Source organism: Budorcas taxicolor, chromosome 6 (genome assembly GCF_023091745.1).
Source record: "Budorcas taxicolor isolate Tak-1 chromosome 6, Takin1.1, whole genome shotgun sequence".
NCBI classification, from domain to species: Eukaryota; Metazoa; Chordata; class Mammalia; order Artiodactyla; family Bovidae; genus Budorcas; species Budorcas taxicolor.
Genome location: NC_068915.1, coordinates 115,251,741 through 115,529,275, shown reverse-complemented (window position 1 = coordinate 115,529,275; position 277,535 = coordinate 115,251,741). Strand labels below are relative to the sequence as shown.

The window sequence follows — 277,535 nt, the reverse complement described above, 5'->3', positions numbered from 1 at the left end:
GCTTCGCAGCCGTGATCTCCCTGCCAGGGCGGATCCGCCGGGCATAGGCTCCCTGGATGGTGGCCATGGTGAGACCGATGAAGAAAAACATCTTCCCCTGTTCTACCCTGCGAGGGGCGAGCTGTCAGCACCCCTGCCCTGCCGGTGCTGCCCTCACGTGGCCAGGCAGCCTGGGTGACCTCGGTCCCTGTCCTCGGGGCGCCGCGCAGTCCACCCCAGGACCCTGGACTGGGCCCGGGGGACGCGTGTGCCGAGGTGGGGATCCGCCGGGGTTCGGGGCGTCCCACCTGCTGAACTGGAAGCGCTGGTGCACCAGGAAGCTGAGCGTGAACTCCAGGCCCGAGAACAGGAACAGGTAGAGCAAGTAGACCAGGCCCAGGCCGCGCAGGCTGCCAAGCCCTGGGGGACAGCGAGGAGGGGCTGTGGCCCTGACCCGCATGCAGCCCCCAAGGTGGCCTGAGGGACCCCCAGCCCCACCCACCAGCGCCCGCTCCTTACTGACTCCAGTGGGCGGGTCTGGGCCCCGCGCCACGGCCGAGAAGCGGAGCAGGGCCAGAGGGCTGAGCAGGTCCACGGCCGCCCGGAACCCCAGGGTGACGGAGGGCGCCTGCGGGGGTCGGCATTGAGGGTCCGCTAGGGGGCCTGGGGGTGGGCTTGACGAACCGCTCGGCCCCTGCATCTTGCAGAGCCCCAGCGAGGCTGGGGGGTCTGGGAACCATGGGGTCCCAGGAGGCGCTGCGCTCTCAAGAGCATCTGGACACCAGAAGGGGGTAGCCCGGCCTCCCCAGCGCCTGGAGCTGGGACACATGATGGGCATCCCCCCCTGTCCCAGCCTGGGCGCTGTCTGGCTCCCACCTTACCCGCTTCTCTGGGGGCAGCGTCTCTGGCAAGAAGCACCAGATGAACAGCAAGTCAGAGATGGCGAAGAGCAGGGCCAGCCAGGGCACCGTCTCCGAGGGCAGGAAGGCTCCCAGGGTGGGGCCCAGAGTGAAACCCAGAGAAAAGGCCACCCCAATGACTGCCTGGGGAAAAGAGGGTGCTTGAGCGAGCAGGGAGACCCGAGCCCCAGAGACCCCCACCCCAAAGCCCCAGGGCCACTCACCATGCCCTTGCTGCGGGCAGACGGTGAGCCCAGGTCGGCAACGATGGCGGTGCAGAGGCTAACGTTCCCCTTGCTGATGCCGCCTATCACCCTGGAGGCCAGGAAGGCCGCAAAGCTCTTCGAGGCAGCCCACACGGCGTACGAGGTGGCCACACCTGCCTGCCCCAGGGCAGGGGCCAAGGGCAGGTGCCGTCACTTAAGGCCAGGAGGGGCCCACAGTGGGGCTGGCAGGCTGGAGCAGTACTCCTGGGACCCTGCCCTGTTCTGGAGCAGCCAAAGGCCACTTCTATGCCCAGTGACCCCTTGGCAGGAGCAGCTCTGCCACTCCCTGGCTTAGCTCCAGAAGCCCCGCTCCCCCCAAACACCTCCCCCAGGGAGCACTGAGGGCCACTGAGGGGCCACGGAGGGCTCACAGCTGCTTCCCAGAGGGCTGCCAGGTGGACATGCGTACCAGGGACAGCAGCATCCCCGGGCGCCTCCCCAGGCAGTCAGACACGGCCCCTGTGAGGGGTGCTGAGAGGAACTGCAGGAGCGAGAAAACGGAGCCGATCAGACCTGGAAGAGACAGAGCTCACGGTCACCACTCGGCCCGGGGAGCCCCAAGGGAAGTGGACGCTCCACAGGGAGAGGGGGCGGACCATGCCCCAGAGCGAGAAGGTGAGAACCAAGGCGTGGGGAGGCCTCGGCCCCGCTTGAGACCGTACCTCCGAACAGGACGCTGTTGTATCTCTTCTCCGCTGGCATCCCTATGGCTGCTGCAAACCAGTCCACCCCGCGCTGCCAGGAGCCGTAGAGGGGGTCCTGGGGGACGAGAAGGCGTGGCAGACTGGGGCATCTCTGAGGGGCTGGGAGCCAGAAGCAGCCATGGCGGGGCGCAGGGGCAGTGGGGGCTGGAGGGGAGGGGCTCACGTGGGCACGGCCGTGGCTCTCCAGCAGCCCAGGCAGTAGGGGCAGCAGCAGGGTGAAGGCCAGGAGGTCCAGCAGGAGGCCGAGGAAGACCACAGCGACCACGCGGGTTTCTGGTGCCGGCTGCTGGCGGATGGGCGGGCGCGGCGTGCAGCTCCCGCCGGCTCCACAGCCCATGACGGGAGCGGCTCCGAGCAGGCCCGGCCGAGCCTGTGACAGGTCTGCACAAGAGCACGGTGCGCGAAGGCACGTCCAGTTACCCGGCCCCGACGCCCGCCCACCTTCGCCCGCGAAGTGTCCCCAACCCACTCACTGCCAGAGCGCCCCTGAAGGATCTGCCTGCCCCGTTACCGGCTGTCGCTCTGTGCGCCCTGCCCCCTACCCTGGGCAGCAGGAAACGCAAGCTGTGGGGGAGTTGCGCAAAGAAACGGCCAGCCTGGGAGGCCGACCAAGCGGGGGCCGGGCGGGGCATCGTGGCCCCGGCACCTCCCGGCCCCCGCACCCACGGTCCCGGGCGGAGCGGTCGGGGAAACCCAGGCCCAGGCGGGAGCAAGGGGCAGCCTGGCGAGCCGGAGAACGACCCCCGCCCGCCCGGCCCCGCCCCTGCCGCGGCCGCGCGCAGTACAGACCAGGGGATGGATGGACCGACGGACGGACAGACGGACGGACGGACAGACGCACGCGCAGAGGACCGCCGGGAGGGGCGGGTGCGCAGGCCCCGCCCCGCCCACCCGGAAGCGGGCGCGGTTTCATAACCCGGAAGCGGGCGCGGTTTCATAACCCGGAAGCGGGCGCGGTTTCATAACCCGGAAGCGGGCGGACCGCCGCGACCCCTCTTCCGGGCAGTGGGCCGCGCCTCACCAGCTCCGTCCCGGGCCGGCTTCCTGGCGGGAACGGGTCCGGTCGGGGGCGCCTGACAGATGCAGCCCCATTTGCCCCCAGGTTCTGCGCCCGAGGGACGACCCGCCCGCTGAGGACCCTAGGGCTTTGGGTGACCCGTCCGGAGGGCGGGGTCCATCCTGGCCGGACCCTCCTCGCGCCGTCCGCCCCGGCCAGAGGCCTGCGTCCGAAATACAGCTGCGGAGTCGGCGCGGGGACGCGGGCTCGCCCGCACTCGGGCCGCAGCGGGGACGGTGGGGCGTGGAGGCGGGATTGTCCGGCGTCCCGCCTGCCCGGGGTCACCGGGGAGGGGCAGCTGCCCGCATGGCGCCTGGGGGCCTGGCTTGGGCTCCCCTAGCAGCCGGAGGGCCTGCCTGCACCTCCCGCTTCCCGTCCGACTCTTGAAATGCAGGCGTCTGTGGTCGAGCCGACCAGGACAGGCCACCCCCTCCTGACAGCTCGACACTAATGCACTCCTCTGTAGACGACACGAACTTCAAATAAGCCTCACGGCAGCCCCTTTTCCCGTCGTACAGCTGTTTCCCTTGAGTACCAGTCCGCTCTCCCCGAAGAGCAGGCACGGCTCGGGCGTGACGGCGGAGCTGAGATGGCTGGGGACTCTCAGAGCAGCCCTGTCTGGCGCCTGGCCAGACGGCGACAGCTGTCGTCACCACCACCTTCTTCCCAGACGCTCTATAGGCCCCCTCGGCCTGGAGGAGGCAGGGCTGAGACGGACATGCCGCCTAGTACTAGCCTTTTCCAGGACAAGGCCTGCAACGGGGTGCAGAAGCCTGGGCCGGGCCGAGGGGGCGATGCGGGGTGACACGGGGCCCGGAGCTGGGGCCGATCCCCCTCCCAACAGAACTCGGCGGCAATACCTCGGCGCCCAGCGCCGGGTGAAATAGCAGCGGCTGCCCTACAAGTTTACATGAGGTGGAACCTTGAGGCTGCACAGCAGGCCGGGCTACGCAGCAAGGAGAAGCCCACCCCATTTGTGGCTCCGACACCCACCAGGGCCTGAGATCTGTGGAGTCACCCGCCTGGCGGACACCTACGGGAACAATCCTAGGGGGACAGCGGAGAGGACCAACGCTTATCCGCGGAGGCCGTCCCCACTCCCCTCCGCCTGCTCCCAGGGGGCGCTCTGGCCCCAACACTGCCTACTGCTGCCCAAATCACTCTTGACTCCCACCAGCCTCCGCTCCGCTGGGGAGGTCTGAATTGGTCACCCTCTTTCTCATCTTGCACGTGCCCAGTCTGGCCGATCGATCCTCAGACCTCTCGTGGTCACTTCTGTGGCTCGCGACCCCAGGGACGGGCTCCCTGATGTGAATTCTAGGGCCATCTATAGCTCCAAGGCCTCCGCCACATGCCCCGGGGCCACATGGGGAGCCAGCGTTCTGTGCAAGGCTGCAGCCCCAGGGCCACAAGTGTGGGCAGGCAGCTCCTGTGTCCTTATAGAACCGCCTGGGTCCATGCAACCCAACCCCTTCCGCCTTTCCCAACAGTCAGCCACCCAAGGCTGGATTAGGGTGACACCAATCACAGCTGCTGGGTGCCAGGGAAACAGGTGACTTCTTTTCTGACTTCTAAACTGTGTGCAAACTTGTTTCATTGATAACTGAAAATTATGTAACATTATAAATACCACTGCAAATTACACATGGAGGCACGTGTGCCTGATTGACCAGAGACGCTGGCCAGGACCCCGCCGGCCCCAAGCCTTGTGATGGAACTCAGGACTGTCTGGAAACCATGCCCAGGTGTCATGCACAGTTTATCGGCACGCTGCTCCCGTGGAGGCCTGGACCCAGTTCCAAAAGTGCAATTCGTCAGGAGAGGCTTCTTAACAGGAACGAAGTACAGGAGAAAACTCTGGCATTAGAGCCAGCAGCCCCTTGGTGTTCAGTATACAGTATCTCCTTGTCTTTTTATAAAATATAATTTATTTTTTGAACTTCTTCCTCTTCAGAGCCTTCCATTCACCTTCCTGTGTGGCCAGGCTGTTAAAAAGTTGCTTCACTTTTCGTTTTCTTTCCGCATCCCTTAAAAAAAACAAAAGCATCTTTTGATTACTTTTTGGGAAACATCTTGCCCTTTTTCACATCTGAACCAGCAAGTGAGATCCACGTGGGGCCGGTGACTCAGTCCAGGACACATGGAGGACAAGTGAGCGAGACAAACCCCCAGGCTGCCCTCCGCCCCGGCCTGGCCGTGGGGCGCTTGCATCAGGGTTGCGGGAGCGCCCGCCCTGCTTACCGCTCCCTGATCTCCGAGAGCCGCGTGCGGGCCAGGAACTGGCTGTCCTTGCGGATCTCCCTGACGGCGCCTCTGAACTCCCGCTTGTGCTTGTGGATCAGCCTCCGCCGCTCCTGCTCCTCCTTGGTGCTGCCCTGCTTCCTGCCGAACTCCAGGCTGAGGGTGCAGAGGCCGATGCAGGAAGCTGCCCTGGCAGCGGCCCTGGACCCCCTGAACCCCCCCGGACTCCCCAGGCTGGGGTGCTGGGCCCTCGGGACTCACACTTTGACAAGCCGGGGGGTGAACAGTTTCAGCGGCACCGGCTTGCTCTTCTCACAGACCAGCGGCCGATAGTGCCTTGGCTGGCTTTCCATCTCCGTCAGAACGCTCCGGCTCAGCTCCTGCAACGCCGAGAAGCTCACACAGATGGCCCCCCACGGGCCGGCGCTCCACCCTCCCACTGCCCCTTCCCCGAGCCCCTCGGAGCCACGGCAGCCTCAGTGCGCGGCCTGGCGGGACCCCAGGCCCACTGAGACCCATCGAGTGACAGAACTGAGCCTTCCCCCCCCGAGGAGCCTGACAGAGCGGGGCGGCCCATGGGGGGCGCATGACGGGGACTGACCGCACCCACACGCGGGGCGCTCCTGGGCCAGGAGGGCGCCTCTCCCAGCTGCTTGTCGCACAGCAGCAGGCGCAGAACCCGCTGGCCGGGGGCTCTGGCTGTCGGGGGCATGTGGCAAGGGGCGGCCCCCTGGAGCCTCTGAGCGGAAACACCAGCCCGCCCACCCGCACCAAGACCCAGCCTCACCTGGAGCGCAGGAGGGCAGCAGCGGGTGGCCAGGTGCTCCATCAGGAGGGCTCGGAGGGGCCGCGTGATGTCGTGGAAGGAGGGCAGGAGGCCGTAGGTGAGCACACAGCTCCTCACCAGAGCCAGACACACGGCCAGGCAGGACAGCCTGCAGGACGAGAGTGGCCCCAGTCACCCAGAGCCCAGCAGCTCCCCGAAGGTGGAGGCCTCCCCTATGCAGGCTAAGGGCCTCCAGGTCAGACATGTGCCCTGAGCAGCGGCTGCGGGGGACGGCGGGAGCTGAAGACGACATCCTGTGTCCCCGAGCAGGAAGAAGGCTTCGGGACATGCAGTGACAACTGACGAGAGTGGCTCCACCTTGGTTTTTGTTTAAACAGAAGAAAATCAAGTTGAGCAACGCACATACATGGCAGAGACCCAGGAAAACTAACTCACTCACTATGATGGCCGAAGCCCTCATCGTAAATGAGCCTCACTTTGCTGAGCTCATTTGTCGGGTCTAATAGCTTTCTGCGGAACCCTGCGGATTTCCTACAGGTAAACCCAGTGAGCAGTGGTGACGCGGGGCACCTTCACGGTGCTGGGTGCTGTCCGGCTCCGGGCCTGGGCTCTTTTAAAGTCCAGGCTGGTGCCACAGCCCAAAGCCCCGAGCCCGCATGTACCTGGCGTGGTTGGCCTCCGTCTCAGTCTGGGCTTCCAGGCCACCTGCCCACTGGAGGGGGAGGCTTCTCCTCTGCCACGTGGCCACGTCTTCCTCATCAGAAACCAAGAGCAACTCCGAGTTCTTCCCAAGTGCTCTGAAAGGGTGCACCAGAGTGTAACCTGGGTTCCGGGCGGGACAGGGAGAGACGGGCTGAGGTCATGGGCTGCAGGCAGGCTCCGGAGGGCGAGGCCTTCGGGAGTTCCCTGGACAAGCATGCCCTGTGTTTACCACCAGAGACGACGGACAGCTCTGGCAGGGGCACCTGGGCCAAGTCCAAGTGCGGTAGTCCCTGCCCTCGTGGGCACACGGGACTGAGCATCGGAAAGCAGAGGAGGGTGAGGGGCCCCTCAGGAGAGCTGGCTGGGCGGGAGCAGGATGGAGTCTGACCACGTGGAGACAAGTGAAGGGAACGATGAACCGTAACCATCACTCCATCCCCAATACTGCTTCCACTCACGATCCACCCAGAACACCGCGCTCCCGCGTTTCTGGTGCCGAGGCTGCCACCTGGGGGTCCTTTACCGCACTCGGCTCACTTGTGCCACGTGGAGAGAGGCTACTGTGCACAGCACACCCGGTGTGACCCTCACTTCACACAGGGTGTGTGCACACGTCCACACGAGCGGAAAGGCTGCCCTGGACGACAGCGCTTTCGTCTTCTAACTTTCCCACGCTCTGAGCTTTCTACTTTTTTGACTATGAATTACTTCCCAAGCCTTTAAATTTCTGAAGCACCATATACTTGAAAAAGCTCCCTGGAACCAACTCACCTTGGCTCTGCTTGTTTGGAGTTGCCATGTGAAGAATCCCAGCGAGAAAATTGATGAGCTCAGGAATGAACCTCTGGGACAGAGCCACGTAGTCCAGGAACACACAGCACACGAAGAGCCCCTTGACCACGTCCTGCAGTGACTGCACAGGGCACTGGGGACGGGCGCAGGGCTGGTCAGGAACGTTCTGGAACACCTGCTGGCAGGCACCCAGCTTCCCCGGGGCTGTGGACTCCGCAGTGGAGCAGAGGCGGACAAGAGGCCCCGGAGACGGGGCTCTGTGACCACGAGGTCCACCGCTCGTGGGGAACCAGTTATAACCCCCACAGTAAGCGGGCACCGACCACACGCCCACTGAGGAGAAGGCACAGTTTGGACTCTTAAAGCCAACAGGGGCCTGACGGGATGCCATGCCACTGTCCTCTGGGGGCGCGCCCCATCACCCTGTCTGGAGGGGCCCTGGCAGTGGTACTGCCGGCCTGCTGTGCTCACAGGCCCTGGCAGGTGAGTTTTGTTCAGTCACAGCCCTTGCACAGTCCAAGGGGGGCGGGCTCCGACGGGGACGGCCTGACGCACCTTGGTGAGCAGCTGGCTCAAGCACAGCAGCGCAGGCGTGACGACCGGGTGCCAGAAGTCAGAGGTCGGGAACAACATCCCAGCGATCTTCAAGTAAATGAGCTGGAGAGGAAGGCCACCACCCAGATCAGAGGAGGGACGCACAGGACAGCCTGTTGTGCACCTCCATGCTGATCAGAAGCAGACCCCCACCCGCTGGGGACAGTGACCCATGCTGCCAGGACACTAACCCCAGACAGGCGGGAAGCAGAGGCTGACACCCCAGGCCCTAAACAGCATCCTGTCACCTCGCCACCAACCAGTCGGCAGAAAGGCCACGAGCTGGTCACACAGCCGCGACCCTCACCTCAAAGCTGCCTTTAAACCCCTCCCCGGAAGCCCGTCGGGAGTCTGGGTCTTTTGCGCGCGAGCGGCCTGCCCTGTCCGGCTCCTGCGGTGAAGGCTGTGCCGTCATCCCCGGCGCCCACGCCCGCGCCCGCTCCTGGCTCTGTGAGCGCAGGGCAAGCGTGGGCCCAGTTTGGTTCAGTGACATCAACTGAACCCTCACACCAGCCTATGGGCCACGGAGCACTGCCGCCACGGAGCACTGCCGCCACGGCTCCCGCCCGCAGCGGGGAGGCCCGGCCCCCTGCAGGAAGCCACGGACGCCGGCTCAGGCCCCTGCTTGAGGAGCCTGTTAACCACCAACACAAAGCCTGGACTCGCGGGTTCCTGCCAGTGGCCGTTAGCTCATTTTCAACACAGACAGCAAACACTGAGATAACTGAGCAGGATCCCTCCAGTGAGCAGACAGGATCACAGCCTTGGAGCGTGTGAAACATCAGAAACCTCAGAGCGGTCAAAGGTCACCGACAGGAGCAACCTGCCCACGGGTTCATCCTCACGTGTGAATGGCTCTGTTCACAGAGAAAGCAAAGCAGGAACTCTGTCGCCAAGCACATGGCAGCTCGCTGTTAACAGTCAGCACTCTTCCCAGGTCTGGTCCTGTGCGATCCCCGGATGGCCCTAGAGGCTCTGGGCAGACACCCCCTCGAAGCCCCCACCCCTCCATGCCAGGACGCCACACGGGACAGCCGATGTCCGCAAGCCCCCGCTCACCACGTCCAGGCCCGGGAAGGCTGCCCGGCCTGTGGTCTCAACGGTCCCTTCCATCTCGTGCATGGCATCTCGGAGGACAAATTTCACAGCATCACTTGCAGACTCAGGAAACATCTGGCAAAGGTTATACAATGGCCTGTTAATCAGAAACACAGGTCAGGGAGGATGTCTGCAGGGAACAAAAATGAGAAACCCCACGTTCACCATTCTGCTGTGGTGTCAGCTGCCTACTGAGCTGGAGCCGGAAGCCCTGACTCTTGCACCTGGCAGGCCGTCCTGGTGGTCCAGGAACTTTTCCAATTGTGTTTGCGATAATCTGGACTCATTTTCACCTTTCCCTAGAATCCTGGTTGTAACTTTCCAGCAGTAGTGGCAGAGTGAGCCGTCTGTACGAGTTACAGCCCGGGGAGCACGTCCCATGCGTCCTGAACCCATGGACGCCTCACCAGCTCTCCTGGGGGCAGAGGCTGGCATGGGGGAGGGTGTGCAGCCCAGGCCGGCCTGGGGTGTCTGCTCTCACCACCCCCCGCCTCCCGACTCAGCACCCTGCCCACTGCATCTTCTTCCAGCCAACAGGGCCCCGGAGCCAGTGGCTCTGCCTGCAGGGGCCCTTTTGCACAGGGTGTAGCCCCAGCCCGGAGCCTCCACGGAGGCAGGAGCAGACAGCGAACAGATGAGCCATCAAATACTCCGAACAAACCTGAAGGGGCGCAACTGTCACGGGTCCATTTGTTCGCCCTTTAAAAAGCCCCCCTCCCCAGGGCGGTGGGGGAGCACGCAGGCGGGACCAAGGGGCGGAGCTCGCCACGGGTGCGCGGCCAAGGCGGCATCCGCGACGCCGAAGCCACTGTAAGGCTTCACTAAATGGCACAGAACTTGTTCAACTCGGCCCCCGGTTCCAGATAACCCCATTTCCACTCACACGACCAGCCTGTCAATGACGTCGAGGTCTGGGGGGTTGCTTGCAGCCAGGTCTCCGATGTATTCCAGAAGGAAGCCGAACAGTTTCTGCAGGAACAGGGTAGGTCAGCGCTCAGGGCGAGCCTGGAGAGAGCCCCACCCAGGACACCCGCCCCCGCACCCCTAAACGGCTGGGGGTGCCGAGTGCCACAGGGATGGGTGTGTGATGCGAGGCAGGCTGCAAGACGGGGAGTGTAGGGCCCGGGTGTGGCTCCCTCGGCCGGGAGGCGACACCACACTCCTGGAAGGAGAATGGGAGCGGCCCCGCTGCAGTCAGCGCGAGGTGTTACTGGGAGAGGACAGGCGCACGCCCAGCACCCACTCCCCGGACCCTCACGCGGGGCGGACTCGCGGTGGGCAGTGCTGGGGCTCCCCTCACACCCCCGGGCCTGCCACGGACCCGGAGCCGACACCCATCCAGGCCTGCCCCCACGGAAAGCAGCCAGCTGCGAACACGGTGAGTGCTTGGTGGCCGCTGGTGCCACGGCTGCCAGGCCTCTGCCCGCTCCCAGCGCCACAGGGGAACAGCCTACGTACTTCCAGCTTCGCTTTGTTCCCCACTGCGAGGCTGGGGTGGTTGCATTTCTGAATTCTCTCCACAACCAAAAGCTGGTCTTCCGTCGATTTTCCGGACAGTAAAGACTTCAGTTCCTCGCAGGATTCGGGAACTATCAAAATAACAAACAAAAAGTACAAAACACGCCCCACACTTAACTTGCATAATGAGAACTACGCACATTTCTGGTAACACAAACGTGAATACTGAACACAAACTCAGTAGCAGGACTTCGTTCGCTTCCCCCACAGAGACAGTTCTGCCCGTGTCATAGAAACCCTCGTCTTGTGTGATCATCACGAGTTCCGACAGATCCCCCCGGCAGCCCTGGGGTCAGGCCCAGGGGACACTGCGGAGAAGGATGACTGAGTCTGTCTGTGAGCCAGGCCGGTGCAGATGGGCAGAGTGGGCGTGTGGGGGTTGGCCCCGCCCCCGCTGCTAACACGGCCCAGCCGGGCCAGCCTCGCCAGGTCCCCTTGCTACTCGGAAACCTCGACGCCAGGGGTTTGCCGACCTGCGAAGGTGTAGGGCAGCTGGGCCCTGGCCGCCACCCGGTCGTCCCTTGGCAGCCGCTCTCCGGGGCTTGGACGCCGACCCCCCTGGGGCCGCTCGTGTGTGTCCTCGCTCTCGGCGTCAGACTCCAGGTCCGAGTGGCCGTCTGGGCTGTCGCTGTCCTCCGGGCCCCCCTCGCTCCAGCCTTCGCCCTCCTCCTCTTCGTCCTCTCCACTCTCCCCGCCACTGGCGTCCCCACTTGGCTCCTCCTCGACGTTCATCTTTCCATCCTGCAAATGGAGCGCAGACACCAGACACGTTGGTCCTCTGGGACAGCGGCCATCACGGCTGTGGCCGCGTCCGAGGGCCAGGGGCCTGGGGGCACCGGGCCTCTCCCACCCTCTCGAGGCTGCTGCACGTCCTGGGGCTCAAGGCCTGGGACCCGCACTCTGCGGTCCCTGCCACCAGGACTCTGGGCAGAGAAGCTAGCTGTTTCTAGAAAGACAGTTCCCGTCTGTGGTAAAGCTATTATGTGAGAAACCAGAAAATCTGCCACTTTAAATGAAAACCAGGAAAGAAAGCAAACACCTCACTTTGTAAGAAAGCAAGCGCCGGTCATCTCTGTCCAGCACGAAGCCGTCGTGCAGGTCGTCAGCCGACAGGTGCTTTGGTCTCTTGCTGTGCGCATCCTCCTCTCTCCCGAGCATCCTCCGGAGCCTCTCAGCCTGAGCAGGAGGAGGGTCGCCGCTGAGCGCACGCCGGGCAGGAATACCAGCTGCCCGGCAGCCCCAGCCTCGCAGCTGCGTCAGGCCTGCCCTCTGCTTTCTGTCTTCAGCCAGACAGGGAGGCCCTCAGCATGCATCGTATGGAACACTTATTCAACAAAAATAAAAACTAGTATTTCAGCAGAAATATGTTCTGGTCACAAGGAAGGAAAAACCATGTTAGACTGAGGTTTCTCTGGCCAAGTGACACCGGCCAATCGGAGTGAACTTCACTCGCCGCCAGACCCCAGGAGAGGAACTCGACACCCTGTGCTGAGGCCTGAAACCGGTGGCCCGGCCCTGTCTCCATCTGAGCACAGGCAGCGGACGCCGCAGGCAGCCCCCAGCAGGGGCAGGAATGTCCAGAAGCGCGGGAGCACGCCTCTATTTCGTGTTTGTTCATAACATACGGAAAATTTAAAAAACTTTTAAGAGAAAAACGTGAGACAGGAGTGCACTCTATCGCCAGCAGCTGTTTTAAGGTAAATTAATTAGGGAAAAATGTCATTTTTGTTATATTGAGTATTATCTGCTTTTTTTTTTTTGCTTATAGTCAAAAATATAGTAGAACAGTATTTTAGGGCTTCCCTCACAGCTAAGTTGGTAAAGAATCTGCCTGTAGTGCAGGGGGTCAGAAGATCCCTGGAGGAGGGCATGGCAACCCACCCCAGTATTCTTGCCTGGAGAATCCCACGGACAGAGGAGCCTGGCAGGCTACAGTCCACGGGGTCAGCCCATGGGGTCACAAGAGTCGGACTTATCAACTAAACCATCACCCTCATCACCACAGTAAACAAACAGAAACTTTTCCACAGGCCATAAAGAGCCCACGGATAAAAGGCTTCCCAGGGCGGCACCCCAGCCCCGCCAGTACCTCCAGGCGGCTGAGGCGCTCCTGCTCCTCCCTGGCCAGCTCCTCCTCCGTTTTCATCCTGCTAGAGGGCTGCGCTTTCATTTCAAAGCCGAGCTCACGAACCATCACGTCGTATGCATCAGGCTAGGACAGACAGAAGAGCTTTCTTAATAGAAAAGACTTGCGTGACTAGCTCTCCACACGTGCTGGTCATGGCTGGTCGCTGTTGTGGAAGAGGCCAAACCGTCCTGAGTCTTCTGCTTGTGTGACAGACTGGTCCTGGTCAGGCTTGGCAGACACTTCCGGGCCATATACAAAAATTCTTCTCCAAACACATCTGCTTTAAGAAAACTAACCCTTGCCCATTTAGGCTTTAAGCCCCCAAACAGGGTCTTGGGGAAAGAACAGTGAGGTCGACGCACAGATGTGCAGACGGCCACAGGGGAGGCTGGTGAAATACTACTATTTCTTAGAAACCAGTGACTTGAAGACTGCAGCTTTTTCAACACCTTAGACTAAAATTCGGATACCACCTGAAGGTCTTCCCCCACCCCAAGTCTTCCTAATACCAAGAAACCACCATTTTCTTCAGCGTCATTTTTCTGGAGTAAATATTGAAATAGCTTTCACTCTACTTCCACCCCAATGGAACACACATCAGCTGCCTCAATGTCAAAGTTCAACAAGATGCTCAGGTCCTAGCAAGGAGAGCAGATGCCTGGCTCCCCCTTGTCTGTGGACGAAGTGCATGGCTCGAGGCCAGGCCGAGTGAGACGTGTCCACCCCACCTTGGGCTTCTCCTTTCCGCCTCCACTCTCAGACTTGGGCGTCTTGCGGGCCAGGAGAGCCTGGATTTCTTTCCAGTCTTGGTCTAGCTTCTCTGTGAGCTCAAGGGCATCTTCCCGTTGAGCCTGTCTCTCCCTCTGGGGAAAAAGCACAGGTGGAACACACCCCATTACTGTTGGTGTCCAGGCCCCACTGGACAACCGCTCAGCCAACACCCACCTTGCCGACTCAAAGAGACCATGAGAAAGGAGCCTCTCAGGAGCCCACCAGGCAGAACCAAGTCCCCGCTGGGAGGCTGCTCCTCCGGGTGTTCTGAGCAGTCGCCAAAGCAGTGATGCTATGCGACTCCTGATACGCACCAAACCCAACTCAATACACACATCCCCCCGCCCCAAATCAAACTCCCAACCACAAGAAACCATCAGGGTACCTGCCCGATGGCGCTAACACGCATCCTGCGCTCCTAGTCCAGTGAACGCTTTCATTACATTCACAGATAGTTTTAATACAACCTAAAACCGCCCAGCGAAGAAAGGCTGGGGGCGTCCCAGCGGCGAGTCCCAAGGCGGAGCTGCCCTGGCACGACGGCAGCTGCTCACCTTCTCCTGCTTGGACCTGGCGATGAGCTCCTCAATCAGCTCCCTGCGGGACTTGGGTGGCTCCTCGCCCTCGCCAGGCTGCTGGGCGGCCTTCCCAGGGAGTGGCCCGCCTCCGCCTCCAAAGTGCGTCGCAGTCAGCTCGGCTGCAGACGGAGCAGAGAAGCCCGTGAAGCCCAGGCCCACCCAGAAGTGGGTTTTGCAGCCGCTCTGCCAGTGTTTCTCTGAGCTCGGTCCTGAGAACCCATTCCACGTTCAAGAGGAAATTCTCACTGGGCAGTCACTGAGATCACAGGTACAGCGGAGCTTAAACCAGATGAGCCCCTCTGAGAAAGCCCAGAGGCACAAGAATGGGTCAGTGACTGACTGATTCCCTGCTTCCCAGAATGCTCTGCACATTGTAACGGGTCAGTGACGGACTGATTCCTCTGCTTCCCAGAATGCTCTGCACATTAGAATGGGTCAGTGACTGGCTGACTCCCTGCTCCCAAGAATGCTCTGCACATTAGAACAGGTCAGTGACTGGCTGACTCCCTGCTTCCCAGAATGCTCTGCACATTAGAACGGGTCAGTGACTGGCTGACTCCCTGCTTCCCAGAATGCTCTGCACATTAGAACGGGTCAGTGACTGGCTGACTCCCTGCTTCCCAGAATGCTCTGCACATTAGAAACCACTGTCATGTAGTGCTCGACTAACTCAAGATTGTTCACAATGTTTTCTGAAAATAAAAATTTACAAACATTCACTAACAAGGTGCTAGGACATAAAGATCCCAGAAAGGATTCTCAAAGGAAAAATAAAATCTGTTGGTGCACTTAGTACAGGATTTAATTAGAAAATTCGAGTTGACTTTTAAGATGAAATTCTCCTAAGCAAGGAGAACACGTATTATGTAGTTGAACAAAACAGAACGTTTCCTAATGGTTCATTTTTAAAGGTACAGTAAATATATTTTTAGAAGTTAACAGGATTTCCTTGTATAAGTTACTTAGATTTTGAGGAGCTCATTATAAAAACCAGAGGACAGGAAACCTTGAAGGAACAGCTGAGTCTCCAGGACCAACACCTGGAGCTGGACTCTCGCTTTCCCCATCCACCTGTCACCAAAGCTCCTTGCAGCAACACGGCGGGGGCTGCGGACTATGCGGCCAAAGGTCATGCCGGCAAACGTACGGGTACCTTCACTCACCGTGAGGTGAGTGTGCGTCAACAGTGCAGCGTGCACAAGAGCTCTGAACAACAGAAGGTGCAAAACGAAAGGCTCTGGGGATGAACTATGTGCCTCTCTCAACCACAGAGCCTCAGCAGTCGTGCCCACCTCCTGGTGTTGCGGATGACCCACGGGCCGCCCTCATTCCCAGGCCTCCTGCCCCCGCATCACCCACAAACCAAAAGGCAGTCATGGGTTTAATGTGTTGGCTTTCCACACACCAGAAAGCAGCAGCTTTTCTGAAGATGCCGAACAGAGGATATTTTAATCTACAAGGGTGCAAACTAACGACACGACCCTGACCTTATAAAAGGGCCCAGATGATCAGACCTGAGCTGATTCGTAACTCAGCTCAGCTGCATGTCAGTGTTAACTCAGCTCAACGTATATCTCCTTCATTACTCCTGTAAACAAGCAGCTCAACGTTCCTTTCCCACAAAACTGCCACAATTGGTTCTGGAGTAACCGAAGCCTAAGAACTAGATAAACACTGTCCCGGAACACACCTGGGCAGAACCGATGACTCAGTGGTAGCAAAGCAGAGTGGGTTTGCACAGAAATGCTGTCCAGGGATCAGCAAGGTGGGTTTTACCTACAACTGCTGCTTGGGTCAGACAATCTCCCCAATTCTCTGAGCTCATGGGTGAAATGAGCCTGGGGTAAAGTTCGAACAAGAGAAAGGAAACGGAAGTGCCATCTCAGCTTACAGAAGTCTGTGTATCTTACGGACACATACACCTCTTGAAAGGTCTGTAGCTGCGTTATCTCGGTGTCTGGGCAGGAATGGCAGGAAGAGCGTCCATGAGCAGAGCTCCCGGGGGCCCGGGCCTCACCTGACAGCGTTCCCCGGTCCTCAGCGTCGCTGTCACTATCGACAATGTCATTGTGCTTTTCGATATCCGCCAAAGACTGGCCGTAATGAGTTAATTCTTCATCTTCATTTAGGTTGTAGATGCTTTTTTTTTCATGTTGTCGCTAACAAGATAGAAAAAAAGTCCATCTCCTAAAATTTCCACATCCATTTAAAGTTTTAAAAAAATTACTTTTTCCATTTTTGTGCAATGTGTCAATGTAGCTTTAAGATGATTCTGGGTCATTTAAGCAATGATTCAGATAGAAACAGAACCTACAGAAGGTAAATAAATCAACCGGCCCGTCTAAGGCGCTGGGAAATCGCACTAGGACCTCGCTACCACACCTGGACCCCCTCCAGGATGCATCACTGCTGTGCGCTCTGGCTGAGGCAGCTCTCTGCCCAGCTGGTGTGTGCAGAAGGCTGCTTCCCCTTGGGGCCAGCCAGGCGAGCCGCCCCACTCATGGTTCCCCGCTGTCACCCACAGAAGTATAACTGAACGAGGGGGACTGGCCGCCTCCTCCTGACTTCCGGGCAAGGAGATGGGAGGGGACCCTCCCCCGTCTCCCCTACCTGCTGCTCCAGAGCAAACCTCTTCATCATCTTCTCCTCCGGGGTGATGCTGCTGTTGTACTCCCCAAAGCGTTTATCTCGGAACACGCTGGACTTATCCCTTTCCTTGTACTCCTTCAGCAGAGTCTGGGTGCGCTGCAAAGCAGATCACAGAACTGTCTCTCACTGGTCCTGGCAACTCTGAGCTCTGATGACTTGGCAATCTGGGTCCCCAGAAGGGAGACACTTCCACAAGGGGACACACTGATGGTTCTAATGAACTGGAAGACACCATTTTTTATGCCTCAGGCCACTGAAACTAACAGTCCAAGAAAGGCCAATCTATCGGCTACAAAAACTGATCTCAATTACTGAGGGGAAACTGCCAGACAATGGAGTCAAGAGGAGGTCAGGGACCCGGGGGATCCTCTGGGGAGTGCTGGTGCCTCGTGCCTAACACCAAAGGTTATAGCGAACCAGCAGCAACCAGAAAAGAGCAGAACAATCGAGCGCTCAGAGGCCACTCTGCCAAGTGAAGCAGCCGGACGAGCTGAGGTTGTAGCTGGCAGAAAGAGAAGCCAGGGAACCAGGAGCTGAGACGCTGTTTATGTCACCACCACCGATTACAGAGACTGCAGCAGCCTGTCCTTGGCTGGTTATGTTCATATACATGCCAGTATCTGTATATGTGGTCAACAGGGAGGCCTGGTGTGCTGTGATTCATGGGGTCGCAAAGAGTCGGACACGACTGAGCGACTGAACTGAACTGAACGCTAAAATCTGTGTGTGTGCTGTTGCTTCAGTGACATCTGACTCTCTGAGACCCCATGGAGTGCAGCCCGCCAGGCTCCTCTGTCCATGGGATTCTCAAGACAAGAGTACTGGAATGGGTTGCCACTTCCTCCTCCATGGGAAGGGAAGATCCTCGATCAAACCCGCGTCTGCTGCACTGCAAACAGATTCGTTACTGCTGAGCTCCCAAACCAAAGCTCGCAGTGCTTTCTGGGTCATTCGTGGACACGCATGTGTTGCCCAGGAGGTGGAGACAAGAGTGAGGGCTTGGAATCCCACCGCGGCACCGCCTCCCAGTGCAGACTCTGGGAGGTGCCCACGGCCTCATCTGAAAAGGAGAGAATGGCAGTCCCTACCTCAGTCTCCTAAGGAGAAAACAGGAGACTGAGGCTGAAGGGGGGAAGACACACCTGTCTGCTCTGGAGCTCCTGCTGCCCGCCCTGCCCCAGCCTGCCCGGCGCTGTGTGGTGGGGGCGTGGCAGAGTAGCCCGCCCTGAGGGGTGGTGGGGGCGCGGCGGAGTCAGCTCTGAGACTGTCTTGTCTTCCACTACTGCCAGTTCCTTCAAGTGAGGATGATGTTTGATTCCATTCAAAGATCAGCCGGATCGCACACTGGGACAGCACAGCTTATGAGCCCATGAAGACAGGCTCAGGGGTCACTCCACCTTTACCCCTTCACCTGCCAGAACAGAGACTAAGCAAGAGTGCTCAGTGGCGTGTAAAGCGTTCCCAGGTGTTTGAACCCAGGGCACACCCTAGCCCTTACCAGATGTATGACTGTAGGAAATTTCCCTACCTTAATTTTTTCACTAACCTACTAATGTCTCCTCCTCAGGATGACAATAAATAGTTGAAAGCACCCAATGAGCATGTCTCAGAAGCTACATAGAGATTGCCAGCAGAATGGAATCTGAAAGTACAGAATAGTCTGGGACCGTAAGCACAAGAAAAGGGATGGCTGTGAGGTCTTCCAAAAAAGGTTAGCATTTCAGTTACCTTGCAAAGGACAAAGTCATGTGCTGCAAAAGTGAAGTCGCTCAGTTGTGCTGACTCTTTGAGACCCCATGGACTGTAGCCCACCAGGCTCCTCGGTCCATGCGATTTTCCAGGCAAGAGTACAGGAGTGGGCTGCCATTTCCTTCTCCAGAGGATCTTCCCAACCCGGGGATCGCACCCGTGTCTCCCGCATTGCAGGCGGATTATTTTACCGTCGGAGCCCACCAGGGAAACCCTATGTTGCACTCCTTCACCAAACATCTACTGAGCAGCCTGTGTAACCCCTTATCCTTAAATCAGCAGAGCTCAGCCTCGAGGAAGGCGGGTAAGAGGGCCCCACGGCGACCAGGGCGGCACAGAAGTGATTAGCTATGCCAGAAGGGGCTGGACCTGTGCGCTGGGGCTCCAAGGAGCGACAGCGGTTCTGCAGGGCGATGTCGTCCCATCACACGCAGAAGCAGAGGCAAGAGGATGCACACAGTCCAGCCGACGCACGACACACACACACGGCGTCTAACTGCGCCAGGCTGTCCTGAGGACTCTCTCAGGGGACGCGTCCCACCCTTCCAGCCGCCCGCCCAGGAGCCAGGTACCATTGGCCCATCCTATGTACAGAAGGGTGCCAGCACCGTCGCCCGCGCGCTGCCGCAGTGGGTGGGGAGAGCAGGGCCGCGCGGCTGGTCCGGGCCGGCAGGCAGGGCAAGGGACCCCTCGGAGGACGCCCCCCCGCCCCCGGGGGGCCCGGCTCCCCGCTGACCTTCTGGAGGGCCCGCGCGCGCGACACCCCGGGCAGGCCCACGTCGTGGCGCGTCTTCCTGCCCAGAACCTGGAACTTCTGCCGGTTTACTTTCACCTCGAATGGGTTGGGGTTCGGCCTCGCCCGGCCCCCCCGCGCGCCCGCCGGGGCCGCAGAGGCCTTCCCGCGCGCGGCGGACCTGGCCTTCCCCATGGCGACACACCCCGCACCTCAGGGTGCGGACGAGCAGGAGAAGGCGGCAGCGGCTCAGGCTCCCTCAGCAGACACGTGCGGCGGGGCAGCCGGAGCCAGCCGCGCGCATCTCGCGGTAACTGAGCCAGCGAGAAGTAGGAACTTTGGGTAAAATACTGCCGCGCCCCCGCGCAGCCTTCTCGCCCACAGGCCGAGCGACTACAACTCCCAGCAGGCGGCGCCCGCGCCCCGCCGCCTCCGCCCCGCGCGGGGCCTTCTGGGAGCGGTCGTGGCCCGCGAGGCGCCGCCCCCGCCTCAGGGCGCTGTGGCTCCCTGGTCTGAAGAGCCGTTGGCGGGAAGCCGGCCGCTGTGCGAGTAGGCGGCGGCGGCGGCGGCGGTGCCCCGGCCAGTGAGCCGCTCTCAGGGCGATGGGGCCGGCAGCCTGGGCCACGGCGCGGCGGCGGTGACCGCGGGGAGCCGGCCCTCCAGCTCCGCGGCCGCAGCCCCCGGCCCCGGAGGCGAGGCGGCCGGGCGCCCTCAGCGTACGAAGCAGCGGCGTCGTCGAAAGCGGACCCAGAGGCGGCGGCGAGCGTGGTGGCCGTGGCCGTGGCCGTGGCCGGGTCCGTGGCAGAAGCAGCAGCAGCAGGTGCAGGGGCGGCGGCCCAGGGCGGGACCCGACGCGGAGTCGGGCGGGCGATGCTCGGGGGCCGCCCCGCGGCCGGTCCGCGCCTTGCCCCCGCCTCCTCCCGCCGAGAGAGCCAGGCGACGGCGGCGAAGACGACGACGACGGCGGCGGTCATCTATGGAGCTCGAGAACTTCTTGGCCAACACGATGCTGCTGAGAGCGCGCCAAGGTGGGTGCACAGCGGCGCCCCGACCCCGCTCGAGTCCTGAGCCCGTGCAGCCCCAGCCCTGCCGCGAACACCGACACTGCCGCGGCCCCCGGATCTTCCGCGGAATGGCGACCCCCGGGCCCGCGCAGCCTCACTCTCTGGAGTGCGCGGTCGGCGAGTGGTCAGCCCTGGCACCTAGCGCCTAAGCTGCTCCGTCGCCTTTCGGCGCCGCCTCAGGACCCGAGTGAAGGAAGCGCGCGCGCTGCTCCAGTTCTGCACTTGCTCCCCTGTCCTGCCCTCCTTCCGGAACCTCGGGACGCAGTGTGGCTTCAGCCTCGGGCGATCAGTGCGATCTGTCCCCAAGAGAGGAGGCCAGACCAGCCAGTAAAGCCGGCGGCAAAGAACCGTGTCTTTGTGGTTTTCAAAGGACCACCGGAGAGAATCCCGTGAACCACCCTGGGAGGCCGTTGCCTTAAGTGTGTCTTCTTGTCTGTCTAGTCGCTCAGTCCGACTCTTGCGACCCGGTGGACTGTAGCCCGGCAGGCTCCTCTGTCCATGAGATTTCCCAGGCAAGAATATTGGAGCAGGGGACTGTTCACATCTCTTCTTGGATTTGAGGTTTGATGGTGTCCAGACTTGTGTAGAGTGGGTTTTAGCCCGGCTTAGGGAGAGATTGAACACATTAGGAAGAATTCATGCTGGTCGCAATGTAGAAGCAGCAGTTGGGCCCACCTTTCCACTTGCTGACCCCGGGAGTATAGTTCTCTGTGGAGGTGACCCCTCTGCTGCTCCTGGAGAGATGGGAGGGCTGGCGGCAGAGCCCACCCATAGTTCCTCAGCCCCTTCGCTCTTAGGGCTTTGGTGTGGGGTCAGTCGCGTCATCTTTGTGCCGGCAACAGAGTTAAGTGCCCACCGGAGGATGTGTGTTTAATACAATCTGGAAGAAGTATTTTGTTCTCTGTCTCCCAGGGCTTCAAAGTTCCAGTCCTGGGTGCACATGTTGGCTAAGTGGAATTCTTGGTGACTTGTGATGCTGCTGAGAAGCATCAATCAGTTCATCTTGTGATTAGAGTAGTGCTTAACATTGTGTAAGGGAAGTTAAGCTGGAATATCAGACTTGGGGAGTTCTCTTTTTAAGCCACCTCCTTCCCATTTCAAGAGGAAAGATCTTGATTAAAATGTGCATGGTTTTTCACACCTTGGAGACTGCATCAGAAACACTATGCAGGAATTTCTCGAAGTCACAGTGAGTGATGCAGAGAATTAGCCACTGAAGTTAGGGGTTACACGGAGGGATTCTGATTTCAGACGTAGTGAACTTTTATTATGTAAAGTGTTTGCTGTATTAGGAGTTGAAAATCAAGACCTCAGTACTTCTGTGTGCTCACCGGAATCCCTCTGAGTAGAAGAACTGAGGACGGGTACGAAGAAGCCGGGTCCTACTTTGCTGTTCAGGCCCTGGAGGGTCCTTAGAGTAAGACAGGGCATTGATTGTCCTCTGGCGCCCCTCACTCTGAACTCAGCACTGATCGTAGAAGTGGATCATCCTCCGTGGAAATCAGATCTGACTGAGGCTGAACCTGTTTTCTTTCTGCTCTGCTTTTGTGTCTGGGTATAATGTCTGAATAGAGAATATTGTACCAAACAGACTGCCTTACAGTGCTGTAGAGCTTCGGTAAGGAGGAGCATGTAAGTATTCTATAAATGCTAACTAACATAAAACCACTGTTTTCTGCCATAAAGCCTAGGACCACGTTGATAATTGCTTAAGGAAGTTTTAAAGTTTATTCCCTCAACTATTGTGGTATTATAACTCTTACGAGGTGTACCCCCAAGTCAGCAGGGAGTGTTTACTCCTGTGTTAAAGGAGTCATTATATCAGTGTGGTTAATGCTTAGAGAAGTTGAATCGGAAATGTCAGAAAGATGTGAATATTAAGTGCTGCATTTGGTTATGATTTAGGGTTGTTTACCCAAGTTGTAAACTGTTTATTTGCTTTAGGAGCTTGTAGTGTATTTCTCAGAAAGTACCTTCTTGGACACTTGTCTGTTCATGGTTACTTACCCCTCAGTCAATTTCTCTGGCTCCATATTAGGAAATTAACTTTTGAAACGAGTGGACAGAGCCCACAGTCATATGTTGGCCCTGGGAACTGCAGTGTTGTCAGTCCAGTCATTTCTTAGATTTATTTCAAGTAAAATCAATCTCGTTTTTTTTGGCCTCAGGTTTGTTCAGATCTTTTCTCCTTTTTCAGGAATGTCGGCAGATGATGTCTCATTGAAAAAAATTGTGTGTATGTCACTATGCCAGGCACACCTTAAGGAAGTATGAAATCATATTATTCGTAAAGTAAAATACAAAACTCACCGCTTCTTTTGAAACTCAGCATTTTTTTCCCCGTGCAGTACATTTGTGAAGCAACTTATGACCTTTAATTGTTTTGAATGAGAAGCTGAAATTGTTTTACATCATGCTTTTAGGAGACTAACTCCATTTTGTCTCTTAAAGAAATTAACCTTATAAACACGCAGGGAGGAGGATATGATATGAACATTAAACGTAGGTTTTGGTCTTGTGTACAGGAGTTGGTGATGGACAGGGAGGCCTGGAGTGCTGCAGTCCATGGGGTCGCAAAAAGTCAGACACAGCTGAGCAACTGAACTCAACTGAACTGATAGCAATTCTATTGAGGTTTCAGGTTGTAGTTTTATCTAAAGGTTTGTATACCTTTTATCATTAATGCTATCTTGCTGAAGCTTCCTCATCAGGGTTTTTGGTTGTAGGGAGTTTCTGTAAGTAGCTTATATACCTTTCAATTGGTTTGGACATGCTCTTGTATGCTTACTGTTCAAGCTTTTTGTGCAGCAGGCCCTTCTTATTTTCGTTTGGTTCTTTCCTCCTTTCGGGGTCCACTTTACCTTCATCCTTCTTGTCCGTGTCGCTGATCTTCCAACTTAGAGGCACTCTCTGCCCTCTGGGAATCTGGAACTTGGAGTTCACAGCACAGGGTAGCCAGTGATTCTCGGCTAAATTGTCATCTGTTGTAAGGACAGGACAGAACTCTTTTATTGTTTATCCCTTTCTGTGCTGGCCATATAATTGGCACTTAGTCGACAGTTGGAGATTAAGGGGGTCAATTTGGTAATTTCAAAAAAGAGAAGGTGAAATTTGTGCTGAAAACGAAAGGACTGGCTTGATACGGAGGGCTTAAGGCATGTTCAGGTTTGACTGCAGAGCCTGATGGTTGATAACTGAGAAGAGCTAGCGTTTGTGAGGGTTTGCAGCATCCAGGCAGCGCGCTCAGTTCTCTCTGGGCGCTACCCCTGCTCGGCCCACACCTCATTCTCCTGTTCTGCAGAGCTGGGACTTGGAACAGTCCTACTTCACGGTGTTGGCGGGAGGGCTGCATGGATTAATGTGGTAGAGTGCTTGGTGCTTAAAAAGTGCTCAGTAAATAATCATGGTGGTTGTGGTTGTAGGTTTGTTATGTCCAGAACCTTGATGATGAGCTGACACATTGCAGCTGTGATCATTTAGTTGACCTTGAACCTGGCTGCTTGTCTCATTCTTCAGCGTTCTCTTCCTGAGTCCCCACGTACAGGAGGTCCTTGAATCTCATTTATTCTTGAGCTTCATTATTTGTCTATTTCATTTTTTGTTTGTGTCTTCTCCCAGTACCCCCTTAGATGGTTCTCTACACCTCTTAAGTTGACTGAGGGCAGTGGTTTCCTAGCTGGTCTCTACTTTCAGAGTTTTTTCTCTTTTATAATCCCCAGGGCTGCTAGAACACTCTTTCTAAAACACAGAGCTGTTTTCTTTAATAATGTCCTGTTTAAAATTTGGCCCTGGAGCTTCATCCCAAGTCAGGTCCAAATGCCTTAGTTCATCATGGCCCAGAGGGTCCTGCCTGACCACTGGCCTGCTCTCCTCTCCTTGTGCGTAGCAGCCTGGGCCACACCAGTTCATGCCCCTGGGCTTTTACTCCTGCCTGGCAAAGCCGTCTTCCTTCCTGTTCCAGGAAGCTATTCTGGGACACGGCCAAGGCTCTCCAGAAGGCATGGTCGCTCCACCCCTGCAGCCCTGCTGTGCCCAGGAGAAGCTCTCGCTGCGCTGGCGCCTGGGCAGCTGTGGGCGCCCTCTGGTGTGCCGCCGGCGCCCAGCACTGTGCTCTCCTCTGCAAATGCCAAACGCTGGCTGCGGACAGAAGAGCGCGCCTCAGACACCCCTCAGCACTGGCAAGAGCCAGAAAGTGCGATTTCACAGTAGGCTGTCTTTTTAGACTGGCAGTCTGGAAATAGGGACCGAAACCTGAGATTTTGTTCAACTTTGGGGCATCAGTTGACCCCATACTTGGAAATGCTAAGTCTAGTACTGGAAGGTTTATAGTACCTTTATTCATAATCGCCTCAAACTGGAAATAACCTTTCAACCCAAAGGGTATCAGTAAGAGAATGGATGAGCAAGCCGTGAAACTCAGCAATACTGCGCTGCCTTAGAAACGAGAACTGCTGACACGTGCAACAGCTGGGCATGTGTTGAGGGGAAGAGCAGAGAATCCTCCATGATTGCCTGAGCTTGAAGAGAAATCGATTAATCCATGGTCAGCACAGTGCAAGTGGCGATTGCCTGGAGGAAGGGGAGGGGCTGGCACAGTAGAGGCAGGTGGGAGCTTTGGGGGACGATGAGCACGCCCTGTTTATTGGTCCGGGTGGTAATTGCATGCACACATACATTCATAGAAATTCATCAAGCAAGATTCTTATGATTAGTGCATATTATTGTGCAAATTATATCTGGTAATTACCATTAGCAACCTAATAAATTCTAGTACCTTAGATTTTAAAAATATAATTCTCTAATACCCACTTTATGTCTTGGTGTCTACCAACTGTGAGACAACATCCGCTGGATCATGGAAAAGCAAGAGAGTTCCAGAAAAACATCTATTTCTGCTTTATTGATTATGCCAGAGCCTTTGACTGTGTGGATCACAATAAACTGTGGAAAATTCTGAAAGAGATGGGCATACCAGACCACCTGATCTGCCTCTTGAGAAACCTATATGCAGGTCAGGAAGCAACAGTTAGAACTGGACACGGAACAACAGACTGGTTCCAAATAGGAAAAGGAGTACGTCAAGGCTGTATATTGTCACCCTGCTTATTTAACTTCTATGCAGAGTACATCATGAGAAACGCTGGGCTGAAGGAAGCACAAGCTGGAATCAAGATTGCCGGGAGAAATATCAATAACCTCAGATATGCAGATGACACCACCCTTACAACAGAAAGTGAAGAAGAACTAAAGAGCCTCCTGATGAAAGTGAACGAAGAGAGTGAAAAAGTTAGCTTAAAGCTCAACATTCAGAAAACTAAGATCATGGCATCTGGTCCCATCACTTCATGGGAAATAGATGGGGAAACAGTGGAAACAGTGTCAGACTTTATTTTATTGGGCTCCAGAATCACTGCAGATGGTGATTGCAGCCATGAAATTAAAAGACGCTTACTCCTTGGAAGGAAAGTTATGACCAACCTAGATAGCATATTAAAAAGCAGAGACATTACTTTGCCAACAAAGGTCCGTCTAGTCAAGGCTATGGTTTTTCCTGTGGTCATGTACGGATGTGAGAGTTGGACTGTGAAGAAAGCTGAGCCCTGAAGAATTGATGCTTTTGAATTGTGGTGTTGGAGAAGACTCTTGAGAGTCCCCTGGACTGCAAGGAGGTCCAACCAGTCCATCCTAAAGGAGATCAGTCCTGGGTGTTCACTGGAAGGACTGATGTTGAAGCTGAAACTCCAATACTTTGGCCACCTGATGCGAAGAGCTGACTCATTTGAAAAGACCCTGATGTGGGGAAGATTGAAGGCAAGAGGAGAAGGGGACGACAGGGGATGAGATGGCTGGATGGCATCACCGACTCGATGGACATGGGTTTGGGTGGACTCCGGGAGATGGTGATGGACAGGGAGGCCTGGTGTGCTGCAGTCCATGGGGTCGCAGAAAGTCGGACACAACTGAGCAACTGAAGTGAACTGAACTAAAGTGTGAGAAATATAAAGATTGTCCCCTTTCTTTGGAGCTCACAGGCTGGTGAAGGGGCAGGTTGACAGTAATTGACACACAGGACAATGTGACAAAGAGGACGTGCCCAGAGCTGCTTAAACAGGTGAAGGGACCCACTCTGCCTGGGAACACAGAAAAGAGAGACTGTGGCGAGCTGAGCCTGGAAGGACAAACAGGAGTTTCCCAGACGAACAGAGAGGAAGGAGCCCTGCAGCCAGAGAAGTGCAGGACATGGGGTGCAAAGGGTGGAGGAAGCTAGCTGTGCTCGGGGAGCCGTGTGGCGTCCACACAGGTGGCATAGAGGACAGTCCCGGAGAACAGAGGCTGGAAACCACCAGCTGGGGAGGGGGCTTCACGGCCAGTTTTGTGTTCATTAAGATCACCTTGGCGTAACCTGAGAGAGACAGACTGAAGGCAAGGGAAGTCAGGGTGGGGCCTTTGCCCAGTTCATCTGAGAAATGCTGAGTCTGGACAAAAGGGACAACAGGACGAGGAGAGGAGGGGGCAGATGCTAGAGGATTTGGGGGTGGAAGTAACGGGACCTGGTGGAAGGCAGGCTGTGGGATGTGAGGGAGAGAGTAGGGCCTGGGAAGCCTCCTGGGTCTCTGATTATAACCAGGCCTCGCCCACAGGGTGCCGTTTTCCGTGGGGCTTCCTTGTGGTCCAGTGGCTAAGACTGCATGCTCTCGACGCGGGGGCCAGGTTGGATCTCTGGTCAGGGGACTGGATCCCGCATGCTGCAACTAAGACCTGGCATAGCCAAATAAATAAATAAAATTTTAATTCCTGTTCCTTAAAAAAATTCCTGTTTCTAACTGATATCATCTGCCAACCTTCAGCCCAAATTTCATTTCCAAAGCAGACACCATCAATTACAAATAATTTCTAACTTACAGGATATTGGATCTTAAGCTCATAAGTGACGGACACACAGAACAACAGAGATGGGAACAAATCAGCTGAATTACAGTATTTAAATCATGAAAGGTTTTAGTCTATTAACCATCAAAAACTACAAAGTGTCCGACATAATATTTCAGGTTGATTGAGTGAAGCCGTGATGAATGAGGAGAATATTCTTGGGGAACTTTGTACGCAAAGCAAACACCAGCCAGTCCTTTAATAGTTTCCGGGTCTCCATGTGCCTGCCAGACTGACCCAGGCCCATGACAGGACTTGATGAAAGCGTCTGTTCCCAGTGAGTCTCCTCTCCCCTGACACTTAATGGGAGCTTGGTGCCTTATAATATTTACTCTAAACTGCAAAGCAGAAAGACCAGCCTGGGAGAGGAATATCACAGAGTTAAGCTGAAACTCATGGTGATAGCCTCCATTTTAATTAATGTCCTATTATTCATATTGCTATTGATTTTTAGAAATAGTTTCATGTTAGGTATCATACTAAAAACAACGCAGGCCATATTCACATTAATGTGAAATTCCCATTAATTTCTGACAAGGGAAAATACATTTTCCCCGGCATGAACCTTCGATTATTGGCTGCGGTCATTAGGACCTAAGATGCTCAGGAGTCTTTGTAAAGTACTTCATCTAACGCCACGTCATTTTCATCCACTGGGATGTAGCGGCAGATCTGCTGTTTGAGAGGCAAGACCTGGATGTAGGGCTCCATGGTCTGGGACCACAGACAGTGCTTCCAGTAGGCGGTGTAGCTGCCCTGGCTGCAAACAGTTACCACGAAGACACCGCATGAGATGAGATCAGTTCCCCTGTCTGACAAGGCCTTCTCCCGAACCTCATCCTCACTGAGCTGATGAATGGTCCAGGATGTCTGGGGAAGTTTCCTCGGGTGACAATAACTTCACTGTATCTGCGTGATTCCTCTGAAACTGGTGTGTGCGCACTCAGTTGTGTCTGACTCTTTGCAACACCATGGACTGCACCCTGCCCCGTGGAATTCTCCAGGCAAGAACACTGAAGTGGGTTGCCATTTTCTTCTCCAGGGGATCTTCCCGAACCAGGGATCTAACCCGAGTCTCCACATTCAGAGGCACATTCTTTATCACTGAGCCACCTGGGAGGCCCTCTGGAGCTGGTACCGTGGGAGAAAGTGAGTTTTCCCTCGGGATTTCCCTGGTGTCCTGTGGCCAAGACTCCAAGCTCCCAATGCAGGGAGCCCTGGTTTCAGGGAACTGGATCCCATATGCCACAACCGAGAGTTCACCTGCTGCAACTGAAGACCCCACATGCCGTAACTAAGACCTCATGCAGCCAAATAAATAAATGCTTTCAAAAAGGCAGGTTTTGCCTTGTTGGAAAATGTCCTGGTTTTCTGTTCTGTCTCTGTCATCTTGCACACTCAGGCTGGGGAGCCATCAGGGTTCTCCAACGTGTGTCTCCAGCCTGCCGCTGTGGGCACAATGCTTGCTCCCTGCCCACACCCCAAACTCACCTACTGACGCTCTGGGGCCCACTGGGAAGGGATTTGGAGGCAGGGCATTTGCGGGGTGACTGTGTGTGGATGAAGTTGCAAGGGAGGCCTTTTGATGATTAACACCCTTATAAACAGCATGTACCGAGGAAAGGCCGTGTGAGGACGGAACAAGGGCAGGCATATATAAACCAGGCACCGGATCTGCTGGTGCCTTGATCTCGGAAATCCCGCTCAGAGCCCTGAGAAATGGGTGCTTGTTGTCTGAGTCACGCGGCCTGCGGCGATCTGTCACAGCAGCCTCAGTGGTACGCATCTGCAGATCGCCTGTCCACCTGCCCACTTGGCATTGCTCCTCCTAGACCTCAGTGCACACAAAAGAAAGTCAGAACTAGAACCTTAATTCTCCTGACCCAGTTTTTTCTTTCAGCATCTCAGTTGAAGCTCAGGCCCAAATCCTAGAATTGCCTTGATCCTTATACAGCATCCCCAGTCACGGGACAATTATTTTCATATCTCTCTTCAAAATATAATCGACTCTGACCTCTCGCCACCTGAACCTGGAAGACTGCAGTTGCTGCTGCTTTGGCTTACTTTCCCTTTCTGACCCTGCGGTCTGTTCTCAACACACCAGCCAGTGTGATTCTGTTGAAGTTCATGTTGGATGTGTCGGCCTTCTCCCCTACCTTCTTCATGGCTTTGCAGTCTGAGTAAAAGCAGAAACATTGGAATTACCAGGACAGCCAAAAGTAAATAATTTTTTTTTAAAGAAATGAAGAATGCCTTTGTGGGCTCATTTTTAGACTGTACAGGGCTGAGGAGAGACTGAGCTTCAGGATGTGATAGTAGAGACTCCTGAAACTGAAAAGGAGAAAAAAAAGACTGAAAAGAAATCAGAACACCCAGGAACTGAGAGACAGCTGCAGAAAGTGTGACGTGCACACAAGGGAAGACTAGAAGCGAAGAAACAGGGAAAGAAGTGGAAGAGGTTTGAAACGATGACTGAACATTTCCCCAAACTAACGGCAGCCATCAAGCCACAAATCCAGGAAGCTCAGAAAACAAGTAGGATAAATGTCCCCCAGAACTACACCTACGCAAATCACATTCAAAAATAAGGAAATCACACTAAACACACCAAAATAAGAATGGTAACTATGAAGAAACAAACAAAAAACCCCAAAAGTATGGAATTCAAAGGTAAAGAAGAAAACCAGAGAGAACACCACCTTCTAAAGGACGAAAGATAGGAATTGCATCTGACTTCCGAGAAACTACACAGACTTTCTTAAGAAAATATCCCTCAAAAATGAAGAAGATGGACTTTCTAGTTCAGTTCAGTGGCTCAGTCGTGTCTGACTTTGCTACCCCATGGACTGCAGTATGCCAGGCTTCCCTGTCTATCACCAACCCCTGGAGCTTGTTCAAACTCACGTCCTTCAAGTTGATGATGCCATCCAACCGTCTCATCCTCTGTCGTCCCCTTCTCCTCCTGACTTCAGTCTTTACTTTGCAGTTTTTTAAATAAGGTAATTTTACTGCCTGTGAAGTGGCATAGTGTTATTTGAGTGTGGACTTGGATTAGTCATAAATATATATTATTAACTCTAAAACAACCACTAAAAGCAATTTAAAGAGAAGTATAATTTATGTACTAAGAAAGATGAGAAAATTGTTTTATAATATGATCAATATAACTGTGAAAGGCAAAAAAGAATGGAAGACAACAATAAGAACAAAGAACAAGGGCAAGAAATTTTCAGAAAAGAGTAACTAACATTGTAGATGGTAATCCAACTATGTTAGTAATCACTTTTCATGTGAGGGGTCTAAGTATACTGATTTTAAGAGGTTGTCAGAGTGTATGAAAAAACAAGACCCAACTCTGTTGTCTACAGGAAACCCATCTTAAATATAGTGATGCATATAGGCTAAAAACAGATGGAGAAAGATGCACTGTGCTAACACTTGTCGAAAGACAGCGGTGCGCAGCGGCGTCCTACTAGCTGTCCGTTTCATATGTGACAGCGGCTTCCCACTGGCTGTTTCATATGCGACAGCAGCGCCCCACTGGCTGTCCATCTCATAAGCGCAGCTGCATCCCACTGGCTGGCTGTTTCATATGCGCAGCGGCGTCCCACTGGCTGTCCGTCTCATATGTGCAGCGGCGCCCCACTGGGTGTCTGTCTGTTAGGCACAGCGGTGCCCCACTGGCTGTCTGTCTTATATGCGCAGTGGCGTCCCACTGGCTGGCTGTTTCATATGTGCAGGGGCGTCCCAGTGGCTGTCCATCTCATGCGCAGTGGCGTCCTGCTGGCTGTCCGTCTCATAAGCGCAGTGGCGCCCGGCTGGCTGGCTGTCTCATACATGCAGCGGCGTCTCTCTGGCTGTCCGTCTCATATGCACAGGGGCGCCCCACTAGCTGTCTGTTTCATACGCGATAGTGCACAGAAGCCAATGCTGCTCTCAGCTTGTCTCCTCTCCCTGCACTGTGTCCACAAGGTCATTCTCTGAATCTTCACCTCTATTCTTGGCCTGCAAATGGATTCATCAGTGTCATTTTTCTAGATTCTGTATATATGTGTTAATGTGAAAAGCCTATTGTTGGAAAGGACCCTGGTGCTGGGAAAGAGGGGAAGAAGAGAAGTGGGTGACATCACTGACTCAGTGGGCGTGAGTTTGAGCAAGCTCCGGGAGATAGTGAAGGACAGGGAAGCCTGGTGTGCTGTAGTCCTTGTGGTTGCGAAGAGAGTCAGACATGACTTAGTAACTGAATGATGAGCGTGTTGCTCTTTCTGACTCACTCCACCCTGTACGACAGGCTTTAGGCTCGCCCACATTGCTGCAGGTGTCCCAGTTGCGCTCCTTTTCTCGGCTGAGTAATATTCCATCGTCTGTATCTGCCACACCCCCTTTACCCATTCCTCTCTCAGGGTACTGAACTCAGTGCTCTGTGGCATCCTGGAGGGGTGGAGTGCTGGGGGCAGAAGGGAGGTTCACGAGGGAGGGGATGTGTGTACGCAATGTGGCTGATTCATGATGTACAGAAACTGACACAACATTGTAAAGCAATTGTATTCCAATAAAAATTTTTAAAAAACCATTATCAGCCTACCTTCCTTGCCGTTGTTGTGGTTGTTCAGTCACTCAGTCGCGTCTGACTCTTTGTGACCCTGTGGAGTACAGCACGCCAGGCCCCTACCCATAGGTAACTATTACTCTGATTTATATAACTGTAAATTAGTTTCAGCTGTTTTTGAAATTTATATCAATGGAATTATACTGTCTGAATTATTTTGTGTCCAACTTCCTTTGGCTTCTCTGATAGCTCAGTTGGTAAAGAATCCTGCAATGCAGGAGACCCCGGTTTGATTCCTGGGTCAGGAAGATTCGCTGGAGGAGGGATAGGCTGCCCACTCCAGTGTTCTTGGGCTTCCCTTGTGGCTCAGCTGGTAAGAACCCGCCTGCAATGCGGGAGACCTGGGTTCGATCCCTGAGGTGGGAAGATCCCCTGGAGAAGGGAAAGGCACCCACTCCTGTGTTCCAGCCTGGAGAGTCCCGTGGACTGTGTCATAGTCCACGGGGTCACAGAGAGTCGGACGCGGCTGAGTGACTTGCACTCACTCTCCTTTACTCAGGATTGCTTTGAAGCCTGTCCATGCCGTAGGCGGTCAGAACACGTCCACTCTCCTTGCTCCGCAGTGTTCAGTCGTGCTCAAACAGCACAGTTTTTGCCCCTGCCCCAGGAAGACAGCGGGAGTGCCTGTGTCCATCCACACAGCTGAAACTTCAGAGGAAGGAAGGTCATCAGGAGTGAAGAGGAAGGGGACTTCCCTGGTGGGCCAGTGGTTAGGCATCTGCCTTCCATTGCAGGGCATGGCGGTTTGATCGCAGCTTGGGGAACTACCATCCCAGATGCTCTGGGGCAACTAAGCCCCTGCCCCTCAACTACTGGGCCTGCTGACTGCAGCCTGGGCGCCGCAACTGGAGAGAAGCCTGCAGGCTGCAGCTAGGACCTGCTGCTGCTGCTAAGTTGATTCAGTCGTGTCCGACTCTGTGCAGCCCACCAGGCTCCCCCGTCCCTGGGATTCTCCAGGCAAGAACACTGGAGTGGGGTGCCATTTCCTTCTCCAATGCATGAAAGTGAAAAGTGAAAGTGAAGTCTCTCAGTCGTATCCGACTCTGTGCGACCCCATGGACTGCAGCCTACCAGGCTCTTTTGTCCATGGGATTTTCCAGGCAAGAGTGCTGGAGTGGGGTGCCATTGCCTTCTCCAGCAGCTAGGACCTGGACAGCCTAATAATAAATAAATAAATAAATAAATAAATAAATAAATAAAAACATCTTTCTAAACTATTATCTAATTGCTCTTCCTACCTTGTCTTGCTAGGGAAAGTCCTCCTAGGCCTTTCGGAGGCTTGCATCCTCACCTCCGAGGTCTCTGCCCACGTGTGACCCAAAGGGGCCTCTCCTGGTCCCATCTCAGCCCAATGAGCACCCTCCACCTTTGCATGGCCTGGTTTTGTTTCACACCATTTATCAGTGTGTGTGTGTGCGCGTGTACGCTCTGTCACTTCAGTTGCGTCTGACTCTTTGCAGCCCCATGGACTGTAGCCCACCAGGCTCTTCTGTCCATGGGATTCTCCAGGCAAGAATACTGGACTGCCATGCCCCATTCAGGGTATCTTCCCAACCCAGGGAACACATGAGTGGAAGTAAGTAGCTGTTAGAAATGCGTAGTTCTGAATGTTACAGAAATACTTTTTTTGTTTGTTTTTTAGGAGGGATTAGCAAGAAAAGTGGTCGTAGTAGGAAGTGGAGGGAGATGCTGAGACTGCCCCCCGTCAGCCAGTGCAGTGAGCTTCGCCAGTCCATCGGTGAGTTATGGAGGTGCGCCCGTTTCTCCGGAGGCCGCGTCTGGCGTGTGCTGTTTCCCTTTGTTGGAAGTTATTTTCTCTTGAGTCCCTTGTTTGTTTCAAATCCTCTATAATAGATTCTCTTTATACCATCAGAATTCTTCACAGGAAAAAACCACATAGGTTTTCTAATGTGCGTTAGAAACATTATCAAGTATATGGCTATTGACTTTTTCATTAAAAAGATCTTGGAAATTCCCTGGTGACCCAGTGGGTAGGACTCCACACTTTCTTTCGCTGCTGTGGGCCCAGGTTCCACGCCTGGTCGGGGAACTAAGATCCCACAAGCTGTGCAGCACAATGAAATGAATAAATAAAAATAAATTAAGACCATTCTTTAAGATGTAATATAGGCCCATTGTTCTGGATAGAACCGAAGAGAAATGTAGCAATCATCCCCTCTAGAAGGGAATGCTGGTAACCCTTTCTCATTCTTCTTCCAGACGGTTCTCTATGCGTGTGGACAGGAATTCTCGATGGGAACTTCAGGAAAAGAGTGGTCAGATTAAACAATAAGATGCCTCAGTGTCATGGAGACTGTGAGAGTGAGAGTTAGCGACAGGTCCTGACCCGAGCGAAGAAGTCATGCGTAGAGCCTTGCGTGAGGGCGGCCATCACTGTTTGTTTAGAGATGTGATTTCCAGTTCACAGGATACGCATCAGAGTGTGGATATTCCCCAGTCCTCTTACCCTTGCCTGTGACTTTGCTGACACTGACTGTTACCAGTGTTTTCATCCGTTTGTCGTTCAGTCGCTTATTCGTATCCGACTCTTCGTGACCCCATGGACTGCGATACGCCACGCTCCCTGTCCGTCACTGTCTCCTGAAGTTTGCTCAGATTCATGTCACATTGTAATTTGAAAAATGGTCTCATTTTAATTGTGGATGGAGTTGAGCAGTTTCCTTGGGTTTTTTCAGTTTTATTTTCTTCCAGTTCATTTGTAAAAGTTCTTCATATGCAAAATGAGTTACCCTTTTATGTTCAGTGTGAACACATTTTCTATTTCTGCTCTTGCCTTTTGACTGGCAGTATTTTTTCAATATGGACGTTTTAAATTTTTATGTAGACAAATATATCAATATTTTTCTTCTTAGCCTCTGAACTTTATGTTGTATTTAGGGAAGACATCTTTACTCCAAGATAATTTTTTAAAAATCTGTTTTTTCTTTAGTACCATTGTAGTTCCTTGTAAAGAAAGTTTAAATATTTTAACTATCAAAGTTAACTTCAGATAGCATAAAGTCAGAGTATTTTTCCCCTAAAAAAACCTACCCAACCTTGTTAATTAACCTCATTACATTTTTTTCTCATTATGTTTTAAAAATAGCAATTTTTTAAAGATATAATTAGTATGCCCTATAATTCACCTGCCTAAAGTCTATAATTCAGTGGTTTTTAATATAGTCACAGAGTTGTGCAACCATTACCACAGTCAGCTTTTTCAGTTTTACCACATTTTCACCACCCGGAAAGAAACCCCGTGCCCGCTGGTAGTCGCTCCCGATCCCCCCCCACTTGCAGCCAGAGGGAGCCACCCATCCGCTCCTGTGTCTGTGGGTTTGCCGACCGCGGACATTTCATACAGATGGGAGCCAGGCACGAGGTCTCGTGTGGCTGGCTTCTTTTCACGTACCCTCATCTTCTCAGAGTTCCTGCACTGTGCACCATGGATCAGTACTTTCCTCCTTTTTGTTGTCAAATACTCTTCCACTGTACATATTATGCTTTATCCATTCAGCATTTCATAGATATTGAGTTGTTTTCCATTTTTTGTCTGTTATGAATAATATGGCTACAGTTCAGTTCAGTCGCTCAGTCGTGTCCAACTCTTTGCGACCCCATGGACTGCAGCACGCCAGGCTTCCCTGTCCATCACCTACTCCTGGAGTTTACTCACACTCATGTCCATTGAGTCGGTGACGCCATCCAACCATCTGTCTCATCCTCTGTCTTCCCTTTCTCCTCCCGCCTTCAATCTTTCCCAGCCTCAGGGTCTTTTCCAATGAGTCGGTTCATCACATCAGGTGGCCAAAGTTATTCATGTACAAGTCTTTTCTACTTGTGGTAAAATAAACATAACAGAAGTGGCCACTTTAACCGTTTTGAAGTGTACAGTTCAGTGGTGTTGGTTTGGAGGTTGTACGTGTCTGAGAAGGACCTCTGTCTGCCTGTGCCGCACACACGATGCAGACCTTGGTGCGGCTCAGGGCTGGCTGCTCTGAGCCCGCGATTTCCCCAGCGTCCCCGAGAGCGGCCCTCCCTGTCGTTGCCACCTCACTGCTGAGGTACTTGGAACTGGAACCAGTTGCCTTCTGAGACACTTTTATTGTGAGAAACTGGCCCTTCCCTCCCGTGCTTGTTGCCTCCCTCAGGTCATGACTGCTCTTCGGCTGGCTGGTACCCCGGTCCCAGCTTGCTGCCCCTCTCCCCGTCCATGGCCCGGGTCTTTCCAGATGGCCCTCGGACATGAGCATGTCCCACAGGTCTCTGCTGTCTTCAGAATGCCCTACTTGTAAGTATAACTGTGAAGGTCAAACGCGACGATCTGCGGAGAGGACTTACAGGTGCCCTGGCATACGGTGAGAGGAGGAGATTCTCTCCTGTAGTTTGTTTTTATCCGCTTCTTCCCGGACGGAGGGAGACTCCTTGTGTGGCATCTAGGCCTTTTGAAGCTGTGAGCTGTCTTTTTTTTTCCCTTGAAGCTTCATTTGCCTCCACATTGGCCTCCCTGCGTGTCCTCTTTCAGCCTCTCTGAACTGCTTGTGGGGTCAGTCGTTTGCTTTCTGTGTATCTTGGTCCATAGATTGTCCTAACAAATTAAAATCTGGTACAGGAGTATAACATTATAGGTCCGTGCGATCTAGAAGCTGTTAAGTGTGGCTGGATCCAGAAAGAAGAAAATGCTCTGAACTGGACTCACCCTCTGCCGAGGAGCACAGAGCTGTCGGTTTCCCGTCTGTCTGTCTGTGTTTTGCTCCTTCTGCTTTGCACCCGTGAGCTATCCTTTCTGGCTTCCATTTTGTCCTCTTCGATTTCTCTCTTACTCTGTTACCATAGCTCCTCAAGTAATTTTTACTGCTTACTGTGTCCCTCTGGATCGTTACATTTTGTGGTTAAATTTTTGTTCTTTCTCAGAGGTTTTGTTTCTCCTTAACTGCTGGGAATGCCTCTGAGATGTCTCTACCTCTGGGTCAGCCTTCTTTTGTCACGTTTAACATTTATTGGAGCCTTTAATCTTGGGCCTGGGAAAGTTTAGTGTATATTTAATTATAAAACTTCATGTATGCTTAATTATAAAATTTAATGTGTGTCTAATTTAAGAGAGGGGCTTCCTCTGTGGTCATGTGCTTTGGCTTTCCTGGGCACCCCTCTCTTACATGGGGTTCTGGAAGGTGGGTGGGTCAGCGAGGTCCCGTCCGGACGGAGCCTGTGTCCCAGGGGCCACAGACAGCGTTGCTCCACTTTACCAGCTCAGCATGTAGTTCCTCCAGCTGGGCTGTGCCTCCTCGGGGTCTCAGCATCTCTCTTGTCAGATACCCACATTCTGCAAAGAGGCTTCAGCCTGAAGAAGTCCCCTGGACTGCAGTTGTGTTCAGGCCTCGGCGGGGCTCCCGGGATCCAGACCCCCGGGCAGGCTCCCTTGTCTCTGAGGACTCACCTGGCGGTTCCTTTAACAGGCCTGCGCTCTTGGCTTTCTCTCTTCCTGCTGTTGTTTAGTTGCTCAGTTGTGCCCTACTCTTGTGTGTGTGTGTGTGTCTGACTCTTTACAACCCCATGGACTAGCCCACCAGGGTTCTCTGTCTGTGGCATTTCCCAGGTGAGAATACTGGAGTGGGTTGCCATTTCCTCCTCCAGGGCATCTTCCTGACCCAGGGATCAAACCCATGTCTCTTGCATTGCAGGCGGTTTCTTTACCACTGAGCCACCTGGGAAGCCCACGCAGTCCTCAGGTCTCTTAACTCCCGAGGACACCTGCATTCTTTTTTCTGTGTCAGGCTTCATCCTTTCTGTTGTGGTTTTGTCTTTGGTCCTTTGAGTAGGAGCCTAGGTGAGAAGGCCAGCAAACCCGTGCTCCATCTGCGACCCTGCTGAAACTGGGAAGATCTACGAACCTCCGAGTGTGGGGGCAAAGCCTTGCCAGCTCTCAGCTTTGGATTCCCCTGGCTGTCCAGGGGTTAAGACTCCGTGCTTCCACTGCAGGGGTCAGGGGTTACATGCCTGGTCCCCCAGTGGTGAGGACTCCACGCTTCCACTGCAGGGGGCCAGGGCTGGAAGCCTGGTCCCCCAGTCAAAGAAGTTCCACCTGCTGCGAGGTGCAGCCACAGACAAAAAACAAACCAAAAAAACCTCAGCTTTAAAAACATCACCCCTTTAACGACCTTATGCCCTGTGTGTTTTAAATGTAGTGAGTGAGTGTCCCTAAATAAAATGTAGCTGAATTGGATCAAGTGGGTGGCAGAGTTTTTGCCAAGCTGCTGCTGACATTCGCTGAAACAAGCAGTTGTGCCATGGGAAAGAGGGTTTCATATCCTTGGCTGCACGCCCACGTGCACTCAGTGACCTAAACAGGGTTTCGTTCCTACTTATACTTGGCGCTAAAAACCCTTTAGTTGAGGAGTTTGTTAGGGCCCGCTTGATTTCCATGAGCTTCACGTCCTTCTTCGCCTTTATAGCTGGTTTAGGGATGAGCTTCACGTACTTCGCCTTTATAGCTGGTTTAGGGATGTGAGAAAAGCGGAAGTGTTAGTTGCTCAGTTCTGTCTGACTCTGTCCATGGGATTCTCCAGGCAAGAAGACTGGAGTGGGTGGCCATACCCTTCTCCGCGGGATTTTCCTGACCCAGGGATCGAACCCAGATCTCCTGCTTTGCAGGCACATCCTTAACCATCTGAGCCATAGGGATATCTGAACCTAATTATGCTCAAGTTCAGAGCCACTGCTAAAAGAGCAACTGGTTTTCTTGCTGAAGTTTAATAAACCTATTTTGAACATACCGTTTTGCCTTATAGTCCTTGTGACACCAAATCTTAGTACCTTGTTCACAAGATAATATGAGTGTTTGGGGTAAGGTAAGGCATACAATGTATCATCCCACCAGAGAGAAAAAAGACAGTTAAAAAATCATTAAAAATATATCTGTTAACTTGTGAAAGAATAGAAATGTATCAAAACAAAAAAGTTTTCAAAAATCTAAGGTAGAACGTTCCTGTGATGTATTTCACATGTGTGTAATTTGTGCCGAACACACGGAGTGGGTGGCATTGTGGGAGGACCGACCCAGAGCCCTTTCCTGCCCCTCGGTTCCCCGGGGAACCACCCCACCCTTTCCTTGTGTAGGGAGCAGGGAATTCCCAGTCCATCTCCATACACCTTTCTTCATCCGTTCTTCCAGCTGCCTTTGGCACTTTAATTTTAAATATTCGTGATAACCCAGTGTGCATTAGTAAACAAAACTGTGGTCTCAACAATAATACTGCGAGTACTGTTTCTGACGTGTATTGTATCAGGTAAAAGTAGTGAGGTTCCGAAAAGCTGTGTGTGTTGTCTTCTCTTCACCCAGAGAAGGATTACAGCAGCCTCTGTGACAAGCAGCCGATCGGAAGACTTCTCTTCAGGCAGTTCTGCGACACGAAAGGGGATCTGAAGAGGCGGATTGAGTTCCTGGACGCAGTGGTGAGTGATTCATCACCGCGCTGAGTCGCCCGAGCCTGTGCTTTTGGAAACTGGAAACTAGCGTGAGAGCTCTCTAAGGCGGTCAGGCCCTGCAGCGCGGCGAGAGCGCAGAGATGAGCTGTCCTGGCGGCGTGCCACACTGGGTTAGAGCGGATAAAGTAGTAACTCATACAGATTCCTTCTCAAGCTTTGGAGAATCAAAGGTGTTTACGGCGTAGCTTTGAAACGCGCTGCTTTCCCTTGTAAGAAGGCTGACGTGGGGGTGAAGCCAGCGCTTGTAGAGCTGCCTCCTCCAGGAGCCCTGAGTGCTTGGAGACGCTCCCACCCAGAGCACGCACAGGGAAGACAGCTAGCGCAGGAAACAGGGTCACAGTGAATGGGGTCGGCCGTCCTTCTACGTCTGCCTGACATCTGTGCCTCCAGCTCGACGTCCACCCTGACTTCCTTCTAGGTTAAGAGATGCTGTGTTTCTGAAACCATAGCGATAGCACCGGCAAGGCTAGAAGCTTCAAAACTGTGAACTTCAGAAGCAGCTTAGTGGAGCGTCGGTAGAATTCATTAATAAAAGTTCTCTTACTTCCAGTTAGTTGTGCCCAGACTATGACACTTCCCTCTCTGCTTTAGCCTGTCCTAGTTACATCAGCAAATATGTACTGACTCCACACTGTATGCAAGGTACTAGCCTATATCATGGAGATTTTATTCATTTCTTTCCCCTTGACTTAGCTTTTTGGAAATACGTACCTATTCACTTTTCACTTTCATGCACCGGAGAAGGAAATGGCAACCCACTCCAGTGTTCTTCCTGGAGAATCCTAGGGACGGGGGAGCCTGGTGGGCTGCCATCTCTGGGGTTGCACAGAGTCGGACACGACTGAAGCTACTTAGCAGTAGCAGCATGTATTCTTTCTTAAAACTGTATGGGGCCCTTGCCTGTTTTATTGTTTGCTCCTGCTCTGGGAGCTCCCTGGCTCTCCTTACTGGTGCCTGGACTGGCTGAGAGATGGCTGGGATGGAGGCCATCAGAGCTTCCTTTTTAAGGCTTCTCAGATGGCGCTAGTGGTAAGGAACAACCTGCCTGCCAGTGCAGGAGACATAGGGGACATGGGTTCCCTGAGAAGATCCCCTGGAGCAAGGCACGGCAACTCGCTCCAGTGTTCTCACCTGGGCAGTCCCATGGGCAGGGAGCCCAGCAGTTTATGGTCCCAGAGGATTGCGCAGAGTTGGACGCAACTGGAGTGACTGAGCATGCGTGCTTCCCTTTAAAAAGTTCTCTCTTTTGCGTTGGACTGCATTTGGTGTTCAGCGCTGTGTTAGTTTGAGGTGTACACCCGAGTCTTCTGATGAATCATGACCCCTTTAGCTGCTAGGTGCCTGGCTTGCTGGCTGTGGCGGCAGGATTAGTTTTTCGATGGTAGCCTCGTGGTGCATAAGCCACACCAGTGTATGCCACCAGGCATCACTGTGGCTCCGACTCTCCTTGTAGTGGGTGATGCCGGGTTCCTTGGGCTCCTTGAGTGGACAGACAGCATCTTACCCATTCCCTTCTCCTGGCTGCTGATACGGCTGTTTGCTCTGTTTCTCTCTGTGCTTGCTGAATGAATTATATCAGTCAGGGGCCAAGGAAAGACATGGAAACGGGAACAGATAGGCTGAGAGATTTATTGCAAGGAATCAGCATACATGATGGTGTGATCTGGCTGGAGGTGGGAAATCCATAGGACAGACCATCAGGAAGGGCAGCACAGGACTCTCCAGCAGTGGGGTGAAACTGCTCTCCTCAGGCAGAACTTCTCGAGGAAGCCTCAGCTCTGCTTGAAAGGCCTTTGCACTGGTTGAACGAAGCCCACCCAGATTACCTGGGATTAAAGTCAACCGAGAGAGACTCTGGTCACATCTACAAATACCCAACAACACTGGGTTAGTGTTTGAGTGCCTGGGGATGGTCACCAGTCTGGCTGGCACGTTGGAGGCCATCACGGAGTCACAGCACTTTCTTTCCCGTCGATTGTCCCTTGTATCGTCTCTAGAGCGCCAGGAACTTGAGTTGGGCAGTTTGTGAGTAAACAGCGTGCTGGTCAGTGTGCTGGTGAGTGTGACGCCTTGAATGGAGAACGTGAAGTCGGCTCTGGGAGGGCAGCCAGCCAAGGTCGCGGCCCCTGTGCCAGGCCTGAGCAGAGTGCGAGGGAGGAGGCTGGACGCTGGCCCAAGCCCTTCATCCTGGAGTCCTCTCCGTGCGTTGAGTAGAGCGGCTTCCCTGGGTCTTCATTCCCTGCCTCTCAGCTCCATCTGGCTTCCAGCTTCACTGCTCTCCAGGGTCCCACTTGCAGAACTTGGGCTTCGTGAGGCCTCTGCATCCTCCTGTCTCCCTGGCTGGGGACGCTGCGGGACGACTGGTTGAGACTCTCTTATCTCGGCCTTGGCAATCTCCCCCTTGTCTCTCTCTCTCTTCTCTGTCTTCCCATTCCTTGTTCCTTGCTCATCCTCGATGGGTGTTTAGATACTGATCAGGTGCTGCCTCTGGCCTGGGTGCTGTCGCCTGCCCTTCGGTTGATCCCTGACACGTGTGTGAATGGCTCCTGCTCAGGTGCTGTGGACTGACTTCCTTGGGAGCACTGCACACAGGTGTCCGAGTGCATCTTGGGCTTTCCTAACACGCCATTGCCTAGGCCAGCCCACGTCGCTCATCTCACTCCGTTTTACTTGGCCACGTCTAAGGGCTGGCCACACAGTGTGGCACAGGGAGTGTCGCGGCACGTGTCGCTTCACTACTCTGTGTTAGTGGCCCAGTCGTGCCCACCTCCTTACGACCCCACGGACTGCAGCCCACCATGCTCTTCTGTCCATGAGGTTTTCCAGGCAAGGATACTGGAGTGGGGTGCCATTCCCTTCTCCAGGGGATCTTCCCGAGCCAGGGATCGAACCCGGGTCTCCTGCACCGCAGGCAGACTCTTTTACCGACTGAGCTACGAGGGAAGCCCACTACATTATCGATCCTTTAAAACAGACCAGTTTTTCCCCTCGTGGCCATCAGTTTTCCAAAGAAGAGCTGCAGATACTTGACCAGAAGAGCTGCTCATTGGTTCTCAAGGCACCAAGTCGATCCCACAAGTCAGAGGATTTTGAAACCTTACAAAGTCCACAAAGAAGCTTAACTAACATTTTTCTTTTCTGTCGTCTCTGCAATCAGGCAGAATATGAAGTGGCTGCTGATGAGGACCAAAGACACTGTGGGCTCCTGGTCTTGGACACATTCTTCGGGGGAAAGGTGCGTTTCCTTCTTTAGCATAAAGATTTGTAAATGACTTAAATAATTAGAGCACATAGCCATGTTTACTTCGTTGGAATAAGTAAGTAATGAAATGACTCCATTTTACTTTGAAGTCAAGGCCCATTGGGGTCTGAACCATCTCTGCCACTCACCCGTTGTGGGAACCTCTGTGCCCACTAGACAGCCCACTGAGAGCTGTACAAGAGAGGTTTCACTTACGTAGCTTTTAAATCTTTTTCGTTAATTTCTTTTTTCTTCCTCACCTTTTCTGAAGAAAAACTCAAATAGCAAGGGAAGTTGTCAAGGAGGAAGGTGCAGCGTGGAGAGTAATCCTGGCTGATACAGCAAGTGTGGAAGCGGGAGGGGGCAGCAGACGCCTGCTTCTGCTGCTGGTCAGTCGCGTCTGACTTTCTGCGACCCCATGAACAGCGACCTGCCAGGCTTCCCTGTCCTTCACTATCTCCTGGAGTTTGCCCACACTCATGTGCCATCCAGCCATCTCATCCTCTGTCACCCCCTTATCCTGCCTCAATCTTTCGCAGCATAAGGGTCTTCTCCAATGTCAGCTCTTCACATCAGGTGTCCAAAGTATTGGAGATTAAGCTTCAGCATCAGTCCTTCCAGTGAATATTTAGGGTCGATTTCCTTTAGGATTGACTGGTTTGACGTCCTTGCTGTCCGTTCAAGGGACTCTCAGGAGTCTTCTTCAGCACCACAGTTCAGTTCTCTCCTGCTCAGCCTTCCTGATGGTCCAGCTCTCTTATCTGTATGTGACTACTGGAAAAACCATGGCCTTTGACTATACAGACTCTTTGTCAACAAAGTGATAGCTTTGCTTTTTAGTATGCTGTCTAGGCTTATTATAGCTTTTCTTCCAAGGAGCAAGTGTCTTTTAATTTCATGGCTACAGTCACCATCCACAGTGATTTTGGAGCCAAGAAAATAAAGTCTGTCACCATTTCCACTTTTTCCCCTTCTCTTTGCCATAAAGTGAATGGACCAGTTGCCATGATCTTACTTTTTTGAACTTTGAGTTTTAAGCGAGCTTTTTCACTCTCCTCCTTCACTTTCATCAAGAGGCTCTTTAGTTCCTCTTCACTTTTTGCCATTAGGGTGGTGTCATTTGCGTATATGAGGTTATTGATATTTCTTTTGGCAATCTTAATTCCAGCTTGTGCTTCATCCAGCCCGGCATTTCTGCATTAAGTTACACAAGCACAGTGACAATATACAACCTTGATGAACTCTTTTCCCAATTTGGAACCAGTCTGTTGTTCCATGTCTGGTTCTAACTGTTGCTTCTTGGCCTGCATACAGATTTCTCAGGAGGCAGGTCAGGTGGTCTGGTATTCCCGTCTCTTTGAGAATTTTCCACAGTTTGTTGTGATCCACACGGTCAAAGGCTTTAGTGTAGTCAGTGAAGCAGAAGTAGATGTTTTCTGAAACTCTCTTGCTTTTTCTGTGATCCAGCGGATGTTGGCAATTTGATCTCTGATTCCTCTGCCTTTTCTAAATCCCGCTTGTACATCTGGAAGTTCTCTATTCACATACTGTTGAAGCCTCTTGTGGAGAATTTTGAACATTACTTTGCTAGCATGTGAGATGAGTGCAGCTGTGTGGTAGTTTGAACATTCTTTGGCATTGCCCTTTTTTTGGGAATGAAATGAAAACTGACCTTTTTCAGTCCTGTGGCCACTGCTGAGTTTTCCAATTTTGCTGGCATATTGAGTGCAGCACTTTCACAGCATCATCTTACAAGATTTGAAATAGCTCAGCTGGAGTTCTATCACTTCTAGTTTTGTTCGTGGTAATGCTTCCTAAGGCCCACTTGATCTCACACTCCAGGATGGTTACAAACAGCAGGAATTTGCTGCTCACAGGCCTTGAAGCTGCTAGCCAGCACGTACTTGCTGTGCCCTTATGTGGTGGAAGAGGTGTGAGGCGCCTCTGGAGGTGTCTCTGGGGCTCCAGCCCCACCCACGGGGCTCCATCCTCTTCATCTACGTGCCTCCCAAGGGCTCTGCCTCCCAGTATCACCACTTTGGGGGTTAGGAATTCAGCACGCGTATTCGGGGCACACATTCAGATCGTAGCACTCTTATACAGGACATCCTGAGTTTTCATACACATTAGGGAGAAAGAAAGCTGCGAGAGCTAGTAAATGAATTCAGCAAGGTTGCAGGATACTAGATCACTAAACAAAATTCAAGTGTGTTTCTATACACTCATTTAAAGTCCAAAAATGAAATTAAATCAACTCCATTTACAGTAGCATAAAAAAGAATAGAATAGTTTGCAGTAATTGTTTATAACAAAATAAGTGCAACATTTAATACACTGAAAGCTTCAAAACATCATTGAAAGAAGGTAAAGCAGAACTGTGATAAAATGGAAAGACATCCTGTGTTCATAGACTAGAAGACTTAATATTGATTTGTAGATTCAATATAATCTGTATCAAAATCTTAATTTCCTTTTTTTGAATAAATTAACAAGTAGATCTTAGAATCCATACACATACTGAAAGGGTCATGAACAGTTAGAACAATCTTCAAAAACAAAGTTGGAGGACTTAACACCTCTCAATTTCAAAACTTACTACAAAGCTACAGGACAATATGGTCCTGGCGTAAGGACAGATGTATAGATCAACAGAATAGAACTGAGAGTCTGCAGACTGTCAGTTGACTTAAAGCTGCCAGGACTATTCATTCGGGGAAAGGAGAGCCTTTTCCATAAATGGTGCCGGGACAGCTGGGTACCCATGTGCAGAAGAAGGAAGTTGGACCCTTATTTAATACTGTATACAAAAAGTAACTTGACTGTGAACACCATACTGCTCCTAGAGGAAACCTCCCAGGTGTGACTCTTAGCTGTAGAACTTCAGGTGCAAAGCTTCACGACCTCGATGTAGATAGTGGGCTCTCATATGTGATATTGAAAGGACAGCGACAAAAGAAAAAAACAGATAAACTGGACTTCATCAAAGCACAGTGCTTCAGAGAGCACCACGAAGGACAGAGGCCGCCTGGAGAGTGGGGGACATACGTGCTGGCCGTGTCGGACTAGGAGCGGGCATCCAAGACACGTAACCAGCTCGCACAGTTCAACAGTAAGAAGGCAACTCAGTTTTAAAAAAGAGTGAAGGTTTGTATTTTTAACAGAGGATAATAAGCATATATCTGCAAAAACTACCCCCTGTCCGTCCCCACCAGTGGGCTTTCCCATCAGAGTTCTCATTGTCCAAAACTTTAAAAAGTAAGGCACTGGGTCATTTGGTAAATTTTCTCTGGCAATTACCTTCCCTGAAAAGTAAGTATTGTTCCTTGATTTAAAGCCACAGAAGCAATCTGTGTTCTACTTTCCTCGTGCTTGGTATCAGGCCAGTGGTCCCATCCACGGCTTGCCGCACTTAGCTTGCCTCACGTCTCTGCTCGTGGGGGATCTGAGCATTGCTTTTCCTTCCTGTGGAAATAAATTTCTGTTAGTGTGTTTTCTAAGACACTGAAGGAAGGATCTCTATTTGGAGTAAGTCATTAAATAGTCTTCATAGAATTAACCTGCTGTTTAATTTAGCTTCAGGAAATTGAGACCTTTGGAGGAGAAATAATACTATGGAAAACCCTAAGAGCTATTTCTGTAAAATGTGTATTTTTGAGACAAGTGTTGGAATTTAATGGCTGTGTCTACTGGAAATTTTGTCTTGTTTTCTGTTTGGCCCTGTGCCTGGAACAATGCGTATTTGATGAGTCAGTGAGTGACCAAACTTGTTTACCCTCATCATAGCCTCTCCGTGTAGGAAGAAAGCGGTCTTGGGGGCACACTGCTCAGGTGAGGCTCCACTGCTGCTTCTGCGGCTATTCCAGAATGTTCCATGGTTTGTCGAGCCTCTCCCATCAGGTTGTTATGAGGCTAAATGACAGAATGCATCACTTGTTCTAGGCAATTTGCATGACAGCTATTACTCATTATTAGTTATAACAGTATTATTGGTTTTGGGGGGAAATGTGAGTTTACTTCTTGTATATGTCTACCATGAGTCCAGCATCTTTGATGAAATAGCTGCTTTGATTTGTAGAAAACAAAAAGTTGTATTGTGGTTATTCAGCTGCCCCACAGCCAGAAATCAGTAGGTTCAATGCACAGTTGAATGTGATCTGTGTGTTTTCCTTCAATAAATCAGGACAGCAGTTTTGCTGTGTTTACTTTTTCTAGAATTCTCTGCATGAGGATCAGGAGAGGGGGGAGCTGGTGTGTGGGGATGTTGGTGAGAATATAGACTCCTAGAGCCTTTTTGCAGAGCAGTTTTGCAATAAATACCAGTGTTTTAAATGTGTGTATCCTTTGAGCTAGTATTTTTCCCTCTAGGAATCTACCTTATGAAACACAGCTGTGGAAAACGTTCATGGTAGTGATGTTTGCGGTGCCAAGAACTGGCAACTGGAATTGCTGAGGGGGCAGAAGCCCGTTCTCTAGGAGCCATGCAGTCATTGAGGAGGCAGGGCAGCCCTGTGGGTGTCAGTATACACCTACCACACTACACATGTATTTATCCCATTTCTGTGAGGGGGAAAATGTGTCTCAGTATACACCTACCACACTACACATGTATTTGTCCCATTTCTATGAGGGGGAAAATGTGTCTCAGTATACACCTACCACACTACACATGTATTTATCCCATTTCTGTGAGGGGGAAAATGTGTCTCAGTATACACCTACCACACTACACATGTATTTATCCCATTTCTGTGAGGGGGAAAATGTGTCTCTTTCTGAGTGTGTGTGTTTACATTTTCAATTGTGATTAAAAAAAAAAACACCAAATTTCCCATCATAACCATCTCGAGGCGCACAGTTCAGTAGAGTTAAGTGCGTTCACACACGTGCAGACCGTCACCACCGCCGGTCTCCTGGACGGTTTTCGTCTTGCACAACTGTGGGTCTGTCCCCATTAAACACTAACTCCCACTGCCCCTGCCCGCAGCCCCTGGCCACCTACCATCTGCTTTCTGTCCATGAGTCTGACTAGTCCAGGGACCTCACTTTCATACCGTATATTTCTTTTTGTGACTGGCTTATGTCACTTAGCGTAGTGTCCTTAAGGTTCCTCCATGTGGTAACAGGTCTCAGAATTCCTTTTTCTTTTGAGGCTGAACAATATTCTGTGTCTGGATGGACCACACTGTGTTTGGGCATCCACCACTGCTGGGCACCTGAGTGGCTCCCGAGTCTCCAGTGTCGGGAACCAGGCTGTGCACGGGGCTGTACGGGCGTCTTTGGGGCCTGCAGAGGGACGGCTGGAAGAGGCAGCTGACACGGCACTCCGGAAAGCGAGGCTGGTGGGGGCGGAGGGGGCACCCGGACCTGTCACTTCATACCCTTCACGGTCTGGTTGTTGTCAATAGGCATGAGATTCTGCCTTCCGCTGGTCATTTATTAAATCAGTAACTGTCGCGTTTGCTTTGTGCCGACTGAAGGGTTCGCCAGCGCCTCTACCAGAAATACCTGAACACGTGGTGCTTAAGTGCAGGCAGAGGCTGTGGGAGGACCCAGCCAAAGACATCTTCGAGGAGTGCACCAGGTGAGCGGGCGCACACGGCCTGGGCTCTGCGCGGGGCGGGGCTCTGCGCGGGGCGGGGCTCTGCGCGGGGCGGGGCTCTGCGCGGGGCGGGGCTCTGCGCGGGGCGGGGCTCTGCGCGGACTCCGGCAGCCTCTCCCCGGGGGCGCGTCCTCTCTGGATTAGGGCAGATGAGGAGAGACGCCTACACACGCACAGGGACATCCTGAAGCGCCAGGTCGCGGGCGTGGCTTTGCTGCCTGCCCAGCCCCTCTGCCCAGCCTTCCACAGGGCTCGTTCCAGGGTGAAAGGAGCCCCATAGAGCATGCACTGAAAATATATTTTCTGCAGACCTTTGCAGTCAGGGCAGGAACGTCCCGAGTCCAAGCAGTCACCTGAGTTCAGCTTGCTCGTGTGCTCAGGAGGGAAGAGTGGTGGCTGAAGTGACCTGGCCCCAGGCGTGGAGTCGTTTGTAAGCAGACGTTCGTTCGGGTGTCGCTCATGCCCTCAACACGCGCCTGCTGAGCCCTGCCCTATCGGGACCCGAGTCTGCTCCCTGGGCGGCTGTAATGCGAGACCGACCCAGGAGCCGGGAGCTGAGGGCAGGCCGTCAGCAGGGCCGAGTGTCCGAGCGCCCCAGAGAGGCTCCTTTCCCCTCCCTGCTTCTGCTGTTGAAACTCTGTTCCGATGTTGAAAGTCATGGGAGTTGCATGTGACTGGAGAGACTGGTCCGAAATTCTGCCTTCTCTGTGCAGAAATTTCAAGATAGACAGAACAGCTGATAATCTTTTTTTTTTTTTACAGCTGATAATCTTTAAACAGGTGCTGGTATTCAGGCATCTGCTTGATTAGTTCATTTGACAGGTGGCTTTTCACTCCTACATGTTCATTAGCTGTCGTTTACCATCAGCTGCATGAGGCATCGGATAACTGGGGACGGCAGCACAGCCTCGTGTGGCCTCTAGGAGTTTGGGTTCTTATTATTCTGCCTCATCCCCGTCTTGTTACAGCCTTTATTTCCCCCAGACCTTCCTTTCTCAGTTTGGTTCCCAGAATCCTGGTCCTGCGTAGTGAGCTAAGTGAGTCCTCTCTGCTTCCCACACGAAGCTCTGGTGGCCATCCGCACGTGATAGTTAGTGGGAGTGTGAAGATGAACATAGCAGAAACCAGTGCTGAGCTGATGTGCAGTTTTCAGTGTCATGATATTTACAAATTGTGGGCAGTAGGCTCATGTGCCAGACTAGGGCGGTGGCGCAGAGTCTGTTGTTTTGAGGCAAGAGTATCGGGAAGTAAAGTTGACATCCTGGGAGGTTGACTTAGTCGTTGACCTTACTGATTTATACAGACCATGAAATACACAAACGAGTCGGAATCAGGCAGTGTTTGTGTTCTTTCATGGAGACACTGAAGGACCTTTATAAAGGGGACTAACTGAGCTGACAGTGTAGTCCTGACTGGGTCACAGGTGTTTGGAGCTGAGCTGCCCGCGTGCTCGCCGGGGACAGGAGCCCCGGGGCAGGGCCGCCCCTGCTCGCACGTGGGGGCGTGAGGGCCCGGCCTCCGGGGCGGGCTCGGTTCTAGGGCTGCCGTGGCCGCCTCTCAGCACCCAGTGTCGCTGACAGAGAGTTCGTGTTGGTGTGGGTTGTGACGGCACTGATGTTCCGCTGTCCTACAGAGCAGTCACCTGGGCTGTGGCCTCTGGTAAGCCCCTCCGTGAGAATGAGAGTTTAAGACGGTGATGGATGACTTAGTGCTTTTATAAACACATATCATTACTGAACTCCCTCTAAAGTGAAAGTCACTCAGTCATGTCTGACTCTTTGCGACCCCATGGACTATGGAATTCTCCAGGCCAGAATAGTGGAGCGGGTAGCCTTTCCCTTCTCCAGGGGATCTTCCCAACCCAGGGATCGAACCCAGGTCCCCTGCACTACAGGCGGATTCTTTACCAGCTGAGCCACCAGGGAAGCCCCGACTCCCTCGCAAGGGTCTCGGAAGTAGGGAGCCTCAGAACACTAGTTGAGAAGTGCTGTGCTATAATATCAGCCCATCCAGGAACATCTGAATAACTTCTTTGTACAAAACAAAGGGAAGCAAATCAAGTGACTTGCTCAGAAGTCTGAAACCAGCGCGGTGCTGGGATTATTCTCACATCCTCCTCACTCACGACCTACTAGTGGCTCCCAGATAGGCTGTGGTCACTCCCGGCCCAACTCCACCTCACCCAGGGAATGGCTTCCTCTCTCTCTGTCAGTGACTCCACTGTGGCTCAGGCGGGCTCCGTCTGCTCCCCACACAGGGCCAGTGTGCTGCAGCCGCAGGGCCTTGGCCACCCCTGTCCCCCAGCTGGACGCCGACTCACCTGTCTCCTTGACTGAGCGGTCAGAGTTGTCAGGACGGGCTGTGGACAGGCTGTGGACAGGCTGTGGACAGGCCCTCCGGTGTCAGCTCCGTAGACGCTGATCCACTGCAGCGCCGTTTTAAAGGGCAGGCTGCGTCCTGTCCCCCACCTACTCCCCAAGGACCAGGTGTACTCCTAGTATCACAGAGTCATAAATAACCCTAAGAGGCAGGGCTCATTGCAGAAGATTTCTTCAAGAAACGTAGCATCAAACGATGTACTGAGTGCTCCAATTGGTTAATTATGTTACTGTCTTTGGTTCGCCGGGTCTTGCTGCGAGGGGCTTTTCTCTGGCTGTGGGGAGGGGCTGCTGTTTGCTGTGGTGCACGGGCTTCCCGTGTTGGTGGCCTCTCTGCTGCGGAGCACGGGCTCTAGGCACCTGGGCTTCAGCAGTGCGGCCTGTGGGCTCCGCGCTGTGGCTTGCGGGCTTAGTTGCCCTGCGGCATGTGGGACCTTCCGGGACCAGAAGTCGGACCCATGCCCCCTCCCTTGGTGGGCAGATTCTTAACCACTGTACCGCCAGGGAAGTCCTTGAGAGCTTTATTTTTAATATTTAAAAAAGATGATATCACATATTAACAGTTTCTACCCTGACTGTTATCATTTACACATTTACACCAATGTTAATTGCAAACTGTTTATATTCCCTCCTGAAATATGCACATATGCCCGCGTGAACACACACACACACACACACACACACACACACACACCCCTTGAGTATATTTTAAACTATTGTTTTTCTACTGGGAGATTATTTTTATCAAGTAGTTACTTCACTGATATTCTTATACTTAAAAAGTACCTCTGATTTTAAGAAGGTAAATTGGTTTTATTTCTTTTGAATTCTTGCATTCATGTTTTCACGGGTAGCATTGGAAACTAGTGTGAGATTCTGTAGTTGCAAAATTCAGTATACTGAATTATGGGTAATGATTGATTTTCCCATATCCAGCGCTCACTCATGCATTAAATCACAGAGGTGTCTTCATTTTGTACTGCAGCCAGATGTACATAGTTGCATAAAATTTCTTTCTAGAATTGTCCATGACCATTTAAGTGAAGAAGCATTTGAAGAATACCAAGAAAGTGCATATTTTTCTCGATTTTTACAGTGGAAATGGCTGGAAAGGTATGTTCTCATCATTCAGTGAAAACAAATCGTGACTTCCATTACTGCATTCTGACTGATGTATACCTTTCTGTCAAAATACTATTGGAAATCTTACTATTAATATTGTGCAGTTTCTTCTGATCCCGTGGGCTCCTTTTCCTCTTGTTAAAATGACAGTTAGCCCTGCTGGTGCCACCGTGAGTCAGTAGACCATGTCCTGGGTTCACAGAGACAGAATCTGATGTGGTGCTCGGCTGTTTGCCATCTCAGCCTCTACCCAGATGCCTACTAGCTATGTGTCCTCAGTGACGTGGCCTGAGTGGGCTTTGGGTGACCTACCCCCTGGAGAAGGAAATAGCAGCCCACTCTAGTATTCTTGGAAATCCCGTGGACAAGAGGAGCCTGGTGGGCTACAGTCCATGCAGTCACAGAGAGGGAGACACGGCTTGGAGACTACACCACCACCACCCTGGACGCTAGAGTCACCGGAGGCGTGAGTGTGGGACACTAAGCACAGGGCTCGGTGCACAACAGAAGTGCCCAGGAAGCGTTCAGTTGCACAGCTCAGTTGTGTCTGACTCTTTGCGACCCCATGGATGGAGCACACTGGGCCTCCCTGTCCATCACCAACTCCTGGAGTCCACTCAGACTCACGTCCATCGAGTCAGTGATGCCATCCGGCCGTCTCATCCTCTGTGTTAGCTGCCACCAGTGTTGTTGTTACAATGATTGTTGATTTGTTAAATTTCAGTTCTAGCTCATACAGGTTTCTCTTGCGACGGTGTCAACACTGCCTTTGGGGTTCTCTCTTCAAAGAGCAGCTCCCTGTCAATGCCATTTCCCTCGCCAGCCTTCTGAGAGGCCCCAAGAGCTGTGCCAAAGAGAACACAGAGAGATCTCATAGTGTGGGCTGGCTACAGACTTGTGTTTAGTTCAGTCAGTAAGGACAGCAGTCTGTCTTCAGTGTTTTCACAGTTTTGAAAGTTAACGTGCTTGTCTCTTGAAAGCGGTCCCATTGAGGAGCCTCCCTCTGAGCACAGGCAGCTGGTCCTGGGCACCCTCCCCCGGGTCCCCTTCTCAGGCCAGGCCAGTGGCTAGGTAGATTTTTCTCTTTCCAAATAGCAATGTGATGTGAGACCTGAGGCTCTTTTTCCTTTGTGATTAATTAGGCAACCGGTGACAAAGAGCACATTTAGGCACTACAGAGTCCTGGGGAAAGGCGGGTTTGGAGAGGTAAGTCGTACCTGACAACTGTGAGCAGTACTTCTAGAAAAGCCGAAGAGGGTCACGGAAAGGTGTGATCTTCAGGTAACGTATCGACTCTATAAATCCATTTATTTCTTTGCTGTGTATTTTAGGTATACTTTTAGCAGCCACAAGAATTCAGATTGAACTTTGAGCAAAAGGTACATGCTCTTAAAAAATTCAGAGATGCGGTGGGGAGAATGATTCACTATCTTTGTGATTTTACATTTCAGTTCTTAGTTCTCAAAGAGGTTGTTTTCTCATGTTTTTGTTCAAGTTTTTAGTAAGGTTGTCCTGACTGAAAAGATTGTTCTGTTTCCATGTGGTGGAGTCTCTGTTATTCCAGTCTTATAACTGAGGACTAGCCTAGAAGTTCACGAAGCACAGAGTATATTGAAAGTGAAAGTGAAGTCGCTCAGTCATGTCCGACTCTTTGCGACCCCGTGGGCTGTAGCCTACCAGGCTCCTCTGTCCATGGGATTTTCCAGGCAATAGTCCTGGAGTGGATTGCCATTTCCTTCTCCAGGGGATCTTCCCAACCCAGGGATCGAACCCGGATCTCCTGCATTGTAGACAGATGCTTTACCGTCTGAGCCACCAGGGAAGTCCATAGAGTATATTGCTAAATCTTATTAAGTATTATTGGATATGCTTATTTAACTCAGCTCTGGACATGTATGTACCTTACACCTACTTCAAAAGGTGTTAGAAAATATGGAAATTGGGGAAAATCCTTAAGACACCACCCACAAGTTCATGAGAGATGGTCTTTAAATGGGATTGGAGACAGCTGTGGTCGGTGCTCAGAGTCCCGTCACACTGTGTGCAGCAGTTGAGGGAGATGCTAGCGGCCTCATTGAGTGAGTGGAGTGGTCACTTTGAGTTCAAGCCTTCCTAAGTCCCAGAGTCGGGTCAGAGCCGGGTCAGAGCCGGGTCAGAGCCGGGCATGCCAACTGCATGAGATTCACATGGCGTGCGCTCCCAAATTCTAGGCAAGAGCCACGGCCAGCGCCAGCCTGGGAGGAGTCACACTGCGGGGGCCTCCTGTCATCACTCACAGTGGCCGCAAGAGGGACTGGTAGGTGTGCCAGCCTTGGGAGAGCCCGCGGGGCGCCCGCTGTGGCCCTGGAGGCTGCCTGGTGCTCTGTGAGCCCTGCCCCAGCGTGCTGGGCCCTTGGTGGGAGATGCGTCTGCGAGGAGTCCGTCGCCTGACGTGCCTCTGGAGTGCTCAGTCCACGCTACCCGCCCCACACTGCTTCCAGGGATGGAGCTCGGACTTTGTGAGGAGCAGAGGAAGGAAGCTTCCAGCACTGGGCTCTTGTGAAGCCCGCGGTCTGGCCACACAGAGGTCTTAACAATGGATTCAGCAGAAACACGTCGGCAAGTTTCCACTGTTGTGAAAAGACTCGGTGTGCTTATGATCTCGTACAGCACTTTTTAAACGCATTGACTGGTGCTCCCAAGCAAACAGCTGGGAGGACAAACGGCTGTGGATTTTCACAGACGTGTTCTGGGCATGCTGCACTGCGCCAGGCCCGGGCGGGGGCCAGTGGGCGGCCCACTTCTCGCGGGAATGCCAGTTAGACCCCTGCGACTTCGGCAGACACCTGGGGCCCTTTCAGTCCAGATGCCGGCAGTGTGCTTACCTCTGCTCAACGCTGGCACCTCTTCGGGCGGTGTGAAAGGCCAACATTTTGGTCTCATTCGGTCAACAGCAGCGCTTTCACTCAAGCCCTGAGCCCTCCAGGCAGCCCTGGCGGGTCCCGAGGCCGGCGCAGTGGACAGGGGCTGGGCGAGCAGCGTTGCCTGCATGGTGGGCGGTGGAGAGAGCACGTCCTTGGGACCCACGCCCCCTGAGGTCAAGCTCCTGCGCCTCCGCTCCCAGCTGTGTGATCGGGGAGGGGGGACCTGCCGTGGTCTCCTCCTGGAGAGGCCTCATGAGCCCTGCTTCACCATCGCTGTGAGCAGCAGCTGAGCGGCTGCAGAGCCTGGCACCTCACCCCTTCTCCCTTCTCGTTCTCTGACTTGGCAACTCCACTTGAAGGAATCTGTCTTCAGTGTGTGATAAGTCTGCATGTGCGAAGACTATGTGCCAAGACTTCGTGGTTGCAAAATGATGAACTGCGTTCTGGAGTAGTCACGTATTTGTAGAGCATTTAACAATGAGAAGATGGTCACACAGTAAGATTATAAAATATTACCTGTTCTGTAACATAAGCCCAATTTCCCCTAAAAGCCAGAGGTTGTGGGGGAGCAAGCTATATATCCTTACATATATATGTACAAAGGGCACTTCAAAGCTTACACAGTACAGTATCAGTGATAGTTATCTTAGAATTTGGGTGTTTTATCATTGTCTTTATTAATACTTTCAATATTTTCCACAGTGAGGTTTATATTTTGCCACAAAATTATTTTGGTCAATGGATAAAATCGTATCATGTCTTATATTCACTTTTAGAGTAATCCTCTGGGGGACTTCCCTGGTGGTCCACGGCTAAGACTCCATGCTCCCAATAGAGCAGGCCCAGGTTCAATCCCTGGCCAGGGAGCAAGATTTCCCATGCCCCACCTCAAGATCCTGCACAATGCAACAAAGATCCCACGTGCTGTAGCTAAGAGCTGGCAGAGCCAAATAAATAAATATTCAAAGTTACTTTAATTAAAATTTTAAAAATAAAGTAACCCTCTGTGCACTCGTGTGGCGTGTGTGTGTGCAGGTGGGGGGTGTGGGGCAGGCGGCGGGCAGAGGAACCTCGACAGCCTGCGTCGATAGCCTGGAAGCTGGAAGGCTGGTGGTTGCTGTTGAGTTGCTTAGGTGGGGCCTACCCTGCCACTGCATGGACTGTAGCCCGCCAGGCTCCTCTGTCTGTGGGATTCTCCAGGCAAGAAGACTGGACGGGTTGCCGCTTCCTCCTCTAGGGATCTTCCCTACCCAGGGGCCGAGGTCACGTCCCTTACAGCCCCTGCATTGGCGAGCAGATTCTTTACCACCGAGCCGCCAGGGAAGCTGGGCGCTGGGAGCTTTATTGTACTCTTCCCTTCACTTACCTTTGTTTGGAAGTTTTCGTAATGTGAAGTAACATATAAGTATTACTTTAACAGCTAATTAAGTTAAAGGTATGAAAGTCTATGGACTCTATGACATACACGTATTCTTGAATTTTAAAATAATCAAGAATATTTACTGTCAGAAGCTTTTGTTCTTGTACAGAAAGTAGAAAGACATGGGGAGACATATTCAAGCAGATGCAGCAGGATCTCACAGAGCGAGTTCCGCTGTCACTGTGCGCGGTTCATAAGCTCCCTTCTTAAACAAGGACCCGAGGGTCAGAGAGAAGTGCCCATGGGGACCCAGCTACGGCCGTGGTCTTGGCCCCACAGAGTCCACGCTGCTCTTGACTAGAGGGAATTGTCATGGAGAACAGTTTGCTCTCTGTAGCCTCAGAACTACCAAGTGGGTATGAACTGTTGTGTTGTTTTTCTTTTAAAAAAAACTAGGTTTGTGCTTGTCAAGTGCGAGCTACAGGAAAAATGTATGCCTGTAAGAAGCTAGAGAAGAAAAGGATAAAGAGGAGGAAAGGGGAGGCCATGGCCCTGAACGAGAAGAGGATCCTAGAGAAAGTGCACAGTAGGTTTGTAGTGAGTATCTCCTCTGTCCTCCCGGGGATGGGGAGCTGGGCAAGTGGCGTTTGTCCAGCGCACCTGCCGCTGGACACAAGCCCACCCTAGCTGAGCGTGTGCGGGGTTCACTGCCCCGCCACTGAGAGGAGACGTACAGGAGCAGCACTCCACTGCCCTGCCCAGCCCTCCCTGGGCACAGACAGGCACCGCCCAGTCTGCCGCTGACCCTCTGCCCTCCTGGTGGCATCAGCGGCTGGGCTCACCCTGCAGTTGGCCGAAGCCCCAGCTGGGCGAGAGGCTTGAAGGTGCTTCTCTGCTGGTCCCTCACTCGGGCCTCATCTGTGTCTGCCTCCACCCTCTTTCTGACGGCGCAGGTTCACAACTCACCCTCAGCCAGCGAGCCGAGTTGTGTGAGGCCTGACTCCACCCTCACTGTGTGGGTCAGGGCTGAGCCCAGGGGTCTTGGGTCCATGCTGTGTGTTAAGTAGCGGGGTTTTCATCTCCACAGCTGCTTCCTCCACCTAATTACATGTTGAAGGAAGAGAGGGAAAGACAACTTACAAAAGGCTTCATGGTGTCATTTACTTCTCAGTTCTGAGGTCAGTGCTTCGTGCTGGGCACAAAGCTTCCACGACAGACAGGCCGTCAGAGCTGCCACCTAGTTTAATAGCAGGGGTTTACTGTGTGTGTGACATGTCAGCCTTCTGTTTGTGCTTTACAAGAGAAGCTTTGATAAAACGGGCTCATCTTAGAGTCGCTTTAAACATATTTGTGTAACTGCCTCGAAACACGAAAATCTACAATCTAGTGCTGTGGAAGGACATAGATAATAGTTACGGCTCACTCTACTGAAATACAGTATTTTGGGTTCTTTACCCTTGGCCTCTCGCCAGGATCCCGGGGATACTTTCCTTTGCCCTTGATTCTGTTCTTTACTTCCTGCTTACGGCTGACCTGAGGGGGTCCTGACTGGTACTTCTGTCGACTTCATCTCCTCCTCCCCACGGCCCCTCCCCAACCCCCCACGACAACATGACTGTGTGTGTAGGCAGTCCAAGACTCTAGATAACTGGTTGAGAATTGGGCCAGGTTATTAGCTATGGCACCAATTAGATACGAAACAGTTTGAAAAACTTCGATTGAAACCATTTACAATAGCATTACGAAACATCAGAATCAAGACAAAAGTCCAATGAAACGTGCAAGACTTCTACACTGGAAGCTGTACAACACTATTTACAAGAACTGCAGATGCCCTGACCAAACGGTGGGGGTGCCCTGTCCACGGGCTGGGAGCCTCAGGCTGTGGTGGCGGTAAGATGAGTGAAACACAGCGCCAGCCAGAACCCGAGAAGGGCGCGTATGGGGGTGCTCACGGGTGTAAACTGACTTGCAGACCAGCAGGGAAGTGGGTAAGAGCTCGGACAGGCACTTAAAACCCGTACATGGGCTCCGCGTGCAGAGGAGCTGAGCAGCTCCGCACCCCCTGCTCCTCCGACCACGCCTAGCGCAGATAGTCTGCCAGCGGGGAGTGCTGGCCTCAACAGCTAGAATGTGGCTCTGAGGAGCGCCGCCCCAAGTTCGCCATGAAGGTTGGCGCCTGCTCACTCAGACGTGGCTTCCCCAGTGACCCAGCAGCAAAGAGCCCACCAGCTGCAGGGGACGTGGGAGGCTCAGGTTTGATCCCTGGGTGGGGAAGATCCCCTGGAGAAGGAAATGGCAACCCACTCCAGCGTTCTTGCCTGGGACATTCCGTGGACAGAGGAGCCGGGCGGCCTGCAGTCCATGGGGTCACAAAGAGTTGGACGCTACTGAGCGCGCAGGCACTTAGGAAGTTGTCTGCTTTCAGCGCAGAGCAGCTGTTAGCTCTTCATTGGGTAAAGGCTTTCGATGGTGCCCGGTACGCTTCTCCCCCAAAGCAGGCAGCATTTCGGTGCTCTCATTGTGAATGTACACGGACTGTTTGACTGTTGCTGGCAAATAGAGTGCACCGCCAATGAATGAGCAGGTGTTTGCATTTTCTTTCCTACAACGCTGCTGTCCTCAGGTTAGTTTATGCTACACATACCAAACCAAGAAGTCCCTGTGCTTGGTGCTAACCATTATGAACGGAGGGGACCTGAAGTTTCACATTCACAACCTGGGCAACCCCGGCTTCGAGGAGCAGAGAGCGATCTTCTACGCGGCCGAGCTGTGCTGTGGCTTGGAGGATCTGCAGCGGGAGCGCATTGTGTACAGGTAGGGGCGCAGGGCTCCGGGGGCCTCGAGGCCTGCCCGCCCTGAGCGTCCGGCTGCCTCGCGGCTCTCACGGGCCACGTGGGGGCTGGGGCGGAAGGGCCGGCAGGGTGGGGGCCGTGCCCTCACCACGCTGGGAGTGTGGCCAACCAGGGGCAGACCTTGGGCTTCTTTTTAGCTCTCTCCTGTCTCCGGTAAGTACTTTTCGTTTGAGTTGTCGTGCTGTTCACAAGCACGAGAGGAACCCGTTTCCAAGGTCCTTAGATGTTTTGACAGTTATTCCGAGGACTGGGGACGATGTTCCAACAAAAAACAAATGTTCTGAAGTAACTGTACTTATTTTAATACTTTTTTCATCTTAGAATTCAGTAGAGAAAATTAAATGCCATGGATGGAATTAGTTTTGTGTGATGAATAAATCTGGGTTTTAGGGACAGCAGTCCCTCCGCCACCTTTAGAAGCTGGGGTCCTGGGTGCTGACACTCTTTGGGGCCGCCCCAGGCCACTCCCTGCGTTCAGCCTGGCGCATCCACCTGTGGGCCGTGAGCTCTTGTCCCCTAGTGGGTGCGTCTAGCTGCCCTTCTCAGTTCCTGAGGGCTCTGCCCGCTCCTCCCCCGCTGGCCCACATCCTCCCCAAATCCGGTCCCCAGATCAGTCCAGCATATTTGTCCAATCCCTCTGTGTTTCCCATGGCCAGTGGCCGAGGTCATGTCCGCCTCAGATGGGCTTGCTCTCCCAGAGCTTGTCCGGTGTTGTCTTGCCTGCCCTGCTCATGCGTCTGCCCTCTCAGAGGCCTTTCCTTCCAGCCCCTCCTGCCATCATGCAGAATTAGTGCAAAGATGGCCACTTTCTAGAAGCGTCCTCCCCTGGCTGGTCCTCAAAGTGCTCCATGTTGCCCATCCTGGGGCCGGTCCCCCTGGCTGGCTCACTTCCTAGAAGACCTTCCTCTTCCTCCATCCCAATTCTGATGTCATTTTTCTTCTTTGTCTTTTGTGGCCCGGAGCCAAGTTAAGTATCTCCTGAGGATCAGCTCGCAGCAGGCCAGGCTGATAGGTGATGGTCCCACCCACCATGAGTTGTGCAGAAGGTGGGGGCACGGGCTGCTACTCTGGGACTTTCAGGGGGGCTGGAGGAGCTCAGATTCCTACGTGGCTGCTGGAGGAAGTGAGCTTGTTACAGTTCAGTCCGGCTGAGCCTCCTTGGCCTGCTTCTGGTGTGAGATGCATTCCCTGCACTGGTCAGACAGTTCCGTTCCCCAGCCTTCCACCCTGGGCTCCCGCCTGCCCTCTAGCTGAGCAGGTCTCTCGTGCCCACTGCGTCCACGAGACCTGCCATCAGGAGGCGCCCCCGAGCGTCTGTTGAGCGAATGAGCCATGGCCTTCAGACTCTGACGGCCTGTTCTGCCTCCAAGGTGCCCACACACGCTTCCCTGGGAAGGTGCCCGTGTCCTTGCCTTTCCTCAGAGACCACCAGTGACAGCTTTCCTCAGACCAGGTCCTAGAGGGAGACTCTTCCTCTCTGCACAGAGGTGGTACAAATAAAAACGCTCTCCTATTTTAGCAGCTCCAAAATGAAAAACCAAGAGGCACACAGGATATTTGTTTATTTCCGTATTCTGTCTGTGCCAGGTCTCCGTAGTGGGAGGCAGGACCCTGGTGTGTAGCGTGTGGGATCTAGTTCCCTGACCAGGGATGGATCCCCAGGTCCTCTGCTGTGGAAGTTCAGAGCCTTAGCCACTGGACCACAGGCTCCTCCCCGGGGAAGTGGTTTTTGAGGGAAGGCTCGAGAAAGGACAACACTCTGTAGCCTGAGCTGTGGCGCTCTGCCCTGGCAGATGCCCGGTGTGTGGTGTGGGGCAGGGTGTGAGCAGGCCGCTTTGGAGTTGGCCTCAGCTTGTCGCCTGGCATCCAGGTGACCCAGTAACATGGCTGCACTCTAAGAGTGGCACCTACACCCCAAGAGTGTCTAAACACCCTCTGGAGATGCTGTGATGGTCCCAGGAGACGTGTGTAAAATGCTTAAGCACATGTCTTGGCATCCAGTGAGCACGCCAAAGCGGGTAGCTGATGTCATTACTGCTGTACTAAGTCACTCAGTCGTGTCCAACTCTTCGAGACCCATGGACTGTAGCCCACCAGGCTCCTCTGTCCATGGGATTTTCCTGGCAAGAATACTGGAGTGGGTTGCCATGTTCTTCTCCAGGGGATCTTCCTGACCCAGGGACTGAACCCGCGTCTCCTGCATTGGCAGGCGGGTTCTTTACCACCAGCGCCACTGGGAAGCCCATTGTTGCTGCCACCGACTGGTATTTTGTGCAGTACATACTGCGTGTCTCCTTTTGGAGCAGGTGACTGGTGGTTGATTCACAGCTGACTGCAAAGCCGATGGGAGTGGCTTAGGGCAGCTTCCCACACCAGGCAAGAAGGCAGCCGGGAGTCTCTGGGTCTCTGGCTGGGGCCTGGGTTGGCTGCCCTGGAGCAGTGCTGGCCTTGCGTGGAGCAGTGGGGCTTTAGGGCACCTGGTGAGACGTTTGAGGTGAGGCGGGCGGGCGGCTGTCCTATGCGTGCGGCTGTGCCTGTGAACGTCCCATGTCAAGGAGGGTTACCTTGTTGTCAACAGCATTTACCAGGACTCTTTAAATACAGAAAAAACAAGACTGCTTGTGGCTGGGCAGGGCACGCAGAGGGCACCCATTCCCGTCCCCTGCTCCCCAGGGAGACCAGCGACAGTATCGGGACGTCTTCCCAGGAAGGGTTTCCTCGCAGAGCCCCACGCCTGCGTCCTCACTCTGCTCTCTTCTGGGTGTGCAGCTTCCAGCCCAGGGCGTCTCAGTGTCTGCGGCCCCCCGCCCCCTGAGCTGGCACGGGGCTCTGTGGGACTCTACTGGGACCAGCGCCTCGGAACGGCTGCTCCGTCCTGCTGACTTCAGTCTCCTCTGCAGGTTCTTGGAGACGTGGCTGCAAACGGAGCGGCCGTGCTGAGGGAGATGGGCCACTGTGACAGGACCACACGTGAAGTCAGAGCTAACCAGAAATCCTCTGAAGACTAGCTTTTTTTCCTCGCCAAGGGAAAAAAACGAGTAGCTTGAGATGTCACATTCAGATATTTTAGTCTTTGGTGACACACTCATGTATTTGAAGTTTGGCATTGCCCTACTTGGCAATGAACTGTGATAAGCAGTGCCACGGGTCACATGCTCCCCCACGAGGTCTGGCCTCCCTGAATGCTGCCCAGCCTGGAAGCAGGTGCTGTGCACGGGTCCTCCAGGTGAGGATGGCGGGCAGTGCCAGGATCTGACCCTGAAACGGAATTCCTCTTGTCCGGGGGATTTCCAGCCGTTGACATTTTTGACAGTCTATTAATGGTGAGAGAAATGGAGCTGGGTTTGTCAAGGACTAACTCCTCACCGCTGGGCTGCACGTTTCACGGCTGGATCGCCTCCTGCGAAGCCCACGCAGCCACACGGAGCGGTGAGCTCTGCACCTGTGCTGTGCACGCCGTCTGTAGAGCCCCCCCTCCGCCCCCACTCCTCCTCGTGGCCACTGGAGGCTGTGGCAACATGCGGGCTCCCATGGACCCGCAGACGGAGGCGCTGTTACCTGCTGGACTTGCCATTTCTCAGAGCGGAGAGGTGTCTTCGGGTCTTTCCGCCAGAACCGATGGAGCCCAGTGCCGCGCCCTGAATAACTGACTTTGTGTTGTTGTTTCCTTCCCTTGCAGGGACTTAAAGCCCGAGAACATCCTCCTTGATGATTACGGTGAGCGAGCCTTTCCCGCCAACTGTAGACTTTGTTCAGAGGAACTCAAGTCAGGGTGGACCTACCACTTAGTGAGGCCGGGGGTAGCAGCAGGAGGCGCCCTCCTAGGAACAGAACGGGCTCTCCCCGTTGTCCCCTTTCGTCTAAGCAGGGAGTAGAGGTGCTTCTGATTTTCAGTTCAACTCTCAGTAAGAGCAGCGTCTTCTCTCCTGTTTCTTTCTCTCCTGTCTCACCTTGCTTTGTTCTCAGCAGCGTGAGTCCACGCCCTCCTTGCTTGGTGGTTCTCACAGGTGCGGCATGGGCTCTTGTTTGATTTGTATTTCCCTGACGACGCTTTTCATGGGCTTACTTGCCATCTGTTTATCTTGTTTGGTAATGTGTCTTTTCAAGTCTTCTGCCCATTTTTAATTGTTTTTTTTCCTTATTGTTGAGTTTTAAGCGTTCTTTGTATATTTTTATGCCAGTCCTTTATAAAATATAAATGTTTTCAAGTTAGTGAAGTCATCTTCTAATTTTTCCCTTTCGTGGTTTGTGCTTTCAGTTACAGTTGCAGTTGGTCTTGTGGCTGTGACCTCGCTAAAGCCACTGCATTCTGGAAGGTCGTGGCCTTTCCGCACACACCCTCACACCCTCAGCAGGTGACCACTCTCTGTCTGCCTCTCCAGTTCCTGACCCTTTGGTTTCTGTTTGTTGCCTCGGGACACCAGGTGGGACATTCAACCCAGTGTTTCCTAGAAGTTGTAACAGGAATCCTTTCCTTATTTCTGATCTCAGGGATAGCCTTTCAGTGTATCACCATGCAGTATGGAATCTGCTGTAGTACTTAAATATTTGTTTGTGTGTCTGTGCTGGGTCTTCATTGCAGCACATGGATCTTGTATTAATAGCTGCGTCCCGTGGGGTCTTTAGTCACATCATGTGGGATCCAGTTTCCCAAACCAGGGATGGAACCAATACGGGGGAGTGTGAAGTCTTAGCCACTGGACCACCGGGGAAATCCATGCTGTAGTACTTTTGTAGAAATTAAGATTTAAGAATTTTTTCTTTTTAAAAAATGGCACTTGAATGTTGTCAGTGCGTTTTCTCCCAAAATGACTATATGTTGTTTGTTTTTTACTATGGTTAATCCACCAGTTGGTTTTCCAGCATTAAACGAACCTGCCATTCTTGAAATGAGTCCAGCTTGGGCAGGTCGTCCCGCCTTTGCCTGGGTGGCTGGTTCTGGCTCCTGACAGTCCCAGGAGGAAGCGCACCTCCAGTGCGGTCTCTCCATCGGGCTCTGCACGAGCGCCGGAACCTGCCCAGGTGACCGTGTCCACACGGCAGCCACTAGGGGTTCAGACGTCTCCCCTCTTGGGTTCAGCTGCTCCCAGCTTTGGGAGATGTCCCGGTGGGAGTGGCTGGGGCGTCTCCGTGCGTTCCCGCTCCTGGTCGCGTGTCTGGCTTGACCAGGCTTTGCCAGTGCTCCTGCTGCCATGGCAGAGCACCTCAGCGTGGGGCTCCCGCTCAGATGTTTTGTCCATCCTGGCTGGTCCTGTGGCTCCCAGCTGTGGCCAGGAGAGGAGTAGCCCTGCTCGTCCCGCCCACGTGCAGGCAGCCAGCGTCATTTCTGTGGCAGTCGCCGCGGTGCCTGTTCTTTATACGCCGGGGACGGCGCATGAAGTGCTCGAGTGCTTCTTCATTTCCGTATAGACAGCTCGTTAGGTTTTCTGTTTTCATGTGTAAAGTCGAACTTGATGTTTGTATTGAATTTAGGTTAAAAAAAAAAGCTGTCGTCTATTCTTCGACATTTCAAGGTACATTTACCATTTGTCCATTCTGAATATAGAAGCAGTTTGTTTTGCAAACGTTAAGGGGAATTTGGTTTATGAAATGAAGCTGGTGGTTGAGGTGACGAAGAAAACTGCATTATGCTTGTGTCTTCTGTAGTTGTTGTGTCCCTGAGTCGTGTCCGACTCTTTGTGACCCCATGGACTGCAGCAGCCAGGCTTCCCTGTCCTTCACCAACTCCTGGAACTTGCTGAAATTCATGTCCATTGAGTCAGTGATCCCGTCCATCCATCTCATCTCTGTCGTCCCCTTCTCCTCCTGCCTTCAATCTTTCCCAGCAATCAGTCTTTTCCAATGAGTCAGCTCTTTGCATCAGGTGGCCAAAGTAGTGGAGCTTCAGCTTTAGCATCAGTTCTTCCAATGAATATTCAGGACTGATTTCCTTCGGGATGGACTGGTTGGATCTCCTTGCAGTCCAAGGGACTCTCAAGAGTCTTCTCCAGCACCACAATTCAAAAGCATCAGTTCTTCAACGCTTAGCCTTCTTTATGGTCCAGCTCTCACATCATACATGACTACTGGAAAAACCATAGCTTTAATTATCTGGACCTTTGTCAACACAGTGATGTCTCTGCTTTTTAATATGCTGTCTAGGTTTGCCATAGCTCTTCTCCCAAGGAGCAAGCGCCATGTGATTTTAGATGGAAATGTTTCCGAGTATGAATTGCTGTAACTTCCATCCCTGTGTTTTAGATTTTTTTCCATTATTTATCGTCAAAGTGTCCGCTGGCCCCTGTGATTTGTGTCGTGTGTTTGGCCGCATGCAGGACACATCCGGATTTCAGATCTTGGTTTGGCCTTGGAGATCCCAGAAGGGGCGAAGATCAGCGGAAGAGTTGGAACGCTGGGCTACATGGGTATGTGATCGGCCTCCTGGTTCTCCCTGCGCTCCCGGCCTCAGCACGCAGAGAGCGGACCGTGTGGAGGGCCCTGGGGTCGTCCTGGCCCGCTGTGGGGTAGCGCAGTGGTATCTGAGGTCTGTACCCACCCCCACCTGCCCTTACCGCCCGGAGCAGAGCCAGGACAGGACAGTGGCCTCCTCGCTGTCCTCACTGGCTCCACACACTCCTCCTGAAGGTGACCAAGTCATTCTGAAGGCTTCGTGAACCGGAGGCCTGGCCTTGGGTCAGCTCAGAGCAGGGGACCCCTGCCTGGCTCTGCCAGAGCTGGGGACCCCTGATATGAGGGAGCCGAGGGCCTCTGCTGAGTCTTGCACTGACCCTCACATCCACTGTGGCTGCTGGGGCCTTAGCCTGGGGGCCTGACCCTGCCTGATGGAGAGGCAGGGGGTCGTCCCACAGAGCACCATTTCCCACAGTAGTTAAATCTGCAGCAATTCACTTCATACTCTGTGAACAGTGGGAACTGTTTCTAATAACAGCTTTGCTGAACTATAATTCACATGCCATAAAATCCACGAATGTCCATTTTGGCCATTCCACAGCAGCATGTGGGATCTTAGTTCTCAATCAGGAGTCAAACCGATACTGCCTGTGGTGGGAGCACAGTTGTGCCCACTGGACGCAGTCCACCGGTCTGAAGTGTCCTCTCAGTGGCTCTCAGTACAGGCAGGGCAGTGCAGCTACCACCCCTGATTTGAGAACCTTCTCATCCCTGCAGAGAAGAAGCCCCGCACCCGCCAGCAGGTAGCCCAGCTCCTCCCCTTCTCTGCCAGCCTCGCAGCCACTGGTGGACTTTCCGTCCTCATGCAAGTGGAATCACATGCTGTCTGGCCTTTTGTGTCTGCCTTGTTAGCTTCACGTTTCCAGAGTTGATCCGTACAGTAACAAGCATTAACTTCAAATTGTGTTGTTGCCATTCAGCACAGGGAGATAACTTAAATTTCCTGTGTTTGTTGTGCAGCTCCAGAAGTCATCAACTCTGAGAGCTATACATTCAGTCCTGACTGGTGGGGGCTCGGCTGTCTGATATACGAGATGATTGAGGGACATTCTCCATTCAAAAAATACAAAGAGAAGGTTAAGCGCGAGGAGGTGGAGCGGAGAGTGAACAAAGAGACAGAACAGTACTCCGAGAAGTTCTCCGAGGACGCCAGGTCCATCTGCAGCATGGTGGGTCGGGCTCGGGCGGGATAGGGGAAAGGGAAACGCAGCCGTCCCTCAGTCCTCCTCTCGGGGTCCCTGATCCCGTAGAGCAGAGCAGAGGCCGTTGTTTGCTGTCCCCGAAGGTGCTGCTGAAGGGCAGGACAGCGCCGGGCCCTGGCCAACATCACGGGGCACTGACAGGCAGCAGACCCTTTGGGGCACTCTGCAGGGCCTGACTCGATGGCGGCCCCGTGTCTGCCGCTCTCGCCGCAAGAACGTCCCGGCAGTAAAAGGGTGATAGAGAAGCTCTTCTTGTCACTTACTTCTCTTAAGCCAACATGAAGGGTTTCCTGAGCGAACTTTAAACTTGGTTTGCATTCAGGAATGTTTATTGAGAATCCCCCCCGGGCTCCTCCCCAGCAGTGAGCTAAACGGGCAGCACTCTCACCCCTTTCATGAGCACGCCTGGTGCTCTCATCTGCTCGGGCGGGTGGACTGTGAGGCCTGGCTCTGCCTGGAGGAGCGGGAGGAGCTGGCTGTGGGTGGAGGGCAGGGGGCAGGGGGCGATGGGCGGGACAAAGGGCAGGGCCAGCCAGAGCTTTTCGGTGATCCAGGTAGGGGTCTGGGCCCTGGGTACTGGCAGGGCGAGTGAGGAGCACTGTAAGCGTGACTTCTATGTGCACTGGGAAGCTAAGGAACCTGCGGCCTGCCTAACGCAGTACTCACGTAGCTGCTGTTGCCTGGATCCGACCCTGCCGTCACTCAGAGGTCTGCCTGTGTAAACGTATAAGTAAGGAATCCTTTTGAAGGAAACACTTTCTATTAGTTTTAAGAGTATACAATTTTTAGAACTAGGTTTGCTAAATTTTTGCCTCATCTGAGGTCCTTAGTGATCTGTTTAATGGATAAAGTATAATTATCCATGTCACTTGGCATGGAAGTGGTGTCTTTGAAGTTCCCAGACAGCTTCTATTTCTTGAGGAAACATCCCCTAATTTGTACAGGGTCAAACTTTTGTTAAGGATTTATTTGGTCGACTTTTAATTTTTTCGATAGCTCAGAGGCAGGATTTTAGTTAGAACTCCTTTTGGAAGCGCCACGCGTTTTACGTCTGTGAAATCTGCAGTGCTGAGGCTCGGGTGATTCTCTGAAACCTGAGTGGCTGTTCCGCTGGAGGTGCTCTTTGCCTCCCTAAGTCTTTGGCCATGGTTGTGGAGATCCGGGGGTTTCCTTTGATCCTGGGCGCTTTGGCTGACCCATTTGTGCTCCTCCACAGTTACTCACCAAGGACCCTGCACAGCGCCTGGGCTGCAGGGGCGAAGGGGCGGCTGAAGTCAAGGGACACCCCGTGTTCAGGGACATCAACTTCAGGCGGCTGGAGGCCCACATGTTAGACCCGCCTTTCCACCCTGACGTAAGTGTGTTGTCAAGGGCAACGGAGTGGCCTGTCCTCCCCAGCCCTCCTGGCTCCTCTGCCACCCGAGTTGCAGCCACCCCCGCCGAGTCGCTGCCTCGCCAGGGACCTGGGCAGCCCTGACCCTCCCCAGCTACCCCACAAGGGCCCTCCCCTTGTCACAGCTGGCACCCTTGCTTCTTTAGTCCTGAACGTGCCTCCCCACGCTGGGTCTCACTGGGTCCTGGCTCGGCGCTGCGCCTGGAGCAGCCCTGGTGAGTGTGCTGTGGGGCCACGGAGGGTTACATCCCCAGAGCCTGGCGGGGCCCTCGAGCTCAGAGCTGGGAGGAACGCCCCCACGGTGGCCTTGGGCTACCGAAGGCGAACTAGGAAGTGTGGAGATGGTTCATTCTGTGGAATACGATGAACCTGTCGTCGTTGTTCAGGTGCTCAGTCGTGTCTGACTCTTTGTGACCCCAAGGACTGCAGCATGCCAGGATTGCCTGTCTATCACCGACTCCCGGACTTTAACCAAATTCATGTCCATTGAGTCGGTGATGCCATCCAACCATCTCATCCTCTGTCCCCTTCTCCTCCTACTTTCAGTCTTTCCTAGCATCAGGGTCTTTTCCAGTGAGTCGGCTCTTTGCATCACGTGGCTAAAGTATTGGAGCTTCAGCTTCAGCATCAGTCCTTCCAGTGAATATTCAGGGTTAATTTCCTTTAGGACTGACTGGTTGGATCTCCTTGCTGTGCAAGGGACTCTCAGGAGTCTTCTCTAGCACCACAGTTCAAAAGCATCAGTTCTTCGGTGCTCAGCCTTCTTTGTGGTCCAACTCTCACATCCATGTATGACTACTGGAAAAACCATAGCTTTGACTATCCAGACCTTTGTCAGCAAAGTGATGTCTCTCCTTTTTAACATGCTGTCTAGGTTTGTCATGGTTTTTCTTCCAGGGAGAAAACGTCTTTTAAGTTTATGGCTGCAGTCACTGTCTGCAGTGATTTTGGAGCCTGAGAAAATAAAATCTCTCACTGTTTCCATTGTTTCCTCAGCTATTTGCCATGAAATGATGGAACCAGATGCCATGATCTTAGGTTTTTGAATGTTGAGTTTCAGGCCAGCTGTTTCACTCTCCTCTTTCACCTTCATCCAGCGGCTCTTTAGTTCCTCTTCGCTTTCTGCTTAAGGGTGGTGTCATTTGCATATCTGAGATTATTGCTGTTTCTCCCGGCAATCTTGATTCCAGCTTGTGCTTCATCCAGCCTGGCATTTCGCATGATGTCCTCTGCACAGAAGTTAAATAAGCAGGGTGACAACATACAGTCTTGATGTTCTCCTTTCCCTATTTGGAACCAGTCTGTTGTTCCACGTCCAGTTCTAACTGTTGCTTCTTGACCTGCATACAGGTTTCTCGGTAAGCAGGTAAGGTGGTCTGGTATTCCCATCTCTTGAAGAACTTTCTACAGTTGTTGTGATCCACAGCAAATGAAGTAAATGAAGCAGAAGTAGGTGCTTCTCTGGAACTCTCTTGCTTTTTCTATGATCCAACAGATGTTGGCAATTCGATCTCTGGTTTCTCTGCCTTTTCTAAATGTAGCTTGTACAACTGGAATTTCTCTGTTAACATACTGTTGAAGACTGACTTGAAGGATTTTGAGCATTACCTTGCTAGCATGTGAAATGAGTGCAATTGTGTGTGTGGGGGGGTGGTGAACATTCTTTGGCGTTGCCTTTCTTTGGGATTAGAATGGAAACTGACCTTTTCCAGTCCTGTGGCCACTGCTGAGTTTTCCAAATTTGCTGGCATAATGAGTGCAGCACTTTCACAGCATCATCTTTTAGGCTTTAAATAGCTCAGCTGGAATTCCATCACCTCCACTAGCTTTGTGCATAGTGATGCTTCCTGAGGCCCACTTGACTTCACGCCCCAGGAGTCTGGCTCGAGGTGAGTGCTCACACCGTCGTGGTTATCTGGGTCACTTCACGCCCCAGGAGCCTGGCTCGAGGTGGGTGACCACACCGTCGTGGTTATCTGGGTCACTTCACACCCCAGGAGCCTGGCTCGAGGTGAGTGACCACACCGTCGTGGTTATCTGGGTCACTTCACGCCCCAGGAGCCTGGCTCGAGGTGAGTGCTCACGCCGTCGTGGTTATCTGGGTCACTTCACGCCCCAGGAGTCTGGCTCGAGGTGAGCGACCACACTGTCGTGGTTATCTGGGTCACTTCACGCCCCAGGAGCCTGGCTCGAGGTGAGCGACCGCGCCGTCGTGGTTATCTGGGTCACTTCACGCCCCAGGAGCCTGGCTCGAGGTGAGTGCTCACGCCGTCGTGGTTATCTGGGTCACTTCACGCCCCAGGAGCCTGGCTCGAGGTGGGTGACCGCACCGTCGTGGTTATCTGGGTCACTTCACGCCCCAGGAGCCTGGCTCGAGGTGGGTGCTCACGCCGTCGTGGTTATCTGGGTCACTTCACGCCCCAGGAGCCTGGCTCGAGGTGGGTGCTCACGCCGTCGTGGTTATCTGGGTCACTTCACGCCCCAGGAGCCTGGCTCGAGGTGGGTGCTCACGCCGTCGTGGTTATCTGGGTCACTTCACGCCTCAGGAGCCTGGCTCGAGGTGGGTGACCGCACCGTCGTGGTTATCTGGGTCACTTCACGCCCCAGGAGCCTGGCTCGAGGTGGGTGACCGCACCGTCGTGGTTATATGGGTCACTTCACGCCCCAGGAGCCTGGCTCGAGGTGAGTGCTCACGCCGTCGTGGTTATCTGGGTCACTTCACGCCCCAGGAGCCTGGCTCGAGGTGAGTGCTCACGCCGTCGTGGTTATCTGGGTCACTTCACGCCCCAGGAGCCTGGCTCGAGGTGAGTGACCACACCGTCGTGGTTATCTGGGTCACTTCACGCCCCAGGAGCCTGGCTCGAGGTGGGTGACCGCACCGTCGTGGTTATCTGGGTCACTTCACGCCCCAGGAGCCTGGCTCGAGGTGAGCGACCGCGCCGTCGTGGTTATCTGGGTCACTTCACGCCCCAGGAGCCTGGCTCGAGGTGAGCGACCGCGCCGTCGTGGTTACCTGGGTCACTTCACGCCCCAGGAGCCTGGCTCGAGGTGGGTGACCGCACCGTCGTGGTTATCTGGGTCACTTCACGCCCCAGGAGCCTGGCTCGATGTGGGTGCTCACGCCGTCGTGGTTATCTGGGTCACTTCACGCCCCAGGAGCCTGGCTCGAGGTGGGTGACCGCACCGTCATGGTTATCTGGGTCACGTCACGCCCCAGGAGCCTGGCTCGAGGTGAGCGACCGCGCCGTCGTGGTTATCTGGGTCACTTCACGCCCCAGGAGCCTGGCTCGAGGTGAGTGCTCACGCCGTCGTGGTTATCTGGGTCACTTCACGCCCCAGGAGCCTGGCTCGAGGTGGGTGACCGCACCGTCGTGGTTATCTGGGTCACTTCACGCCCCAGGAGCCTGGCTCGAGGTGGGTGCTCACGCCGTCGTGGTTATCTGGGTCACTTCACGCCCCAGGAGCCTGGCTCGAGATGGGTGCTCACGCCGTCGTGGTTATCTGGGTCACTTCACGCCCCAGGAGCCTGGCTCGAGGTGGGCGACCGCGCCGTCGTGGTTATCTGGGTCACTTCACGCCCCAGGAGCCTGGCTCGAGGTGAGTGCTCACGCCGTCGTGGTTATCTGGGTCACTTCACGCCCCAGGAGTCTGGCTCGAGGTGAGCGACCACACTGTCGTGGTTATCTGGGTCACTTCACGCCCCAGGAGCCTGGCTCGAGGTGAGCGACCGCACCGTCGTGGTTATCTGGGTCACTTCACGCCCCAGGAGCCTGGCTCGAGGTGAGTGCTCACGCCGTCGTGGTTATCTGGGTCACTTCACGCCCCAGGAGCCTGGCTCGAGGTGGGTGACCGCACCGTCGTGGTTATCTGGGTCACTTCACGCCCCAGGAGCCTGGCTCGAGGTGGGTGCTCACGCCGTCGTGGTTATCTGGGTCACTTCACGCCCCAGGAGCCTGGCTCGAGGTGGGTGCTCACGCCGTCGTGGTTATCTGGGTCACTTCACGCCCCAGGAGCCTGGCTCGAGGTGGGTGACCGCACCGTCGTGGTTATCTGGGTCACTTCACGCCCCAGGAGCCTGGCTCGAGGTGAGTGCTCACGCCGTCGTGGTTATCTGGGTCACTTCACGCCCCAGGAGCCTGGCTCGAGGTGAGTGCTCACACCGTCGTGGTTATCTGGGTCACTTCACGCCCCAGGAGCCTGGCTCGAGGTGAGTGACCACGCCGTCGTGGTTATCTGGGTCACTTCACGCCCCAGGAGCCTGGCTCGAGGTGAGTGCTCACGCCGTCGTGGTTATCTGGGTCACTTCACGCCCCAGGAGCCTGGCTCGAGGTGAGTGCTCACGCCGTCGTGGTTATCTGGGTCACTTCACGCCCCAGGAGCCTGGCTCGAGGTGGGCGACCGCGCCGTCGTGGTTATCTGGGTCACTGGGACCCGTCGTGGTTATCTGGGTCATTGGGACCCGTCGTGGTTATCTGGGTCATTGGGACCTTTTCTGTACAGTTCTGTGTCTTGTTGCTGCCTCTTCTTAATCTCGTCTGCTTTTGTTAGTACATACGGTTTGTGTCCTTTATTGTGCCCATCTTTGCATGAAACGTTCCGTGATGAACCTGAGACGTGACATTAAAATCGTTCTGGCTCTGCAAGTCAGGACTCACCGTGTTTATATGGAATGTGCCGCGGCCGCAGCCTGGTTCTCTGCGTGAGTCCTCGCAAAATGTGGCTCCTGAGCCTCAGTTCCAGGCCCCAGAGTCTCGGGAGAACTTGCTTGGACTCGCTGAGCCAGGCAGCCAGACGGGCTGCAGGATGAGGAAACTGGTGGGGCCTCTCGGGGCCTTTCCCACTGGGCGCTGGACACTGCCAGCCGTGGGCCGTGGAGGCTGGGAGGGCAGCCATCCTGAGGCGGAGGGAGGGCATGCCAGGTGGTGCGTGGAGCAAGGGGCAGAGGCTCCGGGCTTGTTCTGGGGCAGCTCCTGCACGTAACCAGGGGCTGGGGCCGTGAACAGTGGCGTCCGAGACAAGTGTCGGGTGGTTTGGTGTGGGGGCAGGACAGGGTTCTGACCTATGACCTCAGTGCTCCCCTTGGTCCCCTCTACAGCCCCCTGAGGGCCGCCCCGCCCGGGGCTCCCAGCTCCAGCTCCAGCTCCTCGCCTGGTGGGATGGCCAAGTCCTAACCAGGGTCCCGGGGGTCCCGCCCTCGAGTTCCACTCCAGAGGTGGCAGCCCGGCTCCCACACGCCCCTAGCTATGAGTGCGGGCGGGGCTGCAGGCCTGGCTCCTGCCCAGCTCCGGGCTGGTGCTCCAGCGAGAGCATCCTGTCTGCCCTCCTCCATCCCCGGCCTCTGCTGTGATCCAGTTTTCATGCAGAAAAGAAGGGGGGCCCATCCAGGGCCTCGTGGCCGAGCGCAGTGGGTGAGCAGCGGCCTGTGGCTCTGAGTTATGAGATTGCGGAGCGGAGGCACGCAGCTGTGTGAGCCTCGGGCGTCACGAGCGTGATGGGGGAAACCCTCAGCCACGCCTCTGTTCCTGCCGACAGCCACAGGCGGTTTACTGCAAGGACATCTTGGACATCGAGCAGTTCTCCGCGGTGCGGGGCATCCAACTGGACAGCACAGACAGCTGCTTCTACAGCGAGTTCGTCACGGGCTGTGTGTCCATCCCCTGGCAGAACGAGGTGCTGTCCCCGCGGTGCAGGCCGCAGCTACCTACTGCCCCCGAGAAGTGAACAGCTTCTGCTGTGAAATAGCTCTTTAGCTGCTTTGCGCACGCATCCATTTGTGTGTGTGTGTGCGCGTGTGCGCATATTTGGAGGTAAAATTATTTGAGGAGCTGCCCCTTGCCCCTCGGGAAGGGGACAGAGGTGCTCTGGGGTCCGCTGGGCACCTGCCAACCTGAGTCCTGCTCCCTGAGTTCCCACAGGTCATGCTTTGGGGGGGGTCACATTGGCAGCCACGTGGCCTACCCCAGGAGGAGGTCAGGAAGCAAGGGTAGTGGGAACCGGGGACGGGAGCAGAGTGGCTGCTGAGCGCTGGGCTGGGGGCTGGGGGGGACGCGGACCTCCGTCACTTCTCTGTCCTGCCCTTCTGTGGGTACAGATGATCGAGTCTGAATGCTTCAAGGACATCAACGAAAGTGAAAACGAGCCAGTTGTGGACGCGCCAGTTGTGGTTTTAGAGCCGGATGAGAAGATGAGTCAGCAAGTTCCCAGGCAGAAGAGAGGCTTCTTCCACAGGCTCTTCTCCAGCGGGGTAAGGGCGCGGTTGCCGTGCTGTTACTGCTCTAACGTGGCCTGTTACGGGGTGTCTCCTGCTGCGGCAGGGCCTTCCATGCTCAGCACTGTTTCTGCAGCGCCTGTTGTGTGATTGCAGCGCCTGTTGTGTGAGGGGATGCACACGGTGTGCAGGCTGCCCAGGCGGTGTGTTTGAGCAGCGAGAAGAGCCCGCCCAGAGATGTTTGCTCTTGGTATGAACTCTGTCCTGATGGCAAAAGAAGAAATGGCTCCAGCACTCGGAAAGAGACCCCGCTGTCCATGACGACGCGTTTCACACTAGGCTCGTGAAGCATTCCGAAGAACCAATGCAGAAGAACAAAAGCCCTTTCAGTTTCTGCCTGGTGGTGTTCCGATTCTCAGAGCTGTCGTGTCATTCACCCGCGATCATGGGGAAAGCTGATTCTCCTTTGAATGTGGAAGAGTGTTTGGAGAGGCTTTCTGTGGTAGCATTAAACTCAGGAGTGGCTTCCAAGTCTCCTTGGACCGTGGATCATCCTGCCGTATACCCTGTCCGCTCCAGAGGGATTTTGCCTCGGTCATCCACTAAACATCTCATCCATCGTGTCTCAGCACAAACCCAGAGAATGTGGCCAGGTCTCCTCTCAGAACGGGGGGCTGGGCAGCAATTAACCCGAGCTCCTCTGGGTGTCTCAGTGGGAGTCGTTGCTGAGTCCACGCTGTGGGGTCTCACATACCGTGAGGGGGACCCTCCACACAGTCATACAGGAAGAAGCCGTCCACCCCGCCTGCTCAGAGGAGCTCAGTGGGCGGTGGGTGTGGGATGGGGCGAGCCATGTGAGTCGGGGGAGCGGGACGCACCAGCGCCCATCTCTGCCGAATGGAGCGTCCTGCACCACATGAAGCAAGGGGGAGGGGACGGTTAAGGGTTTTCTTGCCTGGAAGCAGCACTTCCTCCCCACGGAGTTTTCTGTGCACTTAAGTCTTCCCTGGGGGCTCAGTGGTAAAGACTCCTGCAGTGCAGGAGACCAGGTTCCATCCCCGGGTCGGGAAGAACCCCCGGAGAAGGAAATGGCAACCCACTCCAGTATTTTTGCCTTGAGAATCCCATGGACAGAGGGGGCTGGTGGGCTGCAGCCCATGGGTCACAGAGTCGGACACGCCTGCACACGCACGCACACACGAGGCAGGCGAGCCCCTCACACGGGAAGGGGCCTGACCGGCCTTCTGCTTGTGTTGCAGGGCTGCTTCAACGCTGGCTCCAGCAAGAAGAAGATGGTGTCCTCCAGACGGTGAGCAAGCGCTGCGTGGCCAGACCACACAGGAGCACGTGCTGGGGCCCTGTCCCGCCTGCAACCTGCAATAAACATGTGGGACTCACCTCACGAGGACTCAGCAGTCTGTCCCGCTTTCTACGTTCATGCCTGAACGGGGGTTTCACTAAGGCTGGATTGAACAAAAGGCCACTTGAGGATGTGGGATGCCCAGAAGGCCCCGGCGTGTCCCCACAGAGGGGAGGAGAGACCTGGATGGGCCCTGCTGCTCCTCACCCACCCAAGGGCTGCCCCGCCCCCCGAGCTCCTCTGGGAGTGGGTGGGCGGGCGTCAGCATGGGTAGCGGGTCTTGGCCGTTTGCATCCGTGCTCCTTGCTCCTGCGCGTCCTGCTGAGGTCCTGCCGCCCACCACATGTGGGGCGCCTCAGGGCCCTCCTGTCGGCCCCTGAAAGGAGGGTGTTTTCAGGACCCTGAGGTCGGGGCGCGGCTGTCAGGCTGGAAACGTGTCTGTGAGTCTCCGGGGCTGGGTCCCTAGAGCCGCTTGTGCTGGACCTGGGCAGGGGGGTGGCCTGGTGTGTGCCGCCCTGGCAGGGCCTCCTGGGGCCAGAGCTCCAGGTGACGGGGAGAGCTGACTGGGGGAGGAGGTGGGTCCGGTGACCCTGCCAGTGGCCCTGGGTTCGCGGTCTGTCACCCTCACTGTCCTCTGGCTCCCTGGGAAGCTCTTGCTACCTGCCGTGTGGGATCCAAGGTCCAGACCTCGGAGAGTTGAACCAAACAGCAGGGACTTGGTCTGGAAAATCCTCATTAAAAAAGGGGGGACAGGAAATCCTAACAAAAATTTGAAAAGATGGAGGTACAGTAGAGTATGTGATTACGGATGCAACAAGCCTGCAAATTAACAACAAAATCGGCAAACAGAAGGCCCAGGCTGCCAACCTCCAGGGAGCCCTCCTGGGCTGAGGAGGTGATGCAGTGCAAAGCTGCAGAGCCTCGAGAGACGAGAACAAGACTCACGCACCGGGTGTATGCGATAAACCTGAAGTCCAGTGCTCCAGGAGGAGACGTGCAGCTTTTAATAGCAGCAAAACTAAGTGCCCCCAAATAGATGAATTTGGCCTCTCACTCCAAAGGATTGAAAAATACATTCAGGAAAAGCAGAAAAAAGAAAGAAAGTAATAGCTATAAAAGAGAAAAACTACAGCTTAAATGATAAAATATTTGTTCTAAAAAAATCAATAAAATAAATCAATATCTAACCTAATCAAGAAAAATAAAAGGGGAAAAAATACACAAAGTTACAAGAGGGGTAAATGAGAGAGGTAATAAAAGATACAGAATACTATGTACAATTTTATGAAAATAAACGTAAAACCTGGATGAAATGCATTTCTAGGAAAACATAATTTACCAAAATTAACCATAAGTAGAATAGAAAATCTAGACAGACTAATTTCAGGATAAGAAATGAAGTTGCCAAAGTGCCACCCTTCAGAAAATCACCAGATTCAGACGATCTGACAGGGAATGTTAGCAAACCTTTGAGGAGCAGATAAATTTCAGTGGCATTTAAATGTTCCAGAGTATACATAGAAAAAGAAGAAAACTTCCCACTCCTTTTTATAAAGCAAGTATAAATTGACACGCAAATCTTACCGAAGACCTTATATAAAAAGTCTATACCAATGTCTTTTATTAATACGTCATTAAAATATTACCAGAATCTTATCCTTAAGGGGCTTCCCTGGTGGTCAGATGGTAAAATATCCGCCTGAAGTGCGGGAGACCTTAGTTTGATCCTTGGGTTGGGAAGATCCCCTGGAGGAGGGCATGGCAACCCATTCCAGTATTCTTGTCTGGAGAATCCCCATGGACAGAGGAGCCTGGCAGGCTGCTTACAGTCCATGGTGTCACAAAGAGTTGGACACGACTGAGCATCTAAGCACATTATCCTTAAAATATTATCGAACAGAATATTAGCCTTAAAATATTATGAAACAGAATCCAGCAGCACATTATACAGTACCACATCAAAATGCTGGGTTTATTTTAATAAGATGGATGATTCAGTATCAGGACATCCAGTAACATAATGCTGCTAAGTCACTTCAGTCGTGTCTGACTCTCTGCGACCCCATAGACAGCAGCCCACCAGGCTCCGCTGCCCCTGGGATTCTCCAGGCAAGAACACAAGTGGGTTGCCATTTCCTTCTCCAATGCATTAAAGTGAAAAGTGAAAGTGAAGACACTCAGTCGTATCCGACTCTTAGCGACCCCATGGACTGCAGCCCACCAGGCTCCTCTGTCCATGGGATTCTCCAGGCAAGAGAACTGGAGTGGGTTGCCATTGCCTTCTCCGAGTAACATAATAAACCATGTTAATAGATCCAAAGGAAAAATAGGTAATTTTCATAAAGGGATTTGACCAAATTCAACCCACTTTTTTACAGTTGATAAAATGGAGTTGACCTTTTCACAACACTGGGTGGGGTTGAAAATCTGCATATAATTTTATAGTCAGTCCTCTGATCTATGGTATTTATTGAAAAAAGTCCACATATAAGTGGACATACGCATTTCAAACCCATGTTTTTCAAGTGAAAGTTGCTCAGTTCAGTTCAGTTCAGTCGCTCGCTCAGTCGTCTTCAACTCTTTGCGACCCCATGGACCATATAGTCCACGGAATTTCTCCAGGCCAGAATACTGGAGTGGGTAGCCATTCCCTTCTCCAGGGGATCTTCTGAACCCAGGGATCGAACCCAGGTCTCCCACATTGCAGGCGGATTCTTTACCAGCTGAGCCACCAGGGAAGCCTAAGAATACTGGAGTGGGTAGCGTAGCCCTTCTCCAGGAGACCTTCCTCACCCAGGAATCAGCCTGGGATCTCCTGCATTGCAGGTGGATTCTTTACCAGCCAGCTACCAGGGAAGCCCTATGGTTTTTCAAGGGTAAACTATAAATCAGTCAATTCTTCAGCATCATAAAGTACATTTATCACCCAGAGATAGCATCTTACTTGAGGGGGGTTTACTCCATAGGCACTCATAAGATGCAGGGTAACAGGAAGATGGCCACCCTCAGTAGCACCCTACTTCATATTTGTAGGAGGAACCTCCCTGCACAGCAAGGGTGGACTACCCTCCTGGTGAATACATGTCGAGGGTGAGCAACTGAGAGCCAGGGCAAGGCGGGACCTAGGGAGATGAGCCCGATACCAGGGCTGCTCCTGTGCGGGGGGTTGGGAGCCCTGAGACTCCTGAAAGGCTGAGCTAATCTCAGGGCTAGGAGAACAAAAATCTGATCCAGGGCATGCTGAGATTGGGGTCCCAGTCAGTTCACACTCCACCTCAGGGCCCAGCCCTCAAGGATAAGGGTGACCTGGAAGTAACCCAGCTTGCTAAAATGGGTGGTCCAGAGGACTCCAAAAGCGGAGCGTGGATCAAGATGGCCAAGGGCTTCTAATGCCCCAAGGGGACGAGCATGGCAAACAGAAATCTTGCCTGGAGGAAGAGGGCACCCTAAGCTGCAAATCACTACTGTCACGGTTTTCAGACACAACGTCCAGGGTGTAACCAAAGACGGCACGCACATGGGGTGAGGCGAAAGAATGAACGCGGCAGACGTTACGGACGAGAAACGTTCCCCTGGAGGCTCTGGATGATGGCAAGCTACGAGACACCGCCGCCGCTGCTGCTGCTAACTCACACCAGTCGTGTCCCCCTCTGTGCGACCCCACGGACGGCAGCCCACCAGGCTCCCCGTCCCTGGGATTCTCCAGGCAAGAACACTGGAGTGGGGTGCCATTTCCTTCTCCAATGCATGAAAGTGAAAAGTGAAAGTGAAGTCGCTCAGTCGTATCTGACTCTCAGCAACCCCATGGACTGCCACCCTCCAGGCTCCTCTGCCCATGGGATTTTCCAGGCAAGAGCACAGGAGTGGGGTGACATTGCCTTCTCCGATATGAGACACAGACTCTTAAGAAATTTTTTAAAAATTATTTATGGCTGCTCTGGGTCTTTGTTGCTTTGCCCAAGCTTTTCTCTGGTTGCAGCGAGAGGAGGGCTTCTCATTGCCAGGGAGCACAGTCTCTAGATCCTTCGGCTAGAACCCCCATCCCCTGCACTGGCAGGCGGGTTCTTATCCACCGCGCCACCAGGGAAGTCCAAGACGCTTAGACAACTGTGCTTACCGCGTTCAAGGGGAGAACTGGCAAAGCCTGACCGTTTTGGCGGGAGACTGGAACTGCACAGCATGACACAGCATACTTCCGAAAGATAGACTCGAGTGGGCTTCCCTGGCGGCTCAGTGGTTACAAATCCTCCTGCAACGTAGGAGATGCAGTTTCGATCCCTAGGTCGGGAAGGTCCCGTGGAGGAGGAAACGACAAGCCACTCCAGTGTTCTTGCCTGGGAGATTCCCATGGATGGAGGAGCCTGGCAGGCTGCAGTTCATGGGGTTGTCAAGAGTCAGACACAGGTGAGCAACTGAGCACAAGGAAGAAAAGGACCCTGCGATGGAGACCCGAGATGCAAGCAGGGATGAAGAGTAATGAGTGGTGCGTCTGGCAGCCAGCTTAAACGCGCTGATTGTTCGGAACAGCAGTGACCACGTCTGTGGCTTTTGCAGTGTGTGTGTTTACACAGAGTGAAAATACGTGGCAATAGGACTCTCCAGTGGGAGAGGATCCCCTGGGTTGGGGGCAGGTGGGCGGGGGACCACCAAGGTGCCATCAGGAGCTGCCAGTCCACTCAGCCTCACAGTCCTGACTCTGCTTCACGGTTTCCTTTTCTGGCCCAAGGCCCCACCCACAGTGAGCTGCTACCTGGTTATGGAATTCTGGTAGGTGCCAGCCCCCCAGCTGGAGTGTACCCCATTTGTGGGGAAGTGTTGGGCTTATTTACTTATCCCTTCTTCCCCCCTGGGCAGAATCGGTCACAAGTGTGTTGGTGCCCTTCTGTTTTCAGTTCTCCACCCAAACCACCTCGTTTACATGGTTTTTCCCCCTGAATAGTACACACTCGTTGCTAAAGATTTGAAAACTACAGAAATCCACCTGAATTAAGATATAAATCTGTGACTGCCACGCTTGGAGTCCCTGTCACAGACCTGGTGACCAGCTCGCTCCCTTTTTTTTCTTTTTTTGAATTATTTATTTGGCTGACTGGTCCTTCGTTGCGGCACGCAGAACCTTTAGTCGTGGCATCTAATTTCCTGGCCACGGACTGAGCCCAGGCTCCCTATACCGGGAGCACCGAGCGTCGGCACTGGGCCACCAGGGAAGTCGCCGGCCAGGTCTCTGTGTGTGTGTGTGTGTTGCCTTTCTTTGAAAAGGGTTGCGGGGGGGGGGGGGGGGTCACGCTCTGCACAGGAGTGCAGCCTGCTGGTGCACTGGGGTCAAGCTCTGCACAGGAGTGCAGCCTGCTGGTGCACTGGGGTCACGCTCTGCACAGGAGTGAAGCCTGCTGGTACACTGCACACCCTCCTGTGCCAGGAACGCGCTTCTAAAACAAGATCTGGGCAACTGCAGTTTTGTCATATGGATATGCTATGCTTCAGTTAGCCAATCTCTTTCTGTCCCGCGTTTGCTTCTTTTTCTTTTTGTCCTAAATGTTGCCATAATGAGTGACCATCCTGACACATGGTGATTCTCTTTTGAGGATAAAGTACTTGGAGTATATTTGCTGTTCAGAGGCACTGTCCATCTTAAGGCTTTGGAATTGCTTTTCAGTGGCTAAGTCGTGTCCAACTTTTTGCGACCCCATGCACTGCAGCACGCCAGGCTTCCCAGTCCTTCACTATCTCCCAGTTTGCTGCAATTCGTGTCCATTGAGTCAGTGATGCCATCCAACCACCTCATCCTCTGTCACCCCCTTCTCCTCCTGCCCTCAATCTTCCCCAGCATCAGGGTCTTTTCCAGTGAGTCAGCTCTTCACGTCAGGTGGCCAGAGTATTGGAGGTTCAGCTTCGGCATTAGTCCTTCCAATGAACACCCAGGACTGATTTCCTTGAGGATGGACTGGTTGGATCTCCTTGCAGTCCAAGGGACTCTCAAGAGTCTTCTCCAGCACCACAGTTCAAAGCATCAGTTCTTCAGCTCTCAGCCTTCTTTCTGGTCCAGCTCTCAGGCTTTGGCGACAACAGGCCAAATTGCCTCCCCAGCTGCGTCATCTTTGATTACTCTGGGACTATGCCAGACTTTCCCCCGATTAAAAAAAAAAAAATCTGCCATCTTGAGAGTTCCTTTTAACAGGCTTCCCAGTAAGATTTCTTATCAGGATTATAGTAAATTCTTGGCAGATGAGTGTTGTTGTCGTTATTGTTGTTTTTTGGATGTGGACCAGCTTTAATGTCTTTACTCAATTTGTTAATACAGTATTGGTTCTGTTGTTTATGTTCTGGTTTTTGGCCATGAGGCAGGTGGGATCTTAGTTCCCAGACCAGGGGTCAAACCCACACCCCCTGCATTGGAAGGTGAAGGCCACTGGATCAGCAGGGAAGCCTCTGCAGAGGCTGAGTTTGTCCCCTGGAAATTCACACATTGTGTCCTAACCCCAGCACCTCAGAATGTGACTGTAGCTGGAGAAAGTGTCTTTAATGGTGTAAGATAAAATGCGGGGAAGGCGATGGCACCCCACTCCAGTACTCTTGCCTGGAAAATCCCATGGACAGAGGAGTCTGCTTGGCTACGGTCCGTGAAGTCTCAAAAGAGTTGGACAGGACTCAGCGGCTAAACAACAGCACACATAGAAGGAAGAACACGAGAGAACGCAGGGAGAAGACGGCCGTCTACACAGCAAGGAGAGAGGACTCGAAGGAACTAGCCTGCTCACACCTTGGAGTTCAGCCTCCTCCAGGACAGTGAGAAGATACAGTCCCGCGGTTGGAGCCTCCCAGTCTGTGGGGCTTTGTTATAGCAGCCCCAGCAAACGAATACACTTGTCTGTTGCCAATTACACGGTGGCTCAACCACAAAGGATGTCATAGTTGTTGCGGTCAGGACTCTGGGCACAGCTTAACGAGGTCGTTCACTCTCTGGTCTCCTGAAAGCCTGCCTTCAAGTACCATCTGCCTCTCACCTGAGAGCTGGACGGGGCAGGGATCTGCCTCCAAACTCCTGTGATGTTGGCAGGATTTAGTCCTCCCTGGGCTGCTGGCCACCTGGGCCTCCCACCATGGCAGCTTGCTTCAGGAACATGTGCAAGCTGAGAGGGTACGGACCGCCAGCTGGAGGGCAGGCTCAGTCCTCAGTAACGTAAATCCAGGAGCACCACCTTTGCCCATTATACTGTTAGAGGTGTCAGTGAAAATTCAATTAACAAGTTAAAAAAGAATTTTATTCATGCTAGGAGATATATGTATACCTATGGCTGATTCATGTTGAGGTCTGATAGAAAACAACACAATTCTGTAAAGCAATAATCCTTCAATTAAAAAAATTTTTTAATTAAAAAAAATAAAGTGAAGATTATAACTCAGGAGACAAACTCTCAGAAGCTTTGAGTTCAGTTCAGTTCAGTTCAGTCACTCAGTCGTGTCCGACTCTGCAACACCATGAATCGCAGCATGCCAGGCCTCCCTGTCCATCACCAACTCCCGGAGTTCACTCAGACTCACGTCCATCAAGTCCGTGATGCCATCCAGCCATCTCATCCTGGGTCGTCCCCTTCTCCTCCTGCCCCTGATCCCTCCCAGCATCAGAGTCTTTTCCAATGAGTCAACTCTTCGCATGAGGTGGCCAAAGTACTGGAGTTTCAGCTTCAGCATCATTCCTTCCAAAGAAATCCCAAGATTGATCTCCTTCAGAAAGGACTGGTTGGATCTCCTTGCAGTCCAAGGGACTCTCAAGAGTCTTCTCCAACACCACAGCTCAAAAGCATCAATTCTTTGGCGCTCAGCCTTCTTCACAGTCCAACTCTCACATCCATACATGATCACAGGAAAAACCATAGCATTGACTAGACGGACCTTAGTCGGCAAAGTAATGTCTCTGCTTTTGAATATACTATCTACGTTGGTCATAACTTTTCTTCCAAGGAGGAAGCGTCTTTTAATTTCATGGCTGCAGTCACCATCTGCAGTGATTTTGGAGCCCCCCAAAATAAAGTCTGACACTGTTTCTACTGTTTCCCTATCTATTTCCCATGAAGTGATGGGACCGGATGCCATGATCTTCCTTTTCTGAATGTTGTTGAGCTTTAAGCCAACTTTTTCACTCTCCTCTTTCACTTTCATCAAGAGGCTTTTTAGTTCCTCTTTACTTTCTGCCATAAGGGTGGTGTCATCTGCATATCTGAGGTTATTGATATTTCTCCCGGCAATCTTGATTCCAGCTTGTGCTTCCTCCAGCCCAGCATTTCTCATGATGTACTCGGCATATAAGTTAAATAAACAAGGTGACAATATACAGCCTTGATGTACTCCTTTTCCTATTTGGAACCAGTCTGTTGTTCCATGTCCAGTTCTAACTGCTGCTTCCTGACCTGCATACAGATTTTCTCAAGAAATCTCATAGTCAGCAGGTCAGGTGGTCTGGTATTCCCATCTCAGAATTTCCCACAGTTTATTGTGATCCACACAGTCAAAGGCATTGGCATAGTCAATAAAGCAGAAATACATGTTTTTCTGGAACTCTCTTGCTTTTTCCATGATCCAGCGGATGTTGGCAATTTGATATCTGGTTCCTCTGCCTTTTCTAAAACCAGCTTGAACATCAGGAAGTTCACGGTTCACGTATCGCTGAAGCCTGGCTTGGAGGATTTTGAGCATTACTTTACTAGAATGTGAGATGAGTGCAATTGTGTGGTAGTTTGAGCATTCTTTGGCATTGCCTTTCTTTGGAATTGGAATGAAAACTGACCTTTTCCAGTCCTGTGGCCACTGCTGAGTTTTCCAAATTTGCTGGCATATTGAGTGCAGCACTTTCACAGCATCATCTTTCAAGATTTGAAACAGCTCAACTGGAATTCCATCACCTCCACTAGCTTTGTTCGTAGTGATGCTTTCCAAGGCCCACTTGACTTCACATTCCAGGATGTCTGGCTCTAGATGAGTGATCAACCATCATGATTATCTGGGTCGTGAAGATCTTTTTTGTACAGTTCTTCTGTGTATTCTTGCCACCTCTTCTTACTATCTTCTGCTTCTGTTAGGTCCAGACCATTTCTGTCCTTTATCGAGTCCATCTTTGCATGAAATGTTCCCTTGGTATCTCTAATTTTCTTGAAGAGATCTCTAGTCTTTCCCATTCTGTTGTTTTCCTCTATTTCTTTGCATTGATTGCTGAAGAAGGCTTTCTTATCTCTTCTTGCTATTCTCTGGAACTCTGCATTCAGATGCTTATATCTTTCCTTTTCTCCTTTGCTTTTTGCCTCTGTTCTTTTCACAGCTATTTGTAAGTCCTCCCCGGACAGCGATTTTGCTTTTTTGCATTTCTTTTCCATGGGGATGGTCTTGATCCCTGTCTCCTGTACAATATCACGAACCTCATTCCATAGTTCATCAGGCACTCTATCTATCAGATCTAGGCCCTTAAATCTATTTCTCACTTCCACTGTATAATCATAAGGGGTTTGATTGAGGTCATACCTGAATGGTCTAGCGGTTTTTCCTACTTTCTTCAATTTGAGTCTGAGTTTGGTAATAAGGAGTTCATGATCTGAGCCACAGTCAGCTCCCGGTCTTGTTTTTGTTGACTGTATAGAGCTTCTCCATCTTTGGCTGCAAAGAATATAATCAGTCTGATTTCGGTGTTGACCATCTGGTGATGTCCATGTGTAGAGTCTTCTCTTGTGTTGTTGGAAGAGGGTGTTTTCTATGACCAGTGCATTTTCTTGGCAAAACTCTTTTAGTCTTTGCCGCATTCCATGGCCAAATTTGCCTGTTATTCCAGGTGTTTCTTGACTTCCTACTTTTGCATTCCAGTCCCCTGTAATGAAAAGGACATCTTTTTTGGGTGTTAGTTCTAAAAGGTGTTGTAGGTCTTCACAGAACCACTCAACTTCAGCTTCTTCAGCGTTACTGTTTGGGGCATAGACTTGGATTACTGTGATATTGAATGGTTTGACAGAGATCATTCTGTCATTTTTGAGACTGCATCCAAGTACTGCATTTCAGACTCTTTTGTTGACCATGATGGCTACTCCATTTCTTCTGAGGGATTCCTGCTCGCAGTAGTAGATATAATGGTCCTCTGAGTTAAATTCACCCATTCCAGTCCATTTTAGTTCGCTGATTCCTAGAATGTTGACGTTCACTCTTGCCATCTCTTGTTTGACCGCTTCCAATTTGCCTTGCCTCATGGACCTGACATTCCAGGTTCCTATGCAATATTGCTGTTTACAGCATCGGACCTTGCTTCTATCCACAACTGGGTATTGTTTTTGCTTTGGCTCCATCCCTTCATTCTTTCTGGAGTTATTTCTCCACTGATCTCCAGTAGCATATTGGGCACCTACTGACCTGGGGAGTTCCTCTTTCAGTATCCTATCATTTTGCCTTTTCCTACTGTTCATGGGGTTCTCAAGGCAAGAATACTGAAGTGGTTTGCCATTCTCTTCTCCAGTGGACCACATTCTGTCAGGGTGGGTCATAGTGGAGAGGTCTGACAGAAGCTTTGAGAGAGCCTGTTAAAAGCCCAAGGCACAATCCTACACAGTTTTGAGACAAAGGATCATACATCAAAGTTCACTAAGGATATAGGTAACCTACAAACTGAGCAATAAGTCATTACGACCCCTACAGAGCTGGGAAAGAATGCTAATCTCGTGAGAGATTGCACTGCTAGGTCAGAAGGAAGGAGGTTGATCTTGCAGTCCAGGCGGCTCTCCTGTCTTTGAGGAGGTCTGGTTAATGGGTAAGACAGATAGCACAGAGAGCTTTCTGTTTAACTCTTTTTGTCTGACCTTAATATGTAAACTTTAATCAGGAGCAAGACACCAGTGACAGCCCACACTCGGTGCTGCCAACCACAGTACCTGACCGCCTGGAGCCCAGCCATTGTGCCTGCCCTGTGGACAAGGGCTGTTATTATGTACATACCATCAGGGGACCGGAACCCCAAGGCTGGTGGCATGTTTCTCTGAGGTCCTTGCCCTGAAGGGGGCCGTCGCTGTTCCCTTGGGGACAAGGTTTCCTGCAGCAGTGCTGGGTTTCCACTCACCTGGCTGCTTTGGAAAACAGGCTCTGAAATCAGGTGGAGATGTGGCTTGTGGCCCAGAACAGGGGACTTCTGGGGGTCACCCACGTGCCACACCTCTGCTTGCTCAGAGCCCCCCCCTCCAGGTGGTGAGGCTCTGGAGCCTCGGGCCCGCCCACGCAGCCGGCCTCAGCCAAGGAGCGGGACACTCTCTTCCTGGGTCAGGCGGTCATGCCGGTGGCGGTCCTCTGGGGCCAAAGCTGCTTCTCGCTATACCAGCCACGGCCTCTCGGGGCAGCAGGCGCAGACCAGGCAGGTTCTGACCAGCCGTGCCAGCCCCAGGCCCCTCGGTTCTTCCTCGGGCTGCGCAGTGACCCTCCAGGGATGTGCTAGTCTCCGGGGACCATACCTGGGCTCCACCTGAGCGTGCCCTGGCTCCGCCCGAGGCGCACCACATCCCCCTCCCTCCTCTGCAGGGCTGTCCCGTGAGCTCTCCCTCCGCCCGGGGCGCTGAGTGAGCAGGCTCCCTCGCGGGGGTCACCGGCTCCGAGCCCGCGGGCGTCTCCCGGGGTCTACTCTCCTAGCGGGTTCTTCCCACGCTAGCCGGAGGCTCACAACCGCCGCGCCCCGCCCCTCACCCCGCTCCGTCCCGCCCTTCACCCCGCCCCTCATCGCAGCGCCCCGCCCCGTCATCGCGCCCCGCCCCTCCGCGCCGCGCCCCTAGTTCTCTCCTGCGCGGAGCGCGCTGATGTCCGTGGCCTCGGCGGCTCCAGGAGGCGATACGGCGGGCGCGGAGAGCCGGGCGGGCGCCGCGTCTGGCCATAGGCGGAGGCTTCCGCCTCCGGCTGTCAATCCCGCCGGCCTGGCCCCGCCTCGCCCGACGGCGGAGCGTCGCGGGGCGTAAGGCCGAGGGGGCTGCCGGGACAGACCCAAGATGGCCGGGCGCCTGCGTTCCGTTCCTGCCTTCGGCCCCGAGCCTCATTCATTGCCGCGCTGCTGAGCGGAGCCGCGAGCCAGCCCGAGGGCTCCGGGCGCTGTCCCCGCGGAGCGGCAGGCCGCCATGGCGACCCTGGAGAAGCTGATGAAGGCCTTCGAGTCCCTCAAATCCTTCCAGCAGCAGCAGCAGCAGCAGCAGCCGCCGCCGCCGCCGCCTCCGCCGCCGCCTCAGCCTCCTCAGCCGCCGCCGCAGGCGCAGACGCCGCCTCAGCCGCCGCCGCCGCCGCCGCCGCCGGTTGGCCCTGCCGCGGCCGAGGAGCCGCTGCACCGACCGTGAGTGCTGACCCGTCGCAGCTCGGCCCCAGCCCTCCCCGGCCTTCGCCAGCCTCCCGCAGAGGCACGGAGGCGGCCCCGGCCCTCTGCCCTCCCGGCCGCCCCGTTTGGGGAGGAACCGGGGTTGCGTCGTGAGCAGGACTCGGCCGAGCCGAGGCCGCGTCCCCCCGGCCCCCCGCCCTCCTGCTCTGAGGGGAGCAGGGCTGCGCCTGGGCGCTCCGCGAGGAGCCGGGAATTTGGAGCCAGAGTGATGCGGGGACAGTGGTGACCTCATGCCCGGGGACGTCGGACTGGAGGGCGGGGGAGCGCGCGCCGTCCAATGGGGAGCCTCTGGCGGGACCCGCTTTAAACAGCCCGGGAGTCAGTCGGGCCTGTCTTCTCGCAGCCTCAGGGCTTTTCGTTTAGTTAGGGGGTCGCAGCAGAAGAATGAAGTGTCGGGAAGAGACCGGCTTGTCTCAGTTCTAGTCGGTCTGCGGGCCCCTTAAATGAGCGGTGGTCGCCTGTAAGTGTGAACTTAGCCTAGATGGTTGTTATTAACACACAAGAATCAATAAGACGGACTGCAGTACTGGGAAGACTGGACTGAAATTTATTGTTTGTCTGCAATTGGAAATAAATCACGGCTTGCTGAGGGAGAGGTTAATCGCCGGGGCGAGTGAGGTACATTGCACGTGCCTCGCAGTCACGCTGGCCGGAACCTGGATGGGTGTCTGCGGACACCCTGTCGCAGACATCCTGGTACTGTTCGGTGCTTGTGCTAGGGAAATTTTCGAAACAATAGAGAGACCATTTGATGTCACTTTCTTACAGAGCCCGAGTGCTTTTCCGTGAAGTCTTGGGTCTTCCGCAGAGGTGAGGGTGTGCCCTTCAGGCCTTTCTTTCTTTCTTGTACGGGCATTTTATTTCTCATCTTGATCTCTACAAGAGGGCCTTTAATGAGGACAGTTTTCGGGAAGCAGCCCCTTGAAGAAGTTCACCTTGTAGTTAAGGTGGATTCATTTTTAGTAATGTTTTCATCTTTGTTTCTGATAATGATTCCTTGCTGTGTCCTGAGGTTTAATCAGGAAATGAATATTTGGAGAGTCATGTTGGCTTATCTGTTAAAATGTAGCAGTAAAGCGCTTTTTCTGCTAAAAGGTGAAAAACCTGTTTGGATACTTTGAGAAAAAAGAAAATCTTAACAACTTGACTTTTCTCTGCAGCAAATAACTTATAACCGCGACCCATTCCAGACTTAGCATAGTTCTTCTCGGTGGAGGTAGGAGTCAGAAGTTCAGGCATCTTGGCATCTTGTGGACCTTGTATACAGACAGGAAGCACTAGGCAGGGCTCCGGGTGGGAAGGGAGCTCTCGCTGCCATCCCCGTCTGCTGTTCCCTTGGTCAGTCTAAACTTATGCGTTCTGCTTCTATATGCTGATTTCACAGAGCCTGAATATGGTGTCGTCTTCAAAATATGGATGTGAAGAGGTTTCTTTCTTAAGCCAGCTTGACAAAGTAGACGTTTCATTACTTTATTGTATGGAAACGTATGATTGACTTATTTTTAAAATTTAGTCTGTCATCTTTGTGTAAACAATACATTAACATGATACAAATTCCAAAATTGCAGACAGGTAATTAAAATGTCTCTCTCCCGTCCCTTTCTCCTGAGTACCTAACTCCGTTCCCAGAGGCAAGCTCTGTTGCACTTCTTCCTTGTGTATCCTACCTGGTGTAACTTGTGTGTGTGTGTCTATGTGTGTAGATATATATTTGGATAGACTTTAAAATTTTTAAAAACAAAAATACTTCAGAATAGCAACTTTGAAAGGTTCTTAGCATGCTCTGAAGTCAACTGCATTTGGCTTAATTATAGTTATAAAATGCATAAATATATTTTTATGTACTTTGCTGTTGAGAAAGCAAATATTCATTAATTTTGAGTAACAAACTCCTTGCTTACAAATTTGGATCTTAGCATGTCTGTTCATATGCTTCAGCTGAAAAATCCCTTCCCCAAAATAAGATTGGCCAAAAGCAATGAGAAAGCAACTGTTCTGTTTTTATGGTTCTTGCTGCCTGTGGAACTGTAGTGTCACCAGCTGAGCGTGGGCTCCGATTAAGAATCTGCGTGCCTGCTCTGGGCTCAGCGTATGGTATGCAGGGGTTCTGCGTGGTGCTGGCTGCAGTCTCGAGAAGGCTGGCATGCAGGGGAGTGCCAGAGCTCGGCAGGGTCCTCACTGCAGTTATGAGGCAGTTGGCGTTGGCCTTTGGCACTTTTCACTCTCCTTCATATTCCCTCCTGGTTTTTCCCTGACTTGAATTATTTGCTGAACCTCTGACGAGTGCGAACCAGCATCCTAAATAGGTGCAGTGCTACAGCCTTGAGCAGAGAAAGCTCTGCCCTCCTGAAGCTTGCGTTTTAGTCAGGGGCATAGACTGTCAACAGGGTACATGAGCACGATACGTAGTATGGTAGAGAGTGAAGTGGAGGAGGGATAACAGCACATCGGGGAAGGGGTCTCGGAAGGCAGGGACAGCTTTTAGGTAGGATGTCCAGGGAAGGGCCACTGAGTTGGTGGCTTTTGAGTAAAGACCAGGGCCAGGGAGCAGGTCCAGACTCCCGAAGAGGACTAGCGAGGTGGGAGGTGTGGCCTGCTGAGTTCGGGAGAAGAGACTGTCCGTGGGAGCTGAGGTCCGAGGGAGAGAGTGCCTCGCCAGACCAGTAATCCCTTCCAGATGGAATAAAGACAGGGGCATTTATTCTAAGTGAGATGGGAAGTCATTGGAGGGTTTGGTCAGAGGAGGGAGGGATTTGAGTTCTGTTTTAAGATGAGTACTGGCTGAGAACTGAGTTGACAGACAGCCTGGGCAGCAGCAGGAAGCCAGTTAGGAAGTTGGTGACGTGATCAGGTGTGAGATGATGGTGAATTCTGTTGGCAGTGGCAAGGTGGGAAATGGCTGAATTTTGAAGGTGAAACCAACCAGACTTGTTCTCTGCTGAGCATGATTTAGCCATAGTTGGTGTTATTGTTTAGGGTTATGTTCAGCTGCAAAGAGCAGAAAGCTCTGCGCAGTTACTTAAACAGGTCGGAATTTATTATGAGATGAAAAGAGGTCCGTGTGGGGGAGTTCCACATCGATCCGTGCCCAGCTTTGTTTTTTGTACTTGTAAGTCCCTGTCCTCATTCTTTCCCATTTTTTAAGTTGAATTCTTGTCTTGTTGAATTGTGACAGTTCTTCATAATGTTCTTGGTACTAGACCCGTATCAGATACACAGTTTGTGAAATGATACTCCCTCTCTCGGGCTGTCGCTTCACTTTCTTTCCCTGCACTGCATGGCCGGTGGGGTCTCAGTTCCCTGACCAGGGATGGAACCCAGGCCCTCGACGGGGGAAAGAGTGGAGTCCAACCACTGGCCCGCCAGGGAAGTTCCCCCGAGACAGTCTTTTTTTAAAGTATTTTTCAGATTTATTAATTTTTGGCTGTGGTGGTCTTGCTTGCCGCATCCGGGCTCTTCTCTAGCTGCAGTGGGCGGGGACTGCTCTTCCTTGCGGCGTGCAGTTACTCTGAGGCGTGTGGGATCTTCCCAAACCAGGGATTGAACTGGTGTCCTTTGCGTTACAAGGCAGATTTTTAACCACTGGACCTCCAGGGAAGGTGTCCCCCCCGCCTGCCCCCGCCCTCCCACCCCCGCCCCATGCAGTCTTGATTTCTGTTCATTTTTATCACAATTTCAAGTGAAATGTGAGTCCTCCAATTTTATTCCTTTTCAAGATAGTTTTGGCTACTCTGGGCCCCTTGCGTTTCCATTTAAACTATAAGAGCAGATTGTCCGTTTCAGTGAGGAAGCCAGCCGGGATTCTCTGATGGGGATTGCCTGGAATCTGTGGATCAACTCAGAGAGTATTGACGTGAAGTCTTCTGGTTCCTGAACACGGGCCCACGCTTTGTGCACGTGGTCACACAGTCAGTGCTTCAGGCTTTGTGAGCACACCTCTAGCTGCTGTTCGGCTCTGCCACTGTGGGTCAGAGCGGCCTGACGCTGCAGGCAGAAGAGCAAGTGCGCCTCTGTTCCAGGGAGACTTTGTTAATGACGTGGAACTTTGAATTTTGTGTAACTTTCCCATGTCATAAGACTGCTCTTTGATGTTTTTTTTTTTTTTTTGTCAACCATTAAAAAATGTAAGAACACTTCTTAGGCTGTCCAGGACAGGCAGGCTCTGGTTTGCCCCCCACACCGGATCAGATATGCTGAGACCACTTTGGGGAAGCATTGCTTCTTCAGTTGGTTTTTCTTAACTAGCTTAAAAAATTATAAAAATTACACACATACATTATAACAGCATCTTCAGCTAGCACAGAAGATGACAAGCAAGACTTCCTCCCTGGCTGTCCTAGCCTTATTCTTTAAAAATAACAATTAAGCTTCTTTTGTTTTCTCTGACGTTTTAGTGCATGTACAAGTCTTTTTTTTTTTTTTTTTGCTCACACTATAGTTTTTCATTTAGCAATATATCGAAGATGTTGTTTCATAGCAGTACATGTGATTCTTACTGGTTGGCTTTCCAATACTGTAGAATTTCTTTTAAAAGAGGCCTTATAGAGGTGTCGAGGCAGAGGTCTTTCCAGTGCTGTCCACATTCAGAGGCCCCACCGCATTACCGCTGGTCCCTGCAAGTGAGTCCGCCACTCAGTAAACCTCAGACAAGACTTGCCACGGATCCTTGCTGCTCACCGTGTGGTTTCAGGGCCAGCAATTTGGTATCACTTGGGAGGGTGTAAGAAGTACAGAATCTCTGCCCAGCCTTAGACCTACTGAGTCACGAGTCTGCATTTTAACAAGGTTTGTGAGCAATTTCTGTGCACATAAGGCTTGAGAAGCTCCGCTGTGGATGATCAGGCCCTGTCTTTCTGATGTTATGGTCTGTGTGGATCACAAGAAACTGGAGAATTCTGAAAGAGATGGGAATACCAGACCACCTGACCTGCCTCTTGAGAAGCCTGTATGCAGGTCAGGAAGCCGCAGTTAGAACTGGACATGGAACAACAGACTGGTTCCAAATAGGAAAAGGAGTACGTCAAGGCTGTATATTGTCACCCTGCTTATTTAACTTATATGCAGAGTACATCATGAGAAATGCTGGGCTGGATGAAGCACAAGCTGGAATCAAGAGTGCCCAGAGAAATATCAATAACCTCAGATATGCAGATGACACCACCCTTATGGCAGAAAGTGAAGAGGAACTAAAGAGCCTCTTGATGAAAGTGAAAGAGGAGAGTGAAAAAGTTGGCTTAAAGCTCAACATTCAGAAAAAGAAGATCATGGCATCCGGTTCCATCACTTCATGGGAAATAGATGGGGAAACAGTGGAAACAGTGGCTGACTTTATTTTTCTGGGCTCCAAAATCACTGCAGATGGTGACTGCAGCCATGAAATTAAAAGCCGCTTACTCCTTGGAAGGAAAGTTATGACCAACCTCGACAGTGTATTGAAAAGCAGAGACATTACTTTATCAACAAAGTCTGTCTAGTCAAGGCTGTGGTTTTTCCAGTAGTCACATATGGATGTGAGAGTTGGACTATAAAGAAAGAATTGAATGCTGAAGAATTGATGCTTTTGAACTGTGGTATTGGAGAAGAGTCTTGAGAGTCCCTTGGACTGCAAGGAGATCCAACCAGTCCATCCTAAAGGAGATCAGTCCTGGGTGTTCATTGGAAGGACTGATGCTGAAGCTGAAACTCCAATATTTTGGCCACCTGATGCGAAGAGTTGACTCATTGGAAAAGACTCTGATGCTGGGAGGGATTGGGGGCAGGAGGAGAAGGGGGCGACAGAGGATGAGGTGGTTGGATGGCATCACCGACACAATGGACATGGGTTTGGGTGGACTCTGGGTGTTGGTGATGGACAGAGAGGCCTGGCGTGCTGCGGTTCATGGGGCCGCAAAGAGTCGGACACGCTTGAGCGACTGAACTGGACTGAATGCAGGAATGCCATCTGCACTTGGGAGGGAAGACTTAAGGTGCTCACAGCGCAGAGGTCGCTGGGGCGGTGTCGTTTCTCTGTCCTAGGCCGTGGAGCATTTGTGTGGCTGTAAGTAGGTTGTAACGGTGCCAAAGGCGCGGTGGTGGCATGAAGACCCCCGGCTGCTGGGAGCGGGGCCTAGATGGGACTGGACGGATGACCCGGAAAGACTCCTTTCGGCCAGGTGCCTGTTGTGTTCGCCGGGCCTGTTCTGGGCCCCTGGGTTACAGTGGTGAATAAGGGCTGGTGATAAATCCTGTGGAGAAAAACGAAACAGAATTCGGGGGTGGGGGCAGTGCTGTGGGGTGTGGTTTAGGGTGTGAAGCCCAGTGAGAAGGCGCCTCTGAAGTGGAGGGAGGGAGCGGGCCGCGTGGGTGTCTGAAGGAGGAGCGTGAGGAGGCCGGGAGCGGAGGTGACGGGCAGCCTGGATGGCGTCATGCCCCAGTCTGAGGACTTTGAATATTCCCCTGCCCAGATGCACACTTGTGTCGTCAAACAAGTGATGTAATTTGTGATGTTCAGCCAGCGCCAGATGCTGGTGCGAAAGAAACTGGGTCACTTCATCATCACTGGTGGGACTTAGAAAGGGGAGAGCTACTCTGGAAAAGAGTTTACGGCAGTTTCTTACAGAACTAAACTTTCGATTACTATATGATCTGGCTGTAGCACTCCTGGGGGTTTATCCCAGAGAACTGAAAACGTATGCTTACGTAGATCTGTACACAAGTGTTTGTAGCAGCTTTATTCATAGTAGCTCCAAACTAGAATCCAGTTAGATGTCTTTCAGCAGGTGATTGGTCAGACTGCTGAGCAGTAGAAGAAGGAACCAGCTCCGGATAACACACGCAGCAGCTAAAGGGGCTCTTAAGGAGACTGTGTTAGTGAAAACAGCCAGTCCTCAAAGGTGACACAGTTTGAGAAGTGAAAGCAAAAGTCACTCAGTCGTGTCCGACTCTTTGTGACCCCATGGACTGTACAGCCCATGGAACTCTCCAGGCAAGACTACTGGAGCACGTGGCCTTTCCCTTCTCCAGGGGGGTCTTCCCAACCCAGGGATCGAACCCAGGTCTCCCCCATTGCAGGCGGATTCCTCACCTGCTCAGCCACCAGGGAAGCCCTGCATACTGTCTGGTTCTCCTTCTGTGACGTCTTTGCAGGAGCGGAGAACAGATGAGTGGCTGCAGGGGCAGGGGCAGGGCAGAGGGTGAGGGAGTGGGTGTGGTTCTGAAGGGCAGCTCAGGGATCCCCATGGTGATGGGAATGTCCCCTCTCGTGACTGGTGGCAGAGACACGAAAATGTACACGTCTGAGAAACTGTGTAGAGCCACATAGATTCACACAGACGAGTAAAACCGGAAATCTGAAGATCAGTGGCACTACTACGCAACGCCTGTTCTGCCTGTGACTGTTTTGTAAAATGTTCCCCTTGGGGGAAACTGGGGGAACTGTACCCTGAATTTCGTTTATTTCTTATGATAGCACATGAATCTGCAGTTACCTCGTCAAAAGCTTTAACGACAAAGGCTGCCCTGGTGGACAAGGGATTAGGCATGAGAGAGGCTGTGGAAGGGACGGGAGCTGATTGGGAGCAATCAGATCAGCTGAGCGGCTGCTGCAGGGCTCAGAGCCCGAGCTGGAGTGGCTGGCGCCTGGCGGGTGGCAGCGCTGGGGGTCCCCTCTGAAGGGAGGGCTGCTGAGAAATTAAGATGACGATTTACATATCATAGAAGCCACCATTTCAAAGTGCACAGTTTAGTGGTTTTTAGTACGATCATAAGGCTCTGCAGCCATCATTCCTGTCTCATTTCTGGGACGTTGCGTCACCCAAAAAGAAAGCCCATCTCCGCAGCAGTCAGTCCCCGTCCCCTCCGCCTCCCCCAGCCCCTGGCAACCCCTGACCTGCTTCTGTCTCTACGGCGCTGCCAGTGCTGGATGTTTCTTACGAACGGAATCATTCACATGGGGCCTTTGTGTCAGATGTTATTTACTTAGTGTAACAGACTGGACTTTGAATTGCACTTTCTTCTATAGTATTCAGTGAAATCACTAGTAAGAAAGGCATCAATAGCTTTTTTCTAAGGTATGGACTGTGTAGTGGGGAACTATCAGGCCTTGCTGTCCCTAACCAAGCAGGACTTTTTTTTTGGCCACTCCACACAACTTGAGGAATCTTAGCTCCCCGACTAGGGACTGAACCCGGGCCCTTGCCATTTATGAAAATGCTGAATCCTGACCACTGGGCTGTCAGAGAATCCCCTCAGCCAGGACTTTTATTGTAAAATTATGTCTGAAACATAATTCCAAAGTGATGTAGGCGTTTCTGTTCCTTCTCTGAGGAAAGAGGATCTCTCCAAAGGAGCTCCAGTCTGCTAGGAACACTCACATTAGTCTAGCCCTTGGCTAAACTTGAAGAGCCGCCGATGCGGGATCAGCAGACCTGGCTCTCTGCCCGGCCCTTACTCCTGTGCTCCTGCCGCGGGGCCGCCTCTGGGCCTCGGTTCTGCGTCCTGCGCAGGCCGTGCAGGCCCGGACTCGGGATGTGTGTATGACAGGACCCGTGGGCACGAACGGTGAGGCAAGTGCGAGGTGGGTTGTTGTCTTCAGTTCCTGGGGTGGCCCAGGGCTTCTCTTGTGCAGCCTCAACCTGGAATCAAATTGTCCACGCTTCATCTTAAAGTACATAATTCTGAAGATGCGAATTTAGATGAGACGGCTTGGTTCCTGTCTTCAGAATTATTTCTTCAATATTCAGTTTCATTGTACCGTGCTGTACTAGGGCCTCCCTGGTGGCTCAGGCGGTAAAGAATCTGCCTGTAGTGTGGGAGACCCAAGTTCGGTCCCTGAGTCAGGAAGATCCCCTGGTGAAGGGAATGGGAACCCACTCGAATATTGCTGCCTGGAGAATTGCCATGGACAGAGGAGCCTGGCGGGCTACAGTCCATGGGGTCACAGAGTCGGATGCGACTAAGTGACTTAACACTTTCACTTACTGTGATGTAGAGACCTGGATTTTCATAGGTCCCTCCTTAAAGATGACAGCCACAATGGTATGGTCACTCACCTCAAGCCAAACATCCTGGGGTGTGAAGTCAGTGGGCCTTAGGATGCATTACTATGAACAAAACTAGTAGAGGTGATGGAATTCCAGCTGAGCTATTTCAAATCCTAAAAGATGATGCTGTTAAAGTGCTGCACTCAATATGCCATCAAATTTGCAAAACTCAGCAGTGGCCACAGGATTGGAAAAGGTCAGTTTTCTTTCCAGTCCCAAAGAAAGGCAATGCCAAAGAATGTTCATCTTACTGCACAGTTGCACTCATTTTGCACGCTAGCAAGGTAATGCTCAAAATCCTTCAAGCTGGGCTTTAGCAGTACATAGACTGAGAACTTCCAGGTGTACAAGATGGATTTAGAAAAGGCAGAGGAACCGGAGATCAAATTGCCAACATTCATTGGATCATAGAGAAAGCAAGGGAATTCTAAGGAAAATATCTGCTTCATTGGCTATACAAAAGCCTTTGATTGTGCGGATCACAACAAACTGTGGAAAATCCTTAAAGAGATAGGAATACCAGACCACCTGACCTGCCTCCTGAGAAACCTGTGTGCAGGTCAAGAAGCAACAGTTAGAACTGGACATGGAACAGTGGACTGGTTCCACATTGGGAAGGGAGTACGTCAAAGCTGTATATTGTCACTCTGCTTGTTTAACTTATATGCAGAGTACATCACGCGAAATGCCAGGCTGGATGCATCACAAGCTGGAATCAAGATTGTCAGGAGAAACACCAACAGCCTCAGATACGCAGATGGATACCCACCCTAAGGGCTTCCTTGTGGCTCAGCTGGTGAAGAACCCGCCTGCAGTGCGGGAGACCTGGCTTCCATCCCTGGGTTGGGAAAATCCCCTGGAAAAGGGAAAGGTTACCCACTCCAGTATTCTGGCCTGGAGAATCCCATGGACTGTAGAGTCCATGGGATCGCAAAGAGTCCGACATGACTGAGTGACTTTCACGCAACACCGTAATGGCAGAAAATGAAGAGGAACTAAAGAGCCTTGTGATGAGGGTGAAAGAGGAGAGTGAAAAAGCTGGTTTAAAACTAAACATTCAGAAAACTAAGATCATGGTATCTGGTCCCATCACTTCTTGGCAAATAGATGGGGAAACAATGGAAACAGTGACAGACTTTATTTTCTTGGACTCTAAAATCACTGCATATGGTGACTGCAGCCACAAAATTAAAAGATTGCTTGCTCCTTAAAGAAAAGCTATGAAAAACCTAGACAGTGTGTTAAAAATCAGAGACATTATTTTGTCGACAAAGGTCCGTCTAGTCAAAGCTGTGGTTTCTCCAGTAGTTGTATGGATGTGAGAGCTCGACCATAAAGAAGGCTGAGAGTGGAAGAATGGATGCTTTTGAACTGTGGTGCTGGAGAAGACTCTTGTGAGTCCCTTGGACTGCAAGGAGATCAGTCCATCCTAAAGGAAATCAGTCTTGAATATTCATTGGAAGGACTGATCCTGAAGCTGAAGCTCCAATAGTTTGGCCACCTGATGTGAAGAGTTGACTCACTGGAAAAGATCCCGATGCTGGGAAGGATTGAGGATGAGATGGTTGGATGGCATCACCAACTCAATGGACACGAGTTTGAGCAAGCTCCGGGAGATCGTGAAGGACAGAGAAGTCTGGCGTGCTGCAGTCCATGGGACCATAAGGAGCCAGGGGTGACCTAGAGACTGGACGACAACCGCCACCTTACAGACCCGCGTTTGTGCACAGGTTGCATCGTCGCATAGTTAGAGGGCATGACAGTGGCTTGTCTTGATTTTGAAGGTGGAGTTTATGAAAAATGACTGAAAAGTCAGGACAGCTCTTACCCTGTCTTTCCAGTTCTCACCTTGTTCCTCCAGTTCCTGCCAAGATCAGGGCGGTTCCATGTCAGTCACTTCAATTTCCATACTTACACTTTCCGTAGAAGCAGTCAGTTTGACCTATCAGTTCAACAATTAAATCTGATTAAATCTCATGGGGGAATGAAATCGTTGTCATTTTCTTAAAGCACCAAGTTGTTTATTGGACAGAATGAGATGGGAAGGAGGTGTTTCAGGCGGGCACCAGCGAGGCATTTCCAGGGGCCAGAGTTCCCCGCAGGTTCCAGTACTGGCCTGGGAAAGTTGGCTGAGACCAGGCTGTCCTGGGCCTGGTTAAGCCGCCTGGCGTTTGCGCCACGGGGGGTGTTTGTTGCTTTTGCAGCTGTGTTGCTGCCCTGATGTCCCTCAGGGCATGCTGTTGGATGGGTTTTTTTTTTTTCAGTTTTCTGATATTTTTGGCTAACGTCTCTGTGTTGGGGTGTCTGAGGATGAAGTCTGGTCCTCAGACTTTAAAATACCCACTTTAAAATGTGGATATTCTTCAGTGTGATAGGAGATTTTGTTGGATAGTTATTTAGGTAGCAGTCAGATAGCTTGTTTTTATGCTCCTCACCCAAGATAGGTGCGTGCGTGCCTGCTCAGTTGTGTCCAACGCTTTGGGACCCCACGGACCATAGCCCGCCAGGCTCCTCTGTCCATGGAGTTATCTAGGCGAGAATACTGGAGTGGTCGCTGTTTCCTCCTCCAGGGGATCTTCTGTCCCCAGGGATCAAACCACACCTCTTGCTTCTCCTGCGTTAACAGGTGGATTCTTTACTACTAGCACCACCTAGTCATTTCAATTTTAATATAAGATCAGTAACCACTGAAGACCGTCCATCTGTCTACCTGAAGAATTTTATGATTTTAGAGCTACCTGTTGAGTGCAGAAAAGACTAAAATTCAATCAGAGCAGGTGTTTTCCCCCTCAAATCGGTGTGGATTGCTAGGAAGTGATTTTGGATGAGTTCGAAGAGATCTGAAACGTGCGCTTTCTTCGTAGCTGACCGTGATGGGACGTGTACTCACTGTTTCTGGCAGTAAGGTGGTGACAGTTAGGGTCACAGGCGGGCCGTCACTGACGTCTCGGTCACACCTGTGGGCTGCCGCTCAGACTCCACAAGCTGCTTGAGCTCAGTCCTGTGGGACTGCTCCTCACTGTCTCTCTTGTTTTAAGCTTTGCTGTTTCTACTTCTTTCCATCTCTTGGTTTTGGACACTCCAGTTTAACATAATTATCATTTATCTTCCGAATCCTGTTTGTAAGACCGACTTAGGACTTTTGATTTGTTTCACTGTGTATCTAACCTACTCTTTGGGCTTCCCCTGTGGCTGAGCTGGTGAAGAACCGCCTGCAGTGCGGGAGGCCTGGGTTCAGTCCCTGGGTGGGGAAGACCCCCTGGAGAAGGGAAAGGCTGCCCACTCCGGTATCCTGGCCTGGAGAGCCCCTTGGACTGAGTCCCTGGGGTCGCCGCTCCTTTGCTCTCTGTGAAACCACCTGTCCAGTGTAGGTGCTGTGCTGAGTACCCGTGGGAGTCATGATGTGGCCCTTGCTCTCAGTGAGTCTGTCATCCCTGGAGAGGTAACCGTGGGAACGGTTACTTCCAAAGAGAGTGATGCAGGTGCCGGCTCAGGGCAGGGCCTGGGGCAGGGCCTGGGGGAATAGGGCAGGCTTCCCCGCTGGCTCAGCGGTAAAGAATCCGCCTGCAATGCAAGAGAGGGAGATGCAGGTTTGATCCCCGGGTCAGGAAGATCCCCTGGAGACAGGAGCTGGCTGTCTGCTCCAGTATTCTTGTCTGGAAAACCTCATGGACAGAAGAACTTGGTGGCTACAGTCCATGGGGTTGCAAAAAGTCGGACAAGACACAGACACACAGACACATGCACAGACACACAGACACACACACACAGACATGCACAGACACACGGACACAGACATGCACAGACACACAGACACATACACACACACACAGACACACAAACACAGACACACAGACACACAGACACACACACGGACACACACAGACACACACAGACACACACACAGACACAGACACACAGAGACACACAGACACAGACACACACAGACACACAGATACACACAGACACACATACAGACACACACACAGACACAAACAGACATAGACACACACAGACACACACAGACACACAGACACATACACATACAGACACACACAGACACACAGACACAGACACACACACAGAGACACACACAGACACAGAGACACACAGACACACACACACACAGACACACACAGACACACACTCAGACACAGACACACACACACTCTCTCTCTCTCTCTCTCTTTCTGTCTCTCTCTCTCTCTCTTACTTTACCTCTGTCCCCACAGGGAGCTCAGAGGAGGAACTAGACCGGAGCGGACAGCGTAGGAATGCACTTTTATTCGGTGGGTGAGATCAGTGTTCGGCCTTCGCTGTTTCGCTCGTTTCATTAACTTTGCCCCGGTTTTAGCTGGGGGCCTCCGGCGCAGCACACGCGGGGCTTAAGGGAATCAGGCAGCGGGTTCAGAAAGCTGTGTCATTGTTTGCTACCTGTGTTCTTGCGGCCTAGTCCACACATGAGGAGAGAGACACAGGTCCTTTTACACCTTGAATCTGTGTGGGTCACTTTTCTGCTGTGACAGCCGTAAGTCGCGAGGTGGCTCAGTTCAGTGCTTGTCAGCTGTTTCTGGTTGCCGCCCCCAGGAGTTGTCTCAGAGCCCAGGGTAAGAGGCTGCCCACAGAGGGGCCACTGCCTGTAGAGCTGGGAGACCCGGGGAATGCAGCCCATTCAAGGCTTTCGGCAGATTTTCACTTTGGAAAGGAGCTGTGGAGAAGAGAGTTTGCCTCCTAACATATTGGGAGAGGTCAGTGTTCTTTAATTGCCTTGATGACTTAAGGTCTTCAACTAGGTGAGCTGCCGTAATTGAGACTTTAATGTGGCTCAAAGAAGAGAGCATTTAAGCTCTCATAGTGCTTTCTTTTTCAAATTGAGGTATGATATATACGTACGCACGCATGCACACACACACATAGTTGCTGTTGTTCACCCCCTCAGTCATGTCTGACTCATTGCAACCCCATGGACTACAGCACCCCAGGCTTCCCTGCCCTTCCCGATCTCCCAGAGTTTGTTTGCTCAAACTCATGTCCATTGAGTCAGTGATGCCATCCAACCCATCTCATCCTCTGTCACCCCCTTCTCCTGCCTTCAGTCTTTCTCAGCATAAGGGTCTTTTCTTAAGAGTCGGCTCTTCACATCACGTGGCCAAAGTATTAGAGCTTCAGCGTCATTTCAGTTCAGTTGCTCAGTCGTGTCCCACTCTTTGTGACCCCGTGGACTACAGCACGCCAGGCTTCCCTGTCCATCACCCACTCGCAGTTTACTCAAACCCATGTCCATTGAGTTGGTGATGCCATCCAAACATCTCATCCTCTGTTGTCCCCTTCTCCTCCTGCCTTCAATCTTTCCCAGTCTTTCCTGAGTCTCTCCCATCAGGAAGCTTCCATAAGCCTCTTATCCTTATCTGTCAGAGGGCAGACAGAATGAAAACCACAATCACAGAAAACTAACCAGTCTGATCACATGGCCCACAGCCTTGTCTAACTCAGTGAAACTGTGAGCCATGCCATGTGGGGCCAAATGAGACGGACAGGTCATGGTGGAGAGTTCTGACAAACTTTGCCCACTGGAGAAGGGAACGGAAACCCACTTCAGCATTCCTGCCTTGAGAACCCCCTGGACAGCATGAAAAGGCAGCTTGAGCATCAGTCCTTCCAGTGAATATTCAGAGTTGATTTCCTTTAGGATTGACTGGGTGGATCTCCTTGCAGTCCAAGGGACTCTCAAGAGTCTTCTCCAACACCACAGTTCAAAGGCATCAATTCTTTGGCACTCATCCTTCTTTATGGTCCAGCTTTCACATCCATACCTGCCCACTGGAAAAACCATAGCCTTGACTAGATGGACCTTTGTTGGTAAAGGAATGTCTCTGCTTTTTAATATGCTGTCTAGGTTGGTCATAGCTTTTCTTCCAAGGATCAAGCATCTTTTAATTTCGTGGCTGCAGTCACCATCTGCAGTGATTTTGGAGCCCAAGAAAATAAAGTCTGTCACTGTTTCCATCTTTTCCCCATCTATTTGCCATGAAGTGAAGTGATGCTATGATCTTAGTTTTCTGAATATTGAGTTTTAAACCAGCTTTTCACTCTCCCCTTTCACCTTTATCACGAGACTCTTTAGTTCCTCTTCACTTTCTGCCATTAGGGTAGTGTCATCTGCATATCTGAGGTTATTTATATTTTTCCTGGCAATCTTGATTCCAGTTTGTGCTTTACCCAGCCTGGTATTTCGCATGATGTACTCTGCATAGGAGTTAAATAAGCAAGGTGGCAGTATACAGTCTTGACGTACTCCTTTCCCAATTTTGATCCCAGTTCACTCATCACTACCTTTTTTGGTGTGCTCTCCTCCCCTTCCAGGCCTTGGTAAATTTCACATCAGTTTCCATTCCCTTAAAGGCAAAGACTGTGTGGCATAAGTTGAATCATCCGTCTGTGCCTTGAAGTGGATGCCTTGAGCCTCATCCTCGTGTGTGTCAGCTGCTTGCTTCTCTCGCCGCCAGGCCGTGCTCCATCACTCCGCTGCGCTGTTTGCCCACTGGGACATGTGGCTTGTTTCCGTCCCCGCACTGTTGAAGCGAGTGACTCCGGAGGGCGGGGCTGGGGGGGCCTCTGCCTCCTGTGGTCACTTGGGACCCAGGCTCCCTCCATCCTGTCACCCTGCAGCCTTCCTGTTGTCTTTGTCTGTATGTTCAAAAACTGGGTGTTAGAAGTGTCTGTTCCAGTTGGGGGAAGCTAAAAGGAGGGGGTGGTGCCCTGGGCAAGCCACGGGGCAGAAGCTCCAGCTGCTACTTGGTTCCCGTTTTGTCTGCGAGAACAGAGTCACTCGTCTCTGCCTGGCTGCAGGGAAGCTGGGCTGTGGGACTTCTCAGCAGGAAGCTTGTGTCTGAGAAGGGAAGCATGGTGTTTTGGTGGGCGACCAGCAGCCCGCAGCACAGCTCATCAGGGAGTCTCTTTCAGGAACGAGACCAGTGGGGGACGTGGTCACCTGTCCATGTGGTGAGAGGCCCGCTGGCTGGTCACGGGGGCCCCTCTCCGCACGCCCTGGGCTTGGCCTCGCATCCGGGCCTGCCTTTCCTTCTCCTGGGCCCTGCCTTTCCTTCTCCTGGGCCCTGCCTTTCCTCCTCCTGGGCCCTGCCTTTCCTCCTCCTGGGCCCTGACTTTCCTCCTCCTGGGCCTTGACTTTCCACTTTGGAGACTCTTCCTTGTCCATGTTCTTGCCTGGCCACGTCTGAAGTGCCTTTTGAGGATGTGCCTTTCGTGGTTTGCACAGTTGGAAGAGTCTGTTCCTTCACATGTAGTTTTTTGGAGCCTGAGGTTGCATTAGGGATTAAGCGGAGGTGCTGGTCAGTTTGTATTCTAATCTCTTCGGCACTCTTTGTAGAATTCCCTCAGAAACGTAGTAGTCCTCTGGTCTCAGTGTTTCCAGTTAGCGCCATGTCCTGTAGCTGTCGGACCCTCGGATCCTTTTTCGGATGTGGTCATCAAGCCTGATTTATTTTTCGCTTCCTCTTTGGATCGTGCCCGTCTTCTGTATTTCTCTGGTGCATACCTCAGAGACCTCTGAAGTCCTAAGTTTGGGTGAGAAGCGAGCACCTTTTATCTCATCTTCTTGACCAGTCTGTTTGTCTCCTTTTTAACACTTGGGCTGAAAAATCTTACTAGGAGGCTTTTGAGAAAGGCTCTGGGCAGGGTGCTTGTTAGTAGCCATTTGGGGGTGTGGGAGCCATTAGCCATTGTGTTCGTACATTCTCTGATGCTTACCGTGTGAGGCCGTGTGGCTTTGCACGGGGGCCACCGCGCACGGGAGGCCTTACACTGTCGCACTGAGTTGCCACTGCCTCTGTCCGCGCGATCCTGGGTGAGCCCTGTTGGCGGCGCCGCCACTTCTGCTACAGCAGAGAAGGCAGGCATGTTAGTGGCGCCCCTGGCTTTTCTGTAGAGCCCGGTCCTGTAGGGGGCCCAGGGTTCGGCCCACCCCGCCTCCCTGACCTCAGGGCACCCTGCCCCGGCTCGGGGTACCCGGCTTTCCTCCTTGGAGTCAGGAAGCTCTGTTGAATGAGTGAATTAATGAATGAGTGAAAGCCACGTAGAAGCTGAAGGGGTGAACAACACTAACTTCCTTTCCTCTTTTTTTCCCTTTTCAGAAAGAAAGAGCTCTCAGCCACCAAGAAAGACCGCGTGAGCCACTGTCTGACAATCTGCGAAAACATCGTCGCGCAATCTCTCAGGTAACTGCACTCCGGCCTGCCTAGAGAAAAACAGAGCTCGTCCCTGTCTGCATTCTGAACGGGCTAGGCTGTTCTTCGTTGCCCCAGTTGTTTGGAAGCCTTTACGGGACCCCTCCCCCTTCTGGCTGTGGATACGGAGGATTTCCAGACACTGTACTGAGTGAGACTTCCTTCTTGTAATCTTACACTGTGCCGTTGCAGCCATTAGGATAACCGAACAGCCACATTTGTGTTTTACTTATTGCAGTGGTAGGAACAGGAGCCTGCCCGATTACCGGGGTCTCGTGATGGATTTTCTTTGGCGCTCTCTCTGTCCGCCCTGTGGGGGTGCTCCCTGCTCATCACAGCTTTGGGGGACGGTGGGGTCATGGGCGCTGACCGGAGGCCCACCTCCCTGGCCCGGTCGTTCCTCTGGGGGGAGCAGGCAGCACCTTCTTGTGTAGCTTCTTTGCTGATTCTCCTCATTCTCTTTGCTGTTGACTGTCTGTCTTTCTGAGTACTGTTCCTCGTACCTGTGGGTGGTAGGTATTTTAAGCCTGTCTCTGAGTGAGTGAGTAGGACACGGATGTGCTTATGGCTTCTGAACTCCGTTACTCAGATGGGACATGGGAAATACTTCTCTTGGCATAAATCATGCATTTTATTCTCCTGTTGGGAAGGGCTCTTTGTTGTCTCTTAGAAAAACCTCTTAAGAATAATCACCTTGCTTTTTGTGCTGACAGAACTTTGGTGATTCATTTATTTTTGGTGGCACCTCGCAACTTGTGTTTATGTGTTCGCAGTGGTTTCATGTAGAGCATTTCATTTTAGTTGAACTCAGTGCCATTTTGAAAGACAGTGTATGATGACTGTTTTATCTAATTTGTAGAAATACTGTGGGAAGAAACGAAGTGACAAGTGAGACTATGTGCTGAAAATAAAAATATAAAAATTCTAAGTTAGCATGCTATTGTGGGCAACAGTACTAAGTAAAAGTAGGGGACAAGGTTTGGATTCTGTCTCCACCCCGTATAAACCAGGTGGCTTCAGACAAGGCTTGACCCCGTCTTTGATGTGTGAACGCGGTGTTCAGGGCTCTTGTGGGAGGAGCGACACCGTAAGACGCTGTTGAGAGCTGCATGAAAGTGCCCATGAGCTCCTGCGAGGCAGAAATCCGTCCCGTGGTGCATGCTGCCCTGCACGCCGCCGTTACTCTTGTGTGAACGCCTGGCAGAGCCCCGGGGCCTGCTGCTGCCCTAGCACAGCTGCGCTCACCTGACTTCCAGCATCTGGGTCTCAGGAAGCAGCACCTCACACTGAAAGCTTATGGACCCAGAAAATAGACCTTTTCCATCCTGAGTGCTTCATGCCTTATTCTTAGTTTGCTTCTTGATAATTCCCAATGGAATTGATGGAATGTTGGCTTAGATTCACACGTATGTGTGGGTGTGTGTGTGAGTGAGTGTGTTCAATTGCTCAGTCATGTTTGACTGTTCGCGACCCCGTGGACTGCAGCCCACCGGGCTCCTCTTATCCGTGTAATTTTTCAGGCAGGAATACTGGAGCAGACGCCACTTCCCTCCTCCAGTGGATCTTCCCCACCCAGGAATTGGACCTGCATCTCTGTGTCTTCTGCACTGGGCAGACAGAGTCTTTACCACTAGCAGTGGCCCCCTACTCCAGTACTCTTGCCTGGAGAATCCCAGGGACGGGGGAGCCTGGTGGGCTGCCGTCTGTGGGGTCGCACAGAGTCGGACACGACTGAAGCGACTCAGCAGCAGCAGCAGCAGCACCACCACCTGGGAAGTCCGCTGAGACATGTTAAGACTGGTGTGTGGTTGTTTGCCGTCGTGAATCGCGGCAGTAGCTGTTAATAGCCCCACGTCTGTGTGCCTGTTGTGTCTGTACCGAGTGATGCTGATGGTCTTCGTGCTGATTGTTCTACGTAGGATCATATTAACGGGATATTTTTTGGACCCAGAGAGGCTGTCTTTGGTCGCGTCAGATCAGAGAACGTGTTTAAGATGCTCTCCATACTTTTCAGAAAGTTTGGACTGTAGTGCTGAAGTGGCTCTTCTGCGTACATTCAGCGACTCAGGAAGTCTGGGTGGCTGGCGTTCCCTGTGGTCTCTCCCCTGCTGTGACTGCTCTCTGGCGCATTCCTTAGCTTCTGCCAAGCACTGATGTTGTCTCTCGGGGCTTATTCCAGGCAGCTGCTCGAGTCCTTGAGGTGTGCTGTGACTCAGCCTACTTCGGCTCTCAATTTGGTGGTCTCTCCTGCTGCTTCCTAGATGCGTACGAACATCAGAATCACCCAGAAAAGTTGTTAGAAATACAGGAATGAAGATAACCTCACTGCCTTCTTTCCCCAGCACTCTTTATGTTTTCTGTCCAGTGGAGGGTGAGGATTCATTTTTAACTAGTTTCCTTTTGGGAGGAACTCGACACCCTCATCTAAACAAATGTACTTGATAAGGTGATTGGGTAAAAATAAGTGTACAGGAATCTATAGATTTCCCATTCCCATATATTAGCGTAAATCTGTTAGAAAATATAATGCTTCAAGAACCAATTCCTAGTAGCACCAGCATATAATATTTCAAGGAATTGACGAGAGATATGCAGGAACTATGGAAGGACTGTATGGACTTCCCTGAATGGGACAGGTTAGCGTGGGGACAGTTCCTTATCATAAAGTTAAACTTTCTCTAAATTAATTCACAGATTTAAAATGAGCTTGATCAGAATTCTAGTAGAGATATTTTTGAACTTGTTCATCTACAAGAATAAATACATCGGTTTTAACAAGGAAAATCTGAAACCATCAGTAATCGGTGAGACCTGGTGTTCATGACATTAAAATAGCTGTTAGACATTAGAGAAGGAACAGAATAGGAAGTGGGAAAGTGTGTGTGTGTGTGCGCAGATATGAATTTACGATAAAGGTAGCATCTTGTATTAGTGTGGAAATGCTGGATTATTGAACCAGTTGACTATTTAGGGGAATGTTCTTCATATTGCAGGCAAACATAAATGCCAGATTAATTAATTACCTAAATGTACGAGAGTGAAATCATTACTACAAAAAGAACATTTAATCTTAGTCTGTGGAATGCTTACAATATAAAGGGGAAAAGTGTTTTATCTAGAATATAGTTCAGTATGTCAAAATCTACTTTAAACTGAAACTTAAAGGCAGCTTGGGGAAAGTATCGATGGCGTATGTATCAGAGGTTTAATAGCTTCTATAGAGAGAGACTGTGAATCATTAAGGAAAAGGCTGACTTTCTAATAGGGAAACTGGCAAAACTGTGAATGGGCAGAGTTTGGAAAAGAAGAAACGTAACTGAGCCAGTAACCGTAATAGCTGACACTTATTTCATGCTTCCTGTGGAAACATGCTCAGGTTCACTAGTAATCACTGGAATGAGGCTAAAACAAAAATCAGAACATTTCTTTTTTACCTGTTATATTTACAGACATTAAAAAATACTCAGGATTTTGTCGGAGATGATACAACTTTTTTAAAAAGGCAACTTGGGTGATTTCACTGGTGGTCCAGGGGCTAAGACTCTGTGCTGCCGATGCAGGGGGCCCAGGTTCGATTCCTGGTCAGGGAACTAGATCCCGTGTGCCACAACTAAGACCCAGCACAGCCAAATAAATAAATATTAAAAAAAAGGAGAGGCAGTTCGGCCTGTTGGATTTAGGCATTTCGCTTCGGGAGCTTCTCCTTAGGGGAGTGTCCAGTGACGCTGGTGCAGTGCTGGCCAGCCCGTGAAACAGTGAAAGACAACCTTCATGGCTTAGCTACGGGGGGATTGGAAAACTCGGTACGCTTACAGAACAGAAGATTAGTTAACTGTATTAAAGATGATTTGTAGATCTGTGACTAGGTGATATAATAGTGTGATAAAAATTAAATTAAAAAATTACGAAGGACTTTTGCTTCTGACTAAGATGGTTAGATGGCATCACCGACTCAATGGACATGAGTTTGAGCAAACTCTGGGAGAGAGTGGAGGACAGGGGAGCCTGGCGTGCCGCAGTCCACTGGGTTGCAAAGAGTCGGACACGACTGAGCGCCTGGACAACAACGACAGGTTCATCATATCCCACAGAATGAGCGCATCTCCACACTTGCTGGTTCGCCTTCGGTAGCCCAAGGCCACCATGGGGGCGCTCCTCCCAGCTCCGAGCTTGCAGGCCCCGCCAGACTCTGGGGTTGCAAAGACACGACTGAGCGACTTTCACTTTCACTTGATGGTAATATCAGCTTCCATCTGTTCAGGGCCAACATGGTGAGCCTGTTTCCATTGTCTTACTGGTAACCTATGTGAATCTTTATATTTAAAATGTATTTTGTAGGCAGCAAATACTGGGTCTTCTCATTTGATCTGAAACTCTCTCAGATTTCCTGTCGTTATTGATATAACTAGGTTATTTTTTACTTTCTTGGCTTCAGCGGGTCTCAGCTGCAGCGTGCAGGCTCTTCACTGTGGCAGTCGGGCCTAGCTGTCCTGCAACACGTGGGATCCTAGCTCCCTGACCAGGGACTGAACCCATGTCCCCTGCATTAGAAGGTGGATTCTTCATCGGCGGACCACCAGAAAAGCCCCTAAAGCTAGGGTTGAATCTGCCACTGTGCTGTGACTTCCCTGTTTGGCCCATATGCTCTTTATTTGCCCTTCTCCCTGTTTTTGCCTTTTGGATTAAATATTGCTTGGGTCAGCTTCAGTTATTTTTCTCACTGTTGGTCATGTTTCCCTGCTTCTTGGCATTCCTGACCATTTCTGATCAGAGCCCAGACCTTATAACTTCTGTCTTGCTGGGCGCTATACACTTTTGAAATCTGACGTTCTTGAAGCTTGCCCTGGAATGTAGCTATGTTGCTCTGAAGGACTAGGACCGTCCTGCGTTCTGCCTGCAGGCAGGATCAGAATAGCGTCTCACCTAGGGCTGAGCTTAGCCCTGTTGTGAAGGCAAACCTTTCTGAGCAGCCGACCCAAGGCGCCAGAAGGATGAGGTTTCCCCTCTGGCTGGAAGAGCAGGAGCTCTTCCCACACTTGGAGTTTCAGCACCTGCTTCCTCCAGCCCTTTCAGCTGACTCTACCACAGTCCCAGCCACTCTGCAGCAAGACTCAGCTGAGACCTGAGGGCTACGCAGGTCTCAGGGTCTCTCTGTGCAGCTTGCCCCTCTCTGGTCTTCCGCCATGGGCCCAGTCACCCTGCCTCCTGAGGCATCGGCTCTGTCTCCCAGTCTCAGCAATCGTGGGCTCTCCCGGGTTTCCCCTCTTCATGTCCTCACTGGGAAACCCCCTCCAGGCAGTCATCTGGGGAAATCCTGAGGCTCATCGCAGTAGCTTTCCATTTATCCAGAGATGCCTAATACCTGATGCCTTGAAAACCACAGTTCCATGCATTTTATCATCATCGGCTGCTTTAGGCAGGAGGGAAACCCCGTCCTTGTCACTTGTTCAGTCGCTAAGTCACGCCTGACTCTTTGTGACCCCGTGGACTGCAGCACGCCAGGCTCCCCTGTCCCCTGATGTAGTTATTGGAGAGTGTCTTAAAAGCATGGTTAGAAGTTGTATATAAGCCCACTTCTTTTCTTTTTTAAGAATTGGGATAGGACGGGCGCGCGACACCGTGAGCCTGGCTTGATTCGCTTGCGTAGCGCACTGCGGCAGTAGTGGTAGCCAGCACCTGTGTCGTGTCGTCGTCATCCCTTTTTGTGTGTTGAGAGCAGTAAAGAGCTGGTCTCTTAGCAACTTTGACGTTTAAAATGCAGTGTTGCTGACTGCAGGCACTAAGCTGTGCGTCAGAGCTCCAGGTTATCTCCTAGTTACAGCTAAGCCTGCTTTTTCAGCTGTGAATTTTGTGGAATCTCTATACTAGTATTTCTGTCTCCTTCTCTCTCTCTCTTTTAAAGACGCATTTAATCACTTAGTTTTGGCCGTGCTGGGTCTCCCTTCCTTCTCGGGCTTCCCTCGTTGCCGCGCTCGGGCTCAGTGTCATGGTGCACGGGCTTAGCTGTCCCCGCAGCATGTGGGAGCCTCCCAGTCTTCCCGGACCAGGGAGCGAACTCGTGTCCCCTGCATTGGCAGGTGACGCTTAACCACTGGGCCACCACGGACGCCCCCAAATAAAATATTTCTGATGAAAACTTTGTGTCTGAATTCAGATGTGTTGTAAAAAAGATTGTTCTTTAGCACACTAATTTCTTCATGTTGATTACATGTTGAAGTAGTATTTTTGATACATTGGGTTAAATGAAATATATTATTAAAATGAATTTTATCTGTGTGTCTAACATGCTTTTTCTGTTCCAGAACCCCACACAGGATACCAGAAACTTAACTGCGTTTCATCGTCCTGTCTCCTCTTGGCTGTGACAGTCTTTCTTCTTTTTTCACTTAGAAATTCTCCAGAATTTCAGAAACTTCTGGGCATCGCTATGGAACTTTTTCTGCTGTGCAGTGATGACGCGGAGTCAGATGTCAGGATGGTGGCTGACGAATGCCTCAACAAAGTCATAAAAGTAAGCACCCCCTGGACGGCGTCCTCTGAGACGCGGTCACTGTGGCTAAGAGGAGGAACCATAGCTTGGCGTTCTTTTGTTCTGAGCAGCGGAGTCCTGTAGGGCGGCTGCACTTTCTAATCTAATAGTGTGTGGTTTGGAGGCACTCCAGTGTCTGCCAGGGTGCTGCCTGTACCTGCCCACTCAGAGGGCACGGGTTTCCTCTCATGCCTGCGCAGGGCGTAGGGCAGGGATGGGCGCTGACAGTGACCACTGGGGACCCTTGGACCGAGTGTCACTCTGCTGAGAAACTGCGAGGCCCCGAGAAGGCAAGGGGCCGGGCATTGGGTCCGCCGTTGATGTCTTTGTCCCCCAAGTCCTGGGTCAGGCAGGACTGTTCACAGGGAAGGACGTGCCTTCTCTGGTCACTTGGCTGGCGTTCTGGCGGGAGTTGGTTTTAGATAGGAGATAGGAGTTCCCAGAAAAGGTTGGTGAAGCCAGAAAGCCAGAGCCACCTGGGTGGGAGGTGAGGTGGGGAGTGCGGGGGACGCCTGTCCTCTTTGCTCAGGCTTTCCTGGTGCAGAGTCTGTGCCCGGGATCCCCGCAGCTTTAATCCCCTTTGCCCTTTTCCTGCTCTCTGCTGGCGTTGAAGATGAAGCTCTTCTTTCCTAATTCTTGCTGCCTTGGGAAGTGGCCCTTGTTCTCCTCACTCTGCCCTTCTCCTCGTTCGTGCCCCCAGCCATCCTGGGGGTTCCGCTGACACTGTGCTCCTGCCGTCAGATAATGCGAGTCTCAGATGCGGAGCATGTTTGTACGGAAATGGCTGAATGCATGGTGTGAGCTCTGAGCTGGGAGATGTTGGCAGCTCATCACTGCAGCCTGGAGGCGGAGGTGATTTCTGTCTGGGGGGGCAGAGGAGGCTCCCCGGAGGTGGTGGCAGTTCGGTGAATGAGAAGATTTAGGACCTTCTCTTTTTGTGGCTCACTGTGTGGCATGTGTGATCTTGGCTTCCCCAACCAGGGATTGAACCCGTGCCCCGCTGCAGTAGAGGCAAGGAGTGCTCTAGGGACGCCCGTAGGGCCTTCTTACCCCTTGCAGACGCACAGAGGAGGGGGACTCTGCCAGGGCGTGGGAGACGTTGAGGATCAGTTCAAGGGGCTTACACTTTATTTGGCAGAGAATGAAGAAAGGGAAGAGCTCTCGAAGATTTGTAACCGGGTAGTTCAAGTAGCCAGGTGGTGCCTTGTAGCCTGCTTTGGACAGGAGAGAGACTGTCCAGAATCCGGGAGGGCGGCTCGGTGTCCAGGGAAGAGGGGGGCCCCTGAGCCAGTAGGAGGTGCTGGGGTGCGAGTGAGGAGCAGGGGCCAGGCTGTCACGGGGCTGGCCCTGGCGGCTGTGTGTCCCTGGTATGGGGGTGGGGACGGGAGCAGGGAGGGTCGGGGGGCACATTAGCATTGCCAGCGAGTGAGCGCCCGTAGACTGCTGTTTCACGGCTTTGGAGTGTACTTTTCTCTTGTAATAAAATACACTTGACGTTAGTTTATGGAGCATTTATAAAGTGAAACAAAACTCGGATATGCCTTCTACTTTTACTGGCCAAGCAGTGTTTTACTATATGCTTGTCCGTTTTGATGTGCTCGTTTAAGGGATTGTAGTCCAAACTGAAACAGTAGAATTAGAATTTTAAAATAGCGGAGGCATTGTTCAGAACCTCCCAGAATATGACCCTGTTCTGATGTTCAAGCTTGCTGAGCCACTGTGACTTTTGCAAAGACCAGTTGGTCTACAGATGTCACGTGCTTATATCACGGGAAGGGCAGAGGCCTTTTCTGTGGAGGTTTGGGTGTATCTTCCCTAGCTTCTTCAGGCTTCGTCACGTCTTTCCTCGCTTCTCGTGGCCAGGCCATTGGCAGTGCCGTTTTGGAGGAGCGGGCTCTCGCGGCTGAGCGCGGGGCATGGAGGCCTTTCTGCCTTGGGAGCCTTCTCCAGCACGGACTCTGGGTCCCTGCTGGTGGTTGCCATCAGCCGTTATTGCTGGGTTGAAGTTGCCCGTGTGGCCATTTTGTTGGTTTGACTTGTAATCGAGCAACAGGGGCAGGGCTCTGAGGAGCCTGTGGTTCCAGCAGATTTGTGTGTCGCTGGGGCCCTGAGGTGGGGAGGACCTGTGCATCGCGGGAGGACCAGACCTTTGGGAAGGATGCGGCTTCTGCGTGGAGAGGAGTGTTCCCATGCCAGAGTCAGGGCTCTGACCTTGGGTATCCACCTCCTGCCCTGCTGGCTTTGCAGACTCCAGGCCATTGCTCATGTTGGATCATCATTAAAAATGATGATTAAAGAATGTGCTTTAATGGTTAAAAGATGTACTTTAATTGAACATGAGAGCTTTAGAGTGAATTTGAACTGTCTGCCGTTTAATTTTGATATTATGTAGTATTCGATTGTAAGGAATATTCTTTTCCTTCCCTTGTAAATATTATAGTGAACGACCTGTGTCTAGTTGGTAGCTTCCTGCATACATATACTTCTTTCCTGATGGGCAGGTTTCCAGCTTAGGTGCTATTATATTCTCCTTTGCATCAAAATTGATTTCAGTCGCCTTCAGATTCCTGTAGAGCTGCCACGTTGCTGCCGCTCAGTCGCTTGGTCGAGTCCGACCCTTGCGGCCCCGTGGACCGCAGCACGCCAGGCCTCCCTGCCCTCCACCGTCCCTCTAGGAACTGCTAGTAGAACGTATCTTCCGTGACAGATCTCCTGTGTTTTCTTGTAGGCTTTGATGGATTCTAATCTTCCGAGGTTGCAGCTGGAACTCTATAAGGAAATTAAAAAGGTGGGTTTTTGTTTTTCGTTATTGAAAAAAGTCTGTTGATCCACTGTATTGAGCAGTGTATGAAATTTTCTTTGATTTGATAAGTAAAAATGTGAGAAGGAAACAAATGCCGTTTGGGAAAGTAGACTCTGTTGTTTCACTTTTCCTCAGAAAGTTGCTCCTCGTTACGTATTAGATGAGATGGGACTTAAAATGGCAGTTTTAAGGAAAAAGTCTTTATGATTTCACCCCATTAAGCCTTGAAATCTCAAAAGCAGGTGCACTGAGTGGCCTTTTCTCTGGCGACGCGAGCGAGCAGCGAGAGGCGCCCCCGCGGGGGCCCTGGGCGCCGCTGTCCCGGCCCCTCGGCGTGACTCTCGCTCTTCTCCTCAGAACGGCGCCCCGCGGAGCCTGCGCGCTGCCCTCTGGAGGTTTGCCGAGCTGGCTCACCTGGTCCGGCCTCAGAAATGCAGGTGAAGTGGGCGCCCTGGGCCATCGCTGTTACCGCGGTGTTGGTCGGGGCGGCTCGGCCCCGAGGCCGCGCTTCTGGAGGTCTTCCCCGCCCCGCTGCCTGACGCCGCCCGCCGCCTCCCGCCGCAGCCCCGCGTCCGCTCCTGTCCTCCCAGCCGCCGAGGCTCAGAAGCGCTCGCACACGGGTTCGGTTTCTGCCCCTCCCTCCCCGAGGGACGCAGGAGCCAGCGTCCCAGCGCAGCGGGCGTCCCTGTCGCCCTGCCGGGGTCTGCTGGGGCAGGAGACGCTTGGCGGCGGGCGCAGACGGCGCGCCGCCTCCCTGCTGCTCAGCGTGGCGATTACAGAAAACCGTGTCTTTGTCTATCACATGGGTTAGAAGTGCCCAGTGTGAAGAAAGTTTTGACTGATTGATACAACTGTATCTTTTTCTTTAATTCATTAGTTTACTTTAATTGGAGGACAATTCCCTTACAAGGTTGCGGTGGTTTTTGCCATATGTCGACGTGAATCACCCACGGGTGCACGTGTCCCCCATCCTGAACCCCCCTCCCCCCTCCCTCCCCACCCGTCCCGTGGGTTGTCCCAGAGCACCGGCTTTGAGCGCCCTGCTTCACGCATCGAACTTGCCCCCGTCATCTGTTTTCACATGTGGTAATGTACGTGTTTCAGCTATACATGATTCTCTCAAACCGTCCCACCCTCGCCTTCTCCCATACAGTCCAAAAGTCTGTTCTTTACATCTGTGTCTCTCTTTCTTAATGGAGTGAAAGCCAAAGGAAGGACCACAATTTTAACTCCTTTCTCGTCTCTGTGACCGGCAAGACGTGCTGACGTCCGTGGATGCCTTGGTTCCCTGCGGAACCGGTGGAGTGGCAGAAACCCTCTCCTTTGACACCAAACAGTGACCTGTTCCACGGGGTCAGAGTGTGATGCGAGTCTTACACGACTGTGGACGTACAGTCACCGGGGAATCTCTCTGTATCACCTTGCTCCTTTACTGACCTTAGTTTGAAAACTTATTAATACATGTCTGAAGCAATACATCCCAGGTTTTCCACATAGAAGCCAAAGTGACCTTAAAACTGTGATTGGGTCATGCCATTCCCTTACTTGAACTTGCCACTCGTTTCCCACGGCTGTTCAGAGAAGTCCAGGCTCCGTACGAGGCCCAGGGAGACCTGGCCCTGGAGCCCCGTCCCCTCAGACACTGCTGCCTCACTGGCCTCCGTGGCTTCTCTGAAAAGTCGAGCGTGTGCTCTTCTGCTGTCTGGCATGCTCTCCCCGTGGGCCATCCATCTCTTTCTCAGAGGGCGGCTCCCTCCCTGTGCGGTCCCAGGGGTGCCCCCTCCCAGGGGTGCGCCTGCTTGCTGCCTGTCTCTGCCTCTAGAGGGCGCCCCGCCTGCGCCCAGCGTGCCCGCGGCTTCAGCTGGGACTGCTGCTGTCCAGCCCCGCACTGCCGGCTGCGCTCTCAGGGGCGGGGCTTCTCACCAAGGCCTTACTCAGTGTGGGTGCTCAGAGAAAAACTGTGCAGTCCTCCCTGTTCAAGAAAGCTCCATCCTCATTTCTCAGTGCTTTCTTTCTGTTACTTTCTAATCTAAAATCTGACTGTTTTAATGGCTATAATAATCTGTTGCAGAGAATTTTTAAAACAAGCTATTGATTCGTCTGCACTGAGTCTTCCCGCTGAGGTTTGTTTATTCTCCAGGAAGGACTCTTGCATATAGACATCGGCTTTTGCCTAACAGGCCCTGAGCTGGTCGCTCGTGTTCCTCATTGAGGTGGACCTGGGAGAGTAACAGGTGCTCCTCTCCCGCCGCAGGCCGTACCTGGTGAACCTGTTGCCCTGCCTGACGCGCACAAGCAAGAGACCCGAGGAGTCCGTCCAGGAGACGCTGGCTGCAGCGATCCCTAAAATTATGGCTTCTTTTGGCAACTTTGCGAACGACAATGAGATTAAGGTATGAGTGTTGCCTCAAGTCGCAGGCGTGTGAATGAGTCTTAGTGGGAGTCGCGCTTTTGCACAGATAGGCATTTGAGAGTGCGTCACAATTTGGATTATAATTCTTTGACTTCTTAAAGGCATACAAAGGGCCTCTTTCCCCTTCTGCCTTCTTACTGTGGGGTGAAAAGTTGAGCAGGGAGACAGTTTATAGAAGCAAGTTCAAAAGGCATTTTGCCAGAGCAGACTGGTTTTGGTGTCCAGGCTTGATTGCCTAGCCTGACTGAGGCCAAGCGGCGGCCCCTGAACTGCAGGCAGAGCCGGCACCCCAACGGCGTCCTCTGGGTGTGCGTGCCCGCGGCCGGGGCGCCACTCAGCCTCCTGTTTGTTTGCGCCGCAGCGGCAGTCTTCAGCCCCTCTCTCGTGTCCTGTCCATTGTGTCCTGGCACACGCTCTGAGAGTTGCCAAGAGTCCTGATCTTCTCCTCTTAGTGGGTCAGTCCTGTGCCAGAGTTCTCTCGGTACTTCCCTCTACATTTCTAAATGACATGCTTACATTGCAGGTTTTGGGTTTTTTATGTATGTATTTTACAGTGGAGAAGATGCGTTTGGCTCTAACCCTTCTTCCATCTTTTCACCACAGTGAAGCACATGTTCGGTGTGCACGTTGCTGTCCTGAGTTGTGGTCACAGCTGGTCCTGCTCTGTGCTGTGCTTATGTTTCTTTGTGTAGCGCTGCGGTGTTTCTGGGGTCAGCAGTTGCCTCTTTTTCGTGTGCTTATTACTCCCTGGCGCGCTCCACCTTGTCATGCCTTCTGCTGGCGCTCAGCAGAAGCTTGCAAGCGTGTCTCTGCGCTTGCACGCGCGATGGCTGATTAACCAGCCCTGGCTCCTCCCCTGGCCGTTGTGGGTCCTCCGGCCGCCACTGCAGCCTGGTGGGCTCCTTGGGTCTGTCCTACAATGTCTTGGCCTCCGTCAGAGGCCTGCTTGCCCCGCCAGGTCCCCGTCTCTCTGGGCTTACTGCTAGAGAGGGGCTGTGCGGACAGTCTCACTGGTCAGAAGGCAGACTTCCCTCAGCTTCTCTCTTGTCTCTGTGCTGGCGTCTGTCTTCTGCTCTGGCAGCCTCTCCGGGACCCTGCCCCTGCGGGAGATGGGGAGCGGCGCCCACGTCCCAAGCCGTCTGGGCGGGAGGGGGCCACGGCAGTCCGCCTGGGAGCAGCCCAGTGTGTGGCTGTCTGTCCCCAGGCCCAGGCCACGCTCACGGGTCTCTGGGCCCCCGCACCCGAGCTCTCCATAGAGCTCCGTGGCCGGGCTTGCTTTGGGCGGTGGCTTCTCCCCAGTGCCTAAACAGGCTCGTTCGGGAGCGCCTTCCCGGGCCGCTGCTCACTCAGTTTCCTCTTGTTCGCCGCCCAGCTTCCGCATTTGCGAATGCCTCTCGTCTACCATTGCCCCCGTCCTGCTCTTTTCACCCTTGTGAGTTCATGCCTATGACACCTTGTGCCCAGGTTCCTGTGGGGTGTCTGCACGGTAGAGGTCCACGGGTCTGACCCAGCATGTTTGATCAGAAGCTGCTGACGGGGCCCTGCTGTGTTAGGTGTGGAGACTCTCGGGCTTTTCTTTGGCTGATGTGGAATGCAGACACAGCACGTGGGCGACACGTGCCTCCTCAGCTGGGGCCACAGAGCGAGCCCGTGCTTGGGCCACCGCCCGGGTCTGCACGCGCAACGTTAGCGGCACCGGTGGCCTCTGCCAGCCCTCCCTGTCTGCGTTCCCTCCTTCCTCCCCAGGACTGGTCACACTGGCCTGGCGTCTAATGCCAGAGGATCTGTCTTTAAATTGTAGCCGTGGAGGATCTTACGGTGTGTAAGTCACAGCGTGTAAGTCACAGCCGTGGAGGGCCTTGCGGTGTGTAAATGTGTAAGTCACAGCGTGTAAGCCGCGGCCGTGGAGGACCTTACGGTGTGTAAGCATGTAAGTCACAGCATGTAAGCCGCAGCTGTGGAGGACCTTATGGTGTGTAAGCATGTAAGTCACAGCGTGTAAGCTGCAGCCGTGGAGGGCCTTACGGTGTGTAAGCATGTAAGTCACAGCGTGTAAGCCGCGGCCGTGGAGGGCCTTATGGCGTGTAAGTCACAGCATGTAAGCCGCAGCCGTGGAAGGCCTTACGGCGTGTAAGTCACAGCGTGTAAGCCGCAGCCGTGGAGGGCCTTGCGGTGTGTAAGTCACAGCGTGTAAGCCGCAACCGTGGAGGGCCTTGTGGTGTGTAAGTATGTAAGTCACACCGTGTAAGCCGTAGCCATGGAGGGCCTTGCAGTGTGTAAGTATGTAAGTCACAGCGTATAAGCCGCAGCCGTGGAGGGCCTTGTGGTGTGTAAGTATGTAAGTCACAGTGTATAAGCCATAGCCGTGGAGGGCCTTGTGGTGTGTAAGTATGTAAGTCACAGCGTGTAAGCCGCAGCTGTGGAGGGCCTTGCGGTGTGTAAGTATGTAAGTCACAGCATGTAAGCCGCAGCCGTGGAGGGCCTTGTGGTGTGTAAGTCACAGCGCGTAAGCCGCAGCCGTGGAGGGCCTTGCGGTGTGTAAGTCACAGCGTGTAAGCCGCGGCCGTGGAGGGCCTTGCGGTGTGTAAGTGTGTAAGCCGCGGCCGTGGAGGGCCTGGGGTGTGTGCTCTCTGGGTCCGGCCCCCTCTGCGCAACACTCAACTTGTGAGAGCCCTCCCTGTCGCCATGCGTGTCACTGGATCTTGTGGTTTCTGGAGCTGCGGGCGTTCCCTTGGGTGAGTGTGCCGCAGCTGGCCCTTTTACCGCATCCGGGCCCTGGACCGGGGGTCGTCTGAGTGCTGGTGTCCCGAACGCTGCCGCGCCATCCTTGCGCAGGTCTCCTGGAGCACGGGTCGTAACACCTGGAACCGCAGCTGTCGGGTGTGAGTGTGGATGCTTCCGCTTCGGCAGACACTGCAGAGAGCTGTGCCAAGCACTGTGCCAGCTCACAGCTCGTCATCGGTGGCGCGGGCGATCGCGGCAGCTCCCTGTGCCGCCGGACTGGAGCGTCAGCGCTTTTCGGTGATGTCATCTGCTGAGTGCACTCTGGTGCTGCGTTTGGTTGAACTTCCGTTTCCATTCCCTGAAGTGCTCTTGGCTCCCAAGTGGAATGGCTTTCGTGTCTCTTTCCTTTTGAAGCGCTCTTAAGTACACGTCCTGCCTGTGTCTGGAAGACTGGAGCTCTCTTACCTACTGTCTAGGGCGCTTTCTCCTCCGCGTGAGAAGACCTTTAAGGATGGTGCGGGGACCTCCCTCCAGCTGCCTTTAGAAGGCTTTCTCAGGACTGTGGGATTTGGACCCAAGAACGCTGCCTGGAGCGCGCAGATTCCACTTTATTATTGTTCCAGACTTGAGGTTCAGTGTGGGCTGACACGTCCTAGTGACGTTTAGTCTTCATTCTGCGTAGAAGTGTGGGCTGGTCAGGATGAGTCTCAGCTTACTGTTTCCATGATGATGTGTGTGTGTGATCTCACTGAAAGGAGTTCTTTAAGATGCTCTCTGTTTGGAGCTCAGAGTGTGTCAGAAATAGGTTGAGCGGCTTCTCTCCAGGTGTCGTCTCTGAGGAGAAACTGTTGGCCGTGGTCTCCGGGGGGTGTCGTGTGGCTGGGGGTCTGGTCCCCCCTCTCTGGTTCCAGAGCTCTAATCTGGGAATTCACAGTGTCAGTGAGCCGTGAGAACCAGTTAGTGCTGCCACCCCGTTAGGGAGAAGCTCACTTATGAGTCGGATGCCGCTCTGCTGACTTGTGCTCGTTTGCCGACAGGCACACCTTCCCCGGTGGCGTCTGCGTGTCTCTGACTGCTCAGCGATGCTCCTCACGCACCCAGCAGTAACAGGGCCAGGTCACTGCCCAGAGTGATGGGGATAGACCTTCTTAAGCAGCACAGTCACCAAGCTCATGCAGCTGCGTAGTCGCTCCCTTCATTCTTTGGATATTTTTGTGAAGACCTAAATGGGCATCGTTAGAAGTATAGCACTGTGTCCTTTGGAGGCACAGTAACAAAGTCTTCTCTGATTTCTTAGGAAGATAACTGTGAGCGTGTGGTCTCAGTTCAGCCGTATTGCACGTTTCCAGGCCTGAGAGTGTCTCTTAGTGGCTTGCGCAGCAAGTTGACAAGCTGTCATTTAGGCATTCTCCTCCTCGACTTCGTTATTTGTTGATTTTTTTTTTAATTACGTTTATTTTACGCACCACTATTCACTCACCCTGGGCTTCCCACACAGCTTAGTGGTAAAGAATCTGCCTCTGCAGCACAGGAGACGTGAGTTCGATCCCTGGGTCGGGAAGATCCCCTGGAGAGGGCAGTGGCACCTCACTCCAGTGTTCTTGTCTGGAGAATCCCACAGACAGAGGAGCCTGGCGGGCTGCAGTCCAGGGGGTCGCAGAGAGTGGGACACGGCTGAGCAGCTGAACAGCAGTGGGACCTCCCTGGCCCTGGCCGCAGACCTTGCGGGGACGTGTTCTGCAGACCTGAAGGCTCTCACTCTCATGTAGGGACGTAGACGCTAAGCAGGGCCCTCCTTGCGGTTCATAAAGAACTGAAGAGTCTGCACACACACGTAGCAGACTGCTCTGAGGCATCCCACACTCGAGGGGCTTCCATTCAGCTCTGGGAAAGTCTCCAGTGGCTAATGCTTTATACTTGCGAGAATTTGGAGCAGGTCATGCTTCTCTGAAATACGTGCTGAGTTTCCCAGGAGCCTTCTCTTCCGCCCACTTGGGTTTGGCTTCCACAGGTGCTGTTGAAGGCTTTCATCGCGAACCTGAAGTCCAGCTCCCCGACCGTGCGGCGGACCGCGGCGGGCTCAGTGGTCAGCATCTGCCAGCACTCCAGGAGGGCGCAGTACTTTTACAGCTGGCTGCTCAGCGTGCTCCTAGGTGAGGCCCGACCGGCCAGCGCCTCGCCCCGGGGTGTGGGGGCCCCTGGCATCTTCCCGAGATAGGCCTTGGAAATTCTTTACTGTCAGGCAGCCCCTCTTCAGCTTCCTGACGGGGTCCTTCAGCCTGGCCAACAGGGAAGTGTGCAGGCGCGCCGCCGGGGCGGCGTGAGGCCTGGGGAAGCCTCTCCCTGCCCTCCTCCCCGAGGCAGCAGTGAGGATGCGCCCGGCGGGGCGGGTCGGGAGCCTTCCTGGGACTGGCCCTCCAGGCTGCACACCGCACGGCCTCTGTACAGGCCCTGGGTGCAGGGAGCCCGAGCCGCAGGGCCATCTGGATGGCTGTAGGCCTGCTGCCTGGGCCTCCCACCCTGGGGTGGCGGCAGGCACCCGTCCCGGCAGGTGGCGCAGGCAGCACCTGGGCAGCGGATGCGAGAGAGCTGCCTGGCTTCCCTCGCTGCGCGGGGCCCCGCTGAGCCGGGGGCCAAGTGCGCCCCAGCGGCGCCCCTGGGTCTCTGCTCGTGGCCCCATGCTTTTCTGTAGTGATGCTTGTGCCGTCTGCGTCCCCCCAGCCTCAGGGTGCCGCTCGGGTCTCTTCCTGTTAGCAGAGGGTGCTGCGGGCTCCCAGCAGCGGGTCCGCTGTGACGCAGTCTCGCTGCGGCCTTTGTAGGTTTGCTGGTCCCCGTGGAGGAGGAGCACCCCACCCTGCTGATCCTCGGCGTCCTGCTCGCGCTGAGGTCCTTGGTGCCGCTGCTGCAGCAGCAGGTCAAGGACACGAGCCTGAAAGGCAGCTTCGGGGTGACGCGGAAAGAGACGGAGGTCTCCCCCTCGACGGAGCAGCTCGTCCAGGTAGGCAGCCCCCGAGCTCCGCTCCGGTGCCTGTGCAGACAGGACCAGCGTTCAGAAACTCGGCTCCTTTGGAAGAGAAGCAGCAGCCTGGAGAGCAGAGGGTTACGAGTGTGGACTCTGGAGCTGGACCTGCTGGCTCAGACCCTAGGTCATGACTCCAGGTCCTCGACCGTTGTGTGGTTGGCAGTGGAGTAAAATGAAGGTGTTTCTTACGAGGTTTTCAAGATGATTACATAAGCCCCTTCGGAACAAATCCCAGCCCTTGTGTTATTTCATCTGTGGGTGTTTCACATGGATCCCTGTAGATGAGCACTCTTTGTTTCTAATTTTAAGGACAATGCCATTGTCACACCTGAAGGAAAGAGCGTTTTCTTAGCATCAGATGCCCGCACATCCCTGTCACTTTGTTCTTCTGCTCTCTGGAACCAGCATCCGAATGAGGCGGGCTGTTAAGGGCGTCCATCTCTTTGATTTCTCAGTCCCCTTCCGTGCCTCGTTTCTATTAGAGTTCATTTTTTGAAGAATCAGATCATCAGTCCTGTGGAACTCCTGGCAATCTTATTTTTATTACTTGACTCTCCACTGTATAAATTAACAGTCCTCTTTGCTGTCTGTATTTCCTGTAAACCAGTAACTGGAGTAAGAGGCTTATCAGAGTCAGTGCACGTTTTATAACATGCGTATCTGAGTTCAGTACTACCTAGACAGGATTTTAGAGTGAATATTATTGGGGCTGTGTACTCAGAATTTTTTCTGATTTTTTTTTTTTTTAAGAGGCTTCTTAGTCAAACGTTTGGAGACCATCGGCCTCGTGGGGGAAGCAAGCAGGCATTCACTAAATAGCACGGCGGGAGGTGTGGTGTTCTATAGAGTGCATGGTGCAGGGGGGTGTGGACAGGCCATTAATAGCTGATGCTCTGCGGTGAGTAGGCTTTGACCAGGGACAGAAAGTTGGGAGAAGAGCGCTTTTCGGACTGTAGCCTTCGCCCGGGCCGCAGAGTGAGAGATTGAGAGTGTGTGGGCAGGGGTGAGCTGGGTGAGCAAAGGCATCCAGGCTCTCTCATAGGTCAGCTGGGATGCTGGGGGAAGAAGCGGTGAGAGGTGTGCAGAAAACTGCTGAACTAGAACAGCAGTCCTGGGAGGCCGAGGGAAGCGCTGTGGGGGGTGGTGTTTCATTAATTGCCGACTTCCTTAATAGCTACGTTTCTTCAAGGTGATTAAACGCTATGGCGCCTTGTCACATTAGCAAGCTAGGTGAGATTCTCTCTCAAACATACCTAATCTGTATTCTTTTGACTAATGGCCATTTTGAATTAAATTATTTTGGTTAAGAACTTCAACTTAACTAATGTAGTTTGGCTAGGTATATTTAAATAGAATTTAATCCTGGGCCTGACTAAACTGTTAAGCAAGTCTGGGCAAAACACAGATATTTCTAGATATGCAAGAATTCATTTTGCTTTTAATGTACACTTTTTTTCTTTTTGTGTATGCTTTAAAAAAAATTATTTGAAGATGCATTCTAGCAAAATGAGAAACAAATGCAAAAACCCTGAAGCCCTGAGACCTGGGAAACACAGCTAACCACGAATGTGGTGGGAGCCGTTCTGAGGTGGCCATGTGCAGTGGGCCGTTCAGATTCTTTATAGAGACAGGAGGTCTAAAGAGCTCCCTGCGGCCATTGTCATGACTGAACAAGGGGAGGTGTGTGTGTGTGTGAGGGTGTGTGTGTGTGTGTGTGTGTGTGTGTGTGTGTGTGTGGAAAACCAGGAAGGTACAGCAGAGAAAACTGTTACCCAGTGTTGGAGCAAATTGTTGACTGATTTTAAGCAAGTGTGAGACTATAATAAAAGAGAACTCACTTAACTGTTATCCTTGGGGCATTCTCTTTCAAGTGATACAGGACTCAGTTCAGTTCAGTTGCTCAGTCGTGTCCGACTCTTTGCGACCCCATGAATCGCAGCACGCCAGGCCTCCCACAGGACTAGTGATAGTGAAACAGTTCTTTCTTCTTGGGTCCGGTCACATTAATAGGCTTTGCAGTGAATGATGTTTAGTTGCTCAGTCGTGTCCGACTCTTTTCGACCCCATGGACTGCAGCACGCCAGGCTTCCCTGTCCTTCACTGTCTCCTGGAGTTTGCTCACTTGTGTCCATCGAGTCGGTGATGCCGTCCAACCATCTTGTCCTCTGTCGTCCCCTTCTCCTGCCTTCCGTCTTTCTCAGATCAGGGTCTTTTCTAATGAGTCAGCTCTTTGCATCAGGTGGGCAAAGTATTGGAGCTTCAGCATTAGTCCTACCAATGAATATTCAGGACTGATTTCCTTGAGGATGGACTGGTTTGATCTCTCCCGTGTCCAGGCGACTCTCAAGAGTCTTCTCCAGCACCACAGTTCAGAAGCATCAGTTCTTCATGAATGAGGTTAATGTGCACATTTTGAGGTACATACTGGTTTTTTAATTCAGTATTTAGACTCAACATCTAGGCAAAGCACAAGTGATTTAAGAAGTTATATCTTAGTGTGTAATGCAGCCCTTAATAACACGAGAGCGCTGACTATGCCTCAGAATTTGGGAGGAGGCAGGTGAGGTCAGGGAGCGCAGGGTATGTGTTTCCTCTGTCCTCGGACTAAGAAGCCAGGAGAGTCTTTGCTCAGAGCAGACAGGCCAGAAATCCCAGCTTAAGCTTGTGAGCTGATTACACAGGGCACGGGGTCATGAGCCAACTCCCCAGCTCGTAGCAGGAGAGCAACCACAGACAGTATGTGCACAGCTGTGTTCCAGGAAAGCTGTGTGCAGAGAAGCTGCTGGGCCAGGTTTGCCCTGGACTGTGGGTCACAGACGTGTGACCTCAACTTGGGAGGTGCCCATCAGAAGAAGCAGAGACATCGCATGATTCAAAGTAGCCACCTTTGAGACTTACCTTATACACTGCTATACTGTTGTTATAAAAAATATGTATTACTTCTGTGATATCACAGATTGGGCTGCCCAACTTAGCAAATAAAAATAGAGAGCACTGGCTACTTGAATTTCAGGTAAGTCACCAGTAACCTTGTTGTGTAAGTAGGCTGGAAGTCGCACGGCTCACAGTTACACTTCGGAATTATTTATCTGAAATTTGCATTTAACTGGGCACGCTGTGTATTATCTGGCGCCTCTAATGAAGAAGAAAGGGATAAGTCCACTCTGCTCGCGTAGAGTGGTGCGGTGCCTCTAAAAGCTCTGGAAGCCCTTTCTCGGTTTCTGTGGCCACTGCTGCTTGCTTGGCTTGTGTGTCTGAGGAGCTGTGCGCGCGGTGTGTGTGGGACTTGACTCTCCTTTCCTGGTCCCCAGTGTAGGGAGAGGGAGCTCTCTGTTACCAGGCTTCTCCTCTTGTGGGAGTGCTCTGCTTATTTTTAAGGAATTAATACAACCGTGAAACAGTCCCGGGACTTTAGAAAACCATGGAAGCGAATCAGCTGGTAGAAGAGAGAGAGATGTGTTTGGGGGGAGAAGGCACACATTCTCACAGCAGAAGACAAAAGCCGAGAGCCTGGAGCCTGGCACACACCGTCAGGGCCATGGCTGGCGGTGACGCGGTGCTCCTGTTTCTAGGTGTACGAGCTGACCTTGCACTACACCCAACACCAGGACCACAACGTCGTGACCGGGGCCCTGGAGCTGCTGCAGCAGCTCCTCCGAACCCCGCCGCCCGAGCTCCTGCGCGCGCTGACCACGGCGGGCGGCGTCCGGCAGCTCGCGGCCGCCAAGGACGAGCCCGGGGGCCGCAGTCGGAGCGGGAGCATCGTCGAGCTGATAGGTAGGGCGTTCGGACGGCCACCCCAGAGTCCACTCTGCCGTGACTCAGCCCTCTCCTGAAACTCGCGCGTTGCTGGTGAGCCACGGGCGGCTCAGTCGCTCGTGACACAGGTGTCGTCCTTCCTCCTGCACCCAGGAACGGGGGTGGTGCGGGCGGGTGAGGTGAGGCCAGCACGGACGCCTGGCCTCCTGACCCGGCCTCGGCTGCCTCCACGTGGCAGTTCATCTGTCGGGGAGCAACAGCACTGGCTCTGTTTGCCCGCGACAGCTCCTGGGGTCTTCCTGGGGCCCTCGAGGCCTTTGCTGCCCTCTGGGCCCTGCTCTGCAGTCCCACCTGGTTCTAGGCAGCCCCCGGCCCCTCCTCCCCCGCTTTGCTCTTTCTCCCTGTGCTGTTGGGCACCACACGGCCCTGACCCCGCCACACGCTGCTGCTGTAGACCCCCCTGCTTGACTCGGACTGGCCACCAGGGAGCTGGAAGTCAGGGGTCCCTGACTTTTCCCTGAGTGGCAGCCTCTGGACCGGGTCTGGTGCAGCGGAGGCTTCTGGGCCTCTGCGGACCGGCCGCACCAGGCCCTGCGCATGGGGTCTGCTTGACGCAGTGTGGGCAAGGTGGCCTTCACCGTCAGTACTGACCAGGGAGGCTGCAGCTCCTGCCTGCGGCCTCGTGTGGGCACAGTGTCTGCCTGAGCCCCATGGAGGATCTCTTGCTGTGCCAGTCCACTGGGCTTTGTCCTGAGCTGTCCTTCCTCTGTGGGTGCATGCCTGACAAATGGTTGCTGTCCAGTGATCTAATTTCTAATGACTGTGTCTAATGAAAATGTTGATTTGATTATTGGTTGACCAAATCATCTGGGTTTTCTAATGTTTTTAGTTTGGCTTTTAAATGCACTTTGAGCTCTTTCGACATTTTAGGTCATATCTTTAGAACTGTATTTTTGAGTGCTAATGTAATTTTCAAGTTATTGACATTAAAGTTATGCAGTTTTTATGTTACAGGATGGTGGTTAAGCACCACCTGTGGAAATAACGTTCATGTGTTTTCTAAAGTTGAATCAAGCTTGAAGATTTTCTAATTTTTTCTGGATTTCAGCCGCTTGGGACTGTACTTTAACCTGTCATTTTCTGTGACTTACAGCTGGAGGGGGTTCTTCATGCAGCCCTGTCCTTTCAAGAAAACAAAAAGGTGATTATTTCAGAAATGATTGTTGTTTTGAATCTTGCTGCTTTTTCAGTATTTCTCTGATGCAGTTGGCTATGCCTGTGCCTCTTCTCAGCAAGGTGATGGTGTGTATAAATGCAGCTGAAATCTGATAACCAGGCCCGAATAGTTCTGTTGGGTGGCTTCAGAAAGTTACTTGTGGATCAGAATTGGTTTATCTTAAATTTCTCTCTTTTTGGGGGGTGGGGTGCACACCATGTGACTTCTGGGACCAGGGGTTGATCCCAGGCCCGGCAGTGAGAGTACTGAGTGCTCAGCACCGGACCTCCAGGGAATTCCCTGTCATAAATTTCTCACGCTTTAGGTGAGGGATCAGCAAACGTTTTCTGTGAAGGGCCAGGTGGTGCCCTTAGAGCCCTTTTTTTGCAGGGCTTCAGCTCTGTCCTGTGGCAGGAAGGTAGGCACGAATGATGCAAGGCTAACAGGCGCAGCTGCCTTCCAGCACAGCTTTATTTAGTTGCCGACTCCTGCTCCTGTGGGTTTTCTGTTTGTAAAGGCAGCTCATCATCCCAAAGGAACTTGTTTGGTATTAGTCAGGGATAATGTTTGGTTAGTTATTTGGTTAATTTGGGCCTGGTTGTCATTTTCCAGCCATATTTACCTTTGTACATACCCACGTTTTCTGATATAATCATTTTTAATCAAAGTTCTTCTGATACGGTCTGAAAGTTTTGGTACACATCAGTACTTACAGCACCAATTATTTTCTTCCTCTGCTCTAGATTTCCATAGGAAACTATTGCTGTTTTCTATTTTGAAATCCTAAAAGACTTCTTTTTTTTAAATTGACATATAAAAGCTAATTTTTTACATATAACATAACATGCTAGTCTGTTTCGTGTCTTGAGTGTTTAATTGAGACAGCCTAATGCCTAATATTATTTGTAGTGTTGAATGGGATCTTAATAGGAATAATATTTTAGTCCTGGCTGGATTAGGTAAACGTTTCCTAGAATACTTGGAGTTAACAATATTTGGGTCATCATATGGAGAAGGAAATGGCACTCCACTCCAGTATTCTTGCCTGGAGAAACCCCGTGGACAGAGGAGCCTGGTGTGCTACAGTGCATGGGGTCACATGGAGTCAGACACGTTTGAAGCGGCTTTGCACGCATGCGTGCACAGATCATCATGGTGTGGGATCCTTTCAAGTTTGAGATTTTGGGGAAAACCCTGAGATTTCTTGAAAGCTGAAAGACTTCTGTCGAAAGCTCGTGTTTTTCCCCTTGGCCTGGGAGAAGACTTAGGTGTGTTTCCCTCCTTGGCCTGGGAGGAGGCTTCAGGCATGTTTCCCCCCTTGGCCTGGGAGAAGACTTCAGGCGTGTTTCTCCCCTTGGCCTGGGAGGAGGCTTCAGGCGTGTTTCTTCCCTTGGCCTGGGAGGAGACTTCAGGCATGTTTCCCCCCTTGGCCTGGGAGGAGACTTCAGGCGTGTTTCCCCCCTTGGCCTGGGAGGAGACTTCAGGCATGTTTCTTCCCTTGGCCTGGGAGGAGACTTCAGGCATGTTTCTTCCCTTGGCCTGGGAGAAGACTTCAGGCGTGTTTCCCTCCTTGGCCTGGGAGGAGGCTTCAGGCATGTTTCTTCCCTTGGCCTGGGAGGAGACTTCAGGCATGTTTCTTCCCTTGGCCCGGGAGGAGACTTCAGGCGTGTTTCCCCCCTTGGCCCGGGAGAAGGCTTCAGGTGTGTTTCCCCCCTTGGCCCGGGAGGAGGCTTCAGGCGTGTTTCCCCCCTTGGCCCGGGAGGAGGCTTCAGGCGTGTTTCTTCCCTTGGCCCGGGAGGAGGCTTCAGGCGTGTTTCTTCCCTTGGCCCGGGAGGAGGCTTCAGGTGTGTTTCTTCCCTTGGCCCGGGAGGAGGCTTCAGGCGTGTTTCCCCCCTTGGCCCGGGAGGAGGCTTCAGGCGTGTTTCCCCCCTTGGCCTGGGAGGAGGCCTCAGGCGTGTGGATTTCCCTGGCACTGCCTTGTCTCGCCTTGCCTCTTGGTCTCTTTCTGACGATGAGGCCATGGCAGGTTGAGGTTGAGATGTCTTTTGAGGGCTGGAATGTGGAATTTGTGCTCAGGCTCTTTGTCATTTTTGAGTGTGTTGCTGTTGTCCTTTAGAGCTGCAGGTGGCATACTTTTCTGCCGTAGCTGCAAGATCCTTCTTTTCAGGTGAAATCTGCCAGTATGTGAGAGAGAGAGACAGAGCTGTTGGGTGTCAGATCGGGGTGAGGGTGGGGGGAGCTCCTTGGAACAGGCTTGCAGAGTGCTGTTTCCAAGGACGGAGGCTGCTTTCGTTAACTCTGAATCCATAGGTTGGAGTGTTACTTGCTTTCTCAAGGTAAATCACTTGTTCTGTGATAAAGGGCTGTGTTATTTAGTAGATAAGCCAAGTTGCTGTGTTAGTTTCATCTAGATCTTGAGTTTCCTTTGCTTTTTCCTGGATGGGAGGAGGGCTTTAAAGTCATATCAGTGTAGATTTATGGAAGTATCACACCTGTGACTTAATCTTTGAAGAGGAGTGAAGTTAGAAATTGGAACTTGCCAGTAATTATTATGATAGTGTCATTTAATGACATTTATATGTAAAGTAACCATAAGGATTTAATGATCCCACTTAAATCACGTTAAGACTGTTGTTTTCTTTTTTCCATATTATAATTTGGAAACCGTTAACTGTAAAATGTATTTTTAGAATTTTGCTAAAGATGAAATACTAGTCCATCCTCCCAGATCATGCAGTACTTGAGTACTGGTTATCAGCAGTAGAAATCCACCAGGTTAAAAGATAATAAAAGTGACTTTTTCTTGGAGATATGACATGAATATCCTGGCGGCTAATAGAATGGGTTCTAGCTATAACTTGACATTTTTAAGATTAAATAGTAAATAAATGATTTAACATTGACAATAGTCTGAAGCCAACTAATATTAATTGTTAAAATGTCTGTGGTGCAGGTTGAGCATCGTTGCTCTCAGCTGTCTCGCACGCAGGTCCATTGATGGTGACAGCGCTCTGAGCAGGGCAGCCCTGCGTTCTGTGTCGGCGCTCTAGAGGTCTGAGGCACGCGGGTGTGGTGGCAGCTGAGAGCAGGGTCGGGTGTGCCGTGCGCTTCCTCTTGGAGTGCACGTCTGTCTGCTCTTCCAAGCTGTTCCTTCAGCACACTCTGGACTCTGCTGTGTCCTTCCCTAGGGAAAGTGCTCTTTGGAGAAGCGGCACCCTTGGAAGATGACTCGGAGTCCAGGTCGGAGGGCAGCAGCCCCGCCTTCTCAGGTAGTGAGCCCCTTGCTCCTCTCCGCTGACCCCCTCCACCTCAGTGGGTCGTGCTCCTCGGAGGCAGCTGTGAAGCCAGCTTGAGTCTTCTTTCATAGTGTTCACTTTGAAGCACTGCCTGTGTGTGTTCTTGGATCAAATATTTGCTATTTTCCTATATAGGATATTTTCCTATATCAAATACATGCTATTTTCAAGCTGTTTTAAAATTAGGTTCATACTCCCTGGGTGTCAGTCTTTTTGAGATGGGAATGGTGGGTAAAGTATCTCATGAATTGCATGGGTTGTGAGGAGGAAAATGGGATTAAAAATTGTCTGAGGATCTGAACCAGGAAGAAATGGAAAATAACAGACCAGTTATCAGTATTGACATTGAATCAGTAATAGCTTTCAACCAGCAAAGTCCATGATCAGATGGCTTCATAGCTGAATTCTCCCAAACATTTAGAGAAGTGTTGACACCCATCCTTCTGAAAGTGTTCCCAAAAATTGCGGAGGAAGGAACACTTCCAAACTCATTCTGTGAAGCCACCATCCCCCTGAAACTGAAACCAGACAAAGCTACAGTCACAGCAAAATTACCGGCCAGTGTTGCAGATGAGCACAGATGCAGTCAAGCAGGGTTCTCCTGGGGGCGCAGGGGTTTCACTGTCCACAAAGCAGTCAGCGTGACAGACCGCAGGGACAGACGGAGAAGGTGAAGAGCATTCGAGAGTGGTTGGGTCTGTATAACCCTAGCCAAATGACTGTTTTTAGATAACTGAAAATAAGGCTGAAATGCAGGGAAAGAAAGTCTGAATACTTCTCAGTGGTGATTATTTATTTACTGGTTTATTCTATAAGATAGAACCCCATGGACAGAGGAGCCTGTCCATGGGGATTCTCTAGACAAGAATACTGGAGTGGGTTGCCATGCCCTCCTCCAGGGAAATCTTCCCAACCCAGAGATTAAACCCAGGTCTTCCACATTGCAGGCGGATTCTTGACCAGCTGAGCCACCAGGGAAGCCCAAGAGTACTGGAGTGGGTAGATTTTTTAAATCACAAAAATAAACTTAAAACATTAAAAAAAAACTACAGTTATCCATGTGCCCGAGTGCTCACTGACCCGTGGCCTCCAGGAGTGACGTGGGTGCTTGCGTAGGGTGGGGTTTCTGACTGGGGAGATGTGAAACTTGATGCTGCGGGGGAGTGGGCCTGGCTGAGGAGTCTTGAACGGGATCTGGGGAGATGGAAAGCCCACCTTCCGGAGCGCCGCTTGCTCCGAGCTCCAGGCTCTTGTGAGCGCCCCGCCTGTACTCCAGCCTGGCTGCCAGGGAATCACCAGAGTCTCCATGCCGCTCCGTACTCAGGACGGAGCAGCAGCTTGAGAGCTGGAGGTGGTTTGACAAATGTCACTTGTCAAACTTGAGAGCTGGCGGTGAAATGCCACTCGGGAATATTCATAGCATTTAAAAATATCTACTTGTGGTCCTTATTTTACCAACATAGTGATAGAGGAAAAGGTCAGTAATCCAGTCAAAATGTTTGAAGGGCGCACTGTTTGTCTTACTTTTGAAATTGGCTAGTTCATGTTTTCACTGTATTGAGGAAGTTTCACAGTTAAAACAGGTGCTGACAGTGAGTTTGGGGCATTCTGGACATATTCGGTCCCCCGTTGCCTGCTCTCGCTCACCCTTTGAGGAGGGAATGTTCCTCTGTCTGCAGCCTCAGCCAAGGGTGAGGCCGGAGGTGAGCTGGCTGCCTCTTCCGGGGTCTCCACCCCTGGCTCCGCCAGCTCAGCGGCCGACTCTGCGGGTCATGACATCATCACCGAGCAGCCCCGGTCACAGCACACGCTTCAGACGGACTCGGTGGATCTGGCTGCCTGTGACTTGACGAGCGCCGCCACCGACGGGGATGAGGAGGACATCCTGAGCCACAGCTCCAGCCAGATGAGCGCCGTCCCTTCCGACCCCGCCATGGACCTGAACGATGGGACCCAGGCCTCCTCGCCCATCAGCGACAGCTCCCAGACCACCACCGAGGGGCCCGATTCAGCCGTGACCCCTTCCGACAGTTCTGAAATTGTAAGTGGTCAGAGGGGGCGACCCGATTTCTGCAGAGGGGCCTTCCCTGGGCCCAGAGCAGGATCCTCCTGCCTGGTTGTTCCACCCATCTGGCCCGTGAATAGCGTGTAGAGGGCTCCAGCTCAGCTCCTGTCGCAGCTCAGCCCCATCGGAGACCTTCCCCGGAGGAGGCGGCAGGTGTCCTTTGTGCTGGACATGGAGCCAGAAGTTAGGCTAGCTGATGAGTGCGAGGGAGTGCATTTGGATGTTTAGTGCCTTTTGGGGCACAAGGTAAGTCATTATTGTGAAGATCCTTAATGAGCCTGTTATTAACAGATCTGCAGTCTTAATGCAGTGTGATTAATGACGGTAATACTGTGCATTGCTTTAACACTGTCTGACTTTTCAAGAACCTTGACCACATAGTCCATCTTACAGAACGTGTCTCTAAGCACCTCTCGTCTCTGAGTTAGTGGACACGAAGCCCTCCAGAGTGGTCTGAAGTTTGGTACAGGCATAAACTGAGCTTTACAGCCCAATTTTATTTAAACAATTTCTACTGGCAATTGTTTCACTACTACTGAATGTGTTCTATTTATTAAGATTTTTTTCTTAAACTGGAGTGAATGCAGAAGCTTTGAGAAACACATCACGAAGCACTGGCAGCTGTCCACTTGTCACGTGGACGTGGTTTCTGACGGCCCAGTTGGTTTCCACTGGCTCGGGTGGAGGAATGGGCTCACCACTGGGGTTTTTAGCTAGAAGACCCAGAAGACCTAGCAGAAGATAGGGTAACTGGATTGTGGGAAATGACTCTGATAACTGGGATGTGGGAAATGATTTGAAGTCAGGAAAGGGTGACGAGTACTGACCAGTAGGCAGGGAGAAGGGGAGGCTGGGAGAGTGCTGCGCCCAGCAGCTCGTTAAGTGAGCGGAGGGAGTTTCTGTCGGCGGTTTACTGCGCCAGCTTGCGTCTTGCCTGTTTTTTTGTTTTAACCTTTATCTATCTACTGGCCGTGCCGGGCCTTTGTTGCTGCAGGCTTTTCTCTCGCCGTGGGGAGCAGGGACTGCTCTCTTGCTTTGGAGCTCGGGCTCTGGGGCTCCAGGGCACAGGCTTGGTAGCTGCGGCTCTCGGGATTCGCCTTCCTCAGCACGTGGGATCTTCCCCGATCAGGGATGGAACCCATGACTCTGGCAGTGGCAGGTGCAGTCTTTACCCCTGAGCTACCAGGGAAGCCTGTCTTGCCTTTGTGTAGGTGATGCTTTCTGGACGGGTTCTCTAGACATTGGACAGAACGACCACGGGAAGTCGTGCGAGCATCCTGTCTGGAGCTGCTGCCGCAGCCGTGTGCAGTGGGGCCGGGCTCTGGCCTGCAGGGAGCTAAACGTCTCCCCTGGGCGTTCCTCACCCCTGCAGAGTTCTCTCTGCTTTATGAGGTGCTCCCACGTCTTTTATTCAGTCCGAGTTGCTTGCTGAACACACGCGCTGAGCACCTGTTAGGCTCCAGGGATTGCTCTACACACGGGGGATGAAGCAGAGGGTACACGCACAGGACCGCTGTCACGGAGCTGGCGTTTCAGAGCGCGAGCCCTCAGACTCTACGCTGAGGGCCGGAGAGTAAACCTCCTTGGCTCTGTGAGCCATCGGGCTGGTGTTGCACACTCATCTCCGCTGTTGAAGGGCCAGAGCAGCCACAGACAGTATGTGAAGGAATGAGCGTGGCTGTGTCCCAATAAAACTTTATTTACAAAAACTGGTGATGGGCCACGTTTCCCTTCCTCCGTACTAGAGTGTGTGCACGTCTGGGTAGGGCAGATCATAAGCCAGTCATCGGCAGGTAAATAAACACACAGTCAGGTTGCAGTAAGTGCCACAGAGAAAAGAGCCAGCTGTAGGGGCCAGGATTTCCTCACGAGACCGTCCAGTGTGGTAATTTGGGGCGTGGCCTTCGGGGAGCCCAGCCTGGTGAGAGCTCTGGCTCAGCTGCTCAGGACCTGGGCAGCCTCCACAGCTGCGGCCCTTGCTGCCCCTGTCTCCTTACCCACAGAATGAAGCTGGTGATGGTGCTTAATGCTGTGAGGCTTGTGGGATAAGGGACGTAATATGTGGGGGTGCTTTCACGCCGGCCGGGGCTGTACTGGGATTTTCAGAAAATGTTGTCTTTTATTACGATAGAACTTCTGATTTTAGCCTGTGTGGGGTGTTTGTTTTTTTAAGTTATCTGGAGAGTGGAGGAAATTTATTTCTTTCTTGATTGTTTTTGCTCATGTATTAATAGCTCAGTTTTGTTTTTTTAATTTTAATTGAAGGGAAAATACTTTTAATGATGCAGAATTTATTTCAGTAATAATCTGCTAACAGTTTTTCAGGTAAATTACAGGGGATTTCAAGTGGATGTGAGAAATTTGGCAGTATGAAATCACCACCCGTGTGTGTGGCTAGATATATGAAATACTGTGCCCCACACTTAGTTGGGTCAGTCCTAGCAGTTCAGGGGGTAACCTATTGTTAGACTTTTTTTTAAAAGACTTTTCCTCATTTTTCACTTGCTTGTGAACACAGAGGTTTTTGCTTGGACTTTTTGTCTTTTTGTAATCAAAAAAGAGAAATGTCCAGATTGGGATTTCTTTGGCATTTTTGGAATCACAAAAGCTTTCCATAGCATGGTAACGTGCCATCAGTAAGCTCTCGGTACTGTTCACGCCTGCACCCGTGTGCCTTTGAGGAAATGACCTTCCTGTGGGTGTGTACAATGTGGTCCACGTTGCTTACGGGGCTTTGCCTTTGCCTTTCCACCTTGGAGGGTGTGCCCCTTGGGGGTGGCACTTCAGAACACTCACAGCCCCTCTTGCGCGTCCAGGTGTTAGATGGCGCTGACAGCCAGTACCCAGGGATGCCGGCGGGGCAGATGCAGGACGAGGACGAGGACGCTACCGCCATTCTTCCTGACGAAGACGCAGAGGCTTTCAGAAGCTCTTCCATCGGTACGTTGACTTCGGGCGGTGGACGTAAGTCCCCGACACGCAACTGAGCTCCATTCCGAGATTTTGTTCCTAAGTCCAGCAAAGTGGGCCCAGGTATCCAACTAACATGATCGGCCATGTAAGGACTGTACTGTAATAGGTTTATAATACTTCTCGTACTTTTTCCTGGACTTGAAATAGAGACCCAATGGACATGAGTTTGAGCCAGCTCTGGGAGATGGTGAAGGACAGGGAAGCCTGGCGTGCTGCAGTCCATGGGGTTGCAGAGAATCGGACATGACTGAGCGCCTGAACAACAGCAGCCACTGTGTAGAGGGTGCACACGTGTGGCGACGCACCCCGCACACGTGGACTGGCCTTCATGGTTGGAACGTGAACACGTGTCCACACCTTGGGAAGTTTGTGGCTGGAAAGCTCGCACGGAGGGGCCTTACTGTCCTACCAAGCCGCCTTGTTTTCAACCCTGACCTCTCACGTCTTAGCTTCCAAGAGGTCTTCTGGTGTCTGTTTCCTGACTTGTAAATAGCAAATGAGAAAATCAGCTGAGAAATTATCATCCATTCTTGATGATGAGTCCTGAACTTTTGTATTGACTTTGTGTCGATATGTGTATTTGTGTTTTAATTGGAAACTTGTCGATTGACTGAGTCTCTCTCTTTGATTTTGAAGCCCTTCAACAAGCACATTTGTTGAAAAGCATGGGCCACAGCAGGCAGGCCTCTGACAGCAGTGTGGATAAGTTTGTCTCAAGAGAGGAAGCTGCCGAACCAGGAGATCCAGAGAGCAAGGTGAGACGCCGGGGCCTGAGGCCGCGCCGCGCCCCGCGGGCTGAGTGTTTGAGCGTGCTGTGTCTGCGCGCTCCTGGCTTTCCGTGGCTGCACCTTTGCTCAGCTCTTTCCCCTTCGCATGTCGACGTCGAGTCCGCTCTGCTGTCTGCCTCTCGAGGTGTGGGCGCGTCCTTGAGGACTGCCCGCAGTTCTGCCCTCTTGGGAGTCCTTCCCGGACACACCTGTCGGTACCAAGTGGGCTGCACGTGACTTCCTGGACCATCCATCTGATGGTCGTGTGTGGCCTGGCAGCGTTTCTTGGTCTCATTCCACTGAATCATCTGTTCACTTACCGTGGTGGATGCTCGTGCAGTTCACCATCGCAGCCCCTCTGAAGGCTCAGTCGAGTGGCATCTCATGCCCATGCTGTGCAGCCATCCTGACCGTATGTTCACAGGACCGTTTGGTCTTCCCAGACTGAAACTCTGTCTCCACGCGACACTGACTCCCATCCGTCCCTCCTTCTGGCCCCTCTCACCCATCATTCTGCTTTCTGTCTCTTTGGATCTGACTACTCTGGGGGCCTCTCGTAAGTGGAATCACACAGTATTTGTCCTCCTGTGTCCTCAGAGGCATCCGTGTTATAGCAGGTGTCAGAATCCCCTCCGCTGTGAGACGGAGTGGTATTTTGGTACACGTGTTTACTACGTTTCACTTTTCTCTTCCTCTGTTGATGGACAGTAGGGTGACTGCCGCCTTCTGTCTGTTGTAAATACTGCTGCTATCAGCGAGTGTACAAATACCTCTTCAGGACCCTGATTTCATCTCTTGGGGGTCCTGCCCCAGCAGTGGGGTTGCTGGGCTGCGTGGCACTTCTGCCTCTCATGTTTTGAGGAGGCCTACACTGCCTGCCGCAGCAGCGGCACCGCCTCGTCTCTGTTTACTTTCTGCGCTGTGTGGCATGTGGGGGTCTCAGTTCCTTGACTAGGGATTGAACCTGCGGCCTCTGCGTTGGAAGTGCGGAGTCTTAACCCCGGGAAGTCCCTGCCGCTCCAGCTCACACTCCCTCCCGCGGTGCACCAGCACTGTTTCTCTGCATCTTCGCCAACACTTCTTTCCTTTTTTTCTTTTTTTGAGAGTGGCCATCACACTGGGTGTGCGGTGGTGTATCAGTGTGGTTTCTGACCTGCATCTCCCCTAATGATTAGCGACGTGGAGTATCTTTGCATGAGTTAATTAGCCATTCACGTATCTTCTTTGGGGAACTGTCTGTTGAGGTCCTTTGCCCATTTTTAACTCGGGCTGTTTGATTTTTTCAGTTGTTGCCCAGCTGTCCATTGAGCTATGTCAGTATCATCTCTGTGTCGTTTGCCTTTCCCCTGTAAGTGTCCTGTACTCCCAGTTAATTTTAAATTCCTCAAGGACAAGAAGTAGTGCTTCACACTTAGTCCCTCCGTGGATGCCCAGTCACTGTCTGGATCCCGGCCGCTCCTTGTGGAATGGCCCTCCCCTCACAGCTTTGGGCGTCCCTGGGCGCTTCCCTCTGCCTGTGCGGCGTGCTCCCTGCCTGCTGGGCTCATTTGGCTCCAGCCCTAGGGGCCCCCTGTCAGGATTCCCCCCAGGGGTCTGATCCTGCCCTACCGTGGCCTGTGAGGTCGAGCACGTCTCTGAATGCCAAGCTGCTGGCACAGTTGCTGCTCTGGAATTCTTTGTTGGGTGAACTAAGGAATCAGCGTGTAGGTTCCATGATTATAAGACAGTAAGTGTTGGTTTCTCTTTACAGCCCTGGCGGGTCAAAGGCGACATTGGCCAGTCCACTGACGAGGATTCCGCCCCTCTTGTCCATTGCGTCCGCCTTTTGTCCGCTTCGTTTCTGCTCACAGGGGAAAAGAATGGTGAGCATCAAAGAGCAGGTGCAGAGCTGAAGGGAGTGACTCTAGGTTTCACCTAAAGTTTAGGTCGCCTTGGTCACCAGCTTTGAGCTGTTGCAGCAGCCAGAGCAGAAGCTGGAGACGGGCTTTGGTTCTCACTGACTGACAGGGAGGAGCAAGGAGGCTGGGCGAGGCTGGTTCCGTGGGTCTGGCTCTGTCTGTTTGGAAGCTGAAGGTTTGCCGCTGTGACGCTGATGGTGGCCGCGCGGACTTGTTTGCAGCCTTGGTTCCGGACAGGGACGTGCGGGTCAGCGTGAAGGCGCTGGCCCTCAGCTGCGTTGGAGCCGCCGTGGCCCTTCATCCTGAGTCTTTCTTCAGCAAACTCTACAGAGCGCCTCTTGACACCGTGGAATTCCCTGGTACGTTCACACTTTGTGTCTCGTTCCTCATGTTTGTCCCTGGTTTGAAAACTGTTTCCAGCTCTGACTGCTTTAGTTTTAGAGCACCAAGCTTCCTGAGTGAGTCTGCAGCATCTGAGCTGTGCGGTAGCGCTCCGTAAGGCGCACCGGTTGTCGCGCTTTTGGCTTGTTGGATGCCCTACAGATGCGGCGTTTAGTTGAAACACAGAGGAGAGCTGTAGAGGTCTGGGAATGTAAGAGCTGATTAACATACCTACTGGGTTTTAGCAAAAGCACAAATTGTGTGTAATCAAAATTGCTTCGGGTCACACCAGCCAGACCAGACATTGACACTCAGAGCTGGCGGGGGCTGAGATGAGCTGGGCGGCACCGGCCAATCTTCCTTGGTGCACGTCCTGGGGCGTCTCCTTGGGTGGGGTGACTGATGGAAGACTGCTCTGCTAAAGTTACCCTCCCACCTGCTCTCTCTCTCTCCTCCCTTTCCTTGGGTGAGGGGACAAACTCGTGCTTTTGAAGTTACATTAGATAATAAATGCGGACAACTTTGAGGCTCTCTAGTCATTTTCTTGAAGCAAAATCTTAACCTGGAATTATAACCCAGAAACTCTGTTGTGTTGAAGCGGTGTCAGGGATGTGATCAATATAGGGTCTTTAAATCCGGAATGTTTTTTACCACTGATGGTTGTTACAGTAGAGTCTTTTCTAGATTAGCATCGCTCCCTTGCCCTTCTTTTTCTTTCCTGAGAATTCAGCCTTTGCCCTGAGTTAGAAAGTTGACGGTAGGGACCTGTACAGTGGCCAGGCCATCTCTCTCCGCAGAGGAGCAGTACGTGTCAGACGTCGTGAACTACATCGACCACGGGGACCCGCAGGTCCGGGGAGCCACAGCCATCCTGTGTGGGACCCTCGTCTGCTCCGTCCTTGGCCGGTGCCGCTTCCATGTGGCGGGCTGGATGGGCGCCGTCAGAGCCCGGACAGGTAACCACCAGCTTTCAGCTTGTGGCATCGTCCCCCTGGATGGCCTTCTCGTGTTCAGGTTCACACGAAGGCGTCTGTGCTTGCTCTTCCGGGCAGGAAATACATTTTCTCTGGCGGACTGCATTCCCCTGCTGCAGAAAACTTTGAAGGACGAATCCTCGGTTACTTGCAAGTTGGCTTGTGCTGCTGTGAGGGTGAGCATGAGGGTTGTGACATCATTTCTTTGATTAGTGGAAATTTTACCAATGTTAACAATGATAAGTTAAGCTTAATATTAAGTATTTCCTTTTGCAACAGTAATTAACATCTATGTATCTATCTCTCAGCCTTAGAAGGAAAACAGTGCCAGCAGAGTCAAGGTTTAATAGACTTTGGTTTAAATCTCAGAATATTTGTTTGAAATACACTTTTCCTAAAGGGTATCTCTGTCTTGCTCATATTAAGCGTGAAACTTGTTTATTTAAAACGCAGCAGCTCTTTCAGGCCCCTTGAATGCACAAAGTGAGGCACTGGGGTTATTTAATCGCTGTGGTGTTGGTGGTGGGACGGCCCCAGGCCTTTATGAGGTAGCATGTTGAAATGTTCTATCAGCTGGTTCATAACTTACAACTGGCCCAACAACAGTCCATGTTAAGCAGTAAAAATCAAACCCCAAACCCTACCATTGTCAGATTCATGTCCCCCTTTCAAGTGTCACAGCTCGGCCAGACTTGCTCCCTGGTCCCAGATGTTCGCCAGATGTTGGTCAGTTTGTGTGTCTGCTGGGGCAGAAGGGAGTCAGTCAGCAGCACTCAGCAGTCTGTGTGCGGAGCCACCGTGTGCGCGCTGGGGCGGCCCGGTGCCGGGTCCCGTCCGGCAGGGTGCAGGCTCCGGGTCGTGGTGCTGGGCCTGGGGCAGTCGGGGGTCAAGCAGGGGTGGCGCGTGCCTGGTGTCGGGGGAGAGAGCCGGGCCCTGTCGGGCAGGGCGTGGGCCCTGGGTCGTGGTGCTGGGCCTGGGGCGGACGGGGGTCCAGCAGGGGCGGCACGTGCGCGGTGGCGGGGGAGAGGGCCGGGCCCCGTGCGGCGGCACGCTGGTGCTCCCCCTCGAGGGGACTGCGGTGCGTGTGTGTGGCCGGTGTTCCTGAGCGAGGCCGCTGTCTAGGGGCTGCAGCGGGCACGGGGCGGGGTGCGCCTGGGGTCTGCAGAGGCCCACCCGCCGCCTGCCTTCCAGCTCTGTGTCATGAGCCTCTGCAGCAGCAGCTACAGTGCGTGGGGGCTGCAGCTCATCACCGACCTGCTGGCCCTGCGGAGCAGCTCCTACTGGCTGGTGCGGACGGAGCTTCTGGAGACGGTGGCAGAGATCGACTTCAGGTGGGTGAGGCGGGGCCTGCTGGGTCAGGCTTGAACGGCGCTGGGCGGCCCAGTGCCCAGCTGCAGGTAGTGACCCGTGTCCCTCTCTGTCTGCCCCTCTCCTCTGAGTTTTTACGTCCAGGCAGAGGAGTGGAGTTTTCTGGTAGTCTTAGTCATTCAAGTGTTCTGCACAGCGTGAGTGAAAGAGCTCAGGCTTCTAGAACAATGATGCTTGTGTCACTTGGGCCTGTTGAAACGAGTGCACGCCACGCTGTACTGAGCCTCGGTCAGACGGCGGATTGGTATTGTCACAATTAAAGAATGACTTCTGATGCCTTGCAGTTTATCATTTTCTGAGAAAGCATGATTCCCCATGTTTTCTTTCTATGCTTTCTTTTAGATGGGAAATTTTCTTTTTTGTCTGAGTTCGTGGGGTTTTTTTTAAGCCCCCGTTTGTAGAAGGCTGGTTGTGTGCCAGGCTGGGCTGGGTGCCCTCTGTGGGTCATTGTCTTCAGCCTTAGAGCACGTCTGTGAAGTCAGGGCTGCTTCCCACTGCATCTCACAGATGGGACCCCGAGTGGTGGCGGGGGGGACCTGCTGGTCTCTGAGGGCGCCAGAGCCTCAGCCCCCTCCCCACGGTCTGCCCTCCCGCCACCTGAGGCGTTTGAGCTAGTTCTGTAGGGCACCTGGAGTCTTTCAAAACACCAGGTGTGTATAGTCGCTTAGAAGAAAAATACAGAGCACTTTCTGAGTCTGGAGTCGGGAGGAGTGTGTGTTCTCCTTGTTGGAAGCAGACATCTTCCTGCCGTGTAGCATGGGGCTGCCTCAGAGCCTCCCCGGGCTCCCACCTGCGGCCCTGGCCTGGCCGTCCTCCTCTGTGTGCCATGCAGGCCATCCGCGCGGCTTTGTTCAGTAGCTGAATTATTCACCGTGATATATGTTCTTTTGTGTTAGGTTGGTGAGCTTTCTGGAGGCCAAAGCAGAAAGCCTGCACAGAGGGGCCCATCACTATACAGGGGTAAGCCCTTCATTTCTGGGAGGCCGTGATTTAACTTCTAGGAGTACACTTTCCCATTAGTGTGGGATTTCTAGGAATCCGTTTTATTATGAAGCTTGTGATCATATGTGTGACTTTAGGGTTAGTGATGTTGAGTTCTTCTTTACCGGCTTTCCAAGATACCTGATCTAAAATTCATTTAAATACAGAGATCATACGTGTTTTTATCATGTTTCTTTCCAAAGCGTTTAAAACTGCAAGAGCGGGTACTCAGTAACGTTGTCATCCATCTGCTTGGAGATGAAGACCCCAGGGTGCGGCACGTTGCTGCAGCTTCGTTGATGAGGTACTTGCCCAGTATTTCCTCTCTTATTTCATTTTCTTGGTTAAAGTACTAAACAACATGACAGTGGGGAGAGAGGCGAAAATTTGGAGGCCATAGGGCATAACCCTAAATCCTTTGAGCTCACTTTTGGTGACTCTTAAGCTATCAAAAAGCATATTTTTCACTGTCTCAAGAGCCTGAAATGAAAATTAAGACAGCAATAAAGTACTAGCCTCATATTGTAAAAGTAATGGACTTTGAGGGCCAGATTTTTGAAATACGGAGAATAGCTCTAAGAAGAAAATTAAGGTCACTAGTCACTAGTTCTCCCACTGGAGATAACCACTGTTAACATTTGTTTGCTTTATGTCCTTTGTACACGTTTCTTTTTCAAAATTAGGACACAGTGTACATGCAATTTTGTTATTCTGTTAATTTCCACATAATAATCATGAGCGTTTTCCTGTGAGAAATACTCTTCTAACAGAGCCTCTGTGACCCCCGCCCTTGTCTGGGGCGCCTCCCTCCGTTCCGTGGTGTTCATGCTTCTGTCCTGAAGCGAATGGCGTTTCATACAGTGTGAGATGCAGAAAGGCTGGAAAGGCTCTTCACAAGAAGTTTGGAGTTAGTGGCCGCTTCTTCACTGTGTGGTTGTGATAGAATTTTTTGTAAGGATTATTTGGTTGGATCCTAAGTTTTTATTGATTTAAATAATGAATAATGGTTCAGTGACTTGTATTATACATAAATGTTTACCTAGTGACTAGTATAATGCATAAATGTTTACATATAACTTTTATTTCTAAGAATTAATTCATGGAAGTTGAGTTACTAAGCCAAGCAACTTTTTTTTTTTTTAGCTTTATTGAAGTAAAATTTTTTTATGACTTAAAATTTACCCATTTTAAGTGCACAGTTAATGATTTTTGGTAAACTTAGAGTTGTGCAGCCTTCACCACGACCCAGCTGTACAGTATTCCCATCATTTCACAAGGCTCTGTTGTGCCCATTCGCAGTCACCAAGCAGTATGGTTATCTTCACTCTGTGACTGTTACGAATCATGCTGCTTCAACTCTTGCCTCCAAGACTTTGAGTGGGCGTCCGTTTCCATTTCTCGGGGGTAGATACCGGCAAGTGGGTTTTTATGGTTTTGGTACCTAACTGGAGAATCGCATGGATGGAAGAGCCTGGCGGGCTGTGGTCCACAGGGCCACAAAGAGTTGGCCACGACTGAAGCGACTGAGCAGGCGGTGAAGTTACTGTCCAGAAGTGGGTCAGCCTGTCCTCCCACCACAAGAGTAGGATTGTGCCCAAGTCTTTTCACCAAAGCAAGCATTTCAAAAAACGTTAACTATGTGTCAGTTGCTTTAGGCCATCATTGGTATTTCTTTTTAACATAACTTTTATCTTGTTTTAGAAATAACAACATGTTTACTAAACAAAACTCAGGAAAAATATAAAAACCTTTGTATTCAAACTGCTCAAAGAAAACCAGTTGTGTTCTGGCGGATAGCCCTTTGGTTTTCAGTGTGCAGGTCACTCCGTGGTGCCTGACTCTTTGCGAGCCCACGGACTGCACAGCCCATGGAGTTCTCCAGGCCAGAACACCAGAGTGGGTAGCCTTGCCCTTCTCCAGGGGTTTTCTGTGTGGTCATGTGCCTATCTTTGGTTGCGTGTGAGCTGTGCCTTTTCAGGGACTTAACTGGCTTTATATGACTTGCTGGACCAAAGATCTTGAGTCTTTACCATTTTCTGTGAATGACAGTAATTTATTAAACCTTAGGGAAAAATGGTATTTATGACCAGGTCTTCCTGGAAGAAAGAGACTTTAACTAAAGCTAGTGGGGTTCGCACACCACTGTTTTAAAACAGTTGATTGTGTCTGGAAATTACAGGCCCGCCCGGAGGTGTGTGAGGGCTCGTGCAGAGCCCCTGTGCTCCCTGCCTCCACTGCAGAGTTGGCCTGAGATGCAGGAGGGCCTCAGCTGGGACGCCGCCCCTGGGGGTGTGGGGGCGGTCCTGCGGAGAATGTCGCAGGAGTGAGGAGGGGCCCGCCCCGGCGACTCCTGCGCAGGGCAGTCTCCTGCACCTGCCGATGCTGATCGAGGCGATTAGAGGAGCGCTCGGAGGGCTTCTGAACTCCGAGGATTTAATCGTGTGCAGAGAGCTGTGTGTAACTGTGTGACGGCGAGAAGAAAGTCCAAGCAGGGGCGTGGGGCGTGCCTGACCAGTCCGCCGCTCAGGGGACGTGTCCGTGGGTAGGCGCTGTCGGGCTTGACGGTGACACAGGGCGCGGGGCAGTCAGAAGGGTTTTCACGTACTTTCTAAGGGAAATAAACCTGACTTTCATGTTAGGCTCGTCCCAAAGCTGTTTTACAAGTGCGACCGAGGACAGGCTGACCCGGTGGTGGCCGTGGCGCGAGACCAGAGCAGCGTGTACCTGGCGCTCCTCATGCACGAGCCGCAGCCTCCGTCCCACCTCTCCGTCAGCGCTGCAACCAGGTACGCCGAGCGAGGCGCGTGGGCGCTCGTCAGAAGCTTGCATTTCTAGAGAAAAAGCTTCACCGAGGGTGTCTGAGCAGGTGGGCTGCCTTCGATAGGATGCTTCTCTCTCCCGGTTTCCCACCAGCCTCTTTATTCAGGCTCTGCTGCAGCCACGCAGCAGTGACATCACACGTCTTATGACTTGTTTGTTATGAGCCACAGACTGACGGCTGTATTTTCCTGTAGGACTCTAATGCTGTATCTTGTCCTTAAAATGTTCACTTTCTTTGTGTTATCTAAGAGTATGGTTATGTCATAGCATTAATTTTTAGCAGGCTGTTATTTTTAGCAGGCATGTTATTTTTAGCAGGCATTAATTTTAGCAGGCTGTTTAAGAGTGTCATTAGGGTTATCCTAATGTCAAGAGTGTTATTTAGGGTTATCCACTAGTTAAGTGATTAGTAATTATTCACATTTTTTTGTGAAGGTCTTTAAATACAATTTCAAATGACTAAACACAGCCCATTCTCTGATTCTCAGATGAATGGGATAGACTAAAAGTAATCAGCAGAAATGCTTTAATGAAGTTCTAATTTTCTTTAAAATTTCAGTTTGCCAGGAAGGCTGCATAACCGATAATGAGAGTATTATACTTTTAAAGAATGCTCTGTGTTTTCAATGTTATTTTAAAAATTAGCTTTTATGTGATAATTGTTTCTTCTGAGTGGCATTTTTAAAAAATACTTGGGCTAAATGACTTTTGAAGCCAAAATGTCCATGTGACAGTTTGTTCTGAGTTTGAAACTCAGCTTGTCAAATTTTGAAGCTATTTTTCCTTAATCAATATCTCTTCTAATGCAAAGATTGTTTAAAAACATGGAAATAATTTTTTTCTTAGATAATTTCCTTTTTTTAACCTCAAAACTGACATTTTCTCTCTTTGAAAAGATTCAGAATAAATGTTCCTTTAAGATAAGCAGAAGCAGTATAAGAATATTTCATTATCAGGAATTAGACAAGCTTATGATAAGTAACTTAGTCAACAGGTTGCATCTTCTAAATGTCATTAGATGCCAACAGAGCTAGGTATATTTTATTAAAATTGATTAGTAACTACAGCTGTGAAAATTTTGCAGTCCAAACTCAGACTGTCCTCTAGACGTTCAGCTCTGTTTGGCTTGGTTCTTGCGTGATAAGCACACATCCCGGCTGTGCGCTGTACTCGCAGGGTTTGTGTGAGGAGATCAAGTGTGTTCTCCTTAGTGTGTATCGTTGGGTGTGTCTGTGGACAAGACCTGAGGGGAACGGAGGTGAATCGACACTCACCCTGCCTGGGCTTCCTCTGTGTAGTTGGGGAATTAGACTTTGTATGTAACTACTAGGAGGGATTGGAATCCATGCGTGCCGTGAATGGGATATGGGAGAAGTGACAGGCTTGTAGTAGGAAAGGACTCTGTTCTGTTTGGAATCAGGAGTAGGTTGCCATTGGATGTAATTGAAAGCTTGAGAGACGGGGCAGCTTTGGGTCAGCACGCAGGTTGCACCCAAGGCTGTATTGGGGAGTGTGTTGATCCTCTGGGGTGGCTGGACATTGGAGAAGGGAGGGGTTATTTCATCCATCTTTGTAGAATAATGACCACGTTTGTTTCTAGTTTTCCTGTAATTTGAAAAGTCAAGACCGCTTTAACTCTTGCGGCCTTTAATCTTAAAATTTTAAATGCCATTTGAATTCCGAGAATGTCATAAACTTTAACGGGAGATTTTAAGTCTCTCTGTATCTTTCTCGTTAGAATTTATAGAGGCTATAACCTGCTACCAAGCATCACGGATGTCACTCTGGAAAATAACCTCTCGAGAGTCATTGCAGCGGTTTCTCATGAACTGATCATGTCGACCACGAGGGCACTCACAGTAAGTCTCTTGGTTGGGCTGACGAGTTAATCTTCGGTACTTTTGTGTGGTCTGTTCTTCATGATAAGATACGTGTATTAGGGCTCTTACATGTGGGCTTCTGTTAACAACAACCCTGGTTTATTCCAACGAAAATGGAAACAACTATTTTCAGGTTATTAAAGTAATACATGTTTATTGTAAAAAAAAAAAAAATTCAGCCCATCTAGGAAGAAATAATAATGAAAAGCTACCATAATCCAAATTGGTAGTGTATCGGCAGTTTAAAATATCTCTAAAATAATTGACTCAAGGACTTTATAACATATATGAAGAGGGAAAAAAACTTGGAAATACTGACGAAGATTTTTGTGTCGTGTGGTTATCTGTATCATTATTTATGATGCTGAAAGTACAAAGAACTCTGATGTCCAAGACACCTGTACTGAATAAATTCTGAGGATGACTAAGTTCTGTATAGATGGTGATGTGTTTATGCACCTATTAGCAGGATGCCCTGGAGCATTTGTGACAATCTGCAGAGTGAGCCTCTAGATGATAATACTGAGTGAAAAAAGGCACAGTACAAACCCGTGCTTGTGTATCGTGGTTATTAAAAGTGATGTTCACGTAAACACATTTCTTACTTAGGAAAATAATTGGCAGAAAATTACTAAAAATAATTTTGGAACTATGAATGGTTATTCTTTTTAAGATACACATATTTTCTAAAATGAACACGTGTAATTTCCATAATCAGAAAAAAGAATGTTAACATGAAAAGTGGTGCCAGTTCACTGATTTAGCAGCTTAAACCTTGTCATTTATTTTCTGTGACAGAAGGAATGCTTTCCTGTTGTTAAAACTCAGACAATTGTGACTAGACTCTTGATACTGTATAAGTGCCTTTCAAACCTAAATACTGTTTGGGCTCTCTGTAGTTTGGGCTTTCTTTGATTTGTTCAGAATGTTATAAATTTTGTCTTTATTGTGGCCTACATATGTCAGACACTGTTCTAGGCTTGGGATGTAAAATCAAGAAGAACCCTTGCCCTGTGGTCCTTTCAGTCTGGTCGGGAAGATGCACGTTAATTAGCTTGAGCTCAGGAATGGCCGGTGCGGGGCTCGGGGGGAAGCGGAGAAGAGGGGAAGGGGATTCCAGGTGAGGGGCGGAGGAGGGCACAGGAAGACTCGAGTCCACAAGAGGAGGTGCCTCCCTGCTGGCCTCTCCTCCCTGGATGTCATCAGCCCTCCTTAAACCTGTATCTCGGTTTTCCAGCTGTATCTGAATTCTCAGGTGTGAACTTGTTCCGTGGGAGGGCAGATGTCCTGTGCTTGGGTACAGAGCTCAATTTTGTTTTCTTTGTTCGTACGTTTTATGAAGCATAAAAGGAGGGTCAGTGTAATAAACCCTTTTGGTGTTGAGTGTGATCTTACCGTTCCTTTCTTGTTTAGTTTGGATGCTGCGAAGCTCTGTGTCTGCTGTCAACTGCCTTCCCAGTTTGCATCTGGAGTTTAGGTTGGCACTGTGGGTATGTATTTCCTTGGCAAGTGACTGTCTACAGTCCTGTGATACAAACACGGTTATACGGACCCTTTTGTTTTCTCTCATGAAGCCTCTCATTAGTGTTACCTTTTGGGGAAATACCCACCGGAATCCGGAATACCTGCCTCTCCCGGTCAGTGGTGTTGGAGGCTAGGGACAGGAGACGTGGGAGCAGGGAGCCTCGTGTGGCTCTTCTGGATGTGAAATGCACACTCACCAGCATGTGGAGGACCTGAGGGGGTGACTTGCCGTCTCATTGAAGGGAATTTGCATATGTGGGCAAAAGAGTGTTCTCATTGACTTGATTCTCTCCAGAATTATTCACTGTATTAAAAATTCAGAAACTTTCTTTGTTTGAAATCAGACGTGATCTATCATGTAAACTCGTGATCAGTTACAAGAGTCACTTAGGAACTACTATACTTACATTGGACTCCCCTGGTAGCTCAAAGGTTAAAGTGTCTGTCTAGAATGCAGGAGACCAGGGTTCGATCCTTACATTAGCAGTTCTCATTTAAAAATGAAAAGGATTTTCCTCCAGTAGATGGCCCTAATGAAGTGAAGTGAAAGTCACTCATTTGTGTCTGACTCTTTGTGACCCCATGGACTGTACTTCTCTAGGCCAGAATAATGAAGTGGGTAGCCTTTCCCTTCTCCAGGGGATCTTCCCAACCCAGAGATCAAACCCAGGTCTCCCACATTGCAGGCAGATTCTTTACTATCTGAGCCACCAGGGAATCCCAAGAATACTGGAGTGGGTATCCTATCCCTTCTTCAGTGGATCTTCCCAACCCAGGAATCTTCTGCATTGCAGGCAGATTCTTTATACTTTCAATCAGATACGCTCCCTGATTTCATTTCTCAGGTGATTTTTATGGACCTGTGGTTACAAGAAAGATGCTAGTTAGCAATAGTAAAATCGCTTTATGAGCCGCCATGAAATGAATAGCCATAACCTTCTGTTTGAGAAGAGAAGGCAAGACTTAGCTCAGCGTTGCTCTGTAATTTGATCCTGCTTCCAGAGTGCCCCCGCTGAGCGCCTCAGATGAGTCCAGGAAGAGCTGCACCGTGGGGATGGTCACGATGATCCTGACGCTGCTCTCGTCAGCCTGGTTCCCGCTGGATCTCTCTGCCCACCAGGATGCTCTGATTTTAGCGGGGAACTTGCTGGCAGGTACTGGCCCTGAGTTGAAACAGTTAGCTCTGGGTAAACTCATCTCTGGTTTCATTTGAGCGGGCACTGCATGCAGATGTTGTCTTTTGCACCAGGGTGGTAAGAAAGCAGTGAGAGGGCTGAGGGCTGCATGCTCACGTGGGCTGTAGGGCTATAAGGACACGTGTCGGGACGGCGGGGCCACGATGCTCCCCGCTGGGGATTAGGGCGGGAACAAGGCTTGCCGGCTGGCAGAAACGGGCAGAGCACCCAGTGTGCCACACGGGACACGGAGCACACATGTGTGACGCTGGAGAGCTGACAGTTCTGGGCGTCACGTGAGAGTGAAGACGAGGATGGAGAATGTGGCCCGTGAGCAGTCCGTCTCCGTTAGTGAGGACTTAGTCTGTTTGCTCTGAGAGGTCACTGGAGAGCTTCATGAAAGGGACTGACAATCGGTTACTGTTTTAGGAAGACCACTTGGCTTATGCGAACACAGATTGGAAAAGTTAGGGAAACTCGCAGTTAAGGCAAGATGGAGAGGGTCTGAACAGGGTGATGGTCGTGGCTTGTGTTGAGGAAACCAATTAAAAGAGAGTGAGGGAGACAGAATCCGCAGGCCTCGATTGCCAGTTGAACTTGAGTTGTCTAGATCAGAAAGGGGACTGTCGTCCTGGGGTGTATGAGGGTGGGTTCATGGCAAGTGGGCACACGGACACGTCAGGTTCCCGTGGGACCCGAGGCATCAGCTGGCCCCAGAGGGTGTCCAGCAGACGCCCCATGTGGACAGGTTTGAGTGGCTTGGTCTTGCCTCCCGCCCTGGCGCTGGGGGGTGACGTGTGTGCCCGTATCGCAGCCAGTGCCCCCAGGTCTCTGAGGAGCTCGTGGGCCTCTGAAGACGAGGCCAGCACAGCAGCCAGCAAACAGGAGGAGGCGTGGCCGGCCCTGGGTGACCGGACCCTGGTGCCCATGGTGGAGCAGCTCTTCTCCCACCTGCTGAAGGTCATCAACATCTGTGCACACGTCCTGGACGACGTGGCTCCGGGACCCGCAGTGAAGGTAACCCCTCACTCGGGCAGCTCTTCCCTCAGCTCAGACGGTGCGGGGGCTCCCAGACACCTGGGTTTTCTGGGTGCAGCCGCCTCTTTCCGGGCTCTCTAGCCCCTCCCTGCTGCCTTGCAGTCCATTCTGCTGGCAGCCCGTAAGCCCCCGTGTCCGCTGTGCAGACGATGCTCCAAGGTGTGAGGTGACGTCTTAGATCGTGAAGTGGGCCAGCAGCGAGCCAGGGTGCCCATGCTTCTGCCTTCCGCAGTGCGGGCTGGGGCTCTGCATTCTCTCGTGGGTGTGCAGAGTGTGGACTTCGTGGAGAGTCTGGGTTTGTTGCTGCCTAGCTCAGCTGCTTGTTGGCTGTGACATTGATTAAGTCCCTTCATCATCGCTGAGCCTGTCTCATTTGAAAATTGAGATGAGAGCGTTGCTCCCTACCCTGCTTCATGCCCTGGCCCCCGGAGGGCATCCCCATGCTCACTCTTGGAGGTGGCGGGCCTGGACGCCCGAAGCCTCCTGTAGCCCCTGTGGCCTGCTGAGGCCTCTCCAGCCTCTGGCGTTCACAGGGCTCCCGTCCGGAAGTGCTGGGCCACCTCCCACCACGGGCGATTGTCGTGTGGATTAAAGTGGACAGTGTGTGTACAGACTCTGAGCCACGCAGATGCAGAGTCAAACGAAATGAATTCCACGGGATGACTCTTTTCCGCAGATGGTGAAGCACACACATAGCCTAGTTCTCGGTTTCACGTTGGTTACACTTCCTTCACGGTGTCTTGTGTTCTGTTTTAGGCAGCCCTGCCTTCTCTCACAAACCCGCCTTCTCTGAGCCCAATCCGAAGGAAGGGGAAAGAGAAGGAGCCGGGAGAGCAGGCGTCTGTGCCCGTGAGTCCCAAGAAAGGCGGCGAGTCCAGTCCAGGTGTGAGGCCGCGGTGGGGAGGGGCGGGGGCCGGGCTGGGGGCGGGGAGGGGTGGGAGTGGGGCGGGGCGGGGCGGGGCGGGGCGGGGCCGGGCAGGGCGGGGGTCGGGCAGGGGGGCCGTCAGTGTCCCAGCGATTAGGACTCCACACTTCCGTCCAGGCTGATGGATAACGTGGAGTTTGGGGAATAAAATGCACAGAACAAAACCACAGAAGTCGTTTCCCCAGGTGTGCTTTCGGGTGTTAATTGCTAAGAGGACACAGAGCAGGCTTTGGTCTTGAGCGTGTGTGAGTGTGGTGTTCTAATTACTCAGGGTCCCAGCCGTCTGCAGGTGCCCGCCCTGTACTCCCTGTGCCCTGCGCCGCCTCCCTTCTGCTCTTCTCGTTGATGTTCAGGAAGGGAAGGGGTGTAGAGGGCTGGGAACAGAGGTAGTTCCCAACAGAGGTGCTCAGAGGTGAGAATAATGAAGTAGGAAGTGGAGACCCTCCATTTGGAAAGGCCGTGTAGGGAGGAGAGTGGGGACGAAACCATCCGCGTGAGCTGAACCTGAAGAATTCACGGATGCTAGTGGGGTCTCGGGCCAGAGAGGCCAGAGTGCCCGTGGGCTCTGCCTGTGACGGGTGCCGTCTGTGCCCCTCCCGGTGGTCCTTGAAGGCAGGCGACTGGGCTCCACCACACGTGGTCACATGCCACCTCCCAGTGCTGGGGCCGCACGTGACTCTTGCATCCATTTGCTTGTAAAGTGTTCGTGTTGAGCATTTTATCATTGTTGGAAATTTATTCCTTCTTTCAGCTACACTGCATGCCTTGTGGAATGTTAGTTCCCTGACTAGGGATTGAACCTGGGTCCTTGGCAGTGAAAGCACCGGGTCCTGAGCACTGGACCGACAGGGAGTTAGTTCCCTGTATAAAGCATTTGAAAAGATGCTGTTTTCTAAGGATTGATGGCAGTACCGCTGGGGATTTAGCATCCGAAAAGCTCAGAACTATGCAGATATAGTCATCAGTATGTGACTGGTCATCTTCCTGATGACTGATAAACTAAGGACCCCCAACCACCAATCTGTAAGGCCTTGCAGCATTTTGTGTTTAGTACCAGCTCAGTGATAGCGTGTGACCTGCGCGGTCATCCGTGCATGCTCACTGTGCCCCTGTTGACTTGCTTACAGGGCTTGTGACTTCAGTCAGCTGGGGGCCATCCCCCTGCTGCTCCTGGGAGCCTTGTGCTCTGGGAGGTTTTCAGACTGACTGAAGGTCCTTGAATCGGTTGTTGCTCTGAATTGCATCCAGGCCAAAGCAGACACCTCCAGCATCACGCTTGTCTTCTCTTTTTATTTTATTGTGTTACCTTTCGGGAGGCACTCAGAGTCTACTGATGTTTAATAGTCAGTTTCTTATTACTTGTAATTAATCAAAAAGTCAAAAAAAAGGTGGCGTTTTATCCTACTAGAATACTTTAAAAATAATTATTACAGTGGTCTCTTTTAAACTTGGCAAGTATTTCCTTTTGATCTGAAAGTGTATCTTGTCTGTGTGAAGCCTCTCGACCACCTGAAACCTCAGGGCCTGTTGCCACAAACAAGTCCTCGTCACTGGGGAGCTTCTGTCATCTGCCTTCTTACCTCAAACTGCACGACGTCCTGAAAGCCACTCACGCCAACTACAAGGTACTGCTTTTGTAAAAATACCCTTGCTCTCACACATTTCAGGGGACTCTCAGTGTTTTTCCTACGATTGTAGCTTATAGACATATGTATAAGTGAGGACGCCTTAGGGATATGAGTTACGATTAGCTTTTTCAGGTTTGCTTATGATAGCTTCCATCATACGAAAGGTTAGGATTTTTATTGGAAAAATGATGTCTTTATGATCTGCTGGTGCTGGGTCCGGGCGCCCCAAGACCACCCATGTTCAGAGATCCTCTGGACAGACTCCTAGGACTCAGCACGTGGTTGCGCTTGCAGTGCGGACTCCTCATAGCCGGGTAGGGGGGACACACGGCCAGCCCGTGAGGGAGAGGACACAGGCGGAATCTGGAGCAACCTCTGCCCCCGTGAGGCCACTAGGAGCACACCCCCACCCCTCACAAGAGCAAATGTGCGGCCACGCTAGGAGAGGAAAGCAGGGCTCCCGCCGGAACGCGTGCGTCCAAACAGTCCGGCACAGTGAGCCCCCAGCGCTCAGGAGAGCTGGTGTCAGTCCAGCGGACTGCTTCCCGGCCGAGTTCCCAGATCCCCGCGCCAGCCCTGCAGGCGGGTTTCTGGAAGGACAGCCGTCTGCCTTGGTGACTCTTCTGCATGGGTATATTTCTTATTCTGAGAATGGGGCTTTTTCCTTTTTCAGCAGTGGTTGGATTTTATTTCACTGAGCAAATCCTTTCTACTTATTGTAGTATTTTTGCAAGGGTTTTGCCAGTCTTCATTTTCACAGTCAGTCTCTCCCTCTCACCCTTGTTCTTACATGTTATATCTTTTGACCTGATCCTCCTCTCCGTCTGTTAAATGGGGGAAATTGCTGCAAAACTGACTTAAGCTGGGCCCTGTAGGACCCTAACTTAGCACCTCTTGGACTAGTTTAATACTTTGCTGCACCCGGACTACAAGGCTGTGTCCGGGTTTGATCACGGCTCCCCCAGGGCCCTGATGTGTGTGGGAGAGCTGTGCTTGCGCTCAGTCGCTCAGTCGTGTCTGATCGCGACCCCGTGGACTGCAGCGCGCCGGGCTCCTCTGTCCATGGGGTTCTCCAGGCAAGGATACTGGAGTGGGTTGCCACAGCCTCCTCTAGCGGGTCTTCCTGACCCAGGGATCGAACCCGGGTCTCCCCCATTGCAGGTAGATTATTTACCATCTGAGCCACCAGCGAAACCCTGGTGTGGAAAAGGACGTGTGTTCCAATGTTTTTTTTGATGCTTATCAGATACTGGTTATGATGGGCATTAAGCATTTTTTATCATTATGATAGAAGGTTAGGAATTATTTCTTTCAATAATGTCAAATATAAGTTGGAAGACGCCTTTGAAAATCAGTTTTTCTTTAGCTATCTGGAAGAGTAATTTCCTTTCCAAGGCATTTCCCCAGTGCTACAAACAAATAGAAGCCACCCCCCACCCTCATCCCCACCCCCCACCAAGATGAGCCTTGGGCTGCCTAGTGGAACACAGCTCCCCGCCGCAGACCGTGGTTGTGTCTCGGGTGCCCAGGAGGCCGCCGCCCCAGTGATGCTGTGTTCTCGTCTCCCTCCTCATCCCCCAGGTCACCTTGGATCTTCAGAGCAGCAGCGAGAAGTTTGGGGGTTTCCTGCGCTCTGCCTTGGACGTTCTGTCTCAGATTCTGGAGCTGGCAACGCTGCAGGACATTGGGAAGGTTTGTGTTTCCTGTCTTCTCGCTAAACTGTGGCTGGCACACCTGAAATGCACCTCTGGGCCAGGTGCCTTGGGGTGGGAGCCCACCATCCCAGCATGTTTGGGAAGCAGGGAGAAGGTACTTCAGTTTGGACACCTGAGTCTGATTGTCATCTTAGCCTCGCATTGAGGGGAGTTCGATTCATATTCTCTTTTCACTTTTTGCTGTATATTAGTTCAGACACAGCTGCATTAGAAGACTACAGGGTTTAAAACTGTTGAGTCTTTTGCTTTCTCTGACCTGCTGCATGTTGAAAAGTCAAAGCAGCCACAGTGAGGGCATGTGGCTTGTTCGGTCGCGCTTTAGGAAGGAGCAGAGCTGTGCTTGAGGCTTGTGGACTTTGGTTCCGAGCCTAGTAACTGACCTCTGTCTGCCACCCTCCTGTCGTGGGGACCTGGTCAGGCAGATGGGAGAGTTAAGGGGTCGTGCAGCGGCTGCCCATGCTGTGTCCCCGTCCAGATGGGACAGTTAGCGCCTTGCCCACTTGCTCTGCTGTGTTGGGACCACCTGTCCGGCTGGGGCATCTTGGTGTCTGATGAACTCCACAGTGAGTTTCTGAAAGCCCGCGCTGAGCAGCTTGGGCTACCGTGCAGTCCACTGTTCCCGTTCTCCCCGTCTTCCTCTCGGCGTGCATAGAGCTGACCTGGTCTCGGTCACTGTGCACACTGTCTTCTGCTTCTCCTCACTTGTTGCTTGTACTTTTCCCACGTGTCAGCTCAGAGAGGGCGGAGCAGTGCTGGGTCCAGGGCTGAGTCTTCCACCCGAGGCAAGGGCTCTCTGGCTCGGCCCGGGGCTGCGAGCCCGCAGGGAGAGGGGTCACCGTCCGGCCTGTGTGAGCTCTGAGCGTGCTCCCTCTGCCGGCCTCCTCCCTGCCCAGCACTGCGGGGCCTCCCCAGGTCCTCTCTGGGAGGCTGCTCTTCTTTGGAACCCTCACTGAGTCCGCTTCCTGCGCTCCCAGCTCCTTCTCGACTCGGGGCTCCCGGGCTCTGCTCTGTCCCTCGTCCTCATGCCCCTCCTGGGAGCTCTCCGAGGGACGCAGTGAGCAGGCCAGCCGTTCGGCTAACCAGCTTGTCTCCCATCTCTCAGGGACCCCTGTCCTCTGGTGCCTGGTGATCACAGTCTTGGAGTCGTGGTCTCATGTATTGTCTGGCTTTTTTGGTGGTTTGACTGTGGGATAAATGAGGTCCCTCTTAGCCCTTACTGGCTGGGAACGGGGTGTCCCTTTGTTATCCCGTATGTTTATGTTCCTGCCCAGGACTTGTTGCCTGGTTACTCTGGACTCTCAGAAGGCCAACAGGACCATGCTTTCTTCACCTGTTTTCAGTTTCTTAGCCACCCGAGGCGGACAGGTCACGGTGGAGAGCTCTGACAAAACGTGGGCCACTGGAGAAGGGAATGGCAAACCACTTCAGTATTCTTGCCTTGAGAGCCCGTGAGCAGCATGAAAGGCAAAATGATAGGATACTGGAGGAGGATGAGCTCCCCAGGTCGGTAGGGAGTTCAGTGTGCTGCTGGAGATCAGTGGAGAAATGACTCCAGAAAGAATGAAGAAATGGAGCCAAAGCGAAAACAACGCCCAGGAGTGGACGTGACTGGTGACGGAAGTAAAGTCCGATGCGGTGAAGACCAATGTTGCACAGGAACCTGGAATGTCAGGTCCATGAATCAAGGCAAATTGCAAGTAGTCAAACAGGAGATGGCAAGAGTGAACGTCAACATTTTAGAAATCTGAACTAAAATGGACTTGAATGGCGAATTTAATTCAAATGACCGTTATATCTACTACTGTGGGCAAGAATCGCTTAGAAGAAGTGGAGTAGCTCTCACAGTCAACTAAAGAGTCAGAAATGCAGTACTTGGGTGCAGTCTCAAAAGTGACAGAAGGATCTCTGTTCGTTTCCAAGGCAAACCATTCAATATCACAGTAATCCAAGTCTATGCCCAAACCAGTAATGCTGAAGAAGCAGAACGGTTCTATGAAGACCTACAAGACCTCCGAGAACTAACACCCAAAAAAGATGTCCTTTTCATCATAGGGGACTGGAATGCAAAAGTAGGAAGTCAGCGGATACCTGGAGTAACAGGCAAGTTTGGCCCTGGAGTACAAAACGAAGTAAGGCAAAGGCTAACAGTTTTGCCAAGAGAATGCACTGGTCGCAGCAAACACCCTCTTCCAAAAATATGAGAGAAGACTCTACAAGTGGACATCACCAGATGGTCAACACCAAAATCAGATTGTCTATGTTCTTTGCAGCCAAAGATGGAGAAGCCCTATACAGTTAGCAAAAACAAGACCAGGAACTGAATGTGGCTCAGATCATGAACTCCTTATTGCCAAATTCAGACTTAAATTGAAGAAAGTAGGGAAAACCATTAGCCCATTCAGATAAGACCTAAATCAAATCTCTTATGCTTATACAGTGAAAGCGACAAATAGATTCAAGGGAGTAGATCTGATAGACAGAGTGCCTGAAGAACAATAGACCGAAGTTCGTGACATTGTACAGGAGACAGTAACCAAGACCATCCCCAAGAAAAAGAAATACAAAAAGGCAAAATGGCTGTCTGAGGAGGCCTTACAAATAGCTGAGAAAAAGCGAAGTGAAAGGCAAAGGAGAAAAGGAAAGATATACCTATCTGAATGCAGAGTTCCAGAGAATAGCAAGAAGAGGTAAGAAAGCCTTCCTCAGTGATCAGTTCAAAGAAATAGGGGAAAACAACAGAATGGGAAAGACAAGTGATCTCTTCAAGGAAGTTAGAGATGCCAAGGGAACATTTCATGCAAAGATCAGCACAATAAAGGACAGAAGTGGTATGGACCTAACAGAAGCAGAAGATATTAAGAACTGATGGCAAAAATACACAGAAGAACTATACAAAAAAGATCTTCATGACCCGGATAACCACGATGGTGTGATCACTCACCTAGAGCCAGACATCCTGGAATGTGAAGTCAAGTGGGCCTTAGAAGCATCACTATGAACAAAGCTAGTAGAGGTGATGAAATTCCAGTTGAGCTATTTCAGATCCTAAAAGATGATGCTATGAAAGTGCTGCACTCAATATGCCAGCAAATTTGGAAAACTCAGCAGTGGCCACAGGACTGGAAAAGGTCAGTTTTCATTCCAATCTGAAAGAAGGGCTATGCCAAAGAATGTTCAGACTACCTCACAATTGCACTCGTTTCACACACTAGCAAAGTAATGCTCAAAATTCTCCAAGCCAGTCTTCAACAGTACGTGACCCATGAACTTCAGATGTTCAAACTGGATTTAGAAAAAGCAGAGGAACCAGAGATCAAATTGCCAACGTCCGTTGGATCATCAAAAAAGCAAGAGAGTTCCAGAAAAACATCTACTTCTGCTTTATTGGTTACGCCAAAGCCTTTGACTGTGTAGATCACAAGAAAATTCTTCTGTGGAAAATTCTTCAGGAGATGGGAATACCAGACCACCTTTCCTGCCTCCTGAGAGACCTGTATGCACGTCAAGAAGCAACAGTTAGAACCAGAGAGGGAAAACTGATTCCAACTTGGGAAAGGAGTACCTCAAGGCCGTATATTGTCACCCTGCTTATTTAACTTATATGCAGAGTACATCATGAGAAACGCTGGGCTGGAAGAAGCACAAGCTGGAATCAAGATTGCCGGGAGAAATATCAATAACCTCAGATATGCAGATGACACCACCCTTATGGCAGAAAGTGAAGAGGAACTAAAAAGCCTTTTGATGAAAGTGAAAGAGGAGAGTGAAAAAGTTGGCTTAAAGCTCAACATTCAGAAAACAAAGATTATGGCATCCGGTCCCATCACTTCATGGGAAATAGATGGGGAAACAGTGGAAACAGTGTCAGACTTTATTTTTTGGGGCACCAAAATCACTGCAGGTGGTGATTGCAGCCATGAAATTAAAAGACGTTTATTCCTTGGAGGAAAAGTTATGACCAACCTAGATAGCATAATCAAAAGCAGAGACATTACTTTGCCAACAAAGATCCGTCTAGTCAAGGCTGTGGTTTTTCCAGTGGTCATGTATAGATGTGAGAGTTGGACTGTGAAGAAAGCTGAGCGCCACAGAATTGATGTTTTTGAACTGTGGTGTTGGAGAAGACTCTTGAGAGTCCTTTGGACAGCAAGGAGATCCAACCAGTCCATCCTTAAGGAAATCAGTCCTGAATATTCATTGGGAGGACTGATGCTGAAGCTGAAACTCTAAAACTTTGGCCACCTGATGCAAAGAACTGACTCATTGGAAAAGACCCTGATGCTGGGAAAGATTGAAGGCAGGAGGAGAAGGGGACGACCCAGGATGAGATGGCTGGATGGCATCACTGACTCGATGGACGTGAGTTTGAGCAAGCTCTGGGAGAAGGACAGGGAAGCCTGGCTTGTTGCAGTCCATGGAGTTGCAAAGAGTCCGACGTGACTGAGAGACTGAGCTGAACTGAACTTAGTTTCTGGATTTCCCTGGTGGCTCAGATGGTAAAGTGTCTGCCTGCAGTGCAGGAGACCTGGGAGTGCACAGAAGCATTCCATATGTATTTGTTAAGAGACATGATTCTTCATTAGACAGCTTGTGATATGGAAGACTCTGGTTGAATTCTTCCAGTTAACACTTCTTGCTGCTGCTGCTCCTAAGTTGCTTCAGTCATGTCCAACTCTCTGCAACCCCATAGATGGCAGCCCACCAGGCTCCCCCATCCCTGGGATTCTCCAGGCAAGAACACTGGAGTGGGTTGTCATTTCCTTCTCCAATGCATGAAAGTGAAAAGTGAAAGTGAAGCTGCTCAGTCGTGTCCGGCTCTTAACAACCACATGGACTGCAGCCTACCAGGCTCCTCCGTCCATGGAATTTTCCAGGCAAGAGTACTGGAGTGGGGTGCCATTAGTTACCTGCTATGAGCGGTGGCATGGAAGAAACTCAACCCTGCAGGGTATATATACAGCCTTGGACATCTGGTCCAGGGGGAGTTAATTGGAATATTCAACACACGTGGGCCTGAGTATGTGACGTGAACAGAAATCTGTCACTGTTTAGTACAGGAAGTTGCATCAAATGAATGAAGCGAGTGGCCTTCTCTCTGTAATTGATGTCCCGCGAGCAGTGGCTGAAGGCCGCGTGGCCGTGAGGAGGGGCCTGCCGGTGGCAGTCGTGGACCGGCTCTCGTCTCCAGGGAGCCTTGTCTGCTGCAGACCTCGTGTACGAGGCTGGAAAAGCCCCTGTGAGGGCAGTTGTTTGCAGGGAGTCGTGGTACTCATCTTTGCAGCCTGTCGAGACACATCTAGGACTTTCTGGGGCAACTCGCACCTGACTTAACATGTGTTGCGTTCAGCTGACCGTCTGCAGGCGCCCCCGCGATGCAGGGCGTTCAGCTCCCCTGTGGACTCTGACCTCCTGCTCTGAGAACAGGGCTGGACGCAGAGGGCACGGCAGATCCTCGATGTCCTGTGTCTGGATGAGTGAGCCAATAGAGGCGTGAACATAGAAGCGCGTGAAAGGAAGGGCGAGAGCCTGGAGGTCAGCGCTTCACACCGTCTCCGGCTGTGATCAGTGAGAGCCTGCTCTGAGTGTCCTCCGGCGTTGACGGATGTTCTCAGTTTAAATGGAAGCGGTCCTGTCTGCTGTCCGTGTGGGACTGTAGCAGTGAGTGGTCTGTGACTCGCTTCCTTTAACGCCTCACACTTCTCCTTTCCAGTGTGTTGAAGAGATCCTGGGATACCTGAAGTCTTGCTTCAGTCGAGAGCCGATGATGGCGACCGTGTGTGTTCAGCAGGTAAGCGAGGAGCTCCCAGGAAGCCCTTCTCCCCACACGATGCTGGCGCGCTGCCTGGAGCTCAGGAGATGTTGCGTCCGGCAGCCCCACCGGCCCGCCTCTGCTCGCTCATTCTCCGGCCAGGAGGCTGCTTGTCCCCTGTGCCCCTGGAGGAGGGGCTCGCCCTCGGGGACAGGCTCCTGTCCCCTTCCTGCTGTCCGAGCGCCCCTCCAGCGTCCGCATGGCCGGAAGTCTTGCTCGCGCATCCAGTTCGTTTCAGGCGGACTCTGTGTGTGTGGGGGAGATTCCGCATTAATTCGACTGTCGATGATTTCAATTCTTCTGCTCTAGTTGCTGAAGACTCTGTTCGGGACAAACCTGGCCTCCCAGTTGGATGGCCTGTCTTCCCACGCCAGCAAGTCGCAGGGCCGTGCGCAGCGCCTCGGCTCCTCCAGCGCGCGGCCCGGCTTGTACCACTACTGCTTCATGGCGCCGTACACCCTCTTCACCCAGGCCTTAGCAGACGCCAGCCTGCGGAACGCGGCCCAGGCAGAGCAGGACCAGGACCCCGCAGGGTAACCTTCTGAGCGCCGCCCGTGTTCTCCAGAGCTCTCCGCGCTGCTGAAGGCAGGCCCCCCTTCAGAGAAGTGTGTAGTCCAGAGAGAGAGGAGGGCCTGGGGTGTTCCAGTCTCGGTGGGTGGGGCTGGGCTGCGGGACAGGAGAGCTGAGCTGCGACCACTCATGCTGATGTATCAGCAGAGCAGGAAAGGGGCGCGTGTGTCCACAGATGCTGAAGGCGCGTCGCTGCAGGGCCAGGTCCTGTGTGTGGGTGGCGCTCGGGGCTCGCAGCTCGGGTGGTGCAGCTGTGCTGGTGTGCAGAGGACTGTGGGTGGTGTGTTCCCAGCTTCAGGGATAAAGGCCTCTTTCCACTTAATTCATGTCTGTGCTATTGTGCAGAGGACTGTGGGTGGTGTGTTCCCAGCTTCATGGATAAAGGCCTCTTTCCACTTAATTCATGGCGGTGCTGGGCTTCCCCGATGGCTCAGATGGTACAGCGTCTGCCTGCAATGTGGTTTGACCCCTGGCAACCCACTCCAGTACTCTTGCCTGGAAAATTCCATAGATGGAGAGCTAGTGGGCTACAGTGCATGGGGTCACAGAGAGTCGGACACGACTGAGCGACTTCACTTTCTTTCTTGCTTGCTTGCTTTTTTTAGGATGTCTGGAATTGCAGTCATTGTTTCTTAAATTACTGTTAATTGTTAATGCATGTTTGAGTTACTGCTCTGTAGTAGCCGTAGAATTCCTAGATTTTCGTTACATAGATTTAGAGTATTCTAGGAAAATGTCCATGTTTGGGGGTTTAATTGGTAATATACAGGTTTTTCCTAAATCTCAGGACTGCTATTGCTGCTAAGTTGTTTCAGTTGTGTCTGACTTTGTGCGACCCCATAGACGGCAGCCCACCAGGCTCCCCGTCCCTGGGATTCTCCAGGCAAGAACACTGGATTGGGTTGCCATTTCCTTCTCCAGTGCATGAAAGTGAAAGGTGAAAGTGAAGTCGCTCAGTCGTGTCCTACTCTTCACGACCCCATGGACTGCAGCCTCCCAGGTTCTTCCATCCATGGGATTTTCCAGGCAAGAGTACCGGAGTGGGTTGCCATTACCTCCTCCGACTAGGACTCTTTAAATTTTTGTCTAATATGGGATATAAGTAAAACAAGCAAATGTCTGATTACTGTCAGTTAATATTACGTTTCTTGAAAAGAAGAGGGTATTTGCTGTAAAAGTTTAAAGAAATCAAGCTGTGCCTTCTGAGTCTCCGAGCCTTTCCCAAGCCTGGCCGCCTCCAGCGCCTGCCCCCGGGGCTGCGTGAGTGTCTGGCGGCAGTAACGCTCTGGCCCAGCTCGCCTGCTGCGGGTGACGAGCCGTGTGGCCCGCGCTCTGGCCCAGCTCGCCTGCTGCGGGTGACGAGCCGTGTGGCCCGGCCGCCGTGAGCTCAGTCCTGTCTCATGGCACGCTCAGTCGCTCGGCCTCTTTGTGACTTTGTGTCTTTGTGATTTTGTGACTTTGTGTCCGACTCCTTGCGACTCCATGGACTGTAGCCCACCAGGCCCCTCTGTCCATGAGCTTTTCCAGACAAAAATACTGGAGCGGGTTGCCATTTCCTTGCCTGACTAATCTTCATTAAAAGAAGAGCTTGATGCCGCTACGCTGAGCGGCTGTTGAAGTTCTTTCTGACCCTGAAATGTTTTGATTCTGTGAATTGGAGTTAGCCTGACCTGGGTCTACCTTGGGACACAGGAGAGTATGTAAGGGTGTTCTTTGCTCGCCCTTTTTCCTGCCTGGCAGGTGGTTTGACGTCCTCCAGAAAGTGTCGACCCAGCTGAAGACAAACCTCACCAGTGTCACAAAGAACCGAGCAGACAAGGTAACTGGGAACCCCTCCCGGGTTCCGGCTGGAGGCGGCTGCAGCTGCAGACTCACTCGCCGGTTGTTTCTCTTCTTCGCAGAATGCTATTCACAATCACATTCGCTTGTTCGAGCCTCTCGTCATAAAAGCACTGAAGCAGTACACGACCACGACCTCGGTGCAGCTGCAGAAGCAGGTGCTGGCCTTGCTGGCGCAGCTAGTCCAGCTGCGGGTCAACTACTGCCTGCTGGACTCAGACCAGGTGCGGCACCCGTGTCCTGGCCTGCCGCACGCATCCCTGATGTAGTGAGGCTAGCTGGGAAAGACGCTGAGACCTGCCTCAGGAAGTGTGCATCTCCTTCCCGCACCAGCTGCTGCCCCTCCTCTGCCTCACCCGCTGGTGGGCACGGCGGCCTGGCCCGTGGAGCCTTGGCGAGCGCAGCGCCCTCAGCCGGGCTCTCCTGCCTTCACGCTCCCGCAGCGGCTCCTCCCACCCACCCACCTGCCCCCACCCCAGGAGTAGCTTGAATTTATGGTTTGGGGGGACATCTGTGCAGAACCTAGAGTGTGGTTTAAACAGCTTATGAGGGACGGTTGCCATTGCCTAGCTGTCACCTTCTGCGGAGGCGTGTGGTCTGCCAGGCAGCGCCTGGCCCCCGGGGCGCCCCGGTTGTCTGAGCCGGCCCGAGGGTCCGCACTCCCCTTCGCCCCATGGGCCCTCACCCCCATGCCCTGCTCTGGCACCTGCGACCGTGGAGAGGCGGGTCCCTTCGTGACGGGAAGTCTCTGAAAGCAGGAGTCAGGCCAGCCGAGCTCACCACGGGGAGGGTTGCCTGTGGGGCGGCGGGCCGTGGCCGTCCCTGCAGGGTGGGGGCCGTGGCCATCCCTGTGGGGCTGTGGCTGTCCCCGTGGGGCCGTGGTCATCCCCGCGGGGCTGTGGGGCTGTGCCCGTCCCTGCGGGGCTGTGGGGCTGTGCCCGTCCCTGCGGGGCCGTGGCCGTCCCTGTGGGGCTGTGCCCATCCCCGCGGGGCTGTGGGCTGTGGCCGTCCCTGTGGGGCCGTGGCCGTCCCTGCGGGGCGGGGGCTGTGGCCGTCCCTGCGGGGCTGTGGCCGTCCCTGTGGGCTGTGGCCGTCCTCGTGGGGCTGTGGGCTGTGGCCGTCCCTGTGGGGCTCTGGCCGTGGGCTGCTTTCCGGGGTGAGATGGGAAGTGCTCTGGGTGGAAACGCTGCAGCTCCTTGTCTGCTTCCAGACGCCACCATCTCATGGGTGCCGTGGCACTCCCCTGGGGGAGCTCGATGGAGAGGTGACCCCGCTTTCCTGCAGTGCTCAGGGGCCACCTGAGGGGAGGGGCCCGGGGGCTCTGTGCTGGCCAGCATCTTCACCATCCTGCTCTCTGCGCTGGTTGTCAGGAGGACATTCTCCACAGAGCCGTTTCCCTCCTCTGGGGAGACGCTCCCAGGGGATAGTGCTTCTGTCGTCTGGGGAGGGGACGCCCTCGTCCGAGGTGGGGTGGCCGTGGCCAAGGGGAGGCAGGCGTGGGACCCGCCGTGGGGCTTCCCGGGAGGAAGCGGGGCCCGGCGCAGGCTGGCTTCACTCGTCGGAGCCCAGCAGGCACCTTCGCGACTCCTCACAGCGACCAGTCCTCTCTAACAGGCCCTCTCTCTCCCCAGTTCTTAGGCTTGGTTGCGGTGACGGTCTTTATGAACGGGGTAGAAAAACAGAACAGGCCCAGGAATTGCCTCAGTTCAGGGCGTGGTTTACGGAGCCCCTGTGTGTGTCCGGGTCACACCGGGGGGCCAGGAGGAAACCGGAGATGAGCTCGAGTGTCAGGGTGGGAAATGAACATGCGCTTGAAGCTCGACACAGTCCGTGAGCAGTTGCGGGTGTGGCCTCCACTCGCGGCCACCGCGCCCCCAGCAGCCCTGGGTGCCCGGCCCCTCTGAACGCTGGTGCTGCGGGGAGAAGGTGGGCTCAGCTGGACGCCTTGTCCCTAAGCCAGTTCAGGACACCCATGCTGCCCGGCGTGCTGCAGCCGGACCAGCAGGACCTGTGCTGCGCCTTTGGGGCCCCTGCTGGCTCCTGGAGCTTCTCTTTTGTTTCTCCCAGGAGGTTTCACCTCGCTGTTGAGTAAATGAGTTTAAGGGGTTTCTGCAAGTGTCTTGAAATTATCTAATCTGGCCGTAGAGTGCGTTTGAGTTCTTGTATAGAAGCAAGGTTGTCTACTGTCAGGAAACTTGTTAAAGGTCTATACAGATGAGTGCCAAGGAAAGTAACCTGTTTGCACATTTTAATTACTGATGTGAAAATTGTATTTCCTGCCTGTAGGTGTTCATTGGATTTGTGCTGAAGCAGTTTGAATACATTGAAGTCGGCCAGTTCAGGTAATTGCATTTTGCTACTTTAGATTTCTTGTCCTTGTTAGATAATTACATGTAATTTTATTTTATTTTGATTGATTTTATTTTTTCGGCCACACCAAGCGGCATGCAGATCTTAGTTCCCTGACCAGGGATTGAACCTGTGTCTCCTGCAGTAAAAGTGTGGCATCTTAATCACTTCCTACCAGGGACGTCCATACATGTAATTCTAGATTTTTAAGATGGGTGCTTACTTTAAAAGATAGTTAGGCATTTTTGCCAGGCCTTGTTTTTAATGAAAGTCTGATTAACATGCTGTGGATTTTTGTTTCTCTTGAAAATTAATGACTTAAGTATCTCAAGCCTTGTTGAGAGGTAGTTCTTTATCTGACGATTACACATGTCGTCAGTTTTCATTTCAGATTTCAAAGCATTTAATTATAAATGCTAAATGAAATCTTATTTGAGATAACAGTAATTTTTTTCTAATCTTACAGAAAGCAGCGTTAGACATGGTTATCTCTAGTAACTTTACCTTGCTAGCCTGTAAGGTTTTAATACTTCATCCTGTAAGTATAATTGAAAATGAAGCTCCTTTAGTGTCTGAGCCACGTAGTCGTTAGGGAAGCGCGGTGCTGAGGAGTGTCCTGAGCGGCCCGTCTGCCCGCCTCTCCCCCTGCCCCCGGGTCTAGAGACCCAGGCTTTTGTTCGCGCGTGTGTCACCCTGACCATGTGATTGAAGGCAAGTTACCTTTTCTCCTCTGGGTGCCAGGTTCTTCAGTGGCAGGGCGTGGGGCAGATGGAGGCGCTCTGGGCTGCGGTTGTGAGGGTGCCTCCCTCAGGGCCCTCACTGAGCCCTGCCAACCGCCCGGGCGCCCCAGCAGGTGTGGGAGCCCCGCCCCAGACAGGGACTCGAGATGAGGGTGATGGGACCGAACCGGGTGCCGAGGCTCCAAGCGCTGCCCCCCACCCCACGCTCTGCTGTTTTCTCACACGCATGCTCTCCACTTTGAATCAGGATTGGTTTGGGGCTGTTAATACGATGATGTTTTTTCATTTTAAAAGGAAGTCTTTGGGTGTTTCTGTTTCTAGGGAGTCAGAGGCGATCATCCCAAACATCTTTTTCTTCCTGGTATTACTGTCTTACGAGCGTTACCACTCAAAACAGATCATCGGGATCCCTAAAATCATCCAGCTCTGTGACGGCATCATGGCCAGCGGGAGGAAGGCGGTGACACACGGTAACAGGGGCAGGCCTCTCCCCGGCTCTTTGGTCTGCGCTTACACTGCCTCCCGCCGGTCGCGCGTGTGCGCACTCTGGCAGAGGTGTCTGAAGAAGGGAGTGCGGTCCACCTGGGTACAAGCAGCGCACGTGGAGTCTGCCATAGATACTCTGTCTATCCACGTGAAACGGAGAATTTTAAAATCCGGCTTCTGTAAGGCCACTGGGTTTATCGCCCAGTGTCCTGGAAGGTACAGTGTGGCCTTGATTCAGGACCTTCTGTTTTGCCTGGCTGTTTCATAGGAGCTAAAGTGAGGTCCACAGAGAGCGACCTGCAGCCCAGGCACCTGCTGCCACCTGGTGCGGTGAGGCTGTGCCGTGGGGAGGAGCGTCACCCCTCTGGCCTCCTCCCGGCTCACACTGCTTACCCTCTGCAGCGCTGTTGGCAGAAGCCTGGAGGCCTTTGCGCCATGGTTTTTACCGGGGTCCCCGTGTGCTGTCCCGTGGCGGGTGGACCTCCTGGGCTGGGGGCGGGGGAGGGCAGGGCTCGGCTCCTCGCCGCCTCCACGCTAGCAAGGCGGCCAGCCTACTGCAGGCCCCTTCCCAGCCTCAGCAGTGGGGCCCTGACTGCACGTGCACACCCGGGCCCTGGAGCTGAGAGTGCAGGCCTCACTGGAGGGGCGGCTGAGGCTTCCCAGACCAGAGGGAAGCGCGTTCTTTCTTTGGAGGGAAAGTCGATGCACAGCCAGACCTTACTGTCTCCACTACGGAGCCTGGTCATCTGTGGGAGACTCAGCCAGTATGTGTGTGTGTGTGTGTGTGAGACAGTGTGTGTGTGAGACTGTGAGAGAGTGTGTGTGTGAGAGGCTGAGGGTGAGAGTGTGCCTTTGAGTAACTGTACGGAGCCTGGTCATCTGTGGGAGACTCAGCCAGTGTGTGTGTGTGTGTGTGTGTGTGTGTGTGTGTGTGTGTGTGTGTGTGTGTGTGTGTGTGTGTGTGTGTGTGTGTGTGTGTGTGTGTGTGTGTGTGTGTGTGTGTGTGTGTGTCTGTGAGAGAGTGTGTGTGTGAGAGGCTGAGGGTGCGAGTGTGCCTTGGAGTAACTGTGGTGTGTGTGTGTGTGTGTGAGAGACTGTGAGAGTGTGTGTGTGAGAGGCTGAGGGTGAGAGTGTGCCTTGGAGTAACTGTGGTGTGTGTGTGTGTGTGTGAGAGAGAGAGACAGTGTGTGTGTGAGACTGTGAGAGTGTGTGTGTGAGAGGCTGAGGGTGAGAGTGTGCCTTTGAGTAACTGTGGTGTGTGTGTGTGTGTGTGAGGCAGTGTGTGCGAGACTGTGAGAGAGTGTGTGTGTGAGAGGCTGAGGGTGAGTGTGCCTTTGAGTAACTGTGGTGTGTGTGTGTGTGTGTGTATGTGTGTGTGAGACTGTGAGAGAGTGTGTGTGTGAGAGGCTGAGGGTGCGAGTGTGCCTTTGAGTAACTGGTGTGTGTGTGTGTCTGTGTGTGTGTGTGTGTCTGTGAGAGTGTGTGTGTGAGAGGCTGAGGGTGCGAGTGTGCCTTTGAGTAACTGTGGTGTGTGTGTGTGTGTGTCTGTGTGTGTGTCTGTGTGTGTGTCTGTGTGTGTGTGAGACTGTGAGAGAGTGTGTGTGTGAGAGGCTGAGGGTGCGAGTGTGCCTTTGAGTAACTGTGGTCCCCTGGCCAGGCTGATGCCCCTCAATGAAAGGCCTTCCTACTTTACTCCTGAGGGTGTGTCAGGCCAAACACTTCACTTTGCTGTTTTGAGTAAAGACATGCTTTGAGGGGGAAACCCTTAGTCTAACGAGAGAGTGAGTTTAGTTGCTTGAAATAGTATAGAAATCTAATACTTTGACTAAGTGTTTTCTGTTGGAAAAGCATCTGTCCTCTTTTCAGGTGACTCTTTGAGCACGTTGTGTATGAGGTTAGAATGCTGCTGTTTTTGTTTTAGTTTAAAACTTTTGAATTTGCATCACTTTGTGTCAGAAGTAATGTTATGTCACAGAAGCCCTGGTTTTCAAAAAGATTTCACAACCTTGTCAAGCGTCAGGGAAGACCCGTGACCTTCCAGGATGGCATACAGATAATCTCAGTGCACTCCTGGGTAACCTGAAACTATCCCTGATAAGCGAGTCGAGTGTAGATCAGTTTTGTTCCTTGGAAGTCATCTGGAGGGGTCAGTGTCATCTCCCGAGTGCCTTCTTAGCGTCCTTCTGTGCCCACAGCCATACCTGCCCTGCAGCCCATAGTCCATGACCTCTTCGTTTTAAGAGGAACCAATAAGGCTGATGCAGGAAGAGAGCTTGAGACCCAGAAGGAGGTGGTGGTGTCCATGCTGCTGAGACTCATCCAGTACCATCAGGTAAGGGGTGGGGGTGACCCTTCCCTGTCCCTGCAGGAATGGCAGGAAGCGCCCTGTGGCCTGTCCGCTCATCAGTGGGTGTGGCTCTGTGCCAGCCCTGGGCTCTTGGGCAGTGGGGAGGCACTGCAGGCGGAAGGCTTAACAGGGTCTCTCTTTAAGGCCCCACAGCCTGGCCGACGGTCATAAGTTCGGTCAAGGCGGTGGAGGACCCTTTTCCAATTCGAGGACCAAAAATCAGTCAGCAGCATTGATCACGGTGGTGGAGTTCTGAGTAACGGTTTTTAAAGATCTCAGCCTGAAGTGATTTAAAGACTGTGTTGGTGGAGGACCGGAGTCTGCACTGGTTTCTGGCTTTCTTTCCTTCAGGTGCATTTGGAATTTCAGATGGTGTGAGGCCGTCTGAAACCTGGCTTTTTAGAGAGCCCTCTTCTGTGGGTGGCGGGGGCCTCGCCCTCACAGTTTCAGTAATTCGTTACAGTTCGTCTCTGGGCATCAGATTCTCTCATAGAAACACTTCCTGTGTGCATTCTCGTTTTGCTTAACCTAGGTAATATTTAACTAAATACTTAGTGTTGAATTAAATCCCATACAGCAGTGGGCTGGTGTCCCGTGCGTCCCCAGCCTGGCTTACGGGACAGAGCGAGGCTGGCCTTGGTTTGGGAAGACGGGGCGCAGTGCAGAGTTGCCTGCCTCTGCGTAAGTGCCGCTGGGTTGTGGGAAGGGAGAGGCCACTGTGGGAGGCGGTGGCCTGGCAGGCTTTCCAGGGAGTGGGCTCCGCCTGGAACATGGCATTTCATAGACTGGGCTGTAGACTGTCTCTGGATTAAGCATTTTCGGCTTTGCAGGCTGCCTGGTGCCTGCGTCTCTCCCTGTCTGCTGTCGTGACAGGCGCGGTCCTGGCAGCAGGTTCACGGTGGCCTCGTGCCCACAAGACCGTGTTTACCAAACAGGCGGTCAGGGGTCTTTGTTTAGGAGGTATCACGACCAAACTGGGGCTCAGCCACGGCGAACTCTGCTGAAGTAAACCGTCTTCAGCGGGAGGGGACCTTTGCAGAGCACACAGAACAGAGGGGAAGGCTCATGGGAGCCGGGGGCCCTGCGCAGCGGTCCGGTCCTGCACCTGTGCTCTGCCCGAGGCTGAGAGGAGCCCGGCTTTCCTCTGGTTGGAGCCTGGGAAGGCCCGAGGCGCGGCCGCGAGAGGAGCCCGGCTTTCCTCTGGTTGGAGCCTGGGAAGGCCCGAGGCGCGGCCGCGCTGGGTCCGCCCGGTGTGTGCGGCACCTGGGGCGCGCAGGCCGGGCTCGAGCGTCTGGGCCGTCCCCGCAGGTGCTGGAGATGTTCACGCTGGTCCTGCGGCAGTGCCACAAGGAGAGCGAGGACAGGTGGAAGCGGCTGTCCCGGCAGGTGGCTGACGTCATCCTCCCGATGCTGGCCAAGCAGCAGGTGCGTCTTCTCCCCACCCCCGCCCGCACTTCCCGTGGGGCCAGCCATGGAGCTGCGTGCTGGGCTCACTCCCAGCGGGCGCGTTTTATCAGCGTTACCCGTGCGCCCGGGCCAGTGCGGGGCCCGGGTCAGAGACGGCCCGGCTCCCATGGCACCTCGGGGCTGCCTCCTTTCCTGCTCACGCTGCCTCCTTCCTGTTTGCTCTGTTGGGGAGGGTTTTCTCTTACCGCTTACAGAGCAGCCTGGCAGTAAGGCGTCACTTAGGATTTCTGTGGTTGAACGATGCCGTCGGTGGGCTCCACCCGCGCGGGGTCCAGGGCTGGACGCCCTGCCCAGGCGCAGCACTGCCTTTGGAGCTGGCGGCAGGGACACGGCAAAGACGGTCCCTCCAGAGACCGTGCCTGCAGCCAGGAGACCGTGCCTGCGGCCGGCAGAGCTCTGGGTGAGGCGCTGTGGGTGCCGCCAGCAGGTGCCCGTCAGCTCGTCCGGGTCGGCCAGCTCGGGAGCGAGTGCTCTGGGCGGTGCGGTGCCCATGGCTCTTGGCGCTGGCGGGAGCAGGTAGGCCCTGTCTCCACAGCCTCAGCTGCCGGCTCTGCTCTCCTCACAGACTGTCGTCCTGGGGCCGGGCCGGGGCCGGGCCGGGGCGGGGCGGGGGCGGGGCCGGGGCGGGGCCGGGGCGAGCGGGCAGGGTTGTGGCATCTGAGCAACAGATACACAGGATTGTTTTGTCAGCCAGCACATGACATGCGGCTGCAGGATCTCAGGTCCCGACCAGGGATCAAACCCAGGCTTCAGGCAGCGGAAGGATGGCGTCCCAACCCCTGGACCACCAGGGAAGGCCTGATAAGACGCAGTTTTAGTGAGTGGGTGGCTCTGCTCTTTTAAGCTGGCCGAGGCATCCACGGCCGCAGGTCCGCATCTCCAGGGTAGGGCTCCGTGCGCTCTGCGCTCCTCTCACCCCAGACACTGAGGAGGCGGCAGGCCGCGGTGCGGGGTGAACACCCAGCATACCTTCCCCACCAGTGGCGCCGTGTGCAGGGCAATCTGTGGGCCAGGGGCACGGCACGGGGTGCATTCGCACGTCCCCGCATGACCACGCCTGCCCTCCTGGCCCCAGAGGATGCTATACTTGGGCGGGGGGGGCAGCCAGCAGAGGGCCTGGTGACTGTCTGTAGTGTCCGACGAGGGTCATGGAGGGGGGATGCTCCTGGGGATTCGAAGGACGTGAGGGTGACCTGAGCAGACACCTGGGGAAGCTCTCTCTGGGGGGGTGGCGGGGGGGGGGGGGGGGGGGGGGCGTGTGGGAGCCCTCAGGGGGCTCAGAAGAAGGAGGGCAGGGTGAATCTGAGAGCTGAACAGGTGGTCAGGGTGGGGGTAGCGGAGAGAGCCGTTCACAGCTCAGGGCCTGCGTGGACCTGGGCATGGGGACAGAGGGACAGGAAGGGGCGCCCACTGGACACAGCTCAGAAGCAGAACCCGTGAGCTGTGCTGATGGCTTCGGTGGGCATGAGAGGAGGGGCAGGTCAGTGGCAGTGAGGCGATGGCTTAGGGACCGCCTGGACGGAGCGGGATTCAGGGGGAGCTTGGAGCCTCATCCGGGCATGTTGGGTTGGGAGAGCAGGAGGTCCCTGAGGAGGCTGAAGCAAACCCCTGGGGTGCCAGCCTGGAGGTCAGGCTTGAGGGGGCGGGGGCACTAGGAGGCGGCCGAGCCCTGGGAGGCATGAGGGGCCCTGCTGACTGGATGGGGGCGGGGATGGGGGCCGGAGGAGCAGGCGGCACAGTGTTTGAAACCTAGGAGAGAAGGCACTTCCGCAGCCGTTGCCGTGTGCACCGTCACTGGTGACTGGCTCAGCGGCGGGGCAGCTGGAGAGTGCGCTGTGTGCAGACTTGATCCAGACCATTCTGCCTGCTTTAAAAGTAAGCTTAAGGTTTGAAATCCGTTCATCATATTTTTAATGGAACAAAAAGAGACAAAATACGATTTTTCGAAACAACTTAAAAACTTCTCTACAGGTATAGGAATGTGGAGGAAGTTAAAGAGAACTGTACTAATTTGCTAACGCTGTTTACTCGGTGGTGGGGTGGGGGTGGAGTGCAGGTGAAGAGAGTGAAAGGAGGTAGAAGACAGAGAGCGTGACGCCCGTGCGGGTGAGCTGCGCGCGCAGGAAGAGACGCGGGTGAGCTGCGCGCGCAGGAAGAGACGCGGGTGAGCTGCGCGCGCAGGAAGAGACGCGGGTGAGCTGCGCGCGCAGGAAGAGACGCGGGTGAGCTGCGCGCGCAGGAAGAGACGCGGGTGAGCTGCGCGCGCAGGAAGAGACGCGGGAGGGGCCGGTCCCTGGTGCCGTGGGGCTGTGTCAGGCCGCGTGGGCTCAGCTGATTAAATCTCATACTTGTACCTATTTGAATTTTTGCAGAAAGCATATTTGGTTTATTTAGTGAAAATCTAAATGAAAGGAAAAGATTTCCACTGTGGGGAAAAAATCTAGCTGTTACGGTATTGTTCTAAGAAACTGTTTCCTTGGTTCACAGCTGACGTTGGGTCGTATGGAAGTTTTGGGGGGTGGGAACGATGGGATGGTCCAGGTCATCGGGCCGTGAGACGCCTCGCATGGAGGGCAGTGCTGGCCTTTTCTCTGCTGGCTTTCGGGGACACATCTGCGACATTCACTTGCAACAGGTGCACATTGATTCTCACGAGGCCCTGGGAGTGCTGAACACGTTGTTTGAGATTTTGGCCCCCTCCTCCCTGCGCCCCGTGGACATGCTTTTACGGAGTATGTTCGTCACCCCAGACACCCTGGTGAGTACCTGGCTCCTGGTGGCATTCTGGGTCCCCCACCTGGTGCGCCTGGGGATCATCTGCAGGGCTGGGGGTGGAGACTGCCTGTTTCACGGGTTCCCAGGCAGCACTGAGGCCGCTGGTCTGGGCCGCACTTTGAGAACCAGTGAGACAGGGGCTCTGGGGGCCATTGTCAAGCCGGGGGTCTTCGTAACTGGCATTGGCGGGGGCAGTCTGGCTGTCCTCCTCAGCAGCGCCTCCCCCGCTCTGTCCCCAGGCGGTGGTGAGCACGGTCCAACTGTGGGTATCAGGCATTCTGGCCATCCTGCGGGTGCTGATTTCCCAGTCGACCGAGGACATCGTCCTGTCCCGCATCCAGGAGCTCTCCTTCTCTCCGAACTTGGTCTCCTGTTCGACAATCAGTAGGTTGAGAGATGGGGACAGTGCTTCAGCCCCGGAGGAGCTCAGCGAAGGGGGACAGACAAAGAACCTCCCAGAAGAAACATTTGCCAGGTACGCGCCTCGTCTAGTCCGCGACCTTAGGTGGTCATGTGGTGTCGGAGCCGTAAGACCGACAAGGTGGGTTAAGGAGCCGGTGTGTTCTCTTTGCCCAGCCAGCCTCGTCTCTGGCCCTTGGTCCTGCCCCTCTGCAGGCTCAGTCAGGTCCTGAATCAGACCCTCTGAAGACTGCCCAGAGTAGTCGGTGGGTGCGCTGCCTGCAGAGAATTGGAAAACCTAGGAAGACCCACTAAAAAGACCCACTTCTGTTCCTCCCCGCTGTGTACTGCCCTCCTGACACCGTGGGCGATAGAATCCCGCTCCCTGCCGGGTGCACGCTCTGCCGCGCCCCCCTCCGTATCCCTGTGTGCACTTGGCCATTCAGTCGTGTCCGAGTCTTTGCGACCCTGTGGCCTGTAGCGCACCAGGCTCCTCTGTCCGTGGGATTCTCCAGATGAGAATACTGGAGCGTGTTGGCATTCCCTTCTCCAGGGGATCTTCCTGATCCAGGGATCGAACCTGCATCTCCCGCATTGCAGCCAGATTCTTTACCACTGAGCCACCTGGGAAGCCCCTTCAGTGTATTTGTGGCATCAAATCATGTCTGCCCGTGTCGATTTTGGGAAGCCCCTTGGAGGCTGCGCTCACTGCTCGGGCACTGTACAGAGTTGCTGTTAGACAAGTGTGCCTCCTCCCCTGCTGGACTCGGGTGCGCGCCGAGTTAGAGCCCACGGAGCGTGTCCTGGGAGCTCATTTCCTGCCAGCGTGCTGCCCGTGTGCCACCCTTGGTTGGCCGTAGGTAGAGGTCGTCGTGGAGATGAGGCGGGGGTATGTGCGCAGCATTCTTTTGTCCCTGGTCAGCACACAGCTGGTGGCTCTCGCCGTCGCGGTTAGGCGAGTGGCTGAGGTGCAGGCTGCAGGAGCGCCCTGTGGTGGGCATCAGCCTGTTTGATGGCTGAAAGCCTTGAAGGAACACCACAGGCCACTTTAGCCTGCTGACACTCCCTCAAAGGTGATGTGGTTATCACATGTTGTTAGAGAGGAAAGAGGTCAAGTGCACGGAGAGGTCAAGTGCCTTCATCCAGAGGGGTGGTGTTAAACACCCTCTCGTCTTACTGGGCTTCCCTGGTGGCTCAGACGGTGAAGAATTCACCTGCAGTGCAAGAGACCCGGGTTTGATTCCTCGGTCGGGAAGATCCTCTGGAGAAGGAAATGGCAACCCACTCTAATACTCTGGCCTGGAAATCCTAAGAACAGGAGCCTGGCGGGCTGTAGTCTGTGAGGTTGCACAGAGTCGGCATGGCTGAGCGACGGACGCTTCGCTGTTTTCCTTCACTTGTGTTGGACTCTGCCTGCGTCCACCGTGTGCGTTGTGTTCACGGGCGCACTTCCCAGGAGCGCCCTGTAACAGCCACCTGCTTTGCCCCCCGCGTCTCCCTTTCTCTGAAGGTTCCTGCTCCAGCTGGCTGGCATCCTTTTAGAGGACGTCGTCACCAAGCAGCTGAGGGTGGAGGTGAGCGAGCAGCAGCACGCCTTCTACTGCCAGGAGCTGGGCACGCTGCTCATGTGTCTGATCCACATCTTCAAGTCGGGTAGGTGCGCCGCGCTGGTCTGGCTAGAGCGTCTGTGTCCCCCGCCCTGCCCGCGCGCAGGTGAGCGCGGAGCCAGCTCTGCTGTGCGGACGTGAATCTGAGGCCTCTCTTCCGCTAAAGATTCGGAGAGGCCTTTATATATGATCGTGAATTTTGAAAGTCATCGCACGAGAGAGAGAGTGAGAGAGACGTCACAGAGCCCCTGCCCTGTAGCAGGCAGAGGAAGCAGCCTGAGTTTTTCAAGAGGAATGAGCGTTTGCAAAAGCAGTAGTCTTGCTAGTTATCGGGTACAGGCATGTCTTTCTTTTTTCGGCAAGAAAAGCGAAAGGCAGTTCTAATCTCGGGAAACACAAACAGCAGGAAAGCTTGGCCCAGACCTGCAGCACATCTGGGAGTGTGGGAGTGGGTGCTCTTTGGGTGGCGGCCTCTGGTGCACTTCATTCTGTGGCCACGTGGCGTATTTCTGTGTCTCAGCTCTTTCTGTGCTGGCTCTGTTCTCTGGTGGGCTCCTTCCCCATGGCAGGAGGGAGGGCCTCTGACTTGTGGTCTCAGGGCTGCATGAGTCCTCTGAGCAACGGATGCACCCCTGGGTGACCCGGCCACCCTGGGCCCGCTGAGAACTTGGACAGCCTTCCTTTGCGGGAGGGGGTTACTTTCCAGTAGCGAGGGGAGAAAAGCTATGACAAACCTAGATAGTGTGTTAAAACACAGAGATGTTACTTTGCCAACAAAGGTCTGTATAGTCAAAGCTATGACTTTCCCAGTAGTCATGTGTGGATGTGAGAGTTGGACCATAAAGAAAGCTGAATGCCGAAGAATGATGCTTTTGAACTGTGGTGTTGGAGAAGACTCTTGAGAGTCCCTTGGATTGGAAGGAGATGAAACCAGTCCATCCTAAAGGAGATCAGTCCTGAATATTCATTGGAAGGACTGATGCTGAAGCTAAAACTCCAATACTTTGGCCACCTGATGAGAAGAGCCAACTCACTGGAAAATCTTTCCCTGATGCTGGGAAAGATTAAGGGCAGGAGGAGAAGGGGGTGACAGAGGATGAGATGGTTGGAGGGCATCACTGACTCAGTGGACATGAGTTTGAGCAAAGTGCGGGGGAGGGTGAAGGACAGGGTGGCCTGGCGTGCTGCAGTTTATGGGGTTGCGAACAGTTGGACACCATTCAGCAACTGAACAACAAACAACGGCCGTAAGCGGAGTAGACAGAGCACCTTGAGGGTCTGCTGCAGGTGACGAGAGCGCATCGGGGTGAGCTTGGAGGAAGCGACCAGAACTGAAGGCAGAGTAATGAGAAGTTGCCTTCAGAGAGGTGGGAATCAGAAATACTTCTCTGGTACAAGGTTTTTAATTTGCATCAAAGCGATATATACACATGAGTTCAAATCCCACTCGTGTGTATATCACCTTAATGCAAACTAAAGCACACAGGCAGGTATGTACCGTTAAAGCAGAAGGTCGTTGCCATCGTCAGCCTTTTCTCGCTTAGTAAAGAGGTGCCGAGTCACCCGCTGCCGGGCCGGGCCTGGGCGTGAGGTGGTCAGTAGAGCTGACGCGATTCCTGCCTCTGCAGCTGTCGGTCTCATGACTCAGGCAGTTCACAGAGATGCCGCCGAGGGTCCTGACTTCTCCTGATCAGGAAACAAGACAGTGGCAGGCAGCACAGGGCAGGCTCTCCTCGCCAGCCGCAGAGCTGAGGCCTGGAAGAGAAGGAGCTGGCTCTTTGGAGAGTTCCTGAGAGCAGCGAGGGCCAGAGGGCCTGGGAGGCGGCGGGACCGAGAGTGATGGGGCGGGATGCCTCCTCAGCCGCACCATGTGACTGCGAGCGCCCTTGGCCCTGGGGTGTGGCCAGAGTTTGTGATAATGGGTTATAGCTTCAAGCCACCTTATTTACTTAACACGGAAACAGTTTTCTTTCGGAGGATCTTGCAATCTATGCCCCACCAACCCGCCACAGCGAGTGTGAAGTTGAGAGGGTTATTAAGCCGCTGAAGAGTCCGCTGCTTCTAGCATGCCGGTCACTTCCGTATTTGGCCGTCTTTTGGTGTGTGTCTGACCCCCGTGCATGGCAGGGGGCTGCTTTCCACCTTCTTTGGTAAGAGCAGTGTACTCTGCGGCCTTCACCACACCCAGGGGTTTCTGTGCCCGGCAAGGTGTTCGCTCCCCTGCTGTTCTAACCTTCTTCCTTTTCTCAGAGGCCAGCAAGGTACTCTCAGACCTGCTGCAGCGCCGTCCAGCCAGCTTCCTGCAGCGAGCAGGGGTTCTGTGTCTGCGCCAACCCAGCTGCTTCTGGCTGCACGTGGCCCGTGGGCTCTGGAAGCCGCTGCTGTGGCTGAAGTGCTTCTATTTGACCTAATTTTGGATAAATTTGAACACCGCATGTGGAGTGGAGTGTGAGCAGCTGTGCCCTGCTCAGGAGCCCCGGCCAGGCATCGGGGCACCTGGGTGTCGCAGCTCATGTCTTTGGAGATTGTTCACTTGGTCCTTACTGTTCCTCATTCGGTCACTCAGTCGTGTCCAACTCTGTGACCACATGGACTGCAGCACGCCAGGCCTCCCTGTCCATCACCATCTGTCGGAGCTTGTTGAAACAAGTCCATCGAGTCGATGATGCCATCCCGCCATCTCATCCTCTGTCGTCCCCTTCTCCTCCTGCCTTCAGTCTTGCCCAGCATCAGGGTCGTTTGCAATGATTCAGCTCTTCACATGGCCAAAGTATTGGCGCTGCAGCTTCAGCATCAGTCCTTCTAATTGACTGGTTGGATCTCCTTGCAGTCCAACGGACTCTCAAGAGTCTTCTCCAACACCACAGTTCAAAAGCATCAATTCTTTGGGGCTCAGCCTTCTTTATGGTCCAGCTCTCACATCCATACATGACTGCTGGAGAAACAATAGCTTGGACTAGGTGGATCTTAGTCAGCAAAGTAATGTCTCTGCTTTTTAATATGCTGTCTAGGTTTATCATAGCTTTTCTTCCAAGGAGCAAGTGTTTTTTAATTTCATGGCTGCAGTCACCATCTGCACTGATTTTGGAGCCCAAGAAAATAAAGTCTCTCTCTGTTTCCATTTTTTCCCCATCTTTGCCATGAAGTGATGGGACCAGATGCCATGATCTTAGATTTTTGAATGTTGAATTTTAAGCCAGCTTTTTCACTCTCCTCTTTCAGCTTCATCAAGAAGCTCTTTAGTTCCTCTTCACTTTCTGCCATAAGGGTGGTGTCATCTGCATATCTGAGGTTATTGACCTTTCTCCAGGCGACCTTGATTCTGGCTTGTGCTTTATCCAGCCCTGCATTTCGCGTGATGTACTCTGCATCACCATTTAGGACTTGAAGTAGCTCCACTGGAATGCCATCACCTCCACTAGCTTTGTTCATAGCGATGCTTCTTAAGGCCACTTGCCTCTGCACTCTTAAGATGTCTGGCTCTAGGTGAGTGATCACACTGTCACGGTTATTTGGGTCATCAGGATCTTATTTGTACAGTTTTCCTGTGTATTCTTGCCACCTCTTCTTAGTATCTTTTGTTTTCATTAGGTTCATACTGCTTCCGTTCTTTATCGAGCCCACCTTTGCATGCAATGTTCCCTTGGTGTCTCTAGTTTTCTTGAAGAGACCTCTGGTCTTTCCCATTCTGTCACTTTTCTCTATTTCTTTGCACTGATCGCTGAGGAAGGCTTTTTTTCTCCCCTTGCTATTCTTCGGAACTCGCCATTCGAATGGGTACATCCTTCCTTTTCTCCTTTGCCTTTCGCGTCTCTTCTTTTCTCAGCTATTTATAAGGCTCCTCAGACAGCCATTTTGCCTTTTTTTCCTTGGGGATGGTTTTGATCACCGTGTACTGTCAGTATTTGTAAATAAACGGTGATGGGTGTGTATTAACGTCTCGTTTTTAGCTCCTCGTGTATTTCGACGCCATTTCTTTTAAGACACTAGGGGGCAGAATTACTGTGTTGATTGGTTTTGAGATAAAATTAAATCATCTTGTACTTTTATATAAATAAGGTACCTTTAGCATCTAAAGTTGGTAATTTTTGTTTTTGCATTGCTTAAACAATGACAATAATCTCACCCTCAGTGAAAATTGAAACCTTTGAATTTGCCCATTTCAGGTGTTATTTCTTAAAATAGGAACCAGTCTGAGTAATGGCCTTGTGTTTTCACTTTGTTATCCCTCGTGTTAGAGGAGGGGAGTGAACCCCACAGTCATTGGCCTGTGTCGGATTCCATCTGGTGCAAACACACAAGAAGGCACCTGGTCTCCACTTTCCAAACGCTGGGAAACCGGCTGCCCAGGTGGAAGCAGGGGGCGCCGGCATCGAGCGACAGTGCCCATCGCTCTGCCACGGGCAGGGCTGGGTCTGGCTTGTGGCCACCGTGAGGCTCCCTGCTACTCACTGTGTCGTCCAGTCGTCCCGTCGCCTGCCCTTTCCCACCTCCCTGCAGACCCCTGCCCAGCCGTGGGCTGCATTCCTGCCCCCCTCGCTGCCTCCCTGCAGGCCCAGCTTGCTTTCCGGTGTCTTCAGATGGGCTTGTGTTCCCTTCTATGTGTGGGCCAAAGTAGCATTTCTCTTTTGTGGAGAAAGTCGAGTCCCTCGGGTGGGTGCGTCTTGGGTGGGGCGGGGCGGGGCATGTGGAGCTGGCTTTGTGTCCATCCCGAGGTGGGCTAGAGGAAAACGTGAATCCCCTCTGCCCTGGGGGAGATCTGGGCCCTAAGGAGGACGCTGTGGGGAAGCTGCAGCAGAGCCTGCCTGGGGCTGCTGCTGATGTGCGGGGCCGAGCGCAGATGCCTGCCTGCCTGGCCAGCCCGCCCGGGTGGTCGTGCCATGGTGGGCGTGGGGGCAACCCGGCCCACAGCTTGCTGGAGCCTGCAGGACGGCCGCACCCTGCCCGCCCTCAGGGCTGTGGCTTGGGCTGTCCTGGCTGCAGTGGCCTGACTGCAGGCCACGTAGGGGCTGCTGCCCTTTTTGTGGTGCTGCGTCCACTGTCAGCATCAGCGAGGCTCCCTGCTCGGAGCCCCTGGAGAGCCTGGTCTCTCTGGGGAGGAGGGTACGGTGGGGCGCCCGCTTCCGTGGCCACTCAGTTAAGGAAGCGAATTGTCAGGCTGGAGTTTCCTAAGTGCCAGGTGTCCTGAACGTGTGAATGTAGGAAGGAGCCCTGCATGTACCCCTTTGGTGTAAAAGCTTCACAAGCCTGTGAAGCGTTGGGCCGCGAGGAGCAGCACAGACGTGTCCCCGTAATCCGCTCTATTCCGGGTTGTTTCCAGGGACGTTCCGGAGGATCACTGCCGCTGCCTCGAGGCTCCTGAGGGACGGTGCGGACGGCGGCTTCTACAGCCTGGAGAGCCTGAACGCGCGGGTGCGCTCCATGGTCCCCACGCACCCGGCCCTGGTGCTGCTCTGGTGTCAGATCCTGCTGCTCGTCGGCCACACCGACTACCGCTGGTGGGCGGAGGTGCAGCAGACCCCCAGGTACGTGCGCTCCCCCGGCAGGCCCGCCCGGCTCCTGCGCGCGGCTCGCAGCGGCCGGAGCTCGGCCTGGTCTTCCCGAGGCGCTGAAAGTCTCTGCTGCCCATCCCTCTTTCTTTCCTGGACACCGTTGCAGGGAAATGTGGTTTGACTGCAGGCATTCAAAAGAGCTGCTGCTTTTCACACGTGACTTCCTTGCAAGCTCTTTGACACCGGTCCATCTTATGGGCCATTCTTGTCCTGTGTCCCTCCTGCTGGGTTCTTGTTCTTAAATTGGTTCCAGAGCCAGACATGTTGCAACATCTTAACTTTGTCATAAGTTAAATGTGGTTCTGGTTATTCTTAGATAATGCAGTCATTATTTAGCCGCGTTTCAAAACTACCTTATTTTTTGTCGTTCAGAAAGACTTAGAAAGCATGTGATTGTGGGTGGCCTTCTTTTTGTAAAAAGTTTTCAGGTCTGACTCTGATTTTGGGCCCCCTTGCCCAGCCATGTGTGCGTATGTGGAGATGAAAGCTTTGATCACTGCCCCTCCCCACCCCCGCCCAAAACTGAGTCCCCAGGGCAGTGTTTCTGGAAGACTCAAGAGCCCCCCAGGAGAGAAAGCTCTGGAAACAGGAGGCTGCAGGGCCGAGGTCAGCCCCTCTCTACTCGGCGCGAGGCTGTGCCGGTAGGCCGCACGCTCAGGTGCCTACCCGCCCTATGCTGTGTGCCCGTGGGGTGTGCGGAGGAGGAGTCAGTGTTTCCAGCCCTCCGTGTGCTCACGGCGAGCCGGGGGAGCAGACAGTGAGTGTCTGATGTGCTTCGAGGACAGTTTAAGCCCGCCATAGTGGCTTCAGTGCCGTGAGTCAGTAACAGAAAGTCAGAGTCTCTTCCTTGAGAGCTTCTTCACTGTGCCTGTGAATCGCCTGGGGGGGTTGTTCAAATCAGGTTTGATTCACCCAGAGAGTGGGGCCCGGGACTCTGCATTTCTGCCCGGCTCCTGGGGCTGCCGGTGTCTGGTCTGAGGGGCCTGCCCTGCACACCGAGGCCCTGTGGTGGGTGCTATCTCCCTTCTGTCTGCCCGCCTCACACCCGTGGGTCCTCACAGCTAGCTCAGGCCCCTCCCCACCTAGGCCTGCCTGGTATGATGGGGAGGACGTGGTGAGACTCCCCAGGCTCGTCCTGGGGCGACGGCAGGAACACCAGAGGCTGGCACCCCAACTCCTGAGCACCCGGCCGTCAGGTCCAACAGTGGGCGTGCTCCTTGGAGCAAGCCCTCGTTGCTCCGTGCTTTTGCTTATGAGCAGTTTCTGGGGGAGACACCTGCCGAAGCGTCTAGGGGTGCTGTCTCTTGACCTGCAGATGGCTCTTGAATGGTGCAGGCCCCCCAAACTACATGTGTATGTGTAGAGTGTGTGCCTGTGTAGTGAGTGTGCGTGTGCCTGAGCACAAGAGTGGCAGCCTACTGGAGCTGAATCTAGCAGCCCCCAAACTACATGTGTGTGTGCAGAGTGTGTGCGCGTGCAGTGAGTGTGTGCGTGTGCCTGAGCACAAGAGTGGCGGCTTACTGGAGCTGAATCTAGGTGAAGAGTCTGTGGCTGTTAACTGAGTTATTCTTTCAGGTTTTCTGTTGGTTTGAAAGTTTTCAAAATAGAAGTGAAGGAAAAAAGATGGGCAAGGGCCTTTAGAGAGCAGCTCCAGACAGTGGTCAGGAGGAGGTCTGCGCTGGAGGGAAGCAGAGTCATGGGAAATGGGGACACGAGAGAGTTTCCAGGTGAGAGGTCAAAGGGCGTGGGCCACCCCTTATGAAACAGAGCGTTATCTAGAGTTAGTGAGAACGGATGGCTTTGAGGCACAGGCCTCAGGTTTGTGATACTGATTTAGTTTTTGCCAGATTTTTACAGTCGAACTTAAATTTTCCTGATTTCTCTCCATATATTAGCAGATACAGAAAGGCCGTCCATCCTGGGTTCTTAGCTCAGTCTTCGCTTCCTCAGGAAAGCTTCGTGATTTCTCTTTGATTGGTGAAGTCTCACACTATCTGCTCTCACTCCAGCCTTTGCCTCTTTTTTCTGGCATGTGTTGAAACTGTAATTAGATGTTTATTTGAGTGACAGTTTGGTTTCCATCTCTCTCTCCCTTCAGAATGTTATCCCCACAAGGGCCCTCACTGTATTCCCAGGACTAACATGAGTTAGTGATTTAATTACCCTGATAATAGAAGCAATGATGATACCTTGGTAAAGGCCCTTTACGTATAGATCACCAAGCGATACTGAAAGGTGATACGTAAAAGGTCACTTTTATGTATATAGCACCAAGTGCCAGGTATTGTTCTAAGGGCTTCCTGTTATAATAAGTTATTAAAACCTCTAGTAACGCATGTTTATTACAGATGAGAAAACTACTTTGCCCAGAGAAGTAAAGTAACTTGCCTGCAGTCACAGGTTAACATACGTGCGTGCATACGTGATCCCCCAGCTTGTTTATTTTCACCTGTCATAGCCTAAACTGGCACATCAGTGTGTGTTCATTGCTAGGCCCTCTGTCTGCTGTTTCCTTGGCCTCCGTGTCTGGGTTTAGGTCAGTGCCGTATTGTTCTGATTGCTGTAGGTTTGTAGTGTAGTTTGAAATCAGGGCGCATGATACCTCCAGTTCTGTTCTTCTTTCTCAAGCTTGTGAGAAAGAAGAGTCTTTTACAGGTTCTGTGTGAATTTTAGAATTTTTTGTTCAAGTGCTGTGAAAAAGCCGCTGGAATTTGGATAGGGATTGCAGTGAATTTATAGATTGCTTTGTGTGTTATGGGCATTTTAACAATATTGTTGTTGTTTACTCATTCAGTTGTGTCCGACTCTTTGTGACCCCCGTGGACTGTAGTCCGCCAGGCTCCTCTGTCCATGGGGTTTCCCAGGCAGGAATTCTGGAGTAGGTTGCCATTTCTTTTTCCAGGGGATATTTCCGACTTAGGGATTGAACCTGCGTCTCCTGCCTTGCAGGTGGGTTCTTTCCCTCTGAGCCACCTGGAAGGCCCTTTAACAGTATTAATTCTTCTAATCTGCGAGCAAAGTATCTTTCCACTCGTTCGTGTTTCTTTCATCAGCGTCTCAAAGTTTCACCTCCTTGGTTGCATTTATTCCTAGTTTATTATTTTCGATGAAATTGTTAATGGGGTTTCACTCATTTCTCTGATAGCTTGTTATTGGTGTATGAAAATGCCACGGATTTCTGTATACAGTAAGTCCCCTACATACAGCCCTTCGCGTTGTGAGCTTTCAAAGATGCAGACGTGTGTTCGCGTGTTGAGTCGCACAAGGCCCATGTGTCTGGTGTGCAGTGTTGCGTGCGTGCGTCGTCTAAGACGGCTGTGCTTTGGGTACTGTGCGGGACTGTGTAGGGTCCTGGTACAGGGTCTTTATTTTAAGACCAGGGTATCGTCCATGATGAGAGGAGAAGAGCTACTGCCCAGACATCACTGGATCGTTTTTTTTAAGAGAGTAGATATAATTGAATCCAGCGAGGAACTGGAACCTGTGCCATCCACATCAGGATGAGTGAGACTCCATCTCACCCTCTGTCTCCTCTTGCTGACGATCCTTCCACTCTGCCATCTCCCACCCACTCTCCCTGCCCAGTCACTAATTTTTCTTGCCTGTTCACTCAGGGCCAACCCCTGTGTGTCAGCTGTTGTACTGTACTTTTCAGGGTACTATACTGTAAGATTTATTTTTTTTGTATGTTTTTTAATGTGCCATTTGTGTGAAAGCTATTTATAAGCCTGTTACAATACAGTGGGCTTACAGAGCTGATTGTGTTAGTTGAATAATTGGGCCGACTTTGTTGGGCTTAGGACAGAGCTCACTCGTACACAGGGGACTCCATGTGTAGATTTAGTATGCTGAGGTTTTACTGAACTTGTTTACTGCTTCTAACAGGTTTTTAGTGGACCCCTTAGGGTTTTCTATGTGTAGTACCATGTTACTTGGAAGTAGTTGAAAGTTATGCTCCTTTTTGACTTGAATGCCTTTTATTTCTTTTTCTTGCTTAATTGTTACGGCGAGGATGTCTAATACTGTGTTGAATAAAAGTGGTGAGAGCGGGCACCCTTGTCTTATTCCTGATCTTAGAGGACGAGCTTTCAGCTCTTCACCATTGCATGCGATGTCAGCTGTAGGTTTGCCAAAAATGGCCTCTGTTGTGTTGATGTGTGGTCTCTCTGTACCCGTTTTACTGAGAGGTTGTTTTTTTTTAATCATAAAAAAATGTTGAACTTTGTTAAGTGCTTCTTCTGCTTCTGTTGAGATGATCGTATATTTTTTATTCATTTTGTTAACATGATGTATTGGTTGATTTACAGATGTTGAACCGTCCTTGGCATCTCTAGAATAAATGCCGCTTATTGTGTGATATGGGATCTTTTTAATGTCCTGCTGCGTTCGGTTTGCTGGTACCTTGTTGAGGATGTTTGCGTCTGTCTTCATCAAGGATGTTGTGCTGTCGTTTGCCTTTCTTGTGGTGTCCTTGTCTGGTGGTTAGGACGCATGTCCACTTCCAAAAGGTGAAAGTGAATTACTAGAGTTTGGGATACAGAGTAGTACAAGCCATTTTTTTTGCATGTATACTCTGCGGATATAGCAGTGCTTCATCAGATTGTCACCGAGGCTCTGTTCACAGCCCAGTACACGCCGGCTCTCAGTTGAGCCCGGGCTCCCAGGCCATGCGTCCTGGAAGTACCCTTGGCTGCCACAGTGGGCTCGGCTCTGCTCTGCTCTGCTCCTTATCTGGGGGGCTGCATCCTCATGGGCGTATCCTTTGTTTTCCACTGTCAGGTGGGCTGGTCCTGCATATGCAGTCATCTTCTATTTGGGAAGATCGTTCACTATCACTAGCTGGCAGCATCTGTCTTGGGCGCTTGCCCTCCTACAACCTGGGACCAAGTTTGGGTTGACATTGGACTTTCTCTGTGTCCACCGCTAATATTTGAATTGTACATTCTCCGCTCCATCTTCAGAGGCTCTTTCCCTTAAGGCTGTACCATGGCGGAACAGAGTTAGAGCTTGAATGCAGGTCATGTTGGGGCTGGCAGGAGGGCTGATTGACAAAGGAAGGGTTTCTGTCGACATATAATTTGCAGTGCAGTGAATGGTCATCTGTGCCCAGTGAGGTCAGGTCGCCCACCACAAGCAAGATTTGGGACAGTGCCGTCGCAGCAGGCGCTCCCATGTCCGGAGCCGTCACCCCTCCCCCGCGCGGCCTCGGTGACCGCGCTCCGTCTTCCGTCTCTGCGTGCAGCCTGTTGCAGAATGCCTTGTGAACCCTCTGAGTCTGGCTTCTGCCACTTAGCTCAGCGCAGTCCAGGTTCAGTCACTATGTTGCACACAGCGGAGCTGGCTGCTTGTGATTGCTGCACCGTTTTGCGTTGTGTGCACGTCCGCTTATCCATTGACTCGTTGAAGAACAGAAATGGTAATTAAAGTTTTTATTTTTTTACCTGTAGAATTTTTTTATGCCAGTTCTCGTCCAAACGCTGAGATGTTCGTAGGAAAAGTTGACACATTTCAGAATATTCTAGTCCTGATGTCGTCTCCATCTCTGCTAAGCCTTGGCCGATGAGGCGAGGGGCTTGTCTGACTGTCCCTCGAGTCAGTTTGCTAGCATAGGAACTGCTGCATTTTAAGAGTGGTGGCCAGAATTGAGACTCTCAGAGTCCGTCATCATTGATGCCTTATCGGAGTCATATGATAAGCCTGTGCCTTAGTTCGTATGCCTTATCGTAGGCAAATGACAAGCCTGTGATGACGCATCCCCCAAATAAGGAGCGGAGCCGGGCAGACCCCACCTGTTCGTAATGGGAATAACAACACGGTGAGAAGTAAATGTGAACTGAAATAACCTTCGCTGGTGAAGAATTAATTTTTCAGAAAAGCTTTTAGTTGGGGTTTCCATGATAACATGGACCCTGCAGGCATGTTTAGGCTGGTAACTGAAGAGTGAAACGTGGGCGTGGGGAGACTTTCTTCTGGATCCTGACAGCTTTCAGGGCCTTCCAGAAGCTGTAGCTGTGAGATCAGATGCCGCCAATGAAATGAGAGCACGGAAGTGTATCTGCAGGGTGGAGTCGGCCTTCAGTCAAGTTTAGTTTCCTGCCTGTTAAGTCTTTTCTTTAGCTTTCCACGTGTGGTTTATCCCGTAGCTCAGGAGTAGATCACTAAGAGTGGCCTTACACACATCATTCTGCTGTGGCCGTATTTAAAGTAAACTGACTGTTAGAACTGGGACGGGGCAATAATCATCTTTAGTGTTGTGAAAGTAAGCCCACTGCCACCTCAGAAGCGCCGTCAGAGCTTCTGTTGCTCCTTCTAGAAGACGCAGCCTGTCCAGCACGAAGTCGCTGAGTCCGGAGATGTCTGGAGAGGACGAGGATCCCGACGTGGCTTCCAAGCTGGGGATGTGCAATAGAGAGATCGTGCGGAGAGGCGCCCTCATTCTCTTCTGCGACTACGTCGTAAGTGTGCAAATGCTGGCTGTGGGGGTCAGGGGTTCATGCAGGTAATGCTGCTACTGACTGACTGCTGCCGTCCCACCGTTCCGCCAGTGAGAAACTAAATTTGAATCCTGCTCCTGACTATAGTGAGAAATCAGACTCAGAGTCTGGTCCCAGGAGTTTAGGTTCGTCTGCAAAAGGCTGGGTCAGCTATCACTTGCTCAGGCCTCTTGCAGCGCTGGGCGCCTTTGTTGTCTTCAGTGACAAGTAATAATGGAAAGAAGCTACAAATCTGGCTGAGTGAGGTTCTGATTAAAATCTGTTTTAATCTGTGGAGAAGGTTTTCGGAAGTTAATTGCCGCGTTTTAAATAGATTCCTGTTTGAATGACATTCTTTTAAAATATGACTCTTTTAGTATTTTTTTACCATAAAATTATAGTCATCTCTTATTTAACACAGAAAATTTGCAAAAGCCAAATAAGTAAACAGAAGAAAATTAAACCTTAATGGTTGTTACTCAGAGAGGACCCAACATTCCACCTCGTTGAGGTTTGCTCCTTTCTTTGGGTGGACGGAGAATGCCGCCCGCCTCCGGGGCAGACGTGACGTGCTCCCCTCCGCCCTCTGCAGAGCTCTTTTCTGCCATGATAGCAGTTTGTTAATACTTACACTTTGCTTTACATTCTTGTTGTTGAAGTAGTTTTTCTATCTTGTTCCACTTTTTAAAGTAATTTGGTATAATTATATAATGCTGTTTTCACAGAACAGTAAGAAAAATATTTATTTTATGTTACTACTATCAAATTATCCCACATAGAAAGTATTAATCATTAACCCAATGGCAGAAAATGTATCTTGTTTTGCAATTTCTGCCTAGGATCAGGAATTTTAATGAAAAGGCAGCATACATATTTTAAAATGTGTACTTTTTATCTCCTCCTAAACCTTACATGAAATATCTCCCCTTAAGGTCCATCGGATCTGTAGGAAGCATCATATTTTAGATTTGGAAGCTATCAGGACTGTGACAGTCAACAGGGAGCTCTTTCTCTCCACTGACTCGTCACAGAGTTGGGGCAAGAGTAGCTGGAGCGCTCCCATCAGGAGGCCGGACTGAGGCCCAGGGCAGGGGGCGCAGGGTGCACTCCGGCAGAGTGCCGCCTGCCCTGGAGTCTCACGCGGCCACCACTGCCCTGGGTGCCCTGCGCCCCTCAGCCACACTCCTCAGTCCTGGGGCCGTGCTGCTGGCTCCGCGTCCCTCGGGCCTGAAGGGGGGTCACGGCCACGGTGTTTGGTTGTTGGGGGCGGGGTGGGAGTCAGGCTCTGTGACGTGTTCGCCCTCGTCAGTGTCGCTGTCCAGACACTGGGCATTTTCAGTGAGGGCTGCGGTCTGGAACCGGCGCACTCCTCCCTGCCTGTCCTGGCCTCTTCTTGGCGTCGCCATGTGTGTCCACTGGACGGGGGCCTCTCATTGCTGGCTTTGTGCTCAGTGCCAGAACCTGCATGATTCGGAGCACCTGACGTGGCTCATCGTGAACCACATTCAAGACCTGATCAGCCTGTCCCACGAGCCCCCCGTGCAGGACTTCATCAGCGCCGTCCATCGGAACTCCGCCGCCAGTGGCCTTTTCATCCAGGCGATTCAGTCTCGCTGTGAGAACCTCTCCACTGTAAGTCTCCCAGGTGCCAGCCGCTGCGCGTCTTCTCTGCCTGAAGAATGGAGCGTTGGCGCTTTTGGCTTCTGTTGCTGTGGAGCGCGGGCCCGGGGCGTGTGGGATGCAGAGGCCCCAGGGTGTTGGTGCACGGGCTTGGTCGCTCCACTGTGTGTGGGGTCCTCCCGGATCAGGGATCGAGCCCGTGTCCTCTGCGCTGACGGATGGACTCCTTACCCTTGAGCTACTGGGGAAGCCCCTGTTGGTTTTTTTAACCTATTCTTTCCACTGGGCAAACCCACTGCCCTCGTCTCTGTCCTCCTCTCGCTCTGCAGCCCACCATGCTGAAGAGAACTCTCCAGTGCCTGGAAGGGATCCACCTGAGCCAGTCGGGCGCCGTACTGACGCTGTACGTGGACAAGCTTTTGTGCACGCCGCTCCGTGCACTGGCTCGCGTGGTCGAAACCCTTGCTTGTCGCCGGGTGGAAATGCTTTTGGCCGCAAACTTACAGGTACTAGGAAATAACACTGCGGGTTGATTTTTACCGGAAGCTTGGCAGGGCAGGCGAAACTCTGGGCCGGTTCCTTTTCCACAGGCGGCGTCTTCACGGCCGCGAGGGAAGGTGCAGCACAGCTGCGTCGGTCCTTCTCGTGTGTCTGGCATCTGTGCTTCCTGCGCTTCCAGTCCGCCTCTGCTCCCAGGAGCCGGATGCAGCTGTTGTGTTTTGTAGATGAGCACGGTGGTTCTGACCTCCTGTGCGTCGCACACGCTGACGTGGTCTTGTCTCCTCTAGAGCAGCACGGCCCAGCTGCCGGCGGAGGAGCTGATCCGCATCCAGGAGCACCTGCAGAGCAGCGGGTCAGCACAGAGGTAACGCGGGGCCGGGCTCCTCGTTGCGGGCGTGGAGACGAGGGTTCGCAAGGGCGCAGCCTCACAGGGCAAGAGAGGGACGTGCGTTCTAGGTGGCAGATGGGCCTCGACAGAGCCTTCAAGATTACTGGTGTCTGTGTGCAGAGTGCAGACCCGCTCTGCCGCGTTAGTCCCGTGGCTGAGAAGGGTGCGTATCGACATAGCTCTCACTTACCGTCTGCTCTGAGTGGAAGTACCGGTGATCAGCTCTGTCTTAGTGAGGATCAAAACCTGTGATCCCATCGCTGAGTTAGACAGCAGAGCTGAGACACGTTACCCAGAAGTGTATCTACAGCTCATCAGCGTTCTCTCTTCATAGCAATCTATCACCTCCTTTTGTCTGCAGAGCCTTAGAGGCCTTTATCTGAAATCCTGATATCTATGACGTGAGTGTATTTCCATCACTGCAGAATAAAAGGGAGCTTCACCTTCTTTTCTGCACAGTAGGGAAGATGTGTGCAAGAGAGCTGGGTCAGTGTGCTGCGACTGCTGTCTCAGGAGTAGCAGTTGATGGTTCAGCTCGGAGGGACAGGACTTGCTGGGCAGTGTATGGCCTTAGGTGACTTGTCAGTACGTGGAGCTACTTACATTGTAGTCTGCATCAGAACTTTGTTGTTCTCAAAACAAGTGATGGGAGGTCAAACTTTCTCTTTTCATCCCTAGATGAGGAAGAATAAAAATACCTTGTGCCAGATGAGGTGATTCGTTCATGAAATGAATGTAGATGGGTGTAAACTGTGTGTTACGTGGAGACTGAGTAGATTTTGTGCACTGGCGTCGTACCTGGTCCACTGTGGGTTCATGAGCAGCGCTGTGTGGCTGTCACGCTGTGTGTCCCTGCGGCACTGCTCGGTGTGAATGCGGTTTCTGGAGAACGCTGACAGGCCACGTCTCTGTGGAGGTGGCCCGTCACCTGGGCCTGACTTTGCACCGTGACTTGTGTGAGTGTTGGTGAGAAACAGCTCTGCGCAGTTTCAGGCTAGGCTCGTCTCGCTGGAGGAGCCCGTTCAGCTTCTAACCCGCCTGTGATTGGCTTCCAGACACCAGAGGCTCTACTCCCTGCTGGACAGGCTTCGTCTCGCCACCGCACCAGGGTCGCACGGCCCCACGCCCCCCGTCACGTCCCACCCCCTGGACGGGGATGGGCCCCTGGCACTGGAGGCAGTGAATCCTGACAAAGTAAGTGTCTGCATGTTGACACCCCGGCCCTCGGGTTGCTGAGGACTGCTGTCCGCCTGGGCTGTGGGGTGGCTTGGGTGGCAGGCTGTCCCGGTGCCCAGCGCGGCCCCCGAGGGCCCTCAGCCTGCCCCAGTTCTTGCTGGCGGTGGGCACAGTAGCATCGGTGACAGGGCTGTGCAGTCCGGCCGTGGCTTTTAGCAGGGGCTGAAGGTTGGGTGGCCTATGGAATCGGAACACGGTGTTTGTGGCCCACCACCCGAGTTGTCTCCTCTGCTTAGGCCTGCTGACCCGTGTGTATCCACACCCCACCCGCGGGCCCGGGCACCTTGTCCTGGGTTGGGAACCACTCACCTCAGAGCTGGGGCCCGTTCAGAGCTCTGGCAGAGTCTGGCTGCTCTCCTTTCTGTGAGAGAGTTCAGTTTTAAATATGTCGTTGGACCCCAGAATCCAGCAGCCCAAGCAGGGACTAGTGAGACCCAGGCCACAGTTCTCAGGCGTGACTTATCCTCATGTCCACGGCGCTGGCCCTGGGGAGAGGGAGCAGAGTAGACGCCCGGAGGCGACGGGTGCAGTGCCCAGCAGGGTGGACAGAGGTGGGCCTGCTGCCTCGGGGCACGGCTGAGGCTCAGGGACAGCGGTGCCTTCAGCAGATGAGAGGAGGTGGTGCGGACAGGTGACAAGTCCACATCACCGCCCTCGTGGCTGCTCCCATAGGAGGGCCCGCGGAGTGGTGACAGCCGGCATCCAGTCTCACTGAGGGTCGGTCATGGCCCAGGGACGGCCTGGTGCCCTCGGGCTGGGCCATGGGTGTGAGGGTCAGGCAGCACGGAGACAGGCTGGTGGCCAATTTGCAGTCCCGAGAGCCCACGCGGCCGCAGCCTGCCGTCTCCTCCCCTTCTGCCCAGGACTGGTACGTGCAGCTGGTGAAGGCCCAGTGCTGGACTCGGTCAGACTCTGCCCTGCTGGAAGGCGCAGAGCTGGTGAGCCGGATCCCCGCGGGCGACCTGGGCGCCTTCGTGATGCACTCGGTACGGGGGCCGGGGACGCGGGCCTGGGTCGCTTTCGTCGCTGTGCGGGCCTGCTCTGCTCCGCTGCCGTGTGGCCGCTTGCGGTGCACACCCCTCACCTTCGTGCCTTAGAGGCAGGGAGCCTGATGGAGCATGTGATCTCAGCCCCCGAGAGTCCTGAAGGGGGGCGTTGTGTTTAACTCACCCTTTCATGCAAGTAAAGGAAATCAGTTACAGGTGTTAGTCACCCAGGCGTGTCCAACTTTTGGCGACCCCATGGACTGTAGCCCACTGGCTCCTCTGCCCCTGGAGTTCTCCAGGCAGGAATACTGCAGTGGGTCGCCATCCCCTTCTCCAGGGATCTTGCCACCCCGGGGATCACGCTTGCACCTCTTGTGTCTCCTGTGCTGGCCGGTGGGCTCCTTGCCCCCAGCACCCCCCCAGCACCCCTGGGGGCCTGAGGGGAGCGGGCTCCCTCGAGTTGTAGTGAGGGCTGCCTGCTTGTCTCGTGCCCCCGACAGGCGGTAGGTGCTGCGGCGCATGCCGGAGCAGACTCTGTGGTGGTGTTCTGGAAACTAGGAAGCCCCTCCCTGCACCCAGTGCATTCAGCGCGGCCCCCGCAGGCTGCTGTGTGGAGCTGGCCACAGTCGTGGCAGGTCCCCTCGCAGCCCTCCTGGGACCAGCAGCTGACAAGCCTTCAGGGGTCGTGGTGCTGCCTTGAGTAGACCAAGGGGGAGGGAAGTAGGGGCCCAGGGGACAGCCCAGGCGTGACACAGAGAGCCTCGGGGTGCAACCACGGAGCCGCCTGTTCCAAGCGCTGACCCTCCAATCAGCGTGAAAACAAAAGCTCCCTGGAAAAAAAACAGTAGGATCAGTTGGCTAAAATCATTTTAAAAGCCATTCAGTGAAAGCTGATTTGCTGGTAAATGATAAGCTTACTTAATAACTGATTCATGAATTTTCCAAATTTGCTAATTAGACTTTTAACAGCTTTAAAGAAAGGCTCAGCTGTAATGGCTGTACCAGAGGGCTCAGTTTTGGTCACTGGTGATGACACACTTTTCTGAATGGTAACTAAAGATCAGCAGGAAAGATCCTTAAATGGCTTTCGAAAGCTGGCAGAGCGCAATACAAATTGAAGCATTATCGAATGAGTGCCGTTTTTCCAATCAGACTTGCCACATTTCCATGCCTGCTTGTGATTTCTTTCAGCTGTTTTTGAAACATCACTTGTCTTTTTCAGACACTGGGGACTTTGGTGTTCCACTGATTTCCTGGGCAGCACATCAGCTTGATTTTTGTGTCTGTATCAGTTAGAATTCCGTCATATTTAAGTTTGACTTCAGATAAATAAGAAGGCAGAAACATTTCTTTAAAATTAAAGTCACAGGACTTGCCTGGCTGTCCAGTGGTTAGGACTCTGCGCTTCCACTCGGGGGCATGGGTTCCATCCTTGGCTGGGGAGCTGAGATCACACGTGCCTCATGGCTCGGCCAAAATAAGTAAATAAAAATTGAAGGACCTAGCAGAGTCCAGAAACATACCTCACTGGTTGGATGTTGGACAGGGGTGGTTGGTTATCTGTGAAAGAAGCGGGAGAGGATACTTGTTCACAAGTCGCTGACACCGTGCTTATCTGCCATCTCCGAATGTCTGTGTTCTGCGCTCTGCTGTGTGTCTCTTGCCTGACTGAACACATGTCACAGTCGTTGTTCAATCTCTAATGCCCTAATTCAGGAGTTCAACCTGAGCCTGTTGGCGCCGTGCCTGGGCCTGGGCATGCGTGAGATCTCAGGGGGCCAGCGGAGCCCCCTTTTTGAAGCAGCTCGCATGGCGACTCTGGACCGCGTGACCGTTGTGGTCCAGCAGCTTCCCGCCGTCCACCAAGCTTTCCAGCCGTTCCTGCCCCCACAACCCGCCACCTACTGGAGCAAGCTGGATGACCTCTTTGGTAACTAAACTGAAAGCTCTTCTTATTTTTATAAAATGCTGCAGAGCCAATGCTAGGCTTTGCACCGAGTGAAAGTACAGTGAACGCTCTGGAATAACACTCTGAGGCATTTACAGAGGCAACCGGGAGCCCGCCCTGGGCCCTGGCTCTGCGTGTCCTTGGTGTGTGTCCCGCTTTGCCATTCTTTGACGTGGCCCAGGCTCTGGGCCCCGAGGAGCGCAGTCTCAGCCTCGGGAAACAGGGCCTGGGCTCGTGGGACGGCGGGGTGTGTGTGGCGCATTCCAGGAGCCGTGTCTGCAGCCGCTGTCAGCTTCGAGGGGAAGGTCAGGGCTCTGCTGAGGGCTTGTCCACCCACGGGCCCTTCTGTTCCAGGGGATGCTGCGCTGTATCGGACTCTGACCACCCTGGCCCGGGCCCTGGCCCAGTACCTGCTGGTGTTCTCCAAGCTGCCCAGCCATTTGCAACTTCCTCCTGAGAAGGAAAGGGACACCGTGAAGTTCGTGGTCATGACCCTCGAGGTAAGCTGCTGTGCAGGAACTTGGGCTCAGAGCGGCGGGAAGTCTGAGGGCGCCGCCCGCAGAGGGAGGAGGCTCCTCTGTCTGAAACCCAGAGGGGCCGGCCGAAGCCCGCCCGAGGCCCACCTTCCCGCAGTGACGTATCCCGCAGCACGCCCACCCCCACTCTGCTGGGCGCGGCCCCTCCTCTGGTTGCTCCGCTGCGCAGTCTACCTCGTGGTTGGCAGCCCCTCCCCTCGTCTCTGCCTCTGGGCTGGGGGGCGGGCGCTCTGAGGAGTCAGACCTGGGACCTGGCCTCCTGCCTGGAGTCTCCCAGGTACAGGGCAGGGAGGCCTTGTTCACTTATTTTTGAGTCTGTTTCCTTGATGCCGAGAAATTTTTTGATTTAGTACAAACCATCCATTTAAAATTTTTTCCATGAAGAAAAAGTCATGTGTGTTCTAATTTTAGATACTTAAAAAGTAGTGATCTGAGAAGTTTGTTATATTTTAAATTGAACAATAAGCCTGCAATTTTCAGCTGTGGGGAATTGAACGCTCTCGGTGTTAACACTTATAAATAACCCCCAACCTGAAGCGTGTGCTCAGGGTGGGGCACAGCCCTTTCATACGCCCTCTGGAGAAGCGCCCGGCCTGCACCCTGCGCGGCAGATACCTGAAGAGTGCCCACACGCCCGCCACCTGGCCATGGGGAGACAGCGGCATGCAGCGGGCACTCACGCCTGCTCCTGAGGCAACGAGCCCGAGTGCTGTGGCGCCGCCCTTCAGACGCTGGGGCCGCAGGAAGGCTGACAGACAGGCACCTGGTGACCTTGCAGAGGCCTCTGCCGTTGCCGTGGGCAGGGCAGCCGTCCTTGCAGCGCCCTGTTCAGGGCTCCCTGCAGCCCTGTGAGAGCTGCTGGTCCCGTTTCACAGACGAGGGAAGCCGGGCTGAGAGGCTCGACCCGCTGGGAAGCAGCCAGCACAGTCTCACTGCCAGGTTCAGCCTCCATGATTGTGGCCGAGGCCAGGCCCCAGGCTCTGGGAGCCCCCCGGGCTGTGGGCTGTGGGACACCCGGGCTGTGGGAGCCCCCCAGACTGTGGAAGCCCCCGGGCTGTGGGCTCTGGGACCCCCGGGCTTTGGGAGCACCCTCTGGGCTGTGGGAGCCCCCGGGCTTTGGGCTGTGGGACTCCCGGGCTTTGGGAGCCACCCTGGGCTGTGGGAGCCCCCCTGGGCTGTTGGTTCCCCAGGCTGTGGACTGTGGGACCCCCGGGCTTTGGGAGCCCCCCAGACTGTGGGACCCCCAGGCTGTGGGCTGTGGGACCCCCAAGCTTTTGGATCCCCCCTGGGTTGTGGGAACCTCCGGGCTGTGGACTGTGGGAGCCCCCGGGCTGTGGCAGTCCTAGGGGAGCGCCTGGCCCGCAGCCTGAGTGGTCAGAGCCGGCGGCGCGGAGGCTGAAGGCAGGGCAGCCAGATGAGGCGGGCGTCCCCCAGTGAGCAGGCGGGTCTGGGTTGGGCTAGAGGAGCTCGGGGTGGTGGCCGGAGGCCATGGCTCCGGAGGACACTCTGGACGTGCCCGACGGCAGGCCCTGGGGCGGGATGGGGCCCAGGGCCTTCCTTCACACGACTCGCCCCACAGGCGCTGTCGTGGCACCTGACCCACGCGCGGGTCCCGCTGAGCCTGGACCTGCAGGCGGGCCTGGACTGCTGCTGCCTGGCCCTGCAGCTGCCCGGCCTCTGGAGCCTGCTGGCCGCGCCCAACATGGTGACCCACGCCTGCTCCCTCATCCACTGTGTGCGGTTCATCCTGGAGGCCAGTGAGTCTGAGGCGGGGGCGTGCTGTCATTTGGCCCTTGAAGTGGCGGTCAGCGCCGCAGGGCTAGTCGCAAGTGGTTGCTTGCCACCTGCTCTCCAGGCGCTGAGTTGGGACTCGGGAGTGAGGAGGTGGAGGATTTACGGGCCTTGCCTTCATCTCTAGTCTCCTGGAGTTGGCACTAGAATTTAACTTTAAGTTGCTTCTGTGTAGATTTGGAATTTCAGCTTTCATTAAAAAATGCATCTAATTTATGGCCCTTTGATTTCTGGTGCTGGTTGACTGTTTCATTCTTTTAGTCGTAAATCATCATAATACTAATAAGATTATGTTCAAAAAAATTCCTTGTTTTCTGTTATAGTCGAAATGCTTGTTTCTATACTGCATTAATTTTGAAATAAAAGTGTCTTATTCTTTTCAAGGGACAGTGTCCTTAACAAGGGTCATTAGCCAAAATGTTTTTGAAATTGGGTGTTACAGTTTACATGTGAGAGGGTGTCTTGATGTTTTGTATTTTTAAATTAAATATAGAGTGGTGTTTTGAAGATTCATTGTTTAAATTGTTTTCATCTGTGCATTTGTAGTAACATGAAAACGAGGATCCAGGGAGTGATGTATCAAAGCCAAGCTTCTCGGGGCTCCAGGCACGCTGTTAGCAGTAGTGGATCATGAGCTGTCTGATAAAAGCCCTCAGGGTCAGAGGTGGCAGAGAGCAGAAGGACTGGGAAATCGAAGTGTAGAAGTTCAGACCCTGGTGCATTTTAGATTGACCCAGAGATTGATACCCGAGTCTAGTGGGTCTGAAATCGTCCCAAGTTGAATCTAGGAAATTTCAACCTCTTTCGACCTAATCTGTCACTTGGGAAATGTTCATAAGGCTGCACAAATGTAAAAATCTGAACAGAAAGGAGCAGTCGACATGCTCTGGAACGCTTCTGTTTGTTCTGTTGTGATCTTAGTTGTGGTGCAGCCCGGGGACCAGCTTCTTAGTCCAGAAAGAAGGACGAGCGCCCCCAGGTCTGCCAGAGAGGACAGCGTGGGCTCAGACACACAGAGTGAGTCTCAGGCTCGCCCCTCTTCCGCCGCACCTGCGGGGGCTTGAGACTCGGTCACGGAAGAGGCCACCCGCGCGGTCGGTGCGGACGCTTGACCCGGCCTCGGCTGTATCCTGCTTGTCCTGGAGCACCACCCCGCTGTGGGCATGCTCCGCCGCCTGGCTCTCTGTGACCCCACTCCCTGCAGGGGTGTCCCGCTCAGCTGATGGGGCTACAGGAGGGTGAAGTAAACGAGTCCATGTGAGGCGCCCACGACAGGTCACGTCTCTGGCGCGTGGTGGGCCTGTGCCTCCCATCCTGCGAGGCCGGGCAGGTCGGGGGCGGGGCGGCGGTTCGGGGTGTGTTTCAACAGAAGGGGCCTCTCTTACGGTGGTGTCTGTTCAGCCCCTCAGTACATCGCTGCAGCCTGTGGCATGGTGGCCGAGATGGTGGAGTGCCTGCCGTCGGTGTTGGCCTTGGGCCACAAGAGGAACAGCCACACGCCCGCGTTCCTCACACCGGTGCTCAGGAACATCATCATCAGCTTGGCCCGCCTGCCCCTCGTCAACAGCTACACTCGTGTCCCGCCCCTGGTGAGTCTGCCCTCCCCTGGCGCAGGACGGAAACGAGGCAGACTCTAGGCAGGCCCCCAACTCGGGGGTTCCTGAGCAGGAAGCCAGGTCATGAGCACTCCGATGCCCGCTGACGGGGCCCTGTGTGCAGTTAAGATGCCCGTCCGGGTTCCTCGGGCGTGATGTGGCTCGGCCGTTAGTAGAAGTGCTCTGAAACGGGGTGAGGAGTTACATAGCAGGTGCCAGGCATGATTCTAAGGTCATCAGACCCGTTTGTTTAGTGGGAGAGCAGAAATTACACCCCTGTCAGCAGTCACCCCAGGGCAGCCCGGGGGTTTGGCACAGGCGCAGCTCAGCTGCTCTTCCAAAGCTGGCTTCGGAACTGGAACCACGATCCAGTGGGCATCGTTACAGGACCTGGCTCCAGATAACTGGCAGGGCCCGGATAAGCAGGGTGTGGGGCTGCAGCCGGCCAGGGGAGGCAGGCCGGGGCCTGAGGCGGGTGCTTGTTGCTACCTGGGGAGGGCGCGCGCCAGCTGCAGGGGGCGCAACCTCTGTGCGCTCGAGATTCTGCAGTGGCTGCTCGGAGGAGGCGAGGGGCCCTTGGCTTGAAGAGGATTTTGCTGTGGGAGGGGAAGAAGTCCCACTGGGGGCTCCTTCTGAGGGAAAGCCCAGCAGCTGCTGTCCTGAGGTCACCGTGGAACTGGGAGGAGAGCCGGGGAGCTGGCGCCGCCCTCGGGCCGTCCCCGCAGGTGTTGAACCTTTGGGAGGGAGTGGCGAGCAGATACAGGAAGGCACAGTCTGGCCCGCACAGACCACACCCCGTAGGCGAGGCTCCTTGCGCAAGCGCTGCACCCAACGCGGCTCCCCGAGAGTGCCAGAGGCGCTGGAGCTGCTGCGCCAGGGGCTGGACTCGGGGACCCAGCGCGAGCCCTGGCTGGTGGCTCGCACCCTCGAGGGGCTGGCTGGGAGCTGGGCTCCTGCCGCTGGAGCAGCGCCGGACGACGACGCTGGACTCCGAGAGCTCCCTCGTTCAACCGTGTCTGCAGCCAGGAAGCCGTCGGGAGAGAAGGTGCATTTCCAGGTGCCCTCCCCGTCCAGCCACCCTGCCTTCACTGTTTCTCTCCCACCCTCTTAGGTATGGAAACTCGGATGGTCACCCAAACCGGGCGGGGATTTCGGCACAGTGTTCCCTGAGATCCCCGTGGAGTTCCTCCAGGAGAAGGAGGTCTTTAAAGAGTTCATCTACCGCATCAACATGCTGGGTAGGCTGGGGCCCTGTGGGCGCATCGCCCTAACACGGCTGCCGGGAGCCGGGGCGGTGGTGGGATCTGCCTTCTTTTATTGCAGGGAGGAGTTGAGGCAGGACACAATCGTGTGCATATGTTCTGTAGTACACACAAAGCTGTCACGGTGACGAGTGTGTGTGCATGTGTGTGTGAGAGAGCGTTTCTTTCCCCGTGTTCAGATCAGGTCAGGCGGCGCGCCCGTGATGGGCGGTGCCCCCGTGATGGGCGGTGCCCCCGTGATGGGCGGTGCCCCCGTGATGGGCGGTGCTGAGCCGGGTTCAGCCTGTGTCTCCACCCCTCGGCTGGAGGCTGCAGGGTTCCCTGCGGGAGCCGCCTGTAATCGCTGCTGCCCTGACCCCCGTGTGCCAGGCAGAGCGGTGTGCTCCATGAGGCAGGGCAGGCCACTTTGACCCCTAGGACTGCGCTTCTGCCGTCCGTGGCATGGGGATGGCGGCTGTTTCCCACAATTGCTGCAACCTTAGAAACGGAAGGGGCCCTGACGGACGCCGCCTTGCTGCCTGCAGCGTAGCGGAAGCTCACCCTCTTCGTCCACGTGTCGTGGCTGGGGGTAGGCCTGGTGCGTGAGCGCTGTCAGTGGCAGAGCCTGCGAGGCTGCGCCCAGCGTGGCGACTCCACCGTGGCCCCAGCCCCACGTCGGGCCCCTCCGCCCAGCGCCCGTCCTCTCTCAGCCTCCACGGGGTTCGTGCTGCGGTGACCCTGGGGCGTGGGCCGGCAGACACCTCGCTGCCACCTCCCTTCCCTGAGTCGAGTGGTGAGCGAAGCCTGAGCAGCAGTCTGAGGCCGCTGCTTTCGGAACTTCTCCACCCTCTCCCCGGCAGCCCCCCACCTCCCGCAGCCCGGCCGACCCCCGCGCCCCTGTGTCTCGGGTACCTTCCCGTCTGCGTAGTCAGTCCCTGCGTGCCTGGAGGCGGCCTGCAGGTTTCTCCGGATGCCTGCTTCGCTGTTGCCCATTGTCCTTGTTGCTCCCCTTTCCTCCCATGGCAGTCAGCGCGTGTCTGTCTGGACCTCCCGTCTCAGCTCGTGTGTGTGTCTGATCCGTACCTGAATCAGCTGCTCTGTCTGTCCACGTGCAGGTCACCAGAGAGTTCCTGACATTTGAGGCTTTGGTTTTCTGTCCTCGGCACCCCATTCTCGCCCCTTGTAGCGCTGATTCAAGTGGCACGGCCTCCTTCCTCCTAGGGTCACGGCCCTTGGGATAACTGCTCACCCAGGACCACCTTGAGAGTGCCTTGGGACGGTGGTGCCTGAGAATGGCCCCCGAGACGCCCTCCTCACGGACTGGACTACCCCCATAGATCACACTCTGTCTCGACCTCCCATCCTTCTTGAGGGGCCAGGGCAGCCATTGCTCTGAGCTTCAATGGCGCTGCCCTGACGTAGAGTTGACACGGCAGCCCGTGCATCCATTCGGGTGTGGTTCCACAGTGGAGGCTGGACACACCCACACGGGCTGGGGGTGTGACTCTAAGTAAGGCCGTCCCAGCCCCTGCTGAGCAGGGCAGAGGGCGCTCTGACCCCATCTGAGCGTCACCCGCTCGGACGTCCACACAGCAGGGTCCAGAGGGCGCTTTGCACCAGGCCACCTGGGCTGAACTCAGCCATGTCGGTCTGCTCACTGCTGGGCTCGGCCGGCAGTGAGGCTGCACCGCAGCGCCGTCCTGACGCTCTGGGCAGTAGCTGTGTGGGCACCTGGCCAGCGAGGGCCACAGTGCCCACTGCCCCGTCTCACAGAGAAGGCGGAGCAGTGGGGACCCTCTGTCTAAAGCGACACTCGCGTTCCAGGGTGGACCAGCCGCACCCAGTTTGAGGAGACATGGGCCACTCTCCTCGGCGTCCTGGTGACTCAGCCACTCGTGATGGAGCAGGAGGAGAGCCCCCCGGAAGTAAGGCCGTGCGCGGGGTCCAGGGCAGCACGCCCTTCCACCTGTCTCACCCGGTGGTAAACCGGTGGCCAGTCACATCCTGGCCGGTGTTCCAAGGTCTGGGTGCTCTAGGATCGTGGCCCAAAGGCGTTTACCACAGCGTGCTGCCTCCAGGCCGTAGGATTGTGTCCTTCCTTAAATATATCTTACATTCTGCTTCTTAGCAGTCAGGTATGGTGTGTAGCAACATTTCATCAAAAAAGAAAGACGTGTCTTAGAGGCCACGCATGATAACTAGTGTTTACTTTTCTTGACTTGTTTTGCAAAAATTTTATGGGGCCTGGAGTGTTAATGCATATTATGGTACTTTAAAAAGACATGTTCTGATACAGGAAAGCCTGAAATATTAAAAGTTGTCAGATACACGTTCTTCAGGTAGAAGGTGTGGTATGAAGCGGCAGAAATGGCAGTTCAGAGAGTATATATGTCAGACGTCACCAGGAGTGATGTTTGCCGGAGAGGAGCTAGCAGCTTGTCCTATGCAGGGCCCCTAAAATTGGTGAGGAAATTGAGGACAGTTTCTTAAAAAGTAATTCTTATTTGGAGGTTTGTGCTTGGAGGAAAGCTGGCTTGGAAAAGCAACCACTTGCCCATCAGATTTATCTCAAATCACAGATGTGTGTGGATTCTGGTGAATTTAGGCAGACGCCCTAGGACCCCCGCCGGGAAGGCACGTCTGTCTGTCCGCTCAGGGCCCGTGCCTGTGAGGCCGCCTGGCTAGGCAGCCCCAGGGGAGGTAGTGTGCTGCGGTACGCGCCTTGGTGACCTGGGGCTCTCCTTCCAGGAGGACGTGGAGAGGACTCAGATCCACGTCCTGGCCGTGCAAGCCATCACCTCCTTGGTGCTGAGCGCGATGACCGTGCCCGTGGCCGGCAACCCGGCCGTGAGCTGCCTGGAGCAGCAGCCCCGGAACAAGTCCCTGAAGGCCCTCGACACCAGGTGGGCCCGGGAAGCACGTGCCCAGGGCACGGCCGCGTGGGAGCAGGGAGGCGCTGGGGCGCCCTATCCTTTGCTGCCGGGGTGGTTTGGTGTCTGAGGCTGACGACCTGGCCTCCGGTGTCGGGGGCCGGCTCCAGCGGAGCTAAGGGGGCGCCTGTGCAGGGCCCGAGGGCCTTGGCTGCGCCGTTTCCTGGCAGCGAAGCTGGGAGCCAGGGGGTTCACTTTGAAGATTCTGGAGGAGCTGGGTGGCGGTAACCTTTGTTCTGAACTTAGGTTTGGAAGGAAGCTGAGTGTCATCAGAGGGATTGTCGAGCAGGAGATCCAGGCAATGGTTTCCAGGAGAGAAAACGCCGCCACTCACCACCTGTACCAGGCGTGGGACCCCGTCCCATCTCTAGCCCCAGCCACCACAGGTTCCAGGGGCTTGTGGGAAGGGTGGGTTGTGTGGGGGTGTCAGCCGCTCCTTGTGCCCGTGAGCATGGCTGGACTGTCCCAGCGCCAGGGTGGGGGCTCGGTGGGCACCTTGTCAGCGACCACTAACACTCCAGCTTTTGCAGCTCAGCCCACAGCCAGTTCCCGTTCAGTCTGGTTTGTTATGGAGAAAAAGTGATAGTTCTCATCACCGTGCTGGCCCTGCAGCTTCATATGCTGTGCGGGGACGGACTCCCCACTGAGGGGGCACTCAGGGCTGTGCGGGGACGGACTCCCCACTGAGGGGACACTCAGGGCTGTGTGGGGACGGACTCCCCACTGAGGGGACACTCAGGGCTGTGCGGGGACAGACTCCCCACTGAGGGGACACTCGGCTGTGCAGGGACGGACTCCCCACTGAGGGGACACTCAGGGCTGTGCGGGGACGGACTCCCCACTGAGGGGACACTCGGCTGTGCGGGGACGGACTCCCCACTGAGGGGGCACTCAGGGCTGTGCAAGGACGGACTCCCCACTCTGCGGGGACACTCATGCATCCTTGCCCCACAGGTGCTCTCATCAGCCATGACAAGCTGCTGCTGCAGCTCAACCCTGAGCGTGAGCTGGGGGACATGAGCTACAAGCTTGGCCAGGTCAGTGCCTGGCAGGCGGCCAGCGGGGCCGGTTCCTCCCCACCCTCCCTCCAGAGCTAGCTGACTGTCCTCTGCGTGGGTAGGGGGCTTTGTTACATCATTCAGAAACACGGGCCCACACATGTTGTCTGGTGAGAGGACCGGTTTTGAACAGAGATCCCACCTTCTGGTTCCATTTTGTGTCAAGACCTCACCGTGACGTCCCTCAGCAGCCAAGTTTCCTTTTTCTTTCTCAACGTTCCCTTTCTTAGTGGCGCTTCCCCCTCCTCAGCTGCTCCCAGGGGCCTCATTTGGGGTCTTAAGCCGCGAGCCCCTGAGGGTCTGACCAGCCCTGCCCGGGGACGGGGGTTGGTGCTCGCCTCAGAGACCCCCAGCGGGCCCGGCGCCCCTTGCCTCCGGCACCTGAGCACCACCCCATCCCGTGTCGCCTGAAGGTGTCCATCCACTCGGTGTGGCTGGGGAACAGCATCACGCCCTTGCGAGAGGAGGAGTGGGACGAGGAGGAAGAGGAGGCCGAGGCCCCGGCACCGTCGTCCCCGCCCATGTCTCCGCTCAACTCCAGGTTCCCTCTGCCTTCTGTCCAAGCGAGCGGGAGCTCCGCCCAGTCCCTTGTTTGGGGGCCTCTTGAAACGAACCTCTCATCTCTTTCGGGGGGAATTGCAGGAAACACCGGGCTGGAGTCGACATCCACTCCTGTTCGCAGTTTTTGCTCGAGTTGTACAGTCGCTGGATCCTGCCATCGAGTTCCGCCAGGAGGACCCCTGTCACCCTGATCAGCGAGGTGGTGCGCTCGGTGAGTGCCCTGCCCGTCCCTGCGGTGCCCGGGCCCCGCGCGGAGATGCGGGATGTTGCAGTGCTTCTCAGGCCAGGGGAGGGGCTGCCTGCACAGCGCAGAGCCGGGCAGGCACGCCCCAGCCCAGCGGCCACGTCGTGGAGTCGGCACGGGACCGCCTGTCCTCGCAGCGCTGTCTCCTCGGGCCTGTGACAGACGTACCCCCCCAGCAGCCAAGCACCCATCCGGGCGGTTGTTGTCCAGGGGTTGGCCTCAGAGTCCTTCACGTCCGGGAGCTCGGAGGGGCCACCAGGAAGTGTAGCTTCCTGTGTGCAGCACCTGTTAGTCCTCGCAGTGTTGAAGTCACACCTGAGAGGTTTGAAAAGTCACTTACTCAGTGCTGGCTTGTCATGCGGGTTACGTCCAGAAGGAGGGCCGCCCGGGACTGGACTGTTCTTTTTATCTAAAGGTGTCTCCTTTCAGGAATGACTTTTTTTTTCAAGCTTATTTTTCTCAGTATCCCTTTAAAGGTTTCATGTTTGGTCAAGTTGATATTTTTAAGAACCTCGTTTTTAACTTGTAATGTTAAGTTGCAAATTGACTTTTATCAAAGAAGTCAGCAAACTACAAGTACTGCTAAAGATCTTAAAAAAAACAAGTTACTAGAAATTCATGGTGGTCCAGTGGTTAGGACTCAGCACTGCTGTGGGCCCAGATTTGTTTCCACAAACCACACGGCACGACAAAAAAAAAGATTGTCTATTTAAGAATAGTAACGACAGTGTAAAGGTTTAAGTTGCTTCGCATCTAGCACCTGGCTCATCAGCACTCCCTGGGTTCTCATTCCCCCTGAGTGTTCAGTCTGGTAACATCAGGCGACTTCTGGAAAACAGCACTGAGTGCGAGGAGAGAGGGCCAGGTCGAGTCAGCGTTGCTACAGGTGTGTTTGACCTCGTGACCCCGAGAGGCCTGCGTGCCTCCATGGGTGGCCTGAGTCCTGCCAGCTGAGTTGTTCAGCTGGGCGGGGTGGGGGCCCTGAAGACCAGCCAGCCCCCACCTCCAACACACTCCCGGTGCTCGGGGCCTTCCGCTTGATCAGAGCCCGTCTTCAGATGTCACGAGAGAAAGTGGAGGCTCTGGGGAGGCAGAAGAAATCAGTGCCAAAGCGCTGACTTCTGAGCCAGGCGCCTGTCTCTCCTTCGCGGCTTTGATACCTGGGCTGGCGGTGGCCGCAGCGTGTGAGCACGGCTCCAGGGAGACCGCAGGCACCCTTCCCCCTGGGCCCAGGCTCTGGTGCAGGTTCGGCTCCAGGGGGTGGAGCCCGGAGTGACCTGCCCCCCATCCTCGTGTCGTCTCCAGCTCCTCGTGGTCTCGGACTTGTTCACGGAGCGCAACCAGTTTGAGATGATGTACCTGACGCTGACGGAGCTGCGGAAGGCACACCCCTCGGAAGACGAGATCCTCCTCCAGTACCTGGTGCCTGCCACCTGCAAGGCGGCTGCCGTCCTCGGGATGGTGAGCGGAGGCCGTGCAGAGCTTTGGCCGCGGGAGGAGGGCGCCCCACTTCGCTGTGGAGCGTGGGGTGCCAGCCGGGCCTGTGGTGGGGCTCCCGTGGCCCTGGGTCCTGCGGCGCCACGGTGCCTTCTCCAGGGGCTCGGCTGTGCGCGAGGGGGCATGAGGCCAGGTCGGCCCCCTTGAGAGCGCCTCCGCTCCCGCAGCACCGTCCAAGGGGCAGGAAGATGAGTCTGCTGGCTTCTGCTGTTCGAGGCCCAAGTGTGGCCCTCTGGGTGTGTTGCGGGAGGTGGGGTCCTTTTGTCTCTGTGGGAAGTTTAGCTGCTGGGCTCATTCTCATGTTAATTGTGCTCAGGCCTGAATCCCCAAGGCTAAAGCTGTGTTGTCTGTAAATGGAATGAGTAATGCTTTCAAGAAGAGGCTTAGACAGATCGGCCTGGGGTGAACCCCTGCTGGTGGGGAGGCCAGCACGGGTTCCCCCAAGGATGGGGACGCCACCGCTCAGGGACCCTCTCTTAGGTGGCTGTACCCATGCAGCCCAGCTGCGGAGTTCTCAAGCTCTGCTTTTCTCCAGACTTCCCCAGGTTGTGAAAGCTGCCCCCCGTGGGCTCTGCTGGTCGTTGGCGGTCTTGGGTGTGGGCGGGAGGAGGGGAGTCCTCTGCAGTGTCGGCTTTGAGGGGACCACAGGGCAGATTTCCTGGGGGCTGAGGGGTAGTCAGACAGCCTCTGAGGCTTTTGCAGAGTGAGACAAGGCCCTCGGCCAGCACTGGTTGCTTGTCCCTGGGCGGGGTGGTCTGTCCCCAGGGAAGTCCGTCACAGACTCTGAGCTGGGGCTCTTCCCAGGGCCGGCCTCGTGGGTCCCTGTGTCACTCACACACTGAACTCCAGCCCCAGGAGAAGAGTGTGAGCATGGGCGCGGCCCGGAGGTGCAGGGAGCCCCCACCCGTGGGGGTGCTGGGGCCCCTGCGACACCCCAGCCCAACACACAGGCCCCCGCAGCGCGAGGCCACCCTCCTGGGGCTCCCCTGAGGTGTGGGCCTGGCCCAGCCCACCGTGTGCTTGTGCCCAGGACAAGGCCGTGGCGGAACCGGTCAGCCGGCTGCTGGAGAGCGCGCTCCGGAGCAGCCACCTGCCCAGCACGCTGGGCGCCCTGCACGGCGTCCTGTATGTGCTGGAGTGCGACCTCCTGGACGACACCGCCAAGCAGCTCATCCCCGTCGTCAGCGACTACCTCCTCTCCAGCCTCCAGGGCAGAGCCCAGTGAGTGGGCGCGGCCGGCCTCCCACCGCGGTCTCCCGGGTTCGTCCGCTGGGGCGGGGGTGGGGCGCCTGTGAGAAGTGCGCACGCCGGTTCAGCGTGCACAGTAGACCCTGGCCGATGCGCCAGCGGGGGCCCACGGGGGCGCCCTCCTCACAGGGATGCTGGCTGGGGTCCCTGAGGTGGGAGGGCAGCGCGGTGCTGGCCGGCAGCACGGCGGCCGTGTGCACTCATCTGGGCCGACGCCTCGGTTTCAGCTGCGTGAACGTGCATAGCCAGCAGCACGTGCTGGTGATGTGTGCCACGGCCTTCTACCTGATCGAGAACTACCCGCTGGACGTGGGGCCGGAGTTCTCGGCCTCCATCATACAGGTGAGCCGGCCTGGCCTGGGCTGCGCTCGGCGACCGCTCCCACCTGGGAGGAGGCAGGGCGGCCAGAGGCTCACAGCAGCCTTTTGACCCAGAAGCCCTCCCTCGCGCAGATGTGTGGGGTGATGCTGTCTGGAAGCGAGGAGGCCACCCCATCCGTCGTCTACCACTGTGTCCTGCGGGGCTTGGAGCGCCTCCTGCTCTCCGAGCAGCTCTCCCGGCTGGACGCAGAGTCCCTGGTCAAGCTGAGCGTGGACCGGGTGAACGTACACAGCCCACACCGCGCCATGGCTGCCCTGGGCCTCATGCTCACCTGCATGTACACAGGTGAGCCCGGCAAGCGTGTGCCGCTGAGCGCCAGACGCAGGGGTTCTGGAGGGGCCTTCAGGCTGCGTGGGGTCAGAGCCCCGTCTGGAAGCAGCGCTCAGGCTGACCCCTGTGCCCTGTGTCTCGGCTGGGCCCTGCGGGCCCCTGCCCTCCTGTGTCAGACCATCAGTAGGAGTTCCGTAAACTCCTGTGTGAGCTCCAGGCCCTCTTAACAGAACCGTCCAGTTTTACAAACCAGCGGCACGAAACGGCTCTGTTCCAGGAAAGGAGAAAGTCAGTCCAGGCCGAGCCTCCGAGCCCAGCCCCGCTGCCCCTGACAGCGAGTCCGTGATCGTGGCCATGGAACGCGTGTCCGTCCTCTTTGACAGGTGAGCGCAAGCCCGCCTGCCCGCAGCCGGGGGCGGCCTGCTCCCTGCCCCGGCCCCGGGCTCCGCGCCACCCCGGGCGCTGAGCCGCGGGCCGTCCTGGCACCCAGCGCCCAGGTTCGGACTCGGGTGGCCCCAGGGCTGTCCCAAGTGCTGGCCCAGGTCCTGATGGCGAGGGCCAGTGTGGCGGTGTCGGGGGCCTTTGAAGAGATGGCCTGGGGCGTGCTCGGGGATGGCAGCGGCTGTCCGAGCTGCCATTGTATAGAGAAGGGCCTGGGGGCCGCGCTAGCAGCGGCTCGGGAGGAGGCCACCTTTGTGAAGAGGAGGCTGCTCTCACAGCCCTCGGGCAGCGTTAACCAGCAGGCAGCATCCTTGAGAGCCTGTGACGACGGCTCGCCTCCACGTGTGTGCCTGGGTGTCCAGGACGGCTTGGGGCCCTCGTCCGGCTCTGCCCCGGGCCTCTCAGGCCGTGTCTGTGGCCTCGGGGAAGCTGACTCTGCTCTGGGCACCTCAGCTCTGGTCAGCTCGGTCAGCAGGCAACCATCCGGGTGCCCACGTTGCGCACACTTCACAGACCCTTCTCCAGGCCCGCTCTGGCTGGAGAGCTGAGCGCGCACGCTGCGCCCACGTTGCCCACTTCAGTGAGCGTCTGCAGTCCCACGCTTACGCTCACCAAGCCTGGGGAGCAGGCAGGGCGCCCACGCTTAGCCCTGCCGCGGGGGCTCACGCACCAGGCTTGCTGCGAGATGAGCGCGTCCGCCCGTGCAGGGCCTGCATTCAGCCTGGCCACGCTGTCACGTGTGGGGGACTCTGGGTCAACGGCGCTGACTCTCCCTTGCGGGTTTCGTGCCTGTGGGTCACGGTTGGCGTCTGCAGGCAGGTGGAGCGGGCACACCGGGCCGGTTTCCAGGTCCCTTCCGGTACTTTTCAGTCACACGCGCCTGTTTGATTGGTTCTGGGGGGCCCATCTCCACAGGCTCCAGAGTCTGCTGACGCGCAAGCCCCTCGTATGTGCTTGTGCAGGGGCCCTGCTTCCGCACCCCCGAGGCCTGTGTGTACTCAGCTTCCTGCAGATGGGGCTTGCACGCAGAACACGCGGACATGGCGGGCCAGCGGAGGTGTGCTGATGGCCAGTAGCCTGCTGGCTGCCCCTTGGCCCTGGGAGGGCCCTGTGCCAGGGGCCAACCGTGGGTCTGCTGAGGGCAGGCAGCTGGGGGCTCTGGGGCAGGGCTGGCGCAGAGGGGGCCTGGCAGGGGCACTGACGGGTTCCGGGAGTGCAGACGTGCCTGAGGGCCTCACGAGGACGTGGGTCTGTCACGAGGGGCTGTGGCGTGCCGTGATGTCACCACCCCGGCCGTCTTTGCTGCTACTTCAGGATGCCAGCCGGATCAGGAGCCCCCGGGCTGGGGAGCGCGGCGGACGGGCTCTGATCCGGGCTCCACCCCCCACCACACAGGATCCGGAAGGGGTTCCCCTGCGAAGCCCGCGTGGTGGCGCGCGTCCTCCCCCAGTTCCTGGACGACTTCTTCCCGCCCCAGGACGTCATGAACAAGGTCATCGGCGAGTTCCTGTCCAGCCAGCAGCCGTACCCGCAGCTCATGGCCGCTGTCGTGTACCAGGTGAGGGGCTGGGGCGGGGCGCCCAGGCAGGCGCCGGGCCCCCAGCTCCTCCCCCAGCTGGCGCTGATGGGGCGGCCTCGGGCCCGCGGCCTCCTCGCAGGTGTTCCAGACGCTGCACAGCGCGGGGCAGTCGTCCACGGTGCGGGACTGGGTCATGTTGTCGCTCTCCAACTTCACGCAGCGGAGCCCGGTTGCTATGGCCATGTGGAGTCTCTCCTGCTTCTTCGTCAGCGCGTCCACCAGCCCATGGGTCTCGGCGATGTATCCTTGCCTGGTCCTGGGCCCTGGACGGCCCTGCCGTCCTGTCAGCATCCTGGTTGACGTTTGCGTCAGCGTTTTGGAAACTCAAGTTCTATAGAAAGCCCAGGTGTCAGGGTGACACTTCCCTTAAGCCCCAAGAGAGTGAGGCACGAACCAGGAAACAGGAGCCTGTGTTCCCTGCTCTGAGCGGGGCTCCGGGGGGGTCTGCGGGGAGGGGAGGCCCCTAGAGGACCCCCTGTGTCTGCCTGCGGGTCCGTGCAGCTGGGCGGGCCACTTGGGCTGCTTCTCAATAGCCCTTGTCACGTGCCGTGTATCACCCTCCTGGGCAAACGCTGGAGTCAGTGAAGATCCAGTTCCCGCCCCCGACACGCCGGGTGCCAAAAGGGGACGGCCCCTCCCTTCAGCCTTCCCCAGACAGACCGCAGAGCCTCGGAGCAGACGGCTGTCCCGGCGCTGAGAGCGCCCCGGGCAGGCGGCATGGCTCTGTGCTGGGTGTGCAGGAGCCAGGCCAGGTAAGCCCTGTGCGAGGGGCGGCCCCGCAGGGCGGGGGCTCCGGCTGGAGGGCCCAGACCCAGGCGTGAGGCAGCTGCCACCCAGCCCTGGGCCGCTGCTTTTGTAGCTTTGGGGAGCCCCCCGGCGCCCCCCACTGTCCGCAGGCCTGTGTCGGGGCCGGAGCCCTGGGGGAGGCAGGAACCCCCTGGAGCACAGGAGCAGGCCTCCCCGAGCTTGCCACCTTGCGCCCTTAACTGGCTGGCCAGCCTCCCACACGTCGTGAGCAGGATGGGCAAGCTGGAGCAGGTGGACGTGAACCTCTTCTGCCTGGTGGCCGCGGACTTCTACCGACACCAGATAGAGGAGGAGCTCGACCGCAGGGCCTTCCAGTCTGTGTTTGAGGTGGTCGCCGTGCCCGGAAACCCATACCACCACCTGCTGGCTTGTCTGCGGAGCGCCCACAAGGCCGCCGCGTGCTGAGTGCCCATGCGGGTGGCGACGAGGTGGCCCCTGGCCCGCGGGGCCCAGCCTGTGCCAGGCCCTGGGCGGCACGGGCTTCTCTCCGGGGAGCCGGGGGCGGGTGTCCTGCCGCGTGGTGGCGAGGCTGCGCATAGGGCACGTGCAGTAACCTCTGGGGTCGAGCCTGAGTCCTCGCGGGGCGGGAGCTGGTTGTGGCGGGCCTCGCGCTGGAGCTGGTGTGAGAGCCAGCCGCTGGCTGTTGACGTCCTCCTCCCGCCCAGCCCTCAGCAGGCACCAGGTCCCAGCTGCGCCCGCCTGGGGGCCAGGATTCCTCTGTTCTTGCCGGCGAGCCATCAGCCCTCCGCTGTCCCGCAGGCGGGAGGGGACGCCGCGGGCTCCGAGGCGCGGGGTCCCGGGGTGTTTCGGGCTCCCGCAGGGCGCACATGCCGGGTCTGGCCAGGCGGGGGGGCTGGGAGCGCGACAGTGCGCTGTCCTCCCCGTGTCTGTCTTCTCAGGATTTAAAGTTTAATTCTATCAGTAAAGAGATTAATTTTAAGGTGGCTTTCTACGCCCGTGTAGTCTGTGCATCGCCAGGTCAGCGCTGCATGTCACGGCCTCCGAGCAGGTGGACCGGGTCTGTTCCCCACCTGCCGCGGGGCGGGCTGGCTGGCTGGCAGCCCCTCACCTAACGCCTCAGCCCCGCCATGCCACCCTCTTCCATGAGCTCCCGTTTGGGGTTCAGGGCTGTGTGCTGCTGTCCTGTCAGGAGCCAGCTGAGGGCAGGGAAGGTGTGGCCTGGCTGTGAGCTCAGGTGCGTCCGGTTGGGCGTCTCCTTGGCAAGCGGGGCTGACCTGCAGCTGTCGCCCAGGGTCTAGGGGGAGGCCTCGGGTGCCCCTCACGCCTGTCTCTGCGACACACCGCCCGCTGCACATGCCTCCTACGGGTGTGGGCCCCAGCCGCCACCCCCGGAGCCAGGCAGTTTGAGGCCAGCCAGGGTCAGAGTGTGCAGGAAGGCCCTCCTCAGAGCTGCCCTTGGCACCCGGGCGCCCCCGCAGAGGGCCCAGCGATGTGAGCGGTGGACACGGGTTAGAAGTCGGAGCCGGGGCCTTGAGGGCGGGGCTCCGGCTCCGCAGGAGAAGTGACGTCCCCGCCCTCCTGCCTCTCACTTGGGCTCACCCTTGCCTTGGCAGGCACAAGCTGCTGGAGTGACCGTGAGCACGGAAGGTTCTAGAACTGCTGCCCTACCCCCACGGTCCCTTCAGCAGCTCCGAGGTGGACGTGTCATGGGCCTGTGTTTTCCGCGCTTAGGTGTTTGCACTTGTTAGAGACCACACTGTGAGTGTGAAGCCGGGGGCCGGTCCCCTGCGGAGTCCGAGCGCTGGGCACAGCTGTTCGAGGGCCCGCCCTGGTTCCCACGTGACCGTCAGCACTCAGCTAGGGGCTGCAGCCAGTTCTGGCCATCGGTGCCACCCAGAGACCCGCTGGCGTGCGCCCAGGGCGGGCGCCAGTGCTCAGGGAGGTCGTTGCCCGCGGAGGAGAGGACACACGTGGGGCCATGCACCTGTGTCTCCATCGGGGCCTCTGAGGGCGGCCGACAGGTCTCTGCAGAAGCCGACCTTTCTCAGACCCGCCCCACGGGGTCGGCCACGTGGCTGAGACGTCTGAGGGTGGGGTGGGGTCATTGCTCATCAAAGTGCCCCTGAGGAGATGGGCCCCCTCGTCGGCTGTCTGCGGAAGGGACTGCACTAAAGTCTGTGTCCGGCAGCAGTCACCTTGCCACCCCAGACGGTGTTGAAAGGGTCGTTGGGGGCGGCGAGGACAGGGCTTGTCTTCCTGCTGGTGACACAGGGAAGATCTGAGCGAAACCAGGGTAGTTGGTGGGCGAGGTGCCAGTGCATCTTACCCTGTGTGTCCTGTTGCGGCCCCGCTGAGCCGGGCAGGGGGAGGGGCATTTCCAGGTGCCCTCGCCCTCCTGCAGCACATGCGTCCTCTCGGGAGGCAAGGATGGCGCTTGGGCTCCCTGGGCCCGCAGCATGTCGCACCCAGCCCCCCTTGTGGCCGGGTGTCACTGCCAAGCCTGGGGGTGCAGACCGCTCACCTCGCGGGTTAGTGGAGCTGCCTGCAGCCATCTTGGGGAAGCCTCTCCCGGCCGTGCAGCGTGGTAACTCTTGTGTGGTTTGGAGGAGTACACTTGCTCCCTCTCGGTGCCGTGGGCATCTCTTCCTGGCGCGCGACCTCGCTTTGCCTTTTGTCCTAGCCAGGGTGATGCTTGGTCCTGCACGCTGGAGTGACGGTGGGGGTGCAAGAACCACCTCGAAGGTCACTGACGCTCCCCAGAGAGCTTGGGGTGGCCGCACCTGGAGGGGACTGCCCCCCACTGCCTGGTGCCGCAGGCCTGGGCTCAGCGGGGAGCCGGGGAGCGGGGCTCAGGCGGGGGTGGCCACAGCGGGGCCTGTGTGTCTGGCGCTAGATTGGTCGTGCTGCCGAAGGAGCTCCTGGCCCTGGACGGTCGCTGCAGCTGCCCTGCGGCAGCCAGGTGGCTGCTGGCCTGGAGGACTGGAGCGTCACGGACCTGCCGCAGGGGGTTGGGCTCTGAGCACGCTCCATGGCTGACCGTCCTCCAGCGGGACTGGAGCTCACACTGTCCACTGCCGCGGTCCCCGCCGTGCATGCACCGGGTACCCACAGGGCTGTGATGGGTACATCCCGGAGCCTGGCCTAGGCTTATCTGTGAGAAGAGAGCGAAGGTTTGACATGAGATGTATATTTTAATTTTTTAAGCTGCTACAAATACTGTACATACGAATTAAAAGGAAAAATAAGATAAATTGCCGTGTGAGGCCTGCTTTGCTTATGGGGAAACTTGCCCCCACAGGGGGCGGCAGACCACACCAGCAGGAGCCCAGCGCCGTGGGACCCAGGTGCTGGGCATTGCGGGGACGGGGGCGGCCCCCCGCCGGTGCCCGAGGCTGCAGAGGCTGCGGTGGTCACGTCTAATCCCCGTGGGGGCCGTGCAGTTTCACCCCAGGCCCCAGTTTGGAGGGGTGGTCACAGTGGGCACAGGTCCTGGGGGCTCACACAGGGCCCGTGACCTGACCTTGGAGCCCCTCATGGCCCCACTGCCCCTTTCACCTCACTGGCCACAGGCCCCCATGCCCTGGGACTGAGTGGTGAGGCTGCCCCGTCCATCTGAGGTGGTATGTTCTTCCCGCTGGAAATGCCAGCTCCTCCAGGAATCCTCCACTCAGCTGCGCGGGTGCTGGCCCTCCCAACCCCTCCTGGGGAGCCCAGCCATGCGGGGTTACACCCCTCTGTGCCGTGGTGCTTGCCCATCCACCTGCGGAGGCAGAGACCCTGGGCAGTGGGCTGCCCAGGGCGGGTGCTCCACAGAGTCTGCTGAAGGCTTCCCAGGTCCCAGGGTGTTGGCGGGAGTGGGCAGCCCCCAGCCTGACCACAGCGGGTGCCCGGAGAGACGGGCGGCGGGCTTAGGAAGCCTGGCCTCTGCCCTGGTCATGGCACGTGTGGGCGCTGCCCTCGTGGTGCTGCGGGAACCTACTCGGAGAGGGTCTGGCTGCCGGTTCCAGTGGCCAGGCTGCACGGGGGCGTGTGCACCCACTGCGTGTGGGAAGAGGTCAGCTCGCCTTCCCAGGCCCGTCTCACCCGACACGCTCCAGGCCTCAGCAGCCTCCCCTTTGGGAGGGACCAAGCGCTCCCTGCCCGCCATGGTCCAGGCGAGGCGGCAATGCCCTGACCTCCATGTTTAGACGAAGGCCCGAGACGCCCTGAAAGGAAGCAACAGTGTCCCGCTCACCCTCCAGCCGCCCAGCACAGGTGCCCTCGGTAGAGGGCAGCTCACCCCCTGCTTCCTGACCTGAACCTGCAAGCCCTTCTGGGCCCAGGGATTCTTGGTCCAGCCTCGATCCTCAGGGCTGCCCGGGCGCCGCTGGATGGGGCCTCCTGCCAGGGCCCTGCGGGCACGGAGGTGGGCTGGCTTTGTGGAGTCCCCAAGGCTCCTGGCAGACCACAGGGATACCTGGGGTCCCACGACCCTGGGGGCCTTGCAGCCTGGCCTCTTGCTCAGGATGGCTCATCCCCACTGGCCTTGCGAGCAGGAACTCGGGGACCACCCGGGTACGGTCCTCACATTGCGGCCACATCCTCTGGGGCAAGCGTTGCCAAGCCTCCATGCCAAGCTGTGAGCAGATGAACCGCCGGCCAGGCCTACACTCATCCTGGCCCTGGGGCACTCAGGGCAGGGGCGGCCCAGTGTGGTAGAGCCATCGACTCGGGGTCGGGCATGCCCGCTGAGGACCAAGAGTTAAGGGTCTGGGCTCCAGTGGGGAGAGGACAGTGCTGCCAGGCCGGTCACTGCGCCCAGCAGAGCCCACCCTCCTGCTTCGCTCACCCCCAGCCTGGACCCACCTCCACGCTCCCTGTGCTCTCCGGCCTCTGCCCAGCCAGGGGTCTCACGCTGCTGTGAGGACTCCCGCCTCCTGGGATGGGCCCGGCTCCCCGCCGTCGGCCCCCGGGGAGGTGCTGGAGGCCCCTGAGGGATGCCCTTCCTGCCTTGGGTCCCCGCATGGCCAGGCAGAGGCCTGGAGGGCACTGGCCTCCCCTGCGTGCCTGGGCCCCTCCCGCTGAGGCCTGACCGCCCTTCTCTCCGCAGGTGCCGCCGGACGCCCGGCCCCAGGCCCTCTGCCTTCTGGGCACCCAGAGCCTGAGGGTCCCCACAGGCCACGCAGCTGTGCCAAGGTACGCAGTCCCCATCCAGCCGCGCCAAGGGCAGACAGGGCCTTCCCACGGGCCGCCAGGAGCTTGGCTTGCTTCTATCTCCCCCTGGCTCTGTCTTGTCCTTGGAGGCCAAAGCGAGCGCCCCCCTGCCCCACACCCGAGGCTTTCCAGCACCCCTGAAACCTCAGCGGAGACGCTGGAGCCCAGCCATTTACCCTGCCTCTGCGGGACCTGTCTGCTGGGGCCCAGCAGGGGGTGGTCACCCGGCCCAGCACACCAGCCGGCACACCAGCAGCGCTGCCCCAGGCCCACAGCCGCCCCCGCAGAGGCACTGGGGCCTGTTGCCCTGGGACTGCCCAGGCTGGGCACCTAGGGCGGCAGCGCCTCCTGACGACCACTCCGCAGCCCCCGCTGGGCCAGTACGCCGGCCTGTGCCCTCTCCAAGTGCCCCAAGGAGGTGGGGGCAGGGAGGGGCCCAGGAGCTGCAGCCGTGCCCCCTGCACCGGCCCGTGTCCAGCGGGGTCACCTGTCCAGACAGGTGTTGGTGAGGGCAAGGCTGGAGGTGGCCTGAGCAAGTCGTGTCTGTAGCTGGCTGAGCCAGGTTGAAACCCTGAGCTTGGCCTGCCTCCTCTCGGAGCCCTACCTGGGCGCTGGGGGTTGCTGTGAGGCAGACCTGCTCGGCTCTGGAGGTCGGGGTTGAGGGAACGTCCACCTGGAGGACAGTCAGGGCTACCCCAGGCTCTGAGGGCAGAGAGTCAGCTCTCAGGCCACCTGGTAGGTTAAATCCTTTGCCTAAGAGGAGCTTGGGGAGGACTTCCTGGAGGAGGTGGGCCTTCTCATCCCTCATGCACTCTGCAAACACTACTTACTGAGTGTGCCAGGTACCTGGTCGAGGGGCATAGCAGCTGTCAGCCTTCCTGGGAGGTGCTATGTGGCCAGGCAGGGGTGTCCCCAGGCAACCTCAGAAGCCGCAACAGGGAGGGGCTTCCACCAGGAGCTGAGGGCAGGGCCAGGTGCTGACCCAGGATGCCCTGCTGCCTTCTGCCTCTGCACCCCAAGTTCTGACTGCAGGGAGGAGAAAGCCGCAGCCGGCCCACCCCATCCTGAGCCCTCCCCTCACTCCAGCTGGGCTTCAGCCCCTCTCTCGGAGTAAGAGGCAAGCTCTGGGCACGTGGAGGTGCAGGGTGAGGGCACCTGGCCAGAGCCTCAGGGACCGCCCCCCCAGCCCCTGTCACCCCCCCTCCACCCCCGGCCCTGGCCCCAGGCTCGGCTTCCCTGTCCTGGGCAGCTCAGGCCCTGAGGAGGGCCCTCTGTGCCTGGGGAGGTTTTCAGCTTGCACTCTGTGAGCCCTTCCCCCAAGTTCAACCCACCCCCCACAGAACCCCGCAGATCCAGGGGGCTCACAGCACACTGGCCGGGGGGCAGGGCAGGGGCTCTGTGTGGCCGTCACAGCCCGGCCAGCAGGTGTGAGGTGGACCTTGGGACTGAGCCTCAGTTGACTGCTGGCAGAGGCCTGAGGAGGGGCTGCCCAGGCCACTTTGTCCAGGGTCGCACTCGGGGGCCTCCCCAGGCCCCCAGGGATCAATGGTAGCGTTCACCCAGGCAGCAGCGTGTGCCCTGGGTTGTGAGCCCCCGCCCAGGACTGTGGGCAGAGGAGGCCTGACGTGTCCTTCCCAGGGAGCACAGGTCAGACCCAGCGCCGAGCCAGCCTGCCTGGGTTCAGAGCCCAGCTTGGCCCCTTGCCCACAGGGTGACCTCACCTCTGTCCCTCAGGCTGTTTATCTGCAGAATGGGACTAACAGCCTCGCCAGCCTCTCTCACAAGAGTGCCATGAGGGTCAAAGCTGAAAACACACGCTGCGCTTAGAACAGGGCCCAGGAGCCAGCAAGCTCAAATTCTTAAGACTGTTGCCTTTGCAAGCATTAACCCAGGGTCACACGGCTGGAGGGAAGACAGGAAACGGTGGGCTCAAGGGAGGCTCAGTTTGCAGGAGGGAGAGCGGGAGGAAGGACCAAAGGAGAGCAGGAGGACTTCAGAGAGAAGGTGTTGCCAGAACGGGGCTGTGGAGAAAGAACAAGAGTTTGCCAGGAAGCCTGAAGGCAAAATCCAGGCGACCTACTGGGGAGGGACGGGAGTTACTCGAGATCGGTCTTTTCAGAGTTTATACCTTTACTCAGCAAGGCTTCACCAAGCCCTTTTCTGTGGGGTCCTGGGGGTACAGGGAGCGCCCCTCCCAGCCCCGTGCACAAGGCAGGTCTGGGTGCAGGTGTTCCTGCTGCAGGATGGGTGGGAATACGCTGTTGCCAAAATCTCGGCACTCTGTGCACCAGTGCCAAACAGAAACATGGAGACAGAGTGGCTTTACTTTGCCAGGCAAAGCCAGTGAGACAAGAGGCAGGGGGCAGGGCACACCCTCTGAAAGGGTGGCACAGCCCAAGGACACAACATAAGCTGGTTAGACTCCAGTGGGTCCAAGATGGCAGACAGGTCAACTTCAGCTAGACCCTGGTCCTCTGTCCACTCTCACTGAAACACATCAGCGAGCGAAATGACACACCCAGAGGCGGCGTGGCAGCCCCAAGGCTGGCCGTCAGAGGCCGAAAAGCGGGCAGCGGCCCAGTGGCTGGAGATCTCCACCGCGTCCCCAAAACAGTGGGAACAGTCCTCCCGCTCACTAGCCTATGAGGATGAGACGGCACGATGGCCTCACCAACTCGATGGACCTGAGTCTGAGCAAGCTCTGGGAGTTGGTGATGGACAGGGAGGCCCAGCGTGCTGCAGTCCATGGGGCTGCAAAGAGTCAGATACGACCGAGCGACTGAACATTAGCCTGTGAAATTACCCAGCTCATACAAAACGCAAGTGAAAGTGCTAGTCACTCGGTCGTGCCTGACTTGGCGACCCCAAGGACTGTGGCCCGCCACACTCTTCTGTCCATGGGATTCTCCAGGCAAGAATACTGGAGTCGGTTGCCATTTCCTTCTCCAGGGGACCTTCCCAACTCAGGAAGAGCTAACCACACAACCTTGCGAGGCTGCACTTGCCCTCTGCGTCAGCCCACACTCTGTCTGTGGAGTGTTTCTCTCTGAATCAGTCCGCTTCTACCCTATCACTTTGTCTGTCACTGAATTCTTTCTCGATGAGACATCGGAGACCTGAGCTTCATGAGGTCCTGACAGCAGGTCTGCGACCTCGGCTGGCAGACCACGCGTTTTGGCCGAGTTCGAGTCCTGGCCACTTGGGTTTGAGTCTCCAGCAGGGTTTTGGCCAGGTGCACGTTCCCAGCCATGTGGGTTTAAGCCCCACACTGAAGTCAGCGGTTTCACGAGCACCTCAAGGGCTGTGCCCCACCCCCTGGTGAGTAGGGAGAGGTTATAGTCGGGTCTGTGAAAAGGGCCACGACAGTAGCAAGTCTTCGTTTCTGCTTCTGCGAGTTTTCCAAAAGGTGGGGTTGCTGACGGGCTCAGGGTGTGTGCAGGGTCTCAGGTGGTCTGTCTCCTGCTCATCTTGATGGGCCTGTCCCTCCTCCTCCGATCAGCAACCGCTCTGCTCTCCGAAACACAGAGCAGGCCACGGAGGCCAGAGTCTTGTCCATAAGGCATGGGGGACAAAAAGGCTTCCGTGCCTGGAGCCCCACGGGGCCCTGCTGTTCATTGGCACCGTCTGCTCCCAGCTGCCTTGTGCCTCAGGCCCTGCGCTGGCTCCTCGGCCCATGCCAAGTCACCCAGGCCACCATGTCACCCAGGCCAGCAGCCGTGCCCCTTGAGGAGGGGAAGAGGTGGATGGTGATCAAGCCAGGGGTCTGCTGCAGCTGCTGGTGCCCAGCCTGGTGGTGATGGCGTTTGTATTAAGTGTGAGCCAGAGGATGGCCGTGCGCGGGGCATGCGGGTGGGTGGGCATTGCACACGTGTGTCTCTGCAGGTCCCCAAGCGTGTGTTCCCGTGCCAGCCTCCTGTCTGTCCGTCTGTCCCTCCTACCCCTCTGTCCTCCCGTCTCTCCTCCTCTGGGTCTCCCTCTCCGCCGCCTCTCATTCCGTTGCACCCCAGCCCCCCATCTTGGGCCCTCCCTGGGCCCCTGACAGTGTGAGCCAGGGGTGGGGGGGCAGGTGGAGGCCAGGACTGCTGCCTGGATCCTGCCTGGCCACCCGAGCCCAGTCTTCCCAGTGGAGGGGCCTCGCTCGGTGGCCCTGGGCCGGACAGCCTGGCGGCCAGGCTGGGGTTGGGAGGCAGGGCCGGGCGCCTGGGCCGCCAGTCCTGGGCCTGGCCCGCTCGCTGCAGTATTGATGGCCCGTCAGGGCGGCCCTGATTCCTGCGCTTTCAGTTAAAAGGTTTCTGTTGTTGTAGCTTATGCAGTTGCTCTGTTGCTATGGAAACGTGACATCAAAATGACGTTTCCCGTTTAAAAGCTTTTAACTAAATTCCTGCCTGTCAGATGTAGGCCCCATTTTGAGCGAGGAGCTGCCTTCCAGGAGCGGGGCTCCCGCCGCGGTGTGCAGGCCCCGGCGGCCCGCCCCGAGCGCGCTCTTTAACCCCGCAGGTGCCCCGGGCATGGCCACGGCAGAGGTGCCCGGCTACCTCGTGTCCCCACAGGCTGAGAAGCACCGGCGGGCCCGCAACTGGACGGACGCCGAGATGCGCGGCCTCATGCTCGTCTGGGAGGAGTTCTTCGACGAGCTGAAGCAGACCAAGCGCAACGCCAAGGTGTACGAGAAGATGGCCAGCAAGCTGCTGGAGATGACGGGCGAGCGCCGGCTGGGCGAGGAGATCAAGATCAAGATCACCAACATGACCTTCCAGTACAGGTAGGCCCGCGGGCAGCAGGCGGTGGGGAGCCTTCTGGGTGACAACGGCGTCGGGGGGGGGGGGGGTGGTCCCAGCTTTGTGTAGGCAAGAGGGGACCTGTGGGCCCCGTGGAGCGGGGCACGGGGAGACCCCCAAGGCCCTGCAGGGTGGAGGATACTGCTGGCGGCCAGGGGGCGGGAAACCCGAGGCTGGGCCACTAGGCCCCTGAGCCTGCAGTCAGCTGTCTCCAGCGTCCACTGAGCCCACTGTGGGCGCAGCACTGGCCTCAGGGCTGGGGAGAGGGTGTGGAGGCCCTGAGCACCCAGGAGGGTCCGCGCCTCTGCCCCCTCCCCGCCTCGCACTGGGCCCCTGCCCTGGCTGCCTCAGGAGGGCTAGGTCACGGCTAGGCACGTGGCTTGGGCAGAGGCAGCTCCAGGACGGGCCCGCGTGCCCCCACCTCAGAGGGCGGGGCCAGGTTGATCTGCCGGGGTCTGGGGAGGAGAAGGTCGTGGGCGGGTGAGAGGTCACGGGGTGGAGGGGGTCACGGGCGGGGTGAAGGTTGAGTAGGAGCTGAGCTGCAGGCGGAGAAGCATAGAGAGTGGGCCCTGTGGGCGGGCTGGGCCCACGCAGCCCCCAGGAGCCTGTCCGTGTTGGGAGGCTGCCGTCCCGGGAGGACACGTGAGGACCCCGCTGGTCCCAGCCCAGGCCGCCCCGGACAGGGGAGCAGAGGTTGGCCGGGGGTTGTGGACAGAGCCCTGCAGGTTGGCCTGGGCACCTTGAGCCACACTCTGTGGGTGAGAGGACCCCCCCACCCCGCCCCTCCTGGCCTGTGGCTCCCGGCCCGTCTGGGGCCTGGGGGTGTGCAGAGACTCCCAGGGCCCTGGACAACCGAAGGCCGCTTCAGTTGCCATCAGTTTAACTTTCTCGGCCTTGGAGGAGCTGGTCCTGAGCCTGGCACATCCAGAGGCTCATTTCTGACCTGTAGCCCGGCCCCCAGCCAGGCCTGGGGGCAGAGCAGAGGTGGCCGGCCACTGGGGTAAAGGTGGGCCGAGGCCGAGCTGTGTGCCCCCCATCCCCCTCTCCACCAGCCCCGCGGCGCCTGGCAGGGAGGGGGCAGCAGGGCTGAGGCGGGTGGCTTTACGGCCTGCTGTCTGACTCCGTGACTCACGGCTCTGATTGGCGTCTGGCCGGGTTATTCATAATTTATCCTGAAAGCCGCCTCCTGAGCCCCAGGGAGGGATCCTCTTCCATTCCTGGAGGGGAGGTGGGCTGAGGCGGCCACAGGAGATAAGGGGGTGGCCGGCGGCGGGGTGGGGCTTCACGGTTTATGAAGCACTTGTACGCAGCAGCAGCACCTCTCAGCTCCCATCACCGACAGGGACACCAAAGCCCAGAGCAGGAGAGGGCTTCCCCAGGGGCTCAGCGGTGAAGAATCCACCTGCCGTGCAGGAGATGCATGGTGCCGTGCAGGAGACATGGGTTTGGTCCCTGGGTCGGGAAGATCCCCTGGAGGAGGGTATGGCAGCCCACTCCAGTATTCTTGCTGGGAAAATCCCATGCAGAGAGGAGCCTGGGGGCTACAGTCCATGGGGTCTCACAAAGAGTTGGACACGACTGAAGAGACGGACCACGCAGGCACAGACGGCCTTACAGAGCGACACTCTGGCTGAGGGCTGGTTCTTTATCTCCCCCAACACTCCCCTGACCCCCGCCACCCAGAGCTGCCCACAGCGGAGGCGGCAGTTATTTTTTCATGCAAAGTTTTTTTAAAAAAAGAAAACAAAGCCAATCTTTATTTATTTATTGAATGCACCTCCGGCTTGTGGGATCTTAGTTCCTCGACCCAGGATCAAACCTGGGCACTCGTCTGTGGAATTGCAGAGTCCCAACCACAGGGCCCCCTGGGGATTCCGGAGACAGTTGCTATGAAGGTGGCTGGTGGAATTCCCTGGAGGGCCAGTGGTTAGGACTCGATGCTGTCACTGCCAGGGGCCCAGGTTCAGTCCTGGCTGGGGAGTTCAGATCCCACCAGCTGCTCTGCATGGCCAAAGTAGGAAAACAGATCGTCTGTGAAGGAAGCCTGGGGGGGCCCTGGTTCAGGGGAGCGTGTTTTGCTGGTGCGCTGTTCAGGGGCCCCCTGCAGTGGGGCAGGCCTTCTCGGGTGGGCAGAGCGGGACCTGGGGGCTTCCGGAAGTGCTGGAGGGGGACCCGGGACCCAGCACAGCCCTCCGCCCTCCTGCCCTCAGGGAAGTGAGGCAGCCCGTCCCGGCTCCCTGCTGAGGACCCCACGTCCCTCGGCCTCTGCCCCAAGCCGCACACCCCCACCAGGGCGATGCTTTCAGATGGTCGGCGCGTCTCCAGGGACCAGGGTGACCGGCAGGGATTTGACCTCGGGGCACCCTGTCACTCAGAGTCCTCCCCAGAGCCGGAGAAGCAAGGACGGAATGTGGAGGGGCTGCCAGTGGCGGCCGGGGGCTCAGGACCCCGGGTTTCAGGAGGCAGAGAGCCTGCGCCCACCCCACTGTGGCCCCTTTGCTCGCTGGCCGGGGCCTGCACTATGGCCCCATCGCCCCTTCCCTCACCTCCCAGGGGACAGCCGAGGCCCAGGGACCTCAGGGCCTGTCTGCAGGGGAGGGCAGGGCGCAGGGCCTGGGCGGGGCACAGGCCCACCATAGGCAGACAGCAGACCCTCGCTGGGGGCATCAGGCCCCGCCCCCCCTCCTGGTACCAAGAATGTCATCTGGACAGCTCGCTGTTCGCCAGGCACCGGGCGTTGTCTGCTCCAGTCTTCCCAGCACAACTTGGATCATCCCCATTTTACTGACATGAGGCTCAGAGAGGTTAATGGACCTGCTCAGGCTCATACAGCGAAGCGGCAGAGACGAGCGGCAGACTCAGAGCCGCGACCACGAGGCCGGTGCTCGTCTCTCCTGAGCTCCTGCTCCGGGGCAGCGTCCTCAGGACACACTTGTGACCTGACCTCATTTTACGTTCGCGTTACACATTATATCACATCTTGCTCCTATGTTGGTATTATACCACATATGTTCTTATTAATGCTGACTGACTTATTAAAAAGCAGTGTTTGTTCATTGCAGAGAGTTTAGAAACTCCAGAAAAGCAAAGAGAGGACTTGTAGGGGCCAGCATGACACTGGGGCCTGTGGGTCGTGCGACACCCACAGCAGCGTAGGGTCCCGAGCCTGACCTCTTTCTAACCCGGTCTCACCTGGCCCACGTTTCCAGGGAGGCCTGTCTGGCTGGGAGTGGCCCACACCCGTGCCACGTGGCTCCCTGGGTCTGGCGCCCCTGAGCGCCCCTCTGCAGAGGGGCCGGGCGGGCAGGGCCAGGAGCAGCCGTTTCTCACCCTTGGCTCTTGTGTCTCTCGTTTCAGGAAATTAAAATGCATGACAGATAGCGAGTCCGTCCCGCCCGACTGGCCCTATTACCTAGCCATTGATAGGATTCTGGCCAAGGCCCCCGAGTCCTGTGATGGCAAACTGCCGGACGGCCAGCAGCCGGGGCCCTCCACGTCCCAGACCGAGGCGTCCCTGTCGCCGTCTGCTAAGTCCACCCCTCTGTACTTACCGTATACCCAGTGCTCCTACGAAGGCCGCTTCCAGGACGACGGCTCCGACAGCTCCTCCAGCTTACTGTCCCTTAAGTTCAGGTGTGTGCGCACCCCGCTCCTGCCCCACCGCCTGCCCCCGGGACGGGCCAGGCGGCCGTCCTGGCGGCGGCAGTCTCTGCCACCCAGGGCCGGCTGCAGAGGCCTGGGCGGCACACGCACCTCAGGGACAGGGAGGCCAGAGACAGGGAGGCAGGGGGGCCCGAGGCCCGGGCTGTCGTGTCCGCTGCCCAAGCGCGTCTCCTGCACCCTCACTGCTCAGCTGTGTGGAAAGTCCGTGATCTTTCTGGGCCTCAGTCTCTGTCTGTAAAATGGGGATAAATCAGGACCGTCTCTGGCGAAGGCTGGGAGTCAGAGGCGAGCCTCCTGCCCTTTCCTCGGTGTCTGGCTCTCGAGCTCCCCCACCCCAAGCAGACCATGCCCTGGGCCCCCCTTCTCCTTGGCCTTGCCAGGCTGGCTGGTCTCAAAACCAGGGAGGGGGCGTCAGGCTGAGCCTCCACAGTGTTCTTGGAGCCTGGCTGCAGTGGGCCCCCAGCTCCTCTTCCATCCATGGCACCCTGCCAGCCATGAGCTGACCCCACCTCAAGACACCCTCAGACAGGTGTGGTGTGGGGCTAGGGAGCCAGAGGAGGTCACATTGGGCTGGGCTTTCACAGCTGAATAGGAGTTGGCTCGTGGAGAATAAAACAGGAAGAGTGTACATTTGTGCTTTGGTCCTGCCTCCCCCGAGCTCAGCCTCAAGCCTGTCAGACGGACATGGGGTGAGGAAGGCATCTCGGGGGCCCCTCCAGTCTGACACCCAGAATCTGGGGGCTGCTGCTCGGTTGTCCAGCGCCCCTTCCCTGGGGGGGGAGTGGTTTCTCAGCGAGGACCCCGGACAGAATCGCCTTTGCTAGTGGCCGGGCTGGGGTGCAGGGGATCTGCCGCTGGCAGACAGTTGCTTCTGTGGGCTGAGCCTACTTCCCAGACTGATGGCTGCCAGGTGTTGTGCCAGGCCGGGCCATGGGGCACCTCTCCCTCCAGAGTCCAGGCTCTGCTCTCTGCCCCCGAGGGTGACTGGGCCACAATCCTGCACGGAAGCAGAGGGCCTAGGCTGGGGACAGGCAGGGCCTGGGGGCGTCTGGCAGCTCCCTGCCACCCCTGGGGGCCCCACTCACAGCAGAGAGCTGGGCTGCCTTCAGCCCTGACCCTGGAAAGATTCCGGTCCTGGAGGGGAGCCTGGCCTCTACGGCCCCGTCCTTGGCCTGCTGTCCCCGTCTCCTCACCCCCAGGCGTGCTGGCCCCTTCCAGGCTGCCAGGAGGCAGGGGTTCCCCCATCTGCCGGAGGCTGGCCAGAACTGGTGGTGTCTGCCCTGTAGGCCCTCCACCCAGCGTTTTCCTCGTCCCTGTCTGGGTGTCCACTCCCCCACTATGAGCGCCCCTTGCCCACCCAGCTCAGTGGGTGTGGGAATGCTGTCATGACAGGGAGGGCCCAGCCGTCCCCACATCGCACTGTCCTTCCAGGTCGGAGGAGCGGCCCGTGAAGAAGCGCAAGGGCCAAGGTGGCCACCTGCAGAGGAAGAAGCTGCGGCTGCTGGAGGCCCTGCTGGAGGAGCAGCGCCGGCTGAGCCGCGCCCTGGAGGAGACATGCCGCGAGGTGCGCCGCGCACTGGACCAGCACAGCGTCTTGCAGGCCCAGAGCCTGCAGCTGCAAGAGCGAATGATGAGTCTGCTCGAGCGCATCATCGCCAAGTCCGGCGTCTAGGCCGCCCGGGCCCCGCCCCCAGCCTGGGCCACGCCCCGGAACGGCCCCGCCTCTGGCCTGGGCCCCGCCCCCGGAACAGCTCCGGCCTGGGCCACGCCCCCGCAACGGCCTCGCCCCGCCCCCGCGGCCGCTCCCGGCCCCCACGGGCGGGGGACCCCAGTGTAAAGCCCTTCCCTGGACACCAGGCCCAGGGACTCCGGGTCACTGCAGGGCGGCTCCCCAGTAAGAACGCCTGGAATCTACCGTCCGCTATTGTCAGTGTCGACGGTACTGGAAGCGGCTTTTGACGTTAATCGTGTGCTTTTCACAACTTCTGGGAGCAGGGCTCACGGCTGGGCGTGGAGGGAGGCGCCGGCCGTGGGCAGGTGGAGGCGGCTCCGTGGCAGGTGTGCCCGCAGGTGCGCCCTCGCTGGACCTGCATTGGCCGCAAGACCCCAGCACCGCCTCAATGGCCTTTTATCTACCACCCCACCCCCACTCCGAGATGTGGGGCCTCTGGACCCCCATTAGCAACAGCTCAATAAAAACGGTGATCCTGCCCATGCACCCCACCCTGTGCCATCTGTCAGCTCGGGACAGGTGGGAGAGCCCGCTGACCTCAGGAGCTGACGCATGGCGGGGCGGGAAGCGACTGGGTGGAGGCGCAGACTAGCAGCAGATCGTGAAGGCGCTGGGAGGGCAGGGCTGCCTCCAGGGCCCGGACGGGCTGGACACACAGCTGGGGCCCCAGGGAGCCGACAGCCACCCCAGGTTAGTTGCCTTCCCAGGAGAGAGAGGGGCTAGGGTGGGGCGCAGGGTCTACAGGCCAGAAAGCCTGTCCAGAGCACCCCACCCCCCACCCCCAGTTCCTCCTGAGTCACTGGACCACCGCTGAAGGGAGGCCCCCAGGGGAGCTGAGAGCCGAGCTTGGTTCAGAGTCTCTCTCAGGACACAGCCGGAGTCGCAGCCACTCCGTAGCTCTGAGGGCACTGTGCAGACGGTGCAGAGGAAACGCTTCATGTGGTTTTCAGCTCAGGCGGGCGTCCAGTGAGAAGCAGCAAGGCACGAAGAACAGACGGCTCGGCCGCTGGCTGTGGCTTCGCCCTGTAGGGACAGCGGGGTCATTCACACTCTTGCCCAGAGAAAACCTGGGCAAGGAAACCTGTCTGAGGGCCTGCTTGTTGGCACAGAGGGTCCATCGCAGTCCTTGGTCCCCTGCCCCTGATGCTCTCTGGGTCCGTGTGGCTCTGCCCGGTGGAGGGGATCTTTCGTGGAATGTCTGCTTCGCACGGGACGGGCAAGTCACTGCCCCGATCAGCGGGGTTGAGGGGACGCGGGGACTGGGGTTAGTGGCAGGTGATTGTCTAGACCCGCTCCCTCTGGTGTTTCGGGGGCAGGGCCCTGCTCGGGGGCTGCTGCAGAACCCCCGGTGTGGCGGCCATCAGCGCACCTGACCGTCCCACGGCCCTTGAGGGCAGCCAGGCAGTGCCCAGGATTCATCCAGTGTCAGACTCCGGGTCCCCCTGGGGGTTCAGAGGCCAGCCCGAAGCCTGCCCCCTGGGAGGGAGGGGCTGGGCGGAGCTGGGCTGACAGAACGCCCCACCGGGGACCCCCCGCCCCGTCCGCCCCTAGTGAGCTCGAGCTGTGGACTCTGGACCCTCCTGCCTGGGGCTGGACTGGGCTGCTGGGTGAGGGGTGGAGCCCTGCTGTGTGAACCAGCTGCCGGGTGCGTGCTCCGGTGCCCGTGCCTGCTTCCCGCACCCACGCCTGCTTCCCGCACCCGCCCGCCACAGCGGTTGGCCTGGAGGCACCCCGGGTCCAGCGCCGGCGTCCGGGGCTGCCCGGCGAATTTTCTAGTTCTTAGTCAAGACACCCGGAGAAGGCAATGGCACCCCATTCCAGTACTCTTGCCTGGAAAATCCCATGGGCAGAGGAGCCTGGAAAGCTGCAGTCCATGGGGTCGCTGAGGGTCAGACACGACTGAGCGACTTCACTTTCACTTTCATGCATTGGAGAAGAAAATGGCAACCCACTCCAGTGTTCCTGCCTGGAGAATCCCAGGGACGGGGGAGCCTGGTGGGCTGCCATCTCTGGGGTCGCACAGAGTCGGACACGACTGAAGCGACTTAGCCACAGCCCAGCAGCAGACAAGACACCAGCGTGAGAACTCACTGGTTCAACCGACACTGAGCCCTGGCCCAGCGAAACTCGAGGCTCTAGCCTAAACCCTGACAGGCACACAACCCTTCAGGGTGGTGACACCCTGAAACCCCCCAGGAAGGACAGATGCAGTCACACAGCAGGGACTTCCCTGTGGTCCGGTGGCTAAGAATGTGTGCTCCCAACGCAGGGGCACGGGCTTGATCCCTGGTCAGGGAGCTGGATCCCACACGCTGCAGCTGAGACCCTGTGCAGCCAAAGAAACAGAAAATACTTGTTTTAAAAAGTAGAAATTAAAAAATTAAACCTAAGACTTAGAAATGTTCATTTCAAGATAGCAATAAACTCATTACAGTGCTAACACGTACCAAGTGCATGGAAAACGTGTGTTCCTAAACGAGTTTCAGCAAGAGGAGTGGCCTTGTGTCGTGTCTCCTCGAATCTCTGGCCTGAGCGCTCGGTGGCCGCAATGGGACATGGCTTGGTTGCAAAGTGAGGGAATCTGGGAAATCCTGCCTCGTGTGGATACACATTTGGAAAAGAAGGGGAGGTTTCAACAACACCTGCGGGTCATGGGTGCTCTTCCTTCTGACGACACCCAGACTCGACCACAGTAGTTCCTTGTGGGCTGGTTACCGCATAGACTCTGAAACCCTATCAGTGAGCTTTCACCAGCATCTCCCTGGAGTCCGTCTGTCCATCCTGCACCTGGACCAGTCCTTTCCACACTTACGGCTGTGACGTCACAGGCTGGGCATTTGGAAGATAACAGGCACCAAGCACGCAGGTCTGCCCCGTGTCATCCGTCCTGTGTCAAAGTGTCCCTGTGTGAATTCACCGTCAGTCTCAGCTAGAACGTCTGTAGTTTGGTGAGTTGGCAAGCTCCTGGTGGTGGATGCAAGAGTTTCAAAATGCCAGTCTCTGATGAAAGCTTGAAGTTCATCGCTGGTCGCAAGCACCGTCAGTTTTCCTTGAAGGGACAGGCTCACTTTGTCATCTTCAAGAAAACGTCTGCCAGGTACACAGGTCTGAATAACCAGAGCTTCCGTCAGTCCCCCTCTCAAGGAAGACATTGTTCCACAGCTTCCCCGGTGACCCAGTGGCCGGGAATCCGCCTGCCGCTGCAGGGGACTCGGGTTCAATGCCCGGTCCGGGACCATCCCACAGGCTGCAAGGTGGCTAAGCCCGTGCACCACTGAGCCTGTGAACCCTGGAGCCCGTGGGAGCCCTCTTCAGTGGCGGCCAACCCACCCCAGCTGGAGAGTAGCCCCCGCTCACCACAACTAGGGAAAGCCCCCTCGCAGCAATGAAGACCCAGCACAGCCAAAATCAAAGTTGTTCCCTTAAAGTGTACATATTTCAGCCTGCGACTCAAACAATGGGACGTGTGCTTTCCCGACACAGCCTCCTGCTCAGCTCTGGAGCTGAAGGGCTTTCTGTGCGCTTGCGCTTTGTCTCACGGAAGGGAGACTCAGGGGACTCCTGAGTGGACTCAGGGGCCAAGAGTTCACAGGATGAATGCTTTCTACTATTCGTCGAGGACACTCCAAAGGGAAAGGAGTGTGCTCGCTGCTGGCCTGTGGCCGGGGCCGCGGCGGGAACCACGGCTCACGGGGCGCTGGGGGCCAGATGGGCAACAGCATCTGGAGCGGGGACCCGGGGCCTGGGACTCAGGCCCTCTGGGGCCCCTGGGAGCTGCCGCCCTTTCCCACGGACCCCTTGCTGCCCGACCCCGTGGCCGTGTGCTGCCGGGCCTGCAGTGAAGACCCTCCCGCCAGCCTTCCCAGGGATGGGGCTTGCCGCACAGACCAGGCCGGGCCACCCCTCCCAGCCCCACCCGCATCACGGGGCCTGTTTCCTGCTCTCGAGGCCCTGTGGGTGGTGAGGTTGTGCCGGCTTCGGTCACCTCGGTGCCAGCGGCCAGCGCCCCCAGAGTGTGGCGGGTCCCTGCCCGGTGCTGTGCCCTTCAGCCAAGGACAGAGCCATCAGCGTAGAAATCGGGACTGCCAGAGGCGGCACTTTCCCTCTTTGCCAGACGGCGTGACTGTAAAACCAGGGAACCTAAAAGGAGACCCTACCTGATTAACAGAGTAAAGTAAATGCATAAAGTTCCCTTTTTCTGTGTTATTGTAATATAGACATGGGGGAAATCCTATTCCTAACAAGTGTGTAATTGTGTAGCGTTCCGAGTGCTGAATAGATGACACTGGACAGGAAAAGTGAGCACAGTCGTTAAAGGGCAGGAAAGGGCCTGGACCGAGGTGTCTCGGGGGCCACTGCCCTCGGTCCCCAGGGCCCCCTCCTCCCGCACCCGGAGGAGGAACCGGGCAGCACAGGGGGACCCCCGGCCCACCTGCCTTCTGGGAGCCCCTGGGGGCCCTTCTCTGAGACGGATTCCGGACACTGTGCTCTCGATGTTCCATCAGAACCATGCTTGCCGCAAACCCTCCCCGCATCCACGGTCCAGGGTCCAGGGTCCAGGGTCCAGGGTCCAGGGTCCAGGGTGAGGCTGTGAGAGGCCGGGGAGGGTTAGTTAGGGTTGGCGACGTGAAGGGGCGGGCGGGATGCTCTGAGGGCCACGGCGGTCAGAGGTGACCCAGGGTCAGGGGCCGCGGCGTAGCAGGAGAGACACAGCCGTCTCAGCTGTTCCAGTCTGTCTGGCACGGTGTAACCGGCCGTGTGAGCCATCAGGGAACCACAGCCACAGCCTGTTTTGGGCCCCTGCTCAGGCTCAGGTGCTGCGATGCTCTGTCCCTGCCCTGGAGGAGCTCAGGACAGACCCCAGTTTTTTATTCCAATCTCTGAAGGAATAGGCAGGTATGTGGGGTTTTTTTCTTGCGTTTTCCCCACTTTCTTGTGCTTCTGGCCCCACAACAGGGGACATGGAGAAGATGTCTGGCTCTCCAGCAGCCCTCTAGGACCGTGAGGCCCCCCTGAGGATGAGAGTCACAGCCCAAGAGAGGAGGGAGACTGTGGCCGGGGACCTGCAGCCCTGTGATGCTGCTCTGCAGGCCTGGCGTCTCTTATGAGAGAAATACAGCCCCATCCTGTGCCGGTGTCTTTTCTAGCCTTGTTACTGGTCAACTGCTCAGCCGTGTCTGACTCTTCGTGACCCTGTGGGCTGTAGCCCGCCAGGCTCCTCTGTCCATGGGACTTCCCACGCAAGCGTACTGGAGTGGGTTGCCATTTCCTTCTCCAGGGGGTCTTCCCGACCCAGGGATCGAACCTGAGTCTCCTGCATTGGCAGGCGGGTTCTATACCACTGAGCCTCCGGGGAAGCCCCATTTCCAGCCTTGCTCAACTTTTAGCAAATTTAGTATCAGAAAGGGAAAGGGGTCCTGGCCACGGCTGCTCCTAGAACAGTGTGCTGGCCAAGTGAGGGCAGCTGACCAGGCGTGGAGGGGTCACCAGGGTCTGCCCACCGCGGGCCAGAAAGCCAGTGACCCGGGTCGTGTCGTGAGGACAGGAGGGCCACGATGTCACCCAGGCCACCTTGGCGGGCAGACCACACTCGGGCGGAGTAGCAGCCCTGGGGGATGGAGGGGTCGGAGAGCAAGTCCCAGGAGGAAGATGAAGTCAGCTCCGCGCCTCCAGCCTGCCGCACAGACAGTGCTGAGTGGCCCGTCGCGAGCCTGACGCGGGCCCCCTCGTGGGTGCTGCGAGGCTGTCCCCAGACCGCAGTGATGCGCTGGGTTGTCCTGACCTGGGCCCCAGGCCCTCCGTTTCCCACAGCTCCCTGGACACCCGCCGTGGGGACCCTCGTGGGGACCCAGAGTAACCTGGCACAGTCCTGCCGTTGGAGTGGCCGGCGTGGGAGGGGCTGACAGATAGTAGGGCCAGCCAGTGGGCACGGGGGTGTGGGGGCCAGGGCAGGAGGGGGTAGCCCCATCCAGGAGCCCAGGGGCTCGCAGGGTGCTCAGGCCGAGGTCCCCTCGCCGCACCTGCAGATGGTCCCTGGCTGGGATGCAGGGCGGGCCCTGGGGAGCCCAGCTGGGCCTCTTCGCTGAGAGGGCCTCTCTCGCGGGGGGCCGGGCACAGAGACCCCTGCCCCGCTCGTGCTCCAGCTGCCGCTTCATGTTACCTCCACAAAACGCCCTCCAGGTGGGCCTCGCTCTGCGAGCTTTCCACCAGCTTCTAGAACGTTCCCAGCTTACTTGTCCCTGTTCAGCCACTCAGTGGTGTCCGCCACTTTGCCACCCCATGGACTTCAGCCCACTGGGCTCCTCTGCCCTCCGCTGTCCCCCAGAGTTTGCTCACGCTCACGTCCACTGAGTTGATGCCGCCACCCCGCCGTCTCACCCTCTGCCGCTGCCTCCCGCCTCCCCCGCGGCTGATTCTTCACTCACCACGGCCCCATCCTCCTCCCAACAAACCCTCCGCTCTGGCTGCCTGGGGTCAGGGGGTCATGGCTCCCCACGCGCTTGCCCCCACCCACCTCCAGGTCAGGAGCTTACTTCCTGTTGAAATTTTGAAATTTAGATTCCAGCCTCATGCCTGACCACCGCGCCCCACCCCCCACCCCACCCCCCCCCCGCCGCCCCCGCCTCGTTTCCCCAAACGCCTTGGTCCTTCCATGTTCAGAGAACTTTCCAAGCTCTCTGGGAACAGTGTGGCTCCCCAGGGTGCCAGCTGGCATCTCCTGCAATTATCCTTAAATTATAGGGACAATTTTAATTTCACAATAATTAGAAATATCAACTGCAGCGCAGGCCTTCGAAACTAATGGAATTTTAATGGGCAGCTGTGTAGGTTACAGCCAAGAATAGTAACGATCCCGGCAGGAGGTGGGGGCTGTGGGCCTCTGTGCAGGGCGGGCAGGGGGTGGCCGGTGGGTGGCTGGGCACAATGGACGCGCCCAGTCGAGGTGAAGCCTGCACCCTGGACTTTGGGCCCCAAGCTCATGGCACTTCCCCCTGAAAGTGAGCCTGGGCCCAGCCAGCCCAGCCCACAGCCCCCATGCTTGCCTCTGAGCTCCTTTCCACCCCAGGCAGAGCCCACCCACCCCCGACCCCGCAGCCCGGACCACAGAGACGGCTTCCTCTAAGGCACCTGGGCGCCGCGTGCTCACCCGTGCGTGTCTCTCCTCTCAGCACTGCGGTCCAGGGTCACGCAGTCTTCTCACACCGGGGGGCAGTGTTCACTCCTCTCCGGAGTGGAGGGCTGGTGTGGGTCCGCTCAGACCTGCGACCCCACCGTCCTGGAGAGTGTGAGTTAGTGGTGCCTGTGGAGGGGGGCACAGAGAATTTGTTTTGACTCGATGGACATGAGTTTGAGCAAACTCCAGGAGATGGTGAAGGACAGGGAAGCCAGGCGTGCTGCACTCCGTGGGGTCACAAAGAGTTGGACACGACTGAGCGACTCAAGAACAGGATCAAAATTATCTACCGTTGTTATTCTTGTGTGGCCAGAGCTCTCGTGGCCTAAGAACTCTTCACCGAAGCCATGAATTTCTTTTCCCAGATCCTATTCTAGCAGCTGTGATGATGTTTGGATCGTTGACCTAACTCAAATCAATTATTGTGCGTGATGTGATGAAGAGATCAAGCTTTATTTTTTTCTCATGATTATCAAGTTGTTCCAGCACCGTTTATTAAAAGTCTTTTCCTTCCCCCGTTGAATTCTTCTGGTGTTTTGTCAAATATCAATTTGCTGAGCGCGGGTGGGTCTAGACGCCATTCCCTTCTGCCGGTCAAGCGTCTCCATTACCTAGAGACTGGCTGTGGTTTATGGAAAGTCTTGAGGTCCCACAGTGTGACTCTTCCGGCTGTGTTCTTCTTTCTAAAGTTGTTTTGGTTGCTACAGATCTCTACTATTTCTACATAAATTTTAACTCGCCCTATCTATTTGTTCCCCAAAGAAGCCTGCTGAAATTGTTTATTGAGACAGCATAGATCTGTTAATCTACAGATCAACTTGAAGAGAAGGGACATGTTACCAATCAATACTGAATCTGGCCGCTTTTGAACAGGGTATAGCTCTCCCTTTGGAAAAATTTTAGGGTTCTTCCCATGGTTCAGACGGTAAAGGATCCGCCTGCAACGCAGGAGACTCAGGTCCAATCCCTGGGTCGGGAAGTTCCCCCGGAGAAGAAACGAAGGAACGGGAACCCATCACAGTCTCTGCGCCCCTCTTCTCCTTCTGCCCTCAATCTTTCCCAGCATCAGGGTCTTTCCCAATGAATCAGTTCTTCGCATCAGGTGGCCAAAGTTCTGGAGCTTCAGCTTCAGCATCAGTCCTTCCAATGAATATTCATTGTTGATTTCCTTTAGGATGGACTAGTTGGATCTTCTTGCAGTCTAAGTATGGACTTTCTCCCAGTGTGAAAAGGCAAAAAGCAGGGAACCCCTAGATACTCTATTAAATCGAGGGAAATTCCCTTCTCTTTTTAGTTTGTTTAGAGTTTTAAATCACAGATGGGTATTGAATTTTGACAGATCTTTCTCTGCATTTATTAAGATAAATGCAAGATTTTTTCCCCTTTATGTTGATAATGTGGTGAATCACAAGGGTGAGTTTCAAGTATTAAACCAACTACGCTCTTCCTGTCTGTCAGCTGTCTGTGGTCTCTGTAACGATATTCATTGCATTAGCAGTTTATGTTTCCCTCTGTCTTTCACTAGTTTTACTAAGCTTTGATAAATTGTATTAATCTTTTCGAAACACCAGCTTTTGGCTCTCTTGTTCATTTCCCTGTGGTTTGGCTCTTCTGTATCTCCTGAATTTCTACTCTTGTTTTTATTACTTCCTTCCTTCCTCCATTTAATTCATTCCCTTCATTTATTTTGGGTTTAGTTTGTTCTTCATTTTCTGCTGCTTTGCCTTAATGTAAGGCTTACATTGTCTTCCCTGGTGGCTCGGCTGGTGGAGAGCCCGCCTGCCAGTGCAGCAGAGGCAAGAGACGCAGGTTCGACCCCTGGGTGAGGGAGACCCCCTGGAGAAGGGAATGGCCGTCCCCTCCAGCGTTCTTGCCTGGGAGATCCCATGGACAGAGGAGCCTGGCGGGCGGCAGTCCACGGGGCCACGAAGGGGCACATACAAGGCTGAGATCATGACTGCCAACCACTTTTTTCTATTATAAACACTGAAAGGCGAAACCACAGCACTTCGTATATTGAGGTTCTAACAACTCAGATAAAATATTTTCATAATTTCCCTTGTGATTTCTTCTTTGACCTTTGGATTATTTAGAAGTGTGTTACCTGACTGTCAAAAACGGGGTGAATTTCTAGGCATCACTATTGGTTTCTGCCGTCACAGGATGTATGCTGCTTTTAAAGGACTTCAGTCCTTTAAAATTAAGAAGACTTATTTGATGGCCCAGCGTACGTTCTCTCTTGGAAAATGTTCCCTGTACACTTGAAAGCAATCTGTATTCTGTAGCTGATGGGGGTAGTCTTCTATACACATTAATTAGGTTAGATTGATGGTGTTGCTCAAATCTTCTATATACTCCCTGATTCTTTTGATTTGTCATCAATTCATAATAGAAAAATGATGAAACAGTAATTGTAAATCTATTATTTTTTATCATTGTCTCCTCTTAGTTCTCACAATTTTGCTTCAAATGTTTGAGTACACAGCTACTCCCTCTTTCTATGACTATTTCCCCATGGTATTTCTTTTTCTCTCTCTTCACTTTCAATCTAAATGTGTTTTTCTACTTAGAGTGTGTCTCTGCTGAACTAGAATATAGCAGGCTTTTTTTTTCTTTCTAAATCCAGTGTGACATGTTCTGCCTTTTAATTGGAATGTTTAGCCAATTTATATTTAATGTAATTAGGGATATGTAGATTTAACTCTAGCTATAATCTTACGAATTGTTTTCTGTTTGGCCTGTTTGTTCTTTGCTTTTTTGTTTCTTCCTTTTCTAACTTCTTCTGGATTAACTGATTTAAAATTTAAAACAAAATTTTGTCCCCTCCATTGAGTTTTTGTTTGTTTTTTAAGATTTGTTTTTGACGTCGACCATTGTTAAATTCTTTATTGAATGCATTACAATATTGCTTCTGTTTAATGTTTTGGTTTTTTTGGCCACAAGGCATGTGGGATCTTTGCTCCCCAACCAGTGATCAAACCCACACCACTGGCATTAAAAGCCAAGGCCTTAACCACTGGACTGCCAGGGAAGCCTATCCCTTTGTTTTTTTAAAAAATATTTGTTTCTTTGGCTGCACAGAGCCTTAGGGGCAGATGCAGCATCTTCGATCTTCGTTGAACATTCGAACTCTTAGTTGCAGCCTGTTGGATCTAGTTCCCTGAGCAGGGATGGAACCCCAGCCCCCCGCATTGGGAGCTTAGAGCCTTAGCCACTGGCCCACCAGGGAAGTCTCTTCCATTGGGTTTTTAGCTACGATATACTGAGTTATGTTTTTAGAGTTTGCTCCAGGGATTCCAATATGTACCCTTAATTTACCTCAGTCTACTTTGAAATCAGAGTATACTACTTCATGTACAATGTAAAGACCTTTCAACATAAACTTCCATTTCCTTCCCCATTCCTTCTGTGATTGCTTTGCATAACTTACATGCACATTTGCTAGAAACTTCGTAAAGCATTGTCACCATATTTGCTTTAAATGTTCAGCTGTCCTTTGAAGAAAGGAGAAAAGGAGGGGAAGCAGGTCTTTTCTATTTGTGCACACATTTACCATTGTTCTGCTCTTCCTTCGCGTGAATCCAGGTTTCCATCTGGCATCATTTCCCTTCAGCCAGAGACCTTCTTTGAGCATTTCTTACAGCGCGTGTTAATAGAGTCGCTTCTGCTTACCTGAAAGTGCCTCTCGCTGAGCCCTTGCTTCTCAAGGCTGTTTCCACTGTTTAGACCTATCAGTTGACGGGTTTTGTGCCTAGGCTTTTTAAAACGTCGCTTTCTTTTTGTCTCGGTGTTTCTGCGGTTCTTGGTAAGGACGCACTCATTTTTGTTGTGGTGGTGATGTATGTGATCTTTCTTTCCCTCTAGATGTTTCTAACTTTCTAGTTCTTTTTTTTTTTTTCCTGTTGTTGTTTTCAACAGTTTGTGTCTAGGGGTGTTGAATTTGGGGGTCTATGGATTTTCTAAAAATCAAATTTGAGGAAAATTTGGCTGCTATTTCCTCTAAGACATTTCCGCACTTCATCTCCCTGGGACTCCAGTTACAGACTCATCCTAGCACTTGGCGTCACCCCCTGGGCTGCAGTGTCCTTTTTCCTTCTACTCACTCGCTTTCCCCTCTTTGTGACTTAGTTTGGATTATTCATACTGATCTGTTTCCAAATCGACTGAAATTTTCTTTTTCAATGTCCAGAAGCCTAGCCAATAGGTTTTTATTTCAGATACTGTGATATTGTAGTTTTCAGTGATTGAACTTCTTTTGAGATTTTTAGCTTCCATTTGTCTTTCAAAATACCCCATCTCTATTATTTCTCTTTGCCTGTAATTCTTCTGCACACTCACAGTATCTTTTTAATTATGTGACTGTTAATTTCCGTTCCTGGGTCATTTGGGGTCTATATCTTTTGATTGTGTTTTCTTTTGATTTTTGGCCACATTTTTCTGCTGCTTCACACTTTTTGTAATTTTCGATTCCACTCCAGACATTGTGTGTAAGTGAACAGCGGTGACTGGAACGTGATTTTTGTTTGGTTTCGCCCTGCTTGTTTCCCACAGAAGGCAAGCCGTTCCACAGTTTGGGTTTAGAGCTATCGTTCAGATTCCTCCAAGAGTCAAGCTGTCCCTGGAGCTGGGGCAAGGCTTTAATTACATTGTTTGCTTACGTTCAGCCCAGCCCTCCACCTCCTGGTCCCCTGCAGCCTTTTTTTTTTTTTTTTTCAGATTTTTAAAAATTTGTTTTCATTATTTATTTCTTTGGTTGAGCTGGGTCTTAGCTGCAGAATGCAGAACCTAGTTCCCCGACCAGGGATTGAACCTGGACCATCAGCAGTGAAATACAGACTCCTAACCATTGGACTACCAGGGAATTCTCTAATGACTTTTTAAAGTAAATTTACTGAGTGGTGCGATCATCACCATTAAGTCAGTTTTGGTCTTGTGTTTTAATTGAAGGCTTGTCAATTTATAATCTTTTGGGTCTACAGCAAATTGATCCGTAGTTGTATATCTGTGAATACATATGATTGTAAATGTCTGTTCTTGATTAAGAGTTGTTTTTCTCAAGAATTCGGTTCATAAAAGTTATCCTGCATCTGCTGGTCTACTTGTATCTACCGGATGATGACCACAGCCATGGAATTAGAAGACGCTCCTTGGAAGGAAAGCTATGACAAACCCAGACCGTGTATTAAAGAGTAGAGAGGTCACTTTGCCAACAAAGGTCTGTATAATCAAAGCTATGGTTTTCCTAGTAGTCATGGACGGATGTAAGAGTTGGACCATAAAGAAGGCTGAGCACTGAAGAACTGACATTTTTGAATTGTGGTGCTGGAGAAGACTCTTGCGAGTCCCTTAGACTGCAAGGAGATCAGTCATTCCTAAGGGAGATCAACCCTGAATACTCATTGGAAGGACTGATGCTGAAGCTCCAATACTTTGGCTACCTGGTATGAAGAGCCGATTCATTGTAAAAGACCTTAACGCTGGGAAAGACTGAGGGTAAGAGGAAAAGGGGACGACAGAGGATGAGATGGTTGGATGGTGCCCGAGTCCAGCTCCAGCAGCCAGGGATTCAACCTGAAGGGGTGAGCGGTGTCAGCGAGAAACTGAGGCAGCCTCTCTGTTTTCTTGGACTGCCTGTTTATTTCAAGCTTATGATTCTCTTTTATACTTTTACAAAAGCATTAGGTCAGAGGTTTGATATTTTCAGTTCCCACTGACTCAGATTTGTTGTCTCCATAAATCACTGTTGTCCCTCAAAAGGAGTTTCTGCCTCAGCGATTCTCTTATCTACTTTTTCTCATGTGTCCTTGTGAATACACTGTAACTCATGCTAATGTCTGGGCTGCACACCACATTCCTCAGTTTATTTCTTATCTTTCTGAGTCCTGTTTGCCCCTAGTATCCTAAGCTCACTCTTTCTTAGAAAGGGCTTCTAGCTAATAACATCTCTAAAGTCCCTAATTTCTATAAGCTATAGGAGAATATGCTAACATTACAACATTCCTTAAATCTTTAGTTTCTATTTTAATTATTCCTAAGCCCTAAATTCAGCAAACTCCTTTGCCATAAACACTTGCCTCACGAATAGGCTTCAGAGAGCAATCCCTCCCATGGCCTCAAGCTGTGGCCTCTGTGCTCACCCTGGAACACTCTTTTGTAAAAGTCCTTGAATAAATGTCAGTGATTAACTTTATGAATTATTCTCTGAGCAGAGCTGCAGAAGGCTTTGTGCCTTCTCATGCTCCTCTAAAAAACAATAAGCACTTTAATATTCTTTTCCGTCAACTCAGCCGAGGAAAGGGAAAAACAAGTCAGAATTACAAGGCGTAATTCCATCCCGGGACCGTGCCTGTGGAATGAGGAGAGGGGTCTGGGGCCGTGCGTCCATTTTGTCAGTAATGCCTAACGCAGCTCCCAACAGGATGGCATCGCCAACTCGATAGGCATGAGTCTGAGCAAACTCAGGGAGATAGTGAAGGTCAGGGGAGCCTGGCGTGCTGCAGTCCATGGGGTCCCAAAGAGTCAGACATGACTTACTGACTGACCGACAGCAATAAACTGGCCAACTATCAACAACTGGCCTGCTGTCCTCATGCATGCTTGCTAAGTCGCTCAGTCGTGTCTGGCTCTGCAGCTTCATGGACTGCAGCCCACCAGGCTCCTCTGTCCATGGGATTCTCCAGGTAAGAACACTGGAGTGGGTTGCCGTGTCCTCCCCCAGGGGATCTCCCCAACCCAGGAATTGAATCCTGCAGTTCTTGTCCTGCAGGAATATTCTTTACCGCTGAGCCATAAGGGTGTAACTTTCTCCCTGGGTTTTTCTTGTTGTTACTGTGGGAATGGAAGCCTTTGCCTCCTTCTACAACCCAGGGGGAGGAAGCCCCATTTTCTTTTCTCTTTATGCTCCACATGGAGAAGGAAATGGCATCCCACTCCAGTATTCTTGCCTGGAGAATCCCATGGACAGAGGAGCCTGGTGGGCTACAGTCCTTGGGGTCGCAAAGGGTCGGACACGACTGAGCGTGCGCACAAAGTAACAAGTTTGTCAAACCCTTCCTTGAAGACAGAGTGGGCACCTGGATTCTCGAATAATAAACCCCGTGTTTCAACAGTGCTGGTGGCCGTTTGTCTTGCTTCCTCCCTGTCTCCATCCCCGCTTCTTCAGGAGGGCCTCAGAAATCAGCAGAGCATCACCGCAGTTTCCCTGGGAGCTGAGGCACGTCCGCTGTGTGGGGCGTCCACGTCCTTCCACACGTATGTGCAGGTGGGACTGGACCACCACGTGGGACCCTCACTGCACACCCGCGGCAGGGCGCACCCTGGACACAAAGCTGGGAGGTGTTTATTTAAGAAGATCCCATTAAATTTTCAACAATCAAATAAAGTAATTTTTCCCTCATTTAAATAATTTTAAAGATTGCGGGGGAAGACCGTGAATCACGATGTACAAAAGAAAAAGTAAAGAAGACAGAGCTGGGGCCCGAAACCCAGAAGGCTCTTTGTGCCAGCTCCAGCCCGGAGTCCGAAGTCATTACTCAGAGGCGTGGCTTCCTGGAGGCCGACAGGGCCGCCATGCTTCAGAATAAGGTGAAAACCGTACTTGATGGATTCTGTGCCTGCCCCTAGATGGAACATCTCCATGAAACGTGTGTCGCATTTGACCTTAAAATCACCCTCAGCAACACAAAAAGAACATCAATTAAGCCCTGTTAAAGCAATTAGATTTAATTTATACACGATTCAGCTGCATTAGAAGAGCTAAGTGAAATAGCAGGATATCCTCAGGTAGAGACTGGTCACGGTCTTCAGAGGAAAACGAAGCTGACTTCAGATTTGCTCTGTTCAGTCATCTGGGGCATTGACGCTATTGATAACATGAGGAAATGCTTACTGAAGAAATAATTAAAGAAGATGGACTATTTCATGTTTTAAAAGTTAAGAAAAAATTTTGATTACAGAGAAAATAGCTTTTCTTTATCAAAGGAAACTGCATATGATCCAAGCAACTAAAAAACAGTGTCCCAGTACAATGCAAGGAGACCAGAAAAATGAGATAAAGACACTCGCATGATGGTGATGGTTCTCATAAAATTGACCTTCATTAACGCCACAGAGATTACCTTCTGTCACTTTAGATTAAGAAATAATCTCAACTGAAGAGAGATTTGCATAAATTGAGTAAGTTTTGGTATTTTAAAAATAATACCTCGACATGGAAAATTTGAAGTCTTAATAAAAACTTTAAAAATACTACGTGAAGCTAGAGGTGGTTTTAAGAGACGGTGAAAATCCTGCTCTTACAGCCATTTCCATGGTGAAATTCTGTTCGGTTCAGTCGCTCAGTCATGTCCGACTGTCTGCGACATGATTTTAAGCACTGTTGGACCGTGGACCCTGGACCGCAGCACACCAGGCCTCCCTGTCCATCATCATCTCGCAGAGCTTGCTCAAACGCATGTCCGTCAAGTCAGCGATGCTGTTAGGCAGTTAGGATAGGGAACAGGAGTCCAAAGTGGCGGGGGCTGAAAGACAAGGAAGGGAAAGGCCTGCGAAAATAGAACAAAGGAGGGAGGGTGAAGGAAGGTCCGAGGACCAGAGTGAGGACCTCAGGCAGAACAAGCAACACTCCTGGCTGAGCCCAGTTTACACAGGGCAGGCCCAGGGGGAGGAGAAGTCACATGAAAACGGAGCCGAAGGGCTCTCGCTCGCTCGCTCCCACGCGCTGGTCCGCGTCTTTGCATCGGCATGCCCTCACGCCTGCAGGGTGCATTCTCCTGCTATTTTCTAATGAAACAGAGCTGTGACGCGGAGCTGTGACGCTGACTTCTCTAAGAGCTATAGTGCGGTCTGTTTGAAACCTGAGAGCTATAACACAGTCTGTCCAAGACCCGAGAGCTGTGACAAGCCGACGGCTTTAATGTCCGTCTCTTCAAATCTTTGTTGTGATGAGACAGAACCGAGGAGAACACACTCCCCTGACAACGCCAGCCAACCATCTCACCCTCCGTCACCTCCTTCTCCTCCCGCCTTCAGTCTTTCCCAGCATCAGGGCCTTTTCCAATGAGTCAGCTCTTCGCATCAGGTGGCCAAAGTATTGGAGCCTCAGCTTCAGTACCAGTCCTTCCAATGAATATGATGAAATTAGTTTGTAATATTTTCTGTGATAACAATAGTGTCGTATGCAACCCCATAACATGCGAACATGACCCATAAAGTCTGTGGTTCTTTCCAACTGTAATTATTTGCTCTAAGAATGTTACTCACAGTTATGTTTGCTTTTGCCTCAGCAGAGAAAAGTTTCTTCAAACTGAAAATACAACATGGGAGTTTCCTGGAGGCCGAGTGGTTAGGATTCTGGGCTTTTGCTACTGCGGCCTGGGTTCAGTCCCTGGGAAGGGGAACTGACGTCCTGCAGTGCATCAGAAAAATAAACAAAGCCAACACAAATGTTGTGGAAATCTGAATTATAAAAACATAATTACAGATTCTGCCAAAAGGAACGCAGCAAAAAGTTATTTTTGTAATAACTATCATTTATGAGTTCCTCTTTTGGTATCCTATCATATTGCCTTTTCCTACTGTTCATGGGGTTCTCAAGGCAAGAATACTGAGGGAATGGCAAGCCACTTCAGTATTCTTGCCTTGAGAACCCCATGAACAGTATGAAAAGGCAAAATGATAGGATATTAAAAGAGGAACTCCCCAGATCAGTAGGTGCCCACCACGCTCCTGGAGATCAGTGGAGAAAAAACTCCAGAAAGAATGAAGGGATGGAGCCAAAGCAAAAACAATACCCAGCTGTGGATGTGACTGGTGATAGAAGCAAGATCCGATGCTGTAAAGAGCAATATTGCATAGGAACCTGGAATGTCAGGTCCATGAATCAAGGCAAATTGGAAGTGGTCAAACAAGAGATGGCAAGAGTGAACGTCGACATTCTAGGAATCAGCAAACTAAAATGGACTGGAATGGGTGAATTTAACTCAGATGACCATTACATCTACTACTGCGGGCAGGAATCCCTCAGAAGAAATGGACTAGCCATCATGGTCAATAAAAGAGTCCGAAATGCAGTATTTGGATGCAATCTCAAAAACGACAGAATGATCTCTGTTCGTCTCCAAGGCAAACCATTCAATATCACAGTTATCCAAGTCTATGCCCCAACCAGTAACGCTGAAGAGGCTGAAGTTGAACGGTTCTATGAAGACCTACAAGACCTTTTAGAACTAACACCCAAAAAAGATGTCCTTTTCATTATAGGGGACTGGAATGCAAAAGTAGGAAGTCAAGAAACACCTGGAGTAACAGGCAAATTTGGCCTTGGAATGCGGAATGAAGCAGGGCAAAGACTAATAGAGTTTTGCCAAGAAAATGCACTGGTCATAGCAAACACCCTCTTCCAACAGCACAAGAGAAGACTCTACATACGGACATCACCAGATGGTCAACACCAAAATCAGACTGATTATATTCTTTGCAGCCAAAGATGGAGAAGCTCTATACAGTCAACAAACACAAGACCGGGAGCTGACTGTGGCTCAGATCATGAACTCCTTATTACCAAATTCAGACTTAAATTGAAGAAAGTAGGGAAAACCGCTAGACCATTCAGGTATGACCTCAATCAAACCCCTTATGATTATACAGTAGAAGTGAGAAATAGATTCAAGGGCCTAGATCTGATAGATAGAGTGCCTGATGAACTATGGAATGAGGTTCGTGACATTGTACAGGAGACAGGGATCAAGACCATCCCCATGGAAAAGAAATGCAAGAAAGCAAAATGGCTGTCTGGGGAGGCCTTACAAATAGCTGTGAAAAGAAGAGAGGCAAAAAGCAAAGGAGACAAGGAAAGATATAAGCATCTGAATGCAGAGTTCCAAAGAATAGCAAGAAGAGATAAGAAAGCCTTCTTCAGCGATCAATGCAAAGAAATAGAGGAAAGCAACAGAATGGGAAAGACTAGAGATCTCTTCAAGGAAATTAGAGATACCAAGGGAACATTTCATGCAAAGATGGGCTCGATAAAGGACAGAAATGGCCTGGACCTAATAGAAGCCAAAGATATTAAGAAGAGGTGGCAAGAACACACAGAAGAACTATACAAAAAAGATCTTCATGACCCAGATAATCATGATCATGTGATCACTAATCTAGAGCCAGACATCTTGGAATGTGAAGTCAAGTGGGCCTTAGAAAGCATCACTATGAACAAAGCTAGTGGAGGTGATGGAATTGCAGTTGAGCTGTTTCAAATCCTGAAAGATGATGCTGTGAAAGTGCTGCACTCAATATACCAGCAAGTTTGGAAAACTCAGCAGTGGCCACAGGTCTAGAAAAGGTCAGTTTTCATTCCACTTCCAAAGAAAGGCAATGCCAAAGAATGCTCAAACTACCGCACAACTGCACTCATCTCACATGCTAGTCATGTAATGCTCAAAATTCTCTCAGCCAGACTTCAGCAATACGTGAACCATGAACTCCCTGATGTTCAAGCTGGTTTTAGAAAAGGCAGAGAAACCAGAGATCAAATTGCCAACATCCGCTGGATCATGGAAAAAGCAAGAGAGTTCCAGAAAAACATCTATTTCTGCTTTGTTGACTATGCCAAAGCCTTTGACTGTGTGGATCACGATTAACTGTGGAAAATTCTGGAAGAGATGGGAATACCAGACCACCTGACCTGCCTCTTGAGAAATCTGTATGCAGGCCAGGAAGCAACAGTTAGAACTGGACATGGAACAAGACTGGTTCCAAACAGGAAAAGGAGTGCGTCAAGGCTGTATATTGTCACCCTGCTTATTTAGCTTCTATGCAGAGTACATCATGAGAAATGCTGGGCTGGAAGAAGCACAAGCTGGAATCAAGATTGCCTGGAGAAATATCAATAACCTCAGATATGCAGATGACACCACCCTTATGGCAGAAAGTGAAGAGGAGCTAAAAAGCCTCTTGATGAAAGTGAAAGAGGAGAGTGAAAAAGTTGGCTTAAAGCTCAACACTCAGAAAACAAAGATCATGGCATCCGGTCCCATCACTTCATGGGAAATAGATGGGGAAACAGTAGAAACAGTGTCAGACTTTATTTTTTTGGGCTCCAAAATCACTGCAGATGGTGACTGCAGCCATGAAATTAAAAGACGCTTACTCCTTGAAAGAAAAGTTATGACCAACCTAGATAGTATATTCAAAAGCAGAGACCTTACTTTGCCGACTAAGGTCCGTCTAGTCAAGGCTATGGTTTTTCCTGTGGTCATGTGTGGATGTGAGAGTTGGACGGTGAAGAAGGCTGAGCGCCAAAGAATTGATTCTTTTGAACTGTGGTGTTGGAGAAGACTCTTGAGAGTCCCTTGGACTGCAGGGAGATCCAACCGGTCCATTCTGAAGGAGATCAGCCCTGGGATTTCTTTGGAAGGAATGATGCTAAAGCTGAAGCTCCAGTACTTTGCCACCTCATGTGAAGAGTTGACTCATTGGAAAAGACTCTGATGCTGGGAGGGATTGGGGGCAGGAGGAGAAGGGGACGACCGAGGATGAGATGGCTGGATGGCATCACAGACTTGATGGACGTGAGTCTGAGTGAACTCCGGGAGATGGTGATGGACAGGGAGGCCTGGCGTGCTGCGATTCACGGGGTCACAAAGAGTCGGACACGACTGAGCAACTGAACTGAACTGAACTGATCGTTTATGATATCTATCATAAATAACATTAGCCATTCATGAATAGTGCATTTTTTTCTGTTATCCAGTTAAGTTGACCCATCAAGGCCCCTAGACATAAGGAAAAACAGACAGTTTTGGTATTTTGCTATTGGGTGGTTGTATAAAAATCACAGCTTTAGAAGATACACAAGTGACCAGTATGTCCATGAAAAGATGCTGAATGTCATTAGCTATCAGAGAAATGCAGATCAAACCCGCAGTGAGCTACTGCCGCATGCCCGTCAGAATGGCCATCAGAAAATTAAAACCAGGACTTCCCTGGTGGTACAGTGGATAAGAATCCGCCTTGCAGTGCAGGGGACACAGGTTCGATCCCTGGCCTGGGAAGATCCCACATGCCATGGGGCTAACTGCTGAAGCCTGAGAACTCTGGCACACACCACAGCTAGAAGCAGCCTGTGCTCCCACACGTGGAGGAAGCCTGCACGCGGCAGCGGAGACCCGATGCCACCAAAAATTACTAAAGCTTAAAAGTCTTCAAAAAAATAAAGCCAAACAGAAAAGGAAATAATATGTTGGGGAAGACGTGGAGAAATTGGAATCCGTGCGTTCCGTCTGTTGGATGTAAAATGGCACAGTGGAAAACAGTATGGAGATTCTCCAAAAAATGAAAAACAGTGTTACCATATGACCCAGAAATCCCACTTCTGGATACAAACCCAAAAGAACTGAAAGCAGCAGCTGGGGTAGGTGGTTGCACTCCCATGCCCATAGCAGCCTGATTCACAGCAGGCCAAGGATGGCGGCAGCCAAGTGTCCTAGGGTGGATGGGTGGGTGGGTGGGCACCATGTGGTCCCTCGAACAACAGGATATTATTCAGCCTCAAAGAGGAAGGAAATTCTGACACCAGCTAAACATGGATGAACCTTGAGCCATTCGGTCAGTTCAGTCGCTCAGTCATGTCCGACTATTTGCAACCCCATGGACTGCGGCACGCCAGGCCTCCCTGTCCATCACCATCTCCCAGAGCTTGCTCAAACTCATGTCCATTGAGTCGGTGATGCCATCCAACCATCTCATCCTCTGTCACCCCCTTCTCCTCCCACCTTCAATCTTTCCCAGCATCAGGGTCTTTTCCAATGAGTCAGTTCTTTGCATCAGGTGGCCGAAGTATTGGGAGCTTCCGCTTCAGCACCAGTCCTTCCAATGACTATTCAGGATTGATCTCTTTTAGGATGGACTGGTTTGATTTCCTTGCAGTCCAAGGGACTCTCAAGAGTCTTCTCCAACACCACAATTCAAAAGCATCAATTCTTCGGCACTCAGCTTTCTTTATGGTCCAACTTTCACATCCGTACATGACCACTGGAAAAACCATAGCTTTGACTAGATGGACCTTTGTTGGCAAAGTAATGTCTCTGCTTTTGAATATGCTGTCTAGGTTGGTCATGAACTGAGAGGACTGAAGCTCATAGTGAGAAAAAGTATAAGGTTGGGTGCCAGCGCAGGAGGGCTGGGGAGTTAGTGTCTAAAGGGGACCGAGTTTTAGTTCAGAAGTTCTGTGGACCGATAGTGGTAACAGCTGCAAAACAGCCAATACCACCTAAAAAATGGTTATGAGGTGAATTTCATGTTTGTCTATTTTTTTTTTGGCCATGCCCTGTGGTTTGAGGTGCCCCGGTGGCTCAGATGGTAAAGAATTCGCCTTCATTTTGGGAGTCCTGAGCTCGATACCTGGGTTGGGAAGATCCCCTGGTGGACAGCCTCGAAACCCACTCCAGTCTTCTTGCCTGGAGAGTCCCCATGGACCAGGGAGCCTGCCGAGCTACGGTCCATGGGATCATAAAGAGTCAGACACGACTGAGTGGCCAAGTATGAATACAAATTCCCTGACCAGGGTCTGGATCTAGGCCCCTGGCAACGAGAGCATGCAGTCCTAACCACTGGACCACCAGGGAATTCCCTGTGTTTGTCTATTTCACCAAAAAAAAAAAGGGAAAAAGTCCACAGCTTTTGCTGTGTTTCAGTTTTGTTGCTTTATGGGAATTTTGTCAAGGCGGAAAGCCAAAGCATTTTCTTCACTTATTAGTATTCGGGCAAATGGGGTGAATGAGTGCCCATCCGCACTGTGGCCTGGGGACCTGAGTATCCAGGATCCCGTGGAGGAGCTGAAGGCTGCCAGGGACTGATCAGAGGGGTCCAGAGGGCCGTGGAGGAACCTGGCAGCACGTGGACAAGGCCCGCGACCCCTGGGCCTCTGGTGAGAGTCTCCCCTTGTTCCTGCACAGACGGGAGCACAGCCCCCCGAGGTGGGCCTGCAGGCCTGGATGGGAATCTGGGTGGGTGGGACGGTCGTCTGATGGGCGGGGGTCCGGTGGGTTCTAAGGTGAAGAAAGCGTGGCAGCCTCCCAGGAGGCCCTGTCTCTTGTGGGGGGACCCAGCTTGGCCTGGCCCCAGGTGGCCCCTGCTCCCCAGGGAGGGACAGCCCGGAAATCCACTCTGTCATTTTGTACCTGAAAGGGGCCTTGAGAGTTCAGTTTAGCTCAGTCGCTCAGCCGTGTCCAACTTTTTGCGACGCCATGGACTGCAGCACTTCAGGCCTCCCTGTCACCAACTCCTGGAGCTTGCTCAAACTCATGTCCATCGAGTCGGTGATACCAGCCAGCCCTCTCATCCTGAGACTGAGAAGTGTGTGAAAACCAGGGTGTGGCTTTGTGGAGTTGCCTACTCCTCCTGACCCAGCGCTCTGGTGGTGGAGACCCCCTGCAGCCCTGGGCTGGGGCACTGCTGACCCAGGACATCCCATCCCAGGACCACCTGGGAAATGTGATTCCTTGAGGCGTGAGAGGCAATGCCTGTGTCCAGCCTGGCTGTCCCCCGGTTATCCCTGACATCCATCAGAGGAGGCAGGGGCTGAGGGCTGAGGGGGTTCAGGGACAGAGGACTGCTGATGCGAACGCCTGGAGGGGCCAGGTGAACTGGGGCAACTCCCGAAGGCCAAGGTCAGACCGCCCCCCGTGGTCTGCAGCGTTTGCGCCTATGCAGTCAGTGGGTGGGAAAGCGTTTCCAGATGAGAACCAGAAAGGTCTTTTACTGCCCCCCTGTTTCTCAGGGCACCCCACGGCGGGGGCAGTGGGCAAACTTCCTACAGCCCTACAACTTCCGGGTGGCACCAGGGTTCTCTGCTCACTCTTACAGAAAAGGCAGCTTTCCATCAGTGAACTGGCAAACACAGTCTCACCTCAAAGTCAGTCCAAATCAACGATGTCAGGTCTGGGACACCGTCTCCCGGAGCCTGCGTGGCATAGCTGTGAGCGGGCAGGAGCGGGGCTGGGGAAGGGGAGGCCGGGCTGGGGAGCACCCACCCGCCAGCCCCCAGGTCGCCCGCGTGGGGCTCGTCCTGCTCAAGGGAGTTCTGACACACCCGGGGCCCCAGACGCGGCCGGGCCGGGCCAGGAGCATGGGCTCGTGCGTGCTGGGGCGCGACCACGGCGGGACCCTTGCCCTCCCGAGTCCTGGTCTGAAAGGTGAGCCTGCATCCACCAAGGAGCTGAAGGGCTGTCACAGGCTCCCTGAGGGGCGTTCAGAAATGACCTCTTGTCATCTCCCTGTTTTGAGGGGATGTTTCTGATTTATTTCTTGTTTAATTTCTGTGGAGGAAAACACGATCTCCTAACATACACTGTGCCCCAGTAGGTACATTTTCAGCAGGAGGGGTTCGTTCCGGCGTGTTTAGGGGGTTTGTGGGGAAGAGACATCTCAGCAGACATCTCTGCCCCAGCCGGGACGTTCACACCAGGCAGGGGCCTCCCCTTCAGGCTCAGTGACCTTGACTGAGGCCAGGCTGCCTGTGGGGCCACCCCCTCCCTAGACCACCAGCAACCCCATGGGGTCCTCTCGGGGCCCCAGTGTCCTCTGGTTGATTGGTGTCTGTTTTTTCTCTGTAACAATATGGTCTATTTCATTAATGCCACCCTGTTTGGTAACAATGTCCCTAATTAATACAAGTTCCATTTAGTGACAATATGGTCTATTTAATGAATTTCCTCTGTTCTGGTTAAAAACCACACGGAGCTTCACTTGATTGATTCCCTCTGTTCCCGTATCCTGGTGGATTTCAAACGCAGGGGCGCAGTCCACACATTTAGGGCTGGTCACCTGCTCCCGTTGCCCCTCCTGCAGAAGGCCCTCAGGGAGGGCTGGCTGGCGCCCCGCGGGCCATGGCCTCAGGAGGGGCTGCTTGGGGTCGAGGACTTCAGATGGGGGGAGGGTGTGAGTGGGGCCCGGGCTGGGGGCCCGGTCCTGTCTAACCCCTGGGTGCACGGCAGCCTGGCCTCGGTGCTTGGCCCAGGGCCCTGCCCCCTCCGCTGCCCTCAGGCTCTCTAGCCCGCCGGCGCCTTCCCAGGGCCCTGCCTGCCTCGAGGCCGGGTCACTGTCTCTAGGCTCCAGCATTGCCACCATTGCCACTCTCTGTGGTCCCCTCCTTCACCCAGCCAAGGACGCTTCTGGAAGCCTCTCTGCCCAGGGTCCTGGACGTGGTTCCCAGAGTCCTACTGAAGAGCCTGCAGGCCTCTCTGCTGGCCAGCTTCCCCCGCCCCCCATTTGCTGTCCACCCCCCTGCATGGCACCTGGGCTGGGCCGGTCCACCCAGAGTTGCTGGAGCCTCCTGTGCTCCTGTCCAGGACGTTGTGTCCCCAAGCCTACCACGTGCCTGGGATGGGCGGGTGCTCAGAAGCCCACCCTACCGATGGTCCCTCCTGTCCAGGAGCTCGTGGTGGAGGGGTGTAGTCTGGGGGGTGGGGAACAGACCTGAACTTGACCCCTTTACAGAATGCTGGGACAGTGACAGGTGGGTCTACAGGTCTGGTGGGTACAAGGGCGGGGTGCGTGTGATGCCTGAGCTGAGCCCTGGCAGGTGATGGGTCGGGGGCAGCTTCCCAGCAGCCCTGCCACGGACAGGCAGTAGGCAGGCGCGCCAGCTCGGGAGTGAGAGGGAACTCGGCCCGCGGTCGCTGGTCACGTGACTGGCACTCTGCTCTGGCCTCGTGTCCAGCCGCATCTGGATGCCCGGCTGTAGGGCCCAAGGTGGGGTCCTTTCGACTCCTTGGGAGGCAGAAAGGGCCTTCGTGGAGGGGACCCTTGAGCAGCGGCCGTGGACTCAGTGAATTTCTTCCTGCAGGGGTGGTGTCCCCGCGGCATTTGAGCAGGGATGAACAGCAGACACAGGCTCGGGAGAGGGGCCTGGCAGTGTGTCCCCCACCTCTCGGGACTTCCAGGGATGGCCCAGGTGCGAGAAGGACTGTGAGGTGCTTGCCAGATGCCAGCGCCCCCACTTAGTGGTGAGTGTGCAGGGCCTGTGGAAGGAATAGGCCCACAGGTCCATCTGCAGAGCGGCTCTGGGCCCCAGACTGTGATCCGGTAACCCGGGAGGGCCTGGGCTCTCCACTGGGTCTGCCGCTGCAGCCTTCCACTCACCAGCCCTCCTTTTCTTAGGTTGTGGAAAATGACCAGCACCCTGTGACCTGCCCATCTTTCTTGCCCGGAGAACATTATTGCCACCCTGGAGGTCAGGCCTCCCCAGCCTGCCCACTCCCGCGGCTCCAACACCTTTCCTGCGGAGGAAGCACATCCCCTTTCTTCTGGACTCCCTCCTGAGCGTCCAGGGAGGGACCAGCCATGGCAGCCCCTCCACTGTCCACTGTTGGCCCCCGAGGGCAGCCACCGCCAGGCCCTGGGCATGCTGGACTCTCCACAGAGAACAGGTCTTAGGCTAAGTGAACACACGCTTTATTGCCCCCAGCGGGCCTCCTCCTGGAGAGAAAGGGGGCTGCTAACAGAGGGCAGGTGCCCACGTGGCACAGTCACTTAACTCTGCCAACCTCGAGAATAAAACAGCCCATTAGTTATTTTAAGTTATTTTACCAGTAGAATGAGTTCATTCAAGAACAGCAGAAGGTTGCATCTGAGACGTGTAAGCTATGGCCAAACCACGAGCAAGTCTGGCAATCGTGGGGCTGGGGTGGGGGTGCCAGAGAGGAACCTGATACAGTGAAAGGGGGAAGGAGGGAGTGGCTGCTTCCCAAGTTCATTACAGGAAAGCAGGGCTTCAGGGCTGACTGCTTCTCATTGGCCGAGCAGTGGAGGCTTCTCATTGGCTGAGCAGTGGAGGCTTCTCATTGGCTAGGCTGTTGCTGGGTGAAGAGAAGAGCTTCCTCCTGAGGGGTAAGGGGAGGGGTGCGAAGTAAAGCAGCCCAGATGCAGAGATGCAAAGTACTTTCTTCCTGTAGGTGAGAGGCCCCCTTCAGGGCTTCCCGACTCCATTTTATTTATTTACGTATTGTTTTTGTTTTGTTTGGTTTTGGTTTTGTGTGTGTGTGTTTTGCCGCGACACACACATACAGGATCCTAGTTCCCTGACCGGGGATCAGCCTTGCCTATCGCAGTGAAAGCATGGAGTGCCTAACTGAAAGAGAGCAGGCCGTATGGTCCTTGCCGCCCCCCTTCCCCACCCCCATGACCTCTGCCTGCCTTTTGTCTGTGGAAAACTTCAGTAAAAGAATAATCAGAGAAGTGAGAAATGCTGAAATAAAGGAAAACAGTCAGAGGAGACTAAATAATAATAATGTCAATGGCACCCCACTCCAGCACTCTTGCCTGGAAAAGCCCATGCACGGAGGAGCCTGGTGGGCTGCAGTCCATGAGGTCGCTAAGAGTCAGACACGACTGAGCAACTTCACTTTCACTTTTCACTTTTATGCATTGGAGAAGGAAATGGCAACCCACTCCAGTGTTCTTGCCTGGAGAATCCCAGGGACGGGGGAGCCTGGTGGGCTGCCGTCTCTGGGGTCGCACAGAGTCGGACACGACTGAAGCGACTCAGCAGCAGCAGCAGCAGCAGCTCATTAAACACAGTCAAGGACTTCAGTTTTTTCTCAAGGGCTGTAGATACTCTTCTGAGCCATATCCTGTGAGCTGTCTTATAGACACCAAAACACCAGGTGAAGTTAACTACGTGATGATCAGACTGTACCCAGGGCTTGAGCTGTCACAACGCTGAGAAGTGACTGCAAAGAAACGGCAACAAGTGCTGGAACCGAAGATTAGCTGCGCCTAAAACCACCAAGATGCCGACAGTCAGACCACCAGCGACCAATTGAAGACATGGCTTCGACCGGCGCACTAAGCACGGGTGGCTGCGACCGGCGCACAGCACGGCCGAGAGGAGCTACGTTATGTCCGAGGTCAGGGGCAGAAGCTGGGAGGACCCCATGCCTGAAGGGCCGTGGCCAAGAGGAGTTACCCCACGTCCGAGGTCAGGGGCAGCGGCCGAGAGTGCCAGGCTGCGACGGCACAGGAACGGCGGAGAGGAGCTACCCTGCGTCCGAGGTCAGGGTCGGCGGCCGGCAGGAGCCTCCCCACCCCCAAGGCCAGGGATGGCAGCCGGGAGAAGCAATCCCACGTCCAAGGAACAGTGGCTGCGCGGGCACAGGAGGGCCTAGATGAGCTATCCCACGTTGAAGGTCAGGAAGGGCGGCAATGAGAACATACCCTTCCTCCAAGGTAAGGAGCATTGGCTGCACTTTGCTGGAGCAGCCGTGAAGAGATACCCCACGCCCAAGGTAAGAGAAACCCAAGTAAGATGGTAGGTGTTGCAAGAGGGCATCAGAGGGCAGACACACTGAAACCATACTCACAGAAAACTAGTCAATCTAATCACACTAGGACCACAGCCTTGTCTAACTCAATGAAACTAAGCCATGCCCACAGGGCAACCCAAGACGGGTGGGTCATGGTGGAGAGGTCTGACAGAATGTGGTCCACTGGAGAAGGGAATGGCAAACCACTTCAGTATTCTTGCCTTGAGAACCTCATGAACAGTATGAAAAGGCAAAATGATAGAATACTGAAAGAGGAACTCCCCAGGTCAGTAGGTGCCCAACACACTCCTGGAGATCAGTGGAGAAATAACTCCAGAAAGAATAAAGGGATGGAGCCAAAGCAAAAACAATACCCAGCTGTGGATGTGACTGGTGATAGAAGCAAGATCCGATGCTGTAAAGAGCAATATTGCATAGGAACCTGGAATGTCAGGTCCATGAATCAAGGCAAATTGGAAGTGGTCAAACAAGAGATGGCAAGAGTGAACGTCGACATTCTAGGAATCAGCAAACTAAAATGGACTGGAATGGGTAAATTTAACTCAGATGTCCATGATATCTACTACTGTGGGCAGGAATCCCTTAGAAGAAATGGACTAGCCATCATGGTCAACAAAAGAGTCCGAAATGCAGTACTTGGATGCAATCTCAAAAACGACAGAATGATCTCTCTTCGTCTCCAAGGCAAACCATTCAATATCACAGTTATCCAAGTCTATGCCCCAACCAGTAACGCTGAAGAGGCTGAAGTTGAACGGTTCTATGAAGACCTACAAGACCTTTTAGAACTAACACCCAAAAAAGATGTCCTTTTCATTATAGGGGACTGGAATGCAAAAGTAGGAAGTCAAGAAACACCTGGAGTAACAGGCAAATTTGGCCTTGGAATGCGGAATGAAGCAGGGCAAAGACTAATAGAGTTTTGCCAAGAAAATGCACTGGTCATAGCAAACACCCTCTTCCAACAGCACAAGAGAAGACTCTACATATGGACATCACCAGATGGTCAACACCAAAATCAGATTGATTATAGTCTTTGCAGCCAAAGATGGAGAAGCTCTATACAGTCAACAAACACAAGACCGGGAGCTGACTGTGGCTCAGATCATGAACTCCTTATTACCAAATTCAGACTCAAATTGAAGAAAGTAGGGAAAACCGCTAGACCATTCAGGTATGACCTCAATCAAATCCCTTATGATTATACAGTGGAAGTGAGAAATAGATTCAAGGGCCTAGATCTGATAGATAGAGTGCCTGACGAACTATGGAATGAGGTTCGTGACATTGTACAGGAGACAGGGATCAAGACCATCCCCATGGAAAAGAAATGCAAGAAAGCAAAATGGCTGTCTGGGGAGGCCTTACAAATAGCTGTGAAAAGAAGAGAGGGGAAAAGCAAAGGAGACAAGGAAAGATATAAGCATCTGAATGCAGAGTTCCAAAGAATAGCAAGGAGAGATAAGAAAGTCTTCTTCAGCGATCAATGCAAAGAAATAGAGGAAAAGAATAGAATGAGAAAGACTAGAGATCTCTTCAAGGAAATTAGAGATACCAAGGGAACATTTCATGCAAAGATGGGCTCGATAAAGGACAGAAATGGTCTGGACCTAATAGAAGCAGAAGCTAGTAAGAAGAGGTGGCAAGAATAGACGGAAGAACTCTACAAAAAAGGATCTTCATGACCCGGATAATCACGATGGTGTGATCACTCATCTAGAGCCAGACATCCTGGAATGTGAAGTCAAGTGGGCCTTAGAAAGCATCACTACGAACAAAGCTAGTGGCAGTGATGGAATTGCAGTTGCGCTGTTTCAAACCCTGAAAGATGATGCTGTGAAAGTGCTGCACTCAATATGCCAGCAAATTTGGAAAACTCAGCAGTGGCCACAGGACTGGAAAAGGTCAGTTTTCATTCCAATCCCAAAGAAAGGCAATGCCAAAGAATGCTCAAACTACCGCACAGTTTCACTCATCTCACATGCTAATAAAGTAATGCTCAAAATTCTCTAAGCCAGGCTTCAGCAGTACGTGAACCATGAACTCCCTGATGTTCAAGCTGGTTTTAGAAAAGGCAGAGGAACCAGAGATCAAATTGCCAACATCCACTGGATCATGGAAAAAGCAAGAGAGTTCCAGAAAAACATCTATTTCTGCTTTGTTGACTATGCCAAAGCCTTTGACTGTGTGGATCACAATAAACTGTGGAAAGTTCTGAAAGAGATGGGAATACCAAACCACCTGACCTGCCTCTTGAGAAATCTGTATGCAGGTCAGGAAGCAACAGTTAGAACTGGACATGGAACAAGACTGGTTTCAAATAGGAAAAGGAGTGTGTCAAGGCTGTATATTGTCATCCTGCTTCTTTAACTTCTATGCAGAGTACATCATGAGAAATGCTGGGCTGGAAGAAGCACAAGCTGGAATCAAGAGTGCCCGGAGAAATATCAATAACCTCAGATATGCAGATGACACCACCCTTATGGCAGAAAGTGAAGAGGAACTAAAAAGCCTCTTGAGGAAAGTGAAAGAGGAGAGTGAAAAAGTTGGCTTAAAGCTCAACATTCAGAAAACGAAGATCATGGCATCTGGTCCCATCACTTCATGGGAAATAGATGCAGAAACAGTGGAAACAGTGTCAGACTTTATGTTGGGGGGCTCCAAAATCCCTGCAGATGGTGACTTCAGCCATGAAATTAAAATATGCTTACTCCTTGGAAGGAAAGTTATGACCAACCTAGATAGTATATTCAAAAGCAGAGACATTACTTTGCCGACTAAGATCAGTCTAGTGAAGGCTATGGTTTTTCCTGTGGTCATGTATGGATGTGAGAGTTGGACGGTGAAGAAGGCTGAGCGCCGAAGAATTGATGTGTTTGAACTGTGGTGTTGGAGAATACTCTTGAGGGTCCCTTTGACTGCAAGGAGATCCAACCAATCCATTCTAAAGGAGATCAGCCCTGGGATTTCTTTGGAAGGAATGATGCTAAAGCTGAAACTCCAGTACTTTGACCACCTCATGCGAAGAGTTGACTCATTGAAAAAGACTCTGATGCTGAGAGGGATTGGGGGCAGGAGGAGAAGAGGACGACAGAGGATGAGATGGCTGGATGCCATCACGGACTCGATGGAGGTGAGTCTGAGTGAACTCCGGGAGTAGGTGATCGACAGGGAGGCCTGGCGTGCTGCGATTCATGGGTTCGCAAAGAGTCGGACACGACTGAGCGACTGAACTGATCTGAACCGTTGAGCTGACTGCTGTTTCTGCATATAACCGGCCCCCCTACTCTGTCTCTAAATGCACTCACCCCCTGCTTGTCAGGGGGGCTGGGGAGTCGGCCTTTGGATAGATGTCCACCACCCTCCTCCCCAGTTGCTGGCATCTGAAATAAAGCAAACTTTCATTTCCACCAACCTGGCCTGTTTACTGGCTTTTGTGCGGCGAGCAGCCGGGCCCCCATGCATACCTTTCATTGATATAACCACTGGACCACCAGGGAGCTCCCCTCAGCTCTGTTTTAAGTGAGATTTCCCTTTGTTAGTTTTCACACAGCCCAGCACTGCCTTGCCTGCATCTTGGCCCAGTGACCATGAACAAAGGCATTAGTGGTCTCCATGGACTCGAGTCCTCCCCCACATCACTCACACCAGCAGCAGGGTCCTTCACACAGGGTGGGCATGCAGTTCCAAAATCCCTTGGTGGCGGCCTGCCTTCGGAAGGATTATACTTGACCTGGTAGCCTCAGCCAGGGCTCCCTAGAGCACAGAGCCTGTGGGAGGGCGGTGAAAGCAGGGCTGGGAGGGGCACACAAGGCTGTCCCCAGAGCCGGCACAGCACCTGGCCTTCTGCCCAGTGATGCAGGTCGTCTCTAGGCTGCCTGTGAACAGCTTCACTTGGAGCAATCTGACCCTGGGTGAAGGGATGAGAAGCGAAACCCCGGACCCTTCTTTCTCAGGCCTCTCATTGCCCAGTCATCAGCCCTTGGAAGGCTAGAGTGGAGCCAGGACCCCCATGCCAGGGCGAGATCATCCTCTGGGTCTGGGTGTAGGGTCTGTGCTGCAGAACTGTCTGGCTCACCTGCCCCAGACCTTTTGCGAGGCTGGCCTGGCCAATGCAGGCTGTCAGAGCTGCAGCTGTGCCTCTCTGGACTGTCGCCTCCCACCCCCATTCAGGTGTTAAAACCCTGACCCCCAGGGTGATGGTGTTGGGGGTGGTCCTTAGTGAGGTGATCGGGCCATGAGAGAGGAGTCCCCACGAGCAGCATTAGTGCCCTTATAGGAAGGGACGGGCTTCCCTGGGGGCTCAGCTGGTAAAGAATCTGCCTGCAACTGGGGAGACCTGAGTTCGATCTCTGAGTTGGGAAGATCTCCTGGAGGAGGGCATGGCAACCCACTCCAGTATTCTTGCCTGGAGAATCCCCATGGATAGAGGAGCCTGGAGGGTTACAATCCATGGGGTTGCAAAGAGTCCGACACCACTAAGCGACTAAGAACAGCACAGGAAGGGATATGAGCTTCTGTCCTCTCTCTCTGATCTCCATCTTCTGAGAAGACAACTGTCTGTAAACCAGGGAGAGGGCCCTCAACAGACGCAGGATCCGTCTGCACCTTGATCTTGGAACTTCAGGCTCCAAAAACGTGAGCAATAAACACTTGCTGTCTCAGCCCCCCAGTCTGTGGTGTCTGTCATAACAGCCCCAGCTGACAAGTGGCACCTGGTGCTCCCTGCTGGCTCAGTGAACAGGTGGGCCAAGCGAATCTAGGCGTTTCTGGAAGATCATACATCCACCCCGCTAACTGCTACCCCAATGATACTACAGACTGGTGGCTCAGAAACAGCAGAGATTTCTACCTCTGTTCTACCCTTTGGAGGGTAGAATTCTATGATCTAGTCGTGCGCAAATCCATTGTCAGGTGAGGACTTGCTTCCTGATTCACAGACAGGTGTCTCTGGTCTGTATTCTCTTGTGGCGCATGGGATGAGGGTGCCCTCTAGGGTCTCTCATGTATGTGCACTAATCTTGTTCATGGGACTCCATGTTCATGACCTCATCACCGCCAAACACCGTCACATTCGGGGACAAGCTTCAACATGTGAATTTTGGGGGGATATGGTCCATAGCTGTGCTGTTGTAGAGACCATTGGCCTCAGTGCCTGAGAGCTCACACTTCCTGCCCTCTGCCGGGCAGAGCTCGTCCCTCCCACTGGTCAACACGCTCCTGCCGACACCGGTCCACATCCCAGGCTTCTGTCTGAGGAATTTCATTTGCAAATATAAGGGGAAGACATGTCCTGACAACATGCCAGGTAGTGACAAGTTTACCCTTTGCTGCCGCTTTGGGAACACTGAAGGGAAGACGAAGCATTAGGTAAGATTTTCTGATTTTTCTACCGTGAGTGGAAGGGCTTGAAGTGCGATGGCTGGTGTATTAATACTTGTCGCGATGATTTATCCTACAAGCCAGGAGGCTCTGGCCAGGTTTGAGGCCGGCCTAACAACTGAGAGTCAAGGTCTGACCAGCCAGGAGTCCTGAGCTTAAATCTTTCCTACTCTTGGCTTGTACAATAAATGCCCAGCCGACTGTTTCCTGCAAATGCTCTGGTAGGTCGCTATCAGGTCACTGACTAGCGGGAACCGGAATTTCCAAAGGAGTGATTGCTGAGGAGGAAGACCACGGGATGTGGGAGGGACGGTAACCCTGGATGGTCCTCCTGGGAACAAGCCCGGGTTCCAGGAAGAGAGGAGGGGAGCAGGTGCCCCTGGGACCTCCAGGACAGCCGGGTGGAGCTGGGCACCTGCTTGGCCTGCCTGACCACTCCCTCTTGTTGGGGGACTAGGGGGTGACTGAGTGCTGTTGGGGACACCACACTCCGTTCCGCTTCCCTTCCTCAAAAATAAAATGATGTCCCAGCAGAATAGGGTCTGGTGAGCCTCAAGGTTGCGGAAGGCTGTCGAGAGGAGGGGGCGGGGACCCCGAGATGTGGGGCGCAGAAGTGTCAGCGCGCCTTCGGAAACCGGGTGGAGGGCGTAGGAGAGCACCCGGGGCGGGAGGGGATACGGGCGGCGCTGGCTGGGGGGGCGCAGGGCGTCCACAGCCAGAGCCGGACCCTCCACCTCGCGCGGGAAGCGGAAGTCCCGGCCCAGTTCTGGGGGGCGTCCCCGCCCCTCCAGATCTGCCCCTTCGGGCTCCGTCCCTCGGTTTTTTCCGCCTTCCTCCCTGGAAGGGCCGCCCCTCATGCTGTCCACTGGACGCCCCATCCCCGCCCAGTAGACCGCGCACACCGGCCGCGTCCTGAGAGCCGCCCACAGCCTCGGAGGCCAAGCCCGCCCCACTCCCTTCCTGGAGGTCCGGCTCCTCCACGGCCTTGCCCAAGGCCCCGCCCACCGCTACGCCCTACTCGACCCCTCCCTTCATTGGTCCAGACACGGACAGCTCCGCCCACCAAGGATGGACCACCTCCTCGAAGGCCCCGCCCCCACTCCGACCACGCCCACTCGGGGTCCCGCCCCTCTCGCCGGCCCCGCCCCCTCCCTGCCCCGGGCTCCGGCGGCTGTGGCCGTTGCGCGCGCTGGCGGAGCGGATCGCGGCCGGAGAGCGAGCGGCCGGTAGGTTGCAGGCCGGGCGCCGGCGCCCCGCCGCCGCTTTCTTTCTTCTGAGGGCGCGCGCTCGCGGCCCCCGCGGCCCGCTCCGCCCGGCCGAGCGGAGAGTGCCGGGGGCGGCCGGCGCCTCGGGGTCCTACTCCTCCGGGCCGCCCGGCCGCCGCCGCCCTGCTTTTGTTCCCCAGCGCGACTCCGGCCGGGCGGAGGGGCGGCCGCGGGGCCCGAGGGCTCGGGATCGAGGCAGGGCCGAGCGCGCGCGGCCTGCGACGCCCACCGACGGCGGGCGCCCCGGGCCGAGTCCTCACGGGCGCCCGAGTTTCCTGTCCGACCTCCCAGGCGGCCGCATTGTCTGACCAGAGGCCGCCCCCGGAGACCCCAGCTCTGGGAGTGCGGCGCCGCGACGCAGCCTCGTGCTGGCTTCCCGGTGCGGGCTCCGAGCTGCGGCCCAGGGCAGGGGCTGGGGGACGCTGCGAGGCCCCGGAGCTGCGGGCGCAGGCGGGGTGGCCCGGAGTTTTGGGTGTAGATGGGATGGTGGCCCGGAGTTGTGAGTGTGAACAGAATGGCCCTGGAGTTGTGGGTGTAGACGAAGTTGCCCGGAGTTTTGAGTGTAGATGGAGTGGCCTTAGAATTGTGGATGTAAACACTGGTCCAGAGTTGTAAGCGTAGACGGAGTGGCCCAAAGCGGGTGCAGACAGAATGGCCCGGAGCTGCGGGTGTAGACGGAGTGGCCCGGAGCTGCGGGTGTAGACGGAGTGGCCCGGAGCTGCGGGTGTAGACCGGAGCTGCGGGTGTAGACGGAATGCCCTGGAATTGTGGGTGAAGACAGACCCTAGGGCAGGCGGCCATGCTCTGTGCCTCGCCTTCCCTGTCGCAGGGCTGGGTTTGTAGCAGGACCTGCCTGTAACCATGGGGTTGCTCAGGGTTGTGAGTGGATCTGAGTGGTCAGTGTCCATCAGCGTCACGTGCTGTAGTTAAAGGGCGCCTGTGAGGCCATGGGACCCACAGACGGATCGTGAGGCTGGCAGAGAGGGAACTGCTCCTCCGGAGACCCCCCCACCCCAGGTCTGAGACAAGTGCCTGGATAGGCGGTGGGCAGCAGGCAATGAGCAAGAAGAGAGAAGGTGTTTAAAACCCTGCCTTAGGGACTTATCGTCGCAGTGGGACGTTTCATCAGAATGTCCTCCGACCCGGTGCTCTTGAGCCTAGAGGTCCTGGCTGTGGGTTGGGGACGCGGAGCTTGGGCCTCAGGGATGCTCCTCAGACGAGGACAAGCCCATCGCTGAGGTGCCCACCCTGGTGCTGGGTGACCGCCTTTGGGAGAGGGGGACCTGGGCTGGCGTGTGGAGCAGACCTGGGGCGGGGTGGGTGGTGGCATCCTGTGCGGGGTCAGGAGGTGAGCAGCGGTTGCTGGGTGGGCCAGCACCCCAGGCTTCAGGGCAGGCTCCTTTCCCCCTCTTCTAGGAGGAGGGCATCCAGGAAAGGGCCAGCGACCAGGCAGAAGAGCAGCTGCAGGCTGGGAGGCCAGGACCGGCTGGCCTTGTCCGAGGAGGCAGCTAGCCTGCAGGGGCGCGCTAGGCGGGGGAGGCGGGGAGGTCCAGGGCTCCTGCAGCAGAGGAGAGCACATGCGTTTTCTGATTACCCTGCCTTTAGACGCTTGCCTTTGTCTGAAGTGGGTCAAGCAAAAGTCAGGATGAAGGAAGAACAGTGTTATCATTAAGACTCGACACAGGCTGTCCAGCGAGTACCCAAACACAGTGAAGCCATGGCGTGTTGCGTTTCCTTTGAATTTGGTGGAATTCACAGAAACATTTTACTTTCTGGTTAACACCTGTATGAGTTTCCCGTGGCAGCTGCAACAAAGGACCACAGCCTAGTGGCTTAAAAGCAGAAACGGATGTCCTCTCGGCTAGCGGGGACACCCTTACACCCAGCCTGCGCCATCCTTCCCTGCCTCCTGCTTCCCTCTTTCTGTCCTGGCTCCTTGCTCTGCGTCCCTCCCGAGAGGACACGCATGGTCACGCCTGCGTGTGGAACCTGGGCCCTCTCCCTGCACAGGCACTTTAGCGGCATCACGCCTGCCAAGGCCCTGTTGCCTGTGAGGGGACGTTCACAGCTTCAGGGCCTCTGGCCTGGTGTCCTTGTGGACTGCCCTGGCCACTCTTGCAAGAACTGGGGTCTCTCCTGTCGTGGGCTGGGGAGCAGCCGTCTCGCGCCCTGCCCTGCCCCTCGCCCCCGAGGGGACGCTGCTGCTGCCGCCTCGTGCGTCCCTGCCCAGCGCTGGAGGAGAGGCCGCAGCAGTCCCTGGGAGATGAGCCTGGCTTGGGGCTCCCGGCTGGCGGATCGCTCATGTTTACTTTTAGGGGTGGTGGTTACCTGCTCCTTTGGCCATCCAGGGACTTCTGTGGTGGCCCAGCGGTTAGGACTGTGCTCTTCCACTGCAGGGGGCCTGGGTCCCATCCCGGATCGGGGAGCCAAGATCCTCCACGCTGCTCGGTGCGGCCTACATAAATAAATAAATAACGTAAGAAAAAGAAAAGCTGTAGTCAGTCCCCGAAGTACACTCAAACCACGGGCACGTTCGATTTTAACAAGCAAGCTTCCCTGTGGTTTCTGGGGGTTCAGCAGATTCAACCCCGAGACCGTGGGCTCGAGGCAAAGGAGATGCCCGGCTTGTCCTTCCTGTGTTCCTCCCTCCCTCCTCTCCATCCCCAGCCCTGGCATCAGATGACATCCCACGTGTGTCCCTCCTTGACCTTCTTTGTTTTTTTTACACACACTGCTATGTATCTATCTTTCTCCACGTCTCGTTTTTGTCCCTTACTGTGCTCTTGGCCACCCTTCTAAGACACTCAGATGAGGAGCTAAGCCTACTGATTAAAGAATGAAGACGCCAGGCGCTCTCCTGTCTTGCTGTCCGCATCTCCCGGGCAGGCACCCCAGCTCCTGTCTCCTCAGGCATTTCCTGCCCGCTAAGCGGCTGTCTTGGTCTGTGTGTTTGAGTTCTCTAGAAGGTGCGAGACCCGGGCTCTCCCCTCCGAGGCGGTGATGCTCCCTCGCCCCCCATTTCCCAGCTCAGTCACTGCACCACCGGTTACACCAGCGTCTGCTGCTCACCCGCCTGTTCCTGGAGTCAGCTGCCGGAGCACAGGCCCTTTCCTGCGCAGGCCTGTGACACCCCTCTTGTGGTGGCCCCTGGCTCCTGGGTCCGGCTTCCTGCCCTGCTCTGTCCTGGCCCCGGCGTGCCCACAGGTGTCTGCGCTCAGGACCTCTCTTCCCAGTCTGGGCTCACCCTGGCTCTGTGGAAGCGCATGTTCATGATAGCCAAGAAGCCTCATCTGGAATTTTCCTTTGCTCTTGATTTTGAAAATTGCTTTTCAGTTAACTTGTAGTTTAGCTGGGTATAGAATTCCCCCGAGGCATGTTTTCTCAGAATGTCGAAGCCGCTGCTGTGCGGTACGTGGCACTTTCCCAGCTCTGGCGGGAAGCAGACGCCCTAGCGACTCTCTGTGATCTGGCTCCAGGAGGCCCCCAGGAGCAGCCCTTGCTCCCTGAGCTCTGAACCGTCAGAGCACGACGGCCTGCCCCCATCACGAGTGGGCGAGGCAGGCCTGCTCAGCCTAGGGTGGCATTGTTCCCTGTGCTTCGCTATGTTTCAGTGTCGGGCTCTCCCTGGAACCCCCTTTATTCAGAGGCTGGAACTCCGGGGCTGACCTAATCCTTGGTCCCCCTCCTCCTCTTGTTGACCTGCTTGATGTTTGCCCCGCTCGTGGCGCGAGCAGAGAAGAGCAGAGTCGGACACAACCAGTCTCTGGTTCTTCTGCCTTTTAGAAGTCCAGCTTGTACATGTGAAAGTTCTCAATTCGTGTATTGTTGAAGCCTAGATTGAAGGATTTTGAGCATTACCTTGCTAGCATATGAAATGAACACAATTGTATACTAGTGTGAACATTCTCTGGCATTGCCTTTCTTTGGGATTGTAGTGAAAAGTAACCTTTTCCAGTCCTTTGGGCACTGCTGAGTTTTCCAAATCTGCTGACGTACTGAGTGCAGCACTTTAACGGCACCATCTTTTAGGATTTCAAATAGCTCAGCTGGAATTCCACGATCCCCACTAGCTTTGTTCGTAGTGATGCTTCCTAAGGCCCACTTGATTATAGATAATATTTGGAACACTCTTAATACTAATTAAAAAGTGTTGATTGTGGAAGATATGAGGCTACGGACAGAGTAAACAGAAGAATGAGGCGCGCCCAGGCGGTTGTCGCTCACCCGTAAGGGCCTGTGGTGTCTGGCCCGCCTTTCCGGCCTCCTCTTGACCCGCCTGCCCCTCACTCTCCCTTCGCTCTGTTCCACGTGGATATTAACAGGGCCGACTCGGGTCCCTTTGCTTCTGTTTGCCCTATGTTTTTCTTGTTGTTGCTGCTTTCCCTTTCTCATCTTGTTTTGGGTCAGTTGAGTGCATGTGGGTCTGTGTGTGCTTACACAGGGAGGCACGTTTGTATCTGTGGGTGCGTGTACCAAGTGTGTGTGTGTCTGTAATGAGTACACACGTGTTTTCTAGTACTGTGTCTTGGCATCATTTTTAGTGGTCTGAAACGCCTATCCTAACTTTTTGCCGTCTGTTTCGGGTTAATTTTGCAACGCGTTAGCTGAAACTAAGCGCCGTGTGCTGCGGCAGTGATGCACGTTCCCTTTGTGCCGCCTTTGAGCGACTTGGCCTCGTCCGTCTTACATCTGCACGCGCTCTAAGCCGTGAGACACTGTTACAGTTTTTGCTTTAAAAAGTCATGTGTACTTTAAAGAGATTGAAAGAAGGAAAATCATATTTTTAAAACGTTTACCCAGTGTTCGCCGTTTCTGTTGTGCTCCCTTCCTTCGTATAGATTTGACTTTCCATCTGGTATCATTTTTCTTCGGCTTGGAACACTCCTTTAGCATTTCTTGCCTGTTGGTGACAAATCCTCCCAGTTTGGGTTTATCTGAAGCGTGCTCATTTCTGTTCCACTTTAAAGGACCTTTTTGCTGGCTTGGAGTCCGGGTTCTCTTCCCGGCCCTCTGACTGGTCCGCTCCGTCTTGTGGTGGAGTCAGCCGTTGTGTCAAGCCCGTCGTAACCGCCGTGTGTCACGTGGGGACACTGTCGCCAGCTCTTGTCTGTGTCTTTGACCCCCAGCGCTTGGACTGTGATGTCCTTGGGAAGGTTTTCTCTGACTTTATCCTGTTCAGGGTTTGTTGAGCTTCTTAGATAAATAAGTCTGTGATTTTTTTTTTACCAAACTTGGGGAAGATTTGGTCATGGTGTATTCAGATGCTTCCCCCGCCCCACTTCTCTCCTCCTGGTGCTTGTATTACATGTCTGTTATTGTCTCCCAGGGCACTCAGGCCTGGTTCCAATTTAAAAATTTTTTGTTTCTTTTTCTTTTCTCTTCCATCTGCAATCCAAATTAAGTCCATTTCAATGAGTTGTAAAATTTCAATTACTGTAGGGTTAATTTCTAGAGTTTCCACTTGCTTCTTTTTTCTTAATAGTTTCCATTTCTCTACTGAAATAGGCCACCTATTTACTGTGGTTGTGTCCCCCACTGCATCCTTGAACACACTGTCCTAGCTGCTTCAAAGTCCTGACCTGTGACTTCAGCTCTCGGCTTATCTCAGGATCAGCTCCCCTGGCCTCTTTGTCTCTTGACTGGGTCATGCCTTCCTGTTTCCCTGAGCCTCTAGTACGAGGTTGTGCGCTGGGCATCGCAGCATCCGCAGGAGTGGCTCTCTGTCCTGAAGGCGTTGGTCTGTCCCGCGGGTTGACTTATGGGGACCCAGGCGGCTCCGCCGTGGTCTCTGGGGTGCTGGGGCTGCTGGCCCCTCATAGTCTCCCGGCCCGGGGGGCTCAGGGCTCCCCAGGGCCTGGAAGAGTTTACCCCCAGGTTTTGGGTCCTCCTCTCTCCCCAGCTCCCTCCCGTCTGAGATACTGAGACGCCCCTCCCTTTGCAGCCGCCTCCGGGCCCAACTTGGTCCTGTGCCCAAAGCTGGAGGAGTGCTGGGCCCGAAGTTAGAGGAGTGCGGCGTCCGGCTGAGCCCCGGATGTGCCCAGACACCAGTGCCCTTCTGCACCCCACGCGGCCCTCTTCCTGCGGGGAACAGCACCCCTGGTGTCCACCCGCCCCCTTGCGCTCAGCCCCCTCGGGTGGCTGGGTTGTGTAGCGTGCCCCAGCCGGGCCAGGAGGCCGTGTGACGCTCTCCCTTCACTGGGGGACCTGCGGGTCTGGGCGTTGCCCTCGGAGCTGAACTGTTGCTGGTCTGGAGAAGTGGGGAGCCAGGGAGTGACCACTGTAGCCCAGGAGAAAGCCCTCCAGGGCCGGTGGACGCCCAGGGCTGCACTCCCCACGCGCCTGCCTGGGGTGCAGACGGCACGGTGAGCGCGGCGCGGTGAGCGCGGCGGCCCTGTGTGCCGCTCACTGTCCCCCTCCGGTGAGGTCGCCGAGGGTCAGGAGGGCGTCTGTCTGCTGACCTCTGACGGGTCGGTTCTGCTGCTGTGGGCTGAGCGGCCCAGCCCAGATCACTGTCCTGGGTGCCCGCCCTTCACCCGCCCTGCTGTCCGGCCCGGCCTCGGCACTGCCCTCCTGTGCCAGTTTCCGTCTGTGAAGCGTGGTTAGTGCGGAGACTGCCGTGCGGGTGAGGGAGGAGAGCGAGTGTGAGACGTCGGTGGCCATGTGGCCTGCGGGACGTTGCTGGTGCCCTTGGCCTGGCTGCTCTGAGCGGGTGGGCACCCGTGGCGCATCTGTGTCCAGCCCCTACTTGGTGCCAGCCTGTGGTTCCACAGAGCCTGGCCTGGGACACATTTTACCTGGAGGTACTTGGGCAGCATGAGGTGCCCAGACCGCCGTCTGCCCCTGAGGCCTGGAGTCTGGCCCAGAGGGATGGGCCTGAGGAGCCAGGCTGCTCCGCACCATGGGGCTGAGCGGCGGGGGCTGGAGAGGCCCCTGAGCCCCGCGGCCGTCGTAACAAAGTACCACCAACTGGGGGCCTCAGAGGTGGAGGGTTTTTCTCACTCTTCTGGATGCAGATCCCTGCCTGAAGTGTGGGCAGGGCCCGCCCGCGCCCGTGCCCTCCGGAGGCTCCTGGGGCCCCAGGGCCCATCTCCGTCTTCACATGGCCTCCCCGGGCCCCCTTTCCCTCTGCTCCCCCTCACAAGGACACGTGTGATGCACGGAGGCCTGTGGGTAGCCAGCACGGCCTCCTTCTCTCAGAACCTGCCCGCAGGCCCGTCTGCAGGGCCCTTGCCCCACCGGGGCACTTCCAGGCTCTGCGCATTAGACCTCACGACTTTGGGGCCACTGTCAGCCCAGCACACCCTGGACCTGGGACGTGAGGAGCCCTGTGGGGTTGCGGGCAGGGGTGGGCGGGGGCGGAGGAGGGTGGAGACGTGCCTCCCGCCACGTGCCCTGCTGCGCCTGTGCCTCCTGGGTGGGTTCCCGTGGGTACTGGGGACCCCGTGTCTCCCTGAGAGCGCCAGAGAGAGACGCAGGCCGCAGAAGCCCCCCGTCCGCCCCTCTGAAGAAAACGGAGTCAGGACGGTGCGGCGCTCCGCGGCTTTTCCCTCTTGTGTCCTGCAGCAGGCGGGGGGCAGTGTCCTGTAGGAGGCCTGAAACGGGGCCCTCTTCGTACTTAGATTTGTCAGATAAAACCTGCCAGGCAATATTTGGAGCCTACTTTGAGTAAAAAGTTATTTGTCTTTTTATCTGAAATTCAAATTTAACTGAATGTCCTTTATATTTATTTGCTAAATCCAGTAACTTCATTTATATCCTTCCTTTGCCAGGTTTAAAAACCACAAACAGAAATAAATACCAGGCTTCCCTGGTGGCTCAGAGGTTAAAGCGTCTGCTTGCAATGCGGGAGACCCGGGTTCGATCCCTGGGTCAGGAAGATCCCTGGAGAAGGAAATGGCAACCCACTCCAGTATTCTTGCCTGGAGAATCCCATGGAGGGAGGAGCCTGGTGGGCTACAGTCCACGGGGTCACAAAGAGTCGGACATGACTGAGCGGCAAACTACTAGAGATAAAAAGGGAACGTCAAAGAATAATGGGAAGGGAAAACTGAGACGGTGTAAGCTCCAGTAGTTCAAGATTACTGAAGCAGATTTTGTTTCTGAAGTCAGAAATGTCCCTGCGGTCCCATCAGCTGTGGACCCTGAGACGCTGTGGCTTCTGCCTGTCCTGCTTGCTTTTCCCCAGCCGGTTTCGGCCAGGCTGGTGCCCAGAGCCAGCCCGGAGCTGGCGGGTGGGGTCTGCCCTCCTACGGCTGGAGGAGCTCGGCACCCGCTTTTGGACCCACCTCCCACTCAGGCCTGGCCGTGGGGGGCCGGGTGGGGGGCTGGGTGGAAGCGAGGGGGCTCCTGGTTGGCGTGGTGCTTCTGGACAGTCAAGGCCTCTGGGTTCACGGCCTCCACGTGTCCTGACCTTGTGGCTCATGGGCCCAAGCTGATGTTTCTGCTGCTTCTTGCGACTGTCGCGTGGTGGGCGGGCAGGCTTGAGGGGTCTGGGTCGGGGGAGTGGGGCAGACTGAGCCAGGGAGCGGCGGAAGGAGGTGGGGGGACAGGTCCCCTGGGTTCACGGCCTCCACGTGTCCTGACCTTGTGGCTCATGGGCCCAAGCTGATGTTTCTGCTGCTTCTTGCGACTGTCGCGTGGTGGGCGGGCAGGCTTGAGGGGTCTGGGTCGGGGGAGTGGGGCAGACTGAGCCAGGGAGCCGCGGAGGGAGGTGGGGGGACAGGTCCCCTGGGTTCACGGCCTCCACGTGTCCTGACCTTGTGGCTCATGGGCCCAAGCTGATGTTTCTGCTGCTTCTTGCGACTGTCGCGTGGTGGGCGGGCAGGCTTGAGGGGTCTGGGTCGGGGGAGTGGGGCAGACTGAGCCAGGGAGCGGCGGAGGGAGGTGGGGGGACAGGTCCCCTGGGTTCACGGCCTCCACGTGTCCTGACCTTGTGGCTCATGGGCCCAAGCTGATGTTTCTGCTGCTTCTTGCGACTGTCGCGTGGTGGGCGGGCAGGCTTGAGGGGTCTGGGTCAGGGGAGTGGGGCAGACTGAGCCAGGGAGCCGCGGAGGGAGGTGGGGGGACAGGTTCCGGAAAGAGCAGCTTTTAAAGCAGATGGGGTCAGGGCTACGGGGCCTCCTGTGCCCCCAGCATCCGCCTGCGGTCGCACTGGCCTGTTGCCCCACAGGGTGGCCGGCCCTGGAGGACGGGCCATCACTGGTCACTTGACTGTGCATACTGCCGCCACAGCGGCCCCTGGCCGGTTCCTGGGTGGACGAGCGAGTGAGCGCACAGGATGGTCATGGGTGCTGACGCTGGGCCTGCTCGGGTGGCACTGAGGCCTGGGCGGGGCCCTGGGGGCATCTGGGGTGGGGCCCGCAGGTGTGAGCTCCTGCAGGTGCCAGCAGCCCCGCCCCCACCTCGGCTGCAATCAGCCCTGCCGGCTCCCACCTGTCTGGCTGCCTGGCTGCCTGCCTTCTGCGAAGCTGCTTCTTTCCTTAATTGAGACCTTTATGAAATTCCTTCGTGTGCAGAGAGTGGTCATTGTGACATGAGTCAAAGACTCACTCCAGAGCACACGCATCCCCGCGTCCCCATCACGCCCGGCACACGGGGGCGCGGTGCCCGGGCTAGCAGAGGGCCCTGCGTCCCCATCACGCCCGGCACACGGGGGCGCGGGGCCCGGGGCTAGCAGAGGGCCCCGCGTCCCCATCACGCCCGGCACACGGGGGCGCGGTGCCCGGGCTAGCAGAGGGCCCCTGGTCCCGTGACGCCCGTGTGCTCGGGAGCGTGGTGCCCGGGGCTAGCAGAGGGTCCCTGGTCCCCAGAGATGCCCGTGTGCTCAGGAGCGTGATGCCCAGGGCTAGCAGAGGGTCCCTGGTTCCCAGTGACGCCCGTGTGCTCGGGAGCGTGGTGCCCGGGGCTAGCAGAGGGTCCCTGGTCCCCAGAGATGCCTGTGTGCTCGGGAGCGGGATGCCCAGGCTAGCAGAAGGTCCCTGGTCCGCAGTGACGCCCGTGTGCTCGGGAGCACGATGCCCAGGGCTAGCAGAGGGTCCCTGGTCCACAGTGACACCCGTGTGCTCAGGAGCACGATGCCCAGGCTAGCAGAAGGTCCCTGGTCCGCAGTGACACCCGTGTGCTCGGGAGCGCGATGCCCAGGGCTAGCAGAGAGTCCCTGGTCCCCAGTGACGCCCGTGTTTTCGGGAGCAGTATCTATGGACATGGATACCTGGCCACAGCATGGGATCTTCGTGTCCCCTGAGCTGCAGGAGTCTGGCCCCTCAGTGCCTGTGCCAGCCCATCCAGGGGCACCTGCTCGTCGGAGGTCTTAGGTTTAAAAAGTAATTGTTTTTTAACTTAAATTTTTTGTTGAGGCATAGCTGATTTGCACTGTTTTACACTTTTATTTTTTTTCTTTTAGATGAGAGAGATCACAAACATTTGCTTCTCTTCATTGGTTACCATGTGGATTTTTCACAATGTAAACTTTATATAGCATCAGAATCAGAAAGGTGTAACACTAATACATCTGAGTGAGTAGCACGGACCTTTGTGATTTAGAAGTGTCTCTTCTGCTAAGTCCAGACTCTCTTCTCCGCTTGGAGAAAAGGCAGAGGGCTGGCGAGCGGGGCTGCTTGGGTGAGGCCTGGCGTAGCAGGGGCGCCGGGGACGGCGATGAAATATTCAGGCCGCCCAGGAGGTGTCCGGTTCCCAGGGCCCTTCTGCTCTGCGTGCTGCGGGCGCGCGCAGGCTCGGTGGTCCCCCTCCTCTGTAGCTGAGCCGCCCTCGCCCGTCCCACGGAGGGAGGAGAAAGCACAGTGTAAGGCAGAGACCCTGCGGTGTCTTCTCGTGGAGGGAAGTGGAGCTGGATGAGTTTAAAGCTGGTGTCTTAGGCTCTCTTTAGGCGGTAAGTATGGCATCAGCATCGCTGTACGTCTTCAACTTTCCATTACTTTTGGAATTCCACGTCCTTTTAGCAGTATTCGACCGAGTAGCAACTGTGCTCCCATTTTCCTGAGGTGTTTAGTATTCTTAAGTGTGCAGTCTTTCATTTCCTCTCTCTTTTTCTCTCCTCTTTCCTGATTGTTTATATTTGCTGTATCTCCTGATTCCAAGAGCTACTTCACTGTTTCATGGGTTTGCTTTTTTTGAGGGATGACTGCTTTACAGAATTCTGTTGTTTTCTGCCAAGCACTGTCGTGAATCAGCCATAGGTGCATCTCCATCCCTCGTGGACACACGGCTGCCTTGCTGTGACCTGGCTCTTGCTGAGCTGAGCTGGACATGCCCCCCAAGGACCGACCCAGGGCATCTGCTCTGTGTCTCTGCAGCCTGGCCTCTTGGTATCTCTGGGCTTAAAGTATTAAAACCTTAAAGACTGACCTTTGAAAGGAACCCTCACAAAAAAGCGCTGCATGATCACCAAATGCAAAGCCGGGCGCTTTACACGTCGCATGCTGTTCACTCCATCGTAAATTATTCAACAGCCGTGCATCCCAGTCATCTGCGGAGCTGCTGTCCTGCTTCCTGGACTTAATGTTCCAGCGTGGGAGATGAAGCTCCCTAGGAATCGAGACAGGCCGTTTGAGAAGCAGGTGGATAATTTTTGTTAGCAAGAATGCTTCAGGGGAGGTCAGCTTCTACACTGGCATTTGCTCGCATGCTGATGTAAAAAGGGGGGCAGCTAGGGTTAAGAGCCCAAACTAAAGTCAGCACCCCCGAGCTGAACCCTAACTCTCGTCTTTGGTCATGGTTGTAGGCGAGGAGCCCGAGCCTTGGTTTCTTCCTCGGTGAGCTGGGACTGTGAGACGCCGATTGGCAAGGTCATCTGATAGTAACAGCTTTTATTAGCCGATCCCCCCATTTCCAGTCAGTTCATCTCGGTTTATGCAGCATGACTCCCTTAATCAGCTCCTCCCAGATTAGACTTGAGGGAAGAATGCTCAATCAGTGCGCTGCTGCTGAGAGATCAGCGTCTGCAGCAGGAATGGGGAGAAACAAGCGACAGCATCCATGCATCGGATTCAGGTCAGTCGCTCAGGCGTGTCCGACTCTCTGCGACCCCACGGACTGCAGCACGCCAGGCCTCCCTGTCCTTCACCAACTCCTGGAGCTTGCTCAGACTCATGTCTATCGAGTCGGTGATGCCATCCAACCAGCTCATCCTCTGTCGCCCCTTCTCCTCCCGCCTTCTGTCTTTCCCCCCATCAGGGTCTTTTCAAATGAGTCAGTTTTCTTTGCATCAGGTGGCCGAAGTATTGGGAGCTTCCACTTCAGCATCAGTCCTTCCATGAATATTCAGGACTGATTTCCTTTAGGATGGACTGGTTTGATTTCCTTGCAGTCCAAGGGACTCTCAAGAGTCTTCTCCAACACCACAGTTCAGAAGCATCATTCTTTGGTGCTCAGCTTTCTTTATGGTCCAACTTTCACATCCATACATGACTACTGGAAAAACCATAGCTTTGACTAGATGGACCTTTGTTGGCAAAGTAATGTCTCTGCTTTTTAATATGCTGCCTAAGTTGGATATAACTTTTCTTCCAAGGAGCAAGCGTCTTTTAATTTCATGGTAGCAGTCACCATCTGCAGTGATTTTGGAGCCCCAAAAAATAGTCTGACACTGTTTCCATTGTTTCCCCACCTATTTACCATGAAGTGATGGGACCGGATGCCATGATCTTAATTTTATGAATGTTGAATTTTAAGCCAACTTCTTCACTCTCCTCTTTCACTTTCATCAAGAGGCTCTTTAGTTCTTCTTCACTTTCTGCCATAAAGGTGGTGTCATCTGCATAGCTGAAGTTATTGACATTTCTCCTGGCCATCTTAATACCAGCTTGTGTCTCATCCAGTCCAGTGTTTCTCTGCATAGAAGTTAAATAAGCAGGGTGACAATATGCAGCCTTGACGTACTGCTTTCCCGATTTGGAGTTAGGTAGCACGTCAGTTACTGCTGCCTGTGACAGACCACCCCCAACAGACTAGTGTTTTATGTCGCCCAGTCCCTTTGGTCAGGAGCCCGCTGCAGCTGAGCTGACTGCTCCATGCCGGGTCTCACGAGGTTGGCGTCGGGGTGACGGCCGGGAGCGGGGCGGAGGACCAAGCTCACCGTCACGATGCTTGGTGGCCTCGGAGCATCCGTGTCCCCAGTCACTCGTGTGACTGCTGGCCAGCCTCACGGCCTTGCTGGCTGGCACGAGAGGCCTTCTTTGCTGCGTGGGCGGCTTCTGAGGGCAGCTCAGCGCCTGGCAGCTGACCTTCCTCGGAGCAAGTGAGGGAGGGGTGAGCAAGGGAGCCTTTGAAAGCAACCTTACCTCACATCTGCATGTTCAGTTGGTTTGAAGGGGGCCCTCGTGGAGCCTGCCCTTGGGGAAGGGGCCTGCCAAGAGCGGGCGACCGCGGGCAGGATCACTGGGGCCCCCGGGAGGCCGCCTGTCTGTCCAGCCTCAGTGACTCATCCCTCCCCCAGGCAGGACACACGCCCCCAAGACTCAGGTAGGAGGCTCTCCAGCGGTGGCTCCTTGCGTGCCGCTTCGGGGCGCCCCTCCTCTCCTCCCTAGACCTGTGCTGAAGAGATCGGCACCCAGCCCCTGCCCTCAGCAGTAAGCAGTGTTGGGACAGACAGGGGATGAGCTCCTAGACGCTCCTCAAAAGCGACGTGCAGGCGTCCTGGGGCACAGCCCCGACATGCTGGAAGCTCCCCCATGCGAAGGTCTGGGGACACCGGCGCTCTGCCTTCCTGCCTCACGACGATCGCACACGTTTGCGGTTGAGTTGCTTCCTCAGCCTGCCTCCTGCTGGTAGGATTTGGGGGGCTGGCACCCTGCTTTCATCCTGTCCTCCCTGTGACTCAGCTCTCACTGCCGGGTTTCCACGGACAGCGCTTTCTTGAGACCTTTGGGGATCTCCCATGACACCTCCGTGGTGTTCTCTGCAGCAGAGCTCGCTGAGACCAGCCCTCCTCTGCGTGGGCTTCCTGTCGGCGAGGGACAGCCAGCCCATCTTTTACAGCTGTCCCCACACGCGGCGGCTTTGAGCGGACACCCCGTGCGCCAGGACTGGGTTGTGCACAGAAGAGGCGGGGGGCGTGTCAGCCTGCTCTGGCCCTTGAGCCTCAGGACACCCCTCAGGGTCCAGGTCAGGACTCCGAAGAGGCAGGTGACCTGAGCGGAGAGGGGCGCGTGGCCCTGGCCCCCTGCACCCCCCCCGCGGCTCTCGGTTTGGATGATTGCAGGGACCCTGGGGCGGGGGGGGGTCCATGAGGCCCACCTGGCTGGGCGGCTGGGCTGGCAGCCGTTGGGGGTGTCAGGCTGGCTCGGGGCGCCGGGGTGATGAGGTGCTGGGGTCTGGGGACGGAGTGAGGTGGGCTGCCGCTTCCCTCTCGGGGGCCTGGGAACGTGCCTGAGCGGGCTTCCTCCAGGTTTCTCCTGCGTGGCGCCCGCCGCTCCCTCCCCCTCCTTTCTGAGTTGGCGCTGGTCCAGCCTGCGGTTGACAGACGTGAGGGGGCACCCACCCCTGCCCTGGCACCTGCTTTCCTGAGACCCCCAGCTCACGCAGTGTCTCCTGAGACCCCACAGCAGCGCGGGTTCCCGAGCCTCGGTGGGTCAGGACCGACCTGGGGCTGCAGAGAAGCCGCCTGCCTTTGTGTGCGTCTGGGGGCTGGGTGTGGCTGAGGATGGGGCCTGCGCATCAAAACCTGGGCCCTTTTCAGTCAGCTGTTTTCCTCACGGCAAAGGTCATATCTGTTCTTTGTAGAAAACTTAGCCTTTGTGGACTGAAGTCATTAAATCCTAACACTGAGTGCTGCCAGTCCTGGACTGCTCCCGGCTCTGCGGGGGCTGGCCGAGCACTTCCTCCCACTCCAGGGGGCACAGGACCTGGACGGAGAGCCCTCCCACTGCATCTGCACACCCACACGCCCCCACATTCACACGTCCCCACACCTGCACGCCCCCACACGCGCACGCCCCCACACCCGCACATCCCCACACCTTGCGTCCCCACACCCGCTCGCCCCCACACCCGCACATCTGGACACCCGCTCGCCCCCACACCCGCACATCTGCACTCCTGCACATACGCACACCCGCACGTCCACACACCCGCACCTCCACACGCCCACGTGTCCCCACACACCCACGCCCGCACACCTGCATATCTGCACAGCCGCAGGTCCCCACGCCCGCACGGCACCTGCCTTCTGGGCTGGTGCTGGGCCCTGTGGAGGGCGGGTGGTCTGGGAGGGACATTCCAGAGTGGAGGGTGCAGGCGAGGCTGGTGTAGGGGTGAGGGGCCCAAGCCCGTTGTTGCCCTGGGGAGCTGCGTGGGGTCCCCTGTTGCCCACCAGGCCCTGTGGCTCCTCAGACGGTGGAAGACTTAGAGTGAGCCTGGCCTTCACTTGCCCCCCAGCAAAGGTGCTCTGGGGTCTCCATTGTACAGGACACGGCCTGGCTGGGCCCCCAGCATCCAGCTCCACAGTCCAGGGCCCTGACTGGAGCGGCCTGCTGTGCTGTCTCAGCTGTTTGGTACAGCCAGAAGGTGGACCCGCAGGATGGCTCCCCCAGGACAGGCTCCCCCCTAAAGAATGGGTTCCCCAGGATGGGCTTCCCCTGGCTGAGCCCTGCTGGGGCCCAGCCCCGGTGGATCCAGGGTGATTTGAAGGTGGGGATGGAGTCGGCATCCTTGGAAAAATACATATTTAATCACAGATATAAAGAGAGATTAGAAACGGATAGTGTAGTAGGAAAATTAGTGGAGAAAAAGAGGCTGAATAACTTGGTTTACGTGGAATAGCATCCATGCTCCAGGTGGGAATTCAGCCAGAAAAATGGGGAGCAAGAAAGAAACGACATGGGGGTATCAGTCTTTCCGGAAACTGATGCAATTTCTTTATTTTGGGGTTTGCTTATATACCTTTTGTTACACATCGGGATGAATACAGAGTCACGCGGGGGTCAGCAGTCCTGACCTTTATCAAAATCAGGTGCTTCACATAAAAAGGTCTTAGGGGTTTTATATCATCTTCTGGCCATGAGACCTGCTGACATTTTATGATCCTTTCTTTCTGATAACCAAAAAACTTATTTCTTCCAAGGGTGTTTTTTCTTAAACCAGGCACCACCCTTCAAATACAGTTACATTCCTATAGGGTGAGGGTGTAGTGAGTTACAATCAAGAAAGGAATTTAAGGTTAACATGATTAATCTTAAAGGTTAATACTTATTTCTCCTATATGCTAGTTATATTCGTTATAAGGGCAGGGAATATGGAGATTTAGCAGCAAACATCAGCCCAACAAATGAAAATCCTTTCACCAATGCTCCCCTTAAGATCTATTTAGTCTTAAGATAGTGATAAAGTTACATTTTTACATCGCACGGACACAGTGATTTATAACAAAGTACAGTGATCTATTACAAAAGAGAAAATTCATTAACTCAAAAAGTCTAGTATTGCTAACCTTAAAAACTACTATATTTCCTTTTCTATATTCCAGATACATTGATTAATATATTCCCAGGTGCCTAAGGATATGGAGGCCTGGCGGCAATCATTGACTCAACAATGAGAAAAGCCCTATGCTGATTAAGACTTTCAAAATACTCCAAAACTCTCTGTGCTGTTTATGGTTGAGAGGTAGTAAACAATCACGTGAGTAGTGGCAGGAGTATGGATAATCCTGTCACACAAGCTAGTCTGTCAGCAGAGAGGTTTGACCTGAGACACCCTTGTCCCACCCAGAGCAGGGAATTAGCAGCAATTATTGGCACAACAAATGAAAAACCCTTCACCAATGTAATTCCTAACCAACCCACTATACTAATAATTTCTAACTCCCCAAAAGATAAGTAAACATCTCGTGCCTCTCAGGTTGGGAGGCTGTAAACAATCACATGTGGCCGGAGGAACCTGTACAGGTGGGCTAGATAACCTTCAGAGGAGTCCGTAAGCTGAAACACTCTTGTCACGCCCAGGAATTTTTATTGACTTGGAGCTGCACGTTAACTTCTTCTTTGAGAGAAATGGTGATGGGGGAGAGCCCCCCGTAAAGTCAGAGGTGTAGGTGAGAGCATAAAACAGACTCTGGTTTGGGGGTAGATGCTCAGGAACAGGCGGTTTCCTGAGGCTTTTGCGTATGCCAAGCCTCCTTCCTCATGACCTTTGCCATGGGCGGAGTTCCTCACGCTGGCCCCCGGCAGAGCCCCATGTCTCTCTTCCACTTCCTAGAACAGATCTGCCCGGCAAAGGCCTCCTACGAGTTTGTGGGGCGGACGTGGGGTGAACGTGGGCAGACACCCATCAGTAGGGCTATTTTAGCACCTCTGGCTTTCAGGGGAGGGGTGAAAGTCTGCACTCAGGAGATACTGCCTGACCAGAGGGCCTTTTAAAAAGAGTCCTTCCTTCTTTGCTGCAGAGGCTGAGAAGTCCTTCGGGGTGGGGGTGGGGAGCCCGGCAGGCCCCAGCTGTGGCCGCTGGCCAGAGAGCGGACGGTGGGCCTGGGGACACTGCCCGCAGCACTCCTGTCGGTCTGTCTGGTGGATTCAGTCTGTGCCTCTGACAGCGTGTGCGTGGGGCCTGGGCCCAGCCCTGCTGAGAGCGGCCTCTGCTCCTGGCGGGGCCCCTCCTGGCGGCCGGTGCAGGCGGCCGCAGACTCACGCTCCTCCCCGTGCTCGACCATCACACTCGAGCGGCCATGCTGGGCATCCGCCTTTTCTGACCGCCTCACCTTTCACAGCTGCCACAGGTTGAAGTCCTGGCAGAGGGCGTCGATAGCACAGCTATCACTAAGCCTCGGTGTGCCCCGGGCTGAAAGCCCAGCCGCGGCCTCCACTTGCCTGCTGGCCCGCGTGCAGGGGCCCAGCACCTGGAGGGTGGGCTCTGCTGTCCTCAGACA

The 277,535-nt window shown here is 54.2% G+C and overlaps 5 protein-coding genes across 9 annotated transcripts in view; 3 read left to right on the top strand and 2 right to left on the bottom strand.

The window, feature by feature from the left end:
* Window positions 1–2,975, bottom strand: part of MFSD10 (major facilitator superfamily domain containing 10) — a 4,172-nt gene extending 1,197 nt beyond the window's left edge. The window contains exons 1-9 of one of the 3 annotated variants that reach the window (XM_052641958.1): window positions 2,870–2,975; window positions 2,012–2,229; window positions 1,807–1,903; window positions 1,554–1,657; window positions 1,103–1,261; window positions 861–1,022; window positions 499–607; window positions 288–399; window positions 1–107 (exon numbers count right to left, since the gene is read on the bottom strand). The exon at window positions 1–107 is cut by the window's left edge and continues 2 nt beyond it. In XM_052641958.1, the coding sequence (XP_052497918.1) occupies window positions 1–107; window positions 288–399; window positions 499–607; window positions 861–1,022; window positions 1,103–1,261; window positions 1,554–1,657; window positions 1,807–1,903; window positions 2,012–2,185 (1,024 nt within the window). In that variant the 5' untranslated portion in view covers window positions 2,186–2,229; window positions 2,870–2,975. Of the gene's footprint in view, window positions 108–287; window positions 400–498; window positions 608–860; window positions 1,023–1,102; window positions 1,262–1,553; window positions 1,658–1,806; window positions 1,904–2,011; window positions 2,607–2,637; window positions 2,727–2,869 lie in introns of those variants that run through there. The other 2 variants (XM_052641956.1, XM_052641959.1) reach the window with 2 other exon arrangements.
* Window positions 2,976–4,488: 1,513 nt separating this feature from the next.
* NOP14 (NOP14 nucleolar protein) lies at window positions 4,489–19,615 on the bottom strand. The gene is made up of 18 exons (XM_052641735.1): window positions 19,249–19,615; window positions 16,725–16,859; window positions 16,132–16,273; window positions 14,091–14,233; window positions 13,494–13,628; window positions 12,727–12,849; window positions 11,682–11,813; window positions 11,111–11,378; window positions 10,578–10,708; window positions 10,003–10,088; window positions 9,081–9,216; window positions 7,983–8,084; window positions 7,407–7,560; window positions 6,596–6,755; window positions 5,934–6,081; window positions 5,408–5,526; window positions 5,147–5,302; window positions 4,489–4,932 (listed from the first exon to the last, which is right to left on the bottom strand). Exons 1-18 carry the CDS (start codon window positions 19,438–19,440, stop codon window positions 4,833–4,835), a joined length of 2,562 nt encoding a protein of 853 aa, XP_052497695.1. The 5' UTR covers window positions 19,441–19,615; the 3' UTR covers window positions 4,489–4,832.
* Window positions 19,616–20,087: 472 nt separating this feature from the next.
* Window positions 20,088–75,652, top strand: GRK4 (G protein-coupled receptor kinase 4). Of its 3 annotated transcripts, none has more exons than XR_008199581.1 (17): window positions 20,088–20,273; window positions 33,491–33,586; window positions 39,188–39,300; window positions 42,491–42,568; window positions 48,052–48,155; window positions 51,572–51,664; window positions 52,816–52,879; window positions 56,393–56,533; window positions 58,563–58,753; window positions 62,471–62,508; window positions 65,106–65,195; window positions 66,202–66,410; window positions 67,660–67,797; window positions 73,369–73,506; window positions 73,928–74,080; window positions 74,201–74,697; window positions 75,304–75,432. XR_008199581.1 is itself a non-coding variant. In XM_052641613.1 (16 exons), exons 1-16 carry the CDS (start codon window positions 20,222–20,224, stop codon window positions 75,355–75,357), a joined length of 1,752 nt encoding a protein of 583 aa, XP_052497573.1. In that variant the 5' UTR covers window positions 20,088–20,221; the 3' UTR covers window positions 75,358–75,652. The 3 variants fall into 3 exon arrangements, 1 of the variants encoding a protein (XP_052497573.1); XR_008199582.1 differs by having other exon boundaries at window positions 20,088–21,941; window positions 58,524–58,753; XM_052641613.1 differs by lacking the exon at window positions 74,201–74,697 and having other exon boundaries at window positions 75,304–75,652.
* An 11,874-nt stretch (window positions 75,653–87,526) lies between these two features.
* Window positions 87,527–213,350, top strand: HTT (huntingtin). The gene is made up of 67 exons (XM_052641713.1): window positions 87,527–87,735; window positions 104,948–105,031; window positions 111,431–111,551; window positions 114,298–114,357; window positions 114,730–114,809; window positions 116,627–116,765; window positions 121,521–121,662; window positions 122,329–122,507; window positions 126,104–126,308; window positions 127,444–127,491; window positions 130,695–130,775; window positions 132,482–132,843; window positions 135,684–135,807; window positions 136,477–136,595; window positions 138,358–138,469; window positions 138,727–138,864; window positions 139,684–139,842; window positions 139,939–140,036; window positions 141,052–141,191; window positions 142,125–142,188; window positions 142,413–142,513; window positions 144,849–144,995; window positions 146,768–146,888; window positions 148,323–148,399; window positions 149,436–149,587; window positions 150,423–150,625; window positions 151,403–151,529; window positions 153,069–153,196; window positions 154,781–154,891; window positions 160,625–160,702; window positions 161,033–161,256; window positions 163,034–163,112; window positions 163,195–163,356; window positions 165,419–165,474; window positions 166,543–166,691; window positions 168,903–169,039; window positions 170,363–170,479; window positions 173,157–173,279; window positions 173,536–173,771; window positions 175,206–175,348; window positions 180,623–180,827; window positions 187,168–187,309; window positions 188,780–188,959; window positions 189,277–189,453; window positions 189,736–189,812; window positions 190,892–191,030; window positions 191,936–192,058; window positions 193,775–193,988; window positions 194,361–194,506; window positions 196,122–196,299; window positions 197,255–197,350; window positions 197,735–197,922; window positions 199,040–199,166; window positions 200,994–201,094; window positions 201,918–202,072; window positions 202,346–202,485; window positions 203,054–203,136; window positions 203,571–203,698; window positions 203,800–203,929; window positions 205,268–205,423; window positions 206,490–206,680; window positions 206,935–207,049; window positions 207,160–207,373; window positions 207,636–207,741; window positions 209,195–209,357; window positions 209,458–209,618; window positions 210,377–213,350. The coding sequence occupies exons 1-67, from the start codon at window positions 87,527–87,529 to the stop codon at window positions 210,588–210,590; spliced, it is 9,384 nt and encodes a 3,127-aa protein (XP_052497673.1). The 3' UTR covers window positions 210,591–213,350.
* Window positions 213,351–214,291: 941 nt separating this feature from the next.
* MSANTD1 (Myb/SANT DNA binding domain containing 1) lies at window positions 214,292–225,452 on the top strand. The gene is made up of 6 exons (XM_052641791.1): window positions 214,292–214,300; window positions 215,236–215,321; window positions 215,489–215,757; window positions 219,732–220,101; window positions 223,475–223,750; window positions 225,212–225,452. Exons 1-6 carry the CDS (start codon window positions 214,292–214,294, stop codon window positions 225,450–225,452), a joined length of 1,251 nt encoding a protein of 416 aa, XP_052497751.1.
* Window positions 225,453–277,535: the final 52,083 nt, after the last annotated feature.

Bases quoted from the DNA above. Each gene is read 5' to 3' on its own strand.
- NOP14 (XM_052641735.1), bottom strand. From the start codon at position 19,440: ATGGGGAAGGCCAGGTCCGCCGCGCGCGGGAAGGCCTCTGCGGCCCCG. The intron at 12,850-13,493 runs GTGGGGTGGACA...TGTCTGTCCTAG, and splicing joins GCGGAAAGGAGAAGCCCAAG to CCTGATGCATACGACGTGAT. The intron at 7,561-7,982 runs GTGCGTCAGGCC...GCCCGTCCCCAG, and splicing joins TGAGCCAGCTGCTCACCAAG to TGCCCTGTGCAGTCACTGCA.
- HTT (XM_052641713.1), top strand. From the start codon at position 87,527: ATGGCGACCCTGGAGAAGCTGATGAAGGCCTTCGAGTCCCTCAAATCC. The intron at 141,192-142,124 runs GTGGGTGAGGCG...CTTTTGTGTTAG, and splicing joins GTGGCAGAGATCGACTTCAG to GTTGGTGAGCTTTCTGGAGG. The intron at 163,113-163,194 runs GTAACTGGGAAC...TCTTCTTCGCAG, and splicing joins CAAAGAACCGAGCAGACAAG to AATGCTATTCACAATCACAT.
- MSANTD1 (XM_052641791.1), top strand. The intron at 220,102-223,474 runs GTAGGCCCGCGG...CTCTCGTTTCAG, and splicing joins AACATGACCTTCCAGTACAG to GAAATTAAAATGCATGACAG. The intron at 223,751-225,211 runs GTGTGTGCGCAC...CTGTCCTTCCAG, and splicing joins TTACTGTCCCTTAAGTTCAG to GTCGGAGGAGCGGCCCGTGA.
- GRK4 (XM_052641613.1), top strand. From the start codon at position 20,222: ATGGAGCTCGAGAACTTCTTGGCCAACACGATGCTGCTGAGAGCGCGC. The intron at 65,196-66,201 runs GTATGTGATCGG...TTTGTTGTGCAG, and splicing joins TGGAACGCTGGGCTACATGG to CTCCAGAAGTCATCAACTCT. The intron at 74,081-75,303 runs GTAAGGGCGCGG...CTTGTGTTGCAG, and splicing joins ACAGGCTCTTCTCCAGCGGG to GGCTGCTTCAACGCTGGCTC.